Source organism: Perca fluviatilis, chromosome 4 (assembly GCF_010015445.1).
Source record: "Perca fluviatilis chromosome 4, GENO_Pfluv_1.0, whole genome shotgun sequence".
In the NCBI taxonomy this organism is placed as follows: Eukaryota; Metazoa; Chordata; class Actinopteri; order Perciformes; family Percidae; genus Perca; species Perca fluviatilis.
In genome coordinates this window covers 21,294,176-21,513,004 of record NC_053115.1, presented here as the reverse complement: position 1 = coordinate 21,513,004, position 218,829 = coordinate 21,294,176, and the positions used below count along the sequence as shown (strand labels likewise).

At 39.5% G+C, this 218,829-nt stretch overlaps 4 protein-coding genes across 7 annotated transcripts; 3 read left to right on the top strand and 1 right to left on the bottom strand.

Moving 5' to 3' along the window:
• Positions 1-26,948: 26,948 nt before the first annotated feature.
• slc6a1b (solute carrier family 6 member 1b) lies at positions 26,949-42,393 on the top strand. The gene is made up of 15 exons (XM_039797404.1): positions 26,949-27,351; positions 28,731-29,154; positions 29,430-29,561; positions 29,818-29,918; positions 30,361-30,470; positions 30,933-31,065; positions 31,694-31,828; positions 32,903-33,006; positions 33,525-33,649; positions 34,098-34,210; positions 34,538-34,669; positions 37,151-37,253; positions 37,424-37,524; positions 37,962-38,129; positions 40,024-42,393. Exons 2-15 carry the CDS (start codon positions 28,908-28,910, stop codon positions 40,135-40,137), a joined length of 1,818 nt encoding a protein of 605 aa, XP_039653338.1. The 5' UTR covers positions 26,949-27,351; positions 28,731-28,907; the 3' UTR covers positions 40,138-42,393.
• Positions 42,394-91,856: 49,463 nt separating this feature from the next.
• On the top strand, positions 91,857-97,301 carry hrh1 (histamine receptor H1). Its single transcript, XM_039796867.1, has 2 exons — positions 91,857-91,964; positions 94,668-97,301. The coding sequence occupies exon 2, from the start codon at positions 94,926-94,928 to the stop codon at positions 96,573-96,575; it is 1,650 nt and encodes a 549-aa protein (XP_039652801.1). The 5' UTR covers positions 91,857-91,964; positions 94,668-94,925; the 3' UTR covers positions 96,576-97,301.
• A 2,092-nt stretch (positions 97,302-99,393) lies between these two features.
• Positions 99,394-168,977, top strand: atg7 (ATG7 autophagy related 7 homolog (S. cerevisiae)). 2 transcript variants are annotated; one of them, XM_039796862.1, is made up of 19 exons: positions 99,394-99,883; positions 102,000-102,211; positions 102,433-102,487; positions 103,081-103,198; positions 103,349-103,426; positions 103,557-103,673; positions 106,402-106,548; positions 109,180-109,268; positions 114,685-114,806; positions 116,523-116,613; positions 117,818-117,962; positions 120,089-120,247; positions 122,247-122,441; positions 123,351-123,596; positions 125,290-125,405; positions 126,996-127,071; positions 131,490-131,570; positions 137,057-137,179; positions 167,838-168,977. In XM_039796862.1, exons 2-19 carry the CDS (start codon positions 102,040-102,042, stop codon positions 167,868-167,870), a joined length of 2,163 nt encoding a protein of 720 aa, XP_039652796.1. In that variant the 5' UTR covers positions 99,394-99,883; positions 102,000-102,039; the 3' UTR covers positions 167,871-168,977. The 2 variants fall into 2 exon arrangements, with proteins under 2 accessions (XP_039652796.1, XP_039652797.1); XM_039796863.1 differs by having other exon boundaries at positions 99,395-99,522.
• A 319-nt stretch (positions 168,978-169,296) lies between these two features.
• Positions 169,297-217,903, bottom strand: vgll4b (vestigial-like family member 4b). Of its 3 annotated transcripts, XM_039796865.1 has the most exons (6): positions 217,733-217,903; positions 215,728-215,801; positions 186,033-186,270; positions 175,999-176,266; positions 175,059-175,176; positions 169,297-174,279 (listed from the first exon to the last, which is right to left on the bottom strand). In XM_039796865.1, the coding sequence occupies exons 2-6, from the start codon at positions 215,789-215,791 to the stop codon at positions 174,023-174,025; spliced, it is 945 nt and encodes a 314-aa protein (XP_039652799.1). In that variant the 5' UTR covers positions 215,792-215,801; positions 217,733-217,903; the 3' UTR covers positions 169,297-174,022. The 3 variants fall into 3 exon arrangements, with proteins under 3 accessions (XP_039652799.1, XP_039652798.1, XP_039652800.1); XM_039796864.1 differs by lacking the exons at positions 215,728-215,801; positions 217,733-217,903 and adding an exon at positions 193,411-193,756; XM_039796866.1 differs by lacking the exons at positions 215,728-215,801; positions 217,733-217,903 and adding an exon at positions 187,738-188,362.
• Positions 217,904-218,829: the final 926 nt, after the last annotated feature.

Below are 218,829 nucleotides of genomic sequence, written 5' to 3'. Positions count from 1 at the left end.
CTGATACCTCCCAGGTGTTTGCTTATTAGTTTGTTGATTACTTGTTCCCGACAGTTGATTGTTCTGTGTGTGTGCATGTGTGTGTGTGTGTGTGTGTGTGTCTGTGTGTGTCTGTGTGTGTTTGTGTGTGTGTGTGTGTGTGTGTGTGTGTCTGTGTGTGTGTGTGTGTGTATATCTGTACTGTTATAAGTGTTGACAGTGTGTGGTAGCTGAGTTTTTGTTTTGAACCATTGCCTTATCTCTCATTTTTGGTACTCGCCCCGAGTACCAAAAATGGGGTGAACACACGTTTTCATTATCCTTATCTCTTCACCTAGGTGTTAGCTGCTTTGGCGTCGTCCTCACAATTTCATAGTTTGATATTTCTACCTGTGTGCAGCTAACATGGATGAATAACCGTGAAATGGATAAGTGACGGCTGTGAAAGGTCAAACTCAGCTTTGTGTGAATGTAGGAGGGATAAAATTGTGGTCAGGGGAAGCGTGACTGGTGGGCTGAGCATCTTTAGAAAGTGTTGTTTTTTCATGCTTGGTTGAAATATGCTCAAATACACAGAAATAAAGGTACAGTGAGGGTACAATTAAGTACTTTAAGGTACAAATTTCACAAATGTGCCAGCAAATTTACAAACATGTTTCCAGCTGAGTACCAAAAAGTACCTCTCCAAAGAAAAGGTTACACAATGAAATATGCATGCTGAAAGGTACATATAGGTACCCTTTGAAAAGGTACATTGTCATAAATAAAGTAATAGTGTTACTATAGTGTCATCTAGTTCTTTAAGGTACAACATTCACAAATGTACCATTAAAGGTCCTATCGTGTTCCCATGGGGTACTAAGAAGTACCTTTCGGGTACACATCCTGTAGGGTACAAAAAAGTACCTTATTCAAGTCAAAGGGTACACTTCCTGTGGGGTACTCAGAAGTAACTTTCAAGTGACAGGGTACACAATCCTCTGGGGTAGCTGCTACTTATACATGCCTTTTCTAAGACTAAATACTAAATCAAATGTATATACGTTAGATTTAGATAGAGCCTAAGTCATAATTTGTAAACAAGTCTGCCAAATCGAAACGGGTATCTCTCTCTCTCCCCTGCCTCGGCCGTGTGTGTGTGTGTGTGTGTGTGTGTGTGTGTGTGTGTGTGAGAGAGCTCTGTCTTTGTGGCAATGAAATACTGTGTGTAAGAATGTTTAAAAATTACACCTTCAGATTGTACAAATATTTTAGCACTGGTGTGTATCGACTAATCTTTTGATGTTGTGTCTTTCTTTATAACTTTGTTCATTAAAGTGTATTGCAAATGAAGATTGTGGTGTGCGGGAGTTATTCACTTTCTAGTATTTGAATTTGTACAATTTAACTTCTTTTAAATCATTGATTGTGGGAAAACAAAACATTGTCTTCTTTTGCTCTCATTCTTTTCTATTTCACAAGGACATTTTTGCCACTTTATAGGTACAATGGCATCGTCGCTGGGGTGGTACCCCTAACGAGAACAAATTGGTACCATCTAATGGGGTACGTTTTTGTACCAGTGGATTAAGGTACAAATGTATTGCTAAGGTACCAAATTGTCTCTCAAAAGGTACAGTATAAAAGGGTACAACTCTGTACCTATGGTAAGGGTACTATTGCTGTACCTCAGGGGTACCACCCCAGCGACGAGCCATTTGTACCTTTGAAGGAACATATTCAAGGGTACATATTTGTACCCAAAAGGCTTTAAAAAAAACTTTAGGGGTACTTCTTTGTACCCATCAATATGGTACAATGTTGTTCCCCTTGGGGGTACTGCCACAGTAACGAGCATTTGTACCTTTTTTTTTACTTTTCTGTACCTTTATTTCTGAGAGTGTACAGTAAATGTAATATTTAAAAGTTTTCATAGTCCATCTTCAGAGTCATACTGTATTTGTCTTGGTTGGTCCTTCGTGTAAAAGGTGAATGAGGATAATGTCTTTTCTATTTTATGTTTCTGTTTTTTATGCAGAGGAGTGACGAGAGCACTATCTGACTGAAAAAAAATAGATTTACACAATAAATACTTTGTGGCATGAAGAAAATATATTACAAATGATGAGCACAGGCATGACATGTATTAGAGTGACCATGCTTGTGTGTTCTAGTGTGTGATTACGAATTTGTTTATTTTTGTATTACAGAGTGCATGCACAAACACACATGTATGTGTACGTGCCCAGATTAATGTGTGTTTGCTAGTGGTCTATGCCTGTTGGGTAGGCCCTGTGTTGCACAGTTCTGCAGTAATAGGTTTTGGCAGCTGTGTAATTTCTGTTGATTTATCCCTGACCTTGGAAAAGTCTTCTTCTGCAATTCAGGTGTCATTTGTAGGGCGCGCACACAACACACACACACACACACACACACACACACACACACACACACACACACACACACACACAAGAGGTGTTCATCAGAGCTGATTATACTGCTCCCCTGGCTTTTTTCATACTCTCTTACTATTGAATCTTACTATCCTTCTTTCCACACATCACACCCTTCTGTCATTGATCCCCAAATCAGTCAATACCCTTTTACTTGTGGTACCACCATTATCCCACCTCTCACTACTTTAATGGCATATGTTTGATGTGTGTGTGTGTGTGTGTGTGTGTGTGTGTGTGTGTGTGTGTGTGTGTGTGTGTGTGTGTGTGTGTGTGTGTGTGTGTGTGTGTGTGTGTGTGTGTGTGTGTGTGTGTGTACAGAAACACCTCTGGCTATTCTAAAATGAATCTCCTCACCATGACTGTGACCTCAACCCCCTGTTATAGAGCACGGGGTAATTGAGGTTAACAGTGTAGTTTGACATTTGAAGCTTCTGTGGGGCTTCTGTTGAATGTTTCTTGTTAAACTGTGGAAATTAAAGAAACAGCCACCTCTTGAATCTTCTTATCTGCAGCTCCAGAAGGATTATAATGTGAAGGAGCATATGAAATCCATGCCACAGAGAGCGAACATCACATGGAGTGTAGATAAATAAAATAGTCTCTAAACTGAGAGTGTTATGATTATGCCATCCTTCTCTCACCCCCACATTAAATGAGTGATTAGTGTTAAAATTAGTTTCTCATTGTAAATATCCATATCATCTAATGGGTCACATTTTGTGAGTCTAACCGATACACATTTGCCTCCATCCCTCTTTCTTTCTCTCCCTCTCCCAAAAAGTCATAATAAACTACTGTCTACATCCACCTTTCAGGTTCTCTGGAGAACTGGTGCAGGAGCATGAAGCACTACGAAGCTAACAGCACTGCAACTAGTGTGACACTTTACAGACACACCAGTACACTCACAAACTGTTGACACCTAAATGACACACAAAAACCCCTGGCCATAAATTTGTGGCGGCACACATATCCACACTGACACACACACAGAAACACATACAAACAGGCACCTTTTGGAGTCCAGGGACCTGAAAACATGCATGTCAATGAGTTTGGCTGCAGGCAGAAACACCTCCTAGTGAGTCACTGCTCCTGCCACTCGGTCCCAGCGCTCCACACCTACCACTTATAAAGGTCACCATTTAAAGCCAGCAACGAAAAAAATAAATTAAGTTGTTCATTGGGGTGACATTTGTCTTGAGGTGTGGATATATCTGCTGTGTTTGGGGAGTGTGTGTGTTTGGGGAGTGTGTGTGTGTGTGTGTGTGTGTGTGTGTTTGTGTGTGTGTGTGTGTGTGTGTGTGTGTGTGTGTGTGTGTGTGTGTGTGTGTGTGTGTGTGTGTGTGTGTGTGTGTGTGTGTGTGTGTGTATGTGTGTGTGTGTGTGTGTGTGTGAAGCTGTCACAGTCATGTATGTTTGGAGATAGAGATCGACTAATAAGAGCATAAACCTTTTAGAGGCAGAATGAGTAGGATTTGTCGGTTGTAATTTGAAAAGACAACATTCAAAGTCGGCCTCGGCTCAACAAGGGTTGCTGTGGTCGCCAGCGGTTGAAAGCCAATCCCAGATTTACTCTTTTTTTGGAAGGAGGCATATGAGCCAAGATTACAAGTTTACTTGATATCAGATGGTGGGTGGTATCACTTTTTCAGATTTTGGTTCACTGTAACCATGCCTCTGAATTATATTACATGCCAGTGTGAAGGTGAACTTTGACATATTTGACTTACATATGTAAGTAACGGAGTGTGATAATGTAGCGAGTCAGACCTATGATTCTAATGAACATTATGATCCAGCAGATGATCTCATATGAACTCCATATCTAATTATGTTTTTGTGTGAGAGCTGATGTAGCTCAGAAACCCCATTATAACTTAGCTGGCTGATTAATTTCCAGCATAATAAAGCAATCCTTTTTAATTAACCCTACATCAAATGTTTATAATTTACCATACTTTGTTGTAGCGTGGCTCTAGAGAAGGCAATGCTGGTTAGTCAGTCGGTTGAGTGAATAGATCACCACTTTAGTCCAGACTGAAATATTACAGCAAATATTCAATGGATGGCCATGTTATTTTATACAGAGATTAATGATCAGTAGAGGATGTATCTTATTGATTTTGATGATCCTCTGAATTTTCATCTTGACATGTTTGCTTTTCATTATAATTATTCTACAACTATTGGATGGATTGCCAAAAGATTTGGTACTGATATTTAAGTCCCTTAGAGAAGAGAGCTACGTGCCAAATTAATCAGATGCAAAATCCATGGCAATGAAGCATATTGGCGAAAATACTGGAATCAATCAATTTAAATTGTTTTAGCTTTGTTTAAAGAGCTCATATTACGCTTTTTGGCTTTTACCCTTTCCTTTATTGTGTTATATATCTTTTTTGTGCACATTATAGGTTTACAAAGTGAAAAAGTCCAAAGTCCACCCCAAAGGGACTTACCATCTCCAATAGAAAACAGTGTTCACAAACAGCTCCAAACAGCTCATGTTCATTACACATTTTGGGATTTGCATGCCAATCAAGTCTGGTAAATTACATGCTCATAATACCAGACGAATTAAAAACTTCTCCTTGTATGTGAAACTTTTAAGAAGATTTTTAAGGGGTATTAATATTGTTGTTTGAGGGATGAAACACTAAAAAGAATCCAGCTAGTTGGAGATACAAGTTTTCTGTCCACCCACAGTGTATGTGCATAATTTAACTATAATCTGAAAAAAAGAAGGCAAGATAGTGCGAGTGTGTTTGCATGAGAGAGAAAGAGAGAGAATTGATAGCCTGGAGATAGAGTGCCTCCCACAGTTGAGCTCAGCAGCCATAAAATCATCATATGCATACAGTACAACTACAGTAGAGCATCTGCATCATCATAGTTATATGCAAAACACGCTGAAGATCACTCACAATGTGTAGTAGACTGGTGAGAGCTGAGCTTTTAAAGGACTGGAAAACATTCCTGATTTTTTTTACCAGCAACAAAGATTGTAGAGCAGTGGGAAATTACTAATTCCACATTGGGAGAGAAAAGCTAATGTTTGCGACTGACTGCTTAAAAAAGATAGAGGGTATGTCTCAAAAGAAAGTCACGCCAAAGTGAAATATCATTTCAAACCACCTTACTCTTCTCATCAAAGGGGACTAAACTTCTTTCACTGGATTCAAATTTTAATTCAGACTTATTTTCCACCTCCCCGAAAAATCTGTTTAGCTTTAGGTATGCAATTTGAAAAGGAGCGGGCCAAAGGTGCCTCCAGTCTCAGTGCAGTGAACTAGAGTGTGTGGAAGTGTCTGTCTGCCAGGTCAGAGGAAGCAGACCTGAATGGCAGCATCAAAGCTAGAGGAACACCTCATCCTCAAGAGGTTCATTTTACACTTAATCTATTTCTCTGTCTTGCTCTGCCTCTCCCCCACTTGGTCTCTCTATTTCCTCTCCTTCCCTCCATTGCCTCCTTCCCCCTTACTCTTTCTTTCTTTCCATCTGTTTTCAACTCTCTCCCCACCTCCCTCTTTTTTACTTAGTTTTGTTCCAATTCTTCCACTTTTCCTCTTTTCAGATGGTGAATCACAGGGTACAGTTTTGCTCCATTAATAGAGTCCTGTCATATCACAACTCACCTATTATTATCAAATCAGAATAATGAAGGTTATAAGTCATTTTTATAACAATGCCTCAACAACATGCTTCCATTAAAACATTGCGTTACATGTATAGTTCACTTCTTTAATTTCTCATTGGCTTTCACATATGTCCCCTGAGACGGAGAAAAATCTATGGTGGTATAGCACATTACCCAAATTTCCTATGCCTAATGGGGTGTCAACATGGATAGGCTATTACCGTATAATGATGTGCTTTGTGACAACGAGTGGATTATTTGGTTTACCATGCCATGAGCGGCTGCACGGAAATAACACGGGGGGGAGAAGAGAGGAGGCTAATTCGGTCCTAATTCAAAGCCAAAGGCGATCTTATCTGTTTTTTTTTTCTTTTATATATGAAGTGCCTCTCCTCTACTGTGAGTGCAATATGGTGAAAAGCTATTTTAGACCCTGTGGATGCAGTGCAAGCATTACATCCTTTCAGATTTCTTCAGAACACACAGAAAGTGGACAGGATATTATTTTTGCTTAATTTTGCTCAACACTGTTAGCAAGTCACTTCTTCTATTCATGTGTGCTGTTATGTGATGTTATATGTTCATTCATGTGTATCACACAAGATCGAAATAAAAAACTATGGTATGGATTCATTCAGTTTAGGCTGACTAGTTAAATGTCAGTTCGTCAGTGCACTAACCTTAGTGTGACTCTTTATAAGCTCATATCTTCTTAGGTTAATTGCAAAAATAAGGATATTTTAATGGTAATGGTTTAATAGTAATGATGGGTGGCATTTAGGATGCATCACCATGTCGGTCTGACGTCAGACTTTTGTGTCGTGGAAATGTTTCTGACTTTGATTTATGACTTTACCAGGTGTCAATTAGATATTGTTATATTTGTTGGCTCTAGCTCAGAAACTTCTCGTTACTTCTTGTTATCTACAGTATAATCTCAGCCGGATAGGGTTGCAGGCTTCACTAGGGGTCTTTGGGAATCTCATGATTCAATTTCAGTTTAAATTTTGGTGTCATGATTTTATTCAGAAGCGGAAAAAAATTATGTTAACTGCAATGATTTAGAAACATTGGGTGATAGCGTACAATGCATTTTCAAAATAAATCACCTTTATCTTGTAAAGCAAATTATAACAAAAAGATTTTAGGAATTTGTAAATTGATTCAGAAATATAGAATTCTTATGTGAGTTGATGACCCCCTACCCCGGCCCTCATGGGGATCATTGTGATTTTGCATGCATGTACGTTTTAAATGTGAGACAGTGACATAAAGCCAAGGTTTGTTGAAGATAAAATAACTGCAGGCCACAATATTCATATCGCCTGACCTGGCAGAAGATGGCAGGACAATGGATCTCTGAAAAGATTTCATTCATATTTACAGTATTAAGGCACAATGACTTCACACACTGCGTCACAGTTAGAGACAGCTATTGTAGTAATCGCTCTCCTTGAGGCTATTCCATATTTGTCCCATCTACAGAGAAGCAGAACAAGAATGAAAAGATGCAAATGCTGCTGACAACATCCCTCTGCTACTGTATGTCCAGGCAGCTCGAAAATGTCCTCTCCGCATGAACTAATGGGTACTCGACCATGACAGCTTGCCCTTTAAACAAATTGAGGTGATGTTTTGTACAGAGGGGCGGCTTTGTCAAGGTATTATTTCATCAATCATCAGTCCACCACTTTAGTCTCCAGACTGGAATCTCTCAACAACCACTTAATGTATTGCCATGAAATGTTATTTGATGGGTTGCCATGAAACGATTCATGGTTCCCCGAGGATAAAGCCTACTGACTTTGGTGATCGTCTGACTTTTCATCCAGTTTCACCACGTGGTTGTCATTTTTTGTTTTGAATGAAGTGTCTAAACAACTATTGGATGGACTGCCAAGACATTAATGTCCCCTTCAGGATGAATTCTAATAATCTCACCCCATCATCAGGTCTAACCCTAATTTGTAATTTTTGTTTATAACCAAATACCTGCACACGTTAGCATGCAAAGACTGTGGCTGTAGACTTAGTCTTGGTAAAGCACAGTTGCTTCTCTGTTCATCGTTCATGTCCATGTCTTCGTCATCTATTGTTTCATTTTACACTGAATCCCCTCAGGAGCTGAATTGTATTTCAAATCCAAGACGTGTGTCAGGAGTTCAGCCTGATATAGATCATCTTTATGTGTTAACTGGCCATATCACTAACGCTCATGTCATTTCAGATCTGGCCACTTCCACTTGTACTGCATTCAGCTCATTCCCCACCGAGAGTCCCACCTGCAAAGTATTCCCTCATCAGCCACTTACTATATAGACTGTTCCAGATCCATTATTCCTTTGCGAAATTGAAAATCGGTATTCTACTATTGTGTTCAAATTAGTCTGGATCAACAGAAGTACATTTCCAGGATAAAGCCTGACATCCCCTCACCTTCCACTATCTGTGTGTTGTTGTTCTCAATATCCCTTTACTATGGGTAAGAAAAACAAACTTTGAGCTAGCAGGCCACATGCTGAAAATGGAAGGTTTTAAAGAAAATTTGGATTGTGCAACAAGGCAGGCCAGCATGGTTCTTTTGGGGAATGATTGTAAAAATTTACAAATTAAATTTTTACAGCATTTACTATCTATCTGGGATGTTTTGGGACCAATTGGTGGGGATTGCTTTGGATGAAGTACACAAAGTGATACACTGGTTAGAGCAAATTATGTTTAACCATGTATCCAATTAATAAATTATATGTAAATAAATTATAAATAGCTCACATTACTGTATTGTGTGAACAGTTAACTGTTTTTAAAATTGTATGTGGTGTTTTCTTTTGCAGGGTGCAAGTTCCTTCCAGAGACCATTTTGCAGAGCCACAGTTGCTGCGTCCAGAACTTAACACCGCCGAACACTATTGTGATTGGTTTAAAGAAATGCATCCTAGAATGTATGTGTGGTGTAGCTAGACCTTACTTCTCAGCATTGTGGAGATAGGTCTGGCTTCGAGACTAGGTTTAATCTGCCTTTGAAATCCATCAGAGAGTGTAGATGTCAATCCTTATTTTTAATCTCAACATAAATCACATGACAAACTGATGCAAAGAAATTGATTTTTCATCATTCTATAATTACTTTAAAATTAATTCAGGGTGAAAGAGAGAAGAAACGATTTCCAATCTTAAATTTCAGCTGCAGCAATTCACTGTCAATCACTTGGTAGAAATTAGCATTGCGAAATTGATCCTCTGTAGAGCTGGGTAAAATATGAATTGATTGTGGCCTTTCATTGCATCATGGATGCTACACTAGAGGCTATAGGCCAACAAAGAAATCACATTACACTGTAGCTCCAAGCAGAAATATGGTGACCAGGCTCCAGCTTAGCTTTTTAGTCATCAAATTTTGATTATAAAACGTATCAAAATACAGATTAATGGTCTTAAAAACTATGGTATTTGGCAAGTGAAATTGTATAAGCATGGTTAATGCCCTTCGAGAAGTCCATTGTTGGGCATTAACCCTTACATAATGTCAAGTTGTGTATGGTTCACACTTCAGCTCTTTGCCCAAATACCAAATACCTGTCTTTTGACGCAACACATAATGAACCTGGAGACTTGTTTTTTTTCGCAACCTTTTTTTTCCATTACTAGCATGGCATTCCTGCATGGTGCATTTTTCCTAATGGTGACTACCTTTATCTTAGTGGGGGCAATGGCATCAATAACAGTTTATAAATGAAATTATCTATAAGCTTATTGACTGAGACCCAAAGAGGGGAAACTGTGAAAGAAAGGAAGAAGTCAAGGAGGATTTAAGTGCACTAAATACTGCTTAAGAAAGTATCCTCTTGCAATGATATCAGCTGAAGACGTTAAAGAGACATGGGCTGCATCTCATGTCCCTTATTTGCTAGCTCCTCGCTCCTCAGTCCTCGGCTGAACCGGAAGTTGTTCTGTCCCTCCTCCATAAAGGCCATCTCTAAAGCCCTTACTTCTACCCCGAGGACAGGTAGGCGAGGATGCACGAGAGCAGCCTTCCCGGAAGCCGTGCAGCTGAAAGCCGTTGCCAACTCCGCCCATACAGCTGACGAATTCATGTGACGCTTCAGAGGAAATGACATCTCATCCCTCTAAAACACATTTGCCCGTTCCCTCTCTCCTCCATGATTTCCTCGCGTCCATCCAGTGCTTCCTCGCTAAGACACAAGGAAGGCAGGCTAGTGGAGGAGACGGGGATGCAATTTAAGGAAAGTGAGATGCACTGATAGAAACCATGCTTCAGATAATTTAGCTAATGCTGGTTAGGTAATGCAAACATTTGCATTTATTCAGTTATTATCCATGAAGGGTACATTCAGCACACTTTTTGATGTCAAACTCCCTGTATGAAAACAAAACTTTTTTCTGTCCCTGTGTACAGTCTAGTGCAGTTATCAGCTGGGCCGATTGTCCTCTTTTTACCCTTTCTAAATGGCACTGTGACGAGAGTTGTTACTCCAGGACTAATGATTCAGCATCACGTAATCATTTGTGTTCATTTAAGGTCTCCAAGTAACCCTCCGCTCACTGCCTTTGACTTTTGTCTCCTCCCCATTCCTTATCCCTTTCACTCTCCTGCCATCTTTCCACCTCGTCAGTTATGCTTCTTTCTCTTTTCTTTTCTTTCTTCTCCTCTTCTGTTTGTTTCCCTTCTTTTCATTTCTCCTACTTGTTCTTTATTGCCTCTTCCTCTCTCCTCCTCCTCCCTATGCTATGAGTAAAGTGTGCCAGTCAGAGCCTAGTAGGCAGAACTGTCAGTTCTGTTCATAGTAACCTTTCAGTGATGAAGACATGCAATAGTTAAGCCAGCAGCAGCGCCTGGCTATTAATTCTCAACTGGCAGATCCCCCTCCAACCCTTCCTCCTATTTTCTGTTTTCCTGTTTATCTGTGTTCCTGTATCTCTTCATAAGCCATTTTTGTTTGACTTTGTCTGTCATGTCCCATGCTCAAATTCTCTTTTGCAGTACTCCCTCTTTCATCTCTCAATATTATCCTGCTTTTCTCTCCTAAACCATACATTGCATCTCTGTACTGAAGACCACAAAACAGAATGGGCGTAGAAAGCCCCTGCATAGGAAAAACTGCTTTTTCAGTATCAAGTGATTCTCCTGAAAATTCAGGGCTCATATATGCAGCAGAATAAATGGGATACATACATCTTTTTGAAAATGTGCTGCTGAGCACTGAAGTCATTAAACCCCCATAGCTACAAAGGGTCAGAGCAGAAACTGTGCAGTGTCATGCATGTGGGGCTGGTAATTAACCAGTAAAAAGGAGGAACAAGACCCATGATAATTATTCTCCTCAATTACCCCTACCTCTTATAGTTGGACCAAATGAAGACATCTTGTATTTGAGCTCAAACTAAAAATATTTAATATGGACTAATTTTCAGGCAGCTGACGTGACCACCACAACCAAAGAGCCTTTGCAAAAACACTTTAAAAGGAAACTCTAATGATACAGTTTCTTCTTAACCTGCAGTTTAAAAAAACAACTAATAATGCAATTATTGTAAAATAGAAATGTATTATTTTTATTTTAGTTTGTACTTTCGTTCTTCAGACACTTTGGAAAAAAAGAACATTAACTCCCACACAAAAACAACTACAACTATACTACTACTAATAACAATAATATCATAAATGGGGCAGCACTGTGTTGCAGTGGTTAGCACTATACACCCTAAATAGGTGCTGTGATCAAAACCATCAGCTGGCTGGTGCTTTTCTGAATGTGAGTGTAAATGGTTGTCTATGTGTGTCAGCCCTGTGATAGACTGGCAACATGTCCAGGGTCTACTGGCCCAACATCAGCTGGAAAAGGCTCCAATGTGTATAGATAATGGATGGATAATACAATTTGTATTAAATACCACACTTAATTCTAACAAACACATTTGTTGGTGCTCCAATGTGGGAATCTGTATGTAACTATACTAGTGTCTGCTGGTTGGTTGGTGTACGTCTGTCTGTTACCTCAGCAGCAAAAACAAAGCATCTACATGTTTGTGTACATGCTGGGGACACTACATTTTATTTGGTATGTGTGACTACATAGTTCACAAATGTTACAATAAGAATTCAGGCACTTATAAATGGCAGATAGGGAATATATTACACTAAAAAGCAAATAGGACTCAGCTGTAGACATAGAGCATCCCCAGACGAACAGAAAAGGTTAGCACGATTTGGTTGTCCCAGGGTAGGCTACTCCTGTTAGAGTCAACACTTTTGCTGTTCAAATAAAACCTTCTCTAACTAATTCCTATCAGATATCTTGATACATGTGGAGAATAACAATACATGCTGTTTATGCAGGAGTCACCATTTATTTAATTTGGGTTTAAAAGAGTTAACTTGCTTGGTTTCAGATTAATTTAAGGGCCTAGTGTTATAATATGTCACAATATATTATACTTAATCTGGCAACACCCCTTCATGAGCCTGTAGGTTCTTCAGGCAAGGTTAGCTCGGCCCCCATGTGTGTTCTGCTTAAGCAGGTGGTTCAGCCACAAAACACCCGCTGGAACATTTTCACTTGTCATTGGCAGTCTACATCACAAGTTAGCCACACAGACAACCATCCAGAGAGACATGTCACAACACATCTGCTCCTCATACTAAATGTCTATTTAGAAGCACTTTTTTAGAAGTATTTTCATTAAGACAACCAAAAGATACATCAGCAGAGAGGAATAGATTTTACCAGTGTTGACAAAGATCTTGCGATGTCTTTTGGAATTGATGGTAAGAAAGTGGCACAAGGCAACACCTGTTTGCCACAGGGCTATGATATGCCTTAATGCACCCTGTCATCATTCAGGGAAGCTCATTGCCCCTTCGTCTGTTTTTAAAATGTCGTGGCCAGGAAAGCCCCAAGATTATTTTCATAGGGGTGAAAATCTTGGGTTGCACACCAACTGGTTGGTTGGTTTAAAAGCCATAACTGAATTTCAGGATTGCGATTGCATTAGGGTGACCAAAAAGTGATGAAACTAAATTTATTTGCTTCTCAATTTCCTTTAAAATGAATAAATCCAAGAGTAGGTTCTGTAAGAATAAATATTTTGGCTGGCCTGGGCTCTAAAAAGGTATAAATGGATTTTAATATATCTATATCGTAAAGACTGAAATAGGGCAGAAAGACAATGTTCAAAGAAATAAGGCTAGTTATCTTGTATCTGTGTGTTTGATCTCCCTTTGCCATGCAGGCTATTATACATGATCATCTTTGATCACAGACTCAGAGTTGTTAAATCGCTGATAAGATTAAAACCTACATAAAATCCAAGTTCTACCTTCAGTTTGACTATTCTCTTTTTCACTATGTATTCTTTCCTCTCACTGTTTCTTCATATAGACATTACAAGATTGAGTTAATTCACCATTTTACAAATATAAAATGCAAATGGAAAAGGAATTCCCATTACAAAACACTGCAGTGTACTGCATTAGCTATTTTTTTTTACCCTCAGGATAGCAGCTCAAAGAAAGCAGACTAAATGGCATAACTTCGCAGGCAAATCCATTGCTGCCGCACAACTTGTTTAAAGTTTCATGGTCCCCTATTGCAAAATTTCAAAGGTATAGTTTCTTTCACTGTTGTAAGTGTAACCATCTTCCGTATAAATTAATTCTCGATTCAAAACTAACATTTAATGTAAATTTGTTCCTTACAGAAAAACAGGTGCTTTGAACTAGTGGTCCATTCTTCTACAGTACTTGTGACAACTCATATGTTTATAGGAATTGACAAAAGGCTGGCTTACTCCATAACTATAACTCTGAACAGTTATTGATCTCGCCATTAATACAATGAACACTTAGCATGTTGGAAAAGATCAATCTAGTGTTTAACACCCTCATATACAGTAGCTCTCTAATTGGCAGGATTGGTTACCACTGAGAGTGGGACTAGTTTCACAGACATGCTTTTGCAAATTCTATAATTTGCATTCATTTCAGAGGAAAAGCGCCAGGTTTCATTGTGTATTCTTCATTACAATGTGCAAACCAGCCACCTTAAGGCAAGAAGCCATCACCATAAAAGTATTTTTCCTCTTTGTGTTTTTCTTTCTTTGGGGTGGATTGATCTTTTGATGGATGGTGGAGATTGTATGTGTCTGTAATAGACATCCTCTCATGGTCATCAGTCATGCATCTGTCTAGAGTCTACACACTCTAATTGTCACATATGCTGACAGAGACAAGCTGTCACACTAAGGACAGTGATTTTCTCCAGCAAAGCTGTGTAGACCACCACAATCCACTATCCTAAATACAAATAATCTGTGAACTGTGTCCTTACATGCATGGCTCTCTTAAAAGGCACACCAGCAAACATTGCAACATTGTATGTAGCAACATGGCCGTCTTCCCTCAACGTTCAAACGACAAAGTGTCAAAACATGTCATTACCATAATCCATTGGCCTTTTGTAGATATATTGGTTTGTGTATGCAAAACACATTCGTAAGTGTGATTTACTAAGTGAAAAGAATAGATGTTGAGGTACAGTACAGGCCAAAAGTTTGGACACACCTTCTCATTCAATGCGTTTCCTTTATTTTCATGACTATTTACATTGTAGATTCTCACTGAAGGCATCAAAACTATGAATGAACACATATGGAATTATATACTTGTGTGTGAAAGTGTGAAATAACTGAAAACATGTCTTATATTTTAGATTCCTCAAAGTAGCCACCCTTTGCTTTTTTTGATAACTCTGCAAACCCTTGGTGTTCTCTCAATGAGCTTCATGAGGTAGTCACCTGAAATGGTTTTCACTTCACAGGTGTGCCTTGTCAGGGTTAATTAGTGTAATTTTTTCCTTTATTAATAAAAAAAGCAAAGGGTGGCTACTTTGAAGAATCTAAAATATAAGACATGTTTTCAGTTATTTCACACTTTTTTATTAACTACGTAATTCCATATGTGTTCATTCATAGTTTTGATGCCTTCAGTGAGAATCTAAAATGTAAGTAGTCATAAAAAAATAAAAGGAAACGCATTGAATGAGAAAGTGTGTCCAAACATTTGGCCTGTACTGTAAGTTACGCTTTCATGTTATCATATGGTAGATGAAAAGTGAAATGAAATACATTACATTACTGTATATCCACACTATATTACAAAATCAACACGCACATGCAAGTCCCTAAAAATCCAAAAAGGACTGAAAGAAATTTTTTAAACACATTAAAAACTTATTTTTTTAATTCCTTTAAAATAGCTCTAACTGCATTTCTTTCATGATAAAAGTTTACAAAAAAATCAAGGTTACACAATCATCCCAGGGACAAGAAAACACATTAGGACAATGACATAATAGCCAAACCCCAATGGCTGTAGGTAACATGACACATGGAATTCCAATGAGAAAAGAATGTACCTGCTATTCAGGGCTTCAATAGTAAGTTAGCTCTTACATGTGTGTAATCTTGTCAGATCCTTTTTAGTATCAGACAGAAATGAGCAGCACAGATGAAAAAACACAAATTAAATAATTATTGAAAGTCTTGCAATTTTGTCAAACACTAGATATTTGTCTTGTGACTTGACTGATGTCAAGTGCAAAACCTTGTAATATTAGATGTTTCCAATTTATATGAGTAAATGAAAATGCATATTCAGATGTCCGCTAATCTAAATGTGTCAGTTAAATTTAAAGTTAAACTAGCAGCAGGTGAACATCAAAAGAGACTCTGTGTACATGTGCATCACTTTCAGCTGTTAGTGGTATTTTTCATTATGTTCTAATAAAGTGAAGCCTTTTCTGTCCAAAACCATGTGCCTGCCAACTCTATCAGACCTGAATTACAGATAACTGGTACCTGTCAGAAAGTCTCCTATACTCTACACTGCCGACAAACACTTTTATCGATCAGCAAAGCCATCATCAGAGAGTGTTGCATAAGAACTATTCATCAATGCAGAAGAAAGTCTAGTGGTTAAGGGCACTGCACAAGTACACCAAACAAGAATCTGGCAGAGGAAACAGGTAGGCATGCTCAGTCTCAAGAAGACCCTCTTTTTGGTACATTGGCATGCATTGTCTGTTTTTTAAATAAAAAAAACACTCTTATATCAATTTAAGTTAATTATTTGGTTTTATCTTTAGATATTGGGTATTTGTAATTTGTGCCGTTGTAACGTTTACAGTATAGGATAATATCACTTTATTTCTTTACATCATATCTTCGACTAGGATAATATTTGACTGATAGCAGTTTTTGTTTCCGTCGAGCCTTTGTTTGGGCTTCGCTCTGGGTCTCTGTGTTTTATGTGGCCCAGCTGACAGTTTCAGCAGGTGTTGCTCGTCAACTGATTACAGACATCAAAGGATGTTTACAAACATTCATTGGTCATTGGTTACCATGACAGCACTTTCACAGACACACACAGATACTACAGGCAGTAATATGAACATCAGTCTATAGCTTTGGCCTTCTACTTCTGTCTGTCTGTCTTCTCTCTCCCCCTCTCTATCTCTCTGTTTCTCTTTCCCTCTCTCTCTCTCCCTCTCTCTTTCCCTCTCTCTCCCTGTCTCTCTCTCGTTTTCTCTCTCTCTCCTTCTCTCTCCATCCCTCCTTCTCCCTCCCTCTCTCCCTCTCTTCCTTTTCTTCATCTCCTCTGATTTTCCTTCTCTGTCTCCTTTCCCTCTCTCCTCCTCTCTCTTCCGATGCCTTAATACGAATCAAACTATTTTTTTTTTTCAACATCCTTGTCATAATTGCATTTCATTTTTCGTTTTCAATGCAAAGTTGTTCAGCCCCCTTCTTTTCAGGCAATATATTTCACATCTCATCTCAGCTAGATTGATGCTTTTTCGTTCTATGCAGTGTATATGTCTGATAAAGTATTTCTTCTTTCAGCCTTTTCTAGTCAATTTATTTGAACTTCCACTTTTGACAGTATTACAGTTTAGCTTCCAGCTTTTCTAGAAATGTATTTCAGCTCTTACCTTTTTAAGGTAATGCAGTTTAGCTTCCTTCTCTGACAATTTTCCAGATTATTCAGCAGTGCGGTGCAATACATTTGGGCTTTAAGATTTTTCATACAATTTGTTTCATATTTCTGCATATGTGAGTCATTATCAGTTAGAACATATACACAGACCTCACAATGTTATACATATTTTGTCATTTTTCAACATTTAAAGCCAACAGTTCAGTTCAGCGTCAACTTTTAACTTTTTAATGAAATTCATACTTATTAAAACGATTTCCACTTTTTCTACTACTCTCACTACTTCAACTTCTTACGGATTTAAGCTATTAATTTTTAATTTTAGAAGTAGCTATTGTTTACTCTGATGTGTGTTAAAGTGATGGTTCGGAGTAATTTCATCCTAGGGTCCTTTGCACCATGACCTCAAGCCAAACAACCCCCCAGAAACTTTATCAGCTTTGTAAGTACACCAGAAGTTTATGTAAATAACACTTGCCTGCTGGCTTCTGCGCTCTGCTGCTGCTGCTGCTGCTGCTACCGGCAGTAAGACGAGTGCTTCGGGATGTCTACAAATTACAACACCAAAAAGAGATACAACAAAAATATTTATTAATTTAACTTTTTTTTTTTAAGTAAGTGCTGTAGTATAACTAGCAGGAGACAAGTTATAATTGAGGTACGTTTGGAGACATTACCTTATTTAATCATTAAATCAATAAATATTTTTGTTGTATCTCTTGAAAGCTGGAGACCAAGAAGTTATAAATCCCTCAGTGATGTATTTCATACATATAAGGCTTTGCTCAGTCTTAATTTACTATTATTCCCCTGAGTGGGTGTCCATTATGAGGCTAATGACTGGTGGATTGGCACCAATCATCCATGTGGCAATCCATTCATCTGTTACCATAGAAACGGCCCGGGTGAATAGGGGATAAGTAGGGGGCGCATGGAGAGATTGCTGACACCTGGTCTCCTCCATTTCTTTTCACCGCACACATATATACTGTAAAATTCCTCAAAAACACATTATGTAACTCTGCACACACAATCAGAAAGAATGGTCAATAGGACTGCATTAATTATAAGCAACGTGAAACATCATCAGATTTGATTGGTTTCTGCAAGTCTTAAGAAAGATTTTTGTTCATTTTAATTCTTTACACTTCATCAGTGCAAAACTGTGGAAAAACTTCAAAATTCCATTCCATTTAAATACCGTCCTCATCTAAATAAAGTGAACTACACAACATGCTGTTGATTAAGGCTTTGTTCTAAGGCTGGACTTTAAGTTTGCATTATTACAAATTCCATTTTTCCCCCCTTTGGAACAGGACCCGCTTTGGTTCTGTATTGACACATGTCAGCGATTCACTGCTACGTCAATGGTCTACAAACAGCTTATTTAGCATTATGCTGCTTTTTTCTTATTTTTATTTTACAAGAAAGGGTGTAGTGTAAGGACGTGTGTGGTAGAGGATGCCCAGGAATGTTGATATTGCAGTCTCCAGCGACACGGTCATGGTACTCTTCAGCTGCATGTTCGACACACTGCTGAGGTTGGGGACACACTGTTGCCTGTCTGTTAAATAATCCATCATTCAGGTCACTGTGGTAGGTCAACCTCGATGGATATAAGATTATTCTCAAGCAGGTGTAGCATGGTGAAATGGGGAAGCACAAACAAACTCGATCACTTGAACACCAGGTGGATCAGATGGGGATGTGATCCCCATGGGGTGACAGGAACTATATACGCCTGATTGCAGTCAGCAAGCAACTGCATTTGCATAATAACAAATCACAGAAAAATGTTTAAACTTAATGTGACCTTAGCATACTCGTCACTTTTTGAATTGTCTAATCATGAGGGAAAGGAAACTCTGAGTCCTCCCTGGAGGAGTTGGTGGAGTGTAGGAGGTGTGTGATTGGATCATTAAACGGCCAATTATGCTGAACTAACCTACACCCTATTGGACTCATCCAGCTAGGCTAACAAGGCAAAAGATTAAGGGTGTGGGGCACAGCACAAAAATGCATTAAGCTGAAGTTAAAATTTTGAAAAGAGCAAAAGTGATGGGTGCAAAATATCCAATATCCAAAGAGAGAAACCTCCCTTCCAGCACACACTGTAATTACTTTGTAATGTATAAGTATGCAGGTTCTCTTCAGGAAACAGTGGTTTATAATGCTGCAATACTTCTTATACTATCTTATACCTACTCACATGCAAAAGTTACTTTATTGTTAGTGTTAGTGTTAGTGTTACTGTCTCAATGCCAAACATCCAGATGGTATTAGGAGGATGTTTAAATTAAAGTGCCTTTAAGTGCTTTTTTAGTAGGCACCAATGGGAGTTAAATGTCAAACCCCAGCAACATTGGAGCAGTCTGGGCTGCCAAGATGTGTTACTTTGAACAGTACAGATTCAGTACAGTAAAAGATCTGAGCTGTACAGGATTGGATTTGTATATACATGCTTCAAGTCTACATGAAAGACATTCTAGTATCTTCTCCAAGTGTTGCCCCTTTCTCCTCAAGGGAACATTTTAAAAATTTGTCCTTGGAATGTAAAATATAAATGGCAGCAGGGAAAGACCTGCATGAGGAAATGGTTACAAAATACAAATTCAAGTTCTGTTTTACCATACTGTAAATTATCTGCAGCAGTAATGTGTCTATGAACCGTTGTTTTAACATGACTGTTGTGCTCTGCTCAATTATCAAAACGGGAAAATAAAATGTACACTGTTTAAACTCAACAACTTTTGTTATCACAAAATTGAACATGCAGTCAGTGCACATCCAATGAATAATGACTTCAAAACTACTAAGATCAAAGCTATCACTTATGCTCAATATCTCTTATTTTGTACGTCAGATGAGTGGAATATTGTAAAATATTTCTATTTATTTACATTTCATAGTGGTTGTTTTTAAATCAATCACATAATTTGCCCCTAAAGGTAAATAAGTGACAATTGCCTATTTGGTTTTGTTTAATAAATAATATCCTGTTGTTGAAATGACAACTATTCTGCTGTACTAATTAGAACTAATTGTCAGATTGTTCTGATTTTATACTGCTGGTTTTAGCAACCATGAGACCATGAAAGCCTAAAGCCTTTAAGCTTTAAAACAACATAAAGCATTTGATGGAACAAACTAAATTCAAAAGAACCCCCAAAAACCTCATCTGAGGACCCATATAAAGTAGGATCTCTATAAAATGGAAGGCAACAAATGTTTCAGTTGCTGCTGTAGTTGCAGCAGCAGCCTTTATGAGCTGGAGGAGCACACCAGCCTCAGCCTCTGGTCCTCTGTTTCAGTCTTCTCCTTCGTTTCAGACACAGCCTCCTGCACTGTGCCTCTGCCTGTCTGCCTAACTCCTCTGCTCTAGAACTCAGACACAGCCTTAGTGCTTGCCCTTCAATCCAAACTTTTACTGTCTCCTTCAATCTAGTAGCCTATATCTTTAACTCTGATGTCAGCCTTTTCACTCAGTCTACATGCTCCCGTCTGCAGAATGAACTGATACATCACCTCAGAGATCCTCAGCCCTTCGTTTTGCTGCCCATCTTCTCAGGTGGCAGTCAGTGCTAGTCAGTCTAAAGACCTTTCTTTAACCTCAAGATACCTGCTGCTTGCCTAAATGCAAAAGATTTCCCCTGCAGTGTTCTTTATTAGATGTTGGTTAATGATTAAATAGATAGTCCTTCAATCCCAGCTCCACATCTCAGGCCCAACTTGCCTCTTATGTGAGTGTCTAAGACCTTGCCTTTAAAGTGGCCCAGACAGATATGGTCAAACCGCGAAGACCAAACCTACCAAACAGCCCACAGCTCTGTTGCCTAGCAACACATGAGTGAAAATTTCAATAAGCACAGCAAGGATTTGCATTTAAATGTTCATGTGAATTGAACTGATTTAGTGTTCTCCTCTGTTTGCTTTTTAACATGTTGTAGATTTTTGTGTTTTGCACAAAAACCTTTTTTCACCTTTGACCTAATGATGTGATTTAGTGAATGTCTCTGACGACTATTTCATATTAAAGTTACTGTAATGCTCCAAACTGCCCAGGAGCAAAGAAAAAGTCTAAAGATAAAAGCAATCACAACCTCCACCCTTTCTCTCATTTACTTCCAAACAACATCAGTCAGCCATGCGTTTGAAGGTGCAGGTGGTGGCGGATGCAGATGCTATGAAAGCCATTAAGTGTAAATATCAGTCCTGACTCGTGGATCACATTCTGTCTACCTCAGTTACCTTGACTAGGGGTAACCACCCATAAAACATTCTTGGGAACACAGTTGAAACCCATAGAAAGGATACATTGTCCTACTCCATTGAAAGGTAGGTTGATATAACAAAGATGTATGACATTGAATGATGAATGAATAATGTGCGAAAGATGACCTGCAAAAGAATGGATGCTTCTAGTATAAATTCATATTCATCATTATGAGGGTTTTTGTTTTTACTTTGCTAATTTGCTAGTTCAAAAAAATAAAATGATGGGATGAAATCCCAACAGTCAAATTAAACATCAATTTTGTCTATGTTTTTGTTACTGGGATGGGTGCAGATTTTGTACTCTCTTTCAGTCAAAATGTTGATTTCAGTAACAACTCTAATGATTTTCAGCCTTGTAACAATTATGTAAAGTAGAGGTACTTTAATGACTTCATGATAATTATACGGTAGTAGTAAAATCATAATATGGGGCAAAGGGCACAACTGTACAGTAACATGAACTCTCTGTGTGTGTGTGTGTGTGTGTGTGTGTGTGTGTGTGTGTGTGTGTGTGTGTGTGTGTGTGTGTCAAAAGCTGTACATGTAAGCAGAACATGAACAACACTCTGAACAGCCACACACTGTACCTACAACACCTGTCAGACTCATAGTTAATACAGCTGGAAAAATGTTGGCACAGCAGTTTCCGGTAAAAACCTTTGAAAGCCATACGAGTCACCAAGTGTCACAGGCTACATTTTGTGCAATTCAGCTTGTGCAGGTTATGTCATTTACAGACTGTTTTTTGAGCGTATGTAACAGAATGAGAAACTCTCCACTAGAAAGAAGATAACTATTATTACTAAACCTGTTTTGAATGTTTAGTTACCTTTCAATCTTATGAAAACATGTTGTGTTGTGAAGTGCATAAAATAAAGAGTGGTACATAACCATACATAGCTGACCAGCATGTTATATGGTCTAGGTGCTGGTTACAATATAAATTGTATACCCCAGTATCGCCGTCCACTCTGATATTTTCTGCCATGCTTTTGATTTTTTACTTGAGTCCCAGTAGGATCAGAGAGTGAAATGAATGAATTGCAATACCAATTCAGAGATGTCAATTCAGAGATTAACTTTCCCACCATTCTTGTCAACAGTAAAATTGCCTCCACCATATAGCTAATGGATTGATAGATCATTTTCATCTCCAGCCGATGGCAGAATCCCTTTGGAAGCATATTGTGGTGATAAGCGTGTTTAGGGTCAAAGTTCAATTACTGTAAATTGAACTTTGGCTACATAACATAGTGGAAAATCAGATTAGACCTGGAAACACAATCATTTATTGTACTTCCTATTCCACATCGTCCCCCAGGGATTGAGATCACTCATGAACAACTTCATAACATTTGGCTGATGAAGATTTATGCATTTTAAAAGTTGGAAGATGTTAATTTCTCTGGAAAAGTGGTATTTCATCTGTGGCAGTGAACAAAGGAGAATACAAATAGTATTGGGTTTCAAAATACAATGCAAACAACAGAAAATGGCACTGAGGCAAGATACGTGTCTGAAAACATCTCTATTGGCTTGACACTTCCTTGATACTTGGACCACGACAGTTCTTTGACGGTTATTGATTTAGGTAAAAGCATGCATGAATTTACAGCTATTAAACATCAACAATTGGTAACACTTTACAATAAGGTACACAAAAAAATAGGTAGTTAATGATTAGTTACTGTTTTTGAAAGGGTAGTTACCCTTTTTCAGAAGGGTAACGAATGGTTAGTTACCCTTTTTGAGAAGAGTAGTTACCCTTTTTCAAAAGGGTAGTTAGCCCTTTTTCAGAAGGTTTCAAAAAGGGTAACTACCCTTCTAAAAAGGGTAACTAACCATTCGTTACCCTTCTGAAAAAGGGTAACTACCCTTTTCAAAAAGGATAACTAACCATTCGTTACCCTTTTCAAAAAGGGTAACTACCCTTTTCAAAAAGGGTAACTACCCTTCTGAAAAAGGGTAACTACCCTTTTGAAAAAGGGTAACTACCCTTCTGAAAAAGGGTAACTACCTTTCTGAAAAAGGGTAACTACCCTTTTCAAAACGGGTAACTAACCATTCGTTGCCCTTCTGAAAAAGGGTAACTACCCTTTTCAAAAAGGGTAACTAACCATTCGTTACCCTTCTGAAAAAGGGTAACTACTCTTCTGAAAAAGGGTAACTACCCTTTTCAAAAAGGGTAACTAACCATTCGTTACCCTTCTCAAAAAGGGTAACTACCCTTTTCAAAAAGGGTAACTAACCATTCGTTACCCTTCTGAAAAAGGGTAACTACCCTTTCAAAAAAAGTAACTAATCATTAACTACCTATTTTTCTGTGTACCTTATTGTAAAGTGTTACCAAATTTCCGATTAAGTAGGTATTTGAATCTTCACCTTTATATCACGATACAGTTCTTAAAGATGTTGCTACATTTAGGCATAAGCTGGCTTGGCAGAAACATTTTGGCTTCACTTTCCCTCACCGACTTCTACATTCCTGCCCGGCTGTGAGAAGAGTGAGGGAGGCAGGGAGGGAGGCCAGTATTTGTTTTACTTTGCCGCTGTGTTTTCACCCTCCCTTTTTACAGAAATGCACCCTGGGTTCTTTTTGTGAATCACCCGGCAACAGACACATCACTTTGTTTGTATCTTTTCATTGAGAGCGGAAACGTTGCACCGAGGCTCTTCTGGAGAGGCCTAGCAGCGTCCTACCTGACTGACTTACCAATGAAGAGCCAGATATATTCTATGGGCCTGCAGTGTTTCACATAACTGGTCCTGACAACAGTCCCTCCCTCTCCCCACCACCCAAAAAGAACAGAGGCATTTAGGATTAAGAGACATGGAAAAGCTACAGTACAGGGCTCCGTCTGTCTGTTTGTTTGTTTGTTTGTCAGTGTGTCTTTCCGTCTACTTCTTAGTCTTTATCTCTCTTTCATATCCCCAAACACACACATTCATTTCCATAAGCTCTAGAGTGCTAAGCCAACATACAACAATGTAAAAAAATGTTTGTTCAAACTAGATATTTCAGATGCTGCTTCACTTGGCAAGCACAGCAACTGACTTGGAAAGGGACTGCAGACGATTCGTGCAGTCAATGTTAAAAGGACAATGTTGAAGAGGTAAACTGCCAAGTAGCAAACAAGTGAAAACCACTGTCTCAAGAATAGTATGGATTAATTTTTCAAATATATATACTATAATTATATAATTCATTTTATATTAGAGTATACTACTGATAGTACTAATACTTCATGAGAGTATTTTCAAGAAGGTTGTATTTGGTCCCTGTATGTTTGCATAATGGTACAGGTCTGTTTTTTAGATGTTTTGATTTTAGCTATGACTGCGGCGTAGCTATGTTGGTCTGTCAGTCATTTGACTACTTTGGTCCAGACAGAAATGTGTTAACAACTTTTGGACGGATTGTCCAAAAAACTGATTGAAATTTGGTAGACATTCATGGTCCCCAGAGGATGAATCCTAATGACTTTGGTCATGCCCTGACTTTTCCTCTAGCGCCATCATGAGGTTAACATCCATTTTGAGAGAAATAGTCAACAACTATTACCTGGATTGCCATGAATTTTGGTACATACATTCATGCCCCCCTCAGAATTAATTGTAGATGATACCTCAACGTTTCATAGAGCGCCATCATCAAGTCAAAATTTAAATTTGCCTGGTTGGTTTATGACCAAATACCTGCAAAACTAATGATATTCCTATCATCAGCTGTACTTTGTGTGCATTGCTAATTGGCAACTCATAGCATGCTAGCATGGTAAACTAAGAAGGTGAACAGAGTAAGCATGTTAGCATGCGTCGTTCCAGTTTATTAATATACAATTTTTATTTTACGTGGATTCATATTCTGCTTGACTTGCAATGTTAAGAGGTACACATGGGATGCTGTTATTTACAGTCATATTATTTATGTCGCACATGAAGAGACTCGCCATGTAAGCAAAGCCTCAGACTAATACTGAAAGAATGCTCTGTAAATATGCCTGCATTATAAAATGCATCTGTCAACATTATCACTGTCATCCTCATCTGCATCGCCATTTTGTCTTTCTCACATGATCAATAATCTGCTCTACAGTTTCAGAGCATCGCTTTTGTCCCCTATGTCTGAGCGGTGAAACTGGGGGCCAGCTGTCTGCCTGTGTGTTTGCCCGTGTGTTTGCCTGTACTCTACTCTCTATTACTACCACCTCCTTTTGTAATTACAAGCTCCACTGCACACAGACTCACCATCAGGTGGGGCCAGGGCCACAAGCGCAGACCCACCAGCTCTCATCATTGTGGCATTTTGAATTCCCCTCGTGTGAGAGCTGCAGGCCAACGGGAGGCTTTTTGCACATCTGAGGTGCCACAGCCTGCAGGCCAATCAGCCAGTTGGGATTAAAAATGCTAAATTTCGTTTCGTATCATTAGAAGGTTAACTCACCCCACATTGGTTCACCATCTGGGCATTCTTTCCTTCCCTCTCTGTGATGTGGCTTTTCTGTTGCACTGTATCAGCACCTTACAGCATACAGTATGGCAGAGAAAAAAAGAACAGAAGACGGAAGGGAAAGATTTGGGCAGATGAGCATGAGGCTGTTGTTGTTGTTGGGGGCAAAGCGAGCAGTGAGAGAATGGGGATAGTGTGGAAAAAAGGAAAAGGAGAAGAAATTAAGCAAATGAATAGAAGAATATGGAAATGGTAGATTTTGACACACTCCAGAATTGAATGCATCCATAACAGTGACATAAGCCATGCCATATGATACCACTTAACATTCAAATGAAGCTGCTTTGGCACCAAAATATCATAATTCATGATATGGTGTCACCTGAAGGCTTTATGACGGTGCAACAAACTTGAAATACAGGAAAAAATCATCAATATCACAGCGTTTGTCATTCCCAAAGGCAGATGTAGATTTTCTTCTAATATTAACACTGCATAATCTTTACTCATTTTCACGACTCAAACTTTAATTGTTAAACCCTGTAAGAGTCCCAGTGAGAGCCTAATAATTTATCTTGGTGTGGGAGTTAAAGTCTGCATTACGACTGCTCATTTGGGATGTTCCACAAGGGTATTTCATTTTGGAAGGCAGCTGGCTAAGAAGATTATAAGCAGAGTTTTCAATTTATCTTACACACCCTGACTCCCTTTATTGGCTGGGACCCTTTTATCATGTTTTGCCAGAAGCTAGAGCAGCCATTGGCATCTTCTTCTGTATATGCTACTATAGAGTTGCTGCATTTGATGCAATACTTTTTATTTTTACCCAGAGCGTGACATTATTACACAAGCTGTTTCACATTCATCACGCAAACGTTGGATGGAAGTTTAGAAAATAAAAAAAAACACTGAACAAGTGTTATTAATGGCAACTTGATGGACTATATTTAAGTTATTATATCTTTAGTTATTATGCATCAACTGGCCCCTGAGAGAGCCAAAAAGGGTGAGAGAGGGAGAGACAGATAGAGAGAGAGAGAGAGAGAGAGAGAGAGAGAGAGAGAGAGAGAGAGAGAGAGAGAGAGAGAGAGAGAGAGAGAGAAAGAGATGCTGATGTAGAAAAAAAATCTTCAGGAGTAAGGATATAAAACCTTGAGACAAGAGGATGCTCCTCTCTCAAACCCGCTGCCATCTCAGTGGTGGAAATGTTGGAGTTGGGGAGGGTCGACTTTGAGGTGACATTGACGCTATGTAGATGAGAGTGAGGATCCTGCGCTCCATGTTACGTCCCTGCTCGCTTCAACTCAGACGGCGGCAGCTCCTTTCCCCGTCTTCTCTCCCCTCCTCTCTTTCAGCACCACTCCTTTCAGGACAGCACCTCGCGCTAAAAGACGCATTTGGTCGCCATCCTTCACTCTCAGGATCATATATTTGCTCGCTGTCGTCGGATGCAAAGTTTTGACCCTGGTTTTATTCTGTAAAAGTGCAAGGAAGTAACTTTTTAAAAAAAATCTGATTTTTCCCATCGGGGAAACAATCTGGAAAAGAAAAGGATTTTATTGTAAGTATTCTGTTACACAGTATGCATTTGATATGACTCAGAGATATATTAGTGTTTGTTGACATAGCTACTTATTACAATCGAGGACCGTGGAATTTGGCATATGCAGATGCGCTGAATTTGGCAATGCGCACGGATGTGCGACTGCACTTCACTTGATGACGACGCAAGAGACTCATCTCATGAGGGTCATTAGCGTATTTGACCCTTCAGTCCTGCAGCCAAATGTTTTAAATATGTCAAATGTAGATGTGTGATCTGTGGGGAAATGAATATACATATACTTCATTGTTCAATTATTCTCAATTTGCCTTGAGGGTGTGCTTCTCACTGAAGTCAAATGTTACATGATCGTGGACTATTACAAACAGATTTGATATAAAATGCTTATTATATAAAACATCAAAAGATTTGTAACCGTGCTGCCTCATAACGTCTTTCACAATTACGCATGCGAGTTGATGGAGGGCGCAGAGAGCGCGTTCCATGTTTTATCATGAGCAGATTATTTTGCATTTTAAAAAGTACAAGTAAATAGAAGTTAATAACGTACATTTTTAAATCCAGAACATGTTGTGTAGCTACTTGTTTGCATCAGTGTCCATTTTTTAGTAAGTTAAATGAATGTTAAATATTTTAAATCTGACCCGCAGATATTTAATAAAAATGTCTATTTAAAAACTCTAGTGAGTTGTTAGCCTCTCCAGGTGATTCATTAGACATTATCGTCGCGCCTGACTCCTAAATGTGTTTAATTGCTCTTCTCTTGTACCGGAACAGAAGTGGGCCATTGGATTTAGAGCATAATGACTTAAGGACAAGAGCAGGCTCTAAATTTCTTCTAACATGCATTCACTCCAGGCAATTAAAAGAGATTCTTATTGCATGAGAAGTATTTATTTGATCCCGTTGGGTTCACGGATCGTGGGGCACATTTTCTTCTCTCCACCCTGAAGAAATGCCATGCAATTAGAACGGATGCATGCAAAATAATCGTGTAAAATAATTATTATTTGTTTTACCAGTAATGTAAAATATATTTTTTTGCACATGCCAGTCAAATGTCCACCTTAATAATCAATTTGGTCACATATTTAATCTTAAAATCTTATTTTCTTCCAGAAAACAAGTTATTATCCATTTAATGGAGGAAATAATTCCACTTTAATCGAACTGAAATCAAGAATCACATATTGTTTTTCCTAAACTGTTAATATTTTAAACACTTAAGGCATAATTACAATGAATCCCTCATTATGAAGACCTGACATTCGACTTCATAAACTATTTCATACAAGTAAATTGACATGGGGAGCAAGTGATATTTTTTTAAATAGTTTTTGTATTTATATGTATACATATTTCAATTATGTTTTCAGGTTGCTGGACCGCTGCTAAGCTGCTCCTGATCACTCATTACACCGATTATTCGTCTCTACTCGGCACTTATCTGGGAGCTGGGTGAACAGGACGGAGAAGCTGCTGTAAGCCTGGACCGGTGCTGAAACCCCTTCCTCTCCACTGGTCAGGACTATCTGACAGTAACCACAGTAACCATGGCCACCAACGGGACCAAAGCCTCAGACGGACACGTCTTAACGGAGACGGTGAATGACGCGCCCACCACCACGCCGAACGACAAACCCAAAACCTTGGTGGTGAAAGTGCAGAAGACGAAAAATGAGATACCCGAAAGAGAAACGTGGGTTGGGAGATTTGACTTTCTTCTCTCTTGTGTGGGATACGCAATCGGACTCGGAAATGTCTGGAGATTTCCTTATTTATGTGGAAAAAACGGAGGAGGTAATCAGGAATTCCTGGCAATGTTCCATTTATGTATACACCAAAAGGAATGCAAAGTTCTCGACATCAAAAAACTACCAGTTTGCTCCCGGAGGTTTTTAATTAAAAATAAAGCTAAAGTCATCTAAGCCGTGCGTATTTGCGCACAAGCGAAAGCCTGGGACTGGGGCGCAGTGTAAAAGCAAATATTCCTTTTATCAAATATCTTATGTGGATTATGATGAATGTTAATAGGTAATGATTCACAGCACATGTACCTCTCACCTCTCATTCAGGGGCCTTCTTGATTCCCTACTTTTTGACCCTCATATTTGCTGGCATGCCCCTGTTCCTTCTGGAGACGGCTCTTGGTCAGTACACTTCTATTGGAGGGCTTGGAGTGTGGAAGCTGGCCCCTATGTTCAAAGGTAAAATACACTTGTACGTTATTCTTAAGGCCTGAACTTATTATGTTAATTGGCTGCTTCATTAGGCCAGGTTGATTAACAGGCAAAGTCGGAAATTGGGGCTCTTTATAATTACGCAACAGAGGGCATAGGTTTATCGTCGGTAAACGACCAAAACTTACAAAATATCTTACACATTATATTATTATTTTCGTTTCATGTCAACACCCATATTTCAGCACAATTGAATATCATGTCTGTACTCTCCCTGTTTCAGGTGTTGGTCTGGCTGCTGCTGTTCTGTCCTTCTGGTTAAATATATATTACATTGTAATCATTTCCTGGGCTATTTACTATCTGTACAACTCCTTCACTAGTGTGAGTATTTTATATTTATATAATATTGTTGTTTTGTAATAAAACAATGTAACAGGACTTGGATACCTTGAGTCCCCTTAAATCAGAACAAAGCACAGTTTTGTTTTTTGGCCAGGTTGTATTTTATACATAGTAACCCTTTTAGTTATGTGGCAGGTTCTTTTTGTTAACACCTCTTACATAGGCCTAAGGGTGAACATCCCTTAACAGAGTATGACATTTATTACTTCCTTTCCCACATAATTAGCATCTTACACAAGGTATTGATAAATGCATTTGGCGATGAGGCATTCACTCCTCTGAGAAAAGCATGAAATCTCAATGAGTATCATGGTCTTGGCTGCTCGACAGCCAGAGAGAATGGGAGCCGCGGTGGGAGAGTGGTCCAAGTAAAAAGAGCTGTCTGTGTGATTTTCTCTCTTTTATTTTCTTTAATTTTCAGGATCTGCCATGGCAGACGTGTGGCAATTCCTGGAACACAGAGCGCTGTTTCACCAACTACAGCATCACAGACACCAAAAACCTCACCAGCGCTGTGGTGGAGTTCTGGGAGTAAGCTGAATATAATAGTCTGCTTAGATCACAAGGATACTGCTCTGTTGTGAACAGATTTAAGATACACAGAAAGGCTGTGGTCCATACTGTGCATAATGACAATCAGGGTTGGAGTCTGATATTGCCATCTAGATCTGAGGATCCAGTGGTTCACAAAATCCCTTTACATTCATCTATTCAGATACCTTAGGAAAAATTGTGCACATACAATTGAGGGCCTCAAACAAACCTAAACGCAAAGAAATGTGTGTAAACATGCATGAATGCAAGCATGACTTACCTTAACTGTGGTGCCTTAGAAAAGCTTTAGGGGTGAGAAAGGAAAGCCAAGCAGAGGGCTTTTTGTGAGTATCCAGACACGTGTGTGCATATTTGTGTGTGCACCCATGTGTGCTGCATGTATAAGATCAAGGATGTATTTGTGCATTGTAGTAAGACTACTTTACTCCTTCCCTGCAGACGTAACATGCACCAGATGACTGATGGTCTGGAGAAACCTGGGGAGATTAGGATTCCACTGGCTATCACACTCGCCATTGCATGGGTGCTCGTCTATTTCTGTATCTGGAAGGGGGTCAGCTGGACTGGCAAAGTAAGTAGAGGGAGAAGAAAAAGACAGAAACAAAACAAAATGAAAATAAATAAAATCCATCGCAATTGAATTTGCATCATCTTCATGCTCAAGGGTGTAAAATTGGCACAATGACATGTTGGATTATTGTTCAAATGAAAGCATCACATAACTTCGTCATATTACTTTTATTAATGTTTTCTTTTTTTTATGTATGGCAGATTCATCATTCATTTTTATACATAGCCGTGTCAATGACAGTATCTCTGTTAGTTCATGTCTTATTCAGCAGAGTTTCTCATGAATGATCTGAGCTGTGTTGACTTGGATAGCACAGCGCAAAATTAGTTCAGATAAGGAGGAAAATAGTGCAATGAGAGTGTGCTGAACCCAACCATTCTAGGGTTATCTTGCCTCTGGGGAATGGCTGGCTAGGTCACTGCACTGCACTGTGCTTTGGGGATGGTGCCACAGTACTGTAACACTGTTCATGATGAGTTGAACAACTTAGCAGTTTTCACTTTTTTATAGTTTTGTTGCCTTGCAGGACAAACTTTCAGAGTAAAATAATGCTCACTAGCTGTGTGATTTAACAAGTTATTTTTGGTAGACAGTATTCCATTTTCTAATATAACTTTGTGTCCCACAGGTGGTGTACTTCTCAGCTACATACCCTTACTTTATGCTGTTCATCCTGTTTTGCCGAGGCGTCACTCTACCTGGTGCAATTGATGGAATCCTCTTCTATATCACACCAGACTTTCAAAAACTAAAGGAGTCTGAGGTATACTCTTTGTTTTTCGGCATAGATGTCTAAAACAGTTTCTGTTCAGGAATACATATAGCTCTTTATTGGATGCCAAAAAAAGTTGTCTGCAAGAGGATAAGCTGAGCCCCAGTGGGAGGTGTTTTTTGGGGCAAAGTTGTATAGACTGTTTACCGGTTACCATAATACCATAGTAGAGGTTTCTTATTGTACCTGCATAGGCGAAGAGTACTGCATTTAGTCTGCAATCTTATCCAAATAGATTATTGGTGTGTGCACAGTATTGATACTAAAATCTAATAACAATCACTGTTAATTACATAAGCAGCAAAATAGTAGAAGGGATGTTTATTAACACACAGCTATAAAAAACTATCAATGCATGTTCCAAATATCTAGTGTATATATATATATATATATATATATATATATAAAATATAGCTTATAAAAAGTTGAATTCCTGCGATCGCTATGTACAGTATATTTGTATTTATAATGCTAAGGCAGGTTATTTTTAAAGTATGCAGTCGGTCTCACGAAGATGTTGTAAAGCGGAAGTGTGCCAGTGGTATTTACAATAGGCTTATGCATCTAATTCTAGAAAAATAAGACCCTACATGATAGTATTGTTGATTTTCTTTTTAATGTTATGTTTTATTCTGTAGTGATTGTGAATAAATTACTTAGCCTGATCAAGCTCAAGAAGAACATGAGATGAAGCTAGATGCGGTGTGGAGAGACATCATCAGACAAGGCAAGGTCTTGCTGTTAAGTCAATCAAGATAGGATGCAATAATTTGGAATCAGAGTGAATCAGATAGGGCCAAGAGTAACAAGACAGCACTTAGGTGTAACAACTTCCTGGAACACAACTTTTTTCCAGTTCTTGCCATTACATCAAAGGTTTACAAAAGACAAGATACATTTGTCCATTGATGAGCAAAGCCAGTAGGCTGAAAATGACAAACGCGGTCACATTATCAGCAAAATAAAATGAAATTTAGCCTTTTTTTAAATAAATATCTCTATTTAGCACAAATTATGTGTTTACATCTGTTTTTTAACCTCTATTTTCTAATCTTTGTGTGTCAGGTGTGGCTGGATGCTGCCACTCAGATCTTCTTTTCCTACGGGCTGGGATTAGGCTCTCTGATTGCTCTTGGCAGCTACAATCCCTTCAATAATAACGTATATAGGTAGGTGACTATAATATTTTGCATATTTCAGGTTCATTTACCACATGAATCAAATACATGTTCAGAGTGTTTTGTACCGATCACTCACACGTTTGTTTTTTTAAGGACACTGTGCAGATGTCTGATCCGCGATTATTTTTGGTTCCCTGGTAACATAGTGTCTGCTGTACCTTCTATTTTGGGACTAATCGAAATATAGTCGTTTCTTTATTTTGGCTCTACGCTCTGTTTTACACTTATAGGCACAGCCGTTTGGTTTGTCTCAGTCTCTGTCACATTGTCGGATAAACACTGCAGCCCAACTACATACATCTATGGTTCCAACTATACTGAAACTGCTGGTGCCATTTTAAAAGAATGGGTCAATATAAATGTACTCAGCTGCTATGTAACTGTATGATGCAAAATGGCTCTCCACCTTCCCTTCCCCCCACGTCTCTCGACAATGTGTGACGGGTTGATAAGGAATTGATATAGGCGTGACAATGGCTGCCTTGTGCTTTGTCTCTCCCCTACAGAGATTCTATCATTGTCTGCTGCATCAACTCCTTCACCAGCATGTTCGCTGGCTTTGTCATCTTCTCCATCGTGGGATTTATGTCCAATGTAACAAAGAGACCCATCGCTGATGTGGCCGCCTCAGGTAATTGCAATCAATGTTGAAACTCGATAGTGACAATCAGCACATGCAAGAGATACTTGCGTCCGTGCAAAGATTTGCCCTTGGAATTGCTAGACGTTATTCTTTTAGTCCAAAAGAGAGGGTTTTAGCTTGTCAATAGATGTCAGTTCTGAATTCTGGGTTTATTGGAAAGAAAAAATGATGAGTGATTTTGCAAAAACTCTCCGTCCTGTGTGAATACTCAAGTTTGACATTCAGCACTCACACTTTGTTCTTCCAAGGACACTTTGGATGTACCCAGAATTACACTTAATTTCATTATGACTGAGTTTGAGTGTTGAAAATGATAGACAACACACTAACATTATTTTTCTTTTCTTTGTTGCCATTTTGTTTTTGAACTCATCTTTTAATAGTGTCCTACTGTGAGTATATACCACCACTGTCTAAAACATTTGTCTTTTGTCAGGACCTGGCCTGGCATTTTTGGCTTATCCTGAGGCCGTGACCCAGCTGCCCATCTCTCCTCTCTGGGCCATACTCTTTTTCTCTATGCTGCTGATGCTGGGAATCGACAGCCAGGTAAAGATAACCCAACAAAAATGGTCTCAGCTGTGGTTTTTAGGCATATTCATATAGCAAAGTGTTGATGTTCCAGCTTCTGTCAAGCAATGCATTGACAAATGAAAGCAAACATTTAAATAAATGGCCACGATTATATTATTTCAGGGTGGAAACCTTCACAATGTGTCATTGCCACGTAAAAGCATTACTAAAACATAATGTAATATGTCTTGCTGTTACTCTTTCATTTATGAAAGTTAGTTCTAAACCTTAGAACTTATGTTTTTATTGTGACAACAATGTATCACGTAACACAGTTTTGACGTGACTCTGCAACCTCTCCAGTTCTGCACTGTGGAAGGCTTCATCACCGCGCTGGTTGATGAATTCCCTCACATTCTCCGAAAACGCAGAGAGATCTTCATTGCAATCGTCTGCCTTATTTCTTACATCATTGGATTGTCCAACATTACACAGGTAAATACTTCTTTCTTATTGAATATTCCACCAACTTGCAGAGACATTACAGAGTAGTTAGTTAAAAAAAACAAAAAAAACAGCCTCTGACTAAATGACAAGGTTCACATCTGCTGCCATATTCCGGTCAATATTAAGTCTCCAGTTTATCAAGAAATCACACTACGATGATATACCCTCCTTTCATAATATTTGCAGAATCCAGTAGAAATGCTAGAAAAGCTAGTTGAACAAGTTCACCTTTAATTAACTGAGTAAATACTTCAAATATGCAGGCATCAACATGCCTTTGTCATTTAAAAATGAACATTTCTAAGTTTGGCAATGTAAGTATCACACAGGACACCAGTAGTTTGACTTCAGCAGCTGACAGAGTAATAGGCAAGACTGTTAACTCAACTCGCCAAGTGGCCCTAATATGATATCCAAAGAGCAAAAGAGTCTGTTCCTGTTCCTGCCAAAGTGGTTCAGGTCATTTAGCATCATGTTTCAGCCTGCAAACATGAAACAAAGGTTCACAGCCATAATAATTTCACTTATTTACCCGCTAGCTGCTGTACGTGTGTATGGGTAAGGATGATTACATGGTCCGTTGGTTTTTCTGTCCATTTGTCTATCTGTCCAACACTTTGGTCCAGGGAAGATGTCTCACACCTACAAGCCATATTCCTATGCCATTTATTATTTTTTATTAATGGTACCCCTACAGTGGCTCCTAAAGGTTTTGGGGACCACCTGAGCTACTTCTAGAACAACCATCAGGCCACATTTACCTATGACCAATACTTCCATGACATGGAATTATTAATGGCAATCTTAATGTATTTCCATGAAATATGTTTTGCATAGAAATACAGTATAAAATGACATTTTTGTTTAATTGTATTGAGCTTCTCTTTGTCTCACATTGCCAGACCTATCTGCACAGCACTGTGGACTAAGATCTGGCTGCTCCACACATACATTCTGGGATAGTAGAAAAAAACTCTCTGCGTTGTTTGCATTTCTTTAAACCAATCACAATCTTCTTGGGCGGTGGCTCTGTAAAATAGTTTTGGGAAGGAACTTGTTTAGGTGGAACATTTTCAACCTGCAAAAGAAAACGCCACATTAAATATTAAATGAAGTTAACTGTTCACACAATACAGTAACATGAGCTTTTTAAATTAGCTGGATATACTAGTATATTGCCACTGTGTACTTCGTCCATGGCATTCCCCACTCATCGGTCCCAAAACGTCCCAGTTAGATCGTCAATGTATTAATATTACTAAATAATAGTAAACATATTCTTTGTAAATCTTTACAATCATTCCCCGAAAGAACCAAGCAGACCTCCAAAAAATCAAAATTTTCTTCAAAACAGGCAATTTTCAGCATGTAGCACGCTAGGTCGAAGTTTGTTGTTGTTTCCTGAAGCGTTTGAACAGTTTGAGAATGCAGGCAATTATCCTGGGAATGTACTTCCGTTCATTCAGACTAGGCTACTTTTATCTCCCAACATGTTTAACATGCTAATTGAGCCACATTTTAAAATGGTTGGCATTCATTTGTAATGTTCAGACTACAATGCAGCAGGTCAAAAGAGATGTTTTAAGTATTTATTTTATTATTTTTTTTACCATTTAACACCACCATTATAACTGACTGTCAAACTGGATAATAAACAAAGTTCTGTGGCATTCATTGTTTGTGTTTGTTCATGTTTCACAAAGAGTTTAATCTGAGCCAGACAGACAACAAAGATAGAAATATTATCACATCCATACAGGGATAGTAGTATACAGTTGTTAAAACATAATAAAACATATGACACACAGATCAGGTATCGGATCAGGTTTTCAGGTATCAGAATCGGTATCGGGAAGCAAAAAATGGTATCGGACCATCTCTAACATATATATATATATATATATATATATGCAAAAAGTCAGCATAAAGTTGGCAAAGAGGTTTCTGTTTCTGTCTACTTGTGAGCTAACAATGACAGAATCACTGCAGGCCAAGGTCGTGTTTGCCAATGACACTCAAAGACCCTGCATTTTCCCTTTACTTCTGCCAAACTGGATTTCCATCATGCCACATGCACAGCCCTGTTAGAATGAGGCAGTTACCCTAATCACTGCCCCGGGCAATACAAAATATATCAAGCTTCACAGAGTAGGAGTCAACAAACTGTAGCAGGTCCCTTTGAGCTGGTCTCCTTAACACCCTGATAGATTGTAGACAGACAAGAAATGTTTCAAGGAGATGCTTTATCTACACTGGCCCTGCCTGTGCTGCACATTGGCACACAATTTCCACAAAGAAGTCTTAGCACCAATTTGGTCCTCACCAATGAAACATCACTAACACTCACCAGCTACAGCTGTCGGTGCTCTCTCCCTTGATGTTATTCCACTGTCCTGCACATCCAAAACTATTATTGCTTCTTCAACATTTTCCTGCTTGCCTTTCCCTTTTTTCCTTCTCGTTATACAGGGTGGACTGTACGTGTTCAAGCTATTTGACTACTACTCAGCTAGTGGAATGTGCCTGCTCTTCTTGGTCTTCTTCGAGTGCATTTCAATTTCATGGTTTTATGGTGAGCCCCATCTATGTCTAATCTTCTTAAGGATGTTTTTTTCCAACTAAAACAGGAGTGTTTTCTTGCTGACTTATTGGGGGCTAAAATCGCAAGATCCAGACTAGAAACATATCTAGTGTTGTGTGACAACTAAAACTGTATTCATCATGCTTTATCTTTTGTTCCAGGTGCGAACAAATTCTATGATAACATTGAGGAAATGATTGGCTACAGGCCCTGTCTGTGGTGGAAGGCCTGCTGGGTTGTTTTCACTCCGCTCATTGTGGCTGTAAGTGTTATCTGTGGGTAACATACATGATGTTCCAGACACCAACTATAACACCCCATCAAGGACAATATTTAGGCTTACTGTATAAGGTCTTAGGTGAAGCTATATATTGAGAATGATTGCTATAATCTTTATATGCAAAACTAAGCTATGGATTTTCTTGTCACTTTACCTTGATGGTTGTGTGCACAAACACCAAAAATAGTCTAGTTATGTTTACTTAATAGCATTTACTTTATGTAATGATACCTTCATATTACTTTGAACAGTGTGTCTGTTGTGTCCAAAGATCATCCAAGACCAACAGCTTATTCTAAGGTTTTACTGTAATATGTATTAGTGATATGTTTGAAGCCTAGAATTTAGACTCTGTCATAGTTAAATGTCAAAACATGATGAAGGTGCTGAGATATATATTCTTTGCCCCTCTTGTCCAGGGAGTCTTCTTGTTTAGTGCAGTGCAGATGGTTCCCCTCACCTTGGGTGAATACGTGTTCCCAGCCTGGGGCCAGGGGGTTGGGTGGTGCATGGCCCTCTCCTCCATGACACTCATCCCTGGCTACATGGGCTACATGTTCCTCACACTCAAAGGCACATACAAAGAGGTAAGGTCAATGTGGATTCAGTCAAATAGTTGCTACATTTACTTAAATAATAGTATTTGACTGTTTTTCGCTGTATTTGCTCAGGAACAATGAATGAATTATGTGCAGTGTAGGGCAAGTATTCATATATATATATATATATATATATATATATATATATATATATATATATATATATATATATATATATATATATTGAAAGCAGGTAGAGTTACGAAATGCTTATAAAATATCTAGAAATATCTGCATATGCACATTAAATCTAAATACAATCTATATACATACACTTAAAGGAAATGTTATTACACTCACACATATGTATACTGGTATATAAATGCTGAACAGGCTGAAATACTGAGAGTTTTGGTTAGTGTAATGCAAATACGATAGCTGCAGATTTTCCAGAGCATATGCATCACAGCATTTCACACATCTATTAGCTGTTTGAATTTTAATCTGCACTCGGCAGCCAGGCAGGCTCTGTGTTGAGAGTTTCAAGTGGATTACTTGGTATGCAAGATTTTTGGCTCAAATATAGTATTACATACTTTATGATAGATCAATCCAACACAGGAAAAAAGTGGTATATTTAGAGGGTGCTGATGTTTTGTGAGGATAATGCAATGTCATTTTACAGCGAGTTTTAACCATTAAGGAAAGTTTGAATAAACATTTAAGGTCTGTAGATTTTTACCGACAGTCTGGCTCAAATATGTTTTACAGAATATACTGATCCAGAAATTATATCATCCTTACATTTACAACATTTACATAATGGCTGGCAGTGAAAGTAATACCTGAAACGTAATTTAGCAGCAAAAAGACTTTTCACACTGGATGTTAAAATGTTCAACTTAGTCCAATGTGATTTTGCTCTGTGCATTATAACTGCACTGTGATGCAGTGCTTTTGTAATGAGCAAACACATGCAGGCATCCTCCGCAAAGACGCGATAAATTGTCATGAAGAGTTAAAGAGTTAAGAGATAAAAGGATTAGTAATATAGTGTTTCTAATTAGTTCTGTTAAACAATTTAAGTTCCTTTTTTGCTATAACAGCTACTGAGTTCTCAGTTAATTACATTCATTTGTATGCAGCAGAATGGCATGCTGCATTTTTATTGATCTAATGATTCTAATCATTGGCACATAATACATTTTCCATCATGCCATTTACATTAAGAGCATTTGATTTGCAGTCATCCACAATGCGCTGAATAATAACCTTACATCGATGCGGTCCCTAGTGACAGATATAGCTTTATAGCCGGCGCTGACAGAATAAATGGGCCATAATTGCAGGCAGTGCAACAGAAGCTGTCAGAGGCGATGTGCAGGTGTCAGATCCTGCAGTACCAGCTGATGGCTGATTGTCTAATTGTAGCAATCAGCCAGCTGATTAGTGCTCTGCACCCAGGCGGAAGCTTAATTTCACAAACACTCTATATAAATGCCTGCTGTACCGCAGAACCCCGGGTCCAGCACTAACCATAGTTAAGAACATTTGAAAGATTTACCAAGTTTGGGATGGTTTGATTTAGTTTTGTGGGCTCAGTAAGTTTGACCCATGAAACATTTGTTAGTGTCATGAACATTGGTTTTATTTTTCTTTATCAATCATATCCCAGGCTGTAGTCATTCTTATAACCATGTATCACATCAGGGAAACTGCATAGATGTCTGTGTCTTGTAGAAAATGCACACTCAGAGCCTTAGGCTGTGCATTCATCAAGCTCACAGCTGTGTAGCTGGTGTGTTTTGTTACAGTTTATTGGTTTGATCGCAAACTTTGCAGCTGTTTGGTTCCTACAAATGCTGTATGACAGTGTTTACTTGTAATTTCGACACCATCAGTGCATTTTTCAGCTGTATTATCTGTGCTTTTCCTTTTTTAGCGCCTGCGGATAATGTTGAAGCCTTTGGCACTGTCGAAGGCTCAGGAAAATGCCCCGGACCAGCAGACAGAAAACCAGAATCAGAACCCTGTCAACGAGGAAGCCTACATCTAGAAACTTCTGCCTGTCTCTCTGTCTCGACGGCCAGACTGGCAATCTACACAGAAAAAACATAATCAAGGTTTGGAACGACCACCAGACTTCCATGTCTGCTTTTATTCACCTACCTCCTGGGGACACGTGAGACCAACCTGATTACAGTTATTTGTAGGGGTTTTTCTGTTTGTTTATTTGTATAATACAGAGTTAAACTTATGAGGAAAAACAAACACCCAGCAAAATTGTTGTGATATTATGAATTTCATTATGCAAAAAAGTTAGTCTTTTTAGAAAAAGAAATGTGATTTAGGAAATTACTGTATATTGAATATATAATTTAAATTTGGAGGCCCACGTTGATTCAATAGTATTGTGCTACTTTGAAGATATTCATTAATCTACTAAAATACAATTACTGTACAAAGAAAAATATTGGTTAAATGCATTTTGCTTGTACATGAAATAAATACATTAAAATGTATGCAGTGTAGTAGGTGAGAAAAAAAATGCCATTTGAAAGTTTGTAAAGTGAAAATTTAATATTGACCATTTTATGGCAAAGACATTATGGGAATGTGCAACAGGTAAGGCCAAAATCTGCTTGTAAGTGTAAAATATAATTTAGCCAGACTATCACTCCCTTGCAGGATTCTGCAGTTCGCCTGAAATGTTTACCACCCATGTATGGGGCTACCTTTTGAAAAGCACAATATGGAATTTTGAAGTGTCCAACTTTTTTTTGGCTCGATTGACACTAGTGACAACAGCAAAAACAACTTACATAGGATACATAGCAAGAGACTGTTATAATTGTTTCTTTGTTTTCTAAAGAACAATAACTTTGTATGTTGTCTGAATCTTTTTTGTAGAATCATTTTTAGGTCATTTTCTATATGTGAGAGTAAGAAGGACCAAAATCATGCTCACGTTAGAAAGATTGGTGCAGACATTTGACCCACTGACTATATCTCTTTGAAGAGCAACAGCGTACAGTAAAGCTGTAGCCAATACAAAAAATGCCACATTCGCATTGTGCGTACAATATTTAATATTTCTGCCTCCTGATAACCAGTTAAGTTGAGAGTGTTGTGTTGCAATAAACCAATACTAATTCAGATCTATATTTTAAATTCTGAGAATGAATAAGCTGCAGGGGCTGCTGCATTGGAGATTGCATGATGGATTTAAATGATAGATACCACTATTCTGACTGGAATTGTTTACTTTTATATCTATCTAGTAACCCACTCCTCAGGAACAAAGGTGGACGTGACCAAATTCTCTCAGATACTACATTATACACTGAAACGATTAATGCCGTAATTAAGAAAACACAAATTTCTGCCATTTCCTCCCATCAATCCAACATGCTACCTTTAATGGGCTGTACTCTATATTCAGAAAATTAATATAGCAGCAAAGAAATATTTGTAGTAATGGAGTGAGTGGAGTAATGGCATTCTGAGCAGGGAATGAAGTCACACTCCCTCTGTGTGTTATAATCTGAGCTTCTCTGTTCTTTGTTTTGATAGACAGTCCGGCCGCGCATGCATGTTAGTGCATGTAGCCGTGAAAAAACGTGGTTATTTCACGAATTGGGGAACGGTCTTTGAGAGCGGTGTGGAGGCATCCCAGCCTGCTGTTTCTTTCATTATTTCAAGTACAGCCCCTTTAAGCAGCAACAAAACATAAACACACAAACCAGTATAATATGTAAATGTACTTGGGGCACACTCGAAAAGCTGATCCAAATTATTGCCTCTTTTAGGTGTGCTATTCAGCTTACATAATTTCTTTCAGTGTAAATGAACTGTGATGGCCTTCCCTCAGTCATTTTAGTAGACGCCATAGTGTGTTTCTATCCTGTGGTGAGTGCAGATTTCTGCAGACTAGGAGAGAGAAACTTGGGCTCAGTCAGAGGACAAAGCCAGCAAAAGCACTGTTAACACAACAGGACATAGCCAGATGCTATATAATGTAGGCCAACACCACTGAATCTACTCCTTTTTAATAGGGTAAAGAAAAACCTATTGTTACATATCAAGTTTGCTCGGCAATATAAAAACGTACGCGTAGATGCACTGTATTACTATGAAGGAGGATCAAGACAATTTGCTTCTGTGGCAGCTACATGCGACAGGAATCAGGTTGAATCTGTCCCGTTTATCTTTTATCTATGTTATTTCTTTTTTCTTTTTTTTCAAAGATATGTGATTAAAATGTGCAATGACAAAGGGTTCTGTGAATTTTGTATAAAGTTACCATACTGCAGTTTTCTCTCTTGAATGATGTTGTAAACTGGACTGTGTCATACATGTACCTGTGAATGTCCGTACAACCTGAGTTTTTCTTTTCTTTTGTCTAAATGTTGAACAAAAAATGTGATATTATTTGCTGTTTTCTGCAATAATATTATCTCAGAAACTAAAGCACATATCTCTCTCAACTGTACAAATTATGATTACAATAACAAAAATAGAGTAATAAAGATAATAATAATAATAATAATAATAATAATAATGTAGCCTAATAGAAATGTCTAGTCAGACAATATTGTTTTGTATATTTCTAGCTGTTTCATGGGCCTAATGTAAAATATTCTATGTAAAAAAATATAATAAATGTCTTTAGATGGTGTTATATGAAAAAGCATGATTGCAATATATGTTATCTGCAAAATTAAATAAAGACCTATAGATTATAACGTCTGTGTCATGTAATCTTTCCATTAGGGGGGAGGAAATATTTATTTGTTTTTACCAGCCAATGGTGAAAAAATACAATGGGTTAATTGTGAAACGTACAAATACCATTTATATTTGTTAAATGGATGTGACTCTTTGAATAACTACAAGTGCTGACTTATATATGCTCTTAAAATATGCTTTCTGCATTGTTGAGTGAGATGCTTTTGCATGGCGCTGACCTGCTCAGCTCAGTGCTATGCTAATGCTCGATTTTTACATAAGTGGAAATGAATATGCTATCAGCTTCACCGAAACAGATGTTCTCTGTAAACTTAGCTGATAGTTTGACGAAATGCAGCAATATCCTTATGACACCTGCACTGAGAGTTGTGCCAGGATAGACACTAGAGCTGTCCAGGCTGACAGCCAATCCCTCCCGGTCACAATGCACCATCCATCTCCCTGCTGTTATGAAGTAGTTAGTCTACATTTGTTATGATCCAAATAGCCAAATCATCACAAAATGCACAGTGAGAAAAGAAGTATAGAATGTGTAGACATCTTTATTTCAAATAATTTATAAAAAGGGAACAATGGAAAAACATCCTGGCGTTACACATAGGATAGTGAGCATGAATTACATACTGTAGTGTTGGGAGGGGCTTTCTCCAAAACACATGGAGTTCTGAGGCTGTGTGGGTGCAAAATCAGCACAAGCACAAACCGTGATAACAGAAGATTGGAGCTTTTATTTTCTACAATGCACTGTTCAAGTAACTCAAAAAAGGTGAGAAAAACATTCAAACTAACTTTTTCAGCTCTGTCTCAGCCAGGATTGTGCTTCACTAAATCCAGATAAATTCAAAACTCAAAAGTCCAAAATCCTAAAACTCAGAGTCCAGCTTTACAGTCCACAACCTTAACTTTCTTTTGAGCAGAGCTTCCAAGTCTTCCTCCGTGTGTTCCTTTGTTCTCCGCACCAAACCACACACTCCTCTCCTCGGTCTCCCTCTGCCTTGATGATTAATCCCAAACACCTGCACTCCTCCCGCTGCATTTTGGGAGATGTAGTCTACGAAGGCGGCCATTTTGTGACTTCCATGACCTCCTTCTACGGGAATGTATTGTCCGTCCACGACATTTCCCCTCGGGATGCCACAATACCATGTCTTAAAATAACGTGTCTGGATTACTTATGTTGTTAGTCTGTTGTCTTTTAACGTATTTGGTGTCAAGGCTCTCCCAAAATCCACATCCCCAACCATCCAATACAGTTTAATTAATCAGTATTATTGAAGATAATACTTATACATGATAATTTTCATAGGTAATTTAATCATGTGAAATACTACCACTTTCAGCAAAATGTATACAAATGAAGTGTATTAACATGTTTCAGAGTGTCCTCCTTAAAGCAAAAATACCAAAGTTGGGAAATTAACTACTGCCTCCTTGGTGGGACAACATACAGCAGTGTGTTTGTGCAGATCCATGTCTCGGGTGTATTTCAGGTGTTTGTATCTAAGCATATGCTTTTTTTGAGAGTTTATTATTTATAGGCATTGACAACCACTGGTGCAAGATAGTGAATGGTGTGTGTCTGTAAGTTTGTGTGTGCGTGAGAGTGCAAGAGAGAAATTTAGAAAGAGAGAGAGGCTGATTTTATACCTGATCAGACGCATCCTATAGTGGTGATGACTCTGTGTTTTTGAGCGTGTGTGAGTGTGATTCAGCGTGTCCTTATGAGTATGCATGTACATATGAGCGGAGCAGCTCTGACAGCTCCAGTGTAGCAGAGGTAGTAGCAGCTCAGAAGTCTGCTCAAGGGCCCCAACAACAGACACACTGTGGAAATGGTAATATATTTCCCTCCCTGCCAGCATGGCCAAGGCTCCCAGTTGCATGCACACTCTCCAACAGCATCACAATTATTAGGCGCTGACATGCACAGCACAATGGGGCAAAAAAAGAGACAGAGAAAAATACTCTGTTTATTTTTCTTATAGCTGCAAGGCTGTATTTTTTCATAGTTGTTTCACGTGAAAGATGCAGTGACGTCATGCAATTGACTTTGCACAGAGACAGAGAAAAATACTCTGTTTATTTTTCTTATAGCTGCAAGGCTGTATTTTTCCATAGTTGTTTCACGTGAAAGATGCAGTGACGTCATGCAATTGACTTTGCAATAGGAGACAGTATCTAATATTGGATGGGTATATTATGGGAGTTTTTTGGGGGAAAGTCCGCCAGTCAAACACACAGACACATCCTTTGCTTATAAAAAATAATAAGAGTAATAATGATCATATCTGCCTCAGCCAGATTTTTTTTGTTAATGTTAAGATTTTACTGATTACATTTAAAACACTTCAGGGATCAGACTTCAACATGGGAGATCATTTTGTTTCCCGTTTTTCAACCAACAGTTCATATCATTCACGTTCTACTTACGGGATTGCTCAGGTGCTGCAGGAAATTCCACCGGACACATGTATTTTCCATTTCCTTCTGCTTTCTTTGTGTTGGAATTTTAAATTCAATGTACTTATGAGGACCATTGTTGACTGCTCCTCAGATCTCTGTAGGGCAAATTGAGACAGCTAGCTAGACTATCTGTCCAATCTAAGTTTTCTCTCGCACAACTATTTTGCAGTGGCTCTGTGCAGAGTTTAGCACCGCCCATGACGATTCTGATTGGTTTAAAGAAATGCCATTAAACCAGAGCACGTTTTCCTCCCATCCCCGAATGTTATGTGGAGTAGCCAGACCCTCCTTCAGCACGCTTTGGAGGAGGGTCTGGCAAAGCGAGACTAACAGAGAGTCAATGTAGTCTTTTTAAGCACGACCACGATCGTTCCCTAACCTTTTGTTATTATTGTAACTATGTCACTATGTCAACTAGTCATTTAAACCGAAATTGCAATGTTTCCCTGTAACAAAGACGTTACATTAACCCACACCATGATCTTTCCCTAAACCTAATCAAGTTGTGTAGGCTACACTGCCAGGCCTTCCCTTCACCTAGGATCCCTTTTTCTCCAGCTGACCAGAGCTGAATCAGATTGTTGGTGAGCCTTCATGGCTTTCCCTCTATTCACCTTTACAACAGACTACTGATAGCATATCTGCTCCCAGCAGACTGACAGACAGGCAGTGCAAGAAGCAAATGCCTTTATCACTGCCTGCCATATGATGGGATTAGCTTGAGTGTTGTCTAACAAAGCATTAATGAGCAGTTTTAATTGCCTGCACGACATACCCTGCCAAGCTCTGTCTGGAACTCTACACACACACACACACACACACACACACTATAACACAAGGTTGTGACGCAAATTTGTCCCATCTGAAATTGCGTCCAAGTGATACAGAATTTGTGTATATCACTGAAATACAAACAGACCATTATTGCTGTCATTCCAATACATTGGTGTACAATGTGACAGGGAATATGGATTTGAAGACGTTTATTTAACCACCATTCACTCCCTCACACAATACAGACTTAATTAAAATCAATAGATTTTGATTATCTTATGGTGCTACATTACAGTGCAGCCTATGTAGCCACAAGACTTCAGCACTCTCGTGACCTGCAAATCCCTCTGATAACAACAGGGCAGAGGGCAACATTTTCCATTTGATTTAACTTCATCATTAACGTCATGTCTGATGGGTGACTAAATGAACACACCTGGCACTGAATGCAGCAAGATGGCACTTGGCTTGTGATCTGACTGTCCTACCTAATACATCTCCTGAAGAAACAGGGAGCAGAAAAGTTGGGAAATAAGAAAATCAATACAAGCAATGTAGTTTTGCATCAGCTTTATGTGCAGGTAATGCACAGTTTGAGGCTTGAACCAAATGGTGCTCTTCAGAACCTCACTGTGTTTTAGTGATGAATGGAGACAGAGGAGGCCTGTGTGACAAAACAGGGAGCGTGACTTCCAGCTGGAAACAGCTCCATTCTTCTGGGACAAAAGAGTAAAGAGCCCCAAACAGAGCTCAACACTCATTCTCTTCGCTCTCTTCCTCTCCCTACTTAGTCTCAACTGCCTCTTCCCACCATATTCTTCTCTTCTCTTCTCTTCTCTTCTCTTCTCTTCTCTTCTCTTCTCTTCTCTTCTCTTCTCTTCTCTTCTCTTCTCTTCGGTAGAGTGAGTGATTGTCATGCCAAAGCCTCAACCAATGAACCTATCCTATCCCTTCCAGTCTCTGGGTTCTTTTGCCACGCCACATTTATCACCAAATGTACCACGAGTGCTGGCATTCATTGCATCTCAAATCTCAGAGGCAGCCCCCTTTCCTTGAGGCATCTTCTTCTACACTGAAGCTGAGAAAATGGAACACGACTACTTACAATATCAAGGAAACACAATGCACCTGTTAAGGAAATACAGTAGTGTGAGAAAATGTGTTTTTAATGTTTCATATTTTGCACAGTACTTTGACAGGGCTCAGTGACCCTCTAGTCTTGAAAAACAATGTTTTTGAGCCAATATTGTAGGACAGCCTGTGCTAAAACCTCATGATGAGCAGAAACAGGATGTTTTGACTAAGTCTGAAAATCTTATCTTACTATGGAAAAAGGTTTAATTACCTTCCCTTTGCTCCGTTTGTTCCCTTTGCTTTCAAGAGCCATCGCCTCATCAGCCCAGTGCTCTCTAACTCAGCCCGTTGTTAAGGGGCTTGTGTCTCTCAAGAAACATCATGTACTTGACACCATTTTCTGAAGAGTACTACCCACACAACCGACAAAAATAAAAAAAATTACATCAAAAGTATGTCTTGTTCATGGTGGAAGGGAGAACCAAAAAGAGAGAAATGAACAGTTCAGTACATGATTGTGAAAGCTGCTTGTTTGAGATTCAGCCACAGTCGTCGCCATGGGAACACAGTAAAATCTAACATCACAAGTGATTCACATGTGTTTCCTTTTGTGAAAGGTTACAGCACCACCTCACCTCACAGCAGGATAGAAAGGTTGGAACATACTGTAATATTTACTTGCTGTGACAAAAGAAAGAGCTGTATATTTGAAGTTTCACAGGGCCTCTGCGTTCTGCTGGTTACTGTGAAAATTCTATTTAAATAAGTAATTTAAATCATAAATAAAACAAAATTGAAAGTTAAGCTTATTTTTTTCTGGCTGTAAAGGACGTAAAACAATACTTATAATTCTTGCTTTTTATATCTCCTTTTAGACAATGTACACTATGACAGCCAGCTTTTAAAACAACTATAAACACTTGATTTCTGACATAATTGAACACAGCGTATTATGAACGAGCTCTGTTCATACATAACTCCATCCTAAGACTCCACAGCCATGTCTATCACCTCTTTAAGGCACAGTGGTTACCATTAAACACAAAGTACATCTGTAGATGATGGGAATGTCATTAGTTTTGCCAGCATTATTGCAAGTATTGGTAAAAAAATTACAAACTTGCCCTGGTGATGGCACTACATGAAAGGTTATGGGATCAGCAAAGTCATTGGGATTCATGCTCTGGGAACCATGAATTCCCAGAAGTAGAGGTTGAGATTTTGGGCACTATGGATGACTGTACCAAATTTCAGAACAAGCCATCATATTCATCCACTTCATCCCTAAAGTCACAATGCTAAAATCTGCATTTACAGTTGATCTGTGAGTGTGCGCACCAAGTCACTTGACTACAATACTCGAGCCAATCCCCTAATTAATAACCTACACTGAAACTAAGACAACTCAATGTTGCCTCAGCCATTTAGTAAGTGACAGTATGTCCTTGTAGGCCTATACAAAGTCCAAATCAGGGATAAAACAGAAATGCTAAAACAAATGTTTCCTTGAATAAATGTCCTCTACTGTGCAACGATTCATTGCTCAACAGCACAGCATCTAACCAAGGATGCATCATACACCCCCCAATATCTCTCTCTCTCTTCTCTCTCTCTCTCTCTCTCTCTAATGCTGCTTATGCAGAGAGGAAGAAATCTGATGTCATGCCTGCCTGCCCTCGGCTGTCAAGCCCTCTGATACACACAAACACACATACATACACAGACAAACGTTATTTACAGTATAATTACTTCCATGACAGTTCAGATGCAAGTCCATCACTCAGTATTATCAAACTATTGAGGCGTGTAACAGCCTATATATAATACAGACGGATATTTACAGATCCACACACATGACCAACGATACACCGATTGTACATTCCAGCAGATTTCTGCTCACAAAATAATTTCTACAGTCATCTCAGAATTTTTTTTTTTTCTTATAAATTAACTTATAGTGGATTCTAAAAATCCTTAATCATGAAGAGGCTTTCAATAACACAAACCTTTAAGAGCCATATTTTTTCATCATATCCATTATCAATCAAATTCAGGCTAGTGTGCAAAACTTGGCAGGACGTTGCAGGCGAGGGATATTTATATAGGTTTCTATGGGGCTACAGTTACTATGCAAATCCAATGCAGACGAGTGAGTGATTGCACAGACTCTCCCATCCTGCTGCTCTCTCTCTCCAACTCCCCATAACCTGAGCCACCGGAGCAGAACATGCACTTGTCTTTGCTTCATGCTTCAATTTTAACGTTGCTGAGGGGCATACTGAGAGAAATCAGATGTAATTAGGTGGATGTTGGAGAGGCAGTTGGATATTAACATGGGTTTAACCATTCTACATGGTGTTGAATGCCAGGCGCACAGCTCCTGCAGTCACTTTCTGTTTGCTGACAGATGTTCTTTAAGGCCCCCCCACCCCATTGTGAAATTATGGGGCAAGTACATGTAAGCATTAATTGTAGTTCTTGTACACATTTATGATAGAGATAATGTGGTTAGAAGTTTTAGTAAAGTCATTTTGTTTTGATAGAAGCTTGATCATAAAACTACAGAGGTCAGAGAATAGCTACACGTTCATGAACTGCATGTCAAAACCCTGTCTCGTTTATATGCTACTAATTCATTTTTCCAAATACGTTTTGAAGGAAAAATTGCTGCCTCAATTATTTGCACTGGCTGTTTTTCTTCAGTCAATGAGGGGCTCGGTTATTGTGCAGAACAAAACGTAATTTGGGCAGCATTATGTTTCTCTTAAATGTATTTGTTTTTTAAAATGTGTTGTACATAAATGTCATTGTGGCATGCCAAAAGAGGAAATCATATACAGACTATGGGACAGACCATGCACATATGTAAAAACCAAATTATATACTTAAGGGCCAGATTTCAACTGTTTTTCTATGTATCTAATCACAACAGATTTACCACTCATTTATGTCAGGCCAACAATGATATCTAGTATGTTTTTTGGACTGGGTAAATTATAATTTCTTACTTTCTTACTTGTGCTACTTTAGAATAACATGAGTACTGTGGTTACTGGTAGGAGTGCAACTAAGACGAACACAAGACTGACAACAACAAAACAACTGAATAGGACATGCTCCGAAGAAAAATGGCAGAGACAGATTACAGATTAAGCGTGCCACATCCAGCTCTCTAACTGTCCTCTCTGTCTCTTTTCTCATGGTAAATGCTTTCCTTTTGTCTGTTTTGGAGAAAGTAGTGGGAAACAGTGAGTCAGACTGGAGTGCTGAGAGCTGGACTGGACTGTTAATGTTGCCCAATGAATTAAGAGTCGGTTCTGCTAGTTTACCATTTGAATGACTGGGAGGCTTGGGAAGGTAGTGAGCTCTGGACACAAAGAGATGCTTCACAGCCCGAATGCACTTTGGTTCACATCGACATGTCTAAATATTTGCTTCCAGGGACACAGTATGTTGTGCATAAGTGGAAAGACATTATACTGTACAACAACACCAAAAGATTCAAGTCATTTTAATTTGTTGTCTAATTTGCATTTACAAGTGGGTCAATCATTATCTTCCAGCAATATGTTTTAAATAGAGGCCTAATCAGAAAAATGTTTAAACACATTTAAATAATCCAATTCAGAACCACTGTTATGGGCCCAGGTTAAAAAACACAACCTTTAACTAACCATGTTGTTATAAATGCATTAATGTCTAGCTGTGTATTGCGTAATTATGTACCCATCTATCAGAGCCCTGAAAGTCCATCTATAGTTCAGGATGTGGAGCAATCCATCATGTTTCTAGCCTGGCTGACACCAGACCCTTCTCAGTTGTAACTGAGAGTGGCTCTGGGAAAGGTTCATTGACAGTTCATTTCCAAAGGGGCGTCACCAACGGACACCGCTCAAATGCCTCTGGGTGCAATTGGATAGTCCAACCAATCAGACCAAGATCCAGGTGACGCTGCGCTTCGGTAGCCGTCATGTTGAATGTAAGCAAAAAGCAGCTCGCCGTCGCTGCGCTATCGTCGTCGCTTAAAGCCCACCTCAACGGTTTTGATTGGTGTAAAGCCCGCCCCAGTGGTTGTGATTGGTGCCTCGATTTTGGGGACATTGGAAATGGGTTTGAATGGGCTCTTCGCCAGACTGACTTGCAGAGCAAATCTCAAATTTGCTGGAAGTTCGTCAGGGTTTACCCAGGCTATCATGTTTCAGCTGTAGCTGCTTATACAATGTTTCCGTCGTTAGCCGTTATGAAACGATCGTGGTGGTAGTTCACATAGCCTGACTTGGTTTTATAACGTTACAAGGATAAGTCCCCCATCAGCCTACAGCTGGCAGTCAGCTGTAGTGAAGTGTTAGTGATCTGCTTTTTGTAAACTATCAGATTAATCAGGGCAAAACCTATGTTAAAAAAGATCACAGGTAATCCTTTGCAATCCTATAACTATAGTTCTATTTGCACAGGAGGGAACTTCTGATCATTTTGTCCTGGCACTCTTCAAGACACTGACTTTCTGGACACTAGATCTGGGCCATTGTAATGGCCATTTATACATAGCCTACAAGTATCGGCTGGCCTATGGAGCTTACTGAAGAGTCTGTCTGTGCACACAGATCTAGGGGTACAATGTCCATCCATCCATCCATCCATCCATCCATCCATCCATCGTCATCCGCTTATCTGGGGTCAGGTTGCGGAGGCAGCAGCTCCAGCAGGTACAATGTGTAACTACTTATTATTCTTTTTACAGACTTTTTTTTTTACAGGGTGACTCTGATTGTGGGTTATCTGGAGTAGGATGGTTGTGTGATGGAAGAGTATAAAATTCAAAGCAGGTGAGCACTTTATTCCCCACTAGGCGCTTTCACAAGCCTCGTCATCAGTGAGGCGAGCCCATCAACCGAGTCCTGATTACAAAGAGAGCACTTTACTGCAGCCTTACAGGATTCCCACTGTGGGTGCTATTTATAGAATACAAATGTTCAAGTCATATTTCAAGAATAACTTTTGAAATTTTATAGGGGGAATCCAAAAGGCAGTTTGTGATTTTACTGTGGCCCATCTCTAAATTAACCACAGAGGCTATACTCAACATGGTATCTGAAGACTTTGTGAGTACAAATTCTAATGACTTTCAGGATCTTTATAACCTAAAACATGAAAATTGCAGCACCGTGTGGCAAAAGACTATGGTATACATATTCAGAATTTTTTGGCAAAAAAAATGATTGTGTCTACTATGTACAAGGATCAGGTGAGAGGTTATATAACATTTGGACTACACACCGGGCAAGAAGTAGATATGTGCACTCAAATAAACAACAATGATCTCTCCCTGAAGCTTAAGCCACTTTAAGAAATGTTTAAAAAAACAAAATGCAACATGTGTCATGCGCGGAGTCTCCTCCAAAAACAAAAATTAAGACATTGAGGATCAGTGTGATCCAAATAGCGGGGAAACAGTTGCATCTGCTAATGGCATAATTAATCATACAGGCCACCGCATGTGTCACATACGAGAACAACACTTTTTTTTCATTTCCACATGGCACGAAATTCCCCTCTCCCACCAACCGCGCTTCCTTGTCTGGAGCAGGAATATCTCCAGGCAGCCTTGCAAGACAATGGCATACAATTACCCTGTGAGCAGAAAGCACCGTGGCACTGACAAATGTAGTTTTTACTGAGCAGGAGACATTATGTTCTCACATCAGAGTTAAATACCTCCTATTTATCTCAGCCAAGGCAAGGGAGAGAAAAGAGCAAAAGGAAAAAGAGGGCAGGGAGAGAAAGTCAGAGGGCTCAAGACAGAGAGGGGGAAGTAAGTTGTTGTCTGTGGGGAGATTGCGAGACATTCCATGACAACCATGCAGGAGGATTCTGATCCATTTCGTCTATTAGCAAAAGCACAGTACAAAGGTGCAGCTGCGTTATGACCTATAACTTATTTCTCACACAGAGATGAATGGCACAGGCTATTTTGTGCAGCTCAACTAAATTAAAATGTATATTAGTCAGACACATTGAAAAACATTTTTGTTTTATATGAGTCACAATCAAGGTTTTGGATCAATGCTGAAAAGTTACTTACACTATAGTTTCATCTCTGGCTTGTCTGGATAAGTTATGTGGTTGCATCTACACTAAAGCTAAATTTGTAGCCATCGAGAAGAGGAACATTTTGCTTCTGATGCTTTTTCAGCCCTTACAACTTTTGTTATCAAGTAATGTATATCAAGGAAGATGATTGCATAATCAGACCAATAGGCAAGTGAACTAATTGTACCATTAAAGCAAGTCACAGCAAAGTGCAGCAAAATACAATGAATATTGATGTGAAAAAATACATATTATATTTCTAATGAAGACATTCACAAAAGTGTACAAACATAAAGAAAAATACAAAAAAGGGGGATACAATATGTGTGCTGTATAAGTATGTATCCATACTGCAGTTTCATGATTTATAACCCTTAACCTCTCTGCCACAGATAAATTCATACACACAAACACTAATTTGTGCTCATGCAAGCCCTTTTACATGCACACAAAAGACAGAATAAAAGGTTTATACGGCATTTGCATTTTCTATGATTTGCCAACTATTAATAACACCATCATCATAATTAGTTTCTTTTGTTTCTACAGAGGCAATATTTTATTTATAGAAATAAATGAGACATAATTTTACTTCCAATAGAAAGCATCTGTTCGGTGGAGCTACTGCCTCCTCCTTACTACCTACTGACTCATGAATCAAGGTGTTTGTGTTGATTGTGACCATTCATTTGGAAAGGGGTCCTTTTGGGGGTCAGGGTTATTATTGTTCCTTAAATAGTTTTCTTGCCTTGCTGGCTGAGTGAATTATAGCTTTCTTTGCTCAAATGTGGACCGCTGGCCATATTCTGCAGTCATTCATAGTGAATAGGGTTGTTACATAAATCACAAATAAGCACAAATGGAAATAATGTGCTTACATAGACACACATTTATGTTTTTGGGCACAAATTCAGGTAAAGTCGGTCAAGTGATGTCAGAGATCAGCCCTTTCTAGTCAGAAATTCCAATTATGTTCATAATTATTATTATTATTATTATTATTATTATTATTATTATATTAAACTTCAGTGTGCTGCATTCACTGAAACAACCAAAACAACATCTTTGTATTATCACTACATGGTGCCTCGGCTCATTAGCGTCTTATTGTACATTATAATGGCATTAGATTCCAAGAAAACGTAATGCATCTTGCTTTGTCTCCAAACAGGTGACATCAAATTGAATGTTACACTGTCTTGATTTTCTGGAGCAACCAGTTTCACAGTGTAGCCTGGACTGCCTGTCTCCTTAGTCTTTCATTTAGGTTATCCAAGACTGAAAACGCTTCACAGGCATGGCTTCTGTTCGTGTGTTCCTTTATCTCTAGTCTTCGTTTCATTTCAGAAGCCCAGCAGTGATTGTGTAAGTCTGGCCCCAGTAAATTACTGGGGATTATGGCAGGTTCAAGGTCAGTCACAGGTTTGAGTGAGGTTGAATGGAAGAGATTCAGCCCCATCTCCACTTCACCCAGCTCCTCTGCAGGAGTAGCCACTGTGATTGCAGATAATTACCTCTGCAATGTGTGATGTTTGAAGGGGCCTAGATATATAAATTGATAGATATTGTATTGATCCCAAAGGAAATGTCGACATCCAGTACCTACGATATATAAACACCGATATACACGAGTAAAGACTAGAAAACCTACTCGAAGAATAAAAACACAACAGTCAGGTGATAGTCCAGCCACCAGAACTACTACAGAGAGCTGTCACTATAATAGAGTGTGTACTAATAAAGTGCTGCAGGAATAAGTCCTAAAAACCAGAAATGATTTAGCATTTGATACTTCCGATTACCTCGTTTTGAAGTCAATCAGTTTTTGAATGTGTTTTTGGTTAGATCCCTGAAATAAGGAGATTTTAACATTTTGTTCTACGACATAAAATACGTCTTAAAGGCAGTTGCTAACAAGTAACTAACTGAGACTAACTGAGACAAACGTCATCAAGCTGAACACGCAAAATCTGCTACCATGGTGCAGTTTGTTATATAATATTATAGCGTTACGTAACAACTTTTTACTTCTGCCGATTGCATTTATACGTTTCAAAAATCACAAAAGTGGTGTTCATTTGTGAAGATTATCTTGCAAAACAGAATGCTAACTTCCGAGTCGGCCTACAAAAATACACCATCCCTGCAACACTCTATGGATGTAGTGCATATGTAAGGTGAATAAAAAGTAATTAAAAAAGAACAAACGAAAAAAGTACAAATGCAAATTGTACATAAGACTAACATAACCAGTAGTTGACTGACAGTTCAGCAGCCTAATGACAGAAAACAGGTGAGCATTCAATCAATTTGACCCAGCCTTCGCTGGAAGGAGTTGAATAGCCATATAGCCTGGGGGACAAAAGACTTCTTCAGTATGTCTGTTGAGCCGGACTGAGACAGCAGTCTGCCACTAAACATCCTCTGCCTAGTGAGTGTGCTGTACAGAGGGTGGGTAGTAGTGTGTTTGTGTGTCTTTGTCCCTTGGCTTCTGTTTCTTCATTTCTCTATTTCCCAAAGAATTTGTTATAAAATTATGTATTAGCAGTTAAACACTCATCATGTTTTTTTCAGTTGGCTTCAATCACTTTCAAAACCATTATCATAAACACTTCCTCCTTTAGCTTACATTTTTACTTTCCATCTCTGCTCCCATATGACTTCTGATGCTATTAAATTGACTGCAGCATGTTCTTATGAAGTCCCTCATGGAAGAGATGTGTATCAGTTCTACCTTAGGTACTTTTATTGTATTGTTGCCATTTCCATTTTTCTTTTAGTTATTATTATTATTGCAAAAGCAGCTATAATCTAATTGTTCTTTGGGTGCTACTGTATAAAAAAGCCCACAGCTATATATACCAAACATACAGGCTCTTAAGGCTCTCAGTGAGCTGAGGCATAAGGCAGAAGTGGCTGAGGGCGATGGGTATTTGAAAAGAAAGCTCTCATAGCATTCAGTCTTTAGCATTTACTGCATTGCATAGTGCAGTGGGCACCAGTGGGCTCGAGGAATTAATCCATGGCCCTTTTCATAAAGTTAGTGAATGCCCTGAGTGGTGCTAGGAGAAAAGCATAAGGCCCAGCAGCGTTTGGAGCTGATGATCCATGATACCATTAGACTATGCTGGTCTGCATCACTATGCCTTCTTCTTCACACTCTTCATCTGCTGTAGCTGTATCTGCTGAGGGAGAAAATCTGACTGCACTACATGAATAGAGAGAAGCTGTCCAGAAAGCATTTGCTCAAAGACCCTCATACCACAATATTATCTTTCTTTCTTTCTGTGTGGTGTTAAAAGCTCACTAATGCATGGTGGCATTAAATGATTACAGTGAAGTACATTAGCCTTACTGTAAACACTTTATAGCAATGCTCATGAGCAGTAGCAATGTTTGATATGCTATAAGTAAGCAAAAAATAAATAGGTATCATCATCATTAGCAAGCTAAAGATACTTCCAATAAAGGTTGGAAGACAGGTGTTTGTCTTTGAGGTTTTACTGGAAGTAACTGTAAGTGTGAAAACTTGGACAAAAAAAACAATAATAGTGATAAGAAATCCGAAAAAGATGATACCACAACCATCCCCTCATTCACTAATTCACTATACCAGACACTTAATAGTTTACTCAAAAGTGAGCATTAAAATGGAGATTTTACTAATGGTTTAGCGTCCTCACTGACAGTTGTGGAGACGCACAACGGTCATTTTCGTATCTATAAAAGGTGAAGCATTGCATTGTGGGATTATTAGCAGAAACTAGTGTACAGCTAAGAAGATATTGGTATTTCATTAAGCAGTGTTATTCTGTCAAACCTCCCCTGCTTTAACTCTCTTCCACCATTGGCTTTCTGATTTGTATTTCCTTTAGGCTTGCCATGTCGAGTTGCTTCAGCCATCTTTTTCTATTTCTCTCTTTTCTTTTTCTCTCTTGTTCTCTTAAGCGCCAGTGAACCCTACTGCAACCTATTTTTATATCAAAAACACAGCTGTGAGGATCACAATGTTTTTTTTGCAAATGTACATTTGGTAGCTCAGTGTGCTGCTCTAAACAAAGACACTACTCCAAATGTACAATTTTTAGACCCATTGACCCAATGTTGTTGGATTCAGATAATACACCTAAGGCTTACAGTTAAAGGAAGTCAAGGTGTCCTCCAAAGCAGTACACTTGCAGTTGTAGCCTCCATCACCAAATACACAAAGACAAAATACTTCCTTTCAACATTCGTGCCCATGTGCAGAATTATGCTGTATGATAAGAGTTCTTTGTGGTGCTCTGTGTAACTAAAGTCTATACCAGTCAACAGTGCTTCACTCAAGAAGGATTCACTTATTTTCTAATCCACAGAACACGATTTGAGTTTGGTTGAATTGTTAGCTAACATAAGCCATTTCCTTCATTTCAAAGGGTTTCTAAAGGCTGCAAAGCCCCCCGATCCTCAAATGACCTAAATGTGGAAATGAGGAGAAATGTCATTGCAGTTGTTCAAATAATGGTCATTACTTTGATGGAAATGTTTTGTCATTATGTCAGACAACCTAACATGCTATGCATATATTTCTTATGTTGATGCTGACAAAAGTGTCAGAAAGGTTGACAATGTGATACATTAAATACAAAACTGTCTTTATACCAAAATGTGCTTCAGCGAAGGCCATTTTCTTCAAAAAATAATTTGGTCTTGCTGGAGGACAAATCAATTAAAATTACACATCAGTAAACCCCAGTCTGTTTCACCCCATGGGGTGAAAAGCACTGGATAATTGTTTTCCATTATCACAAAGTTGTATCAAAATTGACAATTACATGTTTCTAATATATAATACATAACCATAATCAGTAAAGCAGTAAACATGACATCCCAATGCCTGAGGCACAACAAGGGAGATGGCAGCACTGTTCATTTTAATGATCTCATGTTGCAGTTAACTCATTACTCTTATTATTGATTGTAGGCTCACAGGACCTTTGCTTAGATGCAGAAGCTACTTTAGTTGGGAGTTACAAATACATGACAAGGAGTGGATTTGTCATATATTGTAATTTACATATTTCCAGTTGGAAACCTGACCTTTGCTAGTCAGAGCAGATTTTTACCCAGATTGTATGATGAAATGTGAATCACAAAAGAGCCTCGTTGGTCTCTGAGCAGACCATCTCCTTAAATCAGTGCAGCCTGAATCTAAATTAAATTAAAAGTTCCTTATGGAGTGACTCACGGGTCAGATGTATAGATAGAATGACTGACAGTCAGATAGATAGATAGATAGATAGATAGATAGATAGATAGATAGATAGATAGATAGATAGATAGATAGATAGATAGATAGATAAAAAGTCATATAAAAATAAAACAAAGAGATAAAGGTGCCAATAAAAGTACAAAGATATAGAAGGTGCAAATGAAGATAATTGGTCAGATAAAAACATATAAAGGTGCCAAAGAGTACCACATAGTCCTTGAGAGATTATTGCATGGTCCAGGGGGTAACTGTAAAGATAGTGGGTATGTGTGAGGAGGTCTGGTAGCATGAGGCTAATCAGTTCTGACTCAACAGCAGACCATGCTCTTTTCACAAGTTATTATGGGAGGAGAGGTGCTGGTGAGGTGCCAAAATATGAGCCATGTCTGACAAATTTTGCAATGACATTTAAAACAGAAGTCATGTCTTGGCCAGTTCATCTTTAGAAGTCTATTTTTATTCCATTTCATTAGCTCTGTGACTTCCATACACTTCCCTACTGTAAGGCACAACCAATGTACCTCAACCCTGAACAGTAAGTGATAAAAGATGCAAAAACATCTACAAAAGATATACTGATGGGTTACCCTGGAAATCCAGAGTTCTCGCGAGAGCACAATTTGAATTTGTTCAGCGAGTCACACTGGCACTGAGTAATGATGCTCATTAACTATACCTGGTATTGTTGTAATCGGTTGTAGTGTTATCCAATTGCGTGCAGTGAGATTTTCAAATGCATGCTTGGTGCTGCTCCTCTAGTTAAGTCATTTTCATTACTCAATGCCAGACCCTTAAACTTTCGGATTTGGGTCTGGATTTCCAGGCTACTGATGGGTGGCAATTTAAAGGAAAACCCAAAATAAATTAGTGGAGAAACAGATGATTCAATTTTTATCCAATTGAACACCTGATTTGGGAGCAATTAAGCTTTTCTGGTTGCATTTAGTGGCCCCAACGACTTACTGAGACCACTGGCCCCCAGTTTCATGGTGGTATTAGGTAACAGAAAAAACAGCATTGGTATCTGCACAGCCAGCAGTAACAAGATGGAAAATGATGGGGCTCATTCAAAATAATTAGCTGTGTCCCTCTACCAGCCATTTCAGCTACTGAAATCATGTATCTTATCAGAGATTAACAGAACTGTATTATATTACCTCATGTCTTTCCAGATCCATCCACTTCCTCCTGCCCACCAGTGAACGTTTTTCCCACCTGACCTCCCCAGCAACTTACTCACCTGCTTCCTATTGCCAATAATCAGCCCAGTAGTATTTATACCGGTTCATTTCCACTAGTACTTTGGTTTTGACTCCTTGACACCGATTAGTCTCCACACAAAAAAACGTATCTACAGCTCTCGTCAGAAGTCTGAGGAGAAGATTTGAACCATTGCTTTAAAAAATAAGGAATGTGTCCGCTAAACTGTAAATTTAATTTAATTCCATGGAGAATCTGGACCAATATTTCCCTCAGTATGAGCTTCTTACTGTTCTAATGGATTGTTACAAAAGGACACAGTTTACAAACACAAAGAATTAGTAGAACTAATAATTTATACAATGCATCCATTGAACTGACATACTGAAATACATAATTTAAGTTACAAATCATTCTTATGCATGTACTCAGGTTTTGCTTGAATGTCAGGTTATTTGTGTTGTTGAGAGACCAGCCACCATTCCAAGCCACCTCCAAAAAAGTTATCATCACTTTGCCCTCAACACACACAGATTCCCCCACCAGCTCTTAACTCACTCATCCATACTCATCCAGACCCCACAACACAGCAATATAGGTCATTTGTTGCATGCATGTATTCTAATTAATATTAAATCTAATATGAGCATTAGACAACTGACTGATTATGCTGCCCTCAATGAATACAGTGTCTGATATTTGTGAATCTATATGTCTGTCTGTGAACTGTACCGCTACATGTGTGCTGGAACTGATTCAGTCTCCAGTGGACTAGAGATCTGGACTAGCCTGACTGCCTCTGACTCATGGAGAGAGAGATAGAGAGAGATAGAGAGAGAGAGAGAGAGAGAGAGAGAGAGATGAGAGAGAGAGAAGAGAGAGAGATTGTAGAATATGACCTCGAGTATCCCCTCCATCCACCCCTCACCATTCATCCATCCATTGTTAATGTTAATGGGATACTCTAACCTGGCTGTTTAACACACATTAATATCAGAGCTCCCCTCAGCTGGAAGTCTAGCTTTGGAAGCTTTTGACTATAATGGCTTGTTTGGAGGGCATTATCATATACATTTGCAAAAGTATCTTGTTGATTTGAAACGGGTATAAGATGTCTGGGTGTGATAGGAATTCACTAACATTTTAATAATGCATAATGTATGTTCAAATACAGATAGTGTACAGTAACTAAGTTATCCTATAGGTTCACAGTAACAAAAGTGTCTAATAAATGTCTTGGAAGTAGGCATGTTTATTTTCAAGCACAAAAAGAAAAAGTGAGAATTGAAGACACACAGTACACTGAAAAAAAGGAGACTGGCCAACTCTTGGATTTATGTAAGCATCTTGGGTGTATTTAACACAATTGTTACATGTTTTAAAGTTAAACGTAACTATATAGTGTAGAAACTACATAATATGCAGAGAGGGTACATGAATTTGTTCAGATCATGTTGGGATGAAGTAAGTCAATAAAGTAGCGATATTAATTATCGTGATACCGCACGAGATCTCGTCTTGCGCGCGCATTGTTGGTAGAAGAAGAAGGCAAGCAACCGTCATGTCCAAGGGCTCGCAGGACGGTACGCCACACCACTATTTGGTCGGTAAGTCTGGATTTTCTTATTAAATATTGTCGAAATCTCAGCCAAATGTAGTTTAATGTCTCGAGAGTCACTACGTAACGTTAACGTTAAATAAGTGCCGTGAGCTTATTTGCTTGCGCTATTTTATCGCCATGTTTAATTTGAATTTGTTTTTTGAGCGGGAGCCGTTCATGTTACATTCAACTTAGGTAGCTAACTTTGCGGTGCTCCTCTGTTTCTGTTTGAATTGGTTTGCCAACTGACTGTTCAGTTTACATTGCGTGTTAACTGCACCGTGACCGTTGCGTTAGTGAAATTTGGCCATCGAGCAGCCTCTGCTAATCTTGTCAGCGGCATTAAGTTTGTGACGCCCCCCCCCCCCAACACCGTGTAATGAGACCATGAGCAGACTGAGAGGAAATTCAAACAAAAACGGACACGTTAACTGGTGTCTGCTCTGTCTGAAGCAGTGGTAGCAATAATCACGTAGCTAGCTAGCTAGCTAGCTACATAATGGAAACTCTTGTCTTTTTTTGGGACACAAGCTGCTGGCTTTGCACAGCCCAGTGTTTGAACATGGAACATGGTTAGTCTTAGCCTCGTGAGACCGTCCTGATCTCACGAGCTCCAGTTTTCCACTCGCAGATCAGTCTGGCATCTTGAGATAGAGAAAATTTGGAGCCGCTCGCCAAAAGATCGGGCCAATCAGCGTTGGTTTTGAGGTGGGTTAGGTGGTGATAGACAGAGGGTTTATCCAATCAGCTAACCACTATTTTCAGACAGCGGTCCGGGAACCTGAAATGGTGTCTTTTATTCCTAAATTCTCGTTACACAAACGGCAAATATCCTTTACCGACATGCTGCTTGCTTGCTGAGCTAACAAGCTATGCTTTGCCTGCAGCAGCAGGGGTAGCCTGGCTTGTGGTTATATTTTCATACGCTTCGTGGATCTGATTGGTTGATTTGGCCCGTCTATCACCAACATAGGTGATAGACAGATGGTTCATCCAATCAGCTAACCAGTATTTTCGCCCCTTCCCAAAAGTTCTCCAACGGAAAGTTCCTAGATGGATATGCCGAGCAAATGTGAAGCAATCCGTCTGGCGGAGTCAGGTTAGGTTAGTCTCTGTCCTCATCAGAGAAGGCAACAGTCACATTCATTATTTGATATTTTACAATGGTTTATGCAGTGTACCTAAATAAAGTTGCCAGTGAGTGTACATCTGATGTATGTTTATTGAAATACAGTTTTGTAATGCCTAGATTATTTTTTTCCTGTTTTGCTGCAGAGTGACAGACAAACTCAAGTCTGCATATCACCTGGAGTCAGCTGATGGATTGTGGGCTCAAGTTTTTGTGGTGAGACCAGGACGTTGTATTTGCTCTTATAGTTAATGTAATTATAATGCATTAGAGAATTTAATGAATTGCTCAGCACTTGCATACACACACTGGCCACCTCATTTATACATCTTTGCAATCTAATACAACAACTGTGTCATAGGTTAAACTTTTACCTGTGTATATTGTCAGACAGGTGAATCATGTAATTAGTTTAGCTGGTGTGGTCTACTTGAGTGGACTATTTTGTGTTTCTGAGCATTTCAGATATTTTGACCCAGTCATGTATGGAAACAGATTGGACAAAATATTAGAAAAAATGTTCAATACAGTACACTCCATCACACTGTTATTAATTCTAAGTATAGCTATCATTTATCTAACCTTTTGCAATCAGTGTCATAGATAATGTGTTCATGTGTAAATGTAATGCTCAACTTCATTAGGATGTGTTTCCAAATATTCCATAGCAGAGCCCAGATGATTAACCATGCACAGTGCACGCAATGATATGACGGGCAGGTGTAGATTTGATGTTAGAAATGTCTTCTAAAATCTGTGGGCTGTGCCGTTTTTTAAAAAATAATTTCATGTTGTTTCAGATAAACATGGCGTTTAAGCGCATCACAACCATGCCTCTACAATCAAGGTTTCTGTCGCAGCTTGACCTTCTCTCTGAAAGATTGCTGAGAGTGTTTGCAAAGCGACCGGGGGAGCAGAGCAAAAAGATGAAAGACATACAATAGCTGCCATGATGACGGTAAGAAATTTTAACTCTAAATTGTTTAACTATAAAGTGGATGTGCATTGCATTAGGTCAGTAAAAGATTTATGTGTCCATTGCAAAGCACAACTCCCTTTACCTGTGAGTACTGATTCCAGTCATTTTTATCATGCATTCACTGTCCCACTGTAAGAAATGTATCTTTTTGGATACAGGGATGACATTGATGCCAGAAGGGAGTCCCTCATTAAAGGACTCTGCATCTATCTGAATGAGAATCCCGACATCTTGGTACATTGTGGCTTTGCTACATTTCAAAACTGATTCGGTTAACCCTGTGATCCTTCTTGGACTATTTAGGTCCATTTGCCCTCTTTATCACCTTGGCAAAGTGATTCCAGTGAAAAACCACCTATTTTGACCCCTCTTCCACAGAACGAAAATATATTGTTTCACTTACATTAGGGATTACACCAGTGTGAAAACACTTCAAATTTGTGAATCTAGAGAAAGAAGGAAAATTCTTCCTACACTGCACTGACCCTCATCTGATAAGGGCAGAATTGGGACTGGGATACAGCCCTGGAATAAATCCAGGTTAATGATAAAAATCATCCAGGAACATAAAAACAACTTCCAGAAAAAAAGGAGGATGAGAATTCAATCTTTACATTAGTTTGCAAAGCTTGAAGGCTCCTCTTCATTTGATCTGGAATCATTTTTTTTCTTCAGAAACTGACCACGAATGGCAGCATGGGAGGGCATTCTTTGCCTGTAGTAATCTGCTATGCTGCTTACGTGGGTTTAAATAAACAATAGCATTAGAATTGCTGCATTCAAAAGCACTCAGTTTAAAAAAAAAATATATATATATATATATATAATATAAAAGCTTAAAGAAATGTTTTATCTTTAACCAGGACATGACTGAGTGCCATTGAGAAAACAACAGTGGGAATCTACGTCACCAGAGAGACGCCAGGCAATGACTTTTCTGATGTTGGCATCATCATTGAGGGTGTGGTGGTTCTTCTTCAAGATCTGGATAATGTGGCCCTTGCAACAGCCTTGCTGTTTGGACTTTTTTACTCTTTGAACATGAGGTATCCGTCATCGCTCCGCTACACTTTCGAAGTGATTCAAAAGGTGGTAATGGAGTTGGATGTGACTCAACTCTCGAGGAAAGCCCAAAGCTTAAAGACAAAACTGCTCCAGTAAGGAGAGCTCACTGTTGTTGTGCACATGAGGCTTCAGGTTGAATTTCCAGATGAACAATCAGCAACCAACAACAAATCACAGCATCCATTGTTAAGTCCACCAACAAAAAAGAAAGTGTCAGTCGGTTTATAGTTCTCCTTCAAGTGTTTATTCCTTAAAGGTGCTCTAAGTGATATGACGCGTTTTTTAGGCTACATGTTTTGTTACATACAGCAAACATCTGTCTGACTGTCCCCTGAACACACTGTAAAAAACCGCGGTCTCTGTAGTAAGTAAGTAAGTAAGTAAAATGTATTTATAAAGCGCTTTTCACAGATAAAATCACAAAGTGCTGTACAAAAGAATAGGTAACACAAACAATATAAAATGTATATACATATGTAAAATTAAAGTGACACTAGTGAAAACCCATCAACCAAAAGCTTTCCTAAATAAACATGTTTTCAGATCCTTTTTAAAAGAGACAACAGAGTCTGCCAGACGCATGGACAAGGGCAAGGCGTTCCACAGTCTGGGAGCAACAGACTCAAAAGACAGGTCCCCTCGAGTCTTATAACGAGTCTTTGGGATTAAAAGCAGGTTCTGGCCAGCGGACCGAAGGGTCCGGCCAGAGGAATACAGCTTCAAAAGGTCCAGAATGTACTGTGGTGCCTGACCGTTTAAGGCTCTGAAAGTCAGTACTAAAATCTTAAAATCAATTCTGAATTTTACAAGGAGCCAATGGAGAGCCGACAAGACTGGAGTGATATGAGACCTTCGAGGAGCACCTGTTAAAAGCCTAGCAGCAGAATTTTGAACAATTTGCAATTTGTTCAGGGCAGACTTATTCAAACAAGTAAAAACAGAATTGCAGTAGTCAAGTCTTGTTGATATGAAAGCGTGAATTAACATTTCCAGATCCTTTTTTGACAATATTTTGCGTATTTTACAGATGTTCCTAAGATGATAAAAGCAATTTCGGACGAGCTGTTTTGAGTGTGTCTCCAAAGACATGGCTTGGTCAAACACAACCCCCAAGTTTCTGAGGCTGGATTTGACAGAGAGGCCCAGAGAGCCAAGGTGCTTTTTGATCAGTGGGATCTTATGGTCTGGAGCAAAGATCAGCGTTTCAGTCTTGTTTGAATTTAGACAACTTATTGTAGACAACCCAGGCTCCACAAACGGCAACAAAAACAAACTGTGCCAACCTGCACAACGAACCATAACAAACAGTGTTCCAGCCAATAACCGACAAGAAGGAGTTGGTTGAACCATGAATACGCATTGTGGAAGTAGCCTACGTGCTAACGCTGCTTCAGCGATGGCTGTATGTGATGAAAAATGTTGTAGCCTAAAAAACGCGTCACATCATTTAGAGCACCTTTAACTGCCATGTGGACAGTGCCAGTTTTTTCCCTCTTCCTCTCCTCTGCAAATTCTCTGATTGGCAGCATTCTTCGATCTTAGTTTCTATTTCTCTTTACAAGTGAAGAGATGGAGAAATGTACACAGTTGAAATAATCCCACCAGGGCCGTGTGAAATGGGATGTTTCAGTTGTAGTAAAGAATTTTCAATACTTCTAAGAATACTGTTTTGAACCAAGATGTCACAATGACGTCAGTGTTGGAATTTTTGACACTCAGTGTATTACTGTTTATCCTATGGCTCTTGAATAAAGGTTTTGACATGCAACTGGTAAAAATGGGTAATGTTAATGATTAACAGTTAACAGAAAGAAATTAGACATTAAAATAAATGATTGCTGGAATGGCAATGGTAACTAACGTTTTTGCATTTCAAATCAATAATATAGTTAGAATTTTTTAATTACAATTGTTAGTTAATTTAATCTTGATAATAGAGACCTTGAACATAATGTTTGTGTTGTTCTCTTCGAAGATGGTTGCCTGTAACCTTCTACAAAAGAAAAGGTCTAATTTCCATTCTGTGACTGAGTTGGTAAAACTGAAAATTACTTGTTCACTGTTGATTTGTTTAACAGTAGAACAGTAATGTCAGTTAAATTATTTACCTACTGTCACTGCAGTGAAATTAGGCATTTTATTTTGAAAGGTTACTAGTGGTTACATGCAACCATCTTCAGAAAACAATACAATCTGTTTTAAGGCCTAAAAAAAATATATATAAATTGTAATTGACACTAGAATATAATACTAACATGTAATATGAAATAAACGTGTAGTATTTAAGTGACCAAATAGTATTAAAGTCAAATTTATTGAATAGTGTTGAAATAAAGTGATACATTTGTGAAGGATTAAAATGTTCCAATTACTTTATCAAAACATGTTTTAATCACACTGTATCAACACAAAATACACAGGTTTATTGAACATGAATAACTTGTGTTAATGTAACTCAATTGTTTAAGTTGCTGACAAAGCAAAACATTTGTGTGCAACCAATGTCCACTATTTAATTAAGTTAATCCAACATGTTCTTTTTTTCAGTGTATGAACAGACAAAAGAAGAAGAAGCAGCCTCATGACTTGTCAGCCAGTAAGACGGCACAGATGGCAGAGAGTGATAGCTGGATGCCAAGGTAGGGATACAAATGATAGAATAACATAATGTAAATTGCTCTAATTTTCTGCTTAAACAATCTTTCACTTTTACAAAATGATACTAATCAGATCTCCTAAATCCCAATTTAACTCCTGCATACATAGGCCTACTTAAACAAATAGTATATACCACTTCAATGCTAAAAGTTTCATTTCTGGGTTTAAAAAAATGTCACGTTGGCATTATACTGAAGAGCTATAAACCAATTACCATTGCCATATAAAACTCTATAGAACAGTACAAGCAATGAGGTAAGACAAGCTCCCATGTTTGTTTATCTAATGATGAATATACATTTAGTGAGGGCAAAAATGAAATGAAGTGCTGCATGACACAGAGTTCATTAATCTGTAACAAGAAACAGTGGGAGAGTGGTTATTGAGAACACGGCTCCCTGCTGTTAATCTGTTCTGGTTGGCGGGCGTAATGATGTTAGTTTTACATTAACTTGATAATATTCTCTCCCAGTGGCAAGACCAACTATGGTTCCATCAGGGAAGATTGTGATGAAACTAATTTCTACTGATGTTGACAGTGTGCTGTTTTATAGTCAATTTCTTTTTGTTGAGATTTTGTTTTAAAGTTTCATTTTGGGCATTTGGCTGCTCGGATACAGAAGGACCATGCTTGCATGCAAAAAAAGCTCGACTAAAAACAACAGGTAAACTATAAATTTTCCACCACTACTGTTAGCTTGTTGCGAACATTATAAACCATTGCCATAACAACAATATGTTAACATTTTACTCTTATCCTAAGTTTTGTCAGTTTGTCATAATTAGATATTATACATACGTCCATAACACAAATAATAATTTATACTGTTTATTGATCCCCAGTGGGGAAATTACAATTTACACTCTGTTTTTGAAATCACTACACACAGGCCTGAAATACACACACACATGCTCAGGCCTTATTCATGCACAAATGGAGAGATGTCAGAGTGAGTGGGCTGCCAGTGCTGGAACAGCGCCCTGAGCGGTTGGGGGGGGTACGGTGCCTTGCTCAAGAGCACCTGGCAGTGCCCAGGAGGTGAACTGGCATCTCTCCAGCTACCAATCCACACTCTGTACTTTGGTCCGTACTGGGACTTCAACCAGCGGCCCTCCGGTTCCCAACCTAACTCCCTACGGACTGAGCTACTGCCACCCCTAAAATAGTTAATTAACTTGTAATTACAGTGACAACTATAGTGGTTAATACTGAGAAAAGTGATATTTGCTAATGTAAGTTTGTTCAAGCTCATTATGAACCACTGTCTCTTTTTATGTGATTTCTCATTCATGTGAGGTTGTACTTGACACAGTAGTGCTTTGAGCTAAATGCAAACATGCGGATGTTTAGCAGGTATAATGGTCACCATGTTCACCATCTTAGTTTTACATGTTAGCATGTGAGAATGTGCTAAATAGCACTAAACACAAAGTACAGATGAGGCTTAGGGGAACGTCATTCATTTTGAAAAATGCTGCTAGCATGAAAAAGAACAAAAAAAGAAACATTACAGTATTTTTATGAAGCATCTCAGACCTGTGGACCAGTGGACAATTTGTTTAACATAAAGACAACAAGGATGAAGTTACTGTGATGAAATTTCCAGCTTATGAACTCGTGTAAGTTGAGACAGTGGTACCAAGGTCTCATTCTGGTCAGTGTCCAACATAACTTCCTAACCTTACCACCTGAGTATTTGAAGAGTATTACTTCAACTCTGTGTCTCCATAGATGATGGGAGACGTAACAGCTGTATGATAACACAGTGCTGCCTCATCCTGCCAAAGTCATGGAGGAAGTAAACACATAACACATTATGTCTGTGCTGAGGAATTTGGGTTAAGCTTATGTGTTTACGGCCCCCATAATATTTTTGTTTACACTGAAGGTTCAGCTAAACTTAACGCCTCCAGCATGAGTACTCCTAAATACTCCTTCAGGAAGACAGGAACTTCAAAGAGTTGGGACGGCACAACACAAAAACACATCTTGGTTAAACTGTGCTGCCCGCCTAAATTTTCTCCTCAATTGAGAGTCCATTAAATGCTTCTCATCAAAGTCTCCCGAACCTTCTTCACATATGTGAAATGAGTTGTGGTTCTCCTGAGTTTTTCCTTAACAGTTACATTTATATTATGTTCACACAGCTCACATTTGTCTCTATAAATTACAGCCTTATCTTCCTAGAAATTAGATCCTACAGTTGTTGTTTATGTCTGCTTCGCTTTTCTGAGGTCATGTTTGATTAATTTGAAACATTGACTTCCACCACCCTTGGGCACAGATACTCTGGTGTATTCAGCATTGAATTAATTTGTCACTTTCAAAACAAGTCCTTTGTGTATCGAACGGGCCAGCGGGCTACAATAACACACACACACACACACAAATCCCTCTAGTTCTCTGTGAGGTTACCTTCTACAAGCCTAGCATTTAGTAACGTTTGTTATTGGTCCAGAGAAAGACAGGGGCTCCCTTGGTACCCAAGCTGAATGGCAGCCTTTGGTTTATAGCAGGTTGCCGCTCCTCTCAGGCGGTATGATTAATGGTTTTACCTCCATGAATGTAGGTCACCAATGACACCATTATTATAACATTATATGAATAGATTGCCATTATTTATTTAAGGAAAATGAGTTGTCTGTGTGGGTATATTGAACATGTGGGTAGCGGACCGATCATGGAATTGTCAGGTTGTCACAAAGGCTCTATAAGTAAAATTAAATGATGCCATGTTTTATGATAAGGTGAAAAAATGAAAAGGAGAAGCCTATTTGTCTGTGAGGTAAGTTAATGCACTAACTCAGTCATCATAGAAATGTCTTTTTAATGTCTCTCAATGTCATTCAAGCTCCACAGTAAAGGTTATTTATGAGTATGTGATTTGGGTGCGTGGACTTACGTAAGCCATTTTAAGGTAGGTAGGTTTTCTTATCAGGAGTAATATAACTAACTGATTGTACATCCATTCATAGGTACAAATATGTTTTCTTTCTTCTAGTGAAGCTGTTAAGGCTGTTTTTAATGCAAGCCGGTCGTTATTGCGAATTAGAAACCCGACAGGGTGATGCAGGACCCCTACGCGAAGCGGAGGTGTCTTGAATCAGCCTGAAGGGTGCAGTACACTCAGGTACAGAGGTTACCCGCTGATAACGCCTGTGTCCAATCCAATCCAATCCATTTTATTTACAGTGCCTTGCGAAAGTATTCGGCCCCCTTGAACTTTTCGACCTTTTGCCACATTTCAGGCTTCAAACATAAAGATATAAAACTGTAATTTTTTGTGACGAATCAACAACAAGTGGGACACAATAATGAAGTGGAACGAAATTTATTGGATATTTCAAACTTTTTTAAGAAATAAAAAACTGAAAAATTGGGCGTGCAAAATTATTCAGCCCCTTACTTTTCAGTGCAGCAAACTCTCTCCAGAAGTTCAGTGAGGATCTCTGAATAATCCAATGGAAAATTCACCTAAAAAAACTGCTCTGTGATAGTCTCAGAGGTCCGTTTAAAGAACGCAGAGAGCATCATGAAGAACAAGGAACACACCAGGCAGGTCCGAGATACTGTTGTGGAGAAGTTTAAAGCTGGATTTGGATACAAAAAGATTTCCCAAGTTTTAAACATCCCAAGGAGCACTGTGCAAGCGATAATATTGAAATGGAAGGAGTGTCAGACCACTGCAAATCTACGAACGACGGCCATCCCCTCCAAACTTTCAGCTCATACAAGGAGAAGACTGATCAGAGATGCAGCCAAGAGGCCCATGATCACTCTGGATGAACTGCGGAGATCTACAGCTGAGGCGGGAGACTCTGTCCATAGGACAACAATCAGTCGTTATACTGCACAAATCTGGCCTTTATGGAAGAGTGGCAAGAAGAAAGCCATTTCTTAAAGATATCCATAAAAAGTGTCGTTTAAAGTTTGCCAAAAGCCACCTGGGAGACACACCAAACATGTGGAAGAAGGTGCTCTGGTCAGATGAAACCAAAATCGAACTTTTGGCAACAATGCAAAACGTTATGTTTGGCGTAAAAGCAACACAGCTCAACACCCTGAACACACCATCCCCACTGTCAAACATGGTGGTGGCAGCATCATGGTTTGGGCCTGCTTTTCTTCAGCAGGGACAGGGAAGATGGTTAAAATTGATGGGAAGATGGATGGAGCCAAATACAGGACCATTCTGGAAGAAAACCTGATGGAGTCTGCAAAAGACCTGAGACTGGGACGGAGATTTGTCTTCCAACAAGACAATGATCCAAAACATAAAGCAAAATCTACAATGGAATGGTTCACAAATAAACATATCCAGGTGTTAGAATGGCCAAGTCAAAGTCCAGACCTGAATCCAATCGAGAATCTGTGGAAAGAACTGAAAACTGCTGTTCACAAACGCTCTCCATCCAACCTCACTGAGCTTGAGCTGTTTTGCAAGGAGGAATTGGCAAAAATGTCAGTCTCTCAATGTGCAAAACTGATAGAGACATACCCCAAGCGACTTACAGCTGTAATCGCAGCAAAAGGTGGCGCTACAAAGTATTAACTGAAGGGGGCTGAATAATTTTGCACACCCAATTTTTCAGTTTTTTGATTTGTTAAAAAGGTTTGAAATATCCAATAAATTTCGTTCCACTTCATGATTGTGTCCCACTTGTTGTTGATTCTTCACAAAAAATTACAGTTTTATATCTTTATGTTTGAAGCCTGAAATGTGGCAAAAGGTCGAAAAGTTCAAGGGGGCCGAATACTTTCGCAAGGCACTGTATATAGCACATATAAACACATAGAACACATAAAAAAACATAAGACCACACAGTTCTCATGCTGGGTTAAAAGTTAGGGGAATACAAGTGAGTTTTAAGACGGGATTTAAAAGATTCGAGGGTCGGGGACAATTTGACCTGTGGAAGTAGGTCTTTCCACGGTTTAGGCGCTGCAGCTGAAAAAGCGCGGTCGCCCCTGGTTTTTAACCTGGTTTTTGGAGCGACCAGCCGAAGTTGATCAGTAGACCTAAGTGACCGTGAGGGGGTGTAAACTCGTAAGAGGTCTGAGATGTAGCGAGGTGTCAAGCCATTCAGTGATTTAAAAACAAACAATAACATCTGAAAATGTATTCTAAAATGGACCGGAAGCCAATGTAGTGAGGCCAGGACTGGTGTTATGTGTTCATGCTTGCGAGTTCCGGTTAAAAGACGAGCGGGCGAGTTTTGTGCCAACTGTAAGTAACTTTACCACTGATGAGCACCGCTCTCCTGCGGAAGCCAGGTCGCCCTGGTGAGTGTGAGATAACCATGGAGCTAACTAATGCTCAGTTGGCACTGTTGCCATTAGCGCTGTTAGCGCTCCCCATTTTCCTCACCCTCTCTCTCCATTTGTGATTCGCTGATCATTGGTATGAGCTCCGTATGAGGCCAAATATTGATAAAAAAAACGATGATTTGAAAATGGTCCTCGAGAGTCTATGATCAGAACTCAATCAATGGCAACGGTCTGTTATACAGAAATAATAGACCGTAAAATGCCATGGCTGACCAATCAGAATCAATTATTCAACAAAGTCATGTAATAAACAGTTGCAAGTGCAATAGCAACTAGTATGTTCCCTTCTGGGTAGAGTAGAAAAATATGTTGTATTTTACATATAGGCCTACCTGAACATTAGAGTTAAAGATCGTTGCTTTAAAAATACAGCATGCCACAAAAATAATTTCAGGGTCCCATGGCATGAAAATTTCACTTTATGAGGTTTTTGAACATTAACATGAGTTCCCCCAGCCTGCCTATGGTCCCCCAGTGGCTAGAAATAGCGATAGGTGTAAACCGAGCCCTGGGTATCCTGCTCTGCCTTTGAGAAAATGAAACCTCAGATGGGCTGATCTGGAATCTTGCTCCTTATGAGGTCATAAGGAGCAAGATTACCTCCCCTTTCTCTGCTTTGCCCTCCCAGAGAATTTGGCCCACCCATGAGAGAGAGAGAGACATTATGGCTTTCAAACAAGCAAAGGGGCAGTTGGTCAAGGCCATACCCCCACCCTCCACCTTGCCCCCCCCTCTCTCCTCCTCAATAGCTACAGACACAGAAATGGCACATCCTAAGGAAAGCTCATTGTGGGACTGGCTCTAGTGGCTGTAATTCTGCACCAAGGCTAAATTTTGGGAAAGAGACTTCAGATACATTATTAGGGGACCACTAAGGCCTATATAAAAGCATCCAAAAAGCAGCATGTCATAGGACCTTTAAAGCCCCAGTGTGTAATGTTATCAAAATCTGTATTGCCCTTCACAAGCTTGTCCTTTTTCATGAATATTGACACCCACCATCAATTTCAAGTATTCCTATTAGCTTGGAATTTTACATTTGCGCTTGCATGAACTGGGGTAGACGCACCATAATGATGCGCCATCTTGAAATACGTTAGCCGGTAAGAGACATACAGGACATACTGCTCCGCCTTTTGCGTTTTCGACTCACAGCTGCTGCTAATGGGTATCGACGCTTCCCGGCCCTGGCAAGTTTGAAGAAGGAAACATGGAGGACCACACGTATTCAAAATCCAAATTTCAGGAACAGGAGTCTTCTTCGCCCAGAAAAAGACAACGGATATTGAAAAGAGCAAGAGACCGGAAAAAGAGTGAACATTGGAGGTGCTTTGGAGGCACACACCAAATCCCAACTAGTTAATTATCCTCTGGACCGCTGCAGCCTCCTTTTCTTTCTTTCTCCTTTCCGTCGGGTGGCGCGCGTGCCCGCTCGTGGTGTCTGTGCCACTCTCCGACATGAACTCATGGATGTATTAAGAGAACACATGAACGCCAACAATGAAGGCTAATAGACGGCCTTTTGTACACCTTCGCTTTTTGAAGCGTGAAGGCTACCATAGCTGCAATACTGCGTGGCGAGAGAGAGTTGATTGCCATATATGATCTCAACGCTAGATGGGAGTAATTCTTACACAATGTAGCTTTAGTATTTTCTGATGGCTCGGTTTACATGAGAAAAGTATGGAAGCCCTGAAAGGCAAGGTAAAAAAAAATGTCCTACGTAAGGAAGTTATCACCTATGTAGGACATACTATCTAAAAGTTTATCTCCTACGTACTAAATGTTTTCTCGTTCGTATGAGATAAACGTTTATGCTTATACAGGTTGTTTTCACAGTGAGAAAGCCGTGCAGAATGAAGCGCTTATAGTTCACGATTTCAAAGGTATTGAAAGTTCAGCCAAATGCATTATAAACAAAAGATTTACCTTCTCAGTTAACTACAAATGCCCTTGTGTCATATATTGGGTCAGTACCATTGTGCGTACCACTTTCCAGAAACGTCATTGAAGTTTAAAAAAAAACAGGCATACAGTACTGTACATAATACTAATGGTTTTCAATCATTTGCCATTGAGGCTCAAGAGTCTGCTGGTTTCCGTTCCAGCCAACACTATTGCAGCTGATTTCACTGATTACAGCTTCAAACTGAGTCACAGAGCATGAGGGCTGTCAGCATGTGCATTTGGTAGCATTTTTAAATATATTTCCAATGGAATTATTTTTTGATTGACATGCAATTGTATCTCTCATATTGTTTTAAAGACTATAGAAAAGAAAATATTTGATACACAGAAATATTTAACATTTATAACAATTGCATTAAGAAAATGTAAATAGCCTATAACATGTTGCATATGTCTCAATACATACTGATAAGATCCAACACAGGTTTAAAAGGCTTTTAAGGCCACCAGTGTTATGTGTTTACAGTGAACAGTGAAGTCACAACTTATTTCCCTAACCTTTCTTACTTTCATAGTAATGGGACATTTTAGCATTTCACAAGCCCATAAGTGTTTGACACTTCAACAAAATCACAAAATCCAAGGTGGCAGTAGCAATTGGGCTTGGGAACCGAAGGGTGGCCGGTTCAAGTCCAGAACGGACCAAATCAGACCCATCAATGCGTGTGTGTGTGTGTGCGTGCGTGCGTGCGTGCGTGCGTGCGTGCGTGCGTGCGTGCGTGCCTGCGTGCCTGCGTGCCTGCGTGCAAGTTGAATATCCCCCTAGGGATTAACAAGGTAATTCTTCTTCTGTTCATGAAAAAGCTGTGTGACATTTAAGACAGATTACAGATACAACAAGTAGATAGTCTCAAAGAACACTCTGACCTGTAGGTGAGGTTAGGCTAATGGTTTGGGAAACATGGCCACCATGGTTAAAGGAAACACATAAAGAAAGAAGAAAAAATGTGAAGACAGGACACAAACATGGTCTCAGACGCTTTGAACAACCATCCATCCACCTCCACACCCTCACATTTCAGTGGGCTGTAAATGTATCATACTACGTCCTGCGTTGAACTTTAACTGAGGTCATTTTTAAGCTGTTAGACAGATAATTAATTAAAGAAAGACTCAAAAACACCTGATGATGGTTCCCTTATCCTCCATTTTGATACTATCACCTCCCCTGGCCTCCTGCATCGGGGGCTCATGTGGTCACTGACCTCAGACTACGCTGACCAACAAACTATTTTGAAAGTATTAAGGTCAGGACATAATTGGAAACCCCTCTGCTCTCTGACTTGCAAGACAGCTGTCTGCTCTTGTTTATTTTAAATGAAGTCTGCCTGCAGAAAGCACATCTCATTGTCCTCTATTTAAAAATAACAACATTAATGCAATGTCCTGAACAGTAACATCATTAGGGGAAGTTGTGCATGTCAGGCACTGATTCATCACCTGGACATTCAGGGGGAAAGCCACCCTGAAGCAAAGTTGTTTCAAGAAGCCGCTCCGAAACCATCGAAAATGGCGATATAGGTGTCAATCTTTAGCTGATACACAGGTTTTGAATGAGACACTGACTGAGGGGATTACATGTGAATTTTTGAATTTTTGAACTAAGTATTTCGATCATTTATTTTCTTCCTTCATTAGATCACTGTACAAATCACAAATAAAAGTCAAAATTGAAATGAAAAAAGTTAAGAAGTGTTCTAATTAAAATTAATATAAAGTATCTAAACACACTCATTATGTAGCAGACTGGCCCTACTCAGTTACATGTAAGGGTTAATGCCCAACGAGGTGTCCATTGTCAGGTATTAATGGACGACGGCGAGGCGTGAACCGTCCGACGCGCAGTGGAGGACGGTTGCCTCTGCCGAAGTCCATTAATACCTGACAATGGACACCTCGAAGGGCATTAATCCGCTTATACCATGGTCACTTGCCAAATAACATATTTTTAAAACATTAGTTCATATTTTAATTAGTTTTACAATCGAAATCTAAAGTTTATCCAAACAATAACTCTGTTTCCCTGGTTACGCCTGACGGTTTGACTAATACCTGGAACAATCATTCCCATCCATCAGGTTCTTATGCAATGCAAACGTTGTTCTCTCCACCAGGAATTAGGAAGAACCTTAGATACGACTTGCCTCCCTTAGCAACCGGAGATATTTATATAGTCCGCTCAGCTGATAGAACCCTTCAGTTTAGCTTACGAGCCAGAAAGCTTACGCTATGCTAGCAAGATCAAAGTCAATAACATTGTGTACAGTTGGCAATCAGTAAAAATAATTTGACAGTATGTTGAACAACAAGACAAGCTAGCTATCCAGCCATGTCATAGAGAGTCAGCCAGATAGGGGGGGGGGTTTTTTTTTTCGTAATTAAAGATAATTTTTCAACCGAAGAAAGACTCAGTTACCCGTAGGTTTGTCGTAGTACCACTTAGTTTTGTGTGAAACCCCTCAGTGGACTACATCTCCCGTTTCACACAATCTACGTCATCTAGCTTGATGCTTGGTTTGCTCGCTAGCTAGCTAGCTTAGCTCTGTTCCACAACACATGTAACGTTATCTTAACTGCCAACATGGCATCATGACTTTGCGTAAATATATACGCCACTTTCATAAAGCCAAATGGCGTGTTATTTAACGCCATTTTCAGCTATCCACGTGTATGATACACGCTGGAAACAGCTGATGTAAACAGACCCACCACGTGATCCCTGCGCTGCTATCGCGGAACGCGGACGTACTATCGCGAGAACAACGTCAACACGCCTGTCAAGAAAAAAAAAATGGTTGAGTTTAGGAAAAGAACACAGGGAAAGGCTTTAGTAACAAAACAGTGACAAAAACACGGAAAATAACGACTAAAACACGCTTACAACAACAACAAATGGTTGGGTTTAGGAAAGAAACATTGGGTAAGGCTTATTAAAAACAAAAAATTAAAAACAAAAAACGGCCGAAAAATCGCCACACGCTGGGCGCGAACCCAGCTCTCCCAGGTGAAAGTCCTGTGTTTTACCCATCCATCACCCCAACCTACCCCTGTTCCTTTATACCACTCGCTACGGCGGAAATGGACTCGCAATATAGGCCAATGGCGGCCGATTTGCGTTGATATACACGCAAAAATGCGATTATGCGTCTTCATAACACGCAAAAACGGAATACAAATTGGCGTGTCATACATACGCCAATTCATGAGATCAGTCTGCAACTGCTGTGCTTTATCCAGTCAAGTGTTTTCAGCAGATTAGCAAAAGAACAAGCGAGATCCTATGCTCATTTGTGTAACGTTACATCCCCGGTACGATACACACAGACATCGGAGCTTCAGCGGGACGTCATCCATGAAGTTTGTAGTCTTTATAATTACGTATTTTCACAGTCTTATACTTCAACAGTTTAACAATAAACGGAGACTTTCTTCGGTTGAAAAATAATGTTTTAAATTGACAAACATCATATTTGTAATCCATGGCTCAATTCAAACGGGATCAAAAAATAATTATTATCTCTCCATTGACCCTCGTTCATATTTTTTCGAAAGATAGGTCCCATGGACCGGAAGTAGAAGGGCGTCACTTCGGCTCTCTATTGTCCCCAAAACAATATAACGACTTTTACGAAGAATTAGATCCGCGATGTGTAATGTTACTGTCGGCTGCAGCGGCGCAGCCTGAAGCAGCGAGCTGAACAGTGAACGAGATGTGAGAAAACGTTATTCGCTGTGAAACTGAGTCAGTCCAGAGGGCCAGTATAACTTACTTCTTGCAGCCTGTGTGTTTTAGCGCCAACCTGTGGTGTTCAGAGGACGATTTGGAAATAATAAATCCACGTTTCCTTTTTGATTTAATGTAGCGCATTCATATAGAACAGTAAACAGTCAGTTTCACCGAACTCCTTTAGTAGGTGTCCTCTATCACTTTTTAATGGACACCCTGCAGCCAATCAGAATCGAGTATTCACCCAGACCATGGTGTAATACTCTATAGTGTACTATTGTATAACAATTGCTGACACATTAATCTGTAATTAGCACTTTAATGTTGCAGCTGGTTAAGGTGGAGCTGATTTTCTCTTCACACGACTCTCTCATTTGTTCCTATTTGATTAAGCTTTTTTTTTTTTGTCACGTGGGGAGTATATTGTCTCTTGGCATAAGGGATTATTTGGTCTTTCTTCCCAGTCATTTTTCATGTTGAACTCATGCTGTTCACTTTAATGTTAAAACAGGTCACAGGTCTTGTTCTAAATGACTAACTACCCTGCGGTCTCTCCTCACACACTCTATCCTCTCTTCACCAATGTACCAAGGTATATTGGCCTTTATCAAACCTCTGAATATTTCACACAGGATGCAAAATATTAAACAACTTGTGCTTTGCTTACAAACACAATGCAGTCCAGCTGAATTTTATAATTCCTCTGCTGCTATGCAAACTATCTTGATATTTTCTTTTGGAACAAGGTTAAAAAAATCATTTGGATGATCTCAAATCGGTCATCTCTTCATTGTTATGAAAATCAGTCAATATAAAATAGGCTGAGGCCTGTACTTGATAGCACAGGGGGCCCATTTTAAAATAACAGCACCATTATTGTTGCGGAATAAAGCCATAAAAGGTAATAGTTTAGTTTTTTCTTCTTTTTTCATGGCCAAGATCTGGGCTCAAAACACTATTAATCAAAGTGTAGATCTGTGAACAAATATGAATTTGATTGCACTGAAAGGATCACTGACTCAGAGTGTGACAGGAAGATAGCGAGTGTGTTTGAGTGGGAAAGACGGATATGTGTGTATTTGTGTGAGAATGGGTGGGGGGCATGTGACATGTTTTCGTCTGTAAACATATGTGTGTGTAGGCAGGCTGCTTCTTTATGTGTTTGATACAGTGATTCATAAGCATCTCCAGATTTGTATGTGATAGGTACACTACATTGCCAAAAACATGTGGATACACATATATGATGGTTGAACATCTCATTCCAACTCTTCCAGGAAGGCTTTCCACAAGAATGTAGGCAGCAGGGATTTGCTCTCACTCAGCCACAGGAGCATTAGGGAGGTCAGACACTGATGTTGGGTGATAAGGCCTGGTTCAGTCAGTAAAAGGTTGTTAGATGGGGGGGTGAGGTCTGGTCTCTGTGCAGACCAAGTTGGAAACCAAGCTATTGTCGAAAATATCATTGCATGTTGTAGCGTTAAGATTTCCCTTCATTGGAATTAAGGGCCTTTATCCCCAAAATGTACTTGAGATCAACACAATGAAACGTTGAGAACACAATCTCACCATGAAGTCCATTCGGTAGCTGTTCATGAACTTGCAATAATATCCCAAGACCTTCATCAGCAGATAGAGTTTGCCCAGTTGTTGTGGTATTGAAAGCTCCACAACAAAAACTAAATGGATTTTGTGGTCACACTGTTTACTCAACTACTGTAACCAAGGACAAGAATGAACTAGAACTCAATGAAATCTTAATATGCGAGAACAACGTACTCTGTTACTGACGCATTTACAAACAAAATAGTATTTTTTTGTCAGACGTAGAGTACCAAGTACTAAGTGAGCAAGTGCCACTTTATATGAAGGAGGGCTGTGTGTTCCTAATGAACTCAATTGGTGCTCAAGGAAAAATAACTCTTACTATCTAAATTGTTTTTTTGTTAGATTATTATGTAATGCTCACATCAACTCGCCTGTACACATAAAACTATTCGTCTTGTGAATTTTTCTCATATGCAGTTGCAAAATGCTTTCTCATTATATGTTCATTATAGTACATTGTCTTATAAGGAAAGAAAAGAAAAAATAGAACAGACTAAGAGAGAGTAAGAGAATGAGGAAGGAAAGTCGAAAGAAGAAAGGGACTGTCTTCATCAATAAATGCAACAACAATAGTTGCTTCCTCTTCGCATATACCAAGACAAAGAAAATGCACCAGGCCTCAGTCCCTTCTTCTTTGGCAAATCCTCAAACATCAATAAAATGTGTTACGATCATCTGTCATTTACAACATTTGTTACAGTGCTCTCCCAAAACAGTAGAAAAACAGACACAGCAAATCAGTTTAGTTTTCCTCCCTTTTCTCCCTCCTTTCCAAACATTACTGTAATGAATTACCATGAATGACAAGAAGGCAGTGTAGTGAGAAGCCTTTTCCTTGTCTCCATTAGCAGGTCCTGTGTTTCCAGAGAGGCATCAAAGAGAGAGGAGCAGGAGAACGCAGGAGGGGAGGCACGCGTTAAGCTTCAAGCTGCACACAGAGATAAAGACCAGACATATTGTGTGTGTGTGTGTGTGTGTGTGTGTGTGTGTGTGTGTGTGTGTGTGTGTGTGTGTGTGTGTGTGTGTGTGTGTGTGTGTGTGTGTGTGTGTGTGTGTGTGTGTGTGTGTGTGTGTGTGTTGGAGATTAGGCTGACTTTGACTGGCTCTGCTCCATTGTGAGAGCAGCTCCTAAGAAGCCTCACACTGCCACATGATGGACAGGGCTTGAAATTGCACAGATAACATCTGTCTCTCTCTCTCTCTCTCTCTCTCTCTCTCTCTCTGTGTAGTGCATGTGTGTGTGATAATGTCTCTTAGCCCCAGGACGCTTGCACTTTACAAATCGTGTGGCTGGAAAAACATGCAGTATGGACACTGAAGGTTATTGGTTCTTGAAACTGTGCCATTATTATATACATTTGATTTTATATTTGTGTGAGTGCTTGAGAAATAAATTGTGTAAGAGAGAGTGGGTATGGCAGAGAGCATGTATATCACAAGAGAAACTGTTATGTTGTATTGTTGTATGTGTTTTTGCAAAGATGCTGTAGACCTAAAAGGGAAATATGTTACACATCAAAAGTGTATTTACAGTTCCTGAGGAGTCCTGTACTACTGCGTGTGAAAAAGATGTATAAAGTTTGCCTGATATAAGACAGAATTGTGAACTCGTTACACTCTGGTCCATCTTCAGACTGACATTGCCTCCACTCTAACTGATTTCCGTTGGGGACTGGGATTTGATTCTCCCTATCCAATCGCTAGTGAGCGACATATCCGCCTGAATCTGGTGCCATCTTAAGTCGCTAATGTGTAGACATGCCAACATACTGGTTTTGCCAGGTTTTTAAGAGTGGAGTGAGCAAAGTAAAAATAAACTAGGATGTTAGCGATATTGAGACAGCTTTTAAAGAGCTATTAAAGCCCTGCAGGGTCTTGGATGTGTGTTATAGGTGCATGTGTGTCTGTGTACAATGCATGACTGTGTGTACGTATGCATGTTCGTCATTTGTGTGTGTGTGTGTGTGTGTGTGTGTGTGTGTGTGTGTGTGTGTGTGTGTGTGTGTGTGTGTGTGTGTGTGTGTGTGTGTGTGTGTGTGTGAGGGGGGAGGGGGGGCTTTTGTCTGTGTCCAGTGCAGTGCATTATTCTTCATTAGAAACAGATGAGTGACTCTGTCTATTCCAGGACTGCCCCTGGGTTCAAGTCAATCCACCACCCAGGCACCCACACTGACACACACACATTCACATTATGCACAGTGTCTGTCTTGAACAACAAGAACTGAGGCAGATGCTCAGTAGAAATTAACATTTTGGAGTTGTATCTCAGCCAACATAGCAGACTCATCTCTGCTTATGAATACAGACAGAACGTATTAAGGTACATTAATGTTTCAGTGAACTTTTTTTTATTATATAACTTTAATGAATTACAGAGGGAATTAAACAGAATGGAAACATCTTTAAAATGGGCAAAAATAAAGTGCAAATGAGTTGTGTTTCCTAATGTGAAGTGATTTGAATTAAGAAGTTCTGTAGGTAGTTTTAACATTATTTAAATTTTGTATCATATTTAAGGTGTAACTTTATCATCCTCATCACATTCAGTGTTTTAATGAGTCTTAAGGACAAATCCCAAATAAAAATGTGCTTCTGGCAAATAATATGACAGGTAAATGCAATCTGTACACTTTTACAATTACGTATTTATTTACTTAAAATTAAGAATGTAACATTCACAAAATATAAATAATTCCTATTTGGGAGCTCATGTGCTGAAAGACCCCTCTCAGCTTATTGGCATTCAGACCACATTTTCCTGAGGTATAACTGGAGAAATATAAATTGAATTTCAGTATGGATAGACTTACATGCTGAGCCTCTCTGCTATCTATCAGGCGGCTTTAACTGAATATTGCCTACTTCCACATTGCCAGCTACTTGGTGGGATGGAATTATCCAGTATGCTAACACCTCACTATTTCTGCTTACTCAGGACAGATACAGCTTTTGTATTTGTTTGTAGTCCCCCCCCCCAATATTGAGACATTTTTCAACTGTAAAAAAAATAAATAATTTCAGCATAATATCTTATACAAAGATAAGAGGAAATGAGAGAGTGTGTATATCGGTAATTATTTAAATAATATTTCATTTAAAATAGCTAATGGGAAACAACACAACCAGTTGACAGTGCATCCAGCTGTGTGCATTGAAGTCTGCACATGCATTTACAATAGGATTCTTCCACATGAGTGAATTTGACTTCGGAACCATCCACTTCATTGTTAAATTAGCACCAAGACAGACAGACAGACAGACAGACAGACAGAGAGAGAGAGAGAGAGAGAGAGAGAGAGAGAAAGAACAATAGAAAAAAGACTGAGAGACTGTATGGAGACAGCAGATTACATAAGTCCTTCACCTCACATGCCTGATTATGTGACTGCAAAATGCCCAAGAGTCTGAAGGATGGAGGAAGGCAGCAAGAGGAGAGGAGGTGGGGGAAGCGGAGTAAATTGGAGAAAATTGAGTGGAAGAGGGGAGAGAAGCAGGATACAAGAGAGAGACAGGGTGAGTGTGAGGGAGAATGAGTGTGAGAGAGAGAGACGGAGGCTGATGAGAGGTTTATAAAAAGGAAAGTGAAGATGATGTAGAGGGCGTATGAAGTAGGCCTCTGTCATTCTAGTTAATGCCAGTCGCCTCACCTCAACGATGGCAAAAAGACTGCAGCTGAAGAGGGCTCTGGTATGCAGCCTGACAAAAGCTCTTATCAGATCCAGCAAGGCTTAAAAAATGCTGACATGCAGACAAAATGTTGAAATCAAGTCAACTGGAAGGCAGATTGATGACCTTTATAAAATTGTCTGGTTGAGGCAATGTGCCAGAGAATAATGTTTTGTAATCATAATTTTTTTACCCATTTGGGAAATTGTTGCATTCATCCTGCACATTTTAATTAAAAGAAAACAACATTTTAATGATGGTATGATATATAGTTTCTGCTTTGAAAAGAAACATTTCCTCACATTTCCTTATATGTTCCGAGTGTTTTTTATGCTGAAGATGAATGTGTCATCAAAATAACATGACTAGAAGTCCTGAAATTACATGTTAACACAGTTCTCTTTTAAAAGAGATTTGGTTCAAGCTGCGCAGCTATACAGCCCCTGTTACAAATCCAAATCACTGGAGCTGCTGAGGATTAAGTGTGATGCTCAAGGACACTTTAGAAGGACGGATGCTTTTTTCAATTCCTCTGGTTGAAAAGCAACCTCACCAAGTACATTTACTCAAGTAGTGTACTTAAATACAATTTTGAAGTACTTGTACTTGAGCATTTTCATTTCATGCCACTTTATACCCATACAATACAGGTCAGATGGAAATTATATAATATTTACTCCACTACATAATTACAAACAGCTAATAATAATAGTTACATTACTAATTATAATTTCACATACAAAAACCTAAAGAGCTTATAAAATATGATGCATTTGTGTATATAAACTACCCAAAAGAGTATCAATTTAGAATTGAAACAATTCTTTGATTAATCAATAAGCCAATCAACAGAAAATGAATCTGCAACTATGTTGATAACTGATTAATCAAGTTGTTTTAAGTGCAAAAATATTCCAAACATTGTCTGATTTCAGCTTCATAAATGTGAGAACTTGATGCTTTTTATGGTAGACTGAACAGTTTAGAGATTTGCATTACTGATTGGATGAGACAAGCAATTGGAAGATGTCACCTCGGGCTCTGGGTAATTGTAATTTTATCTGACTTTTTCTGGACATTTTACAAACGAAACAATCTGTAATTAAAGTATTTGTTTTTCTAAAAAGCTGGAAAAAAATTGCTCCTTCTTAGCCAACCACAACTGAAAAATGCTGCTTACATATAAATTGCATGAGTAATAAATAATATATCATTATATATACTATTTTTCTCAATCATACTTACATAGTTTTACCTAAGTAAGAATTTCCTTGCAGGACTTGTAATGGAGTATAATCATATACTCCATTACAGTATGTATTAGGTGGTATTAGGACTTTTACTTAACTAAAGTATCTGAATACTTGCGCTATCGCTGCCTCAGTCTGCTGTATAAATGTTATTAGGTTTGGTTGCACACTGGCGGAAAAAACCTGACTGTAATTTGGATTAAATTATTTTCAGAAAGAATGTGCAAAACATCATAAACAGAGTGACATAGTTGGACAGGAAAGAGCAGCTGCAGTTAAGGAGGTTATGAGGTGTCGAAATTGGCAAGAGAAAAGAAAGAACAAGAGAGGGCTGGAGGGAAGAACACATGAGGAGGGAACAGGAGGATGGAAGAAATGAGGGTCAACTCCACCTTCTGCAGTATATATTGTAAAATGAAGAGCAGATTCCACTGTCTCAGTGTAATGATTGGCAGTCTGGAGTCTACTTCACTACTGTTATTATTATTTCTTTTTTTTATCTTTCATTCCTGACTGCATATCAAGTTTCCCATTTGGGATAATAAAGTGACTGAACTGAACTTAAGGTTCACCTTTCTTTTCACCGTGAAGAGTTGACATTTGATGGGTTTGTTTATAGAGGCTGAACAAAGGGAGATTAGCCAGAGACTTTCTCCTTATTTTCAGAGACACTGATCTACTGGCGAGTGGCAAATTAATAGTGGAGATTATATGACTGGTCTTGAGTTTACAAAGGCTGTACTGAAGGTTATGCTGATTCCGGGGACTAAAGGAAGCTTTGATTTGTTTAGTGAGCTCGTAAATGCCCCACATATTGCCACACACAAGATGACTGCTACATTGCCAGGCCTCTTTCATGGAATATTTCAGCAAGTACAGACCTGACCAGCAGATGTCACTGTTGGCTTACAAAACACAGACATGGTTGCATGACGTTTCGAGGGTGGCTATGGAAAGGGGACCACAAAAGAAAATATTGCTTTTTGTCAAATAAAAATTACCCAAACTTAAACCATGTTGATGCTCACAATAAATGTTTATGGTCAAATCCCATAACTGTGGCCTAAGAGGGACACATATATTTAGTTTGGGCAAATTATTTATGGAAATCAGTAACATAAATACTAAAAGTCATGTCTCAGACCAGTGATCAACTTCCATTAGAATCATCTGGCTTAATTTGAAAGATATAATTACCCCACACAACCACGCACTGTAACTGGCCTGTTTTTTTTCCTTACTCAATTGCAGGCTATTATGGGCTCCCATAGTACAGATTGACCTTAATGAAATTAGGAAGACCTCTGACGCACTCCTTCACACACACATTCTCACATCCATGTGCACAGTGCATGCACGTGCACAAACAGGTGCGCACACACAAAAGAAATCAGATTACTGACACACAGCTGTGGAGCAGAAATGGAAAACACTGTCACTACTGCACATTCAAATCACAGTCTGTCAGTTTAAATCTACGTTCATGTAAAGGTTTTTATCATGGTGACTACATTTTACACCGATTCTGTATGAATTATAGAACATAAATATTGATCAACCCATATAAAATCCCTGGTGGCTCATTTATCCCACAGCTACCCTGCTGTTGTCCTTGTCTATTAGGAACTACTGTAATTCTTTATCTTCATCCAGAAGAGAACTAAGCATCCAGGCTGTTCGTAAACAATGGCTGACTTCCTGTTTTCATGAATACATTCAAGATGTCCAGTCTTTGGCTACAGAGCAGCTCCACCTTGATGGTGTTTGTTGAAAAGGAGATTTTTCCCAAGGGGATCCAGGAGTTCAATATCTGGAAACCTTATGGTCATAATGGCACTTCTGTCACAACCTAGGTTACCATTTCCTTCTCATCTTATCCTCTCCTCACGACACACACACACACACATACACACACACACACACACACTCTTTCATTTTATCCTTCCTTCCTTTCCTTCCTCCTTTCTTTTCATCACCTCTTCACCCGCAGCATTTCCTGTAGGGGAGAACAGGGATGGTAGTAACACTCTATCCATTTTCCCCAGTAATCCAAAGATAATTTTGTTCGTGCATCTGGTGTTTTGCAGCAAGACTGATACACATCAAGAATTCATTGCTACGACTCTCCTGCCACACAAAATATACCTGGTAATTAAATGCAGCCGTCTACAGCAGCTGTGTAATGTGCACACTTCACATTATATGCACGCCACAGTGACCCAGAGCCTCTACAGGTCAGGTCTGTGGCTGTCTGATGGCAGACTCACAGCTGCCGCTGTTGTGCTGGTGACATGCTGCTTTCGCAGCACAACCTGTATGTAAAACAGGTGCCTGTCCTCTTCTCATGCTGAAGTTGAGCAGAATGATGTTAAGGTTTTGGTGTGATCACTAAATTTTAGACTTCAGAAGGGGTATTTGTACAACTAACAGGTGCATAAAAAAAACAGTGAGGATGGAGATGTCAATGAAGGCCTGTCTGTATGCCCACACAGCCCCTGAGGAGAGGTTTACTCTGCCCACACATCTGTGTGATATTTTTATATAGGCTATTACATATAAATATTCTATTTAATTTAATTTATTTCATCACTGTAAATGAGCCAGTGTTAGCCAAAAGGCTCAATGTCGACAGCTGTCTCCTGGCCAGATGGTAAATTTGCCATTAAAGGAGAATTCCGGTCGATTTCAACACGTAGCTCTGTTGTTTGTAAATTTGGAGTGCTGTCTGTAGCGAGAAAAATGAAAACAATTGATGCTGCCTACACCGTGTTATCCTCCTGCTACAGTTTGCACCCAGGAGACTGAAACAGGGCAAATTTTAAACTTGCTTTTAGCCTCTTAACGTGTTCAAAATGTCATTAAAAAGTGCCTACCCATGTGAAGTGATTCCTTCTGAGTGAACACAGTGAAGCTGACTGCAGTAGATGTGAAAGAAATGCATGAAAGTTGTGCTAATAAATATCATTGTTGTAGTTTGTAGACGGTCCCTAAGCACTCGTCTTGACGTCTCAACACCGGAACTAAACAGAGCTGAATGCATTTTTTTTTACTCTGTTGTTAATTACACACATTACACACAGGGCTGAAATATACACACATGCTTAGGACCTATACATACACAAATTAAAAGATGTCAGAGTGAGGGGTCTACCGCCACCCGCAAAGACCATATGACCATGTATACTGTATTTCTAATTGTATTATCTTCACATATGATGCTCAGTTTATTCACCTTTTATATCATGTTTAAAATATTGAATATGGATAAGATTTCTAACATTTTCATACCTTGTTTAAAAAAGTGTTGTGTTTTCTGATTTTACACATTTGTCACTATCAGGCAGAGCTCAGCCAAACCAGCCATTTGTTATCTCAAGATAATGGAAAAATTAAGTCTGATCTGAAACTAATAGAGTTAGTTAAGACAAAATTATGACAAACCACAGCTGCCCTCAGCTTCCTTGCTGCTCAGCAGTTATTTGTTTTTGCACTTTTCAAAAACCCAGAAAAAATTTATTTAGAAGACATCTTGGTGTGTAATGATGGATTTACTCCAATAATGTCCCTACTTTGATTAAGGTAAATAGATAAATGTATGTTTACAAAGTTCATTAAGAATGTATGTAACATACTCAATTAATGGTGCACTGACTTTGTGTAGCCATGAAATGTTTGTGAGTTTTTTCTCCATGAATGAATTACATGTTGAGAACTATTAGAATGATCTGAGCATAAACCAGGCTCTGCCAAGGAGTGACAGTTTGTTTAGATACGGCCAGAGTGGCATAACAATCTAGTAAACACAGTTACATTCCCAAGAAGGGAATCTACTGACTTCAGTGCGATCTTTCTTGTAGCACCACCATTAGGCCAAAGTTTTTATTTTGGCTGTCTTTTCTCTTTTTATCTGTTGCTTGCATACAGACCAAACATTTGTATCATACTTCCCACATCCAGCTGGAAGAAACATGATGTTGGATGTTATCCTTCATGACACTATCAGGCTCACCTTTGTGTAATTCCTATTATCCTATTCTCTATTATATTTTATTTGTGTATCTCCTGACACTTTATCATAAATACGTGCTTTCAATAAAAATAACTATACTTTCTGACCTCATGAATCTTCCCCTACAGTCTCCATGCTGTTATCAGGTCGTACACATCAGAATTCCATTTGGCCAAGTAACCATTTCACAATGGGTCAAAGCCCAGAGGAGCCCCAGATGAATCCCAGACTAATTCTCCGAATGAGCATATTAGCAGCATCATTAGGAGCCTCATTGCCCCACCGCTGTGCAGACCGTCCTCACCCAGAAAACAACTGTATATTTCCGAGCTTGGCATTCGAATGGAATTTGTCTCATTAAGGACTTATAAATTGATGGAGTGTTTGCCTCATTTAATCAGTTATCAGAAAATGTTTCTCTGACCTCCGCCAACTTCTTTCACTATCTACAGATCAGGGACTTTGTGTGGAAGGGCTATGCCCCCTTCAACAAACCACCCTCCACCATCTTAGATCAAATTCTGTCCTTGAATCCTAATCAGAAAGGCTCTATTTCTCAGATATACTCTTTAATAAATCATCTGGACATGCAACCTTTGGATAATTTGAGAACCCTTTGGGAACAAGACTTTGACAGCCCTTTTTCTGAAGCTATGTGGGAGGCAATATTAAAACAAGTACATAAATCAACCCCATGCTGTAGACATGGTCTCATTCAGTTTAAAATAGTTCATCGCTCCCACCTTTGTAAAACGAAATTGGCAAGAATATATCCTAACATCGACCCCACTTGTGAGAGGTGCGGGACGGCTCCAGCGACGCTATTTCATATGTTTTGGGCTTGCCCCACCCTTCTCGCTTTCTGGCAAGCCATATTTGGTTCCCTAAGTGAAGCGTATGGTATCACTATGGATATGCATCCCATGGTTGCCTTGTTTGGTGTTAATGCAAACTGCTTTCACAACACTTCTGGTGCGCCGCCTCATTCTTTTAAACTGGAAGGGGTCTAGACCTCCTTGTCACGCTAGATGGCTGAGAGATGTATTGTCCCACTTAAAATTGGTCAAAATAAAGTACACTCTGCATGGAAGCAAATCCAAGTTTTATGAGGTATGGGGTCCATTTTCACATTACTTTGATAACTTGAAGGATATAAAAGACTGGGATGACCAACCTTAGAAAATAGGTGACATCTCTGGATCAGCAGGGTCATCTCTGTCTGTGACAGGATGATGACTTTAGATGTAGCTCTTCTTTTTTTAATTTGTTTTATATATATATATTCTTTTCTTTCTTTTTTTTCTTTCTTACCTTTTCTTTTTTGGATAAGGTGTACTGTATAATGTTTGTCTATTTGTTTAATGGTTTTAAAATGATTTTATCCCTTTTTGTAACCACAAGAGGATGTTAGGATGCGTGGGTTGTGGGTTGGGGTGGGATCTGTTTTTGTTGTGTAACATCTGTTAAATACCAATAAACAGAATAAAAAAAATAAATAAAAAAAACGACTGTATAGGTCGATTGTGCAAGCAGTTCATTTACGTTTCTTGTTAGGTAAACGAAGAATCAAGGTGACAGCCCAAATTCTGCACAAGGAGACAGGTTGGGTGGACGGGTCTCACAAACAAACACAGGACTTTCACTCAGGAGACCGGGGTCTGTGTCCCTTGGGAAACCAAATTTCAACTGTTATTTATAATTAACCGAATTTTACGGACAGTAGTCCACGACTAATGACGTCTGTGATGTCACATTATGTCATAATTTTCACATGATTTTACATGACTCATTTTAAGCCAATCCCTGATGTTTTACTAACCCAAACTCAGTATTTGTGTTGCCTATTAACTAGTTCCGTTTCACAATGTTAACTACGTTTTTTAAACCTGATAAATACAACGGTCACATGATTCAATTTCCACCAACGTCATGTACGGTTACATTTAAAAACGTCCACTGTGCGGCAGTAAATAGAACGGTCGTATATGTCGTTTCTTCATATAGGTCATTGACAATCGACAGATTGAAACCGTGCACATTGTTCCATCAACATTGTTGTGCAAATGTCACATCAGTTCGGACAAAACATCTACTGATGGGCCTTTGGTCAACTGTTTTATCTTCCTCCGCAGAGCTATGGAGATTGGTTTGGCTACTGGATACTTCCAGAAGAAATGCATCTGATTCTTTTTTGGGGCTTTTCCCCTTTATTTAGAAAGTGGATAGACATGAAAGGGGGAGAGAGATGGGGGATGACACGCAGCAAAGGGTTGCAGGACGGACTCAAACCCTGCGCCGCTGTAGGACTCAGCCAACACGGGGTGAACGCTACTGGGTGAGCTAGATGTCGCCCTAACGCATCTGATTCACACCTTACAAAATATACTTAAAAAATAAAAAGAAAGGCTGAGCTATGACTTAAGTTCACATCAGACTAGTGGGATACACCCAAGACAAACAAGTCATCCTTATATGAAATCCACACACTGGAGATGGTGAGACACACTTGGTGTGGGTGGACATAAGACAGCTGTTGAGCCATACCTATAGATGGAAAGGTTGGCTCTTCAGCTGAGGAATCAAGTGAAATATTATGCAAAGACTGAACGCGGGCCAGCAAATTGACTTAATGCTTTAATATTAGGCTTGCAGAGTGAACTTGATGACACTAACAGCAGTGTTAGAACTGCCACTGCTTGGCACAATAGAGAGTTTTCATCATTCTAGCATGTGTGTTGCTTGTGATTGGAGGAATTGATGATTTAACTATGGCCCCTTGTTGCTACTGTAGTCTTCCCTAGCCCACACAGAATTCAAACATTTACTATATCCAAAATCCGCATTTATATCCAATTGTTTTTTTTCCCCCTGTTACAGTAATGTCCAGATTTCACAGGGTTCATGACATGGACGGAGTTACATCCCACTGCTCACAGTCTGCGTGTGACTGTAGTGAATCATACACCAATCCCACCACGTCACTCCATCAGGCGAAAACACATTCCAGTAACAAGGTCCGTTTTATGGCTAAAATTGTTCAGCGGGATATCATGTCAACTCCAGTCTGTATTCAGCTGCAACTCAGTTCAGAGGGGAAGGATGGAGAGAGAGAGATAGAGAGATAGATATATAGAGATAAAGAGAGAGAGAGAGAGAGAGAGAGAGAGAGAGAGAGAGAGAGAGAGGGGGCAGGTTTTTTCTGTTGCAATTCCAACCTCTGTCCTTCACTCCCTTCTGATTTTCACCCGGAATAGAAGCTGGAATTAAACGGACTTTCGTGGAAATTCATCATTTGTAAGTTAAAAAAAAAAGTCTACTTTGACAAAAGCTATTCAATTGTCCGACTATTGTGTTGAAAGCCTAAAAGTTTTCACGCAGCAGCTCAACAGGTGGTTCTTTGCGCACGGACTTGTAGGCTATTTCGCACGATTCACATATAGAAATGCTCCAGGTTTAAGGAGGGCAAAGGATAAATCTGTGTTACCGCTCTTTTGTAATGAAATCAGAGAGACAATGGTCATTACTGATAATCATATTGAACAATTAGCGTTGGATAAATATCCTGTCCTTTTCTGGTGCGATAAGAAGTGCTGCTCAAATGCCGAAAACACGCAGCAGTTCCGTGTTTTTTTCTTACATTCATCCCTTTTTATCTTGTTATTCTTTGCGAATTCGGTGAGTAATATGATTCTCAAATATTTGTGTTACGGAGGCAGTTATTGTGTAAACACGGAGGATATGAACACAGCGAGAGAGAAAAAAAGTTTACATTCACACATTTCAGCCTAGAGTCACATAAAGCCAAAGAGATTCATGGAAGCTAATAATAATTAATCTAGGAGAGTGGCTGTATGTGAGGCTTTAAATAAGCACAGATCAGAATCAGAACCAGCTTTATTGTTATAGTAAGTAGCCTAGGCCTATAATGTACACAGAAATAGACACAATAGCTAAGAACAAGGACCGCAGCGCTGAGCAAATAAAGGTAAGAAATAGATGTAAAGGACTAATATGTGGCCTACACAAGTAGGTGAAACAATAGGTAGGCCTATGTGTATATAAATATATAAAGCACCAATGACCAATAACAAAAATATTATGAACAAGTCTGTTCTGTACAAGTCAAGTGTTTCTGTAGCCTAAGTGGTAAACTATACAAATAGTGCAAAGAAATGAATACTGAATGATATACATGGACTAAGTATGTACAGTATGTGAATATACATGTATATACTGCAGGATCTGTACTGACAGTGACAATGCATGATGATATGCATGTTAAACGGTGCAATGTAAAATGTACACATACAGTTTAAAATGGGAGCAAGTGGATGTTTTGGTGTTGCAGGGGTACTGACATGTAACTGTGCATGAATGTTTTAGTGTGCCCTTTACATTATCCCGCAATTGCAAATTGTAAAGCATTGCGTAAAAACGACTTTATCACCAATTTGAAGCTGTTGGAACTGTTGGAATGCTCCTATCAGTCAGTGTCTGCAATTGACTTAATGATGAAGCTGGAAGCCAATGTAGACTTAACATCCACCAGCATCCACATGGCAGTGCAAAAGTTTATGAACTGCTTCCAATACTTTCAGTCTGCTTGGCTTAGTTATTTATTTAATTATTCCATTAGTGGAGGCAAAGAGATGTAAACAGGGGGGCTGATGAGAGCAAAGAAATCTTTATTCTTCCAACATTGCACCAATTCAATATGACTACCACGGTTACAGTTAGAATGACTCATTTTCCGAGGATGCTCTGCTAAAAAAACATTCTTCCCCCCCTCATCACTACACATTTGTGCGCTTGGTGTTTTATCTTCTTCTTCCTCCTCCTGAGTGTGTCATCTATGGGTAAGCCAGCACAGATATACAGAGATACAGACACAAAATAATAATAGGATAGAAAATAGTTGGGAATGGGAATGAAAATGTATGTTTCAACAGGATTTCTACTTAGGCAACACAGGTTTCCTTCCTCCCTCTCTATATCTTGAAGGATTACGATTCAGATTAGGTTTAAATTTAAGTAATGAAGTGCTTTTATCCAGCACCTTAGTGCTTTTTGTACAGCACTTTGGTCAGCTTAAGCTGTGTTTAAATGTGCTCTAGAAATAATCTTACTACTTACTTAAGTAGGTTTTCTTATTGATGACAAACCTCACATTTTCATATTCTTCTCTATAATGTTTTACATTTTTTATTCGTTTATTTACTCTTTTAGCAGGTTAGCCTTTGCTGTATACCAAGACATGAGTTTTCCTTGTTGTGAGAAATGATTCAACATGACATGAGTGGGATGTGATGGTCTTATTGGCAAAATAACACTGGATAATAAAAGAAAATTTACGTAGGTATGAGTCCGAAGGTCCTAAAAAGGCCATATGAGGTATTCAAATATACAGATTTATCACAGAGAGACATGTCTGCACAAGCAATGTACAAATACACCCACCCTGCTTCCATGGCAACAGGATTAGTTCAGTCTACTCTTTTAAAATCGATATGTTTTAATGAGACATTGCTGTGCTTCGCAGATTTCTGCTGTCGTTGATGTGATTTGCCACCCTCCCCTTTGAGTGAGTGTTAAAGAAAAGCCATCTGGACAGCAAAAGTGAAAGAGCAAGAGAGCTTTTAGCCAACTAATACTGTACATCCGAACGAAAAAAGTAAAAAGATTACAGGAAGTGTCAAGCTGTATTTAAGTGTCTTTATATAGGTACTTGTGTCTGTCTGCATCTGGTCTGCATTTTGTTGAGTTTTTCAGGATAAGACATGCTCACATGTGCATGTCTTATGCTCAAACTCAGATTCAAGGTGAGGACAGAGAAACTTCAGGAGTTTAATCAAGTGTCAGACTCTGCACATTCATCATTGTGCACAGTGGTCTGACTTTAAGTGAAGTAACAAAAAGTGAAACACATTTCTGAGTGAAGAGGGACTTTAATTTAAACTATGTGACACATTTTAATGTTTTTTTCTTTTTGTTTTCCAGGTATTAACAGTTTGGATTTATATAACAAATGGACTACAGATCAAGACAACACTGATTAACACATTTAATTTACTTTACCTTTTTTACATAAAGGTACACTGGTCGTTATGCTATAAGTGTTGGATCCAAACTGCGTAAATACACCTTCATCACCTCATTAAAACCTGTTCCATACATGTTATGGCCGACAGTTTAAAACACACTATCCCACAATTTTCCATGATATGACTGGATCTAGAGGTGACCATCTCACCTACTATGATGGAAACTGGTCTGTCACCTTCCACAGATCCTCTTCACCTCAACACCAACAGCCATGTCAATAACAGCAACAACAGCTGGAGTGGCCTCCTCGATGCTGACTCACTGAGGAGCAATCAAACCCTCCATGGCCCCCTCCACAACGCCCTGCTGGGGGTCTGTCTCGGACTTCTTTCCCTCCTCACAATCATGATGAATTTGCTCGTCCTCTACGCCGTGAAGAGAGAGAAGAGCCTCCACACTGTCGGGAACCTCTACATTGTCAGTCTGTCTGTGGCAGATCTGATCGTGGGGACCACAGTTATGCCACTAAACCTGGTGTATTTGTTGGAGGATGAATGGAAGCTGGGACGGGCTGTCTGCCAATTCTGGCTTATTATGGACTACGTGGCTAGCACAGCATCAATTTTCAGCTTGTTTATCCTGTGTTTGGATCGGTACCGCTCTGTCAGACAGCCGCTTAAGTACCTGAAATATCGAACGCGGGGAAAAGCCAGTGTGATGATTTCTGGAGCCTGGCTGCTGTCGATGATGTGGATTATTCCAATTTTAGGATGGAGGTCTTTCACTCATGTAGACCTTAAACCTGAGGAGGAGAACAAGTGTGACACAGATTTCCGCTTTGTCACATGGTTCAAGGTCATTACTGCCATCTTCAACTTCTATGTACCCTCAATATTGATGCTGTGGTTTTACACGCACATCTACTTGGCAGTAAGGCAACATCTCAGGGACAGAGAGAGGATCATTCATCCGACCGACTCATTTGGAGAAAATGAGAATGGACAAAATGGGCAAAATGCCCAATCGCCCGTGAAATATGACTCCAAATCACCCAAGAGTGAGGGTGATGTTACAATGAAACTCTCTAAAAAGCAACACTTGTTGGACCATAACACTCTAGCTCAGCCATATTCCCTTGAGGAACCTGATAAAACAAAAACTGCTTCATCCAGATCTCACAGAAAAATTGGTGTAAAGTGCCAGAAGACGTCATTGCTTGCCATGACAACAAAACGACTCCGAATGGCACAAAAGGCCAAAAGGTGCTCGTTGTCTCCTGAGGAGAAGCAGTCAGACATTGCGATTCCCCTCAGTCAATCTTCGGTGCCACAGGACATGATTTGCTCAGAGGGTAGTAATGAGGACAAACTTCAAGCGTCTATAAATGAATGTCACGTCACAGTGCCAAATTCAGTGAGCGGTGTCTGTGATGTCAGTCAGGTGTCAGACGTGCAGAGATACACCTCTTTGCTCTACAACTTTGACCCCAGTCACGCTCTGCCCTGGAACGAAGAAGGGGTCCAAGATGCCAAATTGGACCCAGCTAATGCAGTGACTCTAAGAAAGACATGGCAAAGGTTTATTGACCAATCACGTCAGCGCATCCAAAGCCTGAGGATCCATAAAGAGCACAAGGCTGCCAAGCAGTTGGGCTTCATAATCGCTGCTTTCTTGTTGTGTTGGATACCATACTTTATAGCTTTCATGGTCATGGCGTTCTGCAGAGAGTGTGTGCACCATGACCTGCACATGTTCACCATATGGCTAGGTTACATCAACTCCACTCTCAACCCTTTTATATACCCGCTCTGCAACGGAAACTTCAAACGAGTCTTCAAAAATATTCTCAACATTCCTTTGTGACAGACAGTGACAGGCAGAGCAAAGAATAAAATCATAGGTGTCTAAATGCTGCTGATATACAGATAGAGGGAATATCTGTTGCATCAATTAATTGTCTTAAACATCCTTGGGTGAGCTTTTTAAGTGTAGATAAAACTATAAATGTACTTCGAGTGTCAGTTATTTTGTTCTAAATCTTATTTTTATAACTTACTGCCCTCCGATTCAGACTCATGGCAACAGTTGAGGATATGTCTGACTTTAATGTTATTTATTTTGTCTTTGTGCTAATGATAATAAAGTGTGTCTAAGACCAGAGACCTTTAAACTAAAAGGAATTTGATCTCTCACCCTAAGTAAACAGGAACATGAATGTATTGTATTGGCTCTGATCCAGAGCGGAGAAAAATGTCCAAAATGTGTTTAAAAGAAAGTCCTTTTATTTATTTTTTTGCACTATCAATGTAAAAAACGGGGATGTAACATGATACTGTACAAAATAGTTAACATTTTACAAACATGCATTTGTCCTATTATTTTCTCACAATGGGAAATGAGACATTAGTTGTTCTTTCTACTGTCAGTCCAGGAAAAAAAACACAAATCTTGCCAAGTTCCTGCTGAGCCGTTACCCAAGGGAGGGCTGATTTGGAATCTGTTCAGTTGTTACTTTTTTTCATAACATGCAAGCTTTGAGTGACTTCATTCTGTTTTTAAATCACCGTCTTAATAAAAATATGTAGAAATGTTCCGGTCTTGTTTTCCTTGTTTTGGAGATACTGTATATACTCAGTTGCTAAACATTGGCTTTAATGTGTAAATTACACATTTTCACACTGTCAACCAAAACAGTAATGTGTCTGAACAGCAAACACTTAACTCCTTCTGTCAAACTACAGATGGATTTAGTTTTTCTTCTAACAAAACTGCCCTTTACAAACTGATTGCTAAGCTCTTACACTCATCCAATTTATCATGTGATGTAGAACCTCTTTTCGTGTCATTAGCCAAATGGCACCAAATATTATTTCACAATGCTGTGGAAAAACAACCACAAAATTTAAGGCCCATGTACTGAATTTGTATTGACTACATTTTGGGAAAAAACATAAGTGCATCCATCAGGCTTTTGAGACACATTACAGCACAATTAAGTCTGCCATTAGAAAAGGTTATGACTGTAATCCAAAGTGAAATGACATTGCAATTAATATGTCACCACTCCCATAACATCAAATAAAACAATGTTTTCAGATTTTTAAAAACAGTTTCTCATGTCAGAAGTCTATTACTGTATATAACACTTTAATTTGTGAATTATACTGTCTGAAACAGGGGTGTAATGCGTTAACCTACCATGACTCCAACAACACTTAATGTTTCCTGTATCGAGTGAACACAGACAGGTTGTGAGTCACTACTTAGCCAAATCAAACAAATCAGAGGGGGGTGGAATTAGGCTGGAAAAAGTGTGATTACACTTTGTCATCTCTACAGTACATCTCTGTCAACACGATGGAGCCAGTGTTAGGCTGGTATTCAGGAAAAACTATGTTTTACATGTTCTTTTTAAAAAAAAAAATCATAAAAAAGCTATCAAGTTATGCTAGTAGATACAACAAATGTTGCTTATCTTCTACAAAGGTTCTTTCTCACAATGCTCTCATGTGGCCATCATATGGACATTTCTGCAATAAATGTCACTTGTCACAATAAATTCTAACTGCTGTCTGGTCTCACTATAATCCTTAAGAGTTTTATTACTGGTAACAGAGAGCAATGGTCTTGGTCTAGCACTCAAATGATCACTTTTGTTTTTAATAATGCTCCTTGTTATGACTATATCTGTAATTTGAGGAATAGTATTCACATACCCTTCACAATTAGGCATAGATACTTTATTAGGCAATGAGGCATAGGAAAGGAAGCTAAGCACACTGTTAGTTGTACAAATACAGCTTGCATGTGCAGATTTGCCAAAGCCAACATGAACGGTAATAAAAAACGTGGGAAGGTCAATGGAAATCTGAAAAGGGCTTAATGCCCAGTTGAACAACAAAATCCATTTGTAAAACAATTCAATGTGGTAAAAGTATTTAGCTTGTCCCCGTCTGAACCAATAAAGAGTGTGGACTGGGTGCCAGTTCTCCTCCTGGGCACTGCTGAGGTGCCCCGGAGCAAGGCACTGAACCCCCAACTGCTTGGTGCGCTTCCATGGGAATAAGCCCCCTTGCTCTGACATCTCACCATTTAATGCATGTAGTCCTGTTTGCATGAGTGTGTATTTCGGGCCTGTGTGGGATCAGTATAATAACAGAGTGAAACTGTCTCTGCCAACCAGTCAAGTTGCAATTTACATCCATGTCTGTCCTGACACAAGACTTTGAAGCAATTCACGTTCACAAGAGTGGGACGGACATACAGAATTTTATTCTATTGTGGAGATGGCTTTGAAACAGCATGAAGACATTCATCCTGGTGAATAAAATGTACACAAAATATAACTGAACAGTTACATTTCGAAATAATGAAAAAGAGATATGTTCGATTTCATTGTATTTCTAAATATCTTTGCTTCAGCCCTGGTCCTTAGTCTCTTAATTGTTCTATAACTGGCTACAAGTGTTAAAAAATGTTGAGAGATCTATAAAAGATCTGATGGAAAATAATCATTGTGAAATAATAACTGTGCTATATTGGGGGGGTTAAAGAACACAACAGGACATCACACAAATAGGCCATTTAAGTGATATTTCCACTGCCGGACCGACTGATCTAGTGTGAATGAACCCCAACTTGAACCGTGCGTTTTGTTTCAGCAGTGTAGTTTTGAGACGCCCCCTAACTCACAGTCCGGTGTGCAGGTGAAGCCAATACATGATATTCCGGTAACCATTCTCATGAAAATTAGTTCGTAGCTCCTTTCCTACATTTCCGGGAATGTGAACTTCTTCCTGCTTAAATACAAGTATGTTTCGTTTGTAACCTCCCCATGCCTTTAACCGGTTTTACAGATAACAAAACAAACGTCAACGTTACTTCTCGGTGGCTCGCAACCTTTTACCGTCCGTAACGTTACCCATCTCAATCAGTAATGAAAAGAAACGGCGCGTATAAGTTTTTGTCAGTTTTCTCGTGCTTCGTCGTTTGCGCGTTCTTGCTTTTATTTTGGTACTTCATATTTTACTCAATGGTACTTGCACCTTAAGACGCATACACACTTCTTTAGCAGCTAAGCTAAGCTGGCTAACTACTTACCCACACTGCATTGCTATATTGACAAGTCCCGTGATCACATGATCAACCTGACCAGGAAGTAAGGATTTCTGGTAAGTGTACAATCACTAGTGTTATTATACATCCATGGTACAAACCTCAGCATATTACAGTTTGACAGATGATGTATTTGGCGTTAATTTATCTGGTTTGAAATCCAGTTATATCGTAATATTTGTTTCCTCGGAGATGCTCGTCGTGTTTTAAAACCGTTGAGAAGTTTAAGCTTTCAAAGCAAATGCTTTCACTGTGTGGTCTGTGTAACGTTAAAATTCCTGATAAAGTAAATGGAATTCATACATGGATTAACTTTAATTTACCTGTGAAACTTCAAAGTTCTAAACAAGATCCTTAAAGTGTTAAAGGGTTGAAGAACTTGGTGCCACATGTTTGTCAATAGAATTAACACATGACTGGCAAGGCTTCACTTTGCATGTTTTGTTGATATAAACAGCGGGATTTGCCAACATGTTATAAAAACGTTGACATCAGTAGTGTTATCAGGTGGCATAACAATGGAATGTGCACAAAGTATCCTTTTGTAGATTAACCTATATCACTTTTGAGATTGACTGACTAGTTACTGCAGAGCCCAGAATTGTTAATTTAGTCTGGCCAATAGTCACAAACCCCAAATACCTTGGCTAGGATATTTTATGTTATGGATGCTATGAAACATGCTATGAGCAAAGGGCTCCACAATACAACACATGACACCCTCTTTCTTTACGCTTCTTGTGAATGATTTAAACAATGATTTAAACAACAGACTATTGCATCGTTAGAGATGCACTCCATAAGTAGGCTCACTTTCCCATAACCAATGCGCTTGTTGATACATCTATTATTTATTTCATGCTTTACCAATTAACTGATTGGTGAACTGACTGAATCAGCTGACTAATTTCTCTGAATAAGTGTATACTTTTACTGTTAACTTCACTGGCTTATGTATTTACCAGCACCGTCAGAGGTCATTAACTCAGCACCTTATACAATTTTATTTTATTGTGTGTAGCCCAGTGTTTCCTTTAGGATTTTTTTTTAGCAGTGTGGGCAGGTCTGTCCCCCCACGAAAAAAAAATAAAAAATTGATTCGCATTCGTATCACGATTCAAGCTCTACCGATTCAAAATCGATTCATAGAATTCCAAAAATCACTTCATATTTATTTTATTTATTTTCGTTTTGTAAAGGCGTGTTTAATATTGTCCTGGAATGAGTTTAGCTCGCCATTCCCATAGATGGCGCCTGGGAAGCTGTTATAATCAAAAGAAGAACGAGTGCAGCAGAAGTAGTTTAGTCGGCGCAAACAATGGCAAACCTCACAGAAAGAATTATTCAACCTGCTCCATCCTCGTTGAAGGCGAGAATTTGGGCACATTTCGGCTTTTATAACCTTGATGGGTTAGATGGAACTTGATAGGAATCATGCTATATGCAGGCTTTGCAAAGTGAAAGTTAAGTATATTTGGAAAAACCGCAAACTTGAGAACTCGCATGGTATGCCATCACCCAGAGATTAACATTAAAGAGGTGGACGAACAACAACCTAAAGTACCTAACATGCCAGTCAACCAACGCACTCTCTTTCAATGCTCTAAACTCCCACCGAACTCTGAACGAAAAGCTCTTTTTATTTAACAGTTTTATTTTATACTTGCATTAAATGTATTTGAAAGCTGGCCAAAGCTTGGCACTTTGAAGTTTTGAGTTGCAAAAGTTTTTATTTTTGTATGAAGACATATAAAGTAATATCAAAAAATATTTAATTTGCTGTGTTTCTTTTCTTTTAAATTGTATGTCTACTGCAATCACATGGGATAAGTAACTACATTTACATACTGTGAATTGTTTTTTTTAATCAAGAATCGTTTTTGAATCGAAAATTGATTTTGAATCAAATCTTGAGCCTTAAAATCGATATAGAATCGTGACATAGTGCGTCTGCCCTATTTCTGATAACGTGGCGGCAGAAATCCTGCCATGCCGGGCCGCCACTACAAAATCAACATAGAGGAAACACTGGTAGCCTATGTGTTAAGTCTGTTGAGTTGGTTGCAACAGTAGTGGGAAATCATGTAACCATCATATTGAAAGTGTGTTGAAGGTATGACCGATTATAGAGCCTGCAACTCTTTTGTAACCCACAACTGTTTAATTTCACAGCTTGCAGTACTTGGTTGCGCTTCCTGTTAGTGAAGTTGTGATGGCATCTGACACCAGTGAAGCAGCGTCCTCCACTCCAGACCTCAAGCTGCAATTTGCTCCCTTCAGCAGTGCTCTGGAGGCAGGCTTCTGGCACCAGCTCACTCAGAAGAAACTCAACGATTACAGATTGGACGAAAGCCCCAAAAGTATCAAAGGATATTACTACAATGGTGAGTGGTAAGATCAGATGGTATCATTGTAACGATGACTCTTCAGTTACTGTTTTTTCCCCACATTTTGACAATTCTAGAAACTATTTCATAAAATTTTTATTTAAGCAGTGTCACATACATGTTGCAGAGTGGAGGCACATTTGCTTATCTAGATCAGTATGTTTTAAATAACTTTGAAAGAAATGGTTAACTATTGTATTCACATTTCTGTCCTATAGGTGACCCACTTGGTTTGCCCACTCGCCTGACATTGGAGTTCAGTGCATTTGAAGCGTAAGTATGATGCAGTATGTTGCCTATATAAACCATATACCTAACCCTTCTTCTCGTGATATTTAGTCTTTAAAAGTGCAATAAAAAATAAAAATGTACAATAAAAGGGTTGATTGGGAAGTAGTAAATAATATAATATAAAACAAGTCATCTAAGTTATTAATGGTTTCTCATGCTCTAAAAGGCTTAATTTACATAATTAATTTTGAACACTGCAATTTGTTCAGGAATAAATCTGTGTTAGATTTCAAGATCTCTAGAAGTCAAATTTAGGTCAGGTTAAACATTCAGATATGTGTGAAAATGATGTGGTCAAGATGCAATTACTGTGGTGGTTTCCTTTTTTTAAGCTTTTGAACTGTGTTCATAAAAGATGGGTGAAGTTTTGATTGTTAGGGAATTATAAATTGGGTGATCTTCCTTTTTTAAAGTTTATTAGCCAGTTCAGTTAAAGGTTGAGCTAAATTTGAATCAGCTCCCACTTTCCTGTCATTTGGAAGCCATCAATAAAGCAAAATGTAGCACGTTGCAAATAAACGAGTACAGTTAATACGTACAGTTTAATGTAGATGTATTATGTGTTTTGCTGTCAGGGATGGACCGACACCAGCCCGTTGCTGTCCAGCTATTGGAACGCTGTATAACACCAACACACTCGATGCCTTTAAGACCGCCGATAAGAAGGCTCTGCTGGAGAAAGAGGCTACGGAGGTATAAGACATACAATAGGAATTTTCTTGGTGACACACACATTCACATACAGACATAGGCAGGGAATTTCTGTAGACACCAAGGCACTAAGTTGTGCAGATGAGAATTAAATGATTTAATGAATGCAATTTTTCACCTCCTGTTTTGTAGATGTGGGAAGCTATACAGTCTGGGGCTGCACTGAAGGACCCATCCGTCCTCTGCAAATTCATTCTGCTGACCTTTGCAGTGCGTATAAACAGCATCTTATTAATGTGTTCGTATTGTATATTAATGACTTCATGTGTGACTATCTTTCTATTTTTCTTTCACTTTTGTCCCATTTTTTTTATTCCTTTTTTGGATCATCTTTTTTTAGGATTTGAAGAAGTACCATTTCTACTACTGGTTCTGCTTCCCTGCACTCTGTTTCCCAGAGGGAATAAGGATTGTCCAACAGCCATCTGCCCTAGAGCAAGTTTTCTCAGCAAAACAGGTTGGTTTTAGAGATCACTAGATATTATATTATAACCACTGGAATGAATATTTTGGACAGTACACTTTGAAATTTGTCTACTGGTGACTGATTACTTCTTAAGTACTTTTTTACTAACTTAAGGTTCATTTGTCATTTTACAACACAGGGTTACACACTGAAATGCTAGTTGTAATCCCTTCATGCTCCACACACACATAGAACATACCGTATGATATTCAGAGTAAATACTTTTAGCTGAAAATTTTCATTGACATATGCTGGCCTAAAACTTTAAATATGATTCCAATTTCCCTGTAAGTTACATCTTTTCCTAGAAAATGAAATGGTTGCAGCCATCTACACTCTGTGGGTTATAGAATAGTATAATGAAGTGAAGTGAATTGTTACTATTCCGGTCTCTGGATCCAAGGAGTGAAAAAGCCTCATTAAAAAAGAGTTAGAATGACTCATGAACAACATGACGCCAACTATAGACCATAGCGATTGCGATTTCTCTATCTTCCCCCTCTTTCCCGTCTCCCTTCTATTGTCTCTGTCCTTGACACCTTGGCAGTTCATAAGAGGGATTCGTGAGCCACCAACCTACCAAAGTTATATCCGTTCAGCGCTAAGATCGAGCCGGAATCACAATATGACTTCACTGACCGCTGTCTCTGCAGTCTTGACTTTGATTAACTGTAATATCTACTGTACTGTAAAGTACATATATGAGTTAGAAAAAATACTTCTCTCACAGCAAGACTTATCCGTGCTATAATACCCAGGATGCGTTCTGGGTGCCTTCCTTTAGAGGTTTTCCAGCAACTTCCAACTGGTTGGAGACCCCTGGGTACACCCACAACACGCTGGAGAGATTATATATCTCATCTGGTTTGGGAACGCCTCGGGATTCCCCTGGAGCAGTACCTGGACTACCATGCCTTGCGTCCCGCCACCGCAACCCGGACCTGAATGACCGGCAGAAAATGAATGGATGGATATATATTATTTATGATTGCCCTTTTAAAAGCTGTATCTATATACAGTGCCTTGCGAAAGTATTCGGCCCCCTTGAACTTTTCGACCTTTTGCCACATTTCAGGCCTCAAACATAAAGATATAAAACTGTAATTTTTTGTGAAGAATCAACAACAAGTGGGACACAATCATGAAGTGGAACGAAATTTATTGGATATTTCAAACCTTTTAAACAAATAAAAAACTGAAATATTGGGCGTGCAAAATTATTCAGCCCCCTTAAGTTAATACTTTGTAGCGCCACCTTTTGCTGCGATTACAGCTGTAAGTCCGGCGGGGTATGTCTCTATCAGTTTTGCACATCGAGACTGACATTTTTGCCCATTCCTCCTTGCAAAACAGCTCGAGCTCAGTGAGGTTGGATGGAGAGCGTTTGAACAGCAGTTTTCAGTTCTTTCCACAGATTCTCGATTGGATTCAGGTCTGGACTTTGACTTGGCCATTCTAACACCTGGATATGTTTATTTGTGAACCATTCCATTGTAGATTTAGCTTTATGTTTTGGATCATTGTCTTGTTGGAAGACAAATCTCCGTCCCAGTCTCAGGTCTTTTGCAGACTCCATCAGGTTTTCTTCCAGAATGGTCCTGTATTTGGCTCCATCCATCTTCCCATCAATTTTAACCATCTTCCCTGTCCCTGCTGAAGAAAAGCAGGCCCAAACCATGATGCTGCCACCACCATTTGATGGAAGTGGGGATGGTGTGTTCAGGGTGATGAGCTGTGTTGCCTTTTACGCCAAACAATGCGTTTTGCATTGTTGCCAAAAAGTTCGATTTTGGTTTCATCTGACCACAGCACCTTCTTCCACATGTTTGGTGTGTCTCCCAGGTGGCTTTTGGCAAACTTTAAACGACACTTTTTATGGATATCTTTAAGAAATGGCTTTCTTCTTGCCACTCTTCCATAAAGGCCAGATTTGTGCAGTATACGACTGATTGTTGTCCTATGGACAGAGTCTCCCACCTCAGCTGTAGATCTCTGCAGTTCATCCAGAGTGATCATGGGCCTCTTGGCTGCATCTCTGATCAGTCTTCTCATTGTATGAGCTGAAAGTTTAGAGGGCGGCCGGGTCTTCGTAGATTTGGAGTGGTCTGATACTCCTTCCATTTCAATATTATCGCTTGCACAGTGCTCCTTGGGATGTTTAAAGCTTGGGAAATCTTTTTGTATCCAAATCCGGCTTTAAACTTCTCCACAACAGTATCTCGGACCTGCCTGGTGTGTTCCTTGTTCTTCATGATGCTCTCTGCGCTTTACACGGACCTCTGAGACTATCACAGAGCAGGTGCATTTATACGGAGACTTGATTACACACAGCTGGATTCTATTTATCATCATTAGTCATTTAGGTCAACATTGGATCATTCAGAGATCCTCACTGAACTTCTGGAGAGAGTTTGCTGCACTGAAAGTAAAGGGGCTGAATAATTTTGCACGCCCACTTTTTCAGTTTTTTATTTGTTAAAAAAGTTTGAAATAGCCAATGAATTTCGTTCCACTTCATAATTGGGACCCACTTGTTGTTGATTCTTCACAAAAAATTACAGTTTTATATCTTTATGTTTGAGGCCTGAAATGTGGCAAAAGGTCGAAACGTTCAAGGGGGCCGAATACTTTCGCAAGGCACTGTACATGATGGATGGAGTTAATGTACAGCACAGAGCTTTCTATAATTATAGCTGACTCCTAATTATTTCTGTCTCAGATCGCAGCCTTGCAGGAGGCCTATGATGTCCTGTACATCAAAAGCGGGACCACTGCAGTGCCATACTTCCTAATGAAGTACACAGATGACACTGTACAGATGGCTCCACTTGGAGACTGGGACACATTCTTCACTGATAATAAGAAGGTACTACTTCAGTTTGTTTTCTGGGGTTTTTATATTTTAAAGGTGCAATATGTAATACTGACAGCTAGCGTTTAAAATGGTTACTGTAGTCCAAATTGTCCAATGTCCCACAATGTCAATGTTAGCTAGATGCTAGTCTTTCATTGCCACAAGCCTGTGTTCTTGCAGAGCTCTGTACCCGCTGACTTTCTGAATCCAGGTCACAGTCACTGTTTGTTGGCTTCGGCAGCTGAACAGAAGCAGGGGAAGAAATTTTGGCAGGGTTGAGATTTTCGGTTCTACTACTTTCCTGACCCCATTATGTATACAATTTAAATAAAGATATAGGGCTGATCGATATGGAGAAAATCAGATATCACGATATTCTTGACCAGATACCTCAATATCGATATTGCGGCGATATTCTAGGGTTGACAATTGGTGCTTTAACAAAATTTTCACACTTAGATTTTAGATAAATAATCATCAGTAATGTGGACATAATGTCTAAGTGGGGAAAAGGCAAATAATAGAACAGCTAGAACAGTCTGGTAAGTTCAGAAGAGTACATCACTTTACTGTAATGCAGCCTTTAAAACCAGTAAAAGACACTTATGTCATATCATGATATACAATATTCAAAATCTAAGACTATATCTAGTCTCATATCACGATATCGATATAATATCGATATATTGCCCAGCCCTATAAACCTATAGCCTTTCGTCCATATGATTATAACTTTGTCTAAGTTAATGTATAGATGAATAATGTATAGATGAATAAAAATATTAGTTGTTGCATGATCTACAATATAATTTACTAAGAGCAGCTTGTCTATACACTGTACATTACACATTATGGTTACATATCATAACTGTGCAGCTGGCGATGGTAACGTTAGCCACAATAACATTCCATAACATACCATACATTGCAGAGCGACCATAGAGAAGGTAAGCTGTGTCCCTATTCAACAATTCAGGCTGCATGTCTGTTTTGCCAAAGTTAAATTGCATGTTTCCATTATTAGGAAGCCAACTTGTGGTTTCTCTGGTGTCTGTCATGGTAACCAGCCGTGGCCCGCTTGCTCGGTCCTCCGGTAGCATTAGCATTAGTTAGTTAGTGTTAGCGTGGCGGCATTAGCCAGCAGCAATCAGGATCACTTCACCGGCTGTGTCTCAATTATTTTGCGAGTAACTAACTTGAGTACTCTATATAATTTAATGCAAGCACACTAAAATTGAAATGACTGAAAATGCCCATTCCTACTAGTAGCCATGAAAAGCTCAATGCTTAGTAAGCTGTTCAGGAGGAAATTATCCAACTCCTGTCCTTTAGGGTTCAAGCTGTCTCTATCTTTTAAATGCATCTCCAATATTTATACGTGTTTTACCACGTCTCTGGTCACGCTACTGTTTAGAAAGATGCTGAGTTCGGGTAGAATGAATCATCTCTGGTAATCCAGTTCATTTGGTTGCTGCTACGGCTGCAGAACAGTGTTTTTGCGTGTTTGCGTTTCGTGTTTTTTGGAAACCCAGGTGTCAAAATGAGCAGTTGAGGCTTTAGCATTCTTGTCAGAGAAGATAGTATTTCTTAGCATGTTTCCTTAATATCTGATGATTTAGTGTTGTCATTCTTGGATTTAATACAGTAAATATATTACATACGGGATCTTTAAAGCAACAGATATAAAATATTTCTGTAAGATTTTTTTTTAAAGATGCAGTAGGTAAGTCTTATAAAACTAACTTTCTGTCATATTTGCTGCAACTGATCCTATGTTCCAGTAGAACTACATGAATTATGTAATATTAAAAAAATCCAGCTCCTCTGGCACCACCTACAGCCTGTAGTGCGATTGGCAAAATTCCACCGCTCCCGGTTGATTTTCTCCAATCAGGGCCACAGGGGGTGTCTATCTGCCTGTCAATCACTGCTCAGGCACGTACACGCATATATAGCGTTCTCCCCAACCCCCTCCCCCTTCCCCGCGCATGAGCTGCAGAAAGATTTCCCAAAACTCGGGTGAATATTGGAGTGGCTTTTCAGAGGTGGCGTGAGCTCCGGGATTTTAAAGATCTGAAGAAAGATGCAGATGTAGCCACATTTCTTCTCGACAGGTAACATCATTACCATGAATGATTTATCTTTCACTTGGTTATTAGTAGTCAAAAGTCCACAAAGCTATGTTGGTGAGCATGATAGTAACGTTTGCACAGTGGTCGGTCTGATATGATGCTGAAATGGCTAACGGTAGCTTGCTAGTTAGCATCGTTTTACTGTTGGTGAGTAAAGTTAACATTGTGTTGGTGTTTAGTTATTGAAAATGTTGTCTGACATGCCATTAGTTCTGTCACACTCCCTTGTGTGGGAGGGGCTTAGGAGACGGTTTGGGCTGCAGCAGAAAGGGGGGAGGGACTGAGAAGTTGTCGATGTTCAGATTTGTTGGCAAAGTCCTGGATCTTCACAATCTTACCTACTGCAGCTTTAATGTTTTTCAAACTTTCTAATTTTCAAGTATTGTAGGATTCTTCTGTAAAGTACTTTTTGTGGCCCATCCCTACCATCGGATTAAATGATATTGTATTACACTCACTCTCATTCACACACACTTTGGTAATGTAAACACACCTTGTTTGGTTTTTCTAGGTTACTGTGGCCGTCTATGATCCGTGTACTCTGTCTCAACATCCGGGCTGGCCTCTGAGAAATCTGCTGGTCCTCTTAGCTAACCGATGGTAAGGTGTGTGTGTGTGTGTGTGTGTGTGTGTGTGTGTGTTCGTTCTCAGAGGACTCACTATGCGTTTCAAAACACATGTTCACAAACAAAACATTATTTCACTAGTGAATGTTTTTCAGCTTACACTGTCGACTATATATAGGCACAAAGTAAAAGACAGGAAATCTCTGCTTAACTAATTTCCTGACTGAAGTGTAGGGAGCAGGTTAGATTAAAGTTGCTGATATGAACTTCCAAAGTGAACGCTGTTGCTTGGATAGCTTTGTATCAATACAAAAAACTAAAATAAAAGCTTTTCTGTCACAGTCAGAGTGAAAAAGAACTGTTTGGCTGTTGCTTAGCCACAGTGGTGTCGTAAGAGTTTGGCGAGAATGAGATAAACTTGATGAATTACACTTGTTCCTAGATCGCAGCACGCGCTTGCAGAACATAACTGCTGCTGTTAAGATTGGGCTATTTGTCTGCACAGCTGTAAATGTTCCTGATAATCAAGGTCCATTTTTTCAATATCTTAACATGTGGCTGACGTCATGGTCTTAAAACCCAAGTCAGACTTTCCGAACAATTACATTTTTTATCCAGTCATCCTTGTCTGTAGTGTGAGGGCTTCATTGCTAGCTGCCAAGATTATTTTATCCACCTAAAGATGTTCAATATTATCACAATTTGATTGAGTTATCAGGGCACTGTGCTTGCGATCGTTGCACCCCTTCCAAATGGATGTGAAATGTTATTTTTTGTTAATCCATGCCAGACCCACACCATAGGCTTTCTTATGTAAACGCACACATGGCAAGGCAATGCATTTTGGGTAAAAAATAATAATGTTTTGGTCCAATCCACCATGTATTTGTGGTTTGAACAGGCTCTGTTCTTCCATTCAAAAGTTGGAGGGGTCTGGTAGCAGGAAAATGGGAGGGAATTATGTGCAACTCCAGTATTACATGTTAGTAAGTGAAGAACACACATGAGACTTCTTGTTTTGTGATTAAGACTAACATTTTTCACAGCATTATAATGTTACAGCTCATATATTGTTAAGTGTTTACTGACTCAAGTTGTTGCAGAAATGATGGTGTTGTGTGGAAGCTTGTATATGCTTTGCGGAGAGATACTGTATATTCTACTGAAATATTTACAGAGGAATATTTACTGTTGGAAATATTTACAGAGGGAAATATTTCAGCACACCACTGGGGAATTGGTGCAGATTGTTGGATTAAATGTTTAGCAGTAAATCTAAGAATCAACATCTGAGCATATTCAAATATTAAATAACAAGTGACATAATCTGCAGGTGTCACACAGACATTTGAATCCCATGTCAGTTTGTAACTTTGCAATCGAGAGTTTATCTTGTGCAATGTGTTCACAACCCCATACTGAAGTTTTAAGAAATAAAGACAATTGGTCAAATTGCATTCTGAGATTATGGGAAACCACTTGAAAAGGCTGATGCAATATGTGGAAAGTATAAATGACACAATATTGTTGTCCAGTTATGAAAGAACTTGGCTATCTTCAGTAACTAAAATAGTTTTTGGTTTAACTAGAGATGCACCAATTAGAATTTTCTAGGCCGATTCCGATTTTTCATTGAGTTTGACCTGCCGATACCGATTTTAGCCGATTCCGATTTCATTTTTTTCGAACCACTTTACATCACACACAAATATTTATTTTCTGTCTTTTCTTTAATAGAACATTTTACATTTTGCATAGAACATTCAACATTTTTTTAACAGATAATTGATGGCTATAAAATAGAACTATATAAATTACTCCTGGTGTGGGAAATTCACACACATCTAAAATGCAATGTTATGGAAGAACCATTTCCTTCTTTTCACATCCAATATCCAACAAAAAAAATTGATATATTTAGCAAACTAAACTTCTGTATGAAAACAGGTAATGGCAATAAAATAATATATAAATAACAAATACAAATAAATAGCCTTGCAGTGTAAAGATATTTCTCAAAACACACACAGGCCTATTGCAATCACTTGTACATCAATGGCAAGTTTTTCTTTGCAAACAGAAGCATTTCTGCTTTGTCTGTTTCTTCTTTCATCTGCCACATGTCCAGCCAGGCTAAACAAGCGCTCACTGTTGGAACGTCAACAGTAACGTTACCTGAAAACAGCGTGTAGTTCCTTTTTTTAGCAAGTTTGCTTCATTTGTCATTGTGCATAAATGGACACTACCGTTGCTGTCAACGGGCTTATCTGCTAACGTTAGCTACCGACAGTTACCTCGGAACGATCCAGCAAATGAAACAGACGATTTAACGTCACCGCTCATTTTACACACAGTTTAGCAACAAAACTAAACGCTGAGGGAAGATTACTATGTTTTTAATGTTGGTTTTGAGCGGTATGCACCCCACTAACCTGGAAAGCATTTTAAACCGTAACGTTAATACAGCGTGTCAAGGGAATACAGCGTCTCCTGTAGCGTGGCGTCAGAGGCAGAGTGACTGCAGCGTTCGCTAACATTAGCTTCTTGTCAGATCTGGGGTCTGATAAACAGTACATTTATCAAAGTCAGTGTGCCCAACACTATTTTCCGATAAACTGTAGCTGTCATATTTCACGGGACCGCGTGAGTGCGGTTTTCATGTTCCAGTTGTTCAGCCTCAGAGGGGAGAGAGAGCGGCTGACCGTTCGCCTTTGATCAGTAGAGCAGACGGCTCTGCAGAGCCGTGTATAATTATGACTTTATGACATTTCATAAACAGCTGATACATGCATATAGCGGAAACCCTGCGTGTGCACATGTGGTGCTGATGTTGCACGATGTTAATCATGCGGCGCCCGAGTGCATTTGACCTGGCACAAAATCGGCATATGTCAGACTGACTGGCAGTTCGCCGGTCATGGCCGATCACCTGAAAATTGGCCAATTCCGGTCACCAGCTGGTCAATCGGTGCATCGCTATTTGTAACCAATTTAGCCTACTACTTACAAATGTAATTCATTCAGGATTTAAACAAGGTTAAGTTTACAAGTGTATTGCCCTCCACATTCCATTTTATCACTGTAACCACCAGTTCTTATCTTGTTGCAAGATAGGTAGATGTTTCCCTGGAATATACAACAGGAAGTATTATTTCAGCTACTGCGTCCAGTCTTTTTGCATGTTTTTGCCGTTTAGGACAAATCACTAATACTTAAAGTGATGGTTCGGAGTAATTTCACCCTAGGGTCCTTTGCACCATGACCTCGAGCCAAACACCCCCCAGAAGCTTTTTTCACCTGGGTCTAACATTGGGAGAGTTAGCGTAGAGTAGCGTTAGCCGCTGAATAGCTTAGCGCAGAGGCTAATGGATCCGAAGTGTCTCTTAACATTACCCCACTAATAATGCCGAAATGATACCAAAGGTCTACACTAGTATATATAGGTTATGCACTCATAAACGATGGATTGTAAAGTTTGTAAGTACACCAGAAGTTTATGTAAATAACGCTTACCTGCTGGCTTCTGCTCTCTGCGTTGTTGTTGCTGCTGTAAGACGAGTGCTTAGGGACATCTACAAATTTACAACACCGAAAGAGATGCAACAAAAATTTTTTTAATTTAACTTATTTTTTAAAGTAAGTGCTGTAGTATAACTAGCAGGAGACAAGTAATAATTGAGGTAAGTTTGGAGACATTACCTTATTTAATCATTAAATTAATAAATATTTTTGTTGCATCTTTTTCGGTTGTTGTATATATTAAATCCCTTAAGCACTCGGTAATAACAGCAGCAGCAGGGAGCAGAAGCCAGCAGGGCAAGTGTTATTTACATAAACTTCGGTGTACTTACAAATTTTACAATCCATCGTTTTGAGTGCATAACCTATTTGTTACGACGTTTGATATTTCATTTCGGCAATGTAGTGGGGTAATGGTTATCGATACCTTTAACCTCTTCGCTTTTAACTACTCTACATGCCTTCAGGTGAAAAATTCTATCCTGTATCAGTCCCGTCCATTTATAGTTAATTAGCATGTGTTTACCTACATTCCAGGTAGACATTGTTTATTATAATAAATGTTTTTATGTGTTTTACAAAGTGATGGAACTATTAAGTTAAAACATACACACGCACATGTACGCACACACACACACACACACACACACACACACACACACACACACACACACACACACACACACACACACACACACACACACACACACACACACACACACAAATATGCATACCAAGGACAAGGGGAAAAAGTGAAGTACCAGCTATCTTTTTGTCTTGAGTTGATTCTTAAAAGAAAATAGTGCAGGTGCAAACCTTTAATCAACAGGAAGGCTCTCTTGTTCTAGGAGCATACACACTGAATGCTCTATTGCCAGATTTTGACTGATTGGTGGTTATCTGTGAAATCAAAGTCAAAGCTGTATGAGAATGGAGCTGGAAATGCAGATTGATTTACCACAGAAAAGCAACATGATTTTGACAAAGATAGCACTAGACATGATGATATCTGGGATGGATTACTAATCATAAACACGACCAAACAACTATCAGTCTCTCCAAATTGATCTTAATGTCTGAAGATTAATGAAAACATTGTTACATCACATCATGATATTGCAGCATCATTCAGAAATGTCACTGCATGAATTATCACTGCATGTTTCACTGCTGCAATTACAGTTCAGTTTGGATGTGTGTCTAGGTTCAGGTGCACAATCAGTCATTTCTCCCCAGAGAGCTTAGTTTTTCCTGGCACTTGTCTTGCTATTTCAGATTTTTATTGCATAATTATTTTTCATGTAAACAAGGAACTCCCATATGGGCCAGTTATGCAATATTGTTCAGTGATACCAATGGCTTATTATCAGCAGCAAATATCTTAAGACAGTTTGGACCTCACACTCAGTAGTTAGAGGTGTTTTTTGTCCAATACAAACCTCATCAATCTTGTGCTTGACTACACTTTCTCTCAGTGTTAAATTTAAACTGTTGATACTGGCTTAGATGGGTGAAGATAGAATTACAATGTAGCCGCGATGTCTCAGTTATTGAGTTGTTTGACTGGAGTTTGATTTTGTAATGTGACTGTGGTCATTTAGCACCATATTAGGGGAGATGGCTTGGTATGTGGATACGTGTTGATCATATTGTTGTGCGTGCTCATTTATCTGGATTTTGTTTCTTATATTAGAGAGGGAGAGTGCATATTCCATGTTAAGTTGTATTTCTGAGATTTTATTTTTATTTCGAGTGTACACTTTAGAGCTTCTAAGCCGTGCAGGCTGTGTGTTATTTTCATCAATAAAATATAAATTTCTGTGTGTGTGTGTGTGTGTGTGTGTGTCTCTCTCTCTCTCTCTCTCTCTCTCTCTCTCTCTCTCTCTCTCTCTCTCTCTCTCTCTCTCTCTCTCTCTCTCTCTCTCTCTCAGGGGCTCTAAGCTGGACACAGTGGAGGTGCTGTGTTTCAGGGACAGAACTCTGCAGGGAAGCCGCTCCATTCAGCACAGTGTCATCTTTCAGATAAAACTACCTGAGCTTCCCCTCAACTCAGGTAATTTGTGTGTGTGTACGTGCAGTTGTTCTTTTTCCATCTTAAGTATTTGCGTGTATTGTAACTGACTCACTAACCTCACTCTTGGCTTAGTTTCCACTAAGACTTTCTGCTTCCTTTTGAAGCCACACTAATCTCACACAGCTTCTCCATTATTCCTTTATCTGTTGAATAAGGGATGCAAGAATAATTTAAATGGTAATAGCAGGGTGGGAAACAGGGTGAAGGTTTTTGTTGAGTTCAGATGAGGTGTCTTTATTTACCTTAGCCTACCTCTTCAGCACATCATGGCTTTTAATGAACTCACAGAGGATGTATTCATGCAACAAATGATTCAGCTATTCTGTTTGGTTTTGCATGGACACATTTGGTATCGTTTTAAAAGGGATTAATCAATCTACCTCAGCCCAACTTTTCAGATACACCAGGCTCAGTTCTTGCCGCAACCAAAAAGTGTTTTACTCTTCAGAAAGGTGAAATACAATTCATAAAAATTAACCAGAATCAATATTAAACTGTTTTTAACCCACACAATCTATTTAAATTGTCCATGTCCAGACAACGTTTCACTGACCAGTGAAGAGTTAACAAGAGTGCTAATGCATGGTACCATCAAAACTGTATGAGAGATAGAGGGTTGAGTGGACAAGAAAAAGAAAGTGAATATGTCATGGCGTTAAATTGAGCAAATAAGTTTTAATAGTTTGAGTGCACTAAAATACAGCATATACTGGTTCTGGCCACAGCAATCTGTAACATATAATACAGCTACAACAACTCATTGCAATTAATCTAATCTTATTTTAAATAAATTAAATAACGTACCTGGAAAATTCTTTTAATTAATCAGAAGTTGGCTGGAATCACAAATGTCATGTAAACAAATTACCAAACATATTAACCGGTCTCCCTAGTTAATGAGAGAGAGAGAGAGAGAGAGAGAGAGAGAGAGAGAGAGAGAGAGAGAGAGAGAGAGAGAGAGAGAGAGAGAGAGAGAGAGAGAGAGAGAGAGAGAGAGAGAGAGAGAGAGAGAGAGAGAGAGAGAGAGAGAGAGAGAGAGAGATGGTCTTATTGTGTTAATGTCACAAGAGCTCATATTATGCTCATTCTCAGGTTCATAATTAAGATGTTGTACCAGAATAGGTTTACATGGTTTAATAAAAAAAAAAAAAACATGTGTTGTACTGCACATTACTGCAGCTCCTCTTTTCACCCTAAGTCCCTTTGGGGTGGACTTGAGGCTTTTTCACTTTGTAAACCTATTACATGCACAAAAAGATATATAACACAATAAAGGAAAGGGAAAAAGCCAAAAAGAATAATATGACCTCTTTAAACAAAATAAAAAACATGTTTTTCTCATCCATCCTCTACTGTACAATAACAACTATTGACAACAAGGTCTGTGCATATTCCAGAATAACTAGCACATTGTCACTGAAAAGACACATTGCTGTTGCATTTTCTAAATGTCTTTTCAGTGCTGTGAACACTGAAATCCCATTTACCTCCATTGTGTTGGGATGGACGCAGACATGTCAGAAATGGATTTATCAAAACTTGAGCAAATAAAACCAAACTTTCTATCAAAGTGACAATATGTGTTTTTGTTATTTGGGTGAATCAACACTAAAGCAGTTTTAATGTTTCATTGTTTTTCTGAAAACCGGACATTTTATACTTATTTTACACTGTTGATGTGTTTTGTTTTCACAGCATGTCCTAAGAGTGTAGGTTGGGAGAAGAATCCAAAGGGGGCCATGGGACCCAGGATGGTCAACCTCAGTGAATGCATGGACCCTAAAAGGTAATAAACACAATACAAATGTGTTTAGGTGTAAGGGTGTAACTGGACTTTGCCAGCCTACAGCCTAAAACAAAATTCAACAAATAATAAATATAAAAAGGAAATTATTAAGCTTTTTGAGCTTAAGAATATGTATTGGACAAAGTAGATAATCTACAGCAAAGTCTTTATATTTTGGTGCTTTATGTTAAGGGGATGATTTGGATTCTTTTTTTTATTAAAGTTATATCAGTGATACATGCTGTGTTATAGCCTCATGAGACCGTCCTGATCTCGCGAGCTCCAGTTTTCTACTCGCAGATTAGTCTGGCATCTTGAGATAGAGAAAATTTGGAGCCGTTCGCCAAACGACCGACCAATCAGCGTTGGGCTTGATGCGGGTTTAGGTGTGACGCAACGAGAAGCGACTGTTAGTCTAAAACAACATGGCAGCTTCCACGGATGAGATGAGCGTAGCTATCTCGCAAGTTTTATCCAAATTAGAAAGTATTCCTTCATTGAAAGAAGAGCAAAAAAACGGCACTGGAGGCTTTTCTCAGAGGAAAAGATGTTTTTGCTCTTCTCCCAACTGGTTTCGGCAAGAGTTTGATCTGATTGGTTGATTTGGACCGTCTATCACAAACATAGGTGGTGATAGACAGATGGCTTATCCAATCAGCTAACCAGTATTTTCGCCCCCTCCCAAAAGTTCTCCAACGGAAAGTTCCCAGATGGATATGCCGAGTAAATGCGAAGCAATCCATCTGGCGGAGTCAGGTTAGCTGTGTTATCTGTTGCTGTGAAAAGTTAAACAACTTTGTTACCCTATGCAAGTACATGAACGCAGACACATTTAACTACTCTAGATCGATTTCAGGCGTCCTTGCGTAAGCGCCAGCTGCAGTTGGAGCGTTGCCACTAGATTGAAATAACAAGAGAAAGCTGACTAAATCGCTTTAACGTCTTCACTACATATATTATATGAGTCTGGACAGACATGTATGTAATTTGCAACTTGACTGGTTGGCAGAGGCATACAACCGCAAGGCGGGAATTCTAGTCTACTGTGGACATAGAAACGCTCTGATTAACTCTATCTCACCCCCCTGAAGACTGACGTTACCTCCAAAGCGCACGCACAGATGTTGTCATTCCGGTCGCATACTTCTTCTTACACGTTTCGGGCCAAAGAGGATCTTCAGTTGTCTCCATTGATTGTCTGCAGGCTTGCAGAGTCATCAGTTGATCTGAACCTGAAGCTAATGAGATGGAGGCTGGTTCCTTCGCTGGACCTGGACAAGGTGGTCACCACAAAGTGTCTTCTACTGGGAGCTGGGACTTTGGGCTGCAATGTAGCCAGGACTCTCCTGGTAAGGGTGAAAGGATACATGGATGAATGAACAGACATATAGATTTAGGATTAAAGTATGCAGGAATTTGACGCTGTGTTTTTAGAGCTTAGCATATTGTGTAAAATCGTACATGACCAAAAAAGGTTTTAGCAGTGTAGTGTGATCTTGGCTTTTAAACCTTGTTTAATTAGCACGTTCCTGTGTTGTATCTGCTGTAATAGCACCAGACTTGTGACAGCAATGTGCCTCCATACTCATCAGAATGTCACAAATGAAGCGTCATTAATTGTTACAGACTGGTATTTAAAAAAAAGGTTATTAACACTGGAGAAATATTCTGTTCTCCACAAACTCTTCCAGTGTCTCCTATCAGTGAGCTAGCTCAACATGACACAACTTAACAGGATTTACATGGATTGCGAACTCTGAATGACATTTTAATTATAAAGTGGATTCAACTTTTGAATAATCTTGATGCAAAACCTAAAAATAAGAGTAAGAAACTGTGCTCCCTAAAGACACAACAGCTACAGATATAGGTCAATCGACTTTTGCTATGGACATTTTAGGAAACAGTCCAACCTGTCACTTTAATTGACTCCACTATCAATCTGATAGTGGAGATTATCAACTGATAATCTGATCGTTGTACATGTTAAATTGCCAGTGTACATATCACTGACATTCATGGAGAGCAATCAGTAACTGCTAAGTCAGGATTTTGATTAACTATTTAATGTCTTGGCAAATACGAGCCCAGTTGACTATCAGTGAACCGCTACCAACTGTAGACAGAGTAATCAACATGTTCCACAATTGTACATGGCTCTGCAAAATGTGAAGTCTTTCAAGGATCACCTTCATTGATAACTGTTATATGTTCTGCTGATGTATGTAGCACCTTTTCAGGAAAGATGGGACAGATAGCCTCCAACCAAATTAACCTGCAGTCCAATCACTAATGTTTTTTATAAGCTTGTCTTCTCCCTTGACACCTCAAACCCTGCCCAACTCTTACTGGCTGAACTAGGCAAAAAAAGAATTTGCTTGATACTATAAACAAATTTGCCTAGTCTTGCCTCAGTCATTCCCATCAGATTCTCATAGGAGCTATACGGTATTAAAATGTATTTCCATCTACATTTATTTCTCTCCAGTAAGCTTGTCAGAAGCTGTGAGTTCTGATAACCCTAAATTGTTAACTTGTAAATGTTTTTGTTTTACTCATTGTATGAATATTTGTTTAGCTTCATAACTGCATAATTCAGGATTCTGTGATTTTATCCACATATTTTCAATGGAGTTTATCCAATAACACTAGGAATAACATAATGCTAATTTACATAAGAACCTATTGTTATTCTCTGTTTACTGGAAAGTCTGTTCCCCAAGCATCAAATGAATGCACATTATTCAGTGACCAGATCCAAAAGGCTAGTACTCTGTAGGTTTTTCAAATACTTTTCCTACACCACAACCTGCCTGTATGAAGTCAGTTATTTTTTTATTTTTCAAAAACTAACTTAGACATTTAGCTTCGCTGTAGTTTGTTTAAATCTCACCTTTTCTGCATCACACCATTTTTAGATGTGGGTATCTATTTTATTTGACTTACAATTGAAAATTGTAGGCTTGTATATAATGCATAATCTTGAATGCAATGTGTTGTCCTTTTTTGAAGTAAATTTAACTGCAACTAACTGACTACATTAAAGTGTTGCGAGTGTATGGCTGCCTGCAGTTATAATGTTCATTTTAATTCACGTGTGTACGCTGTATGCTTTTTTTGTACTTGTAATTTACAGTTCTGAGAGCATTTTAGACACTCTTTCAGTCAGTTTAGACATGGAAAATGCCCTGTTGTAATGTAATTGATAGTGTGGCTCTATGTTAGCATAGTGATATAAATACATATAGAATAACCTAAGGTTGTAATAACTGCTACTGACGAATCCATAATTTCCAAATGAAAGTGGCAAGTATTCATTTTGAAATAAACACAGGGTACACAAACTGTCACTCATTGTCACTGAAGCTGCTTACAAACTGCTGCTTAGGACAATGCTCATGTCAGTGAAAAGTGGTTAAGTATTTCAAATGAATGTGTTTGAAAATATGAATTATGTTTCTCTTGTGTTCTCCAGGGATGGGGAGTGAGACACATCACATTTGTAGACAATGCAAAGATCTCATACTCCAATCCAGTCCGACAGCCACTCTATGAGTTTGAAGACTGTCTTGGAGGAGGGAAGCCCAAAGCCATGGCAGCTGTTGACCGACTCACCAAAATCTTTCCTGGTGTGGTGAGTATGTAAAGTCGAATAAAAATGTCCAAGCTGTGGAATATGATCTCTCTTCGTATGATGATCTCTCTCTCTGGAAATCTGAGATCGTATCATTTAGGAATCTGTCCTTTGTATTTAGTATTTATTATATAGTTGACAAGTATTATGGTTTTGTTGATTTGTTACCTCTGTGTAGCAGCTTTTGCAAAATGTCACTGCTGTACGACTGCATTGACATTAAAAAGCACAGCTCTCTTTTAGTGTGAAAGCACCCATCACTTATTAAACTACTTGAAATAAAATAGACCTAATTGTTACATTGCGAAGCTATCCTAGGCATGATTCATCATAAAGCAGAATGTGGCTGTCAGATCTGCATACAGAAAAAGAGTCACCGGCATTCCAGGATCCAGCACAGTCTCGAAGAAAGGACACCACAGCCACCGACATCCCGTGGCCAGTATTTTTCATGCTGTGAAAAAAATCAGGCAACAGACCGACATACAGTATAAACAAACACATAGCAAACTACTCAAAACAGCCTCTGTGGTAGTTCCAGCTACAGTAGGTGTCTCCAGGAGCACATTTTGCCATGATGACACACACACACAGACTCACAATGCGAAAACAATATCAGCGTCGCTATAGCGACTGGTAAATATGAACAGAGAGAGCAGAGAAATGCATAAATTAAACCAAGATAAGTCGGTTTGTACAAGGTCACCATGTTGAAAAGGTAGTAAGCTGATTTAATATTTTGTCTGTCAACAAATACTGTCCCCTGACATTTACAGGATAGTTTGTCGTGTTGGCAGCAACTTTTTTTCCCACAATCAGAATATTTTGTCTTTCTTGCCTGCAAGTGGAAATTGGAATATGATCTCTGCAGCCTGAAATCACCTCATCAATGCATAGCAGCACTTACAGTACGTCAAAGTGAAATGTAAATTCAAGACTTGGTTAACAGCTCCCACTGTTGAAACGTGCAGAGTGAAGGCAGTAGGCAACTGATTTAGTAAAAGTGGCCTTCTTTCTTGTTATGATCTCACACTTCATTTTTGCCCTTTTCTTTCTGTCTCTTGACTATGCAATTACTCATGGCATTTCCATTTGCCTCACTGAGCCAGCAATCCCTGGAGATAGTCACAGTAATAGAATTTTGACAATAGACCTTTTTCACGGCAGACATGTTGACATGTCATAGTAGGAAAAGCACAGGTGTATTGAAAACCATTAGTGATGGCTGCATTCCACTTAGGAGAGGCCCTGGTACTGTGCATGCTGACTCACTGAAATAGCTTAATGGGACACTTGATGGAATTGAGCCATCGTTAAGGTTATCAATTTCAGCTGGGCTTTACCTACTGTGACAAGTCAAAATGTCTGCAGTGGAAAAAGGTCCATGGACAATAAAAGTCATTGAATATTTTTGGATGTGGTGATTTAAGATTTCCTTTTCATATTTACTCTACCATCGACTTATACAGGAGAGTCAAATAAACACTGGCCTCAGGTCAGCTGTGGCGATGATGTGATGACACATTCCTGTTTGGTGACTGCATCTGCTGTGCACTCACTTACCTGTCTAGACTAGTATGTCACTTAGCAGAAAGCACACCAAAAATACATATTTGGTTCATTTTCAGCAGCTGATGGGATCTTGAAGTTCTAAAAAATGTAAAAAAGATTTTTCTGTGAAAAGGCCTTATGGGACATAGTATGGAAGTATGTTAAAATAGTACTGGAACAATTTCATTGCATATTATATACTGATTAAGACAGTGTTGCATTAAGTGATTCTTGAATATATCCATGTTGCATCTGCAATTTAAATTCAGTAATTTTTCATCTATGCAAATGCACAGATCTCAAAATTAAAACCAAAAAGAAAACATCTTTTCCTTTGGAGTATTCGGCCTCAAATGCTAGTTACTGTACATATGGGATCAGTTTGTCAGCAGTGTCTTATTGTTTTTGTTTATTTATTTTTTGTCTTTGTCTCCGTCTCCTCCTACAGAATGCAGAGGGTTACAATATGAGCATCCCCATGCCCGGTCACCCAGTGAATTTCTCTCAGGCCACTCTTTCCCAGGCCCAGACGGATGTCGAGCATTTGGAGAAGCTCATTTCACAACATGATGTGGTCTTCTTATTAATGGATACGAGGGAGAGCCGCTGGCTGCCTACAGTGATAGCTGCCAGCAAGAGGAAGGTAGAAAGAACCGAACAGCAATGTTGTTTCGTGTTTACTGGATGTTTAAATGGGGTAATTGTTTTATACTCTACCACTAGCCAAAAACACTTTCTTCTGACCCCAAGTGGTAAAAAAGGACATTAATTGATGCAACACACCAGACAACTGTCTGTAATGTTGCATTGTTACAAAAAAAACATGTTTTATGTGCATTATTTTGATGGTGGTACTAAGCTTAATTAAAGGAATCAAGACTGAGGCTTTCAACAGTTTGTTCTAGGGATCTAATGGACTGAGAGTCACAGTGCGGCACTATTGCAGGAGACATGACTCGACTTTGTAACAATGTTTTTGTTTTACCAACTTTAAGCTGGGACTTGAAATTTGGAAACCCAAAACACTTGTCTTCCAGGAAATTGAAATCGCTCGATAATGTTGGCCAAATTTTCTGTTTACCAGTTGGAATTCTATTAGTTGCCAGGCAACTTTAGATCATTGAACATTGTGTAATTAATTTGTAATGCCTCCAGTGGTATCACTGATGCGACTCCTATATTGCTATATGCAGTTAAGTGTTTTTTTGGGCTGCTGATTAGGTTTTCTTCATGTCCTGCTCAGCTGAGAGGTTATTTGGCCATTTGTACTGAGGGGATGTTTTATAGTTCACCGTAAATTGGCATCACAATTTATTTCCATTGCTTCTCCGAAAGTCTAAATGCTTTCAACATTGTAAAAAGCCTATTAATGTTTTATGTCATTGCTCTTTGAAATTATTCAACACTTTGCAACCTCATTGTGTAAAATAATCTATTTAGTTAATTTGATTGTGTGTTGTGTGTTGTGTGTTGTGTGTGTGTGTGTGTGTGTGTGTGTGTGTGTGTGTGTGTGTGTGTGTGTGTGTGTGTGTGTGTGTGTGTGTCTTTCCAGCTTGTGGTTAATGCTGCTCTAGGCTTTGATACATTTGTTGTGATGCGCCACGGCCTGAAGAAACCCATAGTCAGTCAGAGTGTTTCTGCAGGGACGGACTCCTCCACTTCCTGTTCTTCTGCTTCCTCTTCGTCCTCCACACCAGCCGGCTCTGCACCCTCTGTCCCGGGATCCTCTCTGTTCTCCAACATCCCAGGGCACAAGCTGGGATGCTATTTCTGCAATGATGTTGTGGCACCAGGAGATGTGAGGAAAACACACAGATAACAAGCATGCACTCAACTCATTAACTCCTGAAATGCACTTAGAACAAACACACAGGCAAAACGTTATTCCATTTTAAGAATAAACACAAAGCAGATAAGATTCTTTGATATGTTTTCTTCAACCAGCACTCAATTTTAAAGTTTGTTTTTAATATTAACAATGGGCCAAATGACTACTTGTATGTGAAAGGTCTCTCGTGGTAAAAACTCTGCAAATAATTAAAACCTAACTCTGCAGTTCCCTTCAGCTCTGTGGAGCCGTTTATTATTAATTGGATTATTATTGTTGGATCGTTGTTTGGTGTTTTCAGTCTGCAAACATCTCTTTCAGCAAACTTGGTTGCAGTCACAGCAGGCAGCTGTTTCTCGCAAAAAAACAACGCAACTTGACCAACACCAAATGGTTTACAGACGTAGTTACAGTCTCGACTAGCTGGTGGACATAGTGGAGCATTTAGCAACTAATGAGTCAGATGTTTGGACAAAACAGAGCTCAAAAGAGAGTAATTATTTGACTTACATTTGTCAGTTGCACAGAAACACAACTCCACATTAATGCTAATGTTGCTCTGTGCTAACACCAACTGATCAAACAAGTGATGCAGGTTTAAATTGCATGTGATTATTTTTTTTTTAATTCAACATTTTAATTGTATTTTTTTTAGAAATGGCATGTTTAATTGTGATGTAAAAAAGACGGGGGAAGATGACTGACAGCCTGTCCTATTTCCTCGCCACCCACATTCTTCCTGTGTCCATTTTTGTACACTTGACAATCTTTGTTTCTCTCAGGACTTTTTCGCATTCATGACCTTTTTGATAAGAGTATTTTATGAAAGCAATTAATCAGCTCTGACTTCTCCTAAAAATGCCATATAGCTCCAGCCCGCTGTCACAGGTTATAGTAATGTTGATTAAGAGGCACAGCTTGCTCTCACTAAAGTTCAGTTTGCTGAATGAATAAATAGAAGTTGTAGATAATGTAATAAGGATAAGTGGCTTTTGTGTTGTTTTGTCTATGGATTGAAGCAAAATGGTACAACATATTGTCAAACACACGCCATCTGTCAAAACAAAATCAGCTGGTATAACAAAGCGAAACATGCTGAGAATAAAAAAAAAAATTTTCTCGCTTTTTTTGTTTTACTGTAATGCTTACACTTTAGTGTTTGTAGCCATGCTTGTGGTGTAGCTCTATGGATCTTGGTTAGTTTGTCCGTTCATGTTTCCATCGGTCGGTTTTTGATTCAGCCATTTGGTCCAGTGTAATATTGAGTGTAATATCCAGACAACTGTTAAATGTGCAATCCAATTTAATACTGACACTTATGGGTCCATTCATGAAACTAGCATGGCTTAATTAATAGGCTTCTTCCCTGAAAGGACTCCCATAACAGTCATTGTGCAGCAAACGATATAACATTTAGCCAATAATTGCTCACTTAACCTAAGTCACATGAATAACCGCCTCATCTATACCTGATGGAACGGTTTTCTGCCTTCCAAAACACATTTGATTGGTGTTAACCTAATTGCCCAAACTTCTAATTTTCTCTTTATTCCTTATTTCAGAATAAACTCTTGACATTAGGGTAATGCACCTGATGCCATTTCTGTTCTTTCTGTACATTGTCAGTTGTTTGATTTATTTTATTGTTGTTTGTTGTAAACAGTCAACCAGGGATCGGACTCTGGATCAGCAGTGCACAGTCAGCAGACCAGGCCTGGCCATGATTGCTGGAGCCCTGGCTGTGGAGATGATGGTGTCCATTCTGCAGCACAGTGAAGGGTAAGCACAGCAGACTTACAAAAATAAATTGAATTTAATGTTAGGCCAGTTTTATGTTCATCAGGGAAACAGTGCTGATCATTTATGGTGACCCTCAGCCTGTCTTATCCTATTGCTGTGAGGAATGACCCTGATGTTCTGTGGTTGACAGCGGCACATACTGTCACACATTCTACATCTTGATTTTTTTTCCAACTAAAACACATTAAGATCAGAATCCAATAAAAGATCCTTGCATAAAGGACACTCCCCTATCTTAGTGAGCCGCCCTGATCACCAGTAGGTTTTCTGATGTTTTCTCATCAGAGCTTTATGCTGGTATCTCACTCCAGACTCAAAACTAAAGGTGATTGTACCTTTTGAGGTTGTGGCTCTTAAACTTTTTTTAGTAAGCCTTACTTGCTTACTTTTACTTTTTGATGGAGTAGCACTGCAGCTGAGGTCTTATTGCATCGCAGGTAGTATCCTTAATTTGGTTGTAGCAAAGCTCTCCGAATTTACTTGAGCCTTACTGTAGAAGCTTTGTTGCAATTTATAATCCATCTCTCACTTTTACACTTCAAAAGCTTGAACACTGATTCAGTCAGCTTTCAAGTGCACTTGGCAATCTGTACTAGCTTGATATTTGTGACTCTTAAAGTGTTTTTTTCACACCGATGGGGATGTTTTCATGCCTATTAAGTTTGCACACATGTGTTATGGAAATGTAATTGTGTGTTTGACTGTTTCGGTGAAAGTCGTACTAAAGTGGCTGCTTGCTGGGCCTGATAAGACAGCCATTTTCTCTCAGAGTGTTTTGAGATGTTATAAGCCGTTATAGAGCTGCTCTGCCTATCCTGGATAAAAAGCTTAGAAAGCAAAGAAGAGTAGGAGAGTTTTTATGTACACTCTGTACATTTATGGTTATGTAATTTTTTCCTTTACAACAATATCTCACTCTCTTGCATCTGCCCTGTCTGTGTCCTTGTTTTTCACTCATAGCTTTTTAACAGCCTTTTCTCCATCTCTGAATCTCTTTTTAATGCCCTTACAACAGCATTCACGAGAACAACAATGGGCTTTAGAAAATTGTCACATCAGGATTAATGTTGCAGCAGTTTTCTTACTTTTTAGAACCACCGTCTTTGAGCTCAGTAAACTTGATATTTTGCTATCTATGGAGAGTCAAATCTTTTAAACATGGCTAGATTTACTGGCAAGCAGGAGCTCTCAGGTCTCATAGAAAATCTAAAACCTTTTAATATTTGAGCAAATGGGATCTCTTACTTCTCAATATAGGCTACCAGATTCACAGTTTTGTGACCTAACTTTTTCATATATAGTGTAGATTTGCTACAACTGTGTATAATAAAATTAATCAGCATGCATGCATTAGGTTAATTGCTAGGCCCATACCTGATATACAATGTGTAATATTGTGTGATGTTTAGGGAGATTAATTGCCTTTTTTCTCTCTTTCAGTCAAATTTTAAATTCTAGTTTCAAAAGCCATGGCAGGAACGTTACTGAAGTTATAGTTTAATTTATGTACTAAAATAAAAATTGGAAAAAGTGTCAAATAATTTTCTCCCTCTCTTTCTCCACCCTCAGAGGCTATGCAGTGGCCAGCAGTAGTGACGACAGGATGAATGAACCTCCCACCTCTCTGGGTCTAGTGCCACATCAGGTCAGACACAAACACAAACACATGCATCCACATGTTTTATACTGAGGACACTTTATTTTGTTCGTCCAGTCACCCACCTGCCTGCCTGTCCAATAAATTCTGAAATGGCCTCTTTCTTTCTCTTCTTGTATATTTCTACTGGAGGGGTTGCTATAGATATTCTCAGGATAGAACACTGTTCTAAAATCTGTGTCTGTGCAGATTTATTTCAGATTTTGGAGTACATTTTTGAGAACACATCAACTGACTGGGGTTGCATCTACATACCAATTGTTGGGACCAATTGGGGATAGTTGGGACGTTGTGTAAAATGTAAATAAAAACAGAATACAATGATTTGCAAATACTTTTCAACCTATATTCAATTGAATACACTACAAAAACAAGATATTTAATGTTTAAACTGATAAACTTTTTTGTTTTTTTGCAAATACAGTGCCTTGCGAAAGTATTCGGCCCCCTTGAACGTTTCGACCTTTTGCCACATTTCAGGCCTCAAACATAAAGATATAAAACTGTAATTTTTTGTGAAGAATCAACAACAAGTGGGTCCCAATTATGAAGTGGAACGAAATTCATTGGCTATTTCAAACTTTTTTAACAAATAAAAAACTGAAAAAATTGGCGTGCAAAATTATTCAGCCCCTTTACTTATAGTGCAGCAAACTCTCTCCAGAAGTTCAGTGAGGATCTCTGAATGATCCAATGTTGACCTAAATGACTAATGATGATAAATAGAATCCAACTGTGTGTAATCAAGTCTCCGTATAAATGCACCTGCTCTGTGATAGTCTCAGAGGTCCGTGTAAAGCGCAGAGAGCATCATGAAGAACAAGGAACACACCAGGCAGGTCCGAGATACTGTTGTGGAGAAGTTTAAAGCCGGATTTGGATACAAAAAGATTTCCCAAGCTTTAAACATCCCAAGGAGCACTGTGCGCGCGCGTAAATTGAAATGGAAGGAGTATCAGACCACTACAAATCTAACGAAGACCCGGGCCATCCCTCTAAACTTTCAGCTCATACAATGAGAAGACTGATCAGAGATGCAGCCAAGAGGCCCATGATCACTCTGGATGAACTGCAGAGATCTACAGCTGAGGTGGGAGACTCTGTCCATAGGACAACAATCAGTCGTATACTGCACAAATCTGGCCTTTATGGAAGAGTGGCAAGAAGAAAGTCATTTCTTAAAGATATCCATAAAAAGTGTCGTTTAAAGTTTGCCAAAAGCCACCTGGGAGACACACCAAACATGTGGAAGAAGGTGCTGTGGTCAGATGAAACCAAAATCGAACTTTTTGGCAACAATGCAAAACATTATGTTTGGCGTAAAAGCAACACAGCTCATCACCCTGAACACACCATCCCCACTGTCAAACATGGTGGTGGCAGCATCATGGTTTGGGCCTGCTTTTCTTCAGCAGGGACAGGGAAGATGGTTAAAATTGATGGGAAGATGGATGGAGCCAAATACAGGACCATTCTGGAAGAAAACCTGATGGAGTCTGCAAAAGACCTGAGACTGGGACGGAGATTTGTCTTCCAACAAGACAATGATCCAAAACATAAAGCAAAATCTACAATGGAATGGTTCACAAATAAACATATCCAGGTGTTAGAATGGCCAAGTCAAAGTCCAGACCTAAATCCAATCGAGAATCTGTGGAAAGAACTGAAAACTGCTGTTCACAAACGCTCTCCATCCAACCTCACTGAGCTCGAGCTGTTTTGCAAGGAGGAATGGGCAAAAATGTCAGTCTCTCGATGTGCAAAACTGATAGAGACATACCCCAAGCGACTTACAGCTGTAATCGCAGCAAAAGGTGGCGCTACAAAGTATTAACTTAAGAAGGGGGCTGAATTTTATATTTTGCACCAATATTTAAGTTTTTATTTGTTTAAAAGGTTTGAAATATCCAATAAATTTCGTTCCACTTCATGATTGTGTCCCACTTGTTGTTGATTCTTCACAAAAAAATACAGTTTTATATCTTTATGTTTGAGGCCTGAAATGTGGCAAAAGGTCGAAAAGTTCAAGGGGGCCGAATACTTTCGCAAGGCACTGTATTCACTCATTTTGAATTTGATGCCTGAAGAGAGTGTGTGTGTGTGTGTGTGTGTGTGTGTGTGTGTGTGTGTGTGTGTGTGTGTGTGTGTGTGTGTGTGTGTGTGTGTGTGTGTGTGTGTGTGTGTGTGTGTGTGTGTGTGTGTGTGTGTGTGTGTGTGTGTGTGTGTGTGTGTGTGTGTGTGTGTGTTCCACTAGTTATCTACTGCCATTACACAATGCAGAGGAGTAGATTGAAGCTGCAGGCTAACTTCTCCGTGGTGCCACAGTGGCAACTTGTGGTGGTTTGGAGAGACTACATTTATTTACAAATGTCTGAACAAGTGCCAATACACAACGCAACATTTTTGAGTGTTTTGAACCTTTTTTCTTTTGTAAGTGTATAGATGTCACCTCTTTCAACTTTTGACCGTGAAATCTGTTCAGTCTTGAAACTTTTTAAGCACCATCCCTAAAACTCACAAAGCAGTGTTTTCCCTGACCATCTATAAAATCCATAGAAATTCTACGTGCTTGTTTAAGACTTCAGACTTTATTGTTCCCACATAAGCAACAACATACAACAGCACATAGCAACATACAATGGCAGACAACAGTACACACTCCAGTTCAGGGCAGTTCAGCGAGGCCTCTTATTTAAGGTGGCTATGGCCGTGGGGAATAGGCTCTTCCCAAAGCAAGCCTTTCTGCACCTCAGTGTTCTGTATCTGCGCACGGAGGGCAGTAGGGTAAGGTGGTGATTGTGTGATGTCCTGTGCTACTGAGGTTGCAATGCGTGCAATGGCCTTATTGTTTAACTCTTGAGAGGTTGGATGTGGGTAGACCAATTATCCTGGCAGCATTGTTGGTAATATGTGAGGTATATGAGTTTGGCCCGATTACTAACGGATAACAGGTGTAGCAGGTGGAACGGTACCGTAGGATAGGCTGAAGAAAGGATTGGGGTACATTTGTGAGTCTGAGCCCAAGCCCAATCAAATAATCTACATAATGCATGCATTATGATGTGGTGAGCGTCTGGCATCATAAGGGTGCCATGCATCACCCAGGTGGGTGCTACACATTGGTGGTGGTAGAGAGTAGTGGCACTTTGAGTGTCTAATACAGCGCTATATAAATGTAAATTATTATTGTTATTATTATTATTATTATTATTATTATTATGCTGTTTTTTTATGTTAACATTAACAGCTGATAAAACAGTACTCAAGTCAAGTCAAATAAAGTCAATTTTATTCATATAGCGAAATATCAAAAAAATTTCAAATGGCTTTGCAATCTGTACTGTGTACAACACCCTCAATTTGAATAAGTAAAAACTCCACCAAAAACACCCTTGAGCAGGCAAAGTATCTGTCACATACAGAATAGACCAAAATGGCAAAATTACAATATGGAAAATCTGAATGACAAAAGTATAGATGGATTGTAACAACATGTATGAAGAATATTATTCGGGAGGACGTCAAGCCACTTCCAGGTGCCGCCAAACACGCACATGTACATTATACTTCTTTCAAAGCTATGCATGCTCATTGTCAGGTGCACAGGCAATAGAGTGACAATAGTAGGTCTTTATTCCAGTGCCCTAAATGAGTAAGGCAGCAGTGTGGTGTTTTTAAAATCAGGAGGACTCTTTAAAGCAGTTATTGATTTTGCCTTCTTAAATGTCACAAGTCTGACATGCAGTTCCACAACAACTGTTATTAATTTCCATGTATTGTTATACACTGTAAAAAGGAGAGCTACTGTCAATGGTTGTATGAATAATTATATTAAGCAGCATACACTAGCTGGAAACACATTTTATTTATTTAACAATCCATACATACCTAGAACTCCTTTACTTAATACATCATGTTTATGAAGGTAGTGCAGTTTTATGTAGAGCTACTAGTCTGTTCAAGTCCATCTCACATGCCCAAGCTCATCCATGGGTCTGACTCACCCTTGCTTTTATTAAAAAACAGGAGGATGTGGGTATAAGAGAGGAGTAGGGAAGCAATTAAAGTAGTGTGCGTGTGCGTGTGCGTGTGTGTGTGTGAGTGAGTATTCTTTAGACAGTAAGCAAGGTAATTAACTATGATCACTGTACCCATAAATAGGAGTAAAAGCTTTCAGTAGTGAGAGGTGTGCTGAAAATGTTTCACTGAAAAAGGTAGCCTCTCTGGCACCAGAGGGCGCTCTCAGCATGCTTTTAAAATGTAGAAAACATGAAATATCGAACTACCTCCAATGTTTACTTCTTTTGTACCATTACATTTACTTTTCCTTACAAAGAATTAAGGTATCAAGGGTACTTTATTCTCTTAATGTACAGTTTCTGACATGTTGATTTTCTCTTCCACAGATCCGAGGCTTTCTTTCGAGGTTTGACAATGTCCTCCCTGCAAGCCTGGCCTTTGACAAATGCACTGCCTGCTCACCCATTGTAAGTAGCATATATTGTAACTGAATAGTTCAAATGATGTGTCTTCAGGGTCAAATCCAATTTACTAACAAGACTGTTTTGATAGTAAAAGAAAGATTGACACATAGATGCAGGTTCATATTTACTTTTTTACTTTTCAAATTAGATTCTGTTACTATGTAGCAAAATTGTTTTGAAACACAAATTGCAGCCTTAGCAGAAATAGGGGGATTCCCATCTCTCCTGTTTCCACATTGTTAAGTCAGTGGAGCTGTGTTGAAATGTTGTTCCTTGAGGAATACTGAAGACACACACACACACACACACACACACACACACACACACACACACACACACACACACACACACACACACACAGAAAAGCTGGTAAAACCATGTGGTAATAATCAGGCAGCAGTTGCTCATTGATGTCAGTAACTGTCGTATGAGTGGAATTAGCTCCCACTGCTGTGTGTGCGCGTGCGTGTGTAAAGAGTGGTTGTTGAAGGGTCCACATATCCCAAATCAGCCAAGCAGGCTAGGAGAAATTGCCTTTGTGTCTTTTTACTGCGTCGTCATTGGTCCACAGCCAATTGGCCAATCATTGCCCCAGGTGGCCCAGTGGTTAATAGCGTCCAGCAATGTGATTGGTTGGTGTACATTGGTGTAAGACCAGCGGGGGATCACAAGTTAGGGAGGGAGAAAGTAAAAAAAAAAAAAAAGGGGGAAAGCATGAGTGGGGGGGATAAAGAGAGGAAGTGCAGGGCCAAAGAAAGGGTGTTGCAGTGAGTGGAGGACTGGTTCCCTCTCTCTTTCTCCCCTGATCTCAATGCAGTCTTTGTTTCTATAAAGAGGTCATAAAGCCCCAAATCTATCACTTTCATGTGAAGAGAGAGACAAAGAGAGAGATAGAGAGAGACAGAAACCAAGAGGCAGAGGGGGGAGGGAGCTGGCTAGCTTGTACTCAAAGTTTAAAGTTTTTCCCCACCTACGCTGCTTCTGGAAAAAAAAGCAAAAACTTGAAGTTACACTCCACTTTAAGGTGTCATGTTTCTTCCTGTGTGACTGATGAGATTATTCTGTCTGTGCGGAGGGTTCATATGGTTTGATCGGGATTTGGGGGTAAAGCCTGTGTAGTCCGGAACAATGAACAACATGAGTTGGGAAAGACGATCCTTTGGTGAGGCAAGGATTAAGGTTATGTAGTGAAAATGGTGAATATGTTTTGACTCTGTTAATCCCGCCCACACACATTTTCCCTTTCTGTTCTGCATTTGCTTATGTCTTTCACTTCTTTCTTTTCTACCAGCCTCCTCCCATTTTACGTCTCCTCTTTTCTGTCTTACCTTCTCTCCCTTTCTGTTCTCCCTCCCCCATATCTCTCCTCCCTTTGTGTGTCCCTCTGTCCCTCCATCAGTCTGTTCACTGTAATGTGTGTGTGTGTGTGTGTGTGTGTGTGTGTGTGTGTGTGTGTGTGTGTGTGTGTGTGTGTGTGTGTGTGTGTGTGTGTGTGTGTGTGTGTGTGTGTGTGTGTGTGCGCATGTGTGCGTGTGTGCATGTGTGCGTGTGTCTGTCTGTGTATTCTTGCCGCAGTCAGCTGTGTGCTGCCAGGTCACTATGGAAACAAAACAATTCAGCCTCTGTCTGGGCTGTAGCAGTTCCTGTAGAGTTGGGGCTTTTTACTCTGTGTGTGTGTGTTGTGTGTGTGTGTGTGTGTTTGTGTGTTTTTCCTAACTCTTTCTCAGGCTGGAAGCCAATAAAACTACACGCCAGAGAGTAAATCACAGCTGACGTGGCTTTGTCTTAAACCATGCCAGACACCTCTTACTACAACTACTTGTACTAACACTACCAAGTACGCTACCACTATTAATAGCAAAAACATTTTTTACATTTGTTAGTGCAGTGTTAAAAAGATACTGAACTCGTCACAAACCCAGCTCAGTGTTTTCTCTGTGAAGGTATTTCTTCCTTCTGAACCTTTTTAATAACTAGAGGCGTTTTTATACTTATACTTAAAATAAATCGTCCTTATGTCACAGATTGTAAAGAATTAAAGATGATAAAGAATTAAACCTGATTTTAATGTTTAGGTACCTTTTATAAATGTACTTTGGTTCAATTTTGTATCCAACATTTATCCCTTTACGTTTTTATGGATGTGAAATACCTGGCCAAAGATAAAACCCTTCAAAGAAACTAAAATACACGGGAGTTGTACCACTACACTGAAACCAAGGCTCGAAATTGTGTGTACAAGTAAAGTGGTATAAGCATATCCATTCATCGGCCCCCTAATTTTGCTTAATTATACATTTTAAAGCTGAAACAACTAGTCATTTAATTGATTAGTCGATCAACAGACAATGAATGGGTAACAATTTGATAATCTATTGATTGTTTAAGTCAATAATAAAGCAAAAATGCCAAATATTTTCTGGCGTAACTTTCCAAATGTGAGGAATTGCTGTATTCATTATTTCCAAATTAAATGTCTTTGGGTTTCAGACTGCTTGTTGGAGCCATTCATGTTATTTTATGTTATGTCATATTTCGTAGGTATAATTAATTATGGTTTGTTATGATAGGCTGCTTGTCACGGGTGTTTTGTGAATGGGGTAAGCATATGACGTTTCAGCTCCACCCTTTTGTGCTGATCACCTATACAGGTGGTAGTGTGTGCTAGTGATTTGGGATGAATGAGCTGGCGGGAGTAGAAGGGGCACAGTTTTTTGACCGTGGTCGTGACAATTATATGTAACCGAAAGAACTACGAACATAATAAACGTTTAAGTTGTTTGTAAATCAGCTGCCACGCGTCCGAGACAATCTTTACTCCCGACATAGTGGCTCCGGGCAAAGTTGCGCCGGAGGCTGCAACATTAAGTCAAAAAGTTGGACAAAACAAGCAATTTAAAGAGCATAACTCCGGCACTGGAAAATATTTAATATTTACATTTATACCAGCAATTACTTCACTCAAGGTGAAAATTGTGCAAATGTCTAATTTTGAATAAATAACGCTTAATATTTAATTTTTCTGTGTGCTGTTTTTACGTATACTGTAGACACATATGTGTTGTACAGCAACCACGAGCATTAACTACACACACTTTATGAATAAGGCCTGAATGGTTACTCACTGACTCAGTATGGAGTTTGTGTGTTTTCAAAGCAAGTGTTTAACCTGGAATGTTGACCATACATGTTAAGAGGGGAAGTCAAAGCTGTTTAATCACCAGGAAATGTTTACTCATAGTGTACTGTAAGTGTCACATCATGGCAAAGCCACTAACCAAGAACACCCCTAGCTTTTAATTTCATTCATCCTTATGCATTAGTCCCTTATTTGCTCTGACTGTCACATAGTGATTGTCAGTGCAAAGCATGTATAATTTGAAGTATAAGTCAACTCTGTTCTTGTTAAAGCACCTCTAAACCACCAGGACCATCCAATCTATGTTTGATATCTTTAAGGATGCTACACACACACACACACACACACAGCCTATAGTGTGTGTGATACTTTCAGTAAAATACACAGTATGGACCCACGAACAACTTCAAAAAGAAGTCATCACCATTGTCAAATAAAGCTAGACGGTCGAGATTTCTGTGGCTCCATAAGGAAGGAAGCTTAAGTGCACATGTACATGTGTGTGTACATATGTGTAGCACACCATCTAATCCAGATGTTGAGGATTGTTTGTAGCTTGTCTAAATTGGAGCTATCCGTCAACAGCACACCATCTACTAAACTACTGAAACCCACCAGCACCTGATTAACACTGCAAAACCTTGTAAATGTTTCAAATCTTTTTCATGTTCATGTTTTTATTGCATATTTCCCACAATGCTTTTGGTACAGTTTAAATTAGTCAGATATTGTTGTTTATCGAGCGGTATCAACTGTGCAAGTATGTAAACATGCCAAACACTCAATTATGTAAAATTATTATTTATTACATACAGCATTTGATGTAGGTACAACTTTCTGGTCATAATTCACAACCCCATCTGATTTGAGTTGGCGACATTTTTCATATGGTATTTTAAGCTTAATAATTTACTTGTATGTCTACTGTTGATATGGACATAAGTCAAGGATGTAACTTTGTGTCTCTGTATGCATTGCTTGGAGGGACTTTATTAACTTTATCATAAGTTCATCACTGTTTCAAGTTCAAGTTGCTTTTTGTGTCATGATGAGAATCTATATTTCAACAAAGTGGGGTTTGGTCGTTGGCGTCTCATGTAACCGATCCTGTGGATGGAAGAATCAAAGAAATAAAAGAGAAGGAAGGAAAGAAAAGGGAGCTTGAAACGATGAATGAGTGACACATCAGTGTGTATTGTGTGCAGTGTGTCTGGCTCCAAGGCTGGACGCCAGGTCAGTCTGCGAACACACACACACACACACACACACACACACACACACACACACACACACACACACACACACACACACACACACACACCTGCACAGACATTGATGCACACTGTGTAGATGTCTGAGGCAGAGGTAACCCTACACCTGCAGAGGAGAGTCTGTGGGCGTCCATGAAAGGCTTGGCCAAGCTTAGGAAGGCAGTGTGTGTGTGTGTGTGTGTGTGTGTGTGTGTGTGTGTGTGTGTGTGTGTGTGTGTGTGTGTGTGTGTGTGTGTGTGTGTGTGTGTGTGTGTGTGTGTGTGTGTGTGTGTGTGTGTGTGTGTGTGTGTCTGTGTGTGTGTGTGTGTGTGTGTGTGTGTGTGTGTGTTAAAGAAGGTATGGGTATTTGAAGTCAGTACTGGTATAAGATCAAGGTAAACATGTCAGGGTGAATTCAGAGGTGCTGAGTTGTGTTGTTTTTCACAGGTTGTGCTTATGGACCAAAGTGACAAGGGTGCATTTTAATTTTATACCATTAATTCACTTTTTAGAGAGTTTTTGCCATATCATAATGTTTTTTCAACTCAAAGTGTACACATCAGACTCAAAAAGGGCTTTAACCAAGCATCTAATGGCGTGTGAAAAGAAAACTCTTTTAGAAATGTCTTACAATACGTAATGTTTTACTTGAAAGTCAAGAGGTGCATTCATGTTGGTTAACCTTTTTTACTCTTGTAACTTGAAGCTGACCTTTTAAGAAAATAACAAAAAAAAATGTTTTAGTTATCGTCAAGCATCCTCCAATAAAGTTTATAACGTGCTGTAGTGGAAATGTATAGCATTTATAGGTAGACGCCTCACTAACACACATTACAGCTTCTTGATGTTCTCTCTTTTGTCAATTTTGTCAAGTACTCTGTATGTTCCAAATCATTAGAGAAGTGATGGTTATGCTGGTCAACTGTTGTTTACACATTGATTTTAATGAAGAGTGTAAAACAGGCTCCCATGCTATGATACTCAATATGCACCTTGGACCAATCAGTCAGAACGGAAGTGTTGGTATCCTATCAATAGACATTACATTTCTTTTTAAATCACCCCGAATTGGTCTTTCTTTATGTTGTTTTTTTGTCCAGGTCCTGGACCACTATGAGAGGGAAGGTTTCAACTTCCTGTCCAAGGTTTTTAATTCTTCCCACTCATTCCTGGAGGACCTGACAGGGCTGACACTGTTACACCAGGAGACACAGGCTGCAGAGGTAAATCACACTCTTATACAGCTGCACAAAAAGATACACAAAACCTGCTGCACTAAGAGACACGGGTGTACACATGTACATGGATAAAAACACGTCACACACAACACTGTGAACAAGAGAAAATCATATTCATGTTTATCTGTCTTGTTGGTTGTTCTATTTTATTTATAGTGTCAAATCACAACAGATATTATCTCAGGACATTTAACAGATAGAGCACCCAACAATTCCACCCAAGAGCATGCATTTGGAGCATGCAGTTGGTGCGACAGTGGCATCCATAATGTCCATAATAGGGAAAAAGGGTCCCCTCCCTGGAGCTGCTGACCTGACACACTTGACATGCACTTTGTGAAGGAGACATAGGATTTGGGGGAGCCTTGCCCATCTTTCTGGCAGAGGTCACTAATAAACCTAAAAAGCACTGCAAAGGCATGCCGTCAGGAGCGGATGAAATTTGCTCTAAGATGCCGATGGCTCTAGATATTTCTGAATGTCATAGATTGTTGGTTCCTATTTTTAAAAAGGGAGCAGAGGCTGTTTCCCAATTATCGGAGTATGACACAGCTGTGCCTTCCTGGGAAATCCTGATGTTGGATATGAGGTTGCAGCCGATTGTGGAACCTCAGATCCAACAGGAGGCATGCACTTACGTAGACCAGCTCTTCACTCCTGCAAGCATCCCGAAAGGGTTTGTGATGTGTGGACGTGCTGTGGAAGTTCTTATGTTGGTGTTCACATAAGCGTTGTGGTCTCTGGGGTGTCTTGTAGGTGATTCTGTGGGATAATGGGGTGCTGCATCTGCTATTTGTGTAACTAGAGTGAGAGTGGTCAGTCCATTACATCCTTAGTGTGCATTGTACTTCACCAAGGTGGTGTTGTGATTTTCATGGTCAACTTCTTCAGGCAAGGCTAAGTAATAGAAAGTATCCACTTTGGTCATCTCAGAATTGAATCTCTGCTTTTTGCAGGTATTTCTACATATATTTCAATATTCGGCCTTGCCTGGGAATGCCTCAGGAGAAGTTGGACATCATGGCTGGGGAGAAGGACTTTTTTTTGCTTAGCTTGCTGGAGCCTTGACCTGGCCCCAAATAAGGGGCAGAAAAACTAAAGCCTCTTGTAAGAATTTCATTAGTAGGACTTCTCAAATGAAATGTTTAATTGGAGCTACACTGTTTTAATTCAAAGGCAGAGATATATTTGGTCCCGTAACCTTGTTCTAATTATTCTGTTGTCATAGCAGCACTCAGTTTATGTCTATGGAACGACGAGCGGCAAAACGTTCCAACAAACATCCAGAATACTTGGTGGTAAAATATGGGTGGTTTTCCTCAAGACTGCTCTGACATGAGACAGAGGGAGTGGAGGGAGAGTGTGTGTGTGTGTGTGTGTGTGTGTGTGTGTGTGTGTGTGTGTGTGTGTGTGTGTGTGTGTGTGTGTGTGTGTGTGTGTGTGTGTGTGTGTGTGTGTGTGTGTGTGTGTGTGTGTTGTTGGGTTGGGTCTGGTCATGCCGAGCTGTGGGAAAATCCCACGTACTTTCTCCCCAACTCCTACTCATAACACACATATGGAGGAGGGGAGAAGAGAAAAGCAAGGACACACGAGGGAAAGGAGGAGAAAAGGAGCGTAGATAAGAGAAACCGTGAAGGGAAAAACGATGAGTAGAAGAAAGAATGGAAAACAAAATAGGACAGGAGATGAAATAGAAAGTAGGAGTAAGTGAAGAATTATATTTATATATATCTTCTCTTTCACTCTTAATACCTCATTCCCTCTCCTGCTATCAATCTTGAACTCGTCCCCTATCATTCTCTCTGTTACGATTATTCCCCCCCCCCTCCTTTGATGAAGTGTGTTGAAGAATCTGGCATAGGTCCCGCTCTTCTCAATCAGAAGATGGAGAGATTGTTTTGATTGCTCAGCCCACTAGCGCCAGAAGTCTTAGCGCCTGTTTCCTGAACACAGATAATAGCTATTCCAAAAACTACTGCACTTGGAGGACATCCCTTTAAGTTTTTTTTCCTATTCCAGGAAGGGACAGAAGTTCTTCTCCCGCTCCTTAAAGCATATTATTACTTACTGTATTTCATGCGGGAACCCACTAACCCATATTTAAAGAAGTACCAGCCAAAAATAATGACAATTCTCAATGTAAAAATTAAGGGTTTAAAAGGTTCTTGTGGGATACCTTTTTTATGTAAACATATTGGAATTGTTTACAGCTATGAGTCATCATTGGATAATTATTATCGTATCCACTTCTACTACTTTTACTGACTCGTTGAACGTGTCATTGCTTTAAGAAGGTTTTTCCTGTATCCTTAATTTAGACGTACTGTAGATCTGGGATTTTTAAAGTATGTGTCAGCCTAATGACTGATTAGGAACGCACTATAACTGGTTATGTAGTACAAAATATTAGTGCATGGATTACAGTGGATTTAAATGACTATTTTTTTTTACAATGCTCTCTTCTTTCCCTAAAGCATGGTACTGAATTCATTACAGGCAGTGTGTTTTTGCATGTTTAAGTTTGTGTAACCATTCTAAACTATAATCTATGTCACCAGATAGCAGTACTATGTAGTTATGGCCTATTTTAGGCAAGTTTGAAACCTGAGAACTACTTTTTATGCAGTCATAACAGGGTTTGGGGGAAGTTCAAGTTTTTTTTTTTTTTTTTTTTTTTTTTTTTTTTTTTTTTTTTTTTTTTTTTTTTTTTTTTTTTTTTTTTTTTTTTTTTTTTTTTTTTTTTTTTTTTTTTTTTTTTTTTTTTTTTTTTTTTTTTTTTTTTTTTTTTTTTTTTTTTTTTTTTTTTTTTTTTTTTCTGTTTTTTTTTTTTTTTTTTTTTTTTTTTTTTTTTTTTTTTTTTTTTTTTTTTTTTACATATGACAATTAATAAAATATTTAAAGTTTAGCATGCAACATGGTGCATCTTTAGTTTCATGAGTGTGGCGAGGAAAAGCAAACATGACAAACCGTTTTAAATATTCATGGCATGATCTGTACTTGTACTGTACTTTTCCCCCCTTTTAATCTAAATTTGGTATGGCCAGTTTCCCTTGCATACTACAGTCCTTGTAACTGTTTTCTCCAGTGTCATTACCCAGAGTGTAAGGCTTCAGTATACTTCAAACAAAGTGCTAGAAATTGGCCAAAAATGATGTTCGAATATTCCTTCTAAAAAAACATGTTTGAATATCTTTGTGCGTTATTTCCACAAGAGGGCAAACCAATACAACGGGAGACAAACTACTTGTATAGGTATATGGATTTCAACATGAACATGTATTTTAAAAGATCACATACCTACACATTACATAATAAACAAAATAATGTCCTAAATAATGTAAAACTTAATTTAAGGACCGCATGGCCGAGGCAGGATATGACGCGGATTACACCGCGGTCACGTAACCGGTCCGTCATTTTCTCTTGCCATTTCTTGAATTTGTCTGATGATTTCAGCGTTGATCAATCAAGACCTCCCAAGAAGATTGTTATACTCAGTTGTTTCAACAAACACCCAAAAACGACATATGTTTACGCTCATGTGAAAAGCACTCTAGTGGCTGTAGGAATTATGACTCTTCAGTGATTTGTTTGAACGGTTTTAGAAGGCACAAACAAATGATTCCTCCTGCCGATTGTCATTTCATCTAGACAGGAGGAGTTTTGCAAGGCATGAACATGTCGTTTGACTCGTTTAAATTTTACTGAGGCCTTTAGACTGCCACACGTCTTGGCTCATCCACGGTTTCTCCAGACACGACTTTTCTTCACTTTACATTTGACAAGTCATGTGGTTGGTTAAATGTAGTTAAACATAATTAACATTTAACAGATTGACTAACCATAATAGAAATGCCTCTTTACCAAAGGTAAGTAGTCGAGTTGGATCTGAGTTCAGCTAGCCCAGTTTGGGAGGAAGGGAACCAGATTAGATGACACTCATTGGCCTATTCAGATCAACACCCAACGCATGTTCAACCCTAAAAGGAGTATACAAGGGGGTTAGCTGAACTAAACTCACCCCTTTTGCTAAGCATTTAAACAAACGAATGTTAAACCAGGTATCTTTGTCGTAGTGCAGATACGTGTTAGCATGTCAGAACAGGGTGTTGTGTTGGCTGATTAGCCTTCCGGAGTGTAACCTTGCTGTAGAGTGCTTGGTCGGACAAATCAACACACACGCAACTCTTAAAGAGCCGGAGAGGATATGAGTGTCAGTACAGGATGTTGTACCTCTCCTCTGACGCACCCACCCGCTGTTTTTGGCTTGGCAGATTCAATTATTTAAAATACTGTATATATTCATCCATACATGCACATAAAGGGGGGTCAGGCTAATCTCTAATAAGTAAGTGAACAAAGGAGATGAATTTTCTCCATACAAAATCAAAGTATTATTATAGCCCTTTTCTATTATTAGCACAATATAAAAGAGCTATACACAGCATGAAAACCTGGTCCGTGTACTTTTTCGTTCATTCGATTTTCATTTCATAAACAGGTATTAAAAAACAAAAAACGAATGGTTATTTGATTTTCGTTTTAAAATACGACATTTGAAATTGAAATACAATGCGTTTTTTCTTTTTCATGGTCGAAATGGGATGGGAGAAATTTTAAAATATGCTGTGATTTTCATTTTCTATTTTATATAACAAAAATAAAATCACTCGAAACACAGAAAACGAAAAAAGGCTTGTTTTTTATATTCAGAGACCGGATGTTGTTATTTCCCAGGCAACAGCGCGCCTAGCCTACCAGTGTTCAGCCCAGGCCAAAATTACTTTGGAAACCTAGCTATACTCTTGATAATCCTTGGGGGAATTTTATTTCATAATGTCACATGTATTTATTACCCCTCTCCCTGCCTCCCTGTCTCTACCCAACGCGCAGACAACTTCGCCCGAAGAGATCGAACCAGCGGAGCAAATAGACTTCGGTTCACGGCTGTAACGTTACCGTTACGCCACCGTTAACAATCCCAGCAAACGTTCTGTTGCTGCCGTTGCTTGCTGATCTGGCAGAGAGTCACCGGGGTTCGGGATCAGATCATGGGGATCAGACCTCCGGTGCTGGGTCTAATATTGTAATATTAGCTGCTGCTGCTGCAGCTAGCTAGCAGCTAGCCACCAGCCCTGTGACCTCGGTCCTCGCGGTTCGCTCCCCGGGACTGACTCTGCAGAGCTGGCGTTACCCGCTCTATGATCAATGAGCAATGATCAAGGATTACCAAATTTCTCTCATATTGCTCCTCATAACCACTGAAAACTGTCAAAAATCTAACCCAAAGTACAATTATTATGGACGTTAGCTGACATTAAGGGTTTCTGCTTCATTAAAAACGTGGTTAAGCTTTTTCACGTTAAGCGATTTTTTATAAACAGTGATCAAAAAATCTAACCCAAAGTCGTTATGGACGTTATCTGACTGATAACTGACTGATATCTGATTGATCATTGTTTAGGTACATTAAAGTTAAGCTGTTTCACGTTAAGCGTTTTAGAATGTCCCGGCTGCAGCTGAGGGAATCTGTAGCCTATAACTTCCGTTTTTTGCCCCCCTTTACATAAATATACATATGGCTATGAAATCGATCATGAAATACAGGCTTTAATCATAATAGTTCAATAGCCTAAATACATGTATGTTTTACTATGTATTTCGAGGGACTTTTATTTATTCCATCTATTTATATGCACGTTATATTTAAGGGAAGTTTGGTTATCTCACAGACTCAGACTAAAAGCAGCAGCAAGCCTGCCTGACATCAGTGCATCATAGCATATCACTATCTGCAAATAAAATAAAATATGAATAAATCACGAGCGCGGCAGATTCCCAGCTCAGCTAGAGCGGGTAACGCAGCTCTGCAGACGGACCAGAGTCAGTCAGCACCGGGGAGCGAACCGTTGGGACCGAGGTCACAGGGCTGGTGGCTAGCTGCTAGCTAGCTGCAACAGCCGCTAATATTAGAATAGACCCAGCACCGGAGGTCTGATCCCCATGATCTGATCCCGAACCGCCAGATCAGCAACAGAACGTTTGCTGGGATTGTTAACGGTGGCGTAACGGTAACGTTACAGCCGTGAACTGAAAGTCTGTTTCCTCAGCTGGTTCGATTGGGGCGAAGTTGTCTGCGGCGGGTAGAGACAGAGAGTCAGAGGGAGGCAGGGAGAGAGGGTAATAAATACATGTGGCATTATGAAATAAAATCCCCCCCCCAAGCATTATCAAGAGCACAGGTTTCCAAAGTAATTTTAGCCTGGGCTAAAAGCAACACTGGTAGGCTATGCTGGCGCTGTTGCCTTGGAAATGACAACATCCGGTCTCTGAATATAAAAAAAAACAAGGCTTTTTTTATTTCTATTTCCGAGTGATTTTATTTTTGTTATATGAAATAGAAAATGAAAATCACAGCATATTTTTTAATTTCTCCCATCCCCATTTGACCATGAAAAGGAAAAAACGCATTGTATTCCAATTTCAATTGCTGTATTTTAAAACGAAAATCAAATAACCATTCGTTTTTTGTTTTTTAAGTCTGTTTATGAAATGAAAATCGAATGAACGAAAAAGTACACGGACCAAACCTACACATAATAATCCCGTGGTGCATTTGCTTCAATACAAATTTGATGCTGTAGTGGAGGAGTCTAGTTAGGTGGTAGCTATTGAATCATTTAGTAATTGTAGTGAGGGGAATGTTAGATTATAATCTTTTATGTATATACAGTACAGGCCAAAAGTTTGGACACACCTTCTCATTCAACGCATTTTCTTTATTTTCATGACTATTTACATTGTAGATTCTCACTGAAGGCATCAAAACTATGAATGAACACATGTGGAATAATGTACTTAACAAAAAAGTGTGAAATAACTGAAAACATGTCTTGTATTCTATTTTCTTCAAAGTAGCCACCCTTTGCTCTGATTACTGCTTTGTACACTCTTGACATTCTCTTGATGAGCTTCAAGAGGTAGTCACCTGAAATGGTTTTCCAACAGTCTTGAAGGAGTTCCCAGAGATGCTTAACACTTGTTGGCCCTTTTGCCTTCACTCTGCGGTCCAGCTCACCCCAAACCATCTCGATTGGGTTCAGGTCCGGTGACTGTGGAGGCCAGGTCATCTGGCGCAGCACTCCATCACTCTCCTTGGTCAAATAGCCCTTACACAGCCTGGAGGTGTGTTTGGGGTCATTGTCCTGTTGAAAAATAAATGATGGTTTCTTGGCCCAAACAAATATCTTCTGCTTGTTGCCTCTCCTTAGCAGTGGGTTACGCTTGGTCTTCCTTTCCTCATGTGAGCCAGTTTCGTTGTAGCGCTTGATGGTTTTTGCGACTGCACTTGGGGACACATTCAAAGTTTTCGCAATTTTCCGGACTGACTGACCTTCATTTGTTAAAGTAATGATGGCCACTCGTTTCTCTTTACTTAGCTGATTGGTTCTTGCCATAATATGAATTCTAACAGTTGTCCAATAGGGCTGTCGGCTGTGTATCAACCTGACTTCTGCACAACACAACTGATGGTCCCAACCCCATTAATAAGGGAAAAAAACTCCACTAATTAACCCTGACAAGGCACACCTGTGAAGGGAAAACCATTTCAGGTGACTACCTCATGAAGCTCATTGAGAGAACACCAAGGGTTTGCAGCGCTATCAAAAAAGCAAAGGGTGGCTACTTTGAGGAATCTAAAATATAAGACATGTTTTCAGTTATTTCACACTTTTTTCTTAAGTACATAATTCCATATGTGTTCATTCATAGTTTTGATGCCTTCAGTGAGAATCTACAATGTAAATAGTCATGAAAATAAAGAAAATGCGTTGAATGAGAAGGTGTGTCCAAACTTTTGGCCTAACTGTATTTATTTTGTATTATTTAATGTAAAATACTATTTAGTGGCTCTGCAGTTTCCTGAAAGGTGCTATACAAATAAGATGTATTATTATTATTATTATTATTATTATTATTATTATTATTATTATAGCATGCCATGCTATTAAGTAACTCAGATTAAACCATACATTGGACATTGGATTAGTAAAATTGAAAAAAATGTGTGTGGTTACTGTATCTTCTCAGTGCCACCACACTTGTATACTCATGTGATATCAGAGGAAGCCCACGATCATTGGTCATTCTTCATATTATATATTCCTATCCTCATTTTCAGTAATGGATGCCATTTGCTAGCGTGTATGTGTTCCTGCACACAGTAACTGGACTAAATGTGAACGCCCCATACAGAGGATGCGTGACCCTCTCAGCACAAAGGGTCTTTCTGCAGAGATCATGTTCCACTCCCTTCCACCTACTCCAACTGCGCTGCCAGTAAGTCACAAGATAAAAACGTTTGCATTGAACTTTGAGAATAATGTGTCACTTGTCACACTACTTTCCTTATTTGGTTTGATCTTGTGACATTTTATTTAAATAAAATGACAAGTTATTAACATGAAATTGTAAAATTGCTGTCAAACTCAGCATTTTATTATTTAGTATAATGTTTTCCTAACAGTTTTATGACCAAAACCCCTTATGTAGTTGACACAAATGGAGGTCCTGTAGGATTCAGTACAGAACTGGTTAACACAGAGGAGGTTTATATTGTGTTTTAATATAGTTTTATTTATGCAGTAACACTGTTGAGGGTGTAACCTTTGTTTTTACAACATGATCATCTCACTGTCGTATTTTGAAATGAAATCATTGTAAAATTACCTCAATCCCTACTTAATAATATGAGACCTTCCTGGAAGTTTCCAGGTCCAGGACTCCTTGGAGTCTGGGGCCCCCAATTAGTTTTGGAGCTGATACTCCACACCAGGGCTTCACATGAGATCTGTGTCTTGCTCAAGAACAGTTCAACAAGACACATTTACAGTTCGGAGAATCGTATACATGGGCAATTTCTCTGCCAATTACTAGCTAAGTCTTTTGGTTTTACAAGATGATGCCCAAAGTTTGAACCATACTGGACTTCCAAGTAACATTTTTAAGATAACCTCTTGGTAAAAATCCTGGTCTTTACACGGTCCTCTTTTGGGCCTGATTCCAGTACGCAGAGGCAGCGTTTAGTAACATATAGACACCTCTGTTACTCCAGATCTGTGTGTTTGTCTGTTCGATAGCAATCTGTGCGTCATCAGATGCCACTAATCATCATCACCTTGAGTCATGCTAATGCGTTACCCAACCACCCACGCTTGACCCTGTTCTGGTCTGTGCTTCTCTACGTAAAAGAGTGTGCTGATGATAAAGTTGATTTAGTTATGTTGGCTCATCACCCAGCAGCTTGGGAAACACACTACACACAAGCATGTATACACACACACACACACACACACACACACACACACACACACACACACACACACACACACACACACACAGTCATACTGTATGCTCTTTTCCTCCTCTTTCCCTCTCTCTCTTTCTCAACCCCACACACACACACACACATACACACACACACACACTTGAGCATCAGAGGGCCCCATGTATGTCAGAGCTTTATCCAAACACAGCTACGGTTGCTACATGCTACAATTATTACCAGATGGACTCGGGGAAAGTCTGCTTTTTCATTAGCACACTGCACCCTCCTGTGAGACCGAGAGAGAGAGAAAATGGGGAAGGAGAGACATTTAAAAAAATTGTATTCATTCCAAATCATGTGCAATTAACCTTTGTCAACCATTGTCCTTGAATTGTTGTATGTTATAATTTCCCTTTTTTCTCCATTTATTTCAAGCTCCGATTAAATCACATTTTTTTTGTGTTATGTTTCCTAAACATCCAGTTTTATGTCAGTTTATATCAAAGTCCCACCCTTTTCTTCTTTGCTATCTTACATTCGAGAGAGAGTATAAAGAGATTCTATTACACAAAATGTGATGACAGATTGTGATCCAGCCACCCCACCCCAAACTACAACTTTGTCCTTTGTCCCTAAAACTAACAGCAGTCACATGAATTGGAAAAACTGCACGCAAAAGTTAATTAATCAGTTAGTTGAACAAAAATGTTGATAATTGTTTAGGTCATTTATCAAGGCAAAATGCCTAATGTTCACTCACAAATTCTCCATTTTATAATTCAATTAATGAATACCATACCAATACCATATTGTTTGAATAAAACAAGAAATATAATGTCACATTGGCTGCTTTATTCACTATTTTATGACGTTTTAGAGATGATTAAACAATGAAGCCAGAATTTAAATAATTTTTAGCTGCTGCCCAAGTCTGAAGTATAATTTTTGCGACATTGCCACCATCATTATTGATTCAACCTTTATTTAAACTTGAAAGATCATTGAGGGGCAACCCTCATTTACAATGACAATCGTAATTACAAAGACAACAACAAAACAACAACACAGAAAAGAATACACCTTCATAAGAAAGATAAAAAGACAATAAAACTTTTTGAATTGAAAAATTGATAAATATAATTCGAAAAATAAATTAGGATAATATGGATACAAAAGAAAGTACCCTTGTGTAAAGCAAGTACAAGTAGAAGTTTGCAAGTTTAAAACCAGATTTAAAAATTGTCCAAATGGCACGAGTGAGTTTATTTTAAGAAAGTGCTGTAATTTGTTCCAGGAGTCAGGGGCACTAAAGTTAAAAGCAGTTTTTCCAAGTTCGGACTGAGCTCGTGGAACATGAAGCAAAAGCCAGTCAGCAGAGCGAGTCTGATAATGTCCCTCTGAGTAACAGAGAAGTTCTGTAAGGTAAGATGGCAGTTTTCCAACAAGAGCCTTTTAGATAAAGAGATACCAATGAGTATCATGTCTCTCTTGGAGAGAAGACCACCCAACACTTTCATATAAAATACAATGATGTGTACCATAAACATGACCGGTTATGAATCTCAAGGCGAAGTGATAGACTGTATCCAGAGATTTAAGTGTTGAAGAGGATGTGTGTCTATAAATCACATTACCGCACTCCAGGACTGACATGAAAACTGCTTCAACAACCCTTTTTATACAAAACATAGGGAAGATGCTTTTATTTCTATTTCTTTAGCTTGTCGTTCCACTGCTACAGCGTCAAACATTCAGTTTTTGCATTACACATGCATGCGATATAGACATGCCTCCTTTGCGTCTGGCTCCCTTGCTCTATAAATGGGGTTGATGGCAAAGTGAAGGCCAATGTCACTCTGAAGTCTTTGTGCTTTTCAATTCTTAAATGAATTCCCTCTCAGTAACAACATCTCGTTTCAAGCAGAAAGATGTCAAGAAGGAGTTATAATCTCTGCACCATTTCTTGGGTAAAGTAGTAAAACATTCACACATTCAATTTAGCACACAAAAATGGGCAGTTTTTTACATGTCTATTTTTCTGTGAAGAACTATAATATTGTACTAATTATTATAAATGAAATGGAGATAACGATCTAAGAAAGTTAGTTGTGTTGAGTTTGTAAGCAGTCGTTGATTTTCAGAGAAATTCATTATTTCTTTCACTTACAGAAATGTGAAATATGTATGCAGATAAGCTTACAGTCCTTCCAGGAAACCTACAAGGGAATTATTAGGAAAATATGTTGACATTCCATACCGATATGTAAAAATACTAATAATTAATTACATTTATATAGTAAGTACTGTATAATTTGCCTGTTTCTTCTCACATTCATCCTGCATGTTTTATTTATTTATATATATATTAATGACAAACATAAAGTGCACACAGACACACGTATGTCACCATGTATGACTGGTACTAAGCATGTGTGTATTTATGTCCGGTATGTATCCCAGCTATGTCTGTTTGACATCTATTGCACTGCTAATTATAAATGTGTGCTCTACTTGCAGGGATGCATGTCAGCTATGTACAGACACCTCCTATGCTTCATTTCTGTACATAGTTCCTGTCTCCCTCTTGATCGCTGTCTTTCTCACACACGCATGCACATACATGTTCAGTACTATATATATATATATATATATATATATATATATATATATATATATATATAGTCCCATATAGTTGGTCTAAATCTTCCTAGTTCTTTACAGGCTAAATTCAGCAGCTTTATGTCAGTCCGTGGCTTGACGTATAACCTTTCTTGCTGACCTCCCTAACCCTCTCCTGAGTGTTTGAAGGTTTTTCTCCCTTATACAGTAGATGTGAATATATTTTGGTAGTACATTCCTGGGTAGCTATATTTGTGAATAATTATTTACCTGACAACTGTCCCAACTTCAGATTTCAACTGACTTTGCATTGTGTCCTCCTAGGTTACAAATTATTCTGCATATATCTTGTTGTTGAGAAATATTATGTGAAATGTTTGGGACTCCCAAGGTTGGCATGTATGTGATTCTGTATTTACTATATAGTGCATAATAGCAGCCATAGTAGATAATAATATATATTTTTTTATTTCTCAGCTTTGTCTACATCTTTTCAACCCTCTTAGAGCACATTTCTTCATGAGCTATCAGTGCAGTGCAGCGTCTGGCCAAAAACTACATGTACACAAAGGCTGCCCTGGTGGACTGATGCCAGAGTGAGACAAACCCATACAAACTGAATTGAAAACATTTTAAATAGAAGGAGTTAGTACAAATTTGGCAATCAAGATGAAAACACAGAAAAACCTGTTACAGAAGTGATTTTATCCTATATAACATATCCAAATTATTTTTGCTGAAAGTATAATTTTATTACAGTCCAAGCAGTCCTAGTATTACTTACTTGCATAATTTATTCTTTTTAATTAGATCTTGAAATCATAAAACAGACACTGGATCTTTTATACCAAGCTGTTTTTCAATTAAGGTTTACAATAGGCCTATTTAACTCCATTCATTCACCATGAGAATCATAAAAAGTCTAAATTGCTCATGGACATCAGAGAGGACAAATCATCTGTTAAATAACACACATTCTGTGTCAGGGCTGATACTCATCCAGAACTTTGGTCAGGTGGGCCAGCTCTGTCATCACCCCCACCCCTTTTCCGTTTCTGGAGCTGAGGTAATCTGAGTCTAGCAGTGTTAATAGCAAAATACCAGTCACATATAAATGACCAGGGGCCTCATGTATAAACGTTGCATACGTACGAAAAGCTTGCGTACGCTGGTTTTCCCGCACACGGTGTGATTTATAAAAAATAACGACGCAAACTTTTGAGCAGACGTGAGAAAGTGCGGGCCGTCCGCAAAGTCTTTTCTGGCTCTGTGACGTGGCGAATTCTAATCTAAGGAGGCGGGACGCATGGATCCATCTCCCCAGGAACAAACGCTGTGTTGGGTGGGCAAACTCATGTGATGCCTAATTGATCCCATGGATGATTTGTAGGCTATTAAGTGAACAAGGTGTAGGAAGTGACATGACCCGACTCGGTCCACCAAACACTGGGCCGTCTTGACTGTCTTGATTCTGCACATACAGTATTTCTGTTACTGTAGTCCTATTTACTATTTCATTATTTCATCCATGCGTGGCGCAGCAGATACGTGGGTGGGGTCACCCTCGCGCTGGACTCAGTTTCACTGAGCCTACTAACACTTAGAAATCAGTGCGTTCAAACTGCTTATTGTGCGTAATTTGGACTGATAGTCTGGCAGCCCAGAGCCTTTTGATCAAACGAAAAGAGTACCAATATTTGAGCACAGGGGCATCCAGGGGATGACCTCTCATATGCAGATATGGATGTCTGCTGGAGCCCCACTGCTCACATGAGTCTGGGTTCGGTGGGATGTGCTTTTTCATTTCAAGGTGGTTTCATGTGGTACCTCCTTCGTTTGATCTAGGCCACACATGTCAAACTCAAGGCCCACGGGCCAAATCCGGCCCCTTGCAGATTTAGATCTGGCCCGTATATCAGTTTGGGTTCACAATACATTTTGGCCCTCCTAGTTGTGCACCAAACCAAAAACACATGACAGTGTTTTTTTAACTGAAATTACCTGACATTCAAAGCAGAATATGGCAGATTTGCTGACTCTGAGACTCAGAAATTCCCCCAGAAGAAGAGTTTAATATTCAGGCTGTGAAACAGGTTGTTGTTGTTGTTGTTGTTGTTAAAAAAAAAAAAGATCATTGTTTTTGTGACTCCCGCAAGGAAATTAGATTTCCAGCAGCAGAATTTAGCATCTTACAAAACACTCTTTAAATAGAAAAAAGGATAGAAAAAATACAGTATAAGAATAACAATAAACAGTTAATAAATAAATGACATTTAGCATAAATTAGCAGTTAAGAGCAGTTAGTGTCCAGGTATGTATGTGAGTAGATTATTAATAATTTATTGCACAGTGTTCTGTCCTCTTTACCCTATTTCCTCCTCCCCCCGAGTGAGGAGATGTACAGTATGATGGCATGAGGGACAAAGGAGTTCTTGAGTCTGTTGGTCCCTATTGTTCACACACAATAGGGATTGTTTTGCTACAGAGCTACTGAGGCTTATCATCTAAAGTATGCAGCTCAATATGGAAAAGCAGTCTTTAATTGACATTATGATATAAAAGATCAAAAGATCAACATTTGATATAAAAGATCAACATTTTATGTACTGTACCTGTATGTCTCCACCTTTTATTTTAAGGCTTTCTATAACCGCATTTTTGCCAGTGTTTTTTTTCCCATTTTGTTGGTGTCTTCAAATGTTTACCTTGTTTACAAAAAAGCCCTTTTGAACGACTCGACCCATGTCGGAGACCATCTACAATTTTTTATTTTACTTCAAATTCCTTCCGCCAAGGAGGTTATGTTTTCATTTTAGTTCGTTCATTTGTTTTGTTTATCTTTAGTTTTTGTCAGCAGGATTACAGAAAAACTACTGGCCTGATTTTCATGAAACGTAATGGGTGGGTGTAGCATGCACCAAAGAAGAAGCCATAACATTTTGGAGCAGATCTGAATTACGGGGCAGATACACTTTCGTTAACTTGCGAGATAAGGCATGGTCTTGGTGAAAGTCTGCGTGCCCTTCTAGTTATGTTTGTTGTCTACCATTTACTTGTTGTTGGCATGACATTGAAATTCTGAAAAAAAGCATCATTCACTATTTGTGTGAATTGCCTAGCAACATATTTCTCACAACATAGATTACAACATTGTGTTAAAACAAAATGCAAGAACTCATTGATGAGAGCATGTTGTTTCAGGTAAAAGTTTCAAATGTGATCCAGGGAGCCCAGATTGAGAAATAGTTTTACAACTCTGGGAAGTTATCATGCTGACAATCTTTTTCTTTTTCATCCCCAGGTAAATGATGAAAGGTAGAATTTACACTTGCAAAGATAGAGAGCATTTAAAGGATGTTTACCTGACTGACTTTATCGTGGAGCTCAAGTGTGGCACCTGTATCCCTCTGTATACTGCTGGGGTAGTTGATAAATCATTTCATTGAAATCTCAGGAAGTCAACGTTATCAGAATGTGAAACACACAATGTGTCCTGTTAATGTGCTATTGTGGCATGCACTTTGCAAGGTAACATTCACTTGATGTACTTTATTTAAGACTGTGTGTGTCAGCTGAACACATATAATAAGTGAAGGCCCACTCAGCAGCCTAAATATGAAGTCTAAATATAAAGTAACATAATGGCATCCCACTCTTAACTAGTTTTGGCTGCCTAAGACAAATTATTACAGCTATTTCATCTTAAAATTACTTTTATAGTAATAATTATAATAATGGTTAAATAAGCACAAGCGTGTATGTGCATACACATTTAAAGTTGGTCAAAGTATTTTTAGTTTATCAGTGTTTTTTGCCCCCAACAGTGCCTTCCAGGCAGCGCTGCCTGGAAGGCACCGTTGGGAGGCACTAGTTATGGTTAGGTTTGGGTTAAGGTTAGGGTTAGGTGCCTTGAAGGCAGCGGTCGCAGCGCTGCCTGGAAGGAGCAGTTGGGGGCAAAAAACACCATTGAGCATATTTTTATGAGTCCTAGAATGAGAGCAGGACTGTTTATTCCTGATTCTCATCTGCCTGGCTGGTCACAGGTAATCTGCCCTGGAGCTCTGGCCTGAAAAAGAAACACACACACACACACACACTCACACTCATGCACATACACTCACACTCATGCACACATCTATGTACATCTGGCCACAATGCCAGTTCTTATCTTTTCCCCCTGATGCTGTTCCGTCCAGCACATAGAATACGGTGATAGCATCAAGCCTCTGGTTCAGATAATCACACACACACCCACACACACACACACACACACACACACACACACACACACACACACACACACACACACACACACACACACACACAAACAGATATGGCACGGGTACATGTGTGTGTTTGTGGCCTCTTTTTCACTTTTTCTAATGAACACACATGTCTGTGACTGGCATCATTCCCCCTGACCTAATTTTCACGTGAAAACAAAATTGCTGTAATGACGCACTTCAGTTAAGCTAAAAAATAAATAAAAACAACTATTATTATTATTATTATTATTATTATTATTATTATTGACTATTCAGGAACATCTGTGTGTAGCCTGTTGAGCCTCATGGTTCCCAGTATTGCCAGTGTGAAGTCCAAGAGCTGATGGCTGAATGCTTTTTGTGTTGTGTTGAAAATAGTTTTGGTTTGTTCAATCAACTACTGAACAGGGATTTCATTTTCCAAAATGAGCTGTCACAGTTACCATTTCTGAAGTGTTAAATGTGTGTTTCAGGGCTGTTGCTTCGTAAAGATTGATTCATTTGAATGTTATTTGCTGTCAATCCCTTTTGAGAAATTAGATTTTTGAAACAACCGAGAAACAAAGTGAAAAACGCTGTTTTGATTTCATAATTTTTATTCTCTTGAAGGTTGTTTGTTACGTGTGTGCGTGTGTGTGTGTGTGTGCGTGTGCTTGTGCGTGTGTTTGTGCCCTTGGGGCCCTACTGGTGTTTGATAGCTCCTCTGACCACACATGAGTTGGCTTTGACTCACAGTTCTAATTAAACTCAGGGCAGGTCTGAACTGGCAACACACACACACACACACACACACACACACACACACACACACACACACACACACACACACACACACACAGCCTCTGAAGTTGATCTGTTATTGCCATTTGGTTAGTTGCACGTTCAAAACGGTTCATTAGGTAGAGTTTATACTGGTTGCAAACACACACTAATGCCTCACCAGACAACTGAGCTCAATGAAGGCTTCAAGCTGTTAAGGACTTATTTTATATTTTACAGCAATTGTGATAAATAATTATAAATGATAAAATTTTATAGTATCCTACTACGTGTAATTTGGAAAATGAATCCAAGCAATGTGTGTGTGTGTGTTGTTAATGTTGTAGTTGTTTAATAAGTATGAGAAACTTTGTATTGTGTTACGAAGCACTTGTATGACTCAGAAAATGTGTTGATAACCTCCCCTAGTATACAGGAAATGTGTCAGAGGGAAATGGGGCCCAGGAGGAGATACAGTGGGAGAAAGGAAGAGGGAGATGGGGACAGACGGATTAACTGAGAGAAAGAACAGAGAAGTAGAACAAGAGAAAATCCCAGAGAGAAGAGGAGCTAGGAGTGAGGGGATATGTCAGTTGTTTGCCAAAGACCCTTTTAAGAGCAGTACCTGAAAAGTGAGGGATTCATTCTGAGAAAATCAGTGAACAGTTCAGAGAAAGGCAGATAAGAGTTGTGCCTAGAAAGGACAACAATCCTAAGAGAGCAAAAAAAAAGGCTAAATATTTTATTCAAAAATGAAGTACCCCAAGGGACCCCAGGAGTCCTGTCCTGAAAAAGAGGGCGAGCAGTCAGTCTGTGTCCCATGAGAAACAACAGGATCCAGCTGTTGCTCTGCAGGCCACCACACCCAGCCGAGAGAGACTCCATTTGTTGTTGTAGCTGGCCTTGTGACTCGGCTGAAAGGGGAGGTGGTGGTGGTGGTGGTGGTAGCCGAGTCTGAGTAAAGTTCCCTAAAAGTGGGGAAGAGGAGTGATCGTCCGCCCTTTATTAGGAAATGGGAAGAGCGAGGAAAAGAGAAAAGGATGCTGCATCACTTCCTGGTTTGGTGTTTTAGTTTAATGAGGTTTGGTTCCAAGGTTTGCTATCTAGGTTGAGTGTTACGAGTGCCGGTGCTTTGTTTGATTACCCTGAGACTCAGGAGTTTATGAAAACACAGCCGGGGGATGTGACCTCAGCTGGGACCTACAAACTAACTCTGTTCCCACCAGTGCGCCTCTAAACCATCTCTTTTGTCAAACCACTTTCACTCCCAGCCATGCTCTCCTTTACTTTCCCTCTGTTGTCCCTGTTCGCTACGCCTACCTTCAACCTTTTGCCCGTCTCAGGATTTATCGCCCCACTCTTTTGTCAATCACCCTCTCCCTTATCTCACTCTCTTACCTGCCCGCTGACACCTAATTTTAAATAGTTGGACTTAAATTAAAGAACTAACTTTTTTAATGCACTATTTAGTGTCAGGTCAGCACAATACAGTATGTGGCTGTATCATACCATGAAGCACATTGCTGTCACATCACAAAATAAAAATCTGTGGTCGTACCCTTATAGCTGATGATGAGTCACATTTAATGAAAATTTGGCCCACAGCTGAACCACAGTGGTAGTACTTCATTTTACAGCACAAAATAAATACCTAGTATGTGGTAGGTAATTAGGTTTCAAAAATAATGAACTGCTGACTAATTATTCCGAAACAAACAAAACCAAACCAACAATAATAATAGCTGTTTAAGGACATTACTGAGCCTTTTTTGAGACGTATGTTTGCAACATGTTCTTAAAGATGTACATCTTCAGTAGGAACCAATGGGCTTGAGGCTGAGAGCCAGAGACAGGTTAGGGATGTTGGAATGTATTGAGGGGCTAATGAATGAATTGTTGAGTTTGCCAGCCTTATCCTTTAAAGTTTAAATGGCCTTTTCAGTCCTAATCTTTTCTGTAGTTATATTCCACCTTAAGGGGCCAGTAAACTCCATCAGAACTGCTTGTCAGATTGTCCAATAGTTTTGGAAATCTCCCCTGACACCTGTCCGACGTCAGATTAATGGACATTTTTTATGATTCATAGGAAGTCATGGTACATTTAGTGTTAAATGTGAGTGTATGGGTCAGTTTTGTATCAAACCCAGTGGACCGGACATGTGCTGCTGAGAAGGGAGGTTAGGTTAGGTTAGTAGGTGACCATCCTCTTCCTGTTTCCACCCATCTCCTTTTCCTCTTCCTTTCTCAAGTCTCAGGGGAATAGAACATTTACACACTCGCATACGCACACACACATGGACGTATCCAGCCTGTGGCCTGTCCATAGTGTTTCCCCCTGAGAGCTGTAGGCCTGGAACAAAAGGGACACACAAGAGGACACAGAGGATCGCTGCAGGAAATGGAAGAGCACAACATGATAATTTAAAACACAGGAGGGGAAAAAAGCTACCTAAATCTGTGTGATCTCAGTCCAGACATATTGTAGTACGAGGGAGACATTCAATGTGGAAAAAGTTTAGATTTGGCTCGCTTAGTTTTCCTCAACCCAAGGAATGGCTTGTGTGGTGCGACATGCTGCTGTGTTATGTAGAGGGTTGAGTTATTGAGGCCATGAGTTGTTGAACTCAGATTACAATGTTTTTTGGCAGGAAAAGGAACATCGTATAGTAGTTTGACTGCAGAGAAAATGAGACACTGCCCTTCAGGCGAGGCCACACATTACACTTGTTAAACCAATAATATTGTAGTTATGTTTTGGCTGTCATAACTAATTGGACCAAGATGGACGGAGTCTTATTTCCTAAGAGTATTTCCCAAAATTTCGAACTGTTGCTTAAACGTACATGTGCCCCTTTCTGACTGTCAATACTTTCAAATCTGTGTATGTTGGTGGAAATAGTTGTCATGTGTGGGATGTCTAGACTTAAACACTTTTAAGGTCTGTTCCCAGTTTTTAGATAAACTACCTCCAAATCAGACACACCTACAGCTTCAAATCTAGATCACACAGTCCCAACATGTTGTATCCACTGAAGCATCTGGAACTACTTTATCAAATGAGTGTTTTTACTGCCAAGCAATATTAGCCAAGGCTCTGTGTATTGTGTGGAATTGTATACGCTGCCTGGAGACATTACTTTATTAAACATTAGGCATTAGGAGCTTTAGAGTGCTTCAGTAGTATGTTTTTACTGTTGGGTGGCTTTGGATAGCCTGAAGTGGTAATGAGCAGAAAATTAAGGATTGAAAAAGCAGCATACAAAGAACATGACGGCCCTCCTCACATGGGCTCTGACATGTGTGACTTTTGTATATTTATATTTTACAGATTAGTCATATTAAAGATGAGAAAGTGAAATGAAATAAACCACACGTTTGTTTTAATAGCAGTTGTTTCGGTAGTCATCACAAACACTAGGTGAAAAGTTAAATTGGTGTCTTGGTTGGGATTTTCTTTAAAAACAAACGATCACCAGACGATGTGCCAGACAATCACCTCTGGGTGTTTGGTACGATCTGCTTCTGTGAGAAAATGCATTGAAATTGGCACAAATAAAGTTATATCAGTTTGGTCGTGCTCTATTCTGGACTCCCATCACTAATAAGCAACGTGTATGTTAGGACTGCATAACATCAATTCTCACATGCAGCACATTGCAAAGGGTTGCAATAAAGCTGGTTGAACCACCATTGATGTGCTTTGTTAGAGAAATGTGCATCTTTACATCTTATTTTAATTGTATCCTGTATTATTTTTTTTTCTTACTGTACCATGCCCCTTACTTTACTTTGATACTCGTTTAGCACTGCAGTAAACTACATATTTTAACCTCAATATTAGCATCTGCTTTATTTGTCTGCCTATTCTATTGCCTGATTTGTTTGGGATTAAAGGCATATGTTCATTGTCAAGAAATTAGCTAGACACATTTACAGCTTATTTTTCAAAATACTCAATTTAAGACAACCCTGGCGAACCTCGAAGGCGCAGACTGGGTGCGGCTGATTTCAGTCATCTGAATGCACCACCCAGAAACCAAGTCAAGTGCCTGCACAGGACAAGTCTGAATATGGCAAACTTTCCCCACCAAGCAACCCTCTCTAAATGCGACCCATAGTATCCTGCTGTCAGACTGCAGACGCCAACATGTTTTTACAGATTGCTTTTATACTCTAAATTTATGAATGATATGTGCTTATTTTTGCAAGATAAAGACAGACAAGTGACAAATTAAAGGGAGAGAGTGGAGAAACAACAAATGTTGATGCCTCCATACAGGGGCCACAGGATTTGTTTTAGTATTGTATTCTCTGACTGTCTTCTCACCTTCACTGCTAGGCACTCGTAACTAAGAGACCCAGAGACTCAGGTCACAGCCTCTCTTATTTTCCTTACTGTATAAGCGATTTGACCTTTTACCTTTTCACCCTACTTTAAATTGCCTCTCTGCCGGTGAAACCACCACGCTGCAGATTCCCGCCACATTGTGCAGGAATATCTGAGGGGAATTCAGGAATGTAGTTTGGAAGGCAACGTGCTACAGCAGCAGTTGGAGTTACATTGGGCCGCATGAGGTCATTTTCTCTGCTTAAAGTGGGTATGCATATGCACTCATCAGCGTCTGTGTATTTGCTGTGCATGTGCATGTGTATGTGTGTGTGTCTTATTTAAGTATGTTACTGGAAGAGAAGACAAAATAGAGTTTAACACTAATCCTACTTGATCTTTTTATGGGAACATAGCACAGTGTCTTCCCAGAACAAAATTAAGTCTGAATATTTATTTAACCATTTAGATTTACAGAAACTCCAAATTGTGCAAGAGCCATAATAGATCAGAAATGGAAGGCTGCTGATAATTTAGATAGACTTGTTGCCTACCTGTTGTGCAACCCACCAAGACTCTTCCCTCATTTTAAAATGACCCAGAATGTTACGATTCTCATTTTCTAAAGATGGCTGATTATCTTACCATGTTTACTTAACCGTTATTGTAGCATCCTGATACAGCTATTGGCTTAAGATCAGTGTCAGTTTTAATGCATGAACAGCAGCATTAAAGCCTTTACACGCATGGATGCCTATTGGATACAAACTAACAGTATATCCCCTTCTTGAATTACTACTAGACTACAGCACAGCCTCATGCAAGACATGCACTTTAGATTATTAATAGAATAATGTACATCTTAAAAATAATGAATGATCCATCTCACACATGATGAAATATTTTAAGAGATCAGTAGAGATGGCAGCACTAGAGCACGTGGAGGAGGCCAACATATTTTATAAATTAGTAAATCTGCTTGGCCCAACACAGCTAGCATTTGCACACGTTGGGATTTAAAAAAAAGGACCACTGAGATATGCAGTTTTCTGTAGCCAAATACAGTAACCCTGACAGGCCTCCTACATTACTCCAGACAACATGCTGCACCTCCATCCAGGATGGGTTATATCTCCGGCAGCTCTGCCCTGCTGCCTTGCACATATTCTGAGCAATAAACAGAACACCACAAAGGGAATGTATGTTGCCATCCAGTATAGTCAAACAAGATTAGGAGTCTACAGCCATGCTAGCAACCTATTGAGGCTGTACTTAAGCACAGCTATGTTTTAAGCTAAACGCTAACATTAGCATGTTGATGTTTAGGCAAGGCAAGGCAGCTTTATTTGTATAGCACATTTCAGCAACAGGGCAATTGAAAGTGCTTTACATAAAACATTAAAGAGCAGTTAGAAAACGATTAAAAAAACAAATTAAAACATTAAAAGACAAGAATAAAATTGACAGTGCAGTATAAGAAATTAAAGAACTGAGATATAAAATAAGGAAATAAAAGTTACAGTGCAGTATAAGAAATTAAACATGAAGAGCAGTTATCAAGTGTCATACAGTGTCATCAATGCAACTTCAGTATAACAAATGAACAGTTATTTAAAGAAAGGCAACATCAAAAAGAGAGGTCTTTAGCTTTGATTTAAAAGAACTGAGAGTTGCGGCGGACCTGCAGTTTTCTGGGATTTTGTTCCAGATATGTGGAGCTTAAAAACTGAATGCTGCTTCCCCCTGTTTAGTTCTGACTCTGGGGACAACAAGTAGACCTGTCCCAGACGACCTGAGAGGTCTGGGTGGGTCGTAGTGAAGCAGCAGATCAGAAATGTATTTTGTCTCTAAACCGTTTAGTGATTTATAAACCAACGAAAGTATTTTGAAATCAATTCTTTGAGGCACAGGAAGCCAGTGTAAAGACTTGAGTACTGGAGTGATGTGATCCACTTTCTTGGTCTTAGTGGGGACTCAAGCAGTAGTGTTCTGAATCAGCTGCAGCTGTCTGATTTTAGCAGGTATAATGTTTACTATCTTAGTTTAGCTTAAAGTTAGCATGCTCACATTTGCTAACTAGCACCAAACACAAAAATACAGCTGAAGTTGAATGTTATTAGTTTGCAGGTATTTGGTCACAAACCGAAATTATTAAAATTGCTCCCTATAGAAAGCCTAAGAGAAGACACAATAAAGGGAAACTGTAGAAAGATTGTCTGTCACATGAAAATGACAAAGGTGACAAGATTCTCAATAAATCCAACTTCAAGTGAAGGGACCCCTGTAATCCCCAGCTCGCATTCAGTAGGTAAAACTCAATCCCTCCCTTTTTTGTCTACTTTATTTTCACACACCACTACATGGTTTGAATCCAACCCAACGTTAGGATTAAATAAACCATAATAATGGGAGTGTTTCTTTCTTCTTTATAAAGGCTCAGCTTCCAGCTAAACCAGATAAAGCTTGTTCCCTCAGACTCCCCTCAGGTGATGCTAGACCTTATCACGTCTTTTCTACTTCAAAGTGCTGCCGTTCACAGCTGAATACTTGCCATACTGAATCCTCAGAAAGGCTACACCCGAATTACACTATAAATTTACATCAACCACCCTGAACCCACAGTTAAACTGTGAGTGTGAGATTCATGTGTATGTGTATTTATCCAAAGTTGTATGGTCAGTGATTTAAAGGGACATGAGATCTGGAGTGTTAAATGGTTTGGCAACCACCAAACTGCTCTGAGCAGAAACATTTAAAAACTAGTGTATCTTCTTCTTGTGTTCACTTCTGAACAAGTTCATCTTGAATTGTAGCTGTGTGGGTCGTCCTCCCGCCTTGTGGGTGTAAAACCTGCCCTCAGGGGGCCTTATGACAGGGGATAAAAGGGGAAGTACCCCCTTCCCCCCTCATTTACATAAATCCTCAAACGCATGCCCCTAGCCAACAGATGTTAGATCATTTGTTGAGGAAACAAGAATTTCCATAGCTGACACCCCTTATGAAGTTTGAAGTAATTGCCCAGTGCCGGTGGTCCTACATGCTGATAGATTCATCAGCTTTAATTTGTAGATCGGAAAGAATGAGTTAACACAGTTTGGGATCAGACAGTAAAGCTGTGACGTGAAACTAACTAATCCTTGTGACACCCGATTACAATTGGCATTTTTTAATCATGATTTGCATGCATTATTTCTAGAGTCTTGAACACAAGTATTAATACTGAATATGAACAACTATCTGCCAAAACTCCAATTTAGGATATGAACAATCAATCTTTTCTGGACTTGTGACTGTTTGAGCCTTTACCTCTGTGTGAGTTTTAAATCACCGTAGTGCTGAATAAAGCCATTTTCAGACATGCAGCTCATAAAGTACCATAATTGTGATGGAAGATTTTAATTTGGAAATCGCATTGTCAGACCTATGTAAGATTTTCAACACGACACAAGTCTGAAGTGAATGCTATCACATAACTGTAAAGGCCCCAGTAGCTCGAGGTTAAATACAAAGAAAGAGAGATTAAATGTGCATCTTGTTTTCTTTATTAAAAGCAGTAAATAAATGTATTTAAAAAACAAAAACAAGAATAATCTGAATTTGAAGTTTGTTGATTAGATTGTTTTCTTGTAAGCTAGATACAGATAAAAAATTATACACCCACCATAATAATCAGACCAACACTCCCTCCCAACAATACATTCTCCATTTTCATTCATGATAACTGTGAGTTTCCCTTGGGGTACAATGGTCGTTAATTAAGACTTCAAAGTTCAGAAATGTATCAGTGATGCAGCCTGTGAGAACTGAAAACACTCTTCTTCATAGTATTGTTCTTTTCAACTCACCGCTAAGCAGCGCGTGCCAAATTTTACCCAAGCATTGTGGCTCTTTCCATAAATGTCTGAAAAAAACAAACATTTATAAACAACAAAAGATGGAGCCAGTATGGTTAGGGGTGTTGAAATTAATCGATGCGTCGCGATGCGGACCAAGACGATTCTCCATCGATGCAGGGACAGACCATAATCGACTGTTGCCTACTGATGTTACTTGTTGATTTTCCGGTCGCTGCTTGTTTTGGTTTTGCCTTTTTGTTGTCTGCTGTGTTCGGACTCCGCTACATTCAGGAAGTGCCTTTTCGAAATCGAATCGATTTGAATCGTTGACAGGATAATCGTAATCGAATCCTGAGACCAGTGAAGACTCACACCCCTATGGTCTGAAAATATGTTTCAGTTGCCCCATCTCTCCAGTGAGCAGAGGGGTGACAGAGATCAATCACAGTCCTCCACATAGTCTCTTAAGCTTTGTAAAAACTGGCATCAACTAACCAAAATCACGAGAATGGAACAGAAATGTAGTTAGACTGGATTCTTCCTTTTCTTCCTCAACCAGCAGCACACGGTCACAGTTGTATCCAGCAGCCATAAACCACGTCACTCTGTGTGGTCCACTAATTGCACATCAGATGGAGCCAGTCTCCATGATGAAAGCTTGACTTTGCTCTTTGTGCTTTGGTGTCAGTTCTAATATGTAAAACAGATGTGTGTTTAATATCAAAGCCCATCAGTGGTTGTGTAGCGCTGTCTAATTGAATGGCTTTAGAGGTTTGATTCCCGCTGTGGCCACCCAAACCCACACTTAGGATGTATTCCTGTAAGTAGGCTCCGTATTTTGAATCTCAATTCAGAGCCATCTGCCTGAAAGTGGTCATGTCATTGAAATCACCGGAAAAGTTGTTTGTTGATAAGCTGTTATGCCAGACAGCAAATAAATGTTGTTGCTCTGGCGTTACTTTTACAGAAGCAGTGCTTTGACCCAGGCCTGCCGAATGATAAATATGACTAAAGACTCTCATGCTGAGGCTTGTGTTGTATTTGTGGGGGGGAACAATAATCAGCAGCAGCAGAGAGTTGGCGGACTGCACCGGCCTCAGCTTCCAGCTAAAACCTCCTCTATCTGATCAGATCCCAGCCTTGTTTCAACAACTAGCCTAGATTATAGTTGTCATATCAGCCGGAGCCCAACTGATTACAAACACATTCACACAATGATTACATGCAGCTTACTCTAGGACTTTATAAAACATCCAGCAATCCTCTTTTTAACCTGCAGTGATTCAAGGTCCTGAAGCGATAAGACTGCTTCAAAGTTAAATCCCTTTGAGATGCTGTCATTGTGTGTGTGTGTGTGTGTGTGTGTGTGTGTGTGTGTGTGTGTGTGTGTGTGTGTGTGTGTGTGTGTGTGTGTGTGTGTGTGTGTGTGTGTGTGTGTGTGTGTGTGTGTGTGTGTGTGTGAGAAACTAACAGTTTAATTATTTTGTTTTGCTTATTTTGTCAATAATGTTTACTTTTTAATATAGTGAAACATGCCTAGGTTATTTTCCTAGAGCCCAAAGTGACAGTCCTCTATACTTCACCAGAATATTTTAGGGTTTTGTCGAGCCAATACATGGAACATTAACTCTCTTGAATTATCACAGTATGTACAGTACATAACAAAATGGGACCAAGAATAGAATAAAACAAATAATAACAAAAGAAGTTACTGATTGCAATAAGCTCCCGAGAAGTAATATATTATGATCTGGGATTTCCAGAAATCTGCTTATGCATTGCAGCAACAAAGCTAAATGGTTGAGAAACATCCCAAGTACTCAGTCGTGCTTGAAAGAGTGTAGTAAAGTTTTTGGCTTCAGTTTGCTGGAGCTATTCATGTTACATAAGGTCACCTCTTTTCCCTCCCCCTCTCTCTTTCATTTTGCACAAAGGATTTCTCAAAACACAGACATACATACACACACACACACACACACACACACACACACACACACACACACACACACACACACACACCATCAGTGCAGCATGGCAGCCGTCCAGAGAGGGGCTCCAGTGTCACTCTGTTTCAAAGAGCTCTTTGCTTGCTGTCCTTTTGATGCTCGCTCCCCAGCAGCAGTAGAGCAGAAATGACGAATGTCCAGCTTTGATATGAATTTGTCCCTCATTCTTCACACTGCCCTGCAACTCTCCAACTACTCTCTGAAAAAGGCCTGCTGAAGTTACAATAATGAAAACAATAACCCAAAACAACAGTTTCAGCCTGTACTCAGTAGACTGTTCAGGTTAGCATGCTGCAGAACAGGTTAGACAACTTTTTGCAGAGTTCGCTCCTAGACAGTCCTGGCACAAATGACTTGGCCACATGGGTGAACGCCGATGGACATACATGTAAGCTTCCGACCATAACAAAGCCAAAACGAAAACGGTTCCAAAAACGCCCCCGTTAAAATGGAATCCAAATAACAAACGGATGAAAAAAATTGTTACAGCATGTTACACCTAAACCACACACCGTCTTTTTGTACTTATTTTAAACAAGCATGATGCAGCTTTAGAAGTTTCAGAAGGCAAATTTTTTCAACTTTGGAAAGGTCCATGCTAGGCAAATAGGCACCTTTTGGTGTATGTTGCTTGTGAATTTACATATTTCCACAGAAAGATTCCACATGGGATGTATTGTAGTCTAATATAAAAACCACATGCAGTGCAGCTGCTGGTTCAGAGTACTTGCACCTTTTTCCCTTCCAATTCAAAGACCGGGTTCAGCCCAGACGCGTCCGTGAGGAGTTAAGTGCTTGTTGCCTTTTTTTGTGAAAGAGGTTTTGTCTTAATGCATCATCCCAGGGCACAATCTCTTGACATTTTCAGAATTTAAAATGGGTTTATCTCTGTTTTAATGAGGCTGAAATATAGTGAGGTTTGTACTGTTTATAGTGAATTGATGTGTTAACATTGATTGTTTCGCATGAACCTGCCAAATCTGGATCCACAGTATAAATAACTGAGAGCTCTTGATGTGTGCGGTTGAAGACGTGCTGTACTTTGAGCAGACTACATTTTAATTTACTGTGGGGCCTCAACACACAGCATGCACTTTAATGATGTGTATCGTTATAGTCTCTTCTCTGAACTCTCGCCCATCTTCACAAACAGAGGCACAAAGTGTTGGCAAAATCATTATTTACTGACAATTTCCTCTGAAGTCTCCAGGAAAAACTCATTTAGTGCTAATTTTAGAAAATGGCCCTGTATGAATGGGCCCATGGAAACCTAAATATTCATTCATTTATTATTGGATAATTTAGACACGTTTTTCCATGTTCAACTGACTGCTGTACACTGACTAGAAAACCTCTTACAGACCCCAAAAATAAAGTGTTAACAAAAGTAGTTTTGGAAACCTATCAGTATATAGTATTCGTATATGTGTGTATCTTAATTTGATTTTCATTCTGATTTATGCATTTGCGTGTGTAATCATCACTTTGGTGTAGAGCTGAAACAAGTAGTGCTATGGACCTGACCAATTAGTTAATTAATCCATTAACTGGAAATGAATCAGCAACTATTTTGATAATTCATTTCAGATTTTATTCTGTCAAAAAGAAAAACCCTTTTTCTCGGTTTCTTTAAGACACAGGTTTTCTCACTGAGTTGCACATTCAAAGGAATGCAGCATGCATGTGTCAAACTGTGTGTGTGTGTGTGTGTGTGTGTGTGTGTGTGTGTGTGTGTGTGTGTGTGTGTGTGTGTGTGTGTGTGTGTGTGTGTGTGTGTGTGTGTGTGTGTGTGTGGTGGCGCTCAGAACCATGTTGCGTGTGTAACATTCCAGACAGTGTTAGAGGTATGTGAATTACGTCTTACAGAGAGAGAATGTGAAGAATCTGCTGCCATGAGAAGGCCACTGTTGTTTACTGACACAGTAGTGAAAAGGAGGTGTGTGTGTGTGTGTGTGTGTGTGTGTGTGTGTGTGTGTGTGTGTGTGTGTGTGTGTGTGTGTGTGTGTGTGTGTGTGTGTGTGTGTGTGTGTGTGTGTGTGTCACACTGCTGTCACTTCCTAGTAAGAAACTACTTAGCACTCATTGTGGGTAATTATTACTATGCGATTAGTGCATGTAGCCAATTTACCATTCACCTGTTCAGAAGGAAGTCTGTCTGTTCACCCTGTTTATCTGCCATCTCCTGTTTTTTAAATTGAATCAAAGATTCATGCCTGTAAGTAGAGGTGTAGTAAATCAGTGCAGCCTCTGTGGTTCGAACACTTTAACCTAAATCAGTGGCTAGCCCCGATCAGAGCCCTTATTGCTTTATATTGGATTGTATTACAATATACTGGGGTTTGTACTGTATCATTGTGGTTACTCAGTGTATGTTTACATGTATCTTCAAGTCTAGTAAATTATGTCAAAACAACTTGAAGTTGTAATTGTAGTCTGACAAAATAATATGAAAGGTTCCCTTGGGATTTTTTCAACTAGCGCTATGGACCTGTATTTTTCCGAGTGGGTGCTTATTTTCTTTGTACTGCATATGGAGATGCACATGACGAAATGCTCATTTCTGCCGCCAGTTTCAAGCTATTACACTGATGGATAGTTCGTGGTGGCAACATGCAAATAAGTAGTGAAGAAGACTGCAAGCTAGCAAATGGATCCAGTGCTCGTTTGCATGCAAAGTATTTTTTTTTTTTAAATCAACTTTGCAGATGTTTTATGAGGATGTTAGAGCTCAAGGACACAATTAATATATCACTTTTGTTTGTTTACATTACACAGGGCACCTTTTAAAGTCCACTTGCCAACTTTTTCTAGAGTTTTCAATTGCATCTCACTGAGCAAACTCAATGGAAAGGCTGCAAAAGCCCCACAAAAAAAACAACTAGTAATTGGACCTTGAGTTAAAGAGGAACTATGCAGTTTTTTTTAAGCCTAATTTACCTTAACTGAACAGCTTCGGCCTCATTGGAATGGTTATATGACTTTTTTCGGGTTGAATGGTGGTCGTCTCGCTCCCCTCTAATGCCTATGAGTGGAAAAACCACCCTTGCAACTTTCGGCCGGTGAGCCACCGGCCTCAGCATCGGGAAGCATCGCGTGATATCAGGTCTCGCAATGTAACGAATTGCTTCACGGCACTGCACACATACACCCATTCAGGAACCGGCTAACAAGGTAGCGATGGAGTTTTTCACACTATTGTCATGGCTGAGCCGGCAAAAACGAAGCAGAAAGCTAGGAAAGCATTGTCAGAGAAACCGAGAAAGAGGAAACGGCAGACTGACCGAGCGAGAAGTCAGACACAAGTAAACATCGGAGCTGCCAACTATCTATTCCGAAGCTGTATGGGGAGCTCTATAGAGAAACCTGCGAGCGAAAAGCGAAAAGAAATGGCCAAAACTGCATAGTGCCCCTTTAAGAGTATTTAGTCGAGCTATGTAGACATCCTTTTGTAGACAAAATAATGACTTTTGTGTTCTTTTTCTATTGTGTGTTTTTCTCATTAGATTTGGGATATGAGCGATGATGAGAGCATCTGAAGGACTGGAGGAACAAACCCTGTGCCTCCGAAGGACGAAACACTCCGATCCTTCCATTTCTGCCTGGTTTAGTCTTTTTTTAAGGAACCTCACATTTACAGTGGACAAGGGCTTTGCAGGGAACAGTAGACACTGACAAAACATAAGTAATCAAAACCAAGCATATTATAAAAACTTCAGAAAAGAAAAAACTTCAGCTGAAAGAAAAGCCTTAAAATAGTCTCCATTTGGATTCAAGATCAACCAGAGGGATGGACCTGCAGAATAAAGCAGTTATAAAGTAAAAAAAATAAAAAATAAACCAGATAATCTGATTTACTGCTAAAATATTCAGTGAATGTCTGTTTTTCACTGTTACCTTTAGAAAGTTGACGTTAAATTTCCGCATTGTGTGTGTATAAAGCTGTTTTATTCAAGGGAGAACGTACCTGTTCCTATAACTTCATGATGTGTAATCAGTCACTTTCATTTAGTGTTTGGAGTCAGTTCAATTCCCTCAGACACACAAATCACCCTGCATTTGTATTAAGGGACTTTGTTTGTCTAGAAAAGTCTAACTGAATGGTCCCAGGTTCAATCCCTCCCACCGTCTCACCATCAGCACATGTAATGGGTTTGCAGAGTCCTTTGGCAAAGTCATTGACTAACTGCATCTGCTCGCTCATTCAGTTAGCTTCAGATACATTGTGAAATTACAAAAACACAGTTGACAACTCCTTTCATCTCCCTGTCCGTTTACTGGAGACTGTGATACATGCAGTACAGTTAATACTGAAACCAGCTTTGTTCCTTTGAAAGTGGGAAACCTGCACCCAGATGTTACTGTGGCTTCTGATATGGAAACGATTTACTGTTACTGTAGAAACCTGGAACCTACAACTGCACAGTTTAATCTAGAAGAGCCTACGGACAAACTACAGGTCTTAATGGTTTGTTTGTGTTGATGCATGCATGCGTTTGTGCAATTATTATTTTTTTTTTCCTTACTCCACCATGTCCTATTTGTCTGAACTCCTAACATGTACAACATTTTCGGTGTAATGATATGCACATTTCAACAAGTGCAATGTGAAGCAGAGATAAAAAAAATAAAAAGTTAAGTCACAATTGTCCTGATTTTATTCTCAAAATTTAGATTAAACTCATAAGTCTGACTATTCTAAGCTATTGTTAATCACTTTTGTCTCTTCTGTAAGTATGGTAACCAAACAACTGGAATAAAATGCTTCTTTATTATTTCTGTTTACATCTGTGAGCTTTGTACTGCTGCGAAAATAGTGGTTGATGTGGAATTCAGAATTTAGCACATCCTTCCATACACTCAATGTAGCGGCATCTTTCCAATACCCATTCTGCCTTTAAGCATCTCTGTCTTAACCATTACACAACCCCCCCACACAGTTACAGAGGCGCACGCAGTCAGACAGTGGTTTAAAAGCACTTTATTGTTCATCAAGGCTACTTTACGTACAAAAAAGGTGGCCTGCCAAAACCTTTTTAGTAGGAGGAGACACAGAGCCACACATTGACTGTTTTCTTGATACAATTTGTTTTTTACAGTTCAGAGTATTACTACCACTAAGTACATGCTACTTCCACTTCAAAAAAGGACCTGGAAAATGTGGTACAGTCAGAGTAAAGAACAAATTCTCTTTGATTTATCTGCACAATTTTCATGTTTACTTAATTACAGATGCAAAATGGCCTCCACAGATGGGACAAGCGACATCAAATACGAGTTTGACGACTTAAAGCTTTGATCTCCGCCTCTGTGACTGGTAACGGAGATGAAGCAGATACACTTTGAGTACAAGAAATGTACGAAAATGCTGTCAGGTTTTCATCAGTTCAGCTTTAGTGTGTTAAACCAATCAGACGTTCTCAAATGAACTGATTGTTTTACTTGTAGCTCAGTTCCCATCTGTAGACCAAAAACAAATCAACAAAAAAAAAAAACGTCAAAAACCTGAATTTATATTCCTTACATACAGTGGTGGAAAACGTAGCTGCCTACTAGCCCATGACTAATGTTAATTTTTATTGTAATTTTTTTTAATAGTTAAATAGAAAGGATTTAGAAATGGTTGGCAGGACTCACTGGGCTAGTGGCAAAATTATTGTTCCATTAATGCAAAACTTGCAACTTGCTCAAGAGGTCTCTTAAAGTACGACCTCTTTTGTTCAGCTGTCTCAGAAGTGACATAATCGAACACAAGTTAAATGACTGCAGAACATCAGGGACCAATGGAAGTAGCGATTTTCACCGACACACCAGTGGCCTTATTGGGGTTTCATACGTTTACTGTGTTCCTGCACTTGAACCTTTACTCTAACAAGACAAACTCTATAAACAAAAAAGATCAACTTTTTTCACAAAAAAGAAAATGCAATGATTACAATGTAAGGACAGGGAAAACAACAATTAAATAGCTACATATCATTAACAAATTAATTGTTCCTCAAAAAAATACCTACGATTTTTTTCTCTGTACATACGTTACGCACAGCGTAATGATAGTCTTATAGTTACCTATTATAAAAAAAGTACTTTTTTTTTTTTTGAAGTGATTTTCCTACAGTGTGTAGGGAGTGTGTGCCGTAGCAGAAAGAGAGCCTCCTACTTACAGGGTGGTAGTGAAATGATAATGAGAAAGAATAATAATAGAAAAACAATCTCCTCTGGACACTGAGCCCTTTTCCCTCGTGTTTTCTAGCATGTTGCTTAGAACATCAACTCTTAATCAGGGTCAGCTGAATCTGAGAGGGCGGGGGGGGGGGATTTTTAAAAGACCGCTGTGTCCGCTGAACGTATCCTGGCTCACAGGTCCTGCTTACAGAAGCTCAGCTCCTGAAGCTCTGCTTCCCCCCCCCCACCAAAAATAAAAATAACCTGCCTGCTAAAAATCACCATCCAAATCACTCTGAACCTGTCACAGAAAGCACATTTAGACTGAGTACTTATTCGTTTGGGAAATTCAATTACTGGCAGTTGCGTTCGGATTGAAAATGTGCATGGAAAACGTGTATCTGAAGATTCTAGAACTTTCACTATCAGATCTGTTGAGTCGAGGATGGAATGTGTGGACATCTAGAACACAGAGAAAGCGTGTTCCATTTAGAGAACTCTGGTTTAGGTCGTTATTATCAAGTATAATGAGTGCATCCATCACAAACACATATATGCCTTGTCGTCTTTCAACCTCTGCTCAGAGACATGAAATCATTCTGTACTATTGCTACAGAATGACTCACATCTGTGTCTACTGCTAGCCCCGGTTCTCTTTATTCTATGCTCCCAATGTCCTCAAAAATATTATGTCATAAATGCATGTTTGTTCCTTTATCAAACAGTGTTAAATTTATGGCCAATTTGCTTGATGCAACAACAAACATTTTTGCAAAAGTGGACACCTTGTAATTCTGGTAAAGACACAAGCAACCCTGTTGGCATGAAACTCTGGGACAGTTGGCCCTGGCTCGTTATCAGCTCTGTCCGTTGATTTGGAGATACTGGGTGTATAGGAGGCCTTTACAAAGTTCCTTACAGGAGGAATGTTTGCCACCATGGCGCAGGCTCTTTAAACAAGAGTAACAAGTACAATTCATTTTCTCAGACTGCAGCAGTCTAGCTTAACTGCAGCAACAATACAATGTTGTTCAGAAAAGAAAGCATTGAAGTACAAGGAAAAAAAAAAAAAAAAAGTCTGGACACCAAGTCAGGACACAAAAAGTCAACTGATGAAGGCTGAAGGAGCTGTGACATCACACCAGAAATTCAGATATAGACCCTTATTATCAGCAAATGTTATGTTTTGATTTCTACCTCAGCTTTTTTTTTTTTTTTCCTCAGCAGTTTTTCACAGCTTTTAAAACATAAACAAAATGTTTAGGAGCCGGCATCACTAGCTCTTACCGTAAACAACACCTTGTCTCCCAAAAGCATCGTAGTGTTTTTAGCCTGTGCTGTACAAAGTACTTTTTGAAATGCAGCAATATTGTGTGTACCAAGGTGGTGATTTTAAGAGGACCGCCAAACCGAATCATAGGAACAAAGCCCATATTACGGTATCTCACTGCAGATGCTTTTCAGGAAAACAAGGCCCTGCTGACTAATGTGTGTTAATTTGGTGTCTTCCCTCGGCCATGCTGAAGGTTGTAGCATCACGTACCACCGATGGATCAACATCTTAAGAAATCCTTTACGGGCTGCGTATCCTGAAGCCAACTCAACACTAGAACGATCACTGCTCTGCCGCGGGAACGAGCGAACCAATCACCGCGCTGAGGTGGTTTCGAGAAACGCAGCTCTCATGGTTAAACAGAGCCTGTCCGGAGGCTGTCCCACTATAGGTGTCTGTTACCATACTGATATTATTGGAAAACTAAAATACAAAATGGTAATAACAATAACAATAAAAATAATATGGAGTACGACTGACCCAGCAGTGAGTGTATAGTGTCTATGTCTGTTACTGACAACGAAACAAGTAACAACTAACGTCCAAATGAAAAGGCTAATAGTAGTTAAGATTGAAATGCTTGAAAACATTAATAGATACCAGCTATTAAAAAACAAAAAACATGCATCTGTAAAAGCATTAGTTTACCCTTCAAACCTTGTAGAAATCTACCAAACCACAGTGTGTAGAAGAGGGAGGGGTAGGCAGGGTGTAAGCCAAATATAATTACAACACCCGTGTTCAAAGAGACACAAAAACAAAGGCGTGTTTGAAGAGATCTGAATAATCTTCTCTCCCCCGGTCGAGAAACCAGACCTTCTTTTTTTCTTTTTCTTTTTTCGACCACAAAGTGACATGCAGCGTTGTTTTCAGCCCTGATCTCCTCTCATAATGGCTGGGATGTCAATCAACACCACAGTTGGCTAATTTGATAACCTGACTGCGCTTGTAAAATGAAATGCAACAATTTGGCACTATTCAAGCATGTTAAGTAGTTTAGGCCTGACAGTGGTTGTCAGAGGGCAATGCAAGCAACCTTTTTTTTTTTTTACGTCCGCCTTCTCTAACCATGCAAGCAGGTTTGTTTGTAGTTTACAGCTGCACTAATCAACATGCAGTGATCTGACAAAAATCACTTTCTATTCGAACACATAGTATCCACATCCTTAATACTTTGCCTATCTCTATTTTATACCACCCAGCCCCACTGGTATGCATTTTCCATTTTTCCAAAAAAGAACTCATAATAATGTGGATTGTACTTTTCTGTCAGAGCCAGGATGAAATTATGCCCAGGTCTATTTTAAATAACCGTTAATGGGATCAAATAGAGGTTCCAACAAAAGCTGGATTTTACCAGACTGCGCCAAAACAGCATTATCAGTCCCAGTGTGCGCAGTGCCAGATTACAATAGTGACATGCCACCCTTTACCCTCTACGGCAGTAGTGCAAATTAGACCGAGTCGATCACCTAAGTATACGCATACAGTAACAACGCCACCAGAACACATGCACACTAGCGAGAGGGAGAGAAGGAAGGTGAGAGAATTCAAAAATATAAAAACAAAAAGGGAGATTACAAGATGGCTTTTTGTTGTTGTGTTTTCGAGGTGGCCGGTGATAAACATCAGTGTCTGAGGTTTCTTTGGTAGCACAGTCAGGTGGTTTGTGATCATTTTCTCCGAAGTGTTTTTCACTTATCTTTTCTTTCAAATGTCGGGCATCCCATAACGCAAAAGCAGTACACAAAACTACTGTTAAAGAAATAAACAAAAAAAGAAGAAAAACAATAATTAAAACACCACCGTTCCTCTCTCTTTATGTACATATAACTACAGACACTTGCTCAGCTCCAAGCTTGACATGCAGGGATGATGAATGATTGGAAGGAGCGGCTTGATGCTCCAGTCGAGTCCCAAAGTTGAACACTCATCACTGATTATTTTCTGGCAATACCATACGAGAGGACAGACGGGGGAGAAAAAACAACCATTATTGCTTGATTGATCCTCTGAGTGCATACAGAGAGAGAGCAGGCTTGAGGGTTTCAGATGTTTTTAGCAGACCAGCAGGCAGGCATTCCCTCTGGGATGCTGGTGACAGACCAAAGTGACAAGGGCGTGGGTGTTGGAGCCGAGATGATTGGGGGAGCTGGGGAAACGGGGGCGAATCCCTATTGAACCCCTCCTCCTTCAGGAGACCACAGAAGGGGAGTGGTTGTGACTGACCATGTGACTGTCGGGGGAGGAGTTTGGGCTGCTGCCGGACGATGAGGGACTCCCCTTGTTTTTAATCTGCAGCCAGGTCTCGCCCAGTGCCTTGGCAAAGTGGTCGTCTACGGAGCCGGTGATGGACACCGAGTTGGTGGCGGTGGGCTCGGGCTCCTTGTAGTTCTTCCCGAGACTGCGGCGGAAATGCTCCTCAATTACTGGGTCGCACGCTGTATTGGCTAGAACAGAGATAATATGAGAAGACAAGAGAAAGTGGGTTTTTAGTTCCCATAATGAAAACAGAAACAACTCTAAAACTCACTTATATAAAAGTTCAGTGGGCAATTTTTTGCCTAGCATCAGTTCAATCATTGGTAATGGGCATTTTAGGCCAATGGAAAAATTCTAACTCTGGCAACTACTTCACTTTTTCATTGCAGTTTTTTACATTAAATCACTGTTTTAAATTTCACTATTAACCTCAATGAGATCATAGGGATTTCACTGGGATCATAAAAATGGCCACAGTTAAGTTATCAACCCACAGAAAACATAACCGACTCTCATAGACGGACATGTTTGGCTGAGGCCTCAAGTGACATTTACAGTACAGAGATAACAGACAACCGCCTCGGAGACTCTGGGAGGATTTTTTTTTTTTTTAGAGGATTTTTTTTTTTTTAGAGCCTCCCTAGTTATATAAGTCAGTCTGAATGTGGAGAGTAAATGATGGTTGTGTTTTCTCTGGAGGGCGATTTGCACTCACGGAAAGGCTTCCCACCAACTGCACTGTATGGGGAACTCATTTTTCCAAAATTATATCCACTTTTGGGGGTAATTGTGCCAAGTAAATGTTACTTGGTTTAATATCTGCGATATGTTCAGCCGTCACTGCTCCTTCTACCATAAATCTATGTATTGAAAAAAAGCTAACTATTAGTTATATTGATAACTAGGATGCCGTCTGTCGGTCTGTGTGCGTGCGTGCCTTTCGATGCACTTGCATGAGTGCACTCACTGTTGATTCTCCTGTAGTTGTTAGCGAGGCTTGCACAGCCGTTGTGTGAGACTGGACAGTGAGACAGGTTGCAGTTGCGGTTGTTGGCGGGGGCGCATGTGATAACTGAAGGACGATTCTGAAACACAAAAATACAAATTCAACATTTAGGGGATCATCAAAAACAACAAAGAGTTGTGTCGAGAGTGGGTGTAAGAAGAGTGATTAAAAAAAAAGAGAACAGCATTTAAAAAAAGGGGGAATCATTCAATTCAAGAACCAGACAAAGGAAGGTCTGAAGCTTGAGGGAGAGAGAATGATTCAGTGACCACCAACACTTCTTGGCCAACAAGCAAAATAGGAAATGTTTACTCTCCACCATCCAAGGAGACTGGCTAATAAAAGCACATTAGTCACATCATGCGAGGGACCTACCAGAATTGAGGTTTTATACACTGTAGAAAATATGGACGTAGTCTCTGTGACGTCCGAAATGAAGCTCAAAGAGGGCGACTCCCCGGCGGCTCCGGCTGCCGCCATCTTGGCAGTACCTGATGTCGGCTAATCCAACAATGGGCAAAGAGGTGGAGCATGGATGGAGCTGAGGTGGGCTGAATGATGCTTATGCTCGCATCCTGAGACGGCAGCCACCTGTCACTCAAAGCGGAATGCCCTTATTTATGCATAACTCTAAGCCTGACTTGAACGGGTGAGTTCTAAAAACAAATTCACCTCTCAACACTTTTGTCATGAAGCGGGAATTTAGCTGTAGAGACATTTTTCTGAACCAGGCTGTAACCATGTTTAATTCTGCTTAACATGGGGCTCTTTGGGGATTGACTTCCTTTTGGAAGTGGCCACTCGATGAATGCATTGGCTTCATTTTTCAGCACCGGAGGTTGCCACTTGTAATTTGCAAAAGTTTAGTGTCAGAACCAAAGAAACAGGAAGTGCAAGTTACCTGCTGGCGTTCCACGGCGCTGACTGTGTGCGGCACCGTGGCCATAGCTGCTGTGCTACTGCGTGCAGACTCCACCATGCTGTTTTTGGTGAGTGCCAGTGGCTGGTCCATGCCGGCTAAGCTGGCCAGGTGGTGATGGTGGTGGTGGGCGTGGCTGTACAGGTGGTTGCTGTGGACTCCCAGAGTGCTGGGCACCACCACGCGCTCGATGGGGCTCCGGCTCCGGTCCTTGACGATGGGAGCGCTGCGGTAGTCTCCATGAGGTTTCCTGGGGAACAGAGAAGTAGAGACAGAGAAACGCACATTAATTTATGTTTAGTACAATGCTGGCATCTGATCCAAAGTTATCGAAAAACCCAACCCTCTGTGCGAGGGATGAGCTCAAAAGAAAACAAGATGAGGAAAGACTGGTGGCAGATGGTGTGTCGTGGTAGAAAATAGAAAAAAAAAAAAAAAAAGATGAGCAGTGGAGAGTCGAATAAAGACAGAGGTAAAAAGTGTCTGAAAGAGAGTTGAGATGAGGGAGAAAAGAGGGAAGATAAACAAAGAACTATTACAAATGGGGCTCTGTGTTAAACCCCGCAGGACCAGCAGAAGCTATTAATATGGACCTCACAAACACACTCATACTTCTCAGATTGTTAGAGGGTTTGAGATCTCTCTCTCTCTCTCTCTCTCTCTCTCTCTCTCTCTCTCTCTCTCTCTCTCTCTCTCTCTCTCTCTCTCTCTCTCTCTCTCTCTCTCTCTCTCTCTCTCTCTCTCTCTCTCTCTCTCTCTCTCTCTCTCTCTCTCTCTCTCTCTCTCTCTCTCACATGGATGGACTCCAAATGTATCCCTGTAGAGAGGGGCAAACGGGCACAAAGTTCAAAGCTCTAAAGTGGTTTCCTCAGCGCAGCGAATTAACTTTATCTCTCCAGTGAGCCCAAAGACAGCTGCAATCACTGCTGTCTGAGGAAAATCCTGCAGTGCTAATGCAGCATAGACGCGAGCTGAGGAGTTGTCTCTAACTGCATCTCAACACTAATCACTAAACGCTAAATTAATCTGCTAAAAGTTGTCGTTGGCTTAGCTGTCCTGCCTCCTGCTGGGCTGACGTGCAGCGGTAGCGTTTTGAAAATAAAAAATATGCACGTATTACTTAGCTATGTTGGAGCCGGGGCTCCGCACCAGGGAAACTTGATCGTTAACGTTAGCTGCTGTAACTTAGCCCCCAGTAGTCAGTGCTGACCTAATGTAACGTTAGCTCCCGTTAGCCATCCCCTGGCAGCAGCCGGGGAGCCAGGGAGGCTGAGTGACTGTCTGAAAGAAGCACAGCCCATCAAGCGTCAGATCCATGGAAAAGAGACGGAAGACAGATTTGTAATTAACGTTAAGGATTTAAAACAAACTAAATCACTCGTGCTGATTAACGTGGCTCAGCGGGCAGACTTAGCGCTCCACCAGAAACATCTCTAAATAAACAGAACGGTGCAGACTCTAGATATATATATATTTTTTTATAACATCTTAGCTGTGATAGTAAGTTAGTTAAAATCACTTTAATATAGGCGTAGAAAACACCAATCGCCAATCATCTCTTCAAATCGCCGATATACGATCTGATCCCCAATCGGCACAAGTGTATTGTCCACACACTTTCCATATGAAAGAGACTTAATTCCCACCCCAGCAAAATCCCTCTGTTCTCTCCAATCTGTGAGCTCATATTTTAATCACTGAAAAGCAGCGATACAGTTAATGGATTGAAGTAACGAAAGTTTGACACAACACAGATTTTGGCCGGGCGCCTATTTTTCCCCCCCCAGCTCTGTAGATAATTACTTTGAAATGTTTGATATTTAGTGAAGTGGTGGTGCCTGATACTATGCACACTTGCTTGCAGTTCAACAGGTAGCAATTATTTTGCTCAGTGCATCAAATGTCTCTCTTCTGTGTGTGTGTGTGTGTGTGTGTGTGTGTGTGTGTGTGTGTGTGTGTGTGTGTGTGTGTGTGTGTGTGTGTGTATTACACCCTCACTGCAGCTCCACTCCCCTCCTACAATTTGAGGCCCAGTTACAGGGAGCAAGATTTACTGTACTCGCCTCTTATGATCTCTTTTTTTTTAGCCACATGCATAGACACAACCATTCAAAGATATATACTCACTGGCTTCCTCCTTCCTACACTGACATATACACTACATAGACACTCTAGCCTCAATTGGGAAGAAAACAAACAAACAATACAATGTAGTACATTCATGCTGCACTCAAACATCGGTGGACAGAATGCAATATGGAATTCCCTCTTGATTCTTCACCAGATACCGTGTAGGTATAGGGAGGCATTTCTCCAGAAAAAGTCTGAATGAGAATACAAAACAGATTCAAGACTGAAAAAGCTGCAGCAGCCCTTTAAGGTTTTGGTTGGATGCAAAACAACAAGTTCAGGAAAACAGTTGTAGAGCCATGTGACCAGGCAACCTGACTGCTGGGTCAAGCATCTGGAGCCCACAGCAGCGTCCTCCACAAATAAATAGTCTCCACAGAATACAGAGAGGGAGAGAGGAAGAGCTGCAGAGAGGTGGGGAGGGGGGGGAGCTGAATGTGAATGGTCCGGACCTCTACTATAAGAAAGAGTGAGGTCGGTAGTTTCCTTCATTTGTGCCGAGAGCTTACATTAGCAGAACCTCCCCCCTTTTCTCCCTTTATCTTTTTTTTCTCACAATCGGCAGGAAACTTCCTGAAGGTTAAAGTGGGAAAGACTTGGCAGCGCTTTCGTAAACCCTGGCCGACAGCTCACCAAATAGCTTTTATGTTTTCCCATAGCGGTATCAGTTTTCTGTTTCATTCTTTATCAAATAGTCAAAGAATAACTGCATTGTGGAGTAAACATACAAATTAGATCATAATAATGAAAACATTGTTTAAATTATTTCTTCAGGAAACTTGTAATCAAATGCTACAAACCAAAGTCCTCCTGTATAACTCGGTTATCTTCAAATATAAACAATCGGCAGATTAGCTTGAAGGCAAACCGATAATAAAGCTCTTTCTCTCTCCTCCCCTCCCAGCAGCTGGGTCTTGAGTTAGGTTGTGGAAGTTGTTCCAAACTTTAATCATTGCCAAAGAGCAGACATGCCCACATCCTCACACAAGAGGGGCCGTTGCAGAAGCCAGTGAACGGGATCAACAAATCCATCCAATGAATGGCATAGCTGTTGAATCCACCGCCGCCCCTGCCTTCCCCTCGCCTGATTGCCCTCCAAACCCGCATTTCATGCCAGGGTTCTGGTATTCAAAAACCCACTCTGTGTCTTTGTCTCGCTTACTCACCTCTCAATTATCATTAGGGTCGCAGCTGGGGAGAGAGGGAGAGGATGCAAAGGGTGAACGGCTAGGGATACACATGAGACACCGACATTGGGCTGGTGACAAGGGCTAGAGCTGAAGAGAGAGGTTTGCCATGTCTGGGGCTAGAGGGGGGGTACGGCCTTTGAAAAGTAGAGAACTCTGGGACTTGGCACCTACGAGAGGTATAGGGGGTGGGGGGTGGACAAACTGAATAAAATAAGAGGCGAGAGCAGACAATGGGAGAGGTTGGGGATCCAGCTTAATCTCATTTCTCAATAAATGTTTACTGGGTTACTTATTACTCTTGGATCAAGTATTGATATGGAGTTAACACCACACAGCACTGAGGTGGTGTCAGTGCGGTTATTTGTACTGTAGGTACACATTTTGTACTGTAGGTACAAAGAGTGGAGAGGGGTGATACTTCAGGATTGTTTTGTTTTTTTTTTTGAAAATGAGAATTGTGTAACTGACATCAGAATGGACATCTTGACACTATGAAATAGAGAGGAGATATCTATTTGATTCTATTTTACAAGAGAATGGGTTATGTGTAGCCTGGCATTAGTGGTAGACACTGTGGTGGGCATTCATTGGAAGATCCCTTAATTTAAAACCCAGAGAGTCCAACCCTCAATACATAAATGATATAGTCATATATCTTGAACAATATTACACCACTCAGATCTGTCATTAAGTACAGCCTTTTAAGTAACCATTCACATGACACCCTGTCTTCAAGTTAACCTCAAGTTAAAGATCACGACTGTGATCATATGTTTGAATGACTTAAAAAGAAAGAAAAAAAACACAGTTGCGTGCCTGTATTCCTGTAAAATCTGAACACTTAATTTGTCCTTGCTGGCTTGACAAGCAGCTTTGTATGAGCTAACTTGCCTAACTATCACAATGGGAAAACTAAACAAAACAACTAGGAACATATGAACTGTAGACTTTAAAGATATATAGCTTAGATTTCCAGGGTTAGCTCTAAAGTAGACTGCCAATTTGGTGAGTTAGCTATATTTTACTTGAGGCAAAGATACAGGAGCTATAAAAGTTCTATGCTTTTTCTCACAATTGTGTTCTACAGTCTTCAGAGAAAACCTCACTATAAATCTTCAGTGGGCAGAGGTTCATATCCTACTCCTTTAAGAAATAAATAAAGAGCGAGAACAGAGAGAGAGAGACGACACACACACACACAGGAAACATCTGGGAAGAATCAGGGCGTAGAGAGGAGAAGACGACAAAAAAGAAAAAAGCAGAGGAGGATGAAGGCTCAACCACAGGTTACAACCAGGCCCAAACTCTGCGAGGTCTGCAGAAACCCACAAAATGGATATAGATAGACACACACACACACACACACACACACACACACACACACACACACACACACACACACACACACACACACACACACACACACACACACACACACACACACACACACACACACACACACACACACACACACACACACAGTGAGGACTACGGGCTATGTATATAAGGCATACAAACATCTCTACCCAGTTTTCTCTGCTCAGTCCAGATTTTAGTAGCGGGAGTGAGCGGGAGTTAGCAATAATATTTGTATTCTTTAAAATAGAAAAGTCAAAACACAGAAAGTACACCTTAACAGATTAACACACTATTATTGGTATTTATCAAGTAATCATACTTGACATACAGTACAACATGCGTTAAACAATAAATAAACAATGCCTAATATCTAAAGCAAAAAAAGATCAACTTTGGCACCATTTCCAAACATCTCTTTACACAGCCATTTTAAATCTTTCAGATTTCCACTCATGCAGAAATGCTGATAAAAATCAAGCATATATTTAACAGCTAACTGACTGCAGAGAAAGAACTGAAGAAAATCCTTTGTTATCAAAGCTGGGACAGATCGGATATGGGAACAACCACAACAAGAAGGCAAAGAAAACAACATGAGAGCACACACACAGACTGAAAAAAACACCCACATGCTCTCCCTCCTTTTCTTACATACTCACACATAAATAGTCCAGTCCCATGTAAAAACAAGAGGGTAACAATGACTTCACCTGCCCCCACACACACACACACACACACACACACACACACACACACACACACACACACACACACACACACACACACACACACACACACTTTCTCCCCATTTGGCCTATGGGGAAACTTCCATGAGAACAAGTTACTGTTGAAGTTCCCAGTAGAAAGCAGCTGTGGTTTCTGTATTTCTGTATGCTACAGTACTTACTGCAGCAAACTGACTAAATTGGATTTTGCTTTTAGCTCTTATATTTACAGAATTACCTTTCAGAGTAACATAACATGAACGCAAAAGAAAGATTACGTGCGTACTACTGTGAAAACATGCAGCTTGATATCAAACCTCTGAATCATTGTCAATAGGTCTGATTTTACAGCGATTCAAATAATGACATGAAAAGAAAGGGCAATTCATCCAGATTAAGAGCATAACCAAGAACAACAATGGGAACATTTTCTCCAGGTAATGACTACCAGACATTGTTTGCTGAAAATGTTAGATTACTTTAACTCGTCAGGTTCATCACAATCTGATTTAATTATGTGTTATTGGTAATTTACTGAACAAAACAATTCACAATATTATAAAAAAAAAAAAAAAAAAAAAACTGATACCTGATGGTTAGGAGCTAGCGACAACAGCACAGGTTCACCTTCTTAAGGTGGACTGGCTTTAAGGTGGACCCGCTATTCTCATTTTGAGAGGAAACAATGCGGTAAAGCATTGATTTATGAGCTTTCCAAATGTTTTGCAAATAAAGAAAGACATTACTTTTTCAAATTCAGTATTTACACGTGTTTCAGTATGTATAAAATATTATTATCATAGCAGCTTGTTTTATACCTATCATGTAGACATTTATAAATAACAGTTATCGGTCAAAATTTTCATATCCGTGCATCCCTACTCTTACTCTTAAGGAGGAATGAAACAGCTGAGCAAGAGGACTTTTATTCTGGCGGGTCTACAACTGCGGAGTGGCGGGCAGGCAAGCAGGCAGCAGCAAGCTTCCAGCCCGCAGGCTCCAGTGGACAGGATAAGGCTTCTTTGTTCAAGACTCCTCCTACTCCTCAGAGAAAATGAGAAAGTATCCCCTGCTGCCTGACAAGGAGCCCTCTCACCACACACACGATCACAGATGGGCGAACACATGCATGTACGGACAGTGCACACAACAACACATGTGCATACCTGCAGACACATGCAGACTCGGTACAGACATAAAGATCACATCAACATACAGTATCAGCCTTCCATAAGGACTGCCAATGTTTTCAATAAGACTTTTATATGCAGAATTTATTGTATTTATTGTCTGTATTGCAATAGTGACTTCACTATTAAAGCATTAAGACAGCTGAGAAAAATATTCTCACAACCACAAACTTAAATACACAAGCAATAGACAAAAGCAAAATCCACTCATTTAGCATGGCTGTTAATACTGTCCCACATTAAAAAAATTAATTAATTAAAATTAAAAAAAAAGTTCTCTTTCTGTCACCCCAGCCTGTGCCTCCCCCCTGAGTTCAGCTTGTTTTGATTGGACAACAAAAGAAACCCGAGCTTCCTCCTTAACAGCCCTGGCTCAAGTCTGAGGTGTCAGGTCAGGTGTCTGTCTGTGTGTACACTCACCGAAAAATATGACTGAACTGACAGACAAAAGAAAGCCAACTACAAGCAGCTTGACAATAACATACATTTTTACCAACTGATAAAGCCAGCCCAGCACACAGGGAAGCTGCCATTCAAACATAAATGGAGAAAAAGTTGTTGTGAGGAGAATGACCACAAAAGCTCCTAAAATCCTGCAGGAATAGTCAACACTAAGCAGAGCAATTCGTGCAGACTAAAACAAGCTACACAGACAGAAGCAGACAGCAAAATCCAACAGCTATAATGGTGTCAGATAACCATCTCCGGACATTTGAACTCTGTGTGTGTGTGTGTGTGTGTGTGTGTGTGTGTGTGTGTGTGTGTGTGTGTGTGTGTGTGTGTGTGTGTGTGTGTGTGTGTGTGTGTGTGTGTGGTGTGTGTGGTAAAAGGGGTGCAGGGGTTCATTTTCTGGATTTCTGTCTAGCTTTTTCCCAAGAACCAAGTCCATCATTTTCAAATTAAACCTAATCACCGTTCCTACAACTGTTAGATGAGTTAAATGAAGCAGAAAGCTTGTTTATGTTAAATAAAGACGCGTCGACTGAAGAGGCTGTCTTAACCCGCCATTTTTAGCTTGACTTTTTCTGTAACAACAACCCATCATTCTCCACTTTAGTGTAAGCACTGTTCTTTGGACAGTTCAAAAGAGGAGGAAAACTTTTCACAGGCCGACTCCGACTGCAGGTTTCAACAAGTCACTCAGCAGTTACCTTTGCCAGGGAACAAATGCCCTCAGAGAAACCTCAAATTAAATGACTAAAAATAAAGATACATTTAGGATGGCCCGGAGGCAAATGGGTTTAAAAAATATATATCTTGATGAAGCTTTGGAGAAAGCCCTGGATTTAACTTCAGGTTGCAGCAAGTCAACCAGCAATTGACTTTTCTTGGGTAGAGATTAACCTACAGCACATAGCCAAATGACTTCGAGGTCATAATTTGAGTGTAGATTAAATAAAAGGGATTATGGTTCATCATGGGTTCATGGTGCAATGAGCAGTTTAAAAAGTCTTCAACATCACAGACTTTTTAGATCAGTTTTATTTTCACAGAAGCCAAAGTTCTCCACTAAACGGTTCCATGCACAACCTGTGGCAAGGAGTTGCGACACCAACTGAAAGCTGATATGACAATAAGTCCCATTGTACTTTGGCAGACCTACTTACAAAACAAAATCCAACTTGTGATACACGAGTAGGAGAATTTGCTTATCAATGTATGCAGTTAACCGCATCGTGCATCAAAAATATGTCGCAGGGTGAAAAACTACTGAGACAACAGAATAAAACACCAAGTGGGAAGATGGATTTACTGCCTGGATAAAGAGTATAATGTTAATTCTCCCACCACCGACACATCTATAACAGAAAACAAGATGACTCTGCACTAATGTCAAGACCCACAAGCTAATCTTTTGTTATGCGATCCCAAACGGTCACGAAATGAAGGAACAAAGACCCTTCCCCATGTGCCACTAGAAGAGAGATTTCCTACCTGTAACACAAGCCGCGCAAAAATATCGCTGCTATGTCAAACAAACAAGTGAACAGATACAATTTCTGCAATTACTTTTGTCGTGGTGAGACTAACAAGGTATAAGCCCTTAAAAAACAGGATCTTCTTAGATTTATTGCCGATTTATTCATTATCTGTATTCTGCTCATTGTGTTCCCAATGACCACTGCTTCACCAATAAACTGCTAATACGCTACGACCAAAAAAGTAGTGTATTTAGTGTGCTTTTGGATTATACTTAACATTTAGATTATTTTGTCAGGAGTGAATTATACTGCATGAGTGATTCTGATCATTTGCTACAACTCTGGTTCTCCATGCAATTAATTGTAATTGCTATGAATACAGCTGCAGACTTTCCAGAGTAACCTTTAAAGTCTAAATGTGATGTTTGATACTAAGAATTTTGTTGGATGTACCTTCAACAGTGATTTCAAATCAACCATTTCCTTAATGTGCAAATGTGCAGCAAGGGTTTGTGCAAGTGTCTGGCAGTATGTTCTGCTTGTGCATCCACATATATGCATATGCAGATGCACAAACTTACCACATTAATACACTGTCAGTAACTGTGCTCTACTCTTAATCCAGGGCTTCCAGTAGATCCAGCATTGCATCTACTGTGTTCCATTGTGTCACCTCACAGCCATGTTGACTGACAAACACAACTGCAATGAAACAAGTGACATAAAACACCAGCTGTCATTAATACAAATTACTTATATTTTCAGCAACAAGACATACTGAAGAATTAGCATGCATGCAAAACTGCACAGCTCTACCTAACATCTCCTTGACTGTCTCTGCAATAAATAGCAATGGCTGGAGTCCCATGACTGACTCAGTCAAACCGAGAGAAGGGGCCTGCTTTGACTCCACTGCCCTGGCCCCGGAGTCCCTGTCCTTACAACCCAGCGCCCGAATCTCTGGAATCTCTGGAGTGGGAATGTGGGAACGTTGGAGATGTGAGTAATCTTGCTGTTGTGCAGTCCCTGTTTCCAAGCTTCCAGAGACCTGCAGCTATAAGGAGAACACTGTGGAGCCAGCTAAACCTGGCATAGCACCCTGGAGTCCAAACTGGGACTTCTGAGAAAGCCTGCCTGTGCACAGCTTCACCAAGGGAAGAGCCCGCAAAACACATGGCCAACAGAAACACTGGCATAAACGAGTAAAAAAAATGACTTCTTTTAAAAACAGTGAGTTTTGTACATGTATATATGTAGCTTCTAGGGAGCGAGGTGACCTCCTCAATGGCCACACTGTGTGTTTGTGAGAGAGACAGACCGAAAAGAGAAAGATGCAGGGATAGAAAAATTGGAGATACATGTTTTTTACTAGCCCCTCAGAAAATGAGCATCTAGAAAATGACTAAATGTTAAGGTTTAGAATGGATTTTATTAGGAAGCGTCTAAATGCCTGTTCACTCATGCAACAACAATTGAGTGTTGCTCGATATCTGTACTCACAGCTGTGTAGCAAACAGTCGGCTCATCTTTGCCACGTGCTCGTTGTCGTCCATGTCGCTGTCCCCCTGGTCCCCGCTTAGCTTCCTCTTGGTGGGGCTAATGGGAGGAGGACCTGTCCTGTGGTTGGAGATGGAGGAGGAAGAGGAGGACGACGATGACGACGAAGAGGAGGAGGATGAGGAAGACGAGGACAGAGACAGGGACTGGAGTCTGGGGTCCCCCCTTAAAGCTGCTTCACCTGAGGAGGGAAGACAAGAAAAGATAAAGAAGAGGTAGAGAGTTACGAAGGGTTAGGGAAGTGACGTTCAACCTCTCTTCCAAAGTTTGTCAATAAGGCAGAGATCAGGTGAGCTCCACCTTTACACAAACTCTGATAGAGGAAAAGAAGATAAAACTAGACCAAATTTAAAGTACAGCACCAGCACTAGGGCTGGGCGATACAGAGAAAATCAAATATCACAATATTGTTGACCAAATACCTCGATATCGACACCGCATCGATATTGTAGTGTTGACTACTGGTGCTTTCACTAAATATTTACACAATGAGATTTTTGATAAATAATCATCAGTAATGTGGATATAATGACTAAGTGGGTAAAGGCAAATAATAGAACAGTTACAACAGTCTGGTAAGTTCAGAAAATGACATCACTCTACTGTAATGCAGCCTTTAAAAACAGGAAAAGACAACACTTATGCCATATTACGATATTACGATATCCAAAATCTAAGACGATATCTAGTCTCATATAACGATATTGATATAATATCGATATATTGCCCAGCTCTAACCAGCACAAATTAAAAAAAAACTGTTAACTGTACAATTTCAAACATGACTTATGAACTGACACTTGCGCTGTTGCTGTCAAATGACTTGATTACACTTCCAAATGTAAATTATGATAATTTGTCAAGATTGTGGTATTTTCAAGTAGAAGGCAACTGTTTTATTGCCACTTTAAACAAGCTGACCGCAAAACCAATTCATGACAGTGTTACTATACATACTGTGTTCCAGCTCAAACTTTGGATTTTGTTGACTTATACAGTTTGCTGAGTGAGGCACAAACCTCTGGCATAAGCAGAGGAGTATCTGGTTAGGAATGTTTTGGAAGAAATAGTTGTGGATGGTTTCTGCATACGTTTGTGCGTTTGATGTGAACTATTTCTCTTTGTGTGTCTGACTCTCTCTGCAAATTTCCAGTGCTGTCCTAGTGCAGCAGGCCTACAAAGTCGTCAGTGAGTGGGAGTAAGAGCAAAAGAGAATCAGGAAAACTACCACTGGCTCCGTCTCAGCACTGGGACTTTCCACTGCTTCGGCCTCATGTATCTGTCTGACTTTTCCCAAACAAAACATAAAGCTCAGACTTCTTATGCGCAGCTTCCTCCATAACTACTCCCATACTCTGAGAAAAAACAGTTACTAACACAGTAGAGATTTAATCATTCAAACTGTATTGTTTTAAATGTTTGTGCTTATTCTGCTATGCTCACAAATGACATGACTTACAATTTACACATGCAGTAGTAAACAAAATAAAAAGGTACAAAGTAGTAATGAATCTAGTGGGCATTGCTCTTTTTTTAATTATTATTGATGCTGAGGATCTAAATAAATGGTATATTTTTGAAAAATTAAGAAAGGTGATAATAGGATTTTACAAATTAAAAGTACTTGAAATACTTTGAATACTGTTACCCAGATTTTCCACTGAGCGCATCTGTGCTGCGTTCCGGCTGCGCCGCGGTTTTGTTCTGTCCTCCGCCACTCGCCATACCACACCGGGAGCAGATTTTATTGTCTCTATAAGTACTTGAAAGAACAATCACATTTCTTTATTAAGCTAGTATCTACCTTCCACTACAAGCACTCCTGTAATTAAACTCCATGCTTTCTCTTTTCTGGTGCTGTCCATAAAAAGGATCTGTGATGTCTATCATGTTGTTCCACCTCCAAGATGGATCTCTCCTCATCCATGGTGTGGTAGAGGAGACGTATCCAAAATTGGAGGGTGTCTTTTGGTAAACTGACTGGATGCTCTTTAGCGGAGCGCAGAGGCACTTCACGCACGCCTCTTGGATGCGCCACGACGTAGGTGGTGGAATATCAAGCATCGACTTGAATGGCCACGATTGCTCGCGGGGTCGCTGCGCCTCCGGGAAAGCATCGCAGTGGAAAATATGGGTTAGCGCCATTATACTGTACTGTTTGTTCCCTGCAAACATTTTCTGAGCTGTCTTAACTGGAGAGGAAACACTGACTTTTGGATGCATGTAAAACCAGTTTAAACCGGTAATACTACTGATAACAATTATATCATTAAGTCATTCAGAAGGCCACACACACACACACACACACACACACACACACACACACACACACACACACACACACACACACACACACACACACACACACACACACACACACACACACACACACACACACACACACACACACACACACACACACACACACCTTGTACTATAATAAAATGTGTGCTCTATTCCTCCACTGTTCCTCTATGTATGTTTAGTTTTAGCATGGCCTCTCAAACACAGCAGCAGCTCCTCCCCTTCTCTTTCTCTCTGGCATGTTCCTGCTCGCCCCACTGTGTACCATGGCAACAAGGGTGACATCATTGTTTTTGGCAGGACAGAGGGATGGCAATAAAAGAAGGGAGACTGTGACACCACGCTGTCCAATCAGGATCCAGGACAGATAATGGCTTGTCAGAGGTTCAGTAGTGAAGTGCTCAACAAGGGGTGAATCTGTGAGCGTTTCCCCTGCAAATAAATAAGATATTTGACCGTTTAGATTCAAACACTGTTGACCTAACTGCTACTCAACAGTGAACTGAGCAAGATTACACTCAGTTACTAATTAAGTACACCTATCTAAAACTAATGCAGCCCTGCGAGAATAAATCCTACATTTATGAGGGTTATGATTTTGTTCAGTTTTTGTTAAGTGTTTAAAGAGTTGATCATTCGACTTAAGACATTTACTTCCAAAAACTAACCTGTATGAAGCATGCCTCTTTTACCATGACAGACTTTTAATAGTACAATGTGAGTATTGGTGTTTCTGAAGGAATGTAACTGAATTTGCACAGTAATATAAATAAAATGCAGAAATAGGAAGAAGCACATAATAATAATGCTAGAGAGGACGCTCTTATATTTACCATCATGTTTATCTATTCTACATAGTTCAGTACATAAAGATTGTTGCAATTTAAAGAGAAAATTCTCTCTTTTGTTCAATCAGCAGACAAACGATGGAAGGAGGGCTGTAGCATAGAAGTAAAACTCCATTCTATCCTTTCCCCTCTCTGCTCTTTCAGTTCATTAGGTTCACATGATCAAAGCCCGTTTCTCTTGACAGAACTTCAAACAGCTTGGAATCACGATGAGATTGGATTACAAACAGAGGTGAACCCCTCTATCTGTTCATTTCCCTCTAACTTTCTTTCTCCAGATACTTAAAAAAAGGATGAGTCCAAGCATGCCCTCTACTCTCTCTCTCTCTCTCTCTGCAAAGCGGCAAAGTGATTATTTTTGGCTGAGTTCCTCTGTAACCTGAACTTGGCCCTCTGGGTTGCCTTTATTTTCTAGGTCCATAGAGATTTTAGGCTTTAAATACTTAAAAGCATATACAAAAAAACTCTTCCACAGAAGTTCTAGTCTGTGCGAGCTGAACTTTTAAACCGGATGTTAGATTGGTTTGATCTCTGGCAGTGAGAGGAATGGAGAGCAAGACAGACAGACAAAGAGGGAGAGAGAAGTTGACAAAAGTGTATGGCTTTGAGGAGGTTTTCAACCTTGTTTATTTCCTACTGCTCAGCAGCAAAAATGGATAGTCAGCATTCCCCTGCACCCCTCCCTGTCAGGCCTACAACTGATAGCAGCTTTACAGAAAGGGAGAGCTAGAGAGAGAGAGAGAGAGAGAGAGAGAGAGAGAGAGAGAGAGAGAGAGAGAGAGAGAGAGAGAGAGAGAGAGAGATGAACAGATGGACAAACAGAGAAAGTGTGGGACAGAGTGATAAAACGTTAAATATAGCACATGTCTTTAAATAGAGTGAGAGCAAATCAATCAGACAACTGGCTAAAAACAATCCTTTCCGAATATAGAATCAACAGGACAGTTTAATGTGGTTGGAAAATAATAGGATTTGAAATTAAATGGGAACAATCAGCTGGTGTGGTATTGCAGGAGAATGGAGCAATCATTTACAATGCTGCACATGTAGACAACTTGGCATTGCTGATTAGCAAATTATGGACTTCCTTAATCAGTAACTTTAACAACAATGTTAATGTAATAAGGTGATACAGTATAATATACTGGGCGCTAAAGGGCACACAAGGAAAGGTTGAGATTCCTGGTTTTGTCGTCGACAAGATGCTCGCTGTATGTCACTTCACATACTTCCAACAATTGACCTGATCCTCAAACAAATCTATCCAAAAACTTTAATCCAACTATTGGATTTATATGGTTATATGGGCATCAGATTGTGTAGTGTCTGTGTCTGTTTCAATAAGTCACATACTGCGTTAAAGGTCCAATGTGTAGGAATTTCTCTACTTCTCACTTGATTTATTACCTCAGCAAACATTTTCATAATGAGTATATGGCCTCAATCGCTAGTTTCAAGTCATCTTCAATACAGCATGATGTTCATTGAGTAAATTATGGTCCTATTTATTTTAAAATTGTGATAAAGCAGGGGATGCTTTAGGGCGTGGCTACAAGCCAACCTGTTAATTATGACAGAGGCTTAGCGATGCTAACAATGGCACGGATATTAAAACAGCCATGAACTTGTTTTTGGGGGTTGTCCATGTTTTCATCTTAAACTTTGACCCTCTCACTGTGTTTTCACTTCAAAGTTAATTGAAACATTTAGTCACCCAAAAATGTCTTGTTCAGCTGTATGCCAACTACAGCTAGCGTTAACTGGTACCTTATGGTAGTGTTTGCCGATGTTCTGTACTTCCATGAATGGCGGCAGTACCTGAAGTCCGCGTTTACCAGCCGGTTACCGTCCACTGGATGACTCGCTTCAGAAAGGTTGAAAATCGGCAACGTTCCCTTGTTAGCGTTGAGGTTAGCGCAGCGCCATTGCAGCCATAAACAAGACTGACTTGGCCGCGTCATCCTCCCCAGCTCCACCCTCTTGTCAAAAATCGCCACTTCCCATTGCAAAAAAAACCAAGATGGCGACAGCAGTATCGCCAAACTCGAGACTTTGCGGATGCTACGTCCACTATTTTTACAGTCTATGGTGCACACGTGAGATAAGTGGTTAGGCTAAGTGTCGATAAATGTTGATGATGACAACAGCGTGAAAGCTTAAGAATACAAATGAAGCTCTTGTGACAGAGAACAAGTATATATGAGCATTTATGGGTGCATTTGTCAGGGAATGTATTTGAGTATGGGTGCTCAGGCATACACTAGCAAGTCAGCAAACCAACAATATCACAACGCTCCTCCAACCCCTTCTTGGCTCAACATGTTCGAACATGAAGGGCTTTTCTTTCACTCTTTTACTGGTTGGCACTTTTCCTTTTTCTTTTTATTGGTTTTCTTATCATTATGGAGTCACATTTTAGCTCAGTTTGCTAAAAACAACACACACAAAAAGAGAAAAACCAATGGATGGGCTAATTCTGCAGAGATGTGCTTCCCCTCGTCACTCATGTAATTTTCTTCACTGAGATAGACATGTTGAAACCTGAGAAAGATTAAGCTTAAAAGTGACACAGAAAACCCTTCTGGCTGGCTTCAATCCCAGGCCAGGGGTAGTCTTATCTACAACACCATCACTGCACTGAGGAGTGAGCTTCTACCATTACTGAAATTTCACAAAAATTGCATGTGTGCCAAAACTCCTGAGCAAAACTTGAAAAGTCACATGCCTAAAAAGCAAGAACAGTTTCTCAAACAGAAATTACAGCAACACATCTCCCCCCCCTCAAAGCATTATAAACAGACAAAAGCACAACTCTGTTGACAAAGACAATAATCACATGCTCAACCACTTTAAAAAACATATTCCCTCTACCTGCTTCTGTAAAATGGCACTTGGCAACCTGCCTCTCTGACCCTTCCTGCAAAACTGCAAAATGCTTTTCAGTCACACAGTCTTAATAGGAGTGCTATTAAAAGTTCATTATATGTTACATGTAGAGAGGAGCTGCTAACTGTGGCACAGCAGCAGTAGGAGGATAGTAGGCTATTCCCCAGCAGAGAAAAAAAGCCTGCTGATCAGTTTATCATGAAAATGTTAAATCCTTTCCTTTGTCCTTTTGTATAGTCAAAGTATATACAATAGGTGGAGGGTGTATAGTGTATAGTCACCACCTTCAAAAACAATTATGTCATACAATTCTAACTGTCTTTTTTAACTAGGTCCTGTGTAGTAATACCTTGCTTAAAAAGAGATCATTAGTTGCAGTTCATGTTCTGACTTCAGTGGACTTTTTTCCTGCCAACACTGGAGTTGATTCTGCACATTGCAATAGAAATCAGGGGCAGAGGGACAGAGGAAGGAACTTGCATTTAGCCTCCATAAAGACTGGATATTATGCCTGACATGGGAGCATTAACTGCAGAGCACAGGACTGGAGTTACACTTTCCCAAAGTCAGTCACTTTGTTAATACATGGAAGCTTCTGCTCTACGTTCATAACATTAAATCCTATACTGCTCATGCTAGAAATAACTTTTAGTCCACACTGAGAAGATGAGAGCAATGAGAAGATAAATCCCAGCCCCTATCAAAAAGACACTGGGTCTAATCATTAAACAACACACACGGTCTATCCTTAAGACTTTGTCACAATCTGATTCAACTAAGGGCATACATAACCATAAGCACACAGTTAGGAATGCAAGACGTTGATGTGAATAATGGAGAGCAAAAAGTATGAATAACTGAGCAACTAGTAAGCATTGGAGGAGAGCCATGCAATTCACTTGAAGTCTATTAGTCAGCCTTTGGTCTCAATCTTTAGCCAGGTCTTCTTTTTGGGAAGCGGTCAATAGCTGCAAAAAATGATATGACCGACTTATAAATACACTTCCAGTTTTCAGATAAGTAACGTAAAAAAGTAACGTTAAAAAAAAAGAACAAGTGGGCTCAAGTTCAACCCGTTGAAATGTTATTATTCATAAGTCGCGTAGAAATTCAATTAATCAACGTGTTAAAAGCTACAACTTTTCTCTGCAAGGCTTGATGAAAGCTAGCTAAAGTAAGTTGAGTGAAAACTTCGACAACGTCGCTAACGTTAACTCACAGCGTTAAGAGCAACGGGCACTTCGAGGTTTTAAAAACAAACAGTTAAAGGTAAAACAGTTTACCTTCGTAGCAGAGTATGCCAATGTTGTTGTTGTTCATTTTGTCCAGGTACTGGTAGTTCAACAGGTCCATTTTCGTTAGTAGCATTTATCGAGTTTTTAAAAAAGAAGACCAGCTTTTTTTCTTCTTCTCCTCTCAAGCGACGATCAAAAAGCTAAAAGGCCCAGCCTCCAACTTTAGTTTTACAGAAACCACCTTTAAAAAAATAAAACCCTGCGGAGAGGATTGACACCAAGTTTTTTTATATGGGTAAATGTATCGCGGTGATAGAACAACAAAAAAAAAAAGAGTAGCGTCAGTTCTCCTCACAGCCAGCTGTAAGTCGACTGCACTGACACGCAGGCTATGCTTGGTATGACTCCTATTCTGCACCAGTGGTTTCCTCTGTTGCTGAGAGGGGCGCACTGGGCATGCTCCCTAAATCCCTGGAGCGCCTCAAATATCAGAGATGTTTTACGCACAAGATCAGTCTCTCAAAACACATCCAGACACCCAACGAGCTGCAGTAATCCCATATTAAATTTGTAGGGAGGTATGCCCTGTACCTCATAGTTGAGGTACAGCATGTAGGCCTATGTCCCAATAGGTATTAAGTGATAACTAAGAAGATTAAAAAGTGCCATATAAGTAGGCCTACGTTAAGACTGATAACCTTATCACAGAGTATGAATCCCTTCATGAATATTATAGCGATAGCAGAGAAGCTATGAAGTTCGATAAGTCAGTGTAAACTTGTCTGTATGGGAATAATGCAGTGATTGTTTATAGATATGGAAGCAGGGAGCTGGGAAATATAAAAAGACAAATTAAAAGAGAAGGAAAAACTTAAAAGTGACAAGAGGGACAAAGAAGAAGAAAACGTCAGGAAGGTAAAAAGCAAGGAAACTGTGCTTCGCTGTATGGAGTTTTGCTTGTAAACCATTTCTTTTTTTGACAAAAGATGGGGGTTTCCCCTTAATCTACAGTTGTTTAATGTGTCAGGCTTCTTACAGCCGAGTAGAATATAGAGATTTAGGATTTTTCTCTATACCAAGACTACCCCTCTGGTAGGTATATGGACAGAGTTATACATGGAAAAAGAAAAAAAAAGTAGATTTATATATTCTATGTGCAATATGACAACCAATATGTTCAAATTGCCTATAGTTGTCTTACAAATGGAGGGAAAACAAACTTCACTGTGTTGATGTTAATGGATAGAAACCGTTCCAGAGGCCCAGTAAAGTCTCCTCAGTTTCAGAGTGGTTCTCTCCTGCCCCCTGGTGCTTCAGATGGGCTATACCGAGGTTTGGGTTTCAATGAAAGGGGATGAAAAAAGTAAATGGGTATCGTCATCATAGCTTAATAGAATGTGAATATGACTGTAATCATATAACATGGTTTGTGTGGAAAGAGTAGAGAACAGTTGCCTCTGTGTACTTAAGTGAGAACACAATGAGCAGGGTGTGGCTGCACTCTCGAACGTGAGATTATGCACAAACACACATTTTCCATGTGCATGTTTTCGTGTGACACCTACCTGGAGGAAAAGCTCAGACAAAGAAATAAATACCTGTGATATCACTGCAACCTCAATAGGTTGGACCCCGCTTTGAAGCTAAAATGTATATACTCAAAGCAACAGAAATGACTCAGAAAGAAAACACATGTCAAAAGAAAATGTGATGATGACACAATAAGAATTTGCTTGGATACAAACCTTGAATTACTTATTCTTTTGAATTACATCTGCTTATATATACTTTATAATCATACAATATATGTGTCGAGTGCTGTTAGATTGGAATTAGTTACTTTGTGGTATGATTTATCTGATGAGGCAGTTCAGTCATTAAAGCCTTTATCGTGTGTTTGCCCTAAATTAAATTTCTTAATCAGTAAAGATTAAGACAGAGAAAAACAGACTAATATTTGTAGCCAGATGGTGTATGAAGATCAAATCTCAGTAAATCAGGGATCCAGATCCAAGCAAATTAGGAAATGAACATGCAGAGAAAGAAAACAACCAAAGACAACTCCAAGAAGTTATACACAAAATAACTGCACCCCCAGCTCTTTGCCTTGGTAAGACTCCCATGACTAAATACAACAAGGAAAGAACAAGGAAAAACAGCAAGAGAGATGATAAATTATGAGAAAACTAAAAGGAGGAGATAAAGCTTTCAGGCAGGTGGATTTAATGTTATATCCTGGGCTCCGTGCAGGTTAAAAGCACTGTAGATTACATTTATCAGACCAAGTCAAGTAAAGTTATGGCTGCTTTGCTGACCTCTGTCTTACTATCAGGTCTCTAACTTCAAACACAGCTCACAAATTAATATATATATATATATATATATATATATATATATATATATATATATATATATATATATATATATATATATAAAAAAAAAAAAAAAAAAAATATATATATATACACACACACACACACACACTCTCTTTCTCACACCACACAATTACACATATAAGGCCTCTCCACTCTAACGGTCGCTCAGAACTAAGGAACATGGCTTGTCTTATTTGAAAGTAATTGTTTCCAGTTTCCCACACACATCAAGTCTCAGTGCAGACAGAGAGTCCTTTCAGTGTGACTGATTCTACTACAGCTGGCGCTGCAGGTTACATCTAACTCAGGGGCTCAACTCAAAGCAGTGCATCTAAAAAGTAAGAAGCCTGACACTGAAATTTGTTGCTCAACTCATATTGTTTCATGTGTGGCATTAGAGCTGCAAAGATGGATCAATTAATCGGTTAGTTGTCAACCATTACATTTATCGGCAACTATTTTTATAATTGATTAATTGGTTTGAGTATTTTTTTTAATGGGAAAAAAAAGAAATTATTCTCAGATTCCAGCTTTTTAAATGTAAATATTTTCTAGTTTCTTCATTCCTCTGTGACAGTGAACTAAATATCTTTGAGTTGTGGACAAAACAAGACATTTGAGAACATCATCTTGGACTTTGGGAAACACTGATCGTCATTTTTCACAATTTTCGACATTTTATAGACCAAACAACTAATCGATTAATCAAGAAAATAATTGACAATTAAAATAATCGTTAGTTTAAGCCCTAGACAACATACAGAAAAATTGTTGTAGAAAAGTCCAAATTAAATTGTTGAAGGCTTTATGAAGTCAGTGTCAAAACTGTTCAGGAAGTATAAACCACAAAGCTGTGATAAGACAGCTCAACGGCCTCACGGGGCATTAACAAAGCTTCACACATTTTCAAACTGTTTCTCTGGAGTGGAAGATGAAAGACAGAGAGTAAAAGACCGGTGCCTCCATACTGCCTTTGAGCCAATTTGCCGACAGATAATGGATATGTTGGATTTTTGAAAATATAAATATCAATATAATGTGTCCATTGTTGTGTTATAATTAAATAAAAAAATGTTAATCACAAAATATAATGTGACCAAGAGGCGATTCCAATACAAGTTAAGCCTGAAATTATTCAGATGTGACATCTCCACCTTTTAACGTATGATGAACCATATATTACAGAACAAATGTCATTATTAAATAGGGTACGGTTAAAATGTTTTTCAAGAGGTAAATCAATTTAATCTGAAGCAATTTTTAGAAGTCTAAAACAGAAAGCAAAAGGATACAATTCAACATAAAAGATCCGTCCTTGACCGCGCATCGAGGCAGCTCTTTGGAGCTCCCACAGGCAGATAAAGACTTAAAAGCTCTCCAAAATCTTCTTGGACAATTAAAGGGATACGCCACCGTTTGTTGAAATAGGGCTTATCACGGTCTCCCCTAGCTGTAGATAGGTGGGCCAACGCATTTTTTGTGCATGCATTGTTTTAGTCCGGTGCAACATCGGCAGCGCTGCCGCTAGTTAGCTTAGCGTAGTGAATGGAATCCTATGTTGCCGGTTAGCATGTTGTGAGTAAAAGTGAGCCAACAAAAGACAAAAAAACTTGCACTGAGACAAAAAATGCGTTGGCCCACCTATCTACAGCCAGGGTATACCGTGATAAGCCCTATTTCAACAAACGGTGGCATATTCCTTTAAGGTTAGAATAGCTAAAATGTCATCTCGATTCTGAACCTGTGCTTTGGTTTCTAAATTGCCTAAAATTGACCCAGTCTGTCTTTTCACTTTTGCTCAGACTTTGTGTCTCTCGTGCAGCGAATTAGAAAACACAACCACAACGACCAACTCAAGACTACGACCCTTTCCTTCTATATTTTACAACAATGGAAGGCATGCTTATAAAAATAACTAATGAAGCCACCATGAATAAAAAGAGACTAAAAAGAGAGATATTTTCATGTACATTCATACATCAGTTTAGCTGAGTCTTGCTTCTGGTTATTAGATGCATAATTTGTTCCCTGTGGCTGCATTTGCTTCAATGTACTCATTGGATTCACTGTCTTAAAATTATCACAAACACTTGACTTCATGTACTTAAAAAGGGAAACAGTCTCTAACACTGTGTCTTTGTTCTGGCTTGGCATGCTGTAAGATTGAATTAAGTACTGTATAAGGAGATTAATGGTTACACAACTTGGTGAAACCCCACTTCTTACTACCATAGGGACAGGTTGTTATACATAACTAAGCCTACTGTGGTAATAACCTTTTCTCCTCACCGTTTCCCCAACTTGCCTTTATCAGCATGACTCAGAAGTAGAGAGCTCGCTGTTGGGCTGATGACCTATAGTGATGTCAGCTATTATCAGGGAAAGGCAGGCTGTGCAAGTAACCATGCATGTAATTGAATGCAAACTTTTGTGGAAAAGCATCATTGGCTCACTAAACCTCATTTTACCAATGAATAATTTGACTAGTGAACTAATTAATGAACTGGTTTGTAATATTCTCTGTCCTTACAGAAAAAAAAAAAAAACTTCTGAAAGTTGGACCTCGTTAATCAGTTTTGATTTCTACTCTGGAGCACTGAACTTTAGTTTCACAGGATCCATCAATAAACTTCCCCATTCATTCCTCTTTCATTTAGTGGGTATACAATTGCCCTTCTTCTCCAGCAGAGAATTCCTGCCTTCCTGTCATTATCCCCCTTACTTCCTGCCTGTCTATTTATTTATCTAATCTATCATGCCAAGGCGCTACCACACCTATGTCCTGCGGTGCTGTGTGTCTCTCTGAACAGGTCTAGGCTTCTCCAGGGAGTGGGTGTGTCTGGATAACAACACCGCACAGAACAGGTGGTGATTCATCCTCATGCTTTATTAACACACTCCAGTGCCGTGACACAAACACTGACAGAATAAAAGGCCGTAGGATGATGGTAGTGTTAAAAAAACAACAACTTGCCTTTCTCACCTTTCCTGCTTCCTTCCTTGAATTCAGTCTTTCCATTTATTTACTTAACTAAACTATCTTTATGCCTTGTTGAAAATAAATAAAAAAAGGATAAAACTTTGTTGTAGAATTCTTAAGTTGGCCTTAAACTTTATCATAAACACGATCTTTAATAAGTCCTCAATGACTTTATGGTGCCCTCTGTTGAACTACAACCACACCATTACAAGCTTTGTTTACATGGTGACATAATGAATTGTTGATCCCTTCAAACACGTGTTGTCTCAGCTCTTGGTATCAGGGCGGTTACTGTGACTTTTACACAAACTTTGAGGCTGTGAAGTTTGATTACACATATAATGTCAACAAAGACCTGAGTAGGAGAGACCTGCATTACAAGTTATGATACTATAGGTTGGCATTCCACAATTTTTAACATCTACAAGTCAACAGGGCAGCAACAAGACACCATTTCACAAGGTTCCTGGGAGTGTTTGCGTAAAAAAAGATCCTCAACACATACTCCCAGAGGAGGAAAGATCAGGTTGCTGCACCGAAACAATGATAACAACAGGTGATTATGTGGAAGTGAAGCTATTCGTCATTCCCACCTTTGTTGTCAGTGTGTGTGTGTCTGTGTGTGTGTGTGTGTGTGTGTGTGTGTGTGTGTGTGTGTATCATGAAAGGTGGAAATCCTGCTGCCAGACGTTAACAAATCTGAAGGTTTTGTTTAATATTAACCACTATGTCATTGGATTTTCTTTTCTTGAAAAACTAGGTGCAGACTACTAGATGCCTAGTATAGATACTAGATGACTACTAGATAACTAGATACTAATACCCCTGGTCGGAATCAAACCACAGACCTTGCAGTTATATGGCAAACTACAGGTCTTAAATACTAGGCCACAGGACGCTCCCTGATATTAAGTGTGGCTTTGCCTTGTGAGAGTTTGGTCTGTGTAGAGGCTAAGCCCAAGTTTTAAGCCCCCGAGGTGCTGTTCCATGGGTAGAGTAATTGATGTACTTTTTACCTTTTTGATCAATGAAAGTCCAAGTCATATTTGCAGTTAAAACCTTTGGTTCCATTTATTTCCATGAGATCTTAGTTGGGTTTCCAGACAAATCACTGCTTGTATGTATGCCTGTGTAGTGTTGTGGTGTTTGTGTGCGTGTGTTAAAAAACTGTATGTGCTTCCGGGTTGCACCCGAGGAAACAAAGATTGGTTCCTATTTATACCAAAGGCACTAATTGGCTCTTACTGTCTGTATTAGTGACCCTCCATTTAATTATCAATATAGTAACTCAATGCTGTACATCAGTATAGCATCACATATTACTGATTAGAGTCAGTTGCCTCCGAGGCCTGTTCATATAAATATTGATATCATAGCATAATTCTTCTAGTCTTATTAAAGTCCCAAGCCGTGATCAGCGTACACCAGCTTTCAGCCACAACCATCAGAGTCCACATATTTTATCCAGCTGGAATATGAACAACATAGACACATGGCAGTGTTCTTTTGCAGCCAAGACATCTAAGTCATCCAAGTCCTACTGTCTGTTGAGCAAACTGTCTCACTCTTCTCTCAAACTGATCTGCTCTTTTTTCTGTCCTCTCTAATGCTGTCTGCACTCCTTGCTCTATCGATTTAACAAAGCTCTTCTCTCACAATGTAATAATACCTTGGCAGCCTATGTTAAATGGCCATCCTGACCCTCTTCTTTTCTCCAAATCTTTTTTTCCTTTCTCCGTCTCCAATCATAAGTGCTCTCCCTCCTTCCACCTCCTCCTCCCTCCTAGCTTGCAAACAACAAAACAAACAATAGGCAGACAGTGGCTTGGCTGTCACACTCGGGCGGTGCAAGGTTAGATATACTGTGTTATTACAAGTATGCAACCGCCTGGAACACAACTCAGATCTGATCGTGAGATGCAAATCTTTTCTGAGCAGCAACCTGAGATGCAGGGAAGGTGAAGAGTATATCTTGTGCATAGTAGGGACGCGTTTTGTCAACACAACATTCAGACTTTCTAAATTAAATTTGGAAAAATAATGTTATCCAACTTCGACATAAGAAAGAATTTGATGTCTGTTTTGATGCCAATTACTGTAAATGAAGCTCAAGCATTTCAAATATATAACCAATCAGATCTTATTTCTGGTAATATAAAATTATCTGTACTCCTTCATAGGCTAATGGGACCTGTGGCCATATTCTTGCCATGCTAACAATTAGCTGTTAAAAAACTAACCACAGGGACTTATCATTTATTAGCCCAAAACAGCTCCTATATGGGACAGAAGGCTCTGTGCCATTACCACTCATGTTTTGCATCTGTATCTGGATACAGCCTCGGCATGCTCAGATGTACTCAACACAACCTTATCACTGGATGCCGAGACTACAGATACAATACATACTTTTCTGAGAGGAGTATGTTCACAATTCAGGTATTACCATGTACCACCCTTCGTATCTTCTTCAAAGGAATATACATTCTTGGACAAAATCACCTTGAAACTTTGTTCTTTGAAACTACTCTAAATCTCTTATGTTGTGTGATAAATACATTTCTGAATACCTCACATATTGTATAAATAAAACTTTGACTCATTAATCAAAGCAACTGACTTCAGTCATTCCAAAGAAAACCCAGTATGTCTCAGCAGGAATATGTTTTTTTAGCACTATAAAAGCTTAACCTTTTCTTTGTGAGAGGCTTTTCATTTCATTTTCAGTAACTATGGCGAATGCTATCAAAAAGAGAGGAATGTAAAGTATGTGTGGTCAGCACAGCTCTGGAGGAAAATGTTCCCTCGCTAAGACAGCAGAGCTGGTATGGGACCAGCAAGCGTGGCATTTACTGAGAGCAAATGTAGGACATGAGTTCTTTTCAGTCCAGCCAATATTAAGAGTCAATCACTGTTATCAGGTAAGGAAGGACCCATACAAACCTGACCATTTGACTCAGGCAGTTTAGGATTATTTTATGTACAGGTACAGGAAAAAAACATGGTCTGTTCAGTGTGGTGGACTCTTCATACAACAATGTTCTAGACTAAAAGACCTGCGGCCTCATTTATCAACCGTGCATATGAACAGACGTGTGCGGATGTAGTGCGTAAGAACATTGCCACGCAGTGTGGAATTTACCAACTTGTACTTAGACTTAGGAATGTGTGTAAATATAAGAACAGGTCTGGCCATGCTTACAAACAGAATCTAGTGGTAGAATAGCGATACTACAAATAAAAAGCATTTAAGAGTGTCACAGTATGCATAACGCAATCAACATCCACATACAGTATGTCCTGTTTCCTTTTTATTAGAAAACACTCAATTAGTCATTTATCTAATTTTAAACAGAGAAGTTGCCTAATTGGTGTCAAACCATATAAAAGACAGCTGTGACAAATGTTTGAAATATAGTGCAATGGCTTATATAGCTTTATGGGAAGACTTGGCAAACTGCACTCAAAGATCGTGCTGATCTGCTTGGCGAGGGCACAGAGTGGCTTTTCTTAGTAGGTACCGCTTCCCCAAAAATGTACTGCTGGATTTGGCTCGTGATATTTGTAACCTTCTCCCATGCAGCATTTTTTTCTTTGGTTTTTAATCTATCCTGCACTGAGTGAACAAAATAATAGTTGTTGGTTGGATTCAACCTCATCCACCAGTACCTCTATTTCTGTTTGAGAAGTTCCTCTTCTTTGCTCTCTTTGCCATTATTGCAGTGAGGGAAAAAAACACATTCACGTGGTTAATAAAAGGGATTTGTTGTTACCAGAGATGGAGACTCGAGTCTCACTTAAGTCGCACAAACAGCTGACTTCAGACTTGACTTGCGACTCGACCCAAAAGACTTCAGACTTGACTCGGATTCGAGCTTCGAGACTCGTCAACAACCTGTTTTCATGCAATTATTGCTTTTTCAATCTAAATGTATTCATGCATTTCTATTTTCTTTTATTGGCACATATACAGTACAGGCCAAAAGTTTGGACACACCTCATTCAATGCGTTTCCTTTATTTTCATGACTATTTACATTATATGGCGCTTTTCCATTACATGGTACCTACTCGCCTCGCCTCTACTCGCCTTTTTTGGTTTTCCATTACGAAAAAAAGTACCTTGTACCTGCTAACAGGTACTTTTTTTAGTACCTCCTCAGTCGAGGTTCCAAGCGAGCTGAGGCGAGCCGAGAAGGTGACGTGAAAACCTGCAGGCTGCCGACTGGTCGGAAAGAATCGTCACTGCATTGCTAGCGAGAGACGGCATTTTAAAATAGTTTAGCCAGCAGTGTTTTTTTTGCTGCCGGAGGCTCCACGCAGAGCTTTCTCCGTAGCATACAAGTGGCCTGATGTTTATACTTGTGCGCTGGTGTGTGCATGTGTGATGTGTGTGTGGGGAGCTGGTGAGCGAGGGAGAAGTGAGAGAGTGACGGCGATTAGCTCCGCAGCGAGTAGTGACTCTAGAGTCATATAGTGAGAGAAACAAAGTGTCTCCCCTGTTCTTTCTGACCACAGTGGGAAATCTGGAGCAGTGAAAGTTAACTATCTTCTTGATTTCATGTTGTTTACAGAGAAGGAGAACTAAGAAATGAGTCGGGGGGGAAATGCAACCATATGTCAATGAATGCAACGCTACCAAGCCACGCCCACAGCATTCGCTATGACGACCAGCCACGCTGAGGCGGTACTAAAATCTGCAATGGAAAAGGGAAGCACAGTGCGCCGAGTCAAGTCGAGCAGGTACCATGTAATGGAAAAACGCCAATAGATTCTCACTGAAGTGTGAAATAATTGAAAACATGTCTTATATTCTAGTTTTTTCAAAGTAGCCACCCTTTGCTCTGATTACTGCTTTGCACACTCTTGACATTCTCTTGATGAGCTTAAAGAGGTAGTCACCTGAAATGGTTTTCCAACAGTCTTGAAGGAGTTCCCAGAGATGCTTAGCACTTGTTGGCCCTTTTGCCTTCACTCCGCGGTCCAGCTCACCCCAAACCATCTAGATTGGGTTCAGGTCCAGTGACTGTGGAGGCCAGGTCATCTGGCGCAGCACTCCATCACTCTCCTTCTTGGTCAAATAGCCCTTACACAGCCTGGAGGTGTGTTTGGGGTCATTGTCCTGTTGAAAAATAAATGATGGTCCAACTAAACGCAAACCGGATGGGATGGCATGTCGCTGCAGGATGCTGTGGTAGCCATGCTGGTTCAGTATGCCTTCAATTTTGAAAGGCATACTATAAATCCCCAACAGTGTCACCAGCAAAGCACCCCCACACCATCACACCTCCTCCTCCATGCTTCACGGTGGGAACCAGGCATGTAGAATCCATCCGTTCACCTTTTCTGTGTCGCACAAAGACACGGCAGTTGGAACCAAAGATCTCAAATTTGGACTCATCAGACCAAAGCACAGATTTCCACTGGTCTAATGTCCATTCCTTGTCTTTCTTGGCCCAAACAAATCTCTTCTGCTTGTTGCCTCTCCTTAGCAGTGGTTTCCTAGCAGCTACTTGACCATGAAGGCCTGATTCGCGCAGTCTCCTCTTAACAGTTGTTCTAGAGATGTGTCTGCTGCTAGAACGGTGTGTGGCGTTCATCTGGTCTCTAATCTGAGCTGCTGTTAACTTGCAATTTCTGAGGCTGGTGACTCGGATGAACTTATCCTCAGCAGCAGAGGTGACTCTTGGTCTTCCTTTCCTCATGTGAGCCAGTTTCGTTATAGCGCTTGATGGTTTTTGCGACTGCACTTGGGGACACATTCAAAGTTTTCGCAATTTTCCGGACTGACTGACCTTCATTTATTAAAGTAATGATGGCCACTCGTTTCTCTTTACTTACCTGATTGGTTCTTGCCATAATATGAATTCTAACAGTTGTCCAATAGGGCTGTCGGCTGTGTATCAACCTGACTTCTGCACAACACAACTGATGGTCCCAACCCCATTAATAAGGGAAAAAACTCCACTAATTAACCCTGACAAGGCACACCTGTGAAGTGAAAACCATTTCAGGTGACTACCTCATGAAGCTCATTGAGAGAACACCAAGGGTTTGCAGCGCTATCAAAAAAGCAAAGGGTGGCTACTTTGAGGAATCTAAAATATAAGACATGTTTTCAGTTATTTCACACTTAATTAAGTACATAATTCCATATGTGTTCATTCATAGTTTTGATGCCTTCAGTGAGAATCTACAATGTAAATGGTCATGAAAATAAAGAAAACGCATTGAATGAGAAGGTGTGTCCAAACTTTTGGCCTGTACTGTACATACGTTGGGAAAACGTATGACAAGCTGCACGCAAAATTACGAATCCCACTATGGCCACGCCAAGACCCGCCCTACAAAGCATCTCGATTGGTCGGGGTTAGGCCTTTAACCTCGAGTGGTTAAGGTTAGGATTAGAGATGTTCCGATACCGGCTCCAATGCTGCCTAAAACGCTCGTATCGGGAAGCACTGGAGTTTATGCACCGATCCAATACCACGTAATAAAGCCCTAAAGAAAATGTACGTTATAGTTTATTTATGTTCTTTTTCCGTTATAACTGACACTCTCAAACTGGATAATAAAAGAAAGTTCTGTGGCATTCATTGTTTGTATTTGTTAATGTTTCACAAAGAGTTTAACCTGAGCCGGACAGACAACAAAGATAGAAATAATATCACATCCATACATGGATAGTAGTATATAGTTATTAAAACATAATAAAATAAATGACACACTGGTATCGGATCGGTACTCTGTATCGGCCGATACGCAAGTTCAGTTATCGGTATCGGGAAGCAAAAACTGGCATTGGGCCATCTCTAGTTAGGATAGCCGATTGGTCAGGGGATAGGACCGTTACGTTACGTTACCTTGCATTCTCATGGACGCCTGGCTAATAAATGCTATTGAAGGGCGGGTCTTGGCGTGGCCATAGTGGGATTCGTAATATCGCGAACAGCACGTCCCCTGCCCTTTGACATAATGTGCAACGTAACGCATGCGCTATGCCGCATGTGCGCGCACTCACATATAAAAAAATGCATTGACGATGGAGACAGCAAATCCTCCCGGAGTTCTGCCTTTTGTCATTGGTTTTGCTTTCAATAACTTCGTAAACAGTGGCCGGATCAACAACTTCATCAGGCATCGTCACAGGTAACAAGCTAACCATCGCAAAGTGTTGTGCTAATGCTGGGAACAGGCCATATGATGTGACAGACTTAGGATAATATTTCACCAGGTTCAAGGGCTAGACGGATGTGTTAAGTAGACCCCATAAAGTTATCCTAATCGATTTTGATACTGTATGGATGGTAGCTACAGGACATGCTTTGAATTCATAAGATTTAACAATACAGTGTTAGGAACAGATCAGATGGCCAGAGACTTGAGACTTGACTTGGACTCATTGCAAAAGACTTGAGACTCGACTTGGACTTCTCAAAAATGACTTGTGAACATCTGTGTTTGTTAGCATATACAGTTAATTGGAGGCGTTTCTGAATGCAAACGGCCTAATCGTGAACGAGCATGGTCGTTAAGAATAGGTGGGATTTATCAAGATTGATTACTTACTGACGTGCATACAATTGGCTTGCGCGCGTTTGATAAATGACGATTTGTACTTAAGCACATACAAAATTTCATTCTTAAGACCGAATTTAGAAATTTTTTTATGATAAATTAGGCCCCAGATATCTACCTCAATGCCTTACAGTGAAACGTCTTGCTGACAATTGAAAAGCTTCAGCGTGGGGCACACAGTGTACCAGAGGATACCTATGGATTTCTGCACCCTACCAGGCCAAGGCCAATAAAAGGAGTTTGCAGCGACAAGGAAGGCCTTACAACGGAATTTAACAAACCACATTTGGGAGAAAAAAAAAAAAAAAAAAAGAAATCACTTACTGTTTATATCTCAACATAAATGGAACAAAAAACAACCGGTGAAAGTAAATCACTTAAACCACATATTTTATAGCTACAAACAACTCATTTAGAAACCAGACAATAGTCTCCCAAACTGTTCTCTTGTTTAGAAAGAAAAAAAAAAAATGTACGTGTCAAAGAAAAATAACAAAAATTCTTAAATTTTTTATAATCAAAGTGCAAAACAGAAATGCTTGGAAACAAGGGTTGAATATATTTAACCTTGTGACTTGCAAATGTGACCCTTTGACACTTGACCTTTGATACTGTGATCATGGTGGCCCCTTGCCCATTGATTCATAATAGTCGCCCACGGAACCACGACACTAACAAAGCAGTGACAATGACATAAGTGCCTGTGTGCATGCGTGTGCAGCAGTCAGAGTCAGTTAAACTGCAGAGGGAAGTGTATCCAGAGCACAGAGAGATGAATGTGGGAGGAGGATAAGACAACAAGAGGAGTGACTGGAAAGCTTTCACATCCCACAACCAGCTTTTTGTTCATCTTGAATAAGAAGCACTGAACTGATTTACTCCCACTTTACATTACAAGATCTCTATGAGCAGCATGATTGCTGAGTGACCATGCCTGCAACAACCCTACTTCTTTTTGATATAAATTAAATATACACTTATAAATAAATAAATATACACTGGTTATAGTGGTTCAATTTGTTAAAGCAATAGTTTGACATTTTGAGAAATGCACTTATTCACTTTCTTGCCAAGAGTGAGATAAGAAGATTGATATCACACTTATGTTTGCTCAATATGAAGCTAAAGCTATCAGCCAGTTAGCTTAGCATAAAAACTGGAACAGCTAGCTTGGCTCTGTCCAAAGGCAACAAACACTGCCTATCAGCACCTCTGAAGTTCACTGGTTAACAATTTAATCTGCACAAAAACCAAAGTGTAATCAAAGTGTTTCTTGGGCTGGCACAGTGACATCCTGCAGTCTTATTGTCAGCGTGAGGTTGCCAGGCAACCAGCCAGACTCCAGGATGGAGCCAGGCTAGCTGTTTCCTCCGGTTTCTAGTCTTTGTGCTAAGCTAAGCTAACTGGCTACTGGCTCCAGATTCATATTAAACAGACATATTTGAGAGTGGTATCAATCACTCATTCCTGCAAGAAAGCATATAAGTGTATTTCCAAAAATGTTGAACTCTAGCTTTAAAAAGGTCCCATGACATGGTGATCTTTGGATGCTTTTATATAGACCTTAGTGGTCCCCTAATACTGTATCTGAAGTCTCTTTCCCGAAATTCAGCCTTTGTGCAGAATTACAGCCACTGGAGCCAGTCCCACAATGAGCTTTCCTTAGGATGTGCCATTTCTGTGTCCGTAGCTATTGAGGAGGAGAGAGGGGGGGGAAGGTGGAGGGTGGGGGTGTGGCCTTGACCAACTGCCACTTTGCTCGTTTGAAAGCCATGATGTCTCTCTCTCTCTCAAATTCTCTGGGCGGGCAAAGCAGAGAAAGGGGAGGTAACCTTGCTCCTTATGACCTCATAAGGAGCAAGATTCCAGATTGGCCCATCTGAGCTTTCATTTTCTCAAAAGGCAGAGCAGGATACCCAGGGCTCGGTTTACACTTATCACCATTTCTAGCCACTGGGGGACCATAGGCAGGCTTGGGGAACGCATATTAATGTTAAAAAAACTCATAAAATGAAATTTTAATGTATGTAGGTTACAGTTTCAGTACTTTCAGACCAGGATAAGGCAAGGGCGAAAATGTTCTGTCTTTTGCCACGTTGTGAAAACACTTACCGATAATAAGATAAAAAGGTTACTTACATTATGTAACAACACGATACAGTATAACAGCAAAGAGTCCACAAAATGAGCAGACTTACCAATAATCGACTGCTCAAGTTTAGGAAAGGTTGCTGCTAAATTAAATATGTTCTTACATTGATTGGAACTGAGCAACAATTCATTATCATAACAACAAACACAGTATGACAGAATACTGCCACCCCCCAAAATCAAGATACATTACTTTGTTAAAGTAAAAATGTTTGACCCTGAGGAAGATCGGTGTGCAAAATGTCATGTAGCCATTAAATCAAAAGATTTTGTACATTAACAAAGCAGTGTGCTTTGTTTTTTGGGGGGGAAAAGTCCACTCCCTGTCTTGTGGACACTATTCCTCCCCTTGTTATTCAACAGTATTACAGACTTTTGTCAACTCTGTCCATCACAGAGCTGGACAATGATTACAGTGCAACCAGTTGTTATACTTTATCATTTCTCCTACCCTAACCATTTAGGAGCAGAGCGGTGGACCCACAGCGCACTGACTCCTGTTTTAAAGCCAGTGCCTCAGTCAAGGGCAAGGGAAGAATTCCTACAGTAATACCTCACATACTGTAAATGTCTTCTGCAATGACAAAAAAAAGAGATAAAACAGGTGTGAGAGAACAAGAGCAGGAATGTAACAATGAAGTCAGCGTTAAAGTAGAACGTTGTAGTTACCTTGTACATCATCTGTACAACACTTTGACCTAGTCATCCATGACATCATTATAGCACTCCTAAAACCTTTGCTGATAACCAAGATTTATCTACTGCAGACTCCTTGACCCACACCAACACTGATAGCAGGTGAAACTGTAAACACCGTTAACAGGTAATGACATCATAGTACCCCATTTATCAATAAAACGGCAACAGGCACTGACTGGGGAACTGGCAATAAAACACTGGTGTTGTTTGAGACAATAGACCATGCAGTCTGTCATGAATACACCTCTGTTCTCAGCTTTTATGGCATGCACACAAAAAAAAAAACTACAGGATGCATACACAACACTAAATGCCAGTGTACTCCACATTGTCCCCAACTATTTTGTTTGATATACTGACTAGGTTTTATTTGCTGCAGACTTTGATACACACTTCTTTTTTTACTTTTTTTCTTTTTTACCATATTGAACATATTCAATTCATGTTCAGTGGTGGAAGCAGCACCTTGTCTGATGCTATGTTTCAAATATATCAGTGATAATCCTGTAAAATACAACAACACCAAATACAGATCTGAGAACAGAATAAAAAGACTGGGTTGTAGTGAAGCTGTGCCATGGGACTAACATAACACATCAGTAAAGAGAGGCGGATTTCAAAGTATTATTTTTTTTGTTTTTGTTTATCAACTGTCAGGTGCAAAGAATTATTACATTTATTAAGAAAGAGATGGAGCTGCAGTTGATTTCAGCTTGGGCATCAGTGACACCATTTTTATCTTTACTGCCAAAGACTGGGACAGGAAGTTTAAAAAGTGCAGTACAGTTCATTTTACTGTGTGTGAAGAGTAAACACTGACAGGAAATGCACCGGCACTTCTCACAAGCTGGGCCAGGACAAGTGATATTACATCTGAATGGGTCACTTGGCCTTAGTTATTTGTTTAATATTCACAGTTTCTACTTTGAATGTATTAAAGTAGTACAAGTACCACTGGGGCTATGCTCTGTTTAAGGGAACAACAACCCTGCAAAAAGAGCTAATTGGCAGCCTAAATTGCATCAGTGCTAAGGTTGCAAAGGATAATATTTCAATTTAAAAAGCATACCTTTTAATAGTGAACTTCTTTTAGGGGTAAACATAAAAAAGCAATACTAGGTTCCATGCTATGTCTGTTTGGGTTCTCAGTCTTCCAGGTCATAGTTCTTCTAACTTCTAATCATCTTAAAGCAACACCAAAGATTCTTTTGTACTTTAAAATGATGTTTCAGTGGTTCATCAACTCGTAACAGGGTCAACGGCACTTCTGCATTCGGTTTGCGGGCCTATCGGCTATAACCGCACTATGCAAGTTTGCCAGATCGGGTAGCGGATCTGTAGTTCGAATGGGAACGGTAATGGACAATTCCGCTTCCAACCTGTAGGGGGACCGAAGAGGAAAAGTGCTTTGGTGTTGCTTTAACAAGACCTACAGGGAAGATGAGTTACAGAGATGGAGGTATACGGCTCACCATATGCTTACACTTCTATGTGTAGTTGTTTAACACCTGTGTCATGTTACACAGGAAGAACAGAGAAATATCTGTCAGAAAAAGGCTGGAGGGCAAACTCACTCCTTGCTGAAAAAGCTCCACACATACACACACACAAACTCAACCCATAGTACCCACGGGCATGAGTCCTCGGTCAAATTACCTCCCACTGAGAATACCGTTTGCCTCCAGCAAGGTTTAGACAAAGTGCCATGATGCAAGCTCTCCGATTTCCCTTTCGTGTTGATCTGACTATACACCACTGAGCATCGACAAGCCCTGACTAGTTTTGACTGCTCTCTTACTGAGGACTACCACACCACCCTTGAAAAGTTTAAAATGTCTCATTAATCAAGCTTGCAGTAGTTCAATCATATACACCTTTAAAATTAGGACAACGACAGGATTGGATTACCTCAGATAATCTGGTCCACCTCAGTGTGGACCTGCAGAACATGATCACATTGATCAAATTACATTTGCCTGCCCGCCCGATGTCAAAATCCGATTTCATAAAATCTATGAACATACAAACTATGAACACAGACACTACAACACTGTTTAAATGTTGCCCTAAATAGGCCCTCCATCAAAATGTAGATGAAAGGGATGGAAATCCTGCATGCATCACATTGATTTCAATTTTGTAAAACAGCTAAATTGCTCAGTCATAACCAGTGCTTTCAATAAGCAGAGTCAGAGTTTTGAATCTGACCTGTCATTGCATATGATTAAACTGTAAATCAGATGAATCACCTGTCTATTGCTAAAGACAATTTAACTCAATATTAACATGGTGTTGATCAGATTTAGACAGTTGGGATCAAGTATTTACTAGAAAGTAATGACCATATTTATTTACACCCACCCAAGACCGGATATTTATACTGGGGATGGACAAAATTACGGGAACATGCAGGCAAAATTACACAATCCAATAAAGCCTTGCAATGAATTTGATACATTTAAGATCAGAATGTTCCGTTTTTGTTAAGACTGAGGTTGAATCAACACTGTTTATTTTTGCTGCTGCAATTTGTGTTGTTGTATCAGAATGTATTATACTGTAAAGTGTTCCTATTATTTTGTCCACAATCTACAGTATATAATACCCACTTAAAGTGGTATTCAGCGCAAGAATTAAACAGAAGATTATAGAAAGGTCTGTTTTAATGGACTACTTCCCTTTACTGACAGCTAGGAAAAGACAGGGGGTGTTTAAACAAACCATGGAAACTATAACAATGAAGGGGGGATTATGTTAGAGTGTGTGTGTGTGTGTGTGTGTGTGTGTGTGTGTGTGTGTGTGTGTGTGTGTGTGTGTGTGTGTGTGTGTGTGTGTGTGTGTGTGTGTGTGTGTGTGTGTGTGTGTGTGTGTGTGTTTTTTCTCCAAACAAACAACCGGGATTTCAGCATATGTGTATCTATGCATGTGCAGAAGTAGAGCAGAGGGCACTGTCTAGATCTCAGCCAACCACCTTCTCTTGGTACCAGTCCTTCTTTTGTTGTGGTTCCTGTCAGAAACAAAAAGGTCTATATTCCATCTCTTTAGTCGGGCTCTAAACCACCGGCCCCGTTTGGAAAGGCCGTCTTTGATCTAACATCCAAGACCCTGTCGCCAGTCAGGGCCTGTTGACTAATGTCTCTAAATTCACATTAAATCTAAAGAAATGACTCTACAACATGCTATATTCTAAAAAACACTAAGCTACAAACAAAAATATTTCGATCGGTCCTTGGAGCTGGGCCTGTAGTTCCAATCCAGACCGTTTAAGGTTGATCTCAAATACAGGTTTGCTTCCAGGAAGGGTGGAGCACACTCCAAGTAGCCACCAAAATTGCTATGGAGGGGTGGCGGCAAGTATTAAGCATTTCCCCACACTTACCATTAAATATAAAAGGCACAGATTACTTCACAGTTAGATTGTGTGTAATTATAGTCAAGGCCAGGACCATTTGACTTAAGGCCTGTGATTATTGTTGTTCACAGACAGCTTGCCCTCCAGGCAGAAGGTGTGAGTTCAAGTGTGTGTGTGTGTGGGAGTTCAAGTGTGTGTGTGTGTGTGTGTGTGTGTGTGTGAGTTCAAGTGTGTGTGTGTGTGTGTGAGTTCAAGTGTGTGTGTGTGTGTGTGTGTGTTCAAGTGTGTGTGTGTGTGTGTGTGTGTATGTGTGTATGTGTGTATGTGTGTGTGTGTGTGTGTGTGAGAGATGGTGAAATGAAGAGGGATTGACTTGTTTGTATATGTTCATTCAATCAAGCAAATTCTGACAAAAAACGTCCACACTTTTCCGTACAATGGCATTAAAACAAGAAATTAAAAAAGACTGAAAAGCACTCACTGCTACTCCCTGCGGAAGCTTGTTTCCTATGAGCGCATGATAATAATAATAATAATAATAATAATAATAATAATAATAATAATAATAATAATAATAATAATAAACGATTCGATCACCGACATCTCCCGTCATCCCTCATCTGGATTATGGTGGTTTTAGTAAGTGTATCAAACTGAACTGTTATAATAAGGGGGACACAACCTTGTTGCTGCTATCAACCCATTACAAGTAGTATGTGTGCAAACAGAAATTAATTATTTTAAAGCAGAACAAATCCCAAAGGTTTAACCAAATTTTAATAAAAACTTTTTATTTTTAAACCCTTATATTCAAGCAACCTTAATTAATCCGGGGCAAGGCCACCATTCTATTTTGAGACATAACTGTAGCATATTTTTTACCACTTTGAAGCCAAGCAGAGTGACCTTGTACCAATTATACCTGTAATTTAATTTCCCTCAAGACAGCATTTGTGTAATTTGTGAGAAATTAATTTCGTCAGAGATGGGTTGGAGTGTGGTTTAAATAAATTAAACAATTTGTTTTATTTCTAGCTCTTAATGTTGTGAACTGTAGCACCAGCCCCGAAGCCCCACCTGGTCCTTCCGAGTTTTAGAGCGGCTGTTGCCAAGCCTCTTCCTATTCTGTACTCTGGTATCAAGTGCTGCACACGCATGACAAAGGCTGGTCATAAATGCATACAAGTAGGCAAAGATTACGACTCAACTGCCTGTTGGCCTGGTTGGCTAAATGACTCGTTGCTAGTTTGGCAGACTAGCTTGTTGGTTGACCGGCTTAGTAGGTTGGCTGACTCACCCATTTTAAAAGGGGTCGAGGGCATTGTTTTTGGACAATGAGGCTTTGCAAGACCCACAACAAAAAGTGACATCAGCGAAGAGGAAAACACAAAAACACTGCAGGGGAGCGAGGGAGCAGAGGAAGAGGGGAGAAGAGCTCCCATGCCATTTTACTCAGAAGTGCAAAGATGCTGATATTCGGCTGATTCAAGCTAAAGCATTATGGGAAAAAAACGGTGACATGGGAGATGTTACAGCCGAAGCACTTTTTAAATAGTCCCAGTCTCTCAATACACCAATTAACACTATCTAAAAAAACAAAAGAAGATCTAAAACGTTCCTGTGTGTGTGTGTATGTATGTGTAGATAGATAGATAGATAAGATAGATAGATAGATAGATAGATAGATAGATAGATAGATAGATAGATAGATAGAGAGAACACTCCAAGATGATCAATTAGCATGCATTTTTGAAAAGACAAGCAACTTATATAAGAATTGTATGGAAATGGTTGTAACAACAGCTAGCTTGCACTTCTACCAAATTATAATATTCGTTTATCTTAACAGAGTTAAGTACGTTATTTGGCTTTCCTTTAACAGCTCAAATCATGCTCCCTGATGCTTGAGGAGCTTTAAATTCCACAAAAAAATAAAATAAAATAAAAAATAAAAACCAATCACAAATCCATCTGTTTGTCACTGCTCTACAACGGTACATTGAGTTTAAGAGCTGCACAGCCAGAGAGCAATTATTAAATACATGAAATACAATCTGCTAAGGTGTCGAAGACAATACTAAAAGCAACAAACCAAACTTCCAGCTCCAAACAGTGCAGAACAATTATCAGTGGTATATCCACTGAATGTAAACTGTCCTCGTAGGTTTAACTATGCTTGCTGTGGAGAGACAAGGATTGGCCATTTCTCCTTAGAGCACCAATACTGTAAAAAGTGAGATTTCCATGTCTTTTTGGTTATAAAGCAGGTTAAGGTGCTATATAAATACTGTGAAAGTATCAAAACTCTCAATCTACAGAGAAATGCAAACAGCCCATATTCAGAAACTGTTTACGGTTGTGATGTCACAACTATACTATATTGCAGTTACAGTCATTCCCCGGCCGCAATGATGGTGCTGCGACTCTGAGAGCGCAGATGCGGAAGAACCGGAAAAGCTGACCAATCAGAACAGACTGTTTTTTTTTTCAGTGGGGGGCTTAAAGAGACAGGCGCTAAAACTGAGCGTTTCAGACAGAGGATGAATACAGGTATATTCAGAGAGACAGTATGAGCGTTTTTTTTTTACATTAAAGCATGTAAACATGTTCTAGTAGAAACATAAAATACAAGTATGAACCTGAAAATGATCATCATGTGGGACCTTTAATCCAGAAGGGTTTTATTCAGCAACGCCAGAAGTCCTCAGACATGATTAGGAGAGGAGAAAATAAAAGACAGAAGAAGACAGGAGAGGTGGAGAGACTGAGAAGAGTATGAAAGAGAAGATGGAGAGGGATCAACAGCGACACAGACACAAAGTCAGAGACAGACAGTAATAGACTGAGACAGCAAGAAACTGAAATGGAGGTAAAGACAGATAATGACACAGCAATCTACCCCACCCAGATTCTAGCAAAAGCAGGTTAACACAAGCAAACATCCAAGCTAAAAAAAACAGTGCTGATGGCAGTTGAGTGTGGTTGGTCTTATTTGCCTGCTGCAACTGCAAGCTTGCACAGCACAAAGACGCCTATTGTCTTATGGCAGAAAACCGGGCCAAGGCTTATGGGTGAACATAACGTTGCACTTCATCGATATGTAACGCGACTGCAATCATACAAATCATTTGTCCACAGGGCACCTTTTAACAGAAAGACAGAAAGAGTGGGAGAAAAATCATCTTCTGACACACAAACCCAAGAGGTACTGGTAGTCTGATAAAAACTTACTCTCTTCTTCATTTGCATGAACAAATGATGCTGCTCTTGACAGAACATCGAGTGGAGTCTCCATGCTTGGATACCTGTGGGACAGAGGGGAGGGTACTGTGCTGATCATGAGAGCGGTTGGGCTTTCCTCTCTATGTAGCATTTAATACAAAAACTAAGTTAATATTTGTTCTGTCACTACAATCACAAAGAAAATCACTACTGTTCCCATAAAGCTTAATAATGCAGTATATAAAATATATTATATATTATTATCCACATTAAGGATCCAGCACCCAGTCTTCAAAGTTTCACTGTGAGTTGCGCGTGTTAGGTCTTATTTTCCCCCCAGAGCGGTAACATTTAATCTGTCAATACCAGAACAAATACAATACCTGAGTTTTCGTACACACACCAAAAATGAGACTTTTTATGCAAAGCATAGTTTGAAAAATATAAATCTTAACCATTTAACAAAATATGCTAAAGTTATCAGCGCATCAGTGTTTAACATTGTCTTAACACACGCAGCTGAACATGAGCTTTGCCTAAGTATAATACAGTCTTCCCTGATATTTATATTTGCACATAGCTATAACATCAGGCCTGGAACTAACAACCATTTTCACTATCGATTAACTATTTGGTCTATAAATGTCATAATTTCCCAAGGTGACAAGACGCTGGAAGCAGTACATTTTGGCATTTACATTTTTTTTTATGAAACAATAATCAAAATAGTCGATTTTTTTTTTTTTATCAACTAATCGAATAATCATAGCAGTACTTTTGATACCTATTACACTTTGCCAATAATACTAATGTACTTTTACTTAAGTTTCAATGCAAGACTTTACTTGTATTATAGTATTTCTAAATTGTAGTAGCCTATTGCTCCATTGGGGATAATACTTCTTCACTGTTATTTAGGGCTGCTCCCTCTTAGTCGATTAGTCGACCAATCGGTCGTTTTGGTCTTAGTCAACTTAGATTTCTTTAGTCGATTAGTCATATTTTATGCTTTTTTAATGCTGAATGACTTATTTCCAAGAAACGTACGAGCACATCTCTGGTAAACACAAGAATTAAAGTGGTGCTTTTGCATGACTCTTTGCGGAGAAACTAAGATTTACAGATCTGTCGATTAAATCAACTAATCGATTAGTCGATACAATTAAATGAGTGTTAGTCAACTAAGAATTTCTTCAGTCGAGAACAGCCCTACTGTTATTGTCCTATAGTTTGTTGTATTTATAACCTTCCTGTGATGTTTCGAATTTTGGGATTTTTTGTCCTCCAGTGTTGAGCCTTCAGCGCTGTGCTATGAGAGGTATTTTGTGAAGAAAAACGCTCCAGCGCGCTTCTCTTCCCTCTTTCTGCATTCCTGAGATACCTTCCCCTCATGTCTGCAGGGAAACAGCGTTTAGAGGAAGATTATCATTAAAAACCAGTCCTGCAGCTTTAGACTAAACTGCGAAGATGTCAGGTTTGTTGTCCTGTTAGCTCGTGGCTAACTCGGGCAAAAATGAAACCGATTATTATTAGTAGCAAGTGCGTCCACTTTATTCCCACCAGTGCTGTATCAGCCTGCCTCAGTGTTTCCTCGTCGGTCCTTTAGGAGGTATCCATTCAAAATAACGAAAGAAATGTATCGCTACTTCATTTAGTGATAGGTTTCACTCCTTTCCACTACACTCACAGCTCTACAGATAGACAACTAAATGTCCCCAGATCCCTGGAGAAAAGCATGTGGCTAAAGGGGCTTTTTTTGGCGTGAGAAAGTTTGTGAACCCGCCAGTGCCGCTTCATATCGTGAATGAAATGTCAACCTTCTTATAACGAGGCGGATATTGTTTGAGCCCTGTCTTATGTCTTACGCTGTCTTCATTTTCATGCTGAATATTTCACAACAACTGACTGAGTTTGCAGCGTAGGGGGGTGGGGGGGGGAAGAGCGCACTCTCATCCTACAAACGCGAAACGATGTCAGTCAGACACAACTTAAGGTTTAGCAGTAGGCTACATACCTCCTTCAAGCGCCACTTTGGTATCTTCCAGTATGATAATATCCACACAGAAAAAAAACAAGATAAATATCCCACAGAGACACAAAACAAAAGCCGCGGTCACACGGCGTTGTACGAGGGAAGACAATAGTAGCAGAGCTGTCGGGACAAACTTGTTTGTAGGCTAAACGAGGAAGAGGAGGAGGAGAAGGAAGGAGGAGGGAGGGAGGGAGGGAGGGAGGAGGGCAGGAATGCCTGGAATGATGGAATTCAGTTCCTAGCAGGTGGTGAAAGTGAGGCGCGCTGACTGGCTGATTGGAGGACTGAAGCGATGATATCAGCATATATTATGATAATTAACCATTGCATCACATCCTCTGAAGGTTAGGCTGCTGTCACCGTGTTTACTACTAAGAGCTGGTGAAAGATTTACTAGGTGATTAAGGAGAGCTCCCGCCCTTAACAGCTCCTTTACAAGTGCATTTAAGCAAGACACTTAACCCTCAGCTTTTCAGTTTTGTATTTGTTTGAATACCCATACGTTGTTATTAAAGGTCCATTACATATATTGTATACATGTTTACACATACACAACACAGAGTAAGTCCCCTACCTAGTATTTTTCAAGTAGTATAGCTATATAATACTTTAATAAAATGAGAGATAGCACACTATAATGTAGCCTAATTGTACACAGCACCTATAGCTTACAGTCATTTCTAGGTTTAGTAATGTAATATAAATATACAAAGTAGTTAGGTAATCACGTTTTATAAAATGATCGTCTGTTTTGTATATCAAATCTTAATCTGCACGTGATTCATAACTATAGCGGTCAGATAAATGTAGCAGAGTACAAATATAAGAGTTCCCTCTGACATGTAGTGGAGTAGAAGTGTAAATATACGTAGTTATTTTTCATTACAATAGTGGTTGGTTGTGGATAAACTGTGTGAATTGCACAAATGTTGAACAGTATGGCGCGAATGAAAGGCATGTGCAGTCAGCAAACTGTCCTAAAGTACATAGAGACTGTAAAAAATAAGCAGTATGTAGATCATTAATTAGCGACAGAGAAGAGTACACAACAAGTATGTGTATGTGCTTCATATATTTTA

Bases quoted from the DNA above. Each gene is read 5' to 3' on its own strand.
- vgll4b (XM_039796864.1), bottom strand. From the start codon at position 193,495: ATGCTACTAACGAAAATGGACCTGTTGAACTACCAGTACCTGGACAAA. The intron at 186,271-193,410 runs GTAAACTGTTTT...TTCCCTCCTCAG, and splicing joins TGGCATACTCTGCTACGAAG to GTGAAGCAGCTTTAAGGGGG. The intron at 176,267-186,032 runs GTGAGTACAGAT...TCTGTTCCCCAG, and splicing joins CGACTGTTTGCTACACAGCT to GAAACCTCATGGAGACTACC.
- atg7 (XM_039796862.1), top strand. From the start codon at position 102,040: ATGGCATCTGACACCAGTGAAGCAGCGTCCTCCACTCCAGACCTCAAG. The intron at 116,614-117,817 runs GTAATAAACACA...GATTGTCTGCAG, and splicing joins GAATGCATGGACCCTAAAAG to GCTTGCAGAGTCATCAGTTG. The intron at 131,571-137,056 runs GTAAGTAGCATA...TTTTTTGTCCAG, and splicing joins GCACTGCCTGCTCACCCATT to GTCCTGGACCACTATGAGAG.
- slc6a1b (XM_039797404.1), top strand. From the start codon at position 28,908: ATGGCCACCAACGGGACCAAAGCCTCAGACGGACACGTCTTAACGGAG. The intron at 30,471-30,932 runs GTAAGCTGAATA...CCTTCCCTGCAG, and splicing joins GCTGTGGTGGAGTTCTGGGA to ACGTAACATGCACCAGATGA. The intron at 38,130-40,023 runs GTAAGGTCAATG...TTCCTTTTTTAG, and splicing joins TCAAAGGCACATACAAAGAG to CGCCTGCGGATAATGTTGAA.
- hrh1 (XM_039796867.1), top strand. From the start codon at position 94,926: ATGATGGAAACTGGTCTGTCACCTTCCACAGATCCTCTTCACCTCAAC.